We start from the raw sequence: 247,855 nt of genomic DNA on the forward strand, positions 1-247,855 counted from the left end.
TCTAACATAAACACACACGCTCGCACATTCACACGTTGCAGAAAGGAAGAAGGTGAGGAAAGAATAAGTTCTAAGAGAGAGAAATTATGAAATCCTAAGCAATCTATGCATTTATGAAACATGACCTGAAGAAACCATTGATCAGTAATTTAACCTCCTATCGTTTCTTAGGCAGGGTTATTACATTTGATCTAATGCACCAGTTCAGCTTGGAATCAAAAAGGCGTTACTTGCGTTTGGGTTTCGCGTGTCGTCTGACAAGGGGGAATTCCCTTTTTCTGGCTGTACAGGGATTTTCCCGGATCTTTGATTCGCTGAAGGTCTGGTCGACGTCTGGGGAAACCAATCACGTGGCGTGTTGGCGGCTGGATGGAAGTCTTGTGGGCGTTGTTTGAAGTTGGAGCGCGCTGTTAGAAACTCGTTGTTGAGAGACTTTTGCGGCTAAACAGAACCCGAGACTTAACGGAAATAAAATAAACTTTAAGTAAAAGAAAGGAAAGTGAGAGAAAAGCAGAAGGCCTGAATGAAATCGTTGTTAACCCATTTTCTCTGATGTTGGTCTGTCACGATAGTCAGACCGTCTCCTGTGAGCTCCGTTCAGAACTCACTCTGGTCAAACTGCTAGGACTTAGATCATCTCTGAACTGCGAACAGGCCGCGAACCAGCTCGAACCGAACTGGAACCGAACTTGAGCTGAACTCTGCACTGCTTCTGGTCTGAACTGTACAGAACTGTAGACAGAACTGTACACAGAACTGTACACAGAACTGAACTTTTCGTTCGTGTTCTGAGACTAAACTCAAACATTTGCCCAATATGGGTTCTGGCCAATTAGGCTTCAGGGGTGACTGTGTCTCCACCCCTCCCACAAAATTGGGTTATCTATAGAATTTAGTTTCCTGCTCTTAAGCAGAGAGTAAATTTAGACCTAATTTCTTACTATAAGGACATGATCAATTCTACAAAGATTTTATTCAGCTCATCTGTTGGATTATACCCATACGAACACACCGGTATCAAACACAATGCTTTTTCATCCACTCATTCAATAGTTTCATAATTGCATGAATTGTGAGTAATATACATGCCTAATAGTCTAACTAACGTGTATTAGTTGTAAACACACTAACAAGTTATGTCGAAGGCTATTTGAATGAAAGTCCAATAATCAGTTATTTGATGTACTCCATAAGCTAACAGTTTCTGTGAGCTTACTTGGAGTTTTAGCTGTCACGTGGAGTTCATTTGCTGGTCATGCAAAAACAGAGGTCTGGTTGTTTCTTTGTCTTGTGACAACCACGAGCCCTTTGTCCTCTTTTAACTGAGTTTGGTGGCGAGTCCATAGGAAGTCAGAACTAGTAGCTCTGGGCAGAATCAAGCCCCCATCTCCCTCGTGATGATGATGATTTCCTGGAGCTGAATTGTGCTTTGTTGAAAAGGATGTTAATTTGATCGAATCATTGGAAGATTAACTCATCTATATGTCTGCGTCCATAATTGCTACACATCATTCTTCTTCCTCCAAACACATTTAGTGGAATTATGACCAAAAAGTTATATTTTGGTCTCATCTGACCACATGACTTTCTCCCATGACTCCTCTGGATCATCCAAATGGTCATTGTCAAACTTAAGACGGGCCTGGACATTTGCTGGTTTAAGCAGGGGAACCTTCCGTGCCATGCATGATTTCAAACCATGACGTCTTAGTGTATTACCAACAGTAACCTTGGAAACGGTGGTCCCAGCTCTTTTCAGGTCATTGACCAGCTCCTCCCGTGTAGTTCTGGGCTGATTTCTCACCTTTCTTAGGATCATTGAGACCCCACGAGGTGAGATCTTGCATGGACCCCCAGTCCGAGGGAGATTGACAGTCATTTTTAGCTTCTTCCATTTTCTAATGATTGCTCCAACAGTGGACCTTTTTTCACCAAGCTGCTTGGCAATTTCCCCGTAGCCCTTTCCAGCCTTGTGGAGGTGTACAATTTTGTCTCTAGTGTCTTTGGACAGCTCTTTGGTCTTGGCCATGTAAGTAGTTGGATTCTTACTGATTGTATGGGGTGCACAGGTGTGTTTATGCAGCTAACGACCTCAAACAGGTGCATCTAATTTAGGATAATAAATGGAGTGGAGGTGGACATTTTAAAGGCAGACTAACAAGTCTTTGAGGGTCAGAATTCTAGCTGATAGACAGGTGTTCAAATACTTATTTGCAACTGTATCATACAAATAAATAGTTAAAAAATCATACATTGTGATTTCTGGATTTTTTTTTTTAGATTATGTCTCTCACAGTGGACATGCACCTACTATGACAATTTCAGACCCCTCCATGATTTCTAAGTGGGAGAACTTGCAAAATAGCAGGGTGTTCAAATACTTATTTTCCTCACTGTATATAATAACGGTTCACTTCCGCGATTTAGTACGTTTGCGTTCACATCAGCAGCAAACCGTACCGGAGTTCACATGAACTGTACCCCAGACCACCTTTTTAAGCGGACTCAGGTACGGTTCGTGGCTGCGCACCCGAGTTCGGAAGACAGCGTTCACATCATACAAACAAACCAAACTCTGACGTCAATCGAACCCACCAAAAGTGCTAGTGTGAAAGCACCCTTCCTCTCTCTCTCATCTCTCTGACAGTGAGTTACACACAAACCCACCTCCAAGCAAACCGAACTACAAGCCCTAAAAGTGCATATTTTTAGCAAAGCAGAATCATGAATATTTCTGTGCATGGGGAGAAGTCCAAGCCTATTCAAGACCAGCCCTTCAAGACCAGATCTTACCATCTTTACCATATGTGTTAGGAGTAATAATTAAATCACTAATGAAATCAATGTTGAGAGTAATAATACAAAATCACAATTTGAACTCTATTTTGGCTTTGATTAACATATCATGAGAGTGTTGACATGAGATAAGTGAATCGAACCGAATCGTTGTTACACCCCTGGTAAATGTTGTTTCTCAATTATGCAGACAGCATTTGTGGATCTGGGTGTTTGGTTGACTGACTCAGACCTGAGCATCAGAGGGTGTGTTTGGATCGGTCAGTGATCTCTGCCAGACCAAGGGAGGGCTGTGAGCTGCTGGCTGAATCGGAAGGGACTGTGGCTGAATTCCCATATTTGTTCATGTTTATATTGAGGTTGACAGATCTGCTGTATGTCTGAGGAGTGGCGTGTGTAAAACCCTTCGCAGACTTCAGTTCTAATATATCCCACTTAGGACCTCATTATAATCAACAAACACCTTTTATGTGCTTTAAATGGCAAAATAAGCATTCTTGATTCTTTGTTTTGTACATGCTGAGTGTGTGGTGACACTGACATCATTCCCCATTATACATTTTTTGATTACACTATTGAAAGTCGTTGATACACGCTCACATCTCTGCCACTTGATCAAAAGGCCTTATTTAAGTTCATTGAACCATCTTGCATGCCGTGAAATCAGATTGCGGATCTATATTCTAGGGTGGACTTCAGAATGGGTATGTTAACTAATAGGAACTTAAAGGGTAACTTCATTGATTTAGCATTAAGCTTTGTATCAGTAGAAACCCTGTAGTATATTTGAATGATGGTACTTTCCCCCCTCATATCCCCCTGAGACGAGAGAATTATGCATTTTATTTCTTGAAAAAAAATCCTCAGATGAAGCAAATAGTGGCCTCGTAGGGCAGCGAAGCAAGTGCATTCTGGGAGTTGTTGTCTTTCATCCACATGTCTTTTCTCAGTCTAGAAGGCACCAAATTCAAAAATAATTTCACATTTCTACTACATAAATGACACAGTTTAAATACATATTCATCTTCCCAGCGCTGAAGTGCCCCTTTAAAGTAAACATGAAGCCAAAAGTTAAAAAAATTCTAAATGCACACTTCATGTCTTACTGCGAATGAATCATACGTTCAAGATAGATCTATAGATGGATGGATGGGTGGATGGATGGATGGATGGATGGATTGATTGATTGATTGATTGATTGATTGATTGATTGATTGATTGATTGATTGATTGATTGATTTATTGATTTATTGATTGATTGATTGATTGATTGGGTAGGCAGATGGATGGATGGATGGATGGATATAGATAGATGGATGGATATTGATGATAATAATAATTATAATAATACATTTTATTTATAATGCGCTTTTCTTAAACCCAAAGCGCTACAGTAAAAAGTACAACAGAAACAACAACAGCAATACAACAATTAATTAAAGAAAAACAGTCTTAAATAAACGTGTCTTGATCAGCTTTTTAAAATGACCCAACATTGGTGTGTTTCTGATGGGAAGAGGAAGTACATTCCATAGCTTGGTTGCTTTGTAAGAAAAGGCTCTTTCCCCCATGGTCTTTAGCTTACGGTTGGTGAAGTGAAAGAGAGTTAGCAGAGCGAAGGGACCGTGATGGAGTATAAGGTCAGATGAAATCACAAAGATACTCAGGTGCAGTCCCATGAAGTGCCTTGTATGTTAAAATAAGAATTTTAAAATCAATTCTCGCATTCATGGGGAGCCAGTGCAATTTTGAAAGAACTGGTCTAATGTGTTCACGAGGAGAAGTACGAGTAAGCAGACGAGCGGCAGAATTTTGTATATCCTGAAGCTTGCTAAATGATTTAGCTGGAAGGCCAGAGAACAAGGCATTACAGTAATCTAACCTAGTTGTAATGAAGGCATGTTTAAGCCTTTCTGTGTCTGCAAAAGAGAGAAAAGGTCTAAGTTGGGCTATGTTTCTCAGGTGGAAAAATGCAGTTTTAGAGGTGTGTTTTATGTGTGCTTCAAATGTTAACTGTGGATCAAAAATGACACCAAGATTTTGCACCTGTGAAGTGGGGATTACCGTGCTGGAATCAACAATCAAACTGATCTGCTCTGCCTTACGAGTAGCCACCACTGTACCAATCTACATCAATTCAGTTTTAGAGCCGTTCAGCTTCAGGAAGTTATTCTGCATCCAAATACTGATCTCTGCTAGACAACTACGCAAAGCTATTAATGAGCAATGGACATCAGGAATTGTGGTGATGTAAATCTGCGTATCGTCCGCATAGCAGTGATACCTAAGACCATATTTCCTGATGATCTGCCCAATCCTGAGCATGTAAATGTTAAATAAAATTGGACCCAATACTGAGCCCTGAGGAACTTCCTGTTGAACAGGCACGGTATCAGATTTGTAGTTACCCAGACTAACAAACTGGGCACGAAACCAACGGAGTACAGCTCCAGAAAGACCCAACCAATTTTCCAGCCTGTCAAGCAGAAGAGAGTGACATATAGTGTCAAAAGCAGCACTGAGGTCTAATAAGACCAAAATACTGCATGCACTGGAATCAGCCGTAATAAGAAGATCATTTATGACCCTAACTAGAGCGGTTTCAGTACTATGCCCTCTTCTGAACCCAGATTGAAAAGGTTCAAAGAGACTGTTCAGTGCTAGGTGATTATTTAACTGAATAGCCACAGCACGCTCCAGAACTTTAGCCAAGAATGGGAGGTTAGAAATAGGCCTGTAATTGGACAAATCAGAAACATCACAGTCTTCTTGGGGACTGGTGTAATGGCAGCTATTTTTAGTTCTAGAGGAACAATTCCAGAAGTCAATGACATGTTCACAACTGAAGTCATAAAAGGGCAGATTGATGCAAGGCAGTTCATAATAACCGAGCAGGGAACCGGATCTAAAATACTGGTAGTAGAGTTCATGGACTTCAAAGTTCGAAAAGGTAGTGGTTGGTGAATTTGAAGGCTGAATATCAACTAGCACAACTGGAGTGATGGTGTTTAAAGAGCTATATATACCCTCAATCTTACCTGTGAAATAATGAAGAAACGTATTACAGTGGTCAACAGAGGAATGAACAATGGCCTTAGTTGGTTTAAGAAGATTGTCAATAGTCTTAAACAGCGATTTAGAATTAGTTTTAGCATTACCAATGATGCTTGAATAATAGTTCTTGCGTGCGTAATCAAAGCAGAATGGTAAGCAGACTGTTGTTGAGTGTATAGAAGCCTGTGTACCGTCAGGCCAGATTTTTTGTACTGACGTTCTAATTGCCTTCCAGCAGCTTTCATTAAACTAACTCCGGGGTATACCAAGTGTTGTCATACTATAACAGGTTTAATAACTTTCTTAGAACAAAAATAACCTAAAAAATAGTATAGTAAACAAATATTTAAAACAGATTAAAGTGCAAAATAATTATAAAGAACAATTGGTAACACTTTACAATAAGGTCTCACTAGTTAATGCGTTAACATCAACAAAGAGCGAATAACTACAATTTTACAGTTATTATTCTTTGATAATGTTAGTTAAAAAAGCAACTGTTAGTGTTAGCTCAGGTCCATTAAATAACACAGTTACAACTTTTGATATTAATAATGTGTTATTAAATGCTGAAATTTACATTTAACTAAGATTAATACACGTTTTTGAAGTATTTTTCATTGTCGGTTTGTTAATGAATGAACTAATGTTAAATAAAAGAGCCTTATTGTAAAGTAAAGTGACCGAATAACAATCAGAACATATTCAAACAATATCTAGGGCATGTAATTTAGTCCAGATTAAAATATAAAATGTTTAAGTTTGAAAATAAATAGCCTTAAGTCTTTAAGTATTAAGTATTTGGTTTTGTCTACGAGGATTGCTACGGAAACGGCTGCATTTCTGCTGTTCCGTCAGCGCCCTCTGCTGTCAGAGAGTGGATGTGCGTTTCATTCAGGGCTTGTCCTTCACTCAATCCGCCATGTGCTCGGCTCATGCACGTTGGGTTTTGTTTACATCAGTACGCATTCCTCTTTGACGTATTGTTCATTTTAAACGGTTGATGGGTAAAGTATTCTTAAAATGCATTCTAAAAATCGGAATAATTCGTAAGAAATAATTATTTACGGTATTTTGAAGTGCCCACGATAAAAATATTGTGCATGTTCATTATTGCGGTATATCATATTACCGTTTACCGGCACATGTCTAGCTGGCAATAAACATTTTTGTAAGTGTGTCTATAATGTGATATGCTAAACTGATTTTATTGCGGGTCGGGTGTCGGTTCTATTTTAAGCGGGTCATGTCCGGAGGATCAATAGAAACCGTGTGTCCATTGTGTCCAGATGGGCTCAACCGGTGCTTACTAAACACATATTACCGTGCTGATGCTCTCACGAGGAATCACTCTGATAAATATTTAGACAGCACCTAACTAGGTTCAGAATAAAGTTTTTGCATTTTTATGTCTGTAATGTGATTCATTTCCAAATGAAGAAGTAGCAAGTTATTACATCTGATTAAACACATTTTTTTCTTTAGAACAGCATGCACTGAAATGTTTATGTATGCAGATTGAGTCATGTTTTTCCTTCATGTTGACTTCAGCAAAAATGTGTGGTTCTGTGTGTGTATATAGCACATGTTGTGTTCCTGTGGTGGTCTCTTTGGAGTAAATCCATGTTTATTTTAGCTTCTTTAGAAACGATGATGTCACTTCCAGACGTTTAAGTGCTCCAGCTCTGGGAGGTTCAGAACTGATGTGTTGACTATGTTCATGGATTGACTAACACCTTATGAGGTGTTGAGAGAGAGCGAGAGAGAGAGAGAGAGAGAGAGAGAGAGAGAGAGAGAGAGAGAGAGAAACTGAGCGAGTCTTAATTCCAGTGTTGGAGGAAAGTAATCCGATTACTTTTTTCAAGTAACAAGTAAAGTAATGATGCTTAGTTCTAGACTAAATGGTGAGCATTTACTCGTCTCACTTGCACAGATTCAGTATTCCTCAAAATGAATAAAAAGTGAAATGCAAACTCAGAATATTATGCAAACCTGCAATAATTAAATGTTAAATAATACAAATATACTTTATGTATTTAATCTCACTTTATTATCCAATGTCTTTGCTCCTGACATTCGACGGTCCAATTCAACCACACCAATAAGAAAAATAAATACTTTAGATGAACATCACATTTGTGTTTAATTTCTTTGGTTTCTTTCTTTTCCTGCGTCCGTTTCCTTTAACCTCATTTCACTTTTGGTGTGCTTTTACATTTGGCAAAAATATAACTGTTTTTTAATTAAAAAACAAACAAGCAAGCCCAGCCCAGGTGAGAAAAAGTACCGCAAAAGTAACCTAACACATTACTTTCCATAAAAAGTTATGCAATATTGTAACGCATTACTTTTAAAAGTAACGTTCCCCGACACTGCTTTTTTCTGATATTAATATTAATCAGGCATGTTTGTTGAACTTTTTACTAAGGTTGTTGATTTATACTGCGATCTTGACTTCAGAGAGTATTTCTACATCTAAGTTGTGTGATTTTTGACTCCATCATCATTCCCTTCCAGATCAATGATATTTTAGTGTTATTTATATACTATATTTATTAATATTTGAATTAGCTCTTATTTCTTTTATTTTCAGTATTCATTTTAATTTATTTTCTGTGAAGCTGCTTTGAAACGATATGTATTGTGAAAAGCGCTACAAACAAATAAAAGTTTTAGAAAAGTTTGGGATTTTCTTTTCTTTTTTCAACTTTATTTATTTATTTATTTCTATTTAGCTTTAGTGTATTAATTTATTAGTTTTTTATTTTAGTACTTAAACTTATTTCAGTTTAAAGGTGTCATGAACTGGCTTTTTATTTTTTTTTATACTGTTGTCTGAGGTCAACTTATGACGTTTGCGTGTTTTTTACATTCAGAAACATCATAATGAATAAGTCATAGGCTATTTTCTGCCCTGGTTTTGACGCTCTCTGAAAAATGCTCGGTTTTGATGGGCGTGCCGCACTGAAGACTTGGAAGTAAACGCCCACGGCTAGGATTGGATAAGATTTGCATATTTAATGAGCTTCAGCTCCTCTCAGTACATGTGGGGATTGTTTTGAAAGCATGTGGAGAAATGCTCACAGGACTCGCGAAATACCTTTATCAAACAAACACAATGATTCATCTCTCATCCATTGGAATGTTAGTTTTGTATTGGCCCGCCCGATCAGGGAATATAACCACGAACCGTACACACACGCACGCGAGAAAGGAATGTCACTATTTAAGATTTTAATTTAAGCCCGTCAGCAGGCCAGTGATACGTTTTGGTAGCCTGTTTGAAAAACACATAGCCCTAGGATGTTGGGCTTTGCGAGCACTGGCGTTACAAGTCCGAGTCTGATCACGAATGAACCAATAACAGCTTCTCCAGGCTGTGACCGCGTGCTAAGGTATGTAATCAATAGATATAAAACGATCTGTAACAATGTAGTACTAACACATATAAAAACATGTTTTACACACATAAGTGTGTTGCACCGTTCCTGTCGGATCCAGTATAGAAGGCACAGCATTGTGTTTTAATCTCAATATGTCTGCAAATCCAGTCTCGACCTCCATCTTGTTTACAATCGATTCTGCTGTGAAATGAAGCGAACAAACGCGCAATGTCTTACACACGTGAGCTGGAACTGGCATGTTTATTGCTCGGTAGCGCGACCCGTTTAGCTCCACGAGTCGGTGGGCGGGCTTGAGGCGGTGCTTCTGCGTCCCACTACGTCAGTGGTTGACATATTCTGAGATCTCTCGTTTTCTGGGCCTGGTGTCAATAAAAGCTTTTCTTTGACTAACAAGGAAGTTTTCAGGTTTTTACAGGATATTCTTATGTCACGATAAACTTTTATATATCAAAGGCTCAAGGGAAAGTTGATTTCTCAATTCATCACCCCTTTAAGGCAACAGGTTTAAGCTTTTCGCAATATAATATAATATTATTAATGCTGCCAAATCGATCAATTGCGAATCGATCAATTTAATCGCATCCAAAGTAAAAGTTCGTGTTACATAATATATAATGTGTGTGTACTGTGTATAATTATGTATATATACAGTATATATATATATACATATACATATACATATACATGTACATGTGTATATATATATACATATACATGTATATATATCATATAATCATAAATATATATACAGTGTATACATGCAAATATTTTTCTTAAAAATATAGATGAATGAGTGTGTATACATGATAATTATTCACAGTACACACACACACACACACACACACACACACACACACACACACACACACACACACACACACACACACACACACACACACACACACACACACACACACACACACACACACACACACACACACATATATATATTAGGGATGCCACAATTCTCAATATAATATTGAACCGTTCGGTACGGCATTCACGGTTCAATACGCGCTTGTGAATTGCGTTTTTTTCGGTTTCGCCTTTAATTAATAATTTGCCTCCATCCCAATACTGAACAACGCGACATACATTCACATCACACGTTAGTGGTAGAGTTATACTCACGGAACACTAGAGTTATTCACAATCACCAAAGTTCATTATTTACATGCGTTTTAAAGCCTTGCCGGTTTCATTCGCGTGTGCGGTTTTAACATGCGGTTTTCAGAGCGCGCGCACTAAAAGCCTGTCAAACACATGATTACAGGACTAAGTAGTCGTTTTACTGCGCTAATACTGTCAAATACACACAAGGTTAACATAAACACAGTTGGTTATTTCTAAAGTGAAAGTAAAATCGCAATCGTGTCTGTAGATTAGATGCACGCAGGTCTTAAATTGACAATAGGGCAGTAGTGAACACGCGGTCCTTAAAGGGACAGTTCACCTATAAAATTATGTCATTATTTACTCACTCTATTGTTCCAAACCTGTATTCATTTCATTTTTGAGTGAAATATCCCTTTAATGTTAATACAACAACAAAAGACAAAGAGAAAATCACTCACTGCTCTTGACTGAAAAACTAATACAGTAGCTTTAATAAGAATCAGTGTATATTTATAGTGAAGTCAATGTAGTGTTTTATTTTTATATTCATTCATTCAATTTCATACTTAAATGCTGCTGTACAGCTCTGAGCTGCCAGTGTAAATCTTTATATATATTTATTTTATATTATCCAATACACTAGGAATGTGTACAAGGGTTTTTTTTAAGTAAAGTTTTAAGTTTAAGTAAGGTTTTTCAATTCTTTTAAGTAAAATAAAGAAAGAGTATTGCAATAAAAAGTAGTATTTTTTCTCTTTAACCTCTTGCTGTTCCTGTCGCCTAAGAATAGAATAACAAAAAATGTATGTGACAAGCCATCAGAACCGATCCGAACCGAAAACCGTGGTTAAAAACCGAGGTATGTATTGAAACGTGGACTAACTGTATTGTTGCATCCCTTATATATTTATATATTTTATATTTACTTTTTTCAGGTTTATTTAAATTACTGAAAATACTGAAAATAACGTTTAATAGTTAACAACAACAATGTCCCAGATCCTTTATGGAAAAGTAATGTAATGCTGTTGTCATGCAGGTGTGAGCAATTTGGTTTTATTTGGTGAGCCAATGTGACATAATTGGCAAACAGTGGTAACAAGCTCAAACAGAACCAATCCAGACTTTATGACTTAACTTTTATATCATGGAAGGAAACATCTTATTGACTCATGCATCAGTGAACAATCTCACAAATATTTTTCAAAAATGTTCCATTACTTTTGTTTAAAGCAATAAAGACACAAACATTCTCAGGGCGAGAGAGAACTATTAAATATGCTAGTTAAACGTATTCAAAATAAAATGAATCTTGTATGAAATGGATTAGTCCAAAATTGGGATCATTTAGATCATTTGACATTCATCGGTTTATTGTACCAAAGGGGTTGAAAAGTCAGAGGCATTCATGACTCATTAATAGAGCATTAATACATATGCATTATTATAAGTTAATCTTTCATTTACATGTAAATGCATGCATTTAGCAGATGCTTTTATACAAAGTGCCTTACAAAAGGGAATATCTGTAATATACAATTCCAGGTTTATTTGACAACTAGATTAGGAAACAAGCCAGAGAAGAGGAGAAATGCATAGAGGAGTTTTTTTTTCTCCTTAACTTTCAGGTTGAGTTTCCAGTCCTATTTGAGGAAAGTAAAGTGTCATTGACTGTAACATTAAAGAATGTTTTTTAGTCCTTTTTGACTGGGATCAACACATCAAAATATCAGCTTCCATTTACACTTAGTCTTGAATGCAGTTAACACTCAAAATAACCATATAGATAAGAAAAGATCTGACACGTCCACTCTTTACGACACTGTGGTATCTCTGAATGAGGAATATGTGTGAGTTATGCACGCTTTCTGGGGAAATAGCACTAGTGTATTACCTCTTGGCAGGGATTTCACCCTGATTGTCATTTAAGTGTCGTGGAAACACTCTGTAATGGTGAAACGGAGAGCAGTTGATGGGATAATTGCGAACAGGTGGCTGATTGACCAGAAAGTAGTGGTTGTTGATGTTGAATGTCAGTTATAATGTCTTTTGCAGTGGCGTCTTTAGGCGGCTGTTCAGACAAATCGTAAACAAAGGGACACATCTGAAGATTTGATCTGTAAAACATCATTTCCGACCTTTCTTTCTGCTAGAACTAGAAGTGAAAGTGTTGGCCCGCAGTTGATAATTAGTGCTAGATCAGTCAATAAAACCGTCTTTCTGCCAGTTTCACCCGAAGTCTCAACACAAATACATGCTTTTTGTGTTTACGCATCTGTTATGTGGACCTCTGTGTGGAAAATGTCCCTGGCTTCTGGTCCCAAGATCTGGTTTGCATCTTCATACATCTTTGTCTGTCTCAGTATCTTCTATCCCTGCTGAAACCCCCCAGTTAAAAATTTTTGGAAAATCTATCTATCCATCCATCCGTCCATCCATCGTCAGTCCATCCATATCTCTATATTCATCCGTCCATCCATATCTCTATATCCATCCATCCGTCCATCCATATCTATATCCATCCTTCCGTCCATCCATATCTCTATATCCATCCTTCCGTCCATCCATATCTCTATATCCATCCATCTATCCATCCATCCATATCTCTAAATCCATCCATCCATCCATATCTCTATATCCATCCATCCGTCCATCCATATCTCTATATCCATCCATCCATCCGTCCATCCATATCTCTATATCCATCCATCTATCCATCCATCCATATCTCTATATCCATCCATCCTTCATCCATATCTCTATATCCATCCATCCGTCCATCCATATCTCTATATCCATCCATCCATCCATCCATATCTCTATATCCATCCATCCATCCATATCTCTATATCCATCAATCCTTCATCCATATCTCTATATCCATCCATCCGTCCATCCATATCTCTATATCCATCCGTCCATCCATATCTCTATATCATCCATCTCTATATCATCCATCTCTATATCATCCATCTCTATATCATCCATCTCTATATCCAACCATCCATATCTCTATATCCATCCATCCGTCCATCCATATCTCTATATCATCCATCTCTATATCATCCATCTCTATATCCAACCATCCATATCTCCATCCATTCGTCCATCCATATCTCTATGTCCATCTGTCCATCCATCCATCAGCCATATCTCTATATCTATCCGTCCGTCCATCCATCCATCCATATATCTATATCCATCTGTTCATCCATCCATATCTTTATATCCATCCGCCCATCCATCCATATCTCTATATCCATCCATCCATCCATCCATCCATCCATCCATCCATCCATCCATCCGTCCATCCATATCTCTATATCCATCCATCCTTCATCCATATCTCTATATCCATCCGTCCATCCATATCTCTATATCCATCCATCCTTCATCCATATCTATATCTATCCATCCATCCATCCATCCATCCATCCATATCTCTATATCCATCCGTCCATCCATCCGCCCATCCATATCTCTATATCATCCAACTCTATATCCGTCCATCCATATTTCTATATCCATCCATCCAACCAACCATCCATATCTCTATATCCATCCATCCATCCATCAGCCATATCTCTATATCCGTCCATCCATCCATCCATCCATCCATCCATCCATCCATATATCTATATCCATCTGTTCATCCATCCATATCTCTATATCCATCCGCCCATCCATCCATATCTCTATATCCATCCATCCATCATCTCTATATCCATCCGTCCATACCTCTATATCCATCCGTCCATCCATCCATATCTCTATATCCATCCGTCCATCGAGCCGTCCATCAATATCTCTATGTCCATCCGTCCATCAATCCCTCCCTCCCTCCGACATCAACTGAAACCATGTTTGGCTAGTTGGATTTTAAAGATTTATTTATAAACAAACAAACAAAAACTTTTAATTCTGTAATTTGACCTTTTGCATGGAAATGTTAACGTTTGCATGCAATTTGCAAACATTTTTACTTCTGTAATCTGTATTTTTGAGTGAAAAATTCATAGGGAATTAGGATAAATGGGAAATGTATAAAGCAACTTAGCAGCTGCATAGCATTAATAAAGTAAAATAAAGTAAAAACAGTTATATTGTGAAATATTATTGTTTTCAACTGAACAATTTATTTTAAAATGTAATTTATTCCTGTGATCAAAGCTGAATTTTCAGCATCATTTCTCCATTCTTCAGTGATCATATTCAGAAATCATTCTAATATGATGATTTACTGCTGAAACATTTCTTTATTATCAATGTTGAAAACAGTTGCTTCATATTTTTGTGGAAAAAAAGAAACATTTTACTCAGGATTCTTTGATGAATTGAAAGTTCAAAAAAGCAGCATTTATTGGAGATAAAAATAATGTAATTTTAATATCATTATAAATGTCTTTACTGCAACTTTTGATCAATTTAATGATTTTTAAGTGCGACTCACATATCCAGCTATAGTTTGCGTTTTTTAGTCCATCCTCTATATGTTTCTGTGCATTCAGTGTCTCCGAAGCGCACTTGGATTAAAATTGTAGAATTGTTAAATATTCTCTTTGATTTTATGTCTCTGTAGAATCTTATACCACACTTGAACTTGTACGTATAGGCGTATGTTCTCGCTCCAGGGAGAAGAGAGTATGGGTAATATATGCTGAGTGTGTAGGCATCTCAACACCTCAAAGCAGTAGGAGGGAAGAACAGGAGGGGAAAGAGAGAGAGAGAGAACGAGTCTGAGTTCGTGGAAAGGCTATTTAAGGGCAGTCCTTGCAATTCACAGTGCTCTGACTGAAGTCTCTCATATTAAAGAGGTGTAGTGCTTTCATCCTCTCGCTCTCTCTCCTTCTCGCACACTTCAGCCCAGAGGCTCGGCGGGCGGAGGGGTGTGTGGAATACATCACGGTCGCTCTCAGATCTTCCAGCACGTGGAGACACGAGACAGACGGAAGCTGGAGGTCTGGATTGACGTCTTCTGCATCTGATTTGCCCAGTGGACGCTTGATTCATCAGCACAGGTATCTTTATCCTCTTCATCTCATGTGTAGTTTGACTTATCTTATGGATGCAACGATTTTGTCTTTCTTGGATGTTGAGCTTTTTTAACTTTCCATTCACGCTGCTACTGACCCATAGGAGATTTTCTGTGACTCAGAGGGTTTCTCTTTCATTGCTCGGGAGGTTGTTGAGTTCTTAATGATGCCTCTTTTTATGTCAACTTCGTCTGAGATGTTTCTTGTGAAATATATATAAATGAGTCAGCTGTTAGATTTCCATTCATATTGCAATTAACACATTGACATTGATTTCTTGATTTCCTGAAACGAAATAGTTGAGCAAAAGGAGTCTCCTGCTTCTCTCATAATCTCATTACTGTCTTGGAGAAACAATTGAGACATTAAAGAGATCTCATTTTTATTTTATTTCCATATGTGTGCAACCTAAAGCAGTTCTTTTGAAGTATCAACGTTGTCTCTTTGTCTCTCACAAAAGTAGATACGAATGACTGTTATCATGCATCATCCTTCAGAAATCATTATAATATGCTGATTTGCTGCACAAGAAACATTTCTGATTATTATCAATGTTGAAAATTGTTGTGCTGCTTAAAAATGTGATACAAAATAGAAATCATTTGTAACATCATAAATGTCTTTACTGTCACTTTTGATCAATTTAATGCATCCTTACTGAATATTAATTTCTTTCAAAAAACTTTTTAAGGGTAATATGCATATTGATTTGATTTTTTGTTATCTAATGCAATTGCTTGTTTTTCTTTTATTTCCATATGTGTTGGAACCTAAAGCAACATTATATTTATCAAGTTCTTTTGAAGAGATGTTTCTCTTAAAAATTATCATAAAAATAGATACAAATGAGTCGTTCATCTGCATGCAGAGTTCATATTGAGATGAACATTCTGAATTTTGATTGCAGATACTGATTTCTTTCGCACTATGAGACATTAAAGGGTTAGTTCACCCAAAAATGAAAAATCTGTCATTAATTACTGACCCGTTAGACCTTTGTTCATCTTCGGAACACAAATGAAGATATTTTAGATGAAATCCGATGGCTCAGAAAGGCTTCCATTGGCAGCAATGACATTTCCTCTCTCAAGACCCATAAAAGGTACTAAAGACGTCGTTAAAAAGTCCATCTCACTACAGTGGTTCTACAATAATTTTATGAAGCGACGAGAATAGTTTTTGTGCGCAAAAAAAAATCAAAATAACGACTTTATTAAATAAGTTCTTGTGTTCCGTCTGGGCCTCTGACGTGAACTCACGAAGCACCACGATGCATGCGTGAGAATATGTGTATGGTGACTTTAAGGCATGTAAGCATGTATACATATGTGTGTTTTTATTCTGACAGACTAATGAAAGGCTGAAACCAGTGCGCTTGTCTTACTTTGATATCACCTGGCAAAAGGCACATATCCATCTGTCAGTCTGTGCATATCTATATGACTCGAGTGCTCATCATGAAAATGACATCCTCCTATGGAAACAGGAGAACGATCTGTAGAGCAGTTGGGAATTGGGAAGCAGCTGGTGTGTGTGTGTGTGTGTGTGTGTGTGTGTGTGTGTGTGTGTGTGTGTGTGTGTGTGTGTGTGTGTGTGTGTGTGTGTGTGTGTGTGTGTGTGTGTGTGTGTGTGTGTGTGTGTGTGTGTGTGTGTGTGTGTGTGTGTGTGTGTGTGTGTGTGTGTGTGTGTGTGTGTGTGTTTAAGGGAAAGACTTAAGGGAAATAAGGGAAAGTGTTTTTTGAGGTTTGGGTGCATGAACAGACCATTACTATATAATGTGTAGTTCTTGCTTTAACAAATCATTATTATTATAGGTCATACTTACATATTTTGCAAAACAAGTGTGTAACTCATCCTGCTCCATTTGTGAGTGATTCCTCAAATCGTGTGGCTTGTTGATGAGAGGTGTCACGTGTGCCTGCCAAGTGATTTTGCTCAACAGACAATAAAATGGGCAAAAAATGAGTGCTGATCTAAAACCTAGTGAGCTGTCTACATAGAGAGCATTTTGTAAGTATTGTGCACTATCATCCTGATGACTGTTTCAAAAGTTAGGCAACACAATTAGCTACCCGCTAATATTCCTCCTTTTATGCAGTTTATAATGCGGCATTGCATTCTCCTTTGCAGAGAAGAAAATCACAGATTGCTCTGGATGACTTAATCCCTTTCGTCACTGAACAAATAGTCAGTCAAGTAACAACTTTTGCATTGTAGCTACACACTACTGTCAAACCAATTGTGAGTTGAGTGTACCATCTCAAACTCTATTTGAATGACACACAGACTGCCAACAGTATGTAGAGTGTTTAATAATCAGCTGCTTATAGGGTTTTATAAAGTCATTGCCTCTTTAGGACACATTGAGAAATAGAAGTTGGTTTGGCTTAATTGTATTGAATGTGCACTTGTAGTGTACTTCAAATCTTATATGTGTATTTAAAAAAAAACTGTACTTGCAGATAATATTATATATATATATATATATATATATATATATATATATATATATATATATATATATATATATATATATATATATATATATATATATATATATATATATATATATATATATATATATATATATATATATATATATATATAAAAACATTTTAACAAACTTAAATAAACTTTTAAAAAGTGCACTTTGAGGCCCTTTGGGCCTCTTCGGTCAGAACAGACACATTTTTATTGTGCCTTATCGGAATGGGATTACACTTGGTGACTTTTGTCGCATTAGCTATGTGTGAACAAAAAAAAATCATGGACATGATCTGGAAATGTTAAAGGTCCTGTTCTTCATGATCCCATTTTTCAAACTTTAGTTAGTGTGTAATGTTGCTGTTAGAGCATAAATAATACCTGTAAAATGATAAAGCTCAAAGTTCAATGCCAAGCGAGATATTTTATTTAACAGAAGTTCCCTTTCAAAGCCTACAGCGAACGGCCGGTTTGGACATCCCTGTACATCCTGCTTTAATGACGTCAGTAGAGCAGTTTGTTGACTAACCTCCGCCCACAAGAATACGCGAAAAAGGGGGCGTGGTCTTGTTGCTCCCTCGTGGAGAAGAGGAAGTGTTGCGTTTGTAGAGTGTGTTTGTCGCCATGTCGTCGAGACGCTGTTATTTTCATCCCGGGTCTGATTCCGGCTCAAATTGATACGGTAATATAGACATGTTTACAATAACATTGAGCGCATGCATCTCCCCGTTATGGTAAGAGGCGTGACTTTTCCGGGCAAAGTGCGCTAAGCTGCTGTCCAATCACAACACGGGAACCGCTGGCACAATCAGAACTCGTTACGTATTTCTGAAGGAGGGACTTCATAGAACAGGGAAATCCTCAAGCCGTTTTTAGGACAGTGAAAACAGCGTTTTTTTGTTTGTTTTTTTACACGCGAAACATGAACACATGTTATTTAGCACATTGTAAACACAATCAAAGCTTCAAAAACACAGGAAAAACGGGACCTTTAAAGGAACACTCCACTTTTTTTGAAAATAGGCTCATTTTCCAACTCCCCTTTCTAACTAAATTGTAATGTTTGATTGTAATCATAATGCAAAACCTGACACTAAACCTTTTGTATAAATGCAAAACTAGTAAGAAATTATGTCTAAAAAAACATCTAGGGAATCCAAAAGAATACTTTAAAGTCCTACTTAAGTGTCAAAAAGCACTCTTAAGTTCAGTTAAATGCATTTAAGATACATTTAAACAATAATACATTTTCATTTAATTGCAAATCACATGCTGATAAGTGTCCAAAAGCATTACATTCAGTTAGCACTTAATTATATTCTTTAATAATATATTATTTCCACAATAACTTCCATGAACTGTACCAGGCTGAGAGACCAGCTTAAACCAACTCAGACCAGCCAATCAGCTTTTTTCCCAGCAGGGATGGGGAAATCTATCTAGCCATCCATCCATCCATCCATCCATCCATCCATCCATCCATCGTCCGTCCATCCATATCTCTATATCCAACCATCCAATCATCCATATCTCTATATCCATCCGTCCATCCATATCTCCATATCCATCCAGCCATCCATCCATATCTCCATATCCATCCATCCATTCATATCTCTATATCCATCCGTCCATCCATATCTCCATATCCATCCAGCCATCCATCCATATCTCCATATCCATCCATCCATCCATCTCTATATCCATCTGTCCATCCATCCATCCATCCATCCATCCATCCATATCTCTATATCCATCCATCCATCCATCCATCCATCCATATCTACATATCCATCCATCCATCCATCTCTATATCCATCTGTCCATCCATCCATATCTCTATATTCATCCGTCCATCCATATCTCCATATCCATCCATCATCCATCCATCCATCTCTATATCCATCCATCCGTCCATATCTCTATATCCATCTATCCGTCCATCCATATCTCTATTTATGTAAAGATTACTTTAAAGTCCTACTTAAGTGTCAAAAAGCACTCTTAATTTCAGTTAAATGCATTTAAGATAAATTTAAACAATAATACATTTTCATTTAATTGCAAATAACATGCGGTTAAGTGTCCGAAAGCATTACATTCAGTTAGCACTTAATTATATTCTTTAATAATGTATTATTTCCATAATAAGTACATTTAAAAGTATGCTGAAGTGTACTTTTTCACAAGGGACAGCAAGGCAGCTCGCTAGGCTTTGGAACAGAGCCTTTATCATTGTGTGACACAGCACAAGCTGGAAAATGTGCACCATTTTTGGAAAGCGGAATGTAGAGAAATGTTCGATGACACTCAGTGGCCCCATAAATGGCAGTACATGGTGTTTTGACTTCTACTGCACTATTAACAGAAAGTGTGGCCTTTTTGTGGTTTAGAAATGATCACTCAGTGTGATAATGCAGAGTGAATTGTTGCAATTCATTTGGATGTTCTGAAGCTCATGCTAAAAACCAGATGGTGTTTTTTCACCCTGGCAGGTTTATAGAAGGGCATCAGGCGAGCACAGTGAGGTGAGCGTTTGAGGTTTAAGACATGAGGAAAGAGTCAAGCCCCCTTCTCCATCCAGCTCAAATGAAAGGGCATAAATTGTCAGAGGTCAGTGGCAGACGCTGGTTTATGATCCCTCTGCTATGTGCGGCTCCTCCTGTGATGGTGTGGAAGAAGGAATGATGGGAACAGAGAGAAAGAGAGTGGAAGGGGTCTGGGTCTGTCAGGACAGCTGTAGAGGGACAGACCCACAGCCTCAGGGCTTCACTTAAGAGAAAAAGAACATTGTTTGAGAGTGAAATTTGAGGTTTTATTTTGGTGGGTCAATCTGCCATTGATGTGATAGTGGTCATTTCATTTATTCCAGATTGCTTATGAATAGATTGTCAGATTGTGAGGAATAAGGGAAATGAATATGAATGTGTCATGCAGTTTTATTTGAGTATTATTTATTTTTTTATTTTTTATTTTTTTAACAAACTTAAATAAACTTTTAAAAAGTGCACTTTGAAAATAATGTTAAATTAACCCTCATGCAGTGACGGATTTATATAGTATATTAATATTTTGCATTAGCTTTTTATATATTTTCATATATGTGTGTATTTTTTTTCATATATATGTTTTAATTTTTAATTTTAAGTTGTCTATATAAAATTGGCCGCATACATACAGTATATACAGTACATGCATAATTATTGTGCAAGTTGATATTCTGATCATATTTCTTTTCTAAGCACATTTTACCAATTCCACACCGCATTAATCTTTATTCTTAATAACTACTATTAATTTTGTATTTAATCATTTATAAGTGATATATAATTGTCAAGGAAGGTTGGAAGTGAAAAACGCCTTGTGTTCAGGTGTGCATAAATATTAAGCAGGTTTTCTTTTACAGGTAAAATGGGCCAAAAAAGAGATTTGCATTAAAATCTTACATTTGCATAAAAATCAACTTGAATCAACAAATAAGTTCATATTCTGATCATATTTTTTTTCCCCAAGCACATTTGACTAATTCCAGACCACATCAATCTTAATAACTAATATAAATGTTATATTTAATCAGCATTTAATCAACATTTAATCTTTTTCCTTTTTATTACAGTTTTAGTAATTTCGTTTTTTTCATAATAGTTTTTAATCATTTTGTTTTTAATTTTGCACATTTCGCAAAATGTTATTCCGTACATGTTGAAACGTTACATACTTTCCTCCAGATTTATGCTGCATACCGCTAAAACAGTGTAAGAGTGTGCTGTTCTGAACATTGAAGATGTCAACAAGTCTTTCCTTTTGATGTTCGCATGAAAACTAAAGAAATCTAAACCATGCAAATTTTCATTTTAGTCAAGCACATCCAGGTGTTGTAGAATAAAATGAGCGTATACGTCAACCGTGATCCGGACCGGACAGCTGCCCTGCAAACCAGTTATGCGGTGTGTTCCTATGAGTAATCTTTGATATAAGCGCCGACTTCCCATAAATCTCAGAGAGTCTAGACAGACAGGTCTGGGTTGCATGTGGACCCGTAGTGCAGATGGTCTGGTGCTGATGGATCACTTCCAGGTCTTTTCGTTTTTTTATGAGAATCACTCATTTGATTTGGTTAGCGGCCACTGAAGACGAGGGAATTCATGTCTGGTGTATCCGTTCCACCATGAAACTTCTCACTTACTTAAGGGAAAGTGTCACGTAGGGGCAGTCCTCTGATGGTATCCTCATCATGGTCAATGTTCTGGAAGTATTCAGCTGTTCAGTGAAATTGGAGATTTCTGGAGGTCGCCTTAATGAGGAAAGCATTGATTTGCAGGACAATAAAGTATCTTTCCATCCAGAATCACATGCTACAGTATCAGTTCATATCAAACAATATCTTTATATATATATATATATATATATATATATATATATATATATATATATATATATATATATATATATATATATATATATATATATATATAGTATATTGATTTGGATTTTGATAGTGCTATTTACCTGTTTCAAAGAAGTTATTTTGCTTGCCTTTGCGTTTAATGCATTATGCTTGCATGAAATGCTATGTTGTGCAAACTACCTGCAACTCGGAATGACATTGCATTTTGTGTGTATATACACTATTGCAGTGGTCACCAACCTTTTCAAGCCAAAGATCCCTGACCTCAGCCTTGATGAAAGGCAAGATCTACCTATAGATTTTTCATGGCCGATTCAGAGTTTTTTTTTATTTCCGACACCATTTATCGATTGTTTTTTTTTTTTACTTTAAGCAAATTTATTTGTTGTTTATTTGCTCTATAATAGGCCAAACTGGCCTTAAAAATTTTGCCATTTGAAATGTGAGGCAACCACTGCATTTTAATCACGATCAAAACAAAGATACACACATGTAGCATGAGCAATTGTTTTTTATTTAAATTAGATTGCATAATTTCAAGACTTAGAGCAAATACAGAATGTGAAATTGTTACATAAGACACACCTGCAAAAAACTAAAACAGATGGACTGAATAAAAATGCTAATTCAGCCTCTGACAGTAGGTGGTGCTTATGGAAAAGAAGTGTTTCTTTGGGTACCGCTGTAAAAATGCCCTCGAAACTATTCTGAAGACAGTCAATGTACTTTCTCATTCCTGCGTAATAGTCTCGGATCTTCACGGCAGTACCATGGCTGCAGCAGCGCAATGATATTACAGCGTCTGAAAGTAGCCCAGCTTGGTAACTTTCAATGTGACCGGCACTAAGTTTGTGTAGTTGCAGAGAAAGTTTTGACAAATTGTGTTGTGGATTTACCTGTGTGATTAGCCATGGTTCTGTGTGTAGTAAAGGGCTGTGATAGTAAGTCGAAGGTGTAACTACCACCATGTTTCACAGAATACCAACGAATCATTGCGCCGCTGCAGCCATGGTACGGCCGCGAAGATCTGCGACTATTACTACTACTACTATAGGTGTAGAAAATCGCAACTTTTCATTTTCAGTTTGTCTTAGCACACAATGTAACTGTAGAAGAGTCAAGTTTTACATAGGAAAAATATTGAAAGTGTCTTTGGTCATTTTTGGAATGAGATGCTAATGGACTGACCAGAATCAATGATGTATGCTAAGCTATGCTAAAAGTGCTACCGCCAGATACAAAGATCGGCTGAATGGATTCAAAAACGGTAAAACTCAACTATTTAACTCTAGGGGACTTGTAAAATGAGCCTATTTTTAAAAAAAGTGGAGTGTTCCTTTAAGAGGGAGAAAAGCTGTGAAAGGATTGATAAAGTACAACATAGTGCTAGGTTTAAAGGTTAGATTTTCTTCATGTTTTAACAGGCTGGCAATCCAAAAGTGCCACCCGGCTACACCACAGTAAAACAGCGAGCTGGGTGAGTTAATGTCACTAACCTCTGTGGACGCGATGTTTAATAAAAGGACGTTCCTGCGTCTTGAATTGTTTTCCACACATTCTTTTATCTTGCCGATCTGACACGGGAATAAATCCATATGTGAGAACATATGGCACGATGGATCCTGTCATGTTTCATGGGACTCTTACGCAAGCAATACACGGACATCCGTAATGAAATTCTATAACAAGGGTCGATCTACCACGTCACGTACATGTGAAGCAGATATTATAACATTCAAATAAAGATTTTTTTTTAATTTACGATGGATATGGGATTAAAGACTTGAGTTGTTTTTAAAATTTCACAAGTGTTTTTTGTCGAGTCAAGTCTGAAGTAAACTCGAGTCTGAGTCACTAACTCAAGTACCCATCTCTGCGCGCAGCTGTCGCTCATCATCCAATTACTCACCGGCCTCGCGTCGCTCTCTCACGGCTCTCGCTCTTCACAACTATATTGACAAAAGCTTTGGGACGTCTGCCTTTTACATCCACATGAATTTGAATGACATCCCATTCTTAATCCGTAGGGTTTAATATTGAGTTGGCCCACCCTTTGCAGCTCTAACAGCTTCAACTCTTCTGGGAAGGCTTCCCACAAGTTTTATGAGTGTGTTTATGGAAATTTTTGACCATTCTTCTAGAAGCGCATTTGTGAGGTCAGGCACTGATGTTGGACGAGAAGGCCTGGCTCGCAGTCTCTGCTCTAATTCATCCCAAAGCTGTTCTATCAGGTTGAGGTCAGGACTCTGTGCAGGCCAGTCAAGTTCCTCCACACCAAACTCGCTCATCCATGTCTTTATGGGCCGACGCTTTGTGCACTGGTGCGCAGTCATGTTAGCCTAGAAATCTAGACGCACCCTAGCGGTAGAAATGAGTGTAGTCTAGCAACTCTCAGTAGACCTGAGAGCTGGAAAAACCAAACTCTGGTCAGGCCAATCACAGCGTGTGTAGAGTCGGAGGACGGGCTTAACAAAATGACGGCACGTCACGGCAGAGTTGAGGAGGTTCCACGTGCTACTCGTAAACACAGAAGCTGACGCACAGCGGTCTTTTGAATCGGCTTTGGCCACGACTCTGGAAGACTTGGAGTTAAGCTTTTATTTGAGAAAAGAACAAAGAACGGCACTGAAGTCATCCATCCATCCATCCACCATCTTCCGCTTATCCGGGGCCGGGTCGCGGGGGCAACAGTCTAAGCAGAGACGCCCAGACTTCCCTCTCCCTAGCCACTTCCTCCAGCTCTTCCGGGGGAACCCCGAGGCGTTCCCAGGCCAGCCGGGAGACATAGTCCCTCCAGCGTGTCCTAGGTCTTCCCCGGGGCCTCCTCCCGGTGGGACGTGCCTGGAACACCTCCCTGGGAAGGCGTCCAGGAGGCATCAAATATAGATGCCCGAGCCACCTCAGCTGGCTCCTCTCGATGTGGAGGAGCAGCGGCTCTACTCCGAGTTCCTCCCGAGTGACTGAGCTCCTCACCCTATCTCTAAGGGAGCGCCCAGCCACCCTACGGAGAAAGCTCATTTCGGCCGCCTGTATCCGGAATCTTGTCCTTTCGGTCATGACCCACAGCTCACGACCATAGGTGAGAGTAGGAACGTAGATTGACCGGTAAATCGAGAGCTTTGCCTTGCAGCTCAGCTCCTTCTTTACCACGACAGACCGGTACATCGACCGCATTACTGCAGAAGCTGCACCGATCCGTCTGTCAATCTCTCGTTCCATCCTTCCCTCACTCGTGAACAAGACCCCAAGATACCTGAACTCCTCCACTTGAGGCAGGAACTCTCCACCCACCTGAAGCGGGCAAGCCACCCTTTTCCGACTGAGAACCATGGCCTCGGACTTGGAGGTGCTGATTCTCATCCCAGCCGCTTCACACTCGGCCGCAAACCGTCCCAGTGCACGCTGAAGGTCCTGGCTCGAGGAAGCCAACACGACAACATCATCCGCAAAAAGCAGTGACGAAATCGCGTGGTCCCCAAACCGGACACTCTCCGGCCCTTGGCTGCGCCTAGAAATTCTGTCCATAAAAATTATGAACAGAACCGGTGACAAAGGGCAGCCCTGCCGGAGTCCAACATGCACCGGGAACAAGTCTGACTTACTGCCGGCAATGCGGACCAAGCTCCTGCTCTGGTCGTACAGGGACCTAACAGCCCTAAGCAGGGGGCCGCCGACCCCATACTCCCAGAGCACCCTCCACAGGATGCCACGAGGAACACAGTCGAATGCCTTCTCCAAATCCACAAAACACATGTGGACTGGTTGGGCAAACTCCCATGAACCCCCCAGCACCCTGGAAAGGGTATAGAGCTGGTCCAGTGTTCCCACGACCGGGACGAAAACCACACTGTTCCTCCTGAATCCGAGGTTCCACTATCGGCCGAATTCTCCTCTCCAGTACCCTGGCATAGACTTTCCCGGGGAGGCTGAGAAGTGTGATCCCCCTATAGTTGGAACACACTCTCCGGTCCCCCTTCTTGAAAAGAGGGACCACCACCCCGGTCTACCAGTCCAGAGGTACTGTCCCCAACCGCCATGCGATGTTGCAGAGGCGTGTCAGCCAAGACAGCCCCACAACATCCAGAGACTTGAGGTACTCCGGGCGGATCTCATCCAACCCCGGTGCCTTGCCACCGAGGAGCTTTTTAACCACCTCGATGACTTCAGCCCGGGTGATGGACAAGTCCACCTCTGAGTCCCCAGCCACTGCTTCCTCAACGGAAGACATGTCGGTGGGATTGAGGAGATCCTCGAAGTATTCCTTCCACCGCCCGACGATATCCCCAGTTGAGGTCAACAGGTGCCCATCTCCACTGTAAACAGTATTGGTAGGGCACTGCTTCCCCCTCCTGAGGCGTCGAACGGTTTGCCAGAATCTCTTCGAGGCCAACCGATAGTCTTTCTCCATGGCCTCACCAAACTCCTCCCAGGCCCGATTTTTTGCCTCCACGACTACCCGGGCTGCAGTCCGCTTGGCCTGCCGGTACCGGTCAGCTGCCTCCGGAGTCCCACAAGCCATCCAGGCCCGATAGGACTCCTTCTTCAGCTTGACGGCATCCCTTACTTCCGGTGTCCACCACCGGGTTCGGGGATTGCCGCCTCGACAGGCACCGGAGACCTTACGGCCACAGCTCCGAGCAGCCGCAGCGACAATGGAGGTGGAGAACATGGTCCACTCGGACTCAATATCTCCAGACTCCCTCGGGATCTGGTCGAAGCTTCGCCGGAGGTGGGAGTTGAAGATCTCTCTGACAGGGGGCTCGGCCAAACGTTCCCAACAGACCCTCACAGTACGTTTGGGTCTGCCGGGTCTGTCCAGCTTCCTCCCCCGCCATCGGATCCAACTCACCACCAGGTGGTGATCAGTTGACAGCTCCGCCCCTCTCTTCACCCGAGTGTCCAAGACATACGGCCAAAGGTCTGACGACACGACCACAAAGTCGATCATCGACCTCCGGCCTAGGGTGTCCTGGTGCCACGTGCACTGATGGACACCCTTATGCTTGAACATGGTGTTCGTTATGGACAAGCTGTGGCTAGCACAGAAGTCCAATAACAGAACACCGCTCGGGTTCAGATCAGGGGGGCCGTTCCTCCCAATCACGCCCCTCCAGGTGTCACTGTCACTGCCCACGTGGGCGTTGAAGTCCCCCAGTAGAACGACGGAGTCTCCAGTCGGAGCACTTTCCAGCACCCCTCCCAGAGACTCCAAGAGGGCTGGGTACTCCGCACTGCCATTTGGGCCGTAGGCACAAACGACAGTGAGAGACCTATCCCCGACTCGAAGGCGCAGGGAAGCGACCCTCTCGTTCACCGGGGTGAACTCCAACACATGGCGGCTGAGCTGGGGGGCTATAAGCAAACCCACTCCAGCCCTCCGCCTCTCACCATGGGCAACTCCAGAGTGGTAGAGAGTCCAGCCTCTCTCTCGGTTCCAGAGCCCAAGCTGTGCGTGGAGGTGAGCCCGACTATCTCTAGTCGGTACCTCTCGACCTCCCGCACAAGCTCAGGCTCCTTCCCCGCCAACGAGGTGACATTCCACGTCCCTAAAGCCAGATTCCGTGTCCAGAGATCGGGTTTTCGGGGGCCTCGCCCTCGACTGCCGCCCGATTCGCTATGCACCGGCCCCTTACGCTCCCTCCTGCAGGTGTTGAGCCCACAGGAGGGCGGCCCCACGTCACTCCTTCGGGCTGAGCCCGGCCGGACCCCATGGGGGGAGGCCCGGCCACCAGGCGCTCGCATACGAGCCCCAACCCCGGGCCTGTCTCCAGGGTGGGGCCCCGGCTGCGCCATGCCGGGCGACGTCACGGTCCTTGATGTCATTGTGAGCATAAGGGTTTGTGAACTGTTCTTAGTCTGGCCCGTCACCAAGGACCTGTTTGCCTTGGGAGACCCTACCAGGGGCATATAGCCCCAGACAACATAGCTCCCAGGATCATTCGGGTACTCAAACCTCTCCACCACGATAAGGTGACAGTTCAAGGAGAGGTTCACTGAAGTCATTCTTAAGAAATGAAGATATGTCCGAAGTTTTGCTGACCGGATACGGCGAAAGTCTATCAACTAACGTTAGCTCGGTTTCACCTTCTTCTTTGCTCTGGTTGGTTGTGGCGTTCATGGCGCTATCCAATTGAGTGCAGAGGGAATTTGAAAGACAACCGTTTATCCCGCCCCAAGGATTGAGCCCTGCCAATGGTGAGTTTCCAGACCCAACATCTTGATGTGGGTCTGGCTTTTCAGGCTACAGTCATGTTGGAACAGGAAGGGGCCGTCCCCAAACTGTTCCCTCAAAGCATGAAATTGTCCAAAATGTCTTGGTATGCTGAAACATTAAGACTTCCTTTCACTGGAACTAAGGGGCCAAGCCCAACCCCAACCCCTAAAAAACATTAGTTGGCGACTTCTGCGCACTTTGCACCTCAGCATGCGCTGACCCCGCTCATGTATTTTACATGGCCTACCACTTCGTGGCTGAGTTGCTGTTGTTCCCAACTGCTTCCACTTTGTTATAATACCACTAACAGTTGAGCGTTGAATATTTAGTAGTGAGGAAATTTCACGAATGGACTTATTGCACAGGTGGCAACCTATCACTGTACCACGCTTGAGTTCACCTGAGAGCGACCCATTCTTTCACAAATCTTTGTAGAAGCGTATGCATGCCTAGTGCTTGATTTTATACACCTGTGGCCATGCTTCAGTAGTGATTTTCCCGGTTTTGTCTTTCAGAGTATGAAATGCATTATGGCTTTGGACAGCTTTTCTGTGTACAAAATGCATTAAAGTGTAACTGTATTTTGTCATGCATTTGGTGTCACATAATTCATTCAGTCCACAAAATTTGTTACGCTTGGCGGCCCATACAAAAGAGCTCAGCTGCAACCTCTCACTCCCATGAAGCATTGCAAATGAGTTGAGTCTCTCAAACTAGGTCTAAACTTAAAATATATCGTTTTTTACACTTAATCAGTCACTTTAAGTTAGTAGTTTTATATTGTAATTTTTTTATTTATTTGATTACATAATTTGCAATGCTTCTTCATGGGATGAGTTGTTCATTCACTCTTAAAGCATGACATTTTGAGTTTATGTTGCTCCTCCTGTGCATTTGGTTTGTGCATTTTATTTATTGTTTTGTAGTTTATTCACTCTTAAAATGATTAAAAAACACTTCTACGTAGTAGTACTAGTCATTCATTTTGGTGTGGTTCATGGAAAGTTTTTAGTTTTTTTGTTCCTTCCAAAATCGTAATTGGAACTACTTCTGGAACTAAGGTTAATAAAAAATTGTATAAATACATATTGGCAGTGATTCTTGCATTCTATTTAGAAGCTGATGATTATCTCATAAATATTAAAAAGTTATCAGATTTGGTCGCACAATCCCAAAATCTAATGATTTAACCCTCTGGTACTGTTCGCGTGTCGGCCAAAAATGACCAATTTGTTTTCAATGAAATGATTGCACTATATTTTATTTCGGTAATGTTTTTGGTACTAAATATAATTTGATACTAAATTATATTTATGCAGTAGTTATAATTAATTCATTCCCTTTTTGAGCATGAACTTAAACTTAAAATCTTGACTTAATTATAAATTATAATTATAAATTATAAAATGTTAAATTTTTATATGAAATATATATTTTCCAAAACAAGTTTTACCCTAAACTTGTAAGAAAAAGCCATAAACCTGAACAAGCAAATTTGAGGTTGATTTCTCAAAAAATTAACTTCCAGTAAGATTTTGTTTTGTCACAGTACCAAAATTTCCACTAGATGAAATTCGTCTCCCATTAATTTCCAATGCGACCATTTTTCATTTTCCATTTTTCGAATCATGTCCATGATTTTCCAAGTGCCAAAACCTTTACCAAGTTTTGTATCATTCCGATAAAGTAAAATTCCGTAAAAAATTTCGGTCAAAAGTGACCAAACAGCACCAGAGGAATAACTTCTGGACTATAGAATGTTTTTATTGCAGCTATAATAAAATCATGATATTAATCATAATAAATTGATGCTTAACTTTCTAGAAAGTATTTAATACACAGAACAATTCTAAATCCGTTTCCTTCAGCAAGCAAAACAGCATGCAGCATTGTGCTCGGTGTAGACATCAATCACAGTCTTGTAATCGCCCACTGGCAGTGGACTAAACATGTTAGAGTGTTCCCATATACAGCAATGCAGTCTGCTCTATACTTCTCCTGGAGTGTAGATGGATACATCCTGCTATAGGGTTACAGTGGATGGTTTATCTTCAAGTTCTAGACTTCCACCAAATTGTATATCTGTTAGGGGTGGAATCTACTGAATGCTGCAAACGTTTGACGGCCGGAGCTCTTCTAGTCTAAACTCGTATGACACACACATGCACAGAGTCTTCGCTGTGGACCAGGCAAAACAGATGGCTGAAAACACAGGCCAACATTCCTCGTCCCTGTTTTCCAGGTGGGAAAGTTCCCTTTCTGTTGCCAGTACAGGGAAAACTAATAAAGATACAGTAATTCTGGATTATAACTTAAAGAAAGCGTTGATTTGTGTTCCAGAAGGAGGATTTCCCTTTATAACATTCTTAAATACAGCCTATTTATTTCTTAGCATCTTTACTGATAGTTTTTTTTTTTATTAAATGAAAATTAGGATATGTGCGTGTGTATATATGTATATGCTATATATACACCATTAGCTTGATATAAAATTGCTCTTATTATTGTGCAATGTTTATAAAAAAAAACAAAACAAATTTCTGGCACATAAGCAACAAAAATCATGCTTTGGTAAATCATAATTATAATATAGAAATCAGAAGATTATGAGATGAAAAGTAAAAAAGGCATAAAACGTAAAAGTTTATGAGATAAAAATGCATAATATTATGACGAAGTGTGAATTGGCAAAAACAGTTATTTATTAAATAAAAAGTTGAAATTAACAAAAAGTTAAAATTATGAGATAAAATGTCGGAATTATTACATACCAGTATATCGAAATTATGAGATACTAAGTCATAATATGATGGATGGTTGGATGGATGGATGGATAGATGAATGGATGGATAGATAGACAGATTGGTTTTGCTGGCAATGCAAATATGCATTTTATGTTACTTGACTCATCTATGCCTATTTTTATGAGCCAGTAAATTAACTACCTGGACTAAAATCGAAAACAATTCTTTTGAACTATTTGGAAAGACCCACTACAATGGATTACATAATATGTTGTAGTTTTCCGCTTGATGTCAAGTTGTTTAAATTTGCACTTTGGATAAACTGCAGTATAAATGATATTGCAGAAAATCTACCACTTAACAGATTTCCGTTGCGTGGTACATACATCATACCGTCCAGCCGTAGTCGCAAGTAAGTAGTGAGTTGTAGCCAGATTAGCATTCGCCACACAAGCTATTTTCCAGAAACACTCACCAGATGTAGGAGAAAAGCCTGTGAAATTCAAGCTCAGGTTTATATGTTCACTTCCTGGGGGTTTAAAGAACGTAGGAGGAAACTCAATAGATCTACATTAAAGTCAAACCTTTGTTTCTGGACCTACCATAGCGACCAGATCGCTGGCCTTTATTTTAACTTTATTGTGTGCATGCTGTGTATAGGATCTCATAAACCCGTGTGCTGAGTTGTAGATCCTTTGCCTTAGTTTTGAACTGACCTTTAAGGGCTCCGGGGTTACAAGGTCAACCCTTGTTAGGGTTTGAAGGAATGTTAAAAACCTGGGAGTGTAGAGTGGACACTTCAAGGTGCGAGGATGAGATGATGATGTGGTTAAGGGTCCTAACCCAAAGGTCACAGGTTGGAATAGCCATAAACTGGAAGGTTTCCATGTCACCTCTTTAACCTGATGCAAAAGCACATAACAGCTAACAGGCTGATCACAGCGGACTAACCCTGCAGTTGGTTGATTTTAATTTACCTTAGGATACATACTGACAGCTTGAATTCACTCACTGATGATTAATCGAATTTACATAACATTAATACATGTTATTTATTTTGGTATGGAAGCTTGTTTCCGCACAAAGAATAAAAAATAATAATGGTAATTGCGACTTTTTATCTTACAATTCTCGCAATATCTCACACTTTTATTCCTCAGAATTGGACTTTAGTTTATAACTCACAATTGCGAGTTTACTTATCGCAATTCTGAGAAAAGAAGTCAGAATTGCAAGATATAAAGTCGCAATTGCGAAATTATAAAGTCAGAATTCTTTATATCATGCAATTCTGACTTTATAACTCACAATTGCAAGTTTACATCTCGCAATTCTGACATTTGTTCTCTGAATTGCATGATATAAAGTTGCTATTCTGACTTTAGTTGCAATTATCTTTTTAAATGTTTTATTCTGTGGCGGAAACAAGCTTCCATTTTTTTGTGTTTTCTTTTAAAGGGGTCATGAATTGAGAAATCAACTTTCCCTTGAGCCTTTGATATATAAAAGGTCATGGTAATGTAAGAATATCCTGTATGTTTCGGAGCTGAAAACTTCCTTGTTAGTCAAAGTAAAGCTTTTATTGACACCAGGCCCAGAAAACGAGAGATCTCAGAATGTGCAACGTCATCGTGTGGTTAAACGCCGCCTCAACAGCAGAATATGTACGCCTGATTCTGTAGCCCCGCCCACCGACTCGTGAAGCTAAACTGATCGCGTTACCGAGCAATAAACATGCCGAAGATAGCATAAGATTCCTTAGGATTCTAATATTGGAAATGTGTGGTTGAACTTTATTTTTAAGGAATATCCAGCCCATGTGGAGAAGACATTGCACAATTAATTTCACCACGGATTCGTTTGTAAACAAGAGACTGGATTTGCAGACAGGATGAGATTACATGAATGAATGAAGCAACACACTTGTGTGAGTAAATGTTTTTTTTATATGTGATGTTAAAAATCGTTTGATATCTATTTATTATGTGTACATGTCTAACTAAACATAACTTACCACGCTGTCACAGGGCTCGCAAAGCCCAACGTCCCGGGGCTATGTGTTTTCCAGACGGGCTACCAATACGTATCATCTTAAATAGTGAAATAACATTCCTTTCTTGATGGACGTTGTTCACTCTCTTGACTTGATATTTGAAGGAAAAATACAATCGCAGAAGTTTTGATCATGCTGTCTGCAACATACTTGGCTTACATTTGTGTGTGTTTGTAAAGCACAGTTCGCTGTTATATCCACCGACCGGGCGGGCCAAGTAATAAAAAATAACATTCCAATTAATTGTGGGTGGATGAGAGATGAATCATTGTGTTTGTTTGATAAAGACATTTTGCGCACCCTAGCTGTGGGTGAATCATTCCGGTTGTCGTTTTCCCACACGCTCTCAAAACAATTCCTCATGTGTACTCACGGGGGAGCCAAAGCTCATTAAATATGCAAAGCTTATCCAACCAGTGGGCGTTTACTTCCAAGTCTTCAGTGCGGCAGGCCCATATAAACTGAGCGTTCCATGAGAGAGGCTCAAAACCAGGGCAGAAAATTGCCTATTACTTATTCATTATAATGTTTTTGAATGTAAAAACCACACAAACTTTATAAGTTGACCTCAGACAACAGTATACATTTAAAAAAAAAAAGCCAGTTCATGACCCCTTTAATAGCGTACATTTCACAGAGGAATCCTTACTATTAATCTCATTGGTTGGTCTCGTGTAATATGCAAACAACTGCTGCTTCATGTAAAATGCAAATTACATGCAATCTTCAATATTATAAACGTACTTATATTTATAATGGTAGAACACTTTAACAACAAGTCTTATTTACACTTTGTTTCTCTCTTTCTTAATCTCCTGTCTTGTTGCATCAGACTCTAAATGCTCTCCGTTGAATTTTAATGTCTGGCTGTACTTTCTGTCTGGTCTGGTCATGAATAAACTTTTAATGTGTTTTAAAGGCTGTTAGTGCTCTGAGAATGTGATGACGCTTCTGAAGTATTAGATTGCATGCATTTTTATGAAGTTGGCAAAACATTTAGAGAAAAACCTTAAAACGCTCAAAATGTCACATGAAAAGGATTCGTAAAAGATGGGATGACTATTCTCATGCTGTCGACTTAATTTACTGTATATGATGTAAAACGCTTGCACATGTCTATGTATGTATATGTATATACATGTTTTCAACATTGACAATGATATTTACAAGAAAAGCAATTCAGCATATTAAAAGGATCATGTGACACTGAAGACTGGAGTAATGATGCTGAAAGATCCTCCAAGATGGCGCCGCCGTGCTCGGTCGCCGTTCAGGTCGCTCCGCTAAGACTTTGCTTTTATTTATTATTCTACTCTCTTTTACTCTCTATTTTTTCCAACGGATCATCTGCTTTGATCTGTTACGACAGCAAAACACTTCTGGAAATTGGTTACCGCTACACTGACCTGTTTCAGGACACTTTCTCCAATCTTCCATCTGAGATTCGCCGGGACGCCGAGTTGAACAATGGCCACTCGAGTCGACGGCGAAGATTCAAAAAACACCGCGGGAAACGCGCTGGGATCCGCAACAGACTGAGAAAAAGAGCATTCAGTCCTCCTCTCCCGAGCATTTTGCTCGCAAATGTCCAATCCTTGGAGAATAAGATGGACGATCTTAGAGCCAGGATAAGTTTTCAACGGGACATGAGAGACTGCAACATCTATTGTCTGTCCGAAACATGGCTCACGCCAGCGGTCCCGGATACAGCCGTGACGCCGTCCGAGAACTTCTCCGTTTTTCGGATGGACAGAACAGCCGAGGCCGGGAAATCTAAAGGCGGTGGAGTGTGTTTCATGATAAACAAGAAATGGTGCGATCCTAGGAACATCTCCATTCTTTCGCGATCCTGCTCGCCTCACTTGGAACATTTAACTCTCATGTGCCGGCCTTTCTACCTGCCGAGGGAGTTTTCCTCGGTCATCACCACTGCCGTTTATATTCCACCACAAGCAGACACGGGGCTGGCTTTATCTGCCCTCCATGATGTGACCAGCGGCTTCATAAACAAACACCCCGACGCTGCTTTCATCGTCGCGGGTGATTTTAACAAAGCAAACCTAAAGAAAGTATTGCCAAACTTTCACCAGCATGTCTCCTGTCCCACACGAGGAGCAAACACACTGGATCATTGCTACTCTCCGTTTAAGAACGCCTACAAAGCTCGTTCACAGCCAGCTTTTGGCAAATCGGACCATGCCGCCATTTTCCTCACACCGGAATATAAACAAAGGCTCGTTCAAGAGCCCCCGGTGAGGAGGGAAGTCAAACGCTGGTCATCCCATTCAGAGATCACGCTACAGGCAGCTCTTGATGACGTCGACTGGGACATGTTCCGCGCGAGTTCTGAAGACGTCAGCGAGTTCACAGAAGTGGCGCTCTGCTTTATTAACACACTGACAGAGCAAGCCACACAAACATTAACTATAACGTCCTTCCCTAATCAGAAACCGTGGGTGGACAGTTCAATTCGCACTGCAGTAAACTCGCGCACCACCGCTTACAATGCCGGTCTCCTAACGGGGGATATGAGGGAGTACAAAGCTTCATGTTACGCTCTCCGGCGCGCCGTTAAAGCCGCAAAACTCCGCTATAAAGACCGAGTGGAATCTCATTTCCAACTCAACGACTCCCGGCGGATGTGGCAGGGACTGAGAACCATCTGTGCTTTTGGAACTAAATCCTCTGCAGAGGTGAGAGCTGATCCGTTACTGGTGAACGAGTTAAACTCTTTCTACGCTCGCTTTGATGGTAATCGCGGCAGCGCGACTCCGGCGAGTGACGCGTCAGAGAGAGTCCCTCAGAGCAGCAACGGTCACGTGATCTCTGTCTCGGAGGACGAGGTTCGGAGGGCACTCAAACGTGTGGATGTCAGGAAAGCTGCTGGGCCGGATGGTATTTCAGGTCGTGTTCTGCGGTCCTGTGCTGATCAGCTCGCAGGGCTCTTTACATCCATATTCAACGAGTCCCTTGCTACATCTGTTGTCCCCACCTCCTTCAAACGATCCTCCATCATCCCTGTACCTAAGATCAGTAAACCCTCTTGCCTAAATGACTATCGTCCAGTGGCTCTCACATCTTTAGTCATGAAGGTCTTTGAGAGACTCATTAAAAACAACATTGCTCCTCCATTCCTGACACTTTGGACCCTCTTCAGTTTGCCTATCGTCCCAATAGATCGACTGAAGATGCCATTTCTCACGTCCTTCACTCCTGCCTCACTCACATCGACAGCAAAAGTGGGAACTATGTCAGGCTGCTATTTATTGACTATAGCTCAGCCTTTAACACCATAGTTCCCATTAAGCTAACACACAAACTCCTGGATCTAGGCCTGAATTCTTCTCTCTGCCTCTGGATTGAAGATTTCCTCACTGGCAGACCCCAGGCGGTGAGAGTAGGCCAGTTCACCTCCACCTCCATCACCCTGAGTGTTGGAGCTCCACAGGGCTGTGTGCTGAGTCCCCTGCTCTACTCTCTCTACACCCATGACTGTTTGTCCACACACAGCTCCACCTCGATCATCAAGTTTGCTGATGATACTGTTGTCCTGGGTCTCATCTCCAACAACAATGAGACGGCATACTTGGACGAAGTGGAGCAACTGACATCATGGTGCCAGGACAACTGTCTCTCTCTGAATGTTAACAAGACCAAAGAACTGATTGTGGACTTCAGGAAGAGACAGCATCGGTCATACTCCCCTCTCATGATCAGCGGGACACCGGTAGAGAGAGTGAGCAGCTTCAAATACCTGGGTGTGAACATCTCCGAGGATCTGACCTGGACTACACACATCCAGACACAGGTGAAAAAAGCCAGGCAAAGACTGTACCACCTGCGCCAGCTGAGGAAATTCAGGGTTTCACCAGCCATCCTGAAAACTTTCTATCGAGGGGCGATAGAAAGTGTCCTGACTCAGTGCATCACAGCGTGGTACGGGAACAGCACCAGTCACGACTGCAAAGCCCTGCAAAGAGTGGTGCGCTTATCCGAGCGCATCTCAGGCTCAGCTCTCCCGTCTCTGCAGGACACCTACACCAAACGCTGCAGAGGTAGAGCTACTAAAATCATCAGAGACATTAATCACCCTGCAAACTCTCACTTCACCCTGCTACCATCTGGTAAGCGCTTCCGTAGCCTGATGGCAAAGACTGAAAGACTCAGGAGGAGTTTCTTCCCCCAGGCCATCAGACTCCTGAACTCAGTCACGTGACTCACTTCACCCCCGCACACGCATAAACATACGGTCTTTCAACATTAACATCCACATACTGCAATTGCACTGCACTTTACTTTACGTCCCTATTGTTACTGCGTAACAACCTGTAATAAACCTTGCACATAATACTTCTTTATATATACATATTATATATTTTATGTTAACCACTTATTTTTAAGTCTACAGTTTATCTCACTTATCATCCACATATTTTTTATATTTTTATTTTTATCTTATTTCCTATTTTTATCTTTTACTTGATTTATTTATAATTCTACTTATGTTAATACTTTTTATTCTAACTTTATTCTATTTCTATTTAATTTCTTGTAACTGTTATTTGCACTGTCCATGGAGCGGACCTGTTTACATTTCACTGCCAGTTGTATATTGTGTATATAACTGTGTATGTGACAAATAAAACTCTTGAATCTTGAAAATACATCTTTGATCACAGGAATACATTACATTTTAAAATATATTACAATAGAATTATGATAGTATTTCACAATATTACTGTTTTTTGATCAAACAAATATAGCCTTTGTGACCATAAAATATATATTAAAAAAACATTAAAAAAAAACTTTTCAATGGTGTTTGTGTATATATGCATGTTATTTACTTTGAAGGAACTGTATGTAAGAAATGTATTTCAATTAATCATAAAATCGCCCTGATATATCACTAGACAAAAATTAAAAGTCATGTTAATTTCAACAGTAGTCCGGCCTGGATTTTGTCATTTTAAAAGTGAAGTTGCAGCCCTCAACTGATGTTGATGTTGACATGTTGTGTTTTGGCCTGAAGCGCCACCCTCCACCTATCTACCAATCACAAAGTCAGTAGTGTTTCGGCATCCGGGTTGCCAGCTCTGCTCTAGTTACCACAGCTGCAGCTACAAACTTTTTGGATAAAAAATAAAACTTTACGAAACCTAAAAGACCTCGTTAAAACGTTGTGACAATGAAAAAAAAAACTTTGTGTTGTGTAGGACCTTGTAGCAGCCTACGTTCCTGCTGGATCCTGCAGCCTATCTGGCAACCTCGAGTCAGGGGGGAAACACCGCTCTACAGTAATTTGAAAGTGATTGCAGTACCAGTTTTGGCCACAATCTTACATACATTTCCTTTAATGTCATTGAGTGATTCTGCTAACAAATTAGCGTTTTAAAATTGATTCTTTGAAATGGATAGTTTGAACTGATTCACAGAAAAGAATCAAACTTACTAACTCTAATCGAAATGATTGACAGACAGAGAGCCTTTCTGATTGGCTTGTTTTCTAACAGTTCCCCTGACTCTGTTTACTATGGCCCTGTCCCAAATGGCACACTTTGTGTGCACTTTCGGTCTTGTGGACTTACAATGGCCGCTGCGTGCGCGTGTCCGTTAAGTCCACAAGACCGTAGGGTGTCCCATTTGTCATTTTCGGTCTCAAGAGTACCCTTTGTGGTCGATATGCGCCCTCGATTCGCACTTCTGCCGCGATTTACTCAGCGGACTTCCTCCCGCCAGTCAAAGCGGCATTACGTTGTGAAAGTGCGGACTCAGAGGAAGACCATGAGGGTTAAGGGTGCCATTTGGGACAGGGCCAGAGTGTAGTTGTGTCACAGGTGCAGGTGTGAGATCACATGACACATATGCCATAGGTGTGGCTAGAACCTATTCTATTCTATTATTGTGAATGTTCAATATATCAGCCGACTGGAAAGTGTGTCGATCATTGAAATGAGCAAGTCTTGCCAAGTGACTTTTAACATAATTACAGGCCTGGATTCAAAGGATCTCAAAGTGTTCTCAAATTATGCACACATGCAAAAAAATGCATCTATTTTATGCCTTAACTTGTGGCACAAGCGTATCATTGAACTGCTCCGAGAGAATAAATGGCTTTTGCAATTAGTTTGGAAGAGGCGCTCACACAGAGACAGGAAGTCCCTCTCGCCGCGGTGGTGTAGGTGTCTGATATCTCTTTTGAGTCACGCTGTGGTCCTGCAGTCAAGTTTTTCCTCTCTGACATCGCACACGCTCAGACATCTGAGACATGTGGAGGCTGCACGGACATCCAGAACGAGATTCAGATGAGCGTTCCCACGCTGCGGAGGAGACTTAGACTCTGGCCCCAATCCACCTTCCACAAATTACACAGCTCCCATGTCCAGATATGAAGTCATCTCAGCTCAAGTGTGCAGACGGGAAAGGCAGATTTTATTAATATGCTCAAAGACAAAAATAGTAATGTAGTAATATAGTAATAATGTCTTGAAGAAAAAAAAAAAGTATGATTCATCAATAAGGGTATCAATAGTGTTGAGCGATGGACCTCATAGTGCTGTAAGATATAGTGGCAATACATTTAGTTCAATAACTAGTGCAGACTTTAAATCGGCTTTGTTTCAATACATGCACTGATTATAGTCGAGACTTCCAGGCAGCAGGACGTTATTATTCAAGTCATGTCCAGGACGGTGCATCTTGCCAGTGAACCAGCCGTGACCCACGATGGTCTAATGTGGCTCTGACTCAATAACCATCTTTTCACCCGTTCGTGAACCCCCCGACGGCCCGTTTTTGGTCAGTCTTTTACATGCAACTGCTCTCTAGAGGGTGAACGGATCTGACTGTGCCCTGGACTGAGCCATCGTCCCTGGTCTGGAGGACATCTGAGAGCAATTTTGACTTGGGGCCAGAGGTGGACAGTAACTAAGTACATTTACTTGAGTACTGTACTTAAGCACTTTTTGAGTATCTGTACTTTCCTTGAGTAGTATTTTTTCTGGAAACTTATGACTTTTACTTCACTACATTTGAAAGACAAATATTGTACTTTTTTCTCAATTACATTTCTATCAAGGCCCTCGAAGTGGAAAGTCGTAGTTGCTTTGAAAGTCAGTGGATGATTTGTTTTCTTTTTTAAAACGTGATGCGTTTTTTTTTTTTTTTTTGCAGACAGCCTATCAGTAATCACTCTTGCAGGATCACATGAAGTTAAATGATTTCCAAGTATTTTTTGAACATCAATCAATTGATGGCAAAATAGAAGGCGGCAGTTCCCAGACGTAGCGCACAGCGCAACCATGGCCATACTTAAAAGTTAAAATTAAGAAGAGCAGACGTGGATGAGTCTGAAAAAGTGCGACGACACGAAAGTGCACACAGAAAGCTGCCTCTCAGACGCCAGACCACAAGAACTGAATTTTAGTCTATTGAAAACTAAAATCTTATTATAGTCAATTAAAACTAGACTAAAACTAAAACAATTCAGATGCCTAAAATGTTATAGTCAAAAGACTAAAACTAAATCAAAATTTGCTGTCAAAATGAACACTGGTATGAAGTATGATTGGTCAAATGATTTTTATAGATTTACCCGCCAAGTTGCCATAGCCTTGTGGATACAGCGCTAACGCATTGGTAACGTTCGACAATGATGTTAGTTAGCATGCAAAAACGTAGTTGGGCTAATAATGTTAAATGTTAAAGTCCTTTCAGAAATATGTTTTTACATAATCCTGTCAAATAAACACAATGTAGAAACCTTTCTTTTCTAGTATGATTTTGACTTTGATAAGAGCTTTGTAACTTTTAAGCAAGTATTTAAATGAGTTCAAGGTATGCTAGCATGTCAGACGGAGCATGACTGGCTAAAACCACCATGATGGAACCGCGTGCATTCATACAACAATGCAACAATAATACAATAATGCGTTTACTTTTACTTTTGATACTTAAGTACTTTTAAAAGCAAGTTTTTACTTAAGTAAAAATCTATCTGGAGTAATATTTAACCAATAGTATTTTTACTTTTACTCAAGTAATGGAGTTGTGTACTTTGTCCACCTCTGCTTAGGGCCAGATTTACTAACAGCTTGCACCAACACAAACCCTGTTTTGGCATACAGTTAAAAAGTAGGACTGAAAAGGCATTGACAGTAGGGTTTGGCGATGTCTACCAAATTGGCATCAGACGATGTCAAAAGTGAAACATTGCGATGGACGATGACATCGGGGGGGGGGGGCGTTGCATTTGAGCGTTAAGCGTTAAGAGAACGCGAAAGGAGCTGAAAGGGCTTGAATGAAGCGTGTTCGGCTTGAGATAAAACTACTATAGAGGATATACAGTAGCGCTGAAATATCATTACCACAAATAGTCTTGAGTGCTTGTGGTGTGATCCGCAATGCTGTTTTGACGCTCTGCTCACTTCAACTAGAAACAGGAAAATGGTGCTGCCGCTCTGTCTCGCTGTCCAGATGGAAACAAGCTGGACTGCGTATGAATATCATTGGTTCAGTTTGTGTAAAACATCTAGTAGCCTATAATTTGTTTGCCCTTTTTTGTTTAAAAAAAACACTACATTCAAAATGTAGTGTTTAAATTGTGTTCATTGAACTGTTTTAATGTAATTTGTATTGTAATCGGGAACAACTTAATTATTTGGGGGGTCACGACGCCGGCTCAACATCGTGATGTTCGTGATGTATTATCTGTCACGGTTCATGAATCTGCTGTCTCTCTCTCGTCTCGTCATCAGTGACCGACGGGCGTGGTCACTGATCACTGCTGATCAGCAGCGCCAGCTGGTTCCAATTGTTTGTGTCTTTATATGTGCAGTGACTGGTGTCTCATGTTGTCAGATCGTTGTGGTTTTCCCCGGTGTGTGTTCCTGCCCTGGTTGTCCCTCGCTGTCGTCTGGTTCCTGGATTCCTTGTTCTTTGTCGTGTTCGTTCTGGATTCTCCACTCAGCACTGGGATTACGGGCACCTTCACGAGGATTCACCACACCTGAATTGAGCACCATCACCGTCTGTCCACCGAGGTCCCTGCGTCACCTACCATCCAGCTTGTGTCTGTCTGACCCACCTGTGTGTGTGTGTGGACTGCCGGTTTTGACCGCGAACCTTGTCATTTAATAAAGAGCGTTTTGCACTTGCATCCTGAGCCTGTCATTGTTACATTATCTGCCTGCAATACCAGAGACTGCACTTTTAGGACTGCCACAGTTTCAGGACTGCATTTCTCGGACCCTAGTTTTTTTGTGACAGCACCTTCTAGCCAAGGAGGAGGAGACCTGATTTTTTACACCTTATTTTTAACATAAAAGGAGGCAAAGCCATATAAAACTTAATTACTTAAATTAGTTTAAATATTTCAACAGGGCTACCAACAGGTAGGTCTAGGGCTTGGGGTTGGTTAGGACAATACATATCAATTATACTGAATCAATTAAATTACTAAATCATTGCTAGGGTCCTAGAAATGCAATCCTGAAAATGCAGCCTCCTGGTTTGCAGGCAGATGCTACTCTCGTCTATCGACCCAACCCTAGTGGACAGGGTTATTTTTGCGGCTGACCTTATTGCTAGGGATGCACCGAATCCAGGATTCGGATTGGGCTTTTTGACAGGGTTCGTTTCTGCCGAACCGTAGAATTTTTTTCCACCGAACCAAACCCTAGGCTTGCACTACGCTGGTCGACGTAATGATGCCGCTGTTGATTACGGGAAGGTGTTTACATAGGTGGACCGTTCAAATGCAGTAGGCTGTGGGAAAGTGAAAATGGAACTTGAGAGCAGAAAAAGTGTTGTTTGGCAGTACTTTCAGTCAAGAGAAGGCAATTCAAGTCGAGCTACATGTTCAATTTGCAATGCCGATTTGTCTCATGGTGGCAAGGACCCTAAACAATATACACAACATCACCGCTGGTAAAGCATTTTTGCGTATGAAACATCCGAAAGAATACGAGAATTGCTTCCAGGCAGCGAGCCATTATTCAAGTCATGCCCAGGGTGGTGCATCTTGTCTGGGATGCAGTTTCAGAAAACCAGCCGGTCAATTTTTGGAGGTTTCATACTTCCAGAGCACCACAGCGATGGGAATTGAACTCTCTTGCCCATCAGAGTGAGCCTAAAGCGGGCCTCACAATGGTCTATTGTGGCTCTGCCTCGAGAAACACCTTTTCGCCGACACTCCGACTGACCGTTTTTGGCCAGTCTTTTACATGCGACTGTTCTCTAGAGGGGAATGGATCTGACTGTGCCCTGGACAGAGGCACCCTCCCTGGGCTGGAGAGGGACATCAGAGAGCAATCCTCCAGGGTGTCTGAGCTCGATTAATGCCCGAGGACGGTGCCTCTTGCCTGGGATGCCGTTTCAGAAATCCAGCCTGTCAATTCCTGGTTTCATACTTCCAGAGCTCCACAGTGGTGGAAATTGAACTATTTCGCCCAGTGGAGACTGTTGTGGTGTAGTGAGTGTATGCTTTTTCCTGTGAAATTTGTATTTTTCTGTGCATTTTATTTTTGCATAGTAAAATAAAACTTATAGTCAGATAAATACCTTAACTAAGTTTAGTATTTTGTTCTTCCCTTATATTTAAATTTATATTTACATTATAATTAATTATATATATTTTTTCCTTGATAGCTGTGGTTTGTATATACTGTTGTTTTTGAGTGTGTGTATTTTTGCAGAATTGTGAAAGCTTTATGACTGCAATTAAACATCCTTTATTGGGGACTGTTTGCAATTCTTTTGCGTGTTTGGTCATTTTTATTAGTTTCTTTTTTTAATATGCCTATTTTTCTTTTTTCAGTTTTAGTTATTTAATAAGTTAAATGAAATGAATAGAATGTTCCCTTGGGAACAAAATGACTAAAACTTTAAAATGACAACTGAAAATAAAATAAAAATTTAAAATATAATGGTATCTCAATGATGCTAAAGTAACACTGGGTCACACTTCAGAATTGATGGTGCTTTGAAAGGGTTTTCTGCCTTTTCTATTCATTCTTCTAATGTCATTTTTAATTTTTTATTATATGTTTTGTGTCTGCTTTTTCAGAGACCGCACCACTTTGTCCAGACTCAGCAGGCAGGCTTTCTTGCCAAGACAAGCATCCATTAGTGCAGAAACATGTGGTCAGGACGCCTGACTTTCAACTGTTTGGTTTTGGCCACCCTGATGACTCTAAATCATGCCGGCCTTGTAAAGAAGATGATCAGGCAGCGGCGGGAAGCTCTGACAATTCCCGGCATACACAACGTAACCCTTCCAAACTCTTCCCGACCGGTCGTTTTCAACCACGTTTACAACATCAAAGTTCCGGGTAGCTCTCTGTGCTCGGTGGATCTGGACTCTCCTGGTGGTTCGGATCTTGAGCAGAAGGACGCACCATCTGGCTCAGATGCAACAGACCACACATTGGATGACAATAATCAGATTGTCTTCACCCATCGCATCAACATCCCCAAGCAGGCCTGTGGCTGTACAGACGGACTGCCGGATCTGAAGGACCTCCTGAGTCGATTGGAGATGTTGGAGGGCGAGGTGTCCACACTCAGAGAGCAATGCGGCACAGAAACCACCTGCTGCAGCGCACAGGTCACAGGTACACAGATTAAATAATCAAATAATCCAAAGTTTGTTTGTTTAATGTCAGAATATAAATCTAAATGTATTTATTTATTAATTCATTCTTAAATAGCAGGAACATAATTCATATAAATCATAAAGAAAATATTGTATTTATTTATCCTCATTTACAGAATTAATTTAAATCATAAAATAATTTTTTCTTTGTTTGTTTACTGCTCAGAGACAGAATATAAATCATAAGCAAAATGTTTAGTTATTTAGTTATTTATTCATTCAATTTACAGTATATATTTATTAAACCTCAGGGACAGAATTAATATCAATCAAAGGAAAATATTTTATTTATTTATTATTTATCCTCATTTACAGAATTAATTTAAATCATAATTTTTTTGTTTGTTTGTTTGTTTATTGCCCAGAGACAGAATATAAATCATAAAGACATTTTTTTTATATATATATTCAATTTATTTAGTGGTTTATTTATTAAACCTCAGGAACAGAAATAATACAAATCATAAAGAAACATATTTTATTGATCTAATTATTTATTTATCCACATTTAATTAATTTAATTACATTTAATTTAATCCTCATTTTAAATTTAATTAATTAATTGTTTGTTTGTTTATTGCTCAGAGATAGAATATAAATCATAAGGAAAATGTTTAGTTATTTAGTTATGTATTTATTTATTCATTCAATTTAATTATTGATTTACGTATTAAACCTCAGGGACAGAACATTTTATTTATTCATTTATTTATTAAACCTCATGAAGAGAATGAATAAAAATCATAAAGAAAATATTTGTTTTATCTAATTATTTATTTAACTTCAGAGACTTAATTAATTTAGATAGAATTAATTTAAATAATAAACAAATATTGATTGATTGATTTATTTATTTGTCCTCAGATACAGAATTTATAATTTATTAATTTATAAAACTTAAAAAAAATAATCTATAGTGCTATAATCTATAAAGCCACTATGTCTAATTGTAATTTGACTTGTAAATACTTAATGGGTAACTTCAGTGATTTAGCATTAGGCTTTGTATCAGTAGAAACCCCGTAGTATATTCAAATTATGGTACTTTCCCCCCTCATATCCCCCTGAGACGAGAGAATTATGCTTTTTATTTCTGGAAAAAATCCTCAGATGATGCAAATATTGTCATTTTGCGTCATCTGAGGATTTTTTAGCGAGAGGCTAAAGACTACAGCCACTAGATGGAGCTGTTCCGCATGTTATCAACCCGCCCACAGGGGAGAGATCTCACACACAGAATGCAACACACAGACAATCATAACGGTGCGCGGTGCAGAGTAAAGTGAGTGTTTCAACTTTTCAATGAATTCCTGTAATAGTTTAGCTTCCATATGCGATCTGAAAACGTGCCAGACTTGCGCTTAACGTCACCTCAGCTCTGCTCATCTCGAATGAAATCTGACACTGCTGCGTCTGTGCCGTGACTTTCATTTGGCTTTCTCACACTTTATTGAAAAGACACGCTCAGTTTTTAATTGTAGTGTTTATTCTCTAACCGAACGAAATGGTTGTATTACTATGAAGATAAAAACGACGGAGTGGCCTCGTAGGGCAGCGAAGAAAGTGCATTCTGGGAGTTGTTGTCTTTCCTCCACATGAGACAAAAATACACTTTTCTCAGTCTAGAAGGCACCAAATTCAAAAATAATTTCACATTTCTACTGCATAAATGACCCAGTTTAAATACAAAGCTTAATGCTAAATCACTGAAGTAACCCTTTAAACTATTTGCAGTGTACTTTGGCAAACCTGCTATACATAGGAGGGGAAGTCATGAAGCTTTTAAAGTGTATTTATGTTTTCATGCCTCTTCCTGGCAATGATATTTCCATAATTGAAAATTGCATATATTATATATGTAGCCAAGGTCATGGGTTCGATTCACAGGGAATGCATGAACTGATCAAATGTATACCTTGAATGCAATGTGAGTCGCATTGGATACAAGCATCTGCAAAAATGTATACATGTAAATACACGTATCTCCTGATTCTCTAGGTGCTGTGGGAACAAAGCCCTACTGCAGCGGCCGTGGAAACTACAGCACGGAAACCTGCGGCTGTATTTGTGCGCCCGGATGGAAGGGCCCCAACTGTACCTTACCCGACTGTCCCGGAGACTGCAGCGACCAGGGCCGGTGCGTTAACGGAAAGTGTGAGTGTTTTGAAGGCTTCACGGGTGAGGACTGCAGCTTGGAAACCTGTCCTGTTAACTGCGGTGAGAACGGGCGTTGCGTTAATGGAGCGTGTGTTTGCAATGAAGGCTTCTCTGGGGAAGATTGCACAGAGTCGGATTGCCTCAACAACTGTTTGGGACGCGGACGCTGCGTTGATAGTGAGTGTGTCTGCGACGAACCCTGGACTGGCTTCGACTGCTCCGAGCTCATCTGCCCCAATGATTGCTACGACCGTGGACGATGTGACAACGGGACCTGTTACTGTGACAAAGGCTTCACCGGAGAGGACTGCGGGGCGCTCACTTGTATGAACGACTGCTCCGGGCGAGGTTTCTGCATTGATGGCCGTTGTGTATGCGACGCCGGCTACTCCGGCGAGGACTGTTCCAGCTTGACCTGTCCGAATAACTGCAACGAAAGGGGACGCTGCTTTAACGGAGTGTGCATTTGCGACGTGGGCTTCCTCGGAGAAGACTGTGGGAAGCTCTCATGCCCGAGCAACTGCAACAACCGAGGTCGCTGCATCGATGGCCGCTGCGAATGCAACGTTGGCTTCCAAGGCCACGATTGCTCAGAGCTCAGCTGCCCCAATAACTGCAAAAATCGCGGGCGTTGCGTTAACGGGCAGTGCGTTTGCGAAGAGGGTTTCGGCGGCGAGGACTGCAGCATTAAAACCTGCCCATCGGACTGCTACGGCCGAGGCCAGTGCGTGGACGGGAAGTGCGTTTGCTTTGCAAACTTCGCCGGCGAAGACTGCAGTGAATTTAGCTGCCCGAGCAACTGCCTGAACCGTGGACGCTGCGTCGCAGGGCAGTGCGTCTGTGACGAAGGCTTCATCGGAGAGGACTGCGGTCAAAAGAAGTGTCCCAATGACTGCCTCGGCCATGGACGCTGCGTGGAGGGCCGGTGTGTTTGCCAGGAGGGTTTTGAGGGCCAGGACTGCTCCGTTGCCACCTGCCCTGGAAACTGCAACAACCGCGGGCGCTGCGTCAACGGAAAATGTGTGTGCGATGAGGGATTCGTTGGAGATGCCTGTGGGGAAAGAAGCTGTCCGAACGAATGCAATGGAGCGGGCCAATGTGTGGACGGCCAGTGCGTTTGTGATGAAGGCTACATTGGCGAGGATTGTTCAGAAGGTGATTGTTATAATATCAGATTTTGCATGTTTTTTTACTATCATATTTTCTGCTCATCCGTCCCTCGGGTCATTTTGACCCAAAACTCATTTTAAAAGTGTTTTTCATCTGAGTTGTCCAAGACCCAAGGACCAAGTACGTTTTGTGCTTGAAATTAAGCTTAATATTTTCCGTTTAATTTTTTTGTGTCTATTTAGTTTTTAAGCTGTCTTGGAATAAAATAAAATATAAAATACTTAAACGTTTTTAAACTGGTTGCTAAGGCAACGTTTCGAATTTTTTAGGGGTTCAAACCAGGGCTTAAAAACGGAAAAAATATCAATCGGTTCACTCCGAGCAGAATCGATATTTTAACGTTTCCGTTTTTGCGTTCCTCATTAAACATTACTGTCCCGAAAACGGTTTGATTTGAAAAAATAACGGTTGATAACGTTATTTTCATTTAGCCTATACTTTAAACAAATATGTATAAATAAAGACTTATTTTCACTCAATTATATAATATAACACATGATAATTAAACTTGGATATTTATTTCATAACATTTTTAAAACCACAACAGAAATACATGCATTAATTACAAAGCATAAACAGCGGGACAAATATTGACGTGTTTTAATGGAGCGGAAAGTGGCCCTCTATATGCCTAATTATTTTCAGAAGAGTGATAACAATCTTTGTACATAACTTTTTTTTCAACACGACTTGTTTTAAAAATTGGATGAATAAAGAATAAATAAACTGGATTGCTCTTTTAATGCACCGTCAACTGCTAATTTCAAAGCAAACACTGCGCAACACGTCCTTGCATCACATAATCAAACTCAGTCAGCTAATAAAGCTTGATCATTTAATGCAATATAACATACCATTTAATACGAAGCATCAACCTTCTATATAGAAAACATTGACCTGTATTGGCATTCTGAAAGACTATAGGAAAAATGTTTGATAGATGCTAGTAACCTACTTGGATAAGCTTAAACGAAATCCACAAACTAGCCTAAATCAGACTATTTGAGCTTAAAGTCCGTACTGCTTATTTAAACGTACGAAAAGAATGTCCTCCAATACCTGCGCTTTCATTGTAGACCTCAGCGGGGAAAGAAATGTCTACTTGAGGCATGTAAATGCGCGCTCTACACTGACTTGCGTTACCGGTAGATTCATAGATGACATTTCACTCACGCTTGATCCGTCAACGTCACATGCTGTTCTACTCTATTCATGATTGGTCACTGCCAAATTAAAATATTAAAGAGAAGGATAAAATAACGTTATTAACCGGTTAATGGTCATTTCAAATTAACGTTTCTGTTCAGAACGATTCAAATTGATTTTGATTTCGTTTTCGTTTTTGGTCCTCTTAAAATTTCGTTCATTTCCGGTTTTCGTTTTCGTTCCTTGAACCGGTTCAGAGCCCTGGTTCAAACGCGTATATTAGGCATTCTCCCCTAAAAGTGATCATGCAGACCAACCCGTAAGTCGTAGAGACTTGAAACTTTGAGGGATGGTAGTACCGACCCCGTCTATAACGTCACCAAACGGCCTGATGGTGGCGCTACAGTGATCAAAAGTATGTAATGGCTCATAACTTCTAAACCATTCATCACAGGCTCACGTGGCTGATTGAAACGTTTGACTCCCTTGAAGCCTGTGAGAGTTATGTTTTGTATATCACACAATTTTTTGCACATGGTGAGCATAGAAAACATTAAGAAATCTTTTTGAACTTTTGAACACTAGTGTATATTGAAAAATAGCACTTCTTAACCTATACAATACTGTGAGAAACAGGCTATAATGTGAAACAGTTTTCAATCGAATTCAAAAAGTGTTGAATCCTATTAGGCTTGAAGTCAATGATCACATGAGAACCAGTGATGTTTTAGGTCATGTTAGATTTGATTGACGTGGTATGATGCATCTTGACATGCTATATTTAATGTACACAAACAAGTTTCAAGAATAATGGTGGAGGGAAGATTTTCTGCAAATAACCATTGAAGTTAAATGTGAATGCCTAAATGTTAAATGTAAAAAATCTCTCTGAAGTCACGTGTGTTTAGAACAAAATGTAGGCAGGAATAAATGACAAAATGAAGGTCAAATTTTTGCATAACACTATTTTAGATCCAACTTGTTGCAGTAAAGAGTGCTGAACATGCTGGATTTTTTAAAACTTTGACAGCAAACTTCTTGACTAATACCATATGTGTGCCTGTGAAATCCATTAGATTTAAACAGAGGACCATTAGTTGTGGAAGTCAAAAAAACTCCCATTAATAAGAAACAAACGAGAATTTACTACTGTAGGTTAATTGAAACCATTCCATAGTTTGATTGGATGTTTCCCAGTCACCACAGTGGAGACACGGACAATTTTCCTACCACTTGGCACTAAAGGTCATTCGGTCTCTCAGCATTTGTGACATTAATGAGCCTTAATATCTTTCCCAGTCTCACCACCGGAAGACTTGACCGTCACAGATGTAACCACGGAGAAGGTGAACCTCACATGGAAGAACGACATGCTGGTGACAGAGTTTTTAGTCACGTATATCCCGACTTCACCAGGCGGTCTGCAGTTAGACTTCCAAGTGCCTGGAGATCGTACATCTGCTACCGTCTCTGAGCTGGAGCCTGGGATCGAGTACCTGATCAACGTTTATGCCGTCCTCAACAACAAGAAGAGCATTCCAGTCAGTGCCAGAGTGGCCACACGTACGTCCACACACCCTGGTCAACATTACACACACATGCTAACACTGTACAAACCTGGACACCTATATATTTATATACGCTTCGAAGCGTTATGAATCAGTGAGTCGAATCAGCAGTTTGGATCGCCAAATTTCAGCAGTTTGACACGCGATCCGAATCATGATTCGACTCAATGATTCATAACGCTTCGAAGCTTCATGAGGCCGTGTTTTGAAATCGTCATCACTATATAAGTCGTTATTTAGGGTTTTTTTCGCACAAAAACTATTCTCGCCGATTCATAAAGTTATTTTAGAACCACTGTAGTGAGATGGACTTTGTAACGACGTCTTTAGTACTTTTTAAGGGTCTTGAGAGTGTAAAGTGCATTGTGCCAATGGAGGCCTTTCAGAGCCATCAGATTTCAACTAAAATATCTTCATTTCTGTTCCGAAGATGAACGGAGGTCTGACGGGTGTCGAACAACATGACATTTTCATTTTTGGGTGAACTAACCCTTTAATACCAGGTGTAAACAGGGCCTAAGGTACCATCATCTAGCCAATAATACTAATTACTCGTTTTTTGTCTTGTTTTCCCATACAAAAAATCTGAATCCTTAAAACAAGATACATTCACCTCAGGCAAAATTGTACGAGACAGAAGTCTGATTTAAGAGAAAATGTATCTCATATTTGGTCTTTGTCAGATTATTTTAATGTTTTAGGAGTAAATGTCATGAAGCCTGTCAAGAAATTGGCATAATTCACTCCCAAAATACAGTAATTATTGAAGAAATAAAAACTAGGAAATTGTGTCTTTTTTGGACTGTTAATGTTTTTATCATTATTTGTTTGTTTTTTTATTATTATGTTTTAGTTATTTTTATTTGAATAAATGTTAATAATAGTAAAATTATAATCATATTAAACATAATATAATACAATTAATATTTTATTTTAATAATTGTAATGAATAATTTAATAATAGTGAATAATTTAATTCCATGATTAATTAGTGAATAATTGTTTATAATAATGACAGTCATTTTTAATAATTGTAATGAATTATTTAATAATGATTAATAATTAAATTCCCTAATTAATTAATAATTGTTTGTAATTAAGACAGTATTTCCTCTCATCCAAGTTCTCATCACTATATCATCAAAATACAATTTTTATTCTTATATTCTCATCAATGTAATGTTTAGTGTGTGTGTGTGTGTGTGTGTGTGTGTGTGTGTGTGTGTGTGTGTGTGTGTGTGTGTGTGTGTGTGTGTGTGTGTGTGTGTGTGTGTGTGTGTGTGTGTGTGTGTGTGTGTGTGTGTGTGTGTGTGTGTGTGTGTGTTTGTAATTTTCCGTGCCACTCTTGCCACCAAGCAGGTTATTAAACACTTCCTCGGCTCTTTCTATTGTCATTTAGCTGATTCTTTCATTCAAAGCAACTTACAGTTCATACATTATTGCAAAATCTTATATCCAGGCGCTGAACGCTGCTAATAAACTTCAGTGAATATCGTGATTATTGTGCTCTTTCCCTACAGATCTACCACAGCCTGAGGGCCTGAAGTTTAAATCTATCACTGATACGTCTGTGGAAGTTTTGTGGGACCAGCTGAACTTTCCATCCGACGGCTGGGAGCTCATCTTTCGCAACACGGTTAGTGTCAATGGGAGACAATGTTGAAGGCTTTTTTCTAGGCATTTATTTATTTGACTGCCCAGGCTACAAAAAGCTAAAATAATTTGAGTCAGAAAATACACCACAAATCTATATTTTTGATGCCTTACTAGGCAAAGGTATTTAGATCAGTTTCATTGACTTTATAAAAAATCTTCCCAGGACATGAAAACATTTTGAAGCCACGTTTTATAAATCAGAAAGGTGTTGAAATGGATGCTAAAAACTTGAAACACTCTGATCATTTTAATAACTTGCAGTAAAACTAATAGTAAAAATGTACCTCCGTACCAGCTGGTAGAACATAACATGTCACCTTTAGGTCAACAGATTTACTGCGGTAAGATGTTCGCACAGCGGTTTATTTCTAGGTGCCAGGGTTATACGGTCATGCGGCTTGTTTCGGAGTCTCTCGTCGTATTTAAAACAGAGTAATGGACAATTTAATCACTGTTCATTAGTAGTGATGTGAAGGGGCATTTTCTCCATTTGAGTCAGAGCTACAGGCGGCCATGAGCTCATATACTCATTTAAGGAGCCATTAAAAGAACCATCCTTGAACCATAAAGTCTCCATTAAGACTCACTTTAATGGTGCTCCAGAAAACCCAGATGTTTGAACTTAGTGCTCATTTTCATTTCTGTTGTTGCATGCCACCAGCATTTAGGAAACTAACAACTTTTAAATGCATGACACGTTTTCTCTGTCATAATATGACTGCCAATAATAGGGGTATAAATATAGACTCAGAGAAATCACAGTTGGACTTTTAGTACAAGCTTTCAAATTCAGTGGTTTAAAATTAACTCTCGCCAATCGTCAAATGCGAGTAAAAATCGGTGTTGGCGAGGATATGAAACCGTGTCCCTCGCCAGTTGGCCGGTAACATTTTTATGAATTCTAACAATGCATGAACGTGAACAAACCTGAACAACGCTCGGGACAGTTGACAGGCCAGTGCTGCATCATCACGGAAGTTTAAGCATTGACAATATTCAAGACGACTCGAAAGGGAGCTCATTTTTTTATTCGTACGCTGTGTGGAAAGTTTTGGGTGAGCGCTCACCCAGAAAGCCGCATCTCAGACAGTGCGCGAATACAAAACTGAGCTCTTGCACTTAAAGGAACACGCCGACTTTTTGGGACTTAGCTTATTCACCGTATCCCCCAGAGTTAGATAAGTCCATACATACCATTCTCATCTCCGTGCGTGCCATAACTCTGTCTGACGCACCCACCGCTAGCCTAGCTTAGCACAAAGACTGAAGGTAAATGGCTCCAGCTAGCCTTCTGCTCATTAAGTGACAAAATAACACCAACATTTTCCTATTTACATGTTGTGATGTGTATAGTTACATCGTGTACTAAGACCGACGCAAAATGAAAAGTTGTGATTTTGTTGCGATATGGCTAGGAACTTTTCTCTCATTCCTGCGTAATAATCAAGGAACTTTGCTGCCGTACCATGGCTGTTGATATTACACAGCGCCTGAAAATAAGCTTACTTCCGTCAACACAACCAACATGACAACCTGCTTGCACAGAGAGTGCTGGGGACTATTTTCAGCCGCTGCGTAATATCATTGTGCTGCTGCACCCATGGTACAGTTCCTTGGCAAAGCAAAGTTCCTTGATTATTACGCAGGAATGAGAGTATAGTTCCTAGCCATATCGACCTAGAAAATCACAACTTTTAATTTTCCGTCGGTCTTAGTACACGATGTAACTACACACATCACAACATGTAAATAGGTAAATGTTGGTGTTATTTTGTCTCTTATTGAGCAGTAGGCTAGCTGGAGCCATTTACCTCCAGTCATTATGCTAAGCTAGGCTAGCGGTGGGTGTGTCAGACAGAGTTATGGCACGCACGGAGATGAGAATGGTATGTATGGACTTATCTAACTCTGGGGGATACGGTGAATAAGCTAAAGTCCCAAAAAGTCGGCGTAACAGCCAATCAGAACAGCATGTGGGCGGGCTCTCGCGGCAAGTGCATGGCACCAGAGATTAATCTTGACGGCTCTCGCAAGGAAATAGATTAGTACATAATCAATTCACAAATATTACACCATTCAAACATTACTAAAAATACATACTGAGTAACTAAAACAATCTTTCTCTTAGAATATGCTTGTTTTTTTCACAGTTTGAACGTTCTTGTTTCAATTTGTTTAGTTTCAAGATCTGAGGTGAATTATCCTTTGTTGCTTTTAGTGCGACTAACAAAGCTGTGAGCACTAAATGATATTCAAAGTCACATTACACGCTTTTAACATTAAATAAAGCACATAAACATTACCTGAGATTATGTTTTGTGTTGTTGTTCCAGCCGCGATGTCGCAGAAATAGAAACCGTTTCTAAAATAGATTCATCGCGTGTCGCCGTCGCGGCCGGTAAGGACAAAAACTCTGATTAACATGGAAAAGATTCCTTTTATCGTGTGTTGCGGCATCGCGGTGCATGTAGATAGGACACGGTGTAATATGCTCATGTCTGTGTTTTTAATGTTAAATTGGAATAGAGAATTGTGAACTTTTTCATGGCCAGTAAAAAATTTATGGCCGGTAAGTTTTCTGAAGTCACCGGACATTGGCAGATGTGGCAAAAAGTTTTGACTTCAAGCCCCTCTATTGTAAACAGAAATATTAGAAATATTTATTATTTTTTAACCCACAATTTCTTCTTGATAAAATATTTTTGATTTTGGCATAACTAGAAAAAAATATATTCGTTATAAAAATGCCCGTGCAGTTACAAGATTTTATTAATTACAGGACTCTTTTTAGTATGTTTTCCAATACTAAAAATCTGAATCCTTAAAACCAGGGAAATTCACCTGAGGGGTGTAATTGCATGACATAAAATTCTGATCTAAAAGAAAATGTATCTCATACTTTGTCAGATTGAAAAAATACAAATTACGAAATAATTTTTTCATGTGGGAAAAGAAACCTATTTTTGGCCCGATAAGATTATTATTATTTTATTTTTTTCACCATTTAAAATTATACCACCTTATATATCCAGGTTGTTGAGGAGCTGGTTGTTTGCCTTACTTTAATGCTTGTATTGTCTTATTTTCAATCATTTTAAGTTCTATTTAAGCCCCCTTGGAATATTTCCGAGGTCCCCACTGATCTGGATTTTAGCATTTCCTAAATATATTACAGGTTTTGCAAAAACAATCAAGACTAAATGAAACTAAATGCAGGTTCTTCTGTCTTCTCCATAACAGAAGGAAGAAAACGGGAAGATCGTGAACAATCTGACACCTTCCCAGACCAACTTTGAGCAACCAGGACTAGGGCCGGGACAGGAATATGAAGTCACATTGTCCGTCGTAAAGAACAACACCAGAGGACCCAAAACAAGCTCGACTGTAGTTACAAGTAATGCAACTTCTCTTCTCTTGTTTATTGTCTGTGTCATGGTCCCACTTCAGTATTGAAGTAAAACTCTTTTGATCCATGCTGTAATTGACTGGAGGCCTTGGCTTAATCTACATCTGTGAAACGGCTCTGAAGTGTCGGAGGTCGAAGGTGAAGCTAGCTCAGCACTAAAGAATTTGAAGGCCTTCTGTTGGGAAAGGCCCAGAAGAATAGGGGCCATCATTTAACCATATGAAACATCCAGCGTGGGCTGGCCAGCAGAGCTTTAACAGCCCAATTCAGTGCTCAACCGTGAGAAATTTGGAAGATCCATGTGTCTGGCTTGACATTTACAGCCTTTGCACACATGCAGTCCACGATAACAGCCAATAAGGCGTGTTTTGGTTTCAAAAGGCCCCTGATTTCTGACAGTAGTTAGTGTGTTTCCCCGTTTTACTGCCTGTAAAAGTGCTCAGATTTCCAGATCTGGAGATATCTATCGTGGTGTGGTCAATCCATTTAGGGTGAAATGTGCTTCTCAGTGCATATTTACTGCATGAAAGAATTTTGTAGGCATTGACAAGTTTATAGTTTAGTTCATTAATTTGAATACATCCTTAACACAACATATTAAACTGCAGTGTGCAAGTTATCCTTGAGCATTTGCATTTGTGTGTGTGTGTGTGTGTGTAATATATATATATATATATATATATATATATATATATATATATATATATACACCAATCAGGCATAACATTATGACCTAATGTTTTAACTCCTAATATTGTGTTGGTCCCGTTTTTCCTGCTAAAACAGCCCTGACCCATCGAGGCATGGACTCCACTAGACCCCTAAAGGTGTGCTGTGGTATCTGGCACCAAGATGTTAGCAGCAGATCCTTTAAGTTCTGTAAGTTGCGAGGCGGGGCCTCCATGGATCGGACTTGTTTGTTCAGCACATCCCACAGATGCTCGATTGGATTGAGATTTGGGGAATTTGGAGGCCAAGTCAACACCGCAAACTCGTTGTTGTGCTCCTCAAACCATTCCTGGACCATTTTTGCTTTGTGTCGGCGCATTATCTGCTGAAAGAGCCACAGCCACCAGGGAATACCGTTTCCATGAAAGGCTGTACATGGTCTGCAACAATTCTTAGGTAGGTGGTACGTGTCAAAGTAACATCCACATGAATGGCAGGACCCGAAGTTTCCCAGCAGAACATTGCCCAAAGCATCACTGCCTACGCCAGCTTGCCTTCTTCCCAAAGTGCACCTGGTGCCATGTGTTCCCCAGGTAAGCCACACACACGCATCCGGCCATCCACGTGATGTGAAAGAAAACGTGATTCATCAGACCAGGCCACCTTCTTCCATTGCTCCGTGGTCCAGTTCTGATGCTCACGTGCCACTGTTGGTGCTTTGGGCGGGGTCAGGGGTCAGCATGGGCACCCTGACTGGTCTGCGGCTATGCCGCCCCATACACAACAAACTGAGATGCTCTGTGTATTCTGACACCTTTCTATCAGAACCAGCATTAACTTCTTGAGCAATTTGAGCTCCAGTAGCTCGTCTGTTTGATTGGACCACACGGGCCAGCCTTCGCTCCCCACGTGCATCAATGAGCCTCGGCCGCCCATGACCCTGTGGCCGGTTCTCCTCTGTTCCTTCATGACCCTGTCGCCGGTTCTCCACTGTTCCTTCCTTGGAGCACTTTTGATAGAGACTGACCACTGCAGACCGGGAACACCCCACAAGAGCTGCAGTTTTGGAGATGCTCTGACCCAGTCGTCTAGCCATCACAATTTGGCCCTTGTCAAACTCGCTCAAATCCTTACACTTGCCCATTTTTCCTGCTTCTAACACATCTACTTTAAGGACAAAATGTTCACTTGCTGCCTAATATATCCCACCCACTAACAGGTGCCGTGATGAAGAGATAATCAGTGTTACTCACTTCACCTGTCAGTGGTCATAATGTTATGCCTGATTGGTGTACACACACATATATATATATATGCATTCTGCATACCCAAACCATTCACATCCTCGCTAATTAACATTAACACTATAAATTATTATACATTTCCTTTTTTGAGGTAAAGCTTACATGATAAAATTCTGGCAATGAATATGTAAATCTCTTTCATTTATTATTTTTTTATTATTTATTATTTGCCAAACGATGGTAATTTTCTTCAAATCGGACATTTACAGAGTTTTTTTTTTGTTTTTTTGCTATCAGTGTCAGGGCTCTGTCACAAAACCAAGAATAAACCAGACAGAAATGACAGAACCTTGGCAGCATTCTTCTTACATTTAGATTAAAATTTTTAAAAAGTGTTATTTTCAAGTTATTGATTAATCGTGAAAATGCTTCTATGCTGATTTGTACACACAGTTAAAATGTAAATATATGAAAAATGTGTTATAAATGAAATGAAAATGAAAATACGATTTTAACTGAAAATAATTGTAAGTATAACCTAATATCCCTCCTTTTGCTGTAGGAATCGATTCTCCAGCACAGGTTGATGTTAGCGATGTGACTGACAGGTCAGCAGTGATCTCCTGGTCCAGGCCCGTGGCTCAGGTGGACGGGTTCAGGGTGTCGTACGGGCCAAGCACAGACCCGTTAGTCCATCGTGATGTCGACCTCTCGGCCAAAGACACACAGTACAGCCTGGAGGACCTGAAACCCGACACTGAATACAGTGTGTCTCTCAGTTCTAGAAGGGGAGATGTGACCAGCGAGCCCATCAATGAGCGCTTCACCACAGGTTAGAGCACTCTACAACTCAAGGGGAGTTTGTCACAAAGACGGCCACTTAACTCAGCTAAAACAATGTTTTACTGATTTCCTGTGTGTCCCAGGCCTGGATGCCCCCAGTGACCTCAAAGCTATTGATCAGACTGACAACAGCATCACAGTGGAATGGAAAAACAGCCGCTCATCCAACGACGGATACCGCATCAAGTACGGCCCGATCGCAGGAGGTGCTCATGGTGAAGACATGTTCCCTAGAAGAGCAGGAGACACGACATGGGCCACAATTACAGGTAAAACCGACACTTCTGTCACTGAGAACGCCTGCTATTTATTAGTTGCATTGCAAAAAATTCATCAGTATTTGTATCATTTTTCCAGTGAAAAACATTCATAAATCAAGATACATTTACTTGAGAAGCAAAATAACTGAAGATATTAACTCTTGTTTTTTATTTTTATTTTAAATAGGGAGAAAAATAAATTTAATTTAAAGGGAAAACAAGATTGTCTCTGACCCCATTGATAGATTTTGTCTTGTTTTAAGCGTAAACTCGCTTATTTTGATACATTTGTCAGAAAATGAGACTTGATATCTTAAGTCATTTTCCTTCTATATTTATTTGCAATGGAAAACTAGATAAAAATACTAAGCAAGCAAATCATTTTTAGCGGTGTGTTGAAAAAAGCCAAAATTGTTCTTATAGAAATGCATAAACTGGGTAACACAAATATCAAAATACACGATTTGAAAGTATTGCCACAAGACTTAAACAATATACAGTACCAGTCAAAAGTTTGGAAACATTACTATTTTTAATGTTTTTGAAATAAGTTTCTTATGCCCATCAAGGCTGCATTTACTTGAATACACAAATACAGAAAAAAACAGTAGTCTTGTTAAATATTATTACAATTTCAAATATTGGTTTTCTATTTTAATATACTTTTGAAAAAATATATATTTTTGTGATGCAAAGCTGAATCTTCAGTCTTCACATGATCCTTTAAAAAAATTATTAGAATATGCTGGTTTATTATCAATGTTGAAAACTTTTTTTCAGGATTCATTGATGAATAAAAAGTTTAAAAGAACAGTATTTATTCAAAATATAAATCTTTTCTAACAGTATAAATCTTTACTATAATTTGTTATCAATTTAACACATCCTTGCTGATTAAAAGATATAAATCAAATCTTAAAAAAAAAAAAAAAAAATCTTGACCACAAACGTTTGAATGGTGTGTATTGTTTGTTACAAAAGATTTCTATTTTAAATAAATGCTGTTCTTTTTTAACGTTTTATTTATCAAAGAATCCTGAATTGATAATAAATCATCGCATTAGAATGATTTCTGAAGGCTCATGTGACACTGAAGACTGGAGTAATGATGATAAATTCAGCTTTGATCACAGGAATAAATTATATTTTAAAGTATATTAAAATATAAAAACATTATTTTAAACTGTAATAATATTTCACAATAAATTCAGGCTTGATGAGCAGAAGAGACTTATTTAAAAAACATACTGTATGTTTTAATATGAAACTAGAGTTGTAAAATAAAAAAGGCAATGTCCAGTTATGTCCAATAGCACAAAGATAAAAGAGAAAGATCATCCAAAAAATTAGCCTAGAAATCTAGACGCACCCTAGTGGCAGCAAATCTAATATGCAGCCAGGGTCTTCTAGCAACTCTCTGTTGGCTTGCGAGCTGGAAAAAACAAACTCTAGTCAGGCCAATCACATCGTGTATAGAGTTGGTGGGCGGGCTTAACACAATGACGGCTGAGTTGCGGCGGTTCCGTGTGAATTCCCTGCTACTCGTAAACAAAGAAGCTGGAGAACAGCTGTCTTTCGAATCATCTTTGGACGGGACTCTGGAAGACTTGGAGTTAAAGGGTTAGTTCACCCAAAAATGAAAATTCTTTCATTAATGACTTACCCTCATGTCGTTCGACACCCGTAAGACCTCCTTTCATCTTCGGAACAGAAATGAATTTATTTTAGTTGAAATCTGATGGCTCTGAAAGGCCTCCATTGGCACAATGCACTTTACACTCTCAAGACCCTTAAAAGGTACTAAAGACGTCGTTACAAAGTCCATCTCACTACAGTGGTTCTAAAATAACTTTATGAATCGGCGAGAATAGTTTTTGTGCGCAAAAAAACCCTAAGTAACGACTTAAATAGTGATGACGATTTCAAAACAAGGCATCATGAAGCTTCGAAGCGTTATGAATCAGTGAGTCGAATCATGATTCGGATCGCGTGTCAAACCGCTGAATCGACTCACTTGATTCATAACGCTTCGAAGCTTCATGAGGCCGTGTTTTGCAATCGTCATCACTATGTAAGTCGTTGTTTAGGGGTTTTTTGCGCACAAAAACGAACCTCGCCGATTCATAAAGTTATTTCAGAACCACTGTAGTGAGATGGACTTTGTACCTTTTAAGGGTCTTGAGAGTGTAAAGTGCCATTGTGCCAATGGAGGCCTTTCAGAGCCATCAGATTTCAACTAAAATATCTTCATTTCTGTTCCGAAGATGAACGGAGGTCTTACGGGTGTCGAACGACATGAGGGTAAGTCATTAATGACAGAATTTTCATTTTTGGGTGAACTAACCCTTTAAGCTTTTCTTTGAAAGAATGGCACTGAAGTCATTCTTAAGAAAGGAAGATGTGTTCGGAGTTTTGCCGACCGGATACGGCGAAAGTTTAATTTATCAACTAGCTCAGCTTCACCTTCTCAGTTGCTCTGGTTGGTTGTAGCGCTATCCTATTGCGTGCAGAGGGAATCTGAAAAACAACCGTTTATCCCGCCCCTCGGATTGAGCCCTGTCAATGGTGTGTTCCCAGACCCAACATCTTGATGTGGATCTGGCTTGTCAGGCTACCAAAAAATTGCATTTTAAAAGAAAGAATTAAAAGTGCTTTAACAAAAATAGAAACTGCACATTTAAACCCTTCAGAAAGCCCCATAGATGTGCATTTTAAGTCCATTACTGTAAACAAGATTTTGATTTGCCACAGATGTAACTTGTTTTGAACCTGGAGCACTTCTTGAAGTGCACTTTGTTCGCTGATGTGCACACTACTAAGTGCTTAAACATGATGCATTGTATAAAATCAAAAGGATTATTTGAAGAAACTCACCAAAGAAGAGCGATGTCATAACACAGATTTTTCCCCCTTGTTCCCTGCTTGAAAATGCATCAGTTTCGAGTTTCATCTTCTGGATTAACGGATTGTGTGTGCTGTAGGTCTGAAGCCTGGAACGGAGTACGGCATTGGAGTCACAGCCGTTCAGAATGAGAGAGAGAGTGAGCCGGCCACCACCAATGCACTGACCGGTGAGATCACTTCTCTTTATATGAGCTACAAAGGTTTGGGATCAATATTATTTGTTTCGTTTATTTTAAAGATAGTGATACTTTTATTCTGCAGGGATGCGTTAAATTGATCAAAAATGGCTGTAAAGAGAAACATGCACAATGTTACAAAAGATTTTGGTCACACTTTATATTAGGGTCCAATTATCACTATTAACTATGACTTTTGCCTCAATAAACTCCTAATTACTGCTTATTAATAGTTAGTAAGATCGTTGTTAAGTTTAGGTATTGGGTAGAATTAGGGATTGTAGAATATGTTCATGCAGAATAAGGCATTAATATGTGCTTTATTAGTACTAATAAACAGACAATATCTTAGTAATATGCATGCTAATAAGCAACTAGTTAATAGTGAGGATTGAACCCTAAAATAAACTGTTACCAAGATTTATATTTGAAATAAATGCTGTTCTTTTCAACTTTCTATTCATCAAAGAATCCTGAAAAAAATGTATCACGGTTTCCACAAAAATATGAAGCAGCACAACTATTGATAATTATAATAAGTGTTTCTTGAGCAGCAAATCATCATATCAGAATGATTTCTGAAGGATCATGTGATACTGAAGACTGGAGTAATGATGCTGAAAATTCATCTTTGCTTAACACAAATAAATTACATTTTAAAATATATTCATATAGAAAACAGTAACTTGACGTATTAATAATATTTCACAATTATTGACAGTATTTTTGATCAAATAAATGCAGCCTTGCTGAACATAATCTTCTTTCAGAAACGGTAGTTTACATTACACTTGCTGTTTATGAAGATGCCTACCAAGAGTTATACCCAGAACAATAACATGAGTATAATTGTACCCAAAATCTAAATGATGTCCTCATTTACTCACCCTCATGTCTTTCTGAACCAGTATGACTTTCATCCATGGATCATGTTTGCACTAATCTGTTTTTGTATAGTGAACATATACAGTGACCAAAAGCTACTACCACTTTTATGGTGGTTTTTTTTTTCAGTAGTTTCAGAGACATGCTCCAGTTCACGTGCAATGCAAGTTATCGCGTCTGCGCCTCCATATATTGTCTACTATATTTGCTTCTTATTTATTAAATCCAGGCAATTGGTTGATGAAACATTTATTAAAATTAAGACACTGTATACAAAACGAAATTCACTTTAAAGAAAGGCTTTCTACAAAACAAAACTCAATGAAGTGGTCAAAATCATGTCTTATGATGTGTCCTATCTTACTCGTGCTGTTCACTTTTTTATAATCAACATAGATGGAATTAAAAAATAACTTACAATATTTGGTAACACTTTATTTTGATGGTCCCTTTTGAACATTATGTTGACTATAAGTAAATTTGCAACTACATGTCAACTAACTCTCATTAGATTATCAGTAGACTGTCTGCTTAATGTCTGCTAACTCTTTATTGTGATGGTCCTCCAACAGACATTCTACTGACTATAAGTAACTTTGCAAGTACATGTCAACTTATTCTAACCCTAACCCTACCAGTCTACTAATACTCTACTAACACTCTAATGAGAATTAGTAGACATGTAGGTGCAATGTTATTTAAAGTCAACAGAATGTGTTAAAGGGACCATCAAAATAAAGTGAAACCCAATATTTAAACAAATATGAAACTAAATAGGTTTTCTTTAATGGCTACAACATGTCTTGTGTGGTACAGAGAAATAACACTTAACGTGGCTTAATGTACTATGACAGTGTTAACAAACCAAACTCAGTAGACATCATACTAATAAAGAATACTATGCACAAAAAAATCAGATGAGCCCAGAATATGAATGCAATGTGTTTAATTACACATTAAGCATTTCCCTCTCATAGAAAACCATTATAAGAAAACGCTAAATGTGGCTTAATGCATATGTCATTATGCTATTATGTTGAGTTATTATGTCAAAATAACAAGATATTATGTTGAAAAAAAACTATTATGTTGAAATAACTACTTAATATCTCAAAATAACAAGTTATGATGTTGAAATAACAAGATATTATGTTGAAATAAGATTTTTTTTTGTTATTCTATTCTTAGGCGACAGCAAGAGGTTAAGGAGAAAAAAGACTATTTTTTATTGCAATACTCTTTCTTTATTTTACTTAAAATAATTGAAAAACCTTACTTAAACTTTAAACTTTACTTTAAAAAAAAAAAACCTTGTACACATTCCTAGTGTATTGTATAATATAAAACAAATATATATAAATATTTACACTGGCAGGTCAGAGCTGTACAGCAGTATTTAAGTATGAAATTGAATGAATAAATGTAAAAATAAAACACTACATAGACTTCACTATAAAATATACATTGATTCTTATTAAAGCTACTGTATTAATTTTTCAGTCAAGAGCAGTGAGTGATTTTCTCTTTGTCTTTTGTTGTTGTATTAACATTAAAGGGATAGTTCGTTCAAAAATGAAAATTCTGTCATCAAGAAATTAATACAGGTTTGGAACAATATTAGAGTGAGTAAATAATGACATAATTTTAGAGGTGAACTGTCCCTTTAAGGACAGCATGTTCACTATAGGCTGCCTGCTGTCAATTTAAGACCTGCGTGCATCTAAGACACGCGATTTTACTTTCACTTTAGACATAACCGACTGTGTTTATGTTAACCTTGTGTGTATTTGACAGTATTAACGCAGTTAGACGACTTCAGTACATTCAGTAATCACGTGTTTGACAGGCGTTTAGTGCACGCGCTCGGAAAAGCGCATGTTAAAACCGCGCACGCGAATGAACCGGCAAGGCTTTAAAACGCATGCAAAGAATGAACTTTCGTGATTGTGAATATCTATAGTGTTCCGTGAGTATAACTCTACCACTAACGTGTGATGTGAATGTATGTTGCGTTGTTCAGTATTGGGATGGAGGAAAATTATAAAATTTGCAGAAAAATAATTAATTCAATGCAAAACCGAAAAACCGCAATTCACAAGCGCGTATTGAACCGTGAATGCCGTACCGAACGGTTCAATATTATATTGAGAATTGTGGCATCTCTACAAGATATGTCGAAATAACAAGATATTATGTTGAAATAACAACTTTTCTCGAAATAACGATATCTAATATCGAAATCGATATGTCAAAATAACAAGATGTTATGTCGAAAAAACAACTTATCTCGAAATAACATCATTTTGAAATAACGAGATATTATATCCAAATAACAACTTTTCTCGAAATAACGATATCTGATACCGAAATCGATATGTCAAAATAACAAGATGTTATGTCGAAAAAACAACTTATCTCGAAATAACATCATTTTGAAATAACGAGATATTATATCCAAATAACAAGATATTATGTCGAAATAACGAGATATAATGTTCAAATAAGGACTTATCGCAAAATAACGAGATATGTCGAAATAACGATATATGATGTTGAAATAGGATATTATGTCGAAATAACGAGATATTATGTGGAAATAACGACTTATCTCTAAATAACATTTTCAAATAAGATGTCGAAATAACGAGATATTATGTTGAAATAACGACTTATTTTGAAATAAGATATATACAAACAACAAGATATGTCGAAATAACGACTTATCGCAAAAAAAAATAATAACGAAATAACGAGATATTATGTCGAAATAAGATATTATGTCGAAATAACGAGATATTATGTCGAGATAACGACTTATCTCGAAATAACGAGATATTATGTCGAAATAACGACTTATCTCGAAATAACAAGATATTATGTCGAAATAAAGACTTATCTCGAAATAACGATATATGATGTTGAAATAGGATATTATGTCGAAATAACGAGATATTATGTTGAAATAACAAGATGTTATGTGGAAATAACGACTTATCTCTAAATAACATTTTCAAATAAGATGTCGAAATAACGAGATATTATGTTGAAATAACGACTTATTTTGAAATAAGATATTATATACAAATAACAAGATATTATGTCAAAATAACGAGATATGTCAAAATAACATTATGTCGAAATAACGAGATATTATGTCGAGATAACGACTTATCTCGAAATAAGATATTATGTCGAAATAACAAGATATTATGTCGAAATAATGAGATATGTCGAAATAACAAGATATTATGTCAAAATAACGACTTATGTCGAAATAATGAGATATGTCAAAATAACGACTTGTGTCGAAATAATGAGATGTCGAAAAAACAAGATACGGAACATGAACAAAGATTCTTCTAAAAAACCTAAAAACAAAAAAGTCACACAGGTTTGGAATGACATGAGAGTGAGTAGATGATGACAGACTAGTCTTTATCTCTTCAGTCTTCTTGACTGATGACAGCAGCACAGTTTCCTGGCATGAACGAGTCTTCTGTGCTGTAATTTTGAACCTCCACCCACATAGATCTGGATGCACCACGAGACCTGGAAGTGCGAGACTCCAGTGAAACCACCCTGGAACTTGTCTGGAAGAGGCCCAGGGCCAAGATCTCCACCTACAGGCTAGCGTTTGTCTCTGCCGACGGCCGACGGGAAGAACTCGAGCTGCCTGCCACTGCAACCACCCACACGCTGAGCGGCTTGACCCCTGGCATGCGCTACACCGTCACTCTCGTGGCAGAACGCGGACGGAGAAAAAGTGCTCCAGCCACTGTGAGCGAATCCACAGGTGAGAGCTTCCTTACTTTTTGTTTGCTTTTGCAACATGATAATGGCATTGTTCTGTTTGCAGGTGTGGACAGGAGATTGCTAAGATTAACTTTTATATGCATGTTATTTGTGCCCAATATTTGTTTAAAATCATCAGTTTTAGGCATGAAACATACTGTACTCTATGCAATAACATTCCAAAATGGGTCAGTGCAATTCTCAACATTGCAAGGGTTGCCTTAGCATGCATTAATGTTTTCCTTTGCTGTCAGTTTTCTCTACTTGGTAAAGTTGGCATTTTTATCCACCTTATTTTTAAATGTGTTAAAATGCTAGCAATATGTTAGAACATGCTACCAAAATGCTAATTCATGTTAGAAATATGTTAAAACATGCTAGCAACATGTTCAATCAAGATTGCAAAATGTTAATTCAATGCTAAAACATGCTAAATCATACTAACGACTTGCTAATTCATACTGGCAACGTGTTAATTAATGTTAACAAAGTTAAAACATGCAAACAACATGTTAAATAATGCTAGCAACATGCTAATTCGTGTTAGTAAAATTTTTAAAGCATGCTAGCAACATGTTAAATCATGATTGCAAAATGTTAATTCATGCTAAAACATGCTAAATCATAGAAACAACATGATAATTAATGCTAGAAGCATGTTAAAACATGCTTGCAACATGTTTAATACTGCTAGTAAGCATGCATTCATGTTAGGAAAAGGCTAATTCATGCTAGCAAACATGTTAATTCATGTTAGCATTGTTAAAACATGCAAACAACATGTTAAATAATGCTAGCAACATTTTAAATCATGATTGCAAAATGTTAATTCATGTTAAAACATACTAAATAATGCTAACATGCTATTTCATGCTAGCAACATGTCAATTAATGCTAGCAATGTGTTAAAACATGTTAACAACATGATAAATCATACTAGCAAAACATGCTAAGTCATGCTTGAAATGTTAAAACATGTTAGCAAAAAATGTTAATTCATGCTATCAGTGTGGTAAAATCATGGTAATAACATGCTAATTAATGTTAAAACATGCTAAATAATTTCAGCAAAGTATTAAACTAATGCTAGCAATGTGTTAAAACATGCTAGCAAAATGCTAAATCATTTCAGCAAAGTGTTAATTAATGCTAGCAATGTGTTAAAACATGTTAATTCATTTTAGCAAATTAGCTAAAACATGTTGACAAATTGTTAATTTATGTTTGCAAACATGCTAGCAACATGCTAATTCATGTTAGTAACGTGTTAGAACATGTTAATTCATGATAGCAATTCTTGTCTTTCTCTTTCTTCTTCACTAAATTTAAAGCTTATAAACTTTCATACGGCTTTGTCAAGCCAACATCAAAGTTTGTCCCAACGAACGTAACTCATCTAGTTCACGTTGAGCCAGTTCAGTTTTGACTTCACATTTACAGAAAGTAACTAACTTCTGCAAATCTGCATTGAAAGATAAGGTGGATAGAATCATAACACACATGACGGAAACAGTGTATGTTAAGCGGGTTCAACAGATCTACATACTGGTTGTAGTGCATTGTTTGCGTTTGTGCTCTTGCGTGAAGAATGTTTCCAGGCTTAACTAATAAACACTGTGTCCAAACCAGCTGCCACACCTTAAAGCAACACGTGACAGAATCTGAATATGCCCAAACTCAAATCTCTTTCCACACAGCTGTATATTATACATCAAATACGGTCCGATTATTTGCGGTTTTGTGACATTTTCACTTTCAGGAAGTGTATTGTGTTGCACCTGGTAAGGGAACAGTGTGAGGCCTTCTTGCTGACATTAATTTGATGCATCTGTCTAGATGATTTTCAATCATATTTGGTCTTGAATGAAGGGGTTTGCACATGTTATCATGCTGTTTCATCCGTTGTTGCCCAGTTTCAAATGTTTTTGTCTTTTTCTTGTAGCATCTTTCACTTTTTATCTAGCGAACACATTTCCTGAGCTCGGTTCAGCCAAAGGCACTGACGACAATGTCATTAGCTTTGTGCCTCTCGACAACTCAGAGAGCCCATTCTCTGGGAACGGATACGAGGATCCGACCGGCACCTTGACCGTGTCCAATGTCACATCCGATGGATTTGATCTTACGTGGGAGTCAAATATGCACATTGGCTATGATAGTTACACTGTAGAACTTAAAGATTTCTCAGGGAAGTGGAACAAGGAGGTTCATCTCCATGGGGAGGTGAATGGCACTAAAATCCGTGGTCTAAGAGCTTCCACTGAGTACCAAGTAAGGCTTTATGGAATATCCGATAACCAAAGATCTTCACTACTAGAAGCAGTTGCAGTTACAGGTATAAACTATCTTTGGGTTTCAAGACATCTTGATTGATTTCGTGCCATTGCAGCTTTAAGAAATGTTTGGTTTCATAGGTTTCAGAGTGGAATGACACATTTTGCATGATAGACGATATGCAACTGCTCCCATACGTCAAATGGTAGAGCAATAAACATGCATGATGATGATGTATCAGGACATGGATGCTTATTTGGGCTGGGTGATACAAAAAAAAAAAGTTTGGTTAATTTAAATATTTCAATAAATATTATTCTTTAAAATAAATATTGAATACATAAATAAATGTGGATTTTTCCTTGTGTTAATTTAGCAAATAAAAAATATGTATTCAAATTTAATAGTAAAATTGAATTGTCCATGCCTCGGTGGGTCAGGGCTGTTTTGGCAGCAAAAGGGGATCAACACAATATTAGGAAGGTGGTCATAATGTTATGCCTGATCGGTGTCTATTCAATATTTATCTCGATATTTACTATTTATTTTTTAATAAGAGTATGCAATACATATTTTTATAAATGTCCACATTTATTTATTTTTTATTCAATATTTATTTAATATAATAATTATTTATTTATTTAAATATTTAAATTAACCAAATATTTACTACATAAAAATTACATAAAAATATAATATGGAGACTTCCATGACTTTCATGAGTCATACTGCCAGCAAATATTGATTCAGGCATAGAACTCTAACTGTTATTTTTTGTTTTTCACCCAACCCTAGTGTGTATATGACAAGAATATCCACAAAAGGTCTTGCGGTGGAGAAAATAGTTAATGCTCATAACAGACTAAACTGTGTGTGTGTAGTGAAAGAGCATGACGAGACCGATTAGTACAGAATATTGTTTAACTTGTTCGAGATTTCTGATTTGACTTCATGCATGCCGTTTCCTCAAAACATCTCGAGGTCTGCATGGATTATCCATCAGTCTGAAGTGTCCCATGTACTTCCGCTCTGGTGGACTACTTGGAAACTTCAATAATTAATGGTTCATCATAGCCATTAATGCCAGATGTTTTCAGATACATGCATGCAGATTTCAATAATTCAAGACTGGTAACCTCATTTGCATGTGAATTAAGTTGTATTGCATGCAGTGTGTCTCAAATCTCGAATTTCCTATGAATTATCTGTAGTATGATTGACCATCATAATGTTAATTCATAAAGAATTATAAAATGTACTTTTGAGATTTCAATAGAAATTATTTTACAATTATTTATGGAGTTAATCAAAGAACCACTTCCCAGGATAAACAGGAGATTAATGGTATGTTTCAAGTGAATATAGTCATATTTTAAAGGGGTCACGACATGAGTTTTAAAAATGTAACTTAAATGAAATACTCCGGAGTCAGGGTTAGTCTAAAATGCAGGTTAAACTCACAGCACATGCAGTGATGGAGCTCGCAGCATTTTGAACAGAAACGCTCTGAGTAGTCAGGAGCTGCCCACGTGAACAGTGCGCATAACAGCTTGACTATTTATTTTAGTTTCAAATTGTTTAGTTGTTTTTTACGTCGGTTTTCCGGTGAGTGGCGCGCACCTGCATAGAGCGGATTATTGAGCTGAGCATCATACCGGTCCGCTTCGCTCATTACAGGCTCGTTCTCGTCAGAACCCAAAACCAGGGCTCTGAACCGGTTCAAGGAACGAAAACGAAAACCGGAAATGAACGAAATTTTAAGAGGAACAAAAACGAAATCAAAATCAATTTGAATCGTTCTGAACAGAAACGTTAATTTGAAATGATCATTAACCGGTTAATAACGTTATTTTATCGTTCTCTTTAATATTTTAATTTGGCAGTGACCAATAATGAATAGAGTTGTACAGCATGTGACGTTGACGGATCAAGCGTGAGTGAAATGCCCGCGCACCATCATCAACATCACCGGTAACGCAAGTCAGTGTAGAGCGTGCATTTTCATGCCTCAAGTAGACATTTCTTTCCCCGCTGAGGTCTACAATGAAAGCGCAGGTATTGGAGGACATTCTTTTCGTACGTTTAAATAAGTAATACGGACTTTAAGCTCAATTAGTCTGATTTAGGGTAGTTTATGGATTTCGTTTAAGCCTATCCAAGTAGGTTACTAGCATCTATCAAACATTTTTCCTATAGTCTTTCAGAATGCCAATACAGGTCAATGTTTTCTATATAGAAGTTTGATGCTTCGTATTAAATGGTATGTTATATTGCATTAAATGATCAAGCTTTATTAGCTGACTGAGTTTGATTATGTGATGCAAGGACGTGTTGCGCAGTGTTTGCTTTGAAATTAGCAGTTGACGGTGTATTAAAAGAGCAATGGTTATCCAGTTTATTTATTCTTTATTCATGCAATTTTTAAAACAAGTCGTGTTGAAAAAAAAGTTATGTACAAAGAAAGTTATCACTCTTCTGAAAAGAATAGGCATAAGAGGCCACTTTCGATTGTCTAACGCTCCATTAAAACACGTCAATATTTGTCCCGCTGTTTATGCTTTGTAATTAATGCATGTATTTCTGTTGTGGTTTTTAAAATGTTATGAAATAAATATTCAAGTTTAATTATCATGCGTTATATTATTATTGAGTGAAAATAAGTCTTTATTTATACATATTTGTTTAAAGTATAGGCTAAATTAAAATAACGTTATTAACCGTTATTTTTTTCAAATCAAACCGTTTTCGGAACAGTAATGTTTAATGAGGAACGCAAAAACGGAAACGTTAAAATATCGATTCTGCTCGGAGTGAACCGATTGATATTTTTTCCGTTTTTAAGCCCTGCCCAAAACCCACCGCTACTTGCTGGATAAAGTAGTTAGCTACAGGGAAAAAAAAGTAACTGAGCTACTGACAAGCTACTGAAAAATGTAGGTAAGCTTGTAGCGTCGCTACTTCAATACTGAGCGCCGTCACACCAACACCAACGAAAAGAAAGCTTCTTCCCTGAAGAACTGGCTCTTAGAAACACTGCTTGCAGATTAGAGAGAGGAACAAACAAACCGCTCGGCTCTGAAGCAAACACTTGCTGCTCATTAAATACCTGCGCACTATTGCATGCCAATGTGCATTGGCTCATTTAGTTACACTCAAAGTAGATTGGCTTCTCTAGCGAGGTTCCTTTCCGTCCGTCTTCGACGGGGCGTCGGAAATGACCAACTGAATGGGAACTGAACTCGCATCTGTATACTGTATCAGTGTAGTCACAGCGTCAGTCATTATAATGGCTTCTATTTATTTTTGACATGACGCTCACATCCAGTGTAGGCAAATATCAGTCGTTAAAGGGGTCATATACTGTAGTGCCATTTTTGTACATGTTAATATGATTCTTTAGTGTCTAAATGAAAAGTTTGTAATATACTGTAATTAAAAAATATCATTAGTATTGTAAGAAAACACTCATTTTACCTGGTCAAAAACAGCTCTGTTTTCAGCAAGCCATTTCAGTGCATGTGACTTTAAATGATAATGAGCTTTGCTCACCCCGCCCCTCTGTTCTGCGGGGCGTTCGACACAGCACACGTGTGTTGCCTTGACAACAGTTGAGGGTATATTTTGGATTAAGAATGGCAACGGGAGTCTCTGAGTGCAACCGTATCAATTTGAACCGGAGTCGGACCCGGAACAAGAGGACGGCCCCAACGAAGTTCGACAATTAAGGTTTCTGACGTTTCTGAATGGTTTGTTAACGTAATGTCACTTTGATCTATCTTTTGTACTGGCAGGGTAGCGTAGTGAGATACAAATGCTATGTGTTTACTGATGTATACGTTAGTTCATTGACAGATTGTAGTGTTACCACATTAACTTTATCACCAGCGTAATAACCATAACGCATTGTTCATTATAAACGTGGGATTATGAATTATATTGAGAACGTCATGCATAGAAAGCATGCCGTAATGTAACTTACCCTGTAAACTTTAGCCGCATTTATCGTGAAGCGTGCAAGCGGTTTGCAAAGATTAATATAAAGGTCAATAAAACGTTACACTTACTTCTTCTAGAGGTGCAGCTGGAACACGAATCGTTGGTACGATCCTTTTTTCAAGAGCAGCTTCTTTGTAAAACCTGCTTTATACTGACCGTTGTTTATAAAGCAGTCTGCTGAGAAATGATTCGCAAACATGAAAGCATTGACGTTGATCGGGGGGAATATTCTCTTTGAAAACAAAACTCAGCCACTGCGTCTTCAGCGGTTCGGATTTAGGAACATCAAAATGACTGCTGTGTTCGTTATTACACCCAAGAACAGAACACCACCATCGCTTAGACGCCATTCTGCTCCAGCGTATCAACAATGGTGGACTGATGACAGCTCGCTCAGGGCGGGTCTGTGTTGAAACGCTGCTGTCAATTAACAATCGTGGGAAGGGTGTCTGACCGTGTGACGTCACACGGCCAGACGGCACGATTCGAGACAGGGGAAACCATATAAGGAGATAAAAAAAAAACACTGGATGGATTTTTATCATTATAGGATGGTTGTGTACAGGAACTGCCAACACACATTTCCGTAAAATCAACTTGTAAAAGTGCATGTACCATTATATGACCCCTTTAAGCGACTGAACGCCAGTGGGCGGGGCCTATGGTGCGATGATGTATAACTATTCGTCGATATCTTGCTCTGAAGGCGGGCTTATGCAAAGGTATTTGCCTGTGTGACATCACAGATCCCGCAATATCAAAACAAGCCGTTTTTGGAGCTTGACTTAATAAATGCTTTGTTTATAATGAGGAGGACGTTTTAAGCTATGAAACTTGCAGGATGTTTTAATGCTACAAAGACCTCATATATGTCAAAAGATCAAGGCAAATTCGATTTTTCATGTCGTGACCCCTTTAATTGTGCGCTTAGTCAATGACTTGTTAACCTCTTGTTTCCACAGGAAAAGCACTTCTAATTCTGTCTCGTCTTTAATCTTAAATGCACTGAATATACTTTCCTCTAGCACCAAAGTCTACCTCTCCTGATGTTGTTGCTTTGACCGTAAAAAGTGTTTCGACAACGCTACCACGCCTCCATAAGGAGGCTCAGCCAACACTCTCTACCTCCACTTTTTTAACAGAAGATTTTAAAGCTGAAGCCTCAGGTGATGAACTTGAGGGCCCAAGTCAAGGGCCTCCAAGTGACCTAAGAGTCGCAAATGTGAGCAGAAATAGTTTGAGGCTATCTTGGTCAGCTCCAGAAGGAGCCTTCGATAGCTTCATCATTGAGCTGAACTCAACGTCGAATAAGTCTAAAGACCACATTATTGACGTATCTGGAGAAGCCAGGCAGGTCCACGTTGATGGGCTGACCGCTGGCATTCATTATGAGATTACTTTGTATGGGATGAAGGAGGGCGAAAAATCTCAACCAGTCAATGTTCACGTCAAGACAGGTACATGGACATCAGCTTCAGAAATCAGTGTCATCTGTCATCCGCCATAACGCCAACATTCACAATACTACAAATGTCATTTATCTTGGGAGCATTTCTGCAGGCGTGAAAGAACGGTGGTTTTGCTCATCACAGTTAGGTTTATTTGGCTGGTTTAAAAGATATTTGGGTTCACACCCAGGAACCACACGATTGATTGAAAAACTGCTCTGGGCTTTGGTTTATGTGGACTCAACTATCATGAATGCAATCCGGACACTTTTGGATAATTCTAGCTTGTCTCCTCAGAATGTTATTGTAATGAATCTGCTGCAGAAATGTGCACGTGACGTTCTGTGCACTACCATTTAAAAGTTCAAAAGAAATTATGCTTATGATATTAGAATAAATGTAAGAAATGTATGCTTTTATTCAGCAAGGATGCATTATACAGCATCGGTGAATTTAATTAACATCGATATACTGTCATAGTTTGTTTGGTTTAGCTACTTTAGCTAACATGAACTAAGAATGAACAATATTTTAATGTCAACATTTACTAATACATTATTAAAATCAAAAAGCGGATTTGTTAACATTAGTTAATGCACTGTGAGCAAGCATGAACAGTTTTTTATTATTTTATTAACAAAGATGAATAAATAATGTAACAAATATATGGCTCATTGTTAGTTAATGTTTTAAATACATAATATTAACAAATAAAACCTTATTGTAAAGTGTTACTGTTTTTATTTGTGTATATATATATATATATTATTGAATTTACTCCACTCATTACTCCAGACACTGAAGACCGGAGTAATGATGCTGAAAATTGAGCTTTGCGTCACAGGAATTAATGACATTTTTAATATATGTTAAAATACAAAACATTATTTTAAATTTAGTACTGTTTTACTGTATTTTTGATAAATTAAATGCAGCCTTGGTGAAAACATTTTACAAAAATGTACCGACCCCAAACTTTTCAATGGTAGTGTATACGAAACATTAAATATTATTTCAAGTTCACTTTTTCCAATCAAACTAAATATTTGAGCTAATACCTGAGAAGTGATCCTACCTCTAGTGCCACAAAACACTTGCAGAATTGTTCCTGTGCTTTTCATGAGAAACATCCCTTGGGATTATGGCATGAAGCAATTCTAAATGTTTTTATGTTTTATCTGATCACTCTGACCATTATTTCTCAACGTGAATGATCACCATCTCTGTGCCTCATGTCTGCATTCATATCATCTCATTCCATCTATTAACTGTTTTAATCTGTATCTGTCAATGCGTTTATGCCAGTGGCACTGGCAAGTTGAGCTCATTTCATTATGCAAATGTAATTAATTTCAGTGACAGTAACTCATGTCTGATTTCTTTGTCTGTCAGAGGAGCAGAAGCCCCAGATTGGCAGTCTGAGTGTGTCTGATGTATCTTGGGATAGTTTCAATGTGTCCTGGACCATTGAGGATGGCCCTGCCTTTGACAGTTTTGTGATTGAAGTGGCAAATTCAGCAGGTGGTCCAGAAAGACAGAACCTTTCGGTATCTGGTGATGCACGTAGTTTATGGATGTCTGGGCTCAGCCCTGACACATCCTATACAATTACGCTATACGGAGTGCATCAGGGCTCGATCCTGGGGTCAACCTACACTGAAGCAACTACAGGTACCCATGCTTACCTGGATATCCCTTGGGAAAAACACACTTAATTGCATGTTATTTGCAAATAAATGAAAAAGTATTATAGTTTCATATTATTTATATTAAATTCAATTAGTTGAACTTAAAGGTTTAGATCACCCAAAAATGAAAATTATCCCATAATTTACTCACCCTCAAGCCATCCAAGGTGTGTATAACCTTCTTCTTTCAGCCAAACACAATCATAGTTGTATTAAACAATACCCTTGCTCTTCAAAGCTTTATAATGGGAGTGAATGGTACCTTAGAATTTGAAGCCCAAAAAAGTGCATCCATCCATCATAAAAATAATCCATATGGCTCCAGGGGGTTAGTAAAGGCATTCTGATGCAAAGCTAATATCCATATTTATAACTTTATAAACTATAATCACTGGCTTCCGGTAACGGCTGTACACGAGTCGAGTTCCAGTGGAAGTATGACCTCTGACCCAACGTACAACGTATTGACAAACGCGGAAGAGCAGAGGATAGAGCAAAACAAAATTAAAAATTAAAACCAGTCATGAATTAGACATCTAAAACAAGAATTCTTAACGTCAAAGGAGCTGGAGTATCACGGCTGCTGTTGCAACAGAGATTAAACTGGATCTAAGTGCAGCAGTCTCTAATGACAACAAAATCAAACTAACAGAAATAGTTTTTCAGAAATTAAATAAGTAATACAACCAGTAAACAGAACAAAAGACCACTTAAATGGATCTAGAAGCAGCAAGTAATGTTCCTGAGTCCGTTCCAGTGAGAGAAATTCCAGAGTCCGTTCCAGTGAAACAAATTCCCGAATCTGTTCCAATGAGGGAGATTTCAGAGCCCGGCCTAGAGAGCATTGCGAAAGGCGTCTACTCTCACCTAAGCTTACTCCTACATCCCAGATCATGCGTCGGAAATTCCAGAGTCCGTTCCAGTGAGAGAAATTCCCGAGTCCGTTCCAGTGAGAGAAATTCCCGAGTCCGTTCCAGTGAGAGAAATTCAAATTCCTGAGTCCGTTCCAGTGAGAGAAATTCCCGAGTCCGTTCCAGTGAGAGAAATTCCCGAGTCCGTTCAGTGAGAGAAATTCCAGAGTCCGTTCCAGTGAGAGAAATTCCCGAGTCCGTTCCATTGAGAGAAAGTCCAAAGTCCGTTCCAGTGAGAGAAATTCCGAGTCCGTTCCAGGGAGAGAAATTCCCGAGTCCGTTCCAGTGAGAGAAATTCCTGAGTCCGTTCCAGTGAGAGAAATTCCAGAGTCCGTTCCAGTGAGAGAAATACCCAAGTCCGTTCCAGTGAGAGAAATACCCGAGTCCGTTCCAGTGAGAGAAATTCCAGTGTCCGTTTCAGTGAGAGAAATTCCAGAGTCCGTTCCAGTGAGAGAAATTCCCGAGTCCGTTCCAGTGAGAGAAATTCCAGAGTCCGTTCCAGGGAGAGAAATTCCCGAGTCCGTTCCAGGGAGAGAAATACCCGAGTCCGTTCCAGTGAGAGAAATTCCCGTGTCCGTTCCAGTGAGAGAAATTCCAGTGTCCGTTTCAGTGAGAGAAATTCCAGAGTCCGTTCCAGTGAGAGAAATTCCCGAGTCCGTTCCAGTGAGAGAAATTCCAGTGTCCGTTCCAGTGAGAGAAATTTCAGTGTCCGTTCCAGTGAGAGAAATTCCCGAGTCCGTTCCAGTGAGAGAAATTCCCGAGTCCGTTCCAGTGAGAGAAATTCAAATTCCTGAGTCCGTTCCAGTGAGAGAAATTCCCGAGTCCGTTCCAGTGAGAGAAATTCCCGAGTCCGTTCAGTGAGAGAAATTCCAGAGTCCGTTCCAGTGAGAGAAATTCCCGAGTCCGTTCCATTGAGAGAAAGTCCAAAGTCCGTTCCAGTGAGAGAAATTCCGAGTCCGTTCCAGGGAGAGAAATTCCCGAGTCCGTTCCAGTGAGAGAAATTCCTGAGTCCGTTCCAGTGAGAGAAATTCCAGAGTCCGTTCCAGTGAGAGAAATACCCAAGTCCGTTCCAGTGAGAGAAATACCCGAGTCCGTTCCAGTGAGAGAAATTCCAGTGTCCGTTTCAGTGAGAGAAATTCCAGAGTCCGTTCCAGTGAGAGAAATTCCCGAGTCCGTTCCAGTGAGAGAAATTCCAGAGTCCGTTCCAGGGAGAGAAATTCCCGAGTCCGTTCCAGGGAGAGAAATACCCGAGTCCGTTCCAGTGAGAGAAATTCCCGTGTCCGTTCCAGTGAGAGAAATTCCAGTGTCCGTTTCAGTGAGAGAAATTCCAGAGTCCGTTCCAGTGAGAGAAATTCCAGTGTCCGTTTCAGTGAGAGAAATTCCAGTGTCCGTTTCAGTGAGAGAAATTCCCGAGTCCGTTCCAGTGAGAGAATTTCCCGAGTTCGTTCCAGTGAGAGAAATTCCAGTGTCCGTTCCAGTGAGAGAAATTTCAGTGTCCGTTCCAGTGAGAGAAATTCCCGAGTCCGTTCCAGTGAGAGAATTTCCCGAGTTCGTTCCAGTGAGAGAAAATCCAGAGTCTGTTCCAGTGAAACAAATTCCTGAGTCTGTTCCAATGAGGGAGATTTCAGAGCCCGGCCTAGAGAGCATTGCGAAAGGCGTCTACTCTCACCTAGGCTTACTCCTACATCCCAGGTCAAGCGTCGGGTTAGAGGTCACTCTTCCACCGGAACTAGACTTGTGTACATCCGTTACCAGAAGCCAGTGATTATAGTTTATAAAGTTATAAATATGGATATTTATCTTACAAAAATGCATCTCTTGGCTTCAGAAGGCCCTTTATTAACCCCCTGGAGCCGTATGGATTCCTTTTATGATGGATGGACACACTTTTTTTGGGCTTCAAAATGTCATGAACTCCCATTATAAAGCTTGGAAGAGCCAGGATATTTTTTATTATAACTCTGATTGTGTTTGGCTGAAAGAAGAAAGTCATATACACCTAGGATGGCTTGAGGGTGAGTAAATTATGGGATCATTTTTGGGTGAACTAACCCTTTAATAGTGTTTTTTGACTCACTTAAGTACATATTTATATGTAATTTTTACAAAATTATTTCTGTTGTCTTTGAAATATGCAGAATGTACTGACAAAAATTTATGCTACCAGAATAAATTTGTATGTCATGTAAAAATACATTTTAAAATAAATCATTTAAATATATTATATGTAATTAAACATCTGTAATGATGCTTTAATATAGTACATTTAAAATGTATTACCTTTAAATTTAATATCAAATAAGAAGTAAAACTTAATTTGACATTATTAAAAAGTGCACATTTTAAGTGGTCTTAAGTGTGTTAAGAAACAGTGAAAAGTGAAAAATGAACTTTATTTAAGTACACCTAAGTGGCCCTTTATTAAAATTAATGTTATCTGCAAGTACAGCTTTTTTTAAATATACTTTTAAAGTTTGAAATGCACATTTGATACAATTAAGCACACTTCTTTTTCACAAGGGATGGGAAGCCTATTATCTATTACGCCCTTTTTTCTTCATCTTTTCTCTCTTTCTGACCTTTTTAATTCTAGTTGGGAGCTGTGGTGTCAAGCAGGTGCTTCTGTGCTTTAACATTTCCTTTTAATTCTTCACAAAACCTAAGTATCTTAGTTGCATGTGGCCGATGAGAATGACACACATGAGGATGAACACATAACGGCGTCTCTCGAATGTCCACATTAATTTGTTGATTGTGAAAAGACATCATAACAAAGCTAACTGATTGTCACCTGTACTGTTCCAGCCACTGTGTCGCTCTTGCCCTGAAGTTGACTGCGTTGGGGCAAAGGATATGTTTTGTTTCCATTAATTTCCGTCCACTGAAATCAAAGCTTTGTGTTCAGCAGTAATCATTGTCAACCATTATAAATCATCCGTTTCATCCATCTACCCCAAATGCATGGCAGCACCCATCTCATATATTTACCGCATTGTGGTGAGTTTTGATGTGCAGTGATTGCAACATATTTCATCCTCTTACATATTCATTGACAATTTCATTGACTTTATTGTGATCTCATCATCATACCTTCATCGTTTCACACACCTTTTGATTTGATATAGAAGAAACGTGCATTTGAATAAGTGGCCCGTTCGGATTTAGTGTTTCAATGTCATGGTTCCCAATTTTTTTATCAACTGAACCCTTTTCAATGTAAATCACCCTGAGATTTTAAGTAAATAATTTAACAACACATTCTTATTTTTTTCTGATGTGTTAGATGTCATGTGACCTGCAGGTAAACAAACAAAATATTTCATATTTTTTATTAGCTATGTTTTATATTGTTTTTTATTTTTAAATAATAAATTTTTACATGTTTATGATTTAATTAATGATTAGCTTTTTATCACAAACCCCCTGTCCTTTAATGGCCATTTAACATTTTAGCAGTGTGTTTTTTATTTTATTTCCTAAATGCGATTTAACAAACAATATTAAATAATACTTTAAATGTTTTTTAATTAAGTGCTTTGGTGTGATACAAGGAACACAGTATGATTTAACAAACAATATTAAATAATACGTTTAATAAATTATAAAAATATTTTTATTAAATATATTTCTTGAAATAATTTAAGTAGCCTTACATAAACCAAAAAAGATACTGGCCATCACTGTTATAAAATTCAAAATAATTTAGATGCCGCTCATCCATCTTCTTACATTTTGTTTCTTCTAACATGTTTACTAATTTGTTTAACTCTTCATATTTATATGTTTTTAACCGTTCACAGGAAATACCGCTGTGATATTCAAACATACTACTTTCTGGGCACCATCTGAGAATTGTTTGGATTGGGAACAATCAGAGATTGGCATGGGAATAATTTGGAGTAGAAATCCATCTTTAAACATATTTTGTTTTGATTGCTTCATATGCACTAACGCAATATTCTTGTTAACCTGTTTTGACACTACAGTGAACAAACACAACACAATAACCTCAGTTTTATTCATATCTAAACATGCATTCTTGGAGTGTTTTCATTTTCATTTTTCTTTTTGAAAAAATATTTGTTCTGCTTTTATATTCTGCCCAGCTACTTTCATAGCGGGGCCTGTTTAACATCACGCACCTGCAGTTGTGTAAGCAAACAATTGATGAAAAAAATATTATTTGAATACATTTTATTTATTTATTCATTGGCTTATTATTAATTTGCCACAAAATCTTAATGAAAGCTGTAACCTGTGTGCATGCAAAAATAAATATGCGCTGTTTGCATGCTGCAGACGTGGGATGTGTAAAACAGGCCTAATCCGGCAAGCACAAATAACACTAGTCAGTATTTAGGCTATAACAACTCATGCTAGTTCTTACAGAAAATAGCAAATCATTTCCACAATTAATCTGTCAGAAGTTCCTCGGGTAAAATGATACATGCAAATCATGCATATTGTACAGCAAGGACGTAACATAGACAAGGACCCCCCCCCCCCCATTTAATTTATGCATATTACAATAAGCATATTTCGTGGCACGGTTTCTGGGTTAAATTCGTTAAAGTGCATAAGGCCTTAATATGAGCACGTTTTACTATATCAGCCTTTTTTTATGCACCCTTGAACTTGGCAAATAGGACAATGCACACAGCCGTATTGTGCCATCAGCCCATTTCACGGCGTGGTTTAGACCTTTGTTCATTCATAGTAAAATGTCAGTGACACACAAAGGAAATATGTTATAGATAGTATACATGAAACGGAAATTTGAACCCACAAAAAAAATGCTTTATTTTCTCGCGAGCATGCACGGGTCCCTGTTGGGGCTCGGTACAGACCTAACTTCTTTTACCGTTTTTATGTCTTTTTCTTTATTCCCTTAAATCCCTTTTAATCCTTGTTTAATTCCTTTAAATAAAAAGACTCCCTCGCCCAATATTCAAGACATGGTTACGGCCTTGTTGTACAGTAAGTGCAACTATACATTACTTCTGTTCCAATAACCGTTTCTCCCTTTAGAAAGCGCTCCAGTGGTTGGCAATCTGTATGTGTCTAATATTACATCAGAGAGCTTCTCCATTTCATGGAATGACACGAGAGGAGATATTGAGAGGTTTATCCTGGAGATTATAGACTCTAGCTGGCACCGGGAGCCAGTTGAATATAACCTAACACACAGTACACAGTCGTATGAAATCACTGGGCTACGGCCGACTACTGACTATATAGCTTACCTCACTGGAGTTATGAAGGGAAGGAGAACAGACTCCGTCAGTGCTGTCGCCTCCACAGGTAACTGGAATTCTCTTTTCCTTGCTGTTTTCCCCCGTCTGTTCATATTGGAAATTATAAATCAGGCCTGAAAGGAGTAGTTCACCCAAAAAGTTCACATTTATTTACTCATGTCATTCCGAACCTGTATGTTTTTTATTCTTCTTCATATGTTGAAGATCTCTCTAAATGTGGTGCATATGTCTCCAGTCTTCTGAAGTCATGTGATGCTAACTTTGTATGAGTATCATGCAAACATGAAGATGTAAATCACCGAAAGTTTTAGCATCTGCCTGTGCTCGTGGAAATCTGAATCTGGTGCCCCTTCGACTTGCATCAAATACTGTATGCAAGCACGTATGTGACTACATTAAGAGTGCGTTTACATGAAAACAGAAGTTTTCGCGTACAGATGACAACGTTGTCAAAACAATTCCCGTTCACACGGATCCTCAAAAATTGCTGTATTCTGCTGCCAGGCCAGTAGATGACGATGTTACTTTGTAAAGAAACACTTCGCGTTTATAGACTGAACGTGTAATACGCATGACGTCACGGTTTTTACGAATTCACGTTTTTTGTGGCGATAACAGTATCGTTTTTAAAATTTGCACTTTGAAACCAGTTTTCAAAAGCCCCCCGAAACGCCTTTGTCGTGTAAATGAACGTCCAAAACGCATAAAAAGTTTTCCATATTTAGTTGAAAATGGTGTTGTGTAAATGCCCCCTTTTTTAGTCTGTTACTCACACAAAGCTGCTGTTTGACTTCGAAAGACATAGAATATAGTGCACAAGTTGTACTTTTCCAGCTAACAAAAATACAGTTGTAATCAAATGTATTCAACCCCCAGTGCAAATCAGGTTTATTGGCAAAATGTAGACTTTCATCTGTTTGCAATCAACAAATCAAACAAAAGTCATTGAAATAGCTCAACACAACAAATGATTCAAGTGGTTTCCCCAAATTCAACTGAAAATGCCACTTTTAATGACTTATGCAGTCTCAAAATGATTCAACCCCTTCATGGCAAGCATGTCTAGTACCTAAGGGGCTTTCGCACCGGAGGAACCTTTTCATAGTTCCTAAAGCTATTGGCGGAAGTACCTGGATTTTGACGCGTTTGCCCCACAGGAACTAGGAACAATTTTAGTTCTAGGAACTCCTTTTGAGGGAACTAATTTAGCTCCTATTTCAGAGTAGGGTCTAGAGTTGTAGAGTTATAAACACAACAGGATTCTTCTTCCACGAGGGAGTTTGGAGTGGAAATTGTGGCATTTGTTTCCAGGCGGACCGTTAAAGAACGCAACACACACGTCTTGTGGATATCCTGTAGAATTCAACCAATCAGATGACGACTTCAAAACTCCTGCGGCCGTATTCACGAAACATTTTATCTTACCACAAAGAATTCTCCTAAATGGCAGTAAAAGTTCTTAATTATGAGTTTTCTCTTAAAACCTATTCACAAAGCTGCTGAGAGCAACTTTTACTAAGGAATAGAGAGAGTCTTAAGCTAAGAGTAAGGGCAGGTTGACCTTGTTGCTATGGATGAGGTCATCACGCTTCCTAACTATGACCACAGTGATTGGCTGATAGGGGAGGGATCTGTCAGTGATTTAATTATAGAAATATTTTGTTGAACAAGGTTTCATGCTATATTCAAATAAAATCTTTAAAATAAAAATGTTTCCATATCCAAATAAAGATTTTAAAAAGTTTTAAACAAGTGTCACTAATTATAGGTTCAGCTAATTGTCAGCCTCTTACATGTCTGCATCTCGAGAGATTGCAGAAAATAAACAAAGTTTTATAAACAAAGTTTGTGAGGAGGACGTTTAAACTGTCTATCAGTATAGAGGAGGTAGAGGCCCTCAAATCTAGGCCCTAGCCCGGCCCTGGCCTGAGACGCTGAGGCCCTAGCCCTAGCCTCTCAAATCAACACTTGACTTGTCTTGTTGCTTATAATAAAATCCATAGATATAAAACACTTCAAGCATCACAATGTTAGTTTAAACATTTAGCCTATATCACCACCACAGTAAAAACGCATTTTTGACAAGCTGAGGCAGGCTGATGCTGCTCGCAAACGAAACGGGCTACACAATCTAAACAAATAATAATACAAAAAAACCTGCAGGTTGTCTTACCTTACACCTCTCCGCAAAATGAATATAAATCCTATCTTCAATTCCCGCGCTATATGCACATTAAACGGAGTTCACGTCAACGAAAGCAACAGATATGAGCTGCTTTTGATTCATCATCTCATTTCAAGATCAAAGACCGCAATATGAGAACGAGCGACCTAAGCACTGGTGAGATCATTTAGTCTCATTAGTTTTAATGAAGATGATTGTGTTTTTGAGCATCTAAGACTTCAGTTTCACTTGCGGCCGTTTGCGTGTTGGCTTGTTTTACTCATTTGCGGCGATGCGTGTTGCATTGCGCCGTACTCGAAACACTGTGCGAGCAAGTCTTGACAGTTGCGGACTCGCGATATCATGATCTCATGTTGTTTCCACCAGCGCAGCACATGTCATTGTTTCTTTTAATTAATGAATGTCTAAAATATAAAACGAAGGAGAAGCCTAAAAAAGGCCCAAAGCCCGGCCCGTGTTTGAGGTATGACGTGAAAATTGGCCCGAAGCCCGGCCCTGGGGCATAAAAAAGTCGGGGCCCTTCGGGCTCAGGCAGAAGTGCAGGGCTCTAAGAGGAGGTATATATACAGCTGAGAGCCGACTCACCTGGTTACCTCGACAGTTTTCTACATCCCTCCGTCACCCTGATCCTCACTCACGGTATGCAATGCGGGGCAGAACTCCGGGTTTGGGCTAAATTCCAAGCTCGGAGCCCTCGAGCTCCTCGGACAGTGCGCCTAAAATGCTTATATTTTTTACTCTATTCGATCATTTGTAAGTATGAACTTATAAAAACAACTGCCACAGGTAATCTGACATACTGTATATATATGTAAATTAGGGATGCCACAATTCTCAATATAATATTGAACCGTTCGGTACGGCATTCATGGTTCAATACGCGCTTGTGAATTGCGGTTTTTCGGTTTTGCATTGAATTAATTATTTTTCCGCAAATTCTATCATTTTCCTCCATCTCAATACTGAACAACGCGACATACATTCACATCACACGTTAGTGGTAGAGTTATACTCACGGAACACTATAGATATTCACAATCACCAAAGTTCATTATTTGCATGTGTTTTAAAGCCTTGCCGGTTCATTCGCGTGCGCGGTTTTAACATGCGCTTTTCCGAGCGCGCGCACTAAACACTTGTCAAACACTTGATTACTGAACTAAGTAGTCGTCTTACTGCGCTAATACTGTCAAATACACACAAGGTTAACATAAACACAGTCGGTTATGTCTAAAGTGAAAGTAAAATCGCGTGTGTCTGTATATTAGATGCACGCAGGTCTTAAATTGACAGCAGTGCAGTAGTGAACACGCTGTCCTTAAAGGGACAGTTCACCTCTAAAATTATGTCATTATTTACTCACTCTAATATTGTTCCAAACCTGTATTAATTTCTCGATGACAGAATTTTCATTTTTGAACGAACTATCCCTTTAATGTTAATACAACAACAAAAGACAAAGAGAAAATCACTCACTGCTCTTGACTGAAAAACTAATACAGTAGCTTTAATAAGAATCAGTGTATATTTTATAGTGAAGTCTATGTAGTGTTTTATTTTTACATTTATTCATTCAATTTCATACTTAAATGCTGCTGTACAGCTCTGAGCTGCCAGTGTAAATCTTTATATATATATTTATTTTATATTATCCAATACATAGGAATGTGTACAAGGTTTTTTTTTTTAAGTAAAGTTTAAAGTTTAAGGATGGTTTTCAATTCTTTTAAGTAAAATAAATAAAGAGTATTGCAATAAAAAATAGTATTTTTCTCCTTAACCTCTTGCTGTTCCTGTCGCCTAAGAATAGAATAGCAAAAAAACGAACCGAACCGAAAACCGTGGTTATAAAAACCGAGGTATGTATTGAACCGTGGACTAACTGTATTGTTGCATCCCTAATGTAAATATATATGTATGTTGTATAGTGTCTTTGGGCAAATTGCGGCAACAGCCATTGGGATTGTTTAGTGATTTGGTCTTAGTGGCTTAGAAGTCCTCTTGACTACTCCTAGTGTTTCATGGATTGAGGAGCTAGTTTTAGTGCTAAAACGCTTTGTGAAATACTATTAGAGCAAAAATGTAGGAGTCCTAAAATTAGGATTGACATGGACATTATTTTTAAGAGTTTCTCCTAAATCGGCAAGTTAGAAAACAGAAAAATGTGCACGTGACGTGTCTGAAGGCTGAGACTATAGCTAAAGTCCTAAAGCACTTTGCAAAACGACCAAATTTCTTCAAAATATCTCCTTTTGTCTTCCACGGAAGAAAGCAAGCGTACAGATTTGAAGCGAAATGAGAATGAGTAAAGGAATTTTGTCTGAACTATCTCTTTAACCAAGGCTGTGAGGTGGACAGTTAGCATCTCTAAAGCTATTGGCTGCAGAGAAAGAGACACTAAACAAAACATCATGGCTGGCTTTTTCCCCCTGTAGCGGCAGAGCCTGACTTGTCTGGGCTAGTTGTTTCAAACATTACCTCAGACACAGTGTCGCTCTCCTGGCGGACGGGAGAGAAGGCGTTTGATAATTTTATAGTCGAGGTGAGAGAGTCTGCTTTGCCCACGCAGGCGACGGGGCGCACCTTGCCCGCAGGTGCCCGCTCCACGGTGCTGACCGGCCTCAGAGGAGACACGCGATATCAGATCAAGCTGTATGCCACTTCTGGTGGCGCCAACACAGCTGCCCTGACAACTGTAGTCACCACAGGTACAGCAGCGCATGCTTTGAGTTCTCAGAATACATGCTTTAAACATAGTTATGAAGAATTGGTTTGCTAGGCTATGTAAGCCTGCCACAAAATAAATCAATAAAAAGGTCATTGCAATTGTTTATCTCACAATTCTGACTATTATTATTAAATCTTATATCTTGCAATTTGGACTTTCTGTTTTCTCATTTTTTACTTTCTCATTTTTCTTTTTGCACATATAAAACCTTCTGAGCTTTTTGTTTAAAATGTTGCTTTTTTATGAAACTTAACCACATTAAACCTAGATGGGTTCATAGTAGCATACTTAAAGTGCAAAAATAATACTAGTAAACTTTGTAAACTAGTTGTGTACTCAGTTTACTACTGTTACACTTAAGGTATACTTAAAAGTATTTATAAGTAAAACTTTTATACACTAAAAAGTGAGCCAATTTAGTCCCAAGTAGTATTGAGACAGTACACTTACAAGTATAGTACGTAGTACATTAAATTATAGTACATTGATATTAGTAAACTTACTAGGGGAGAGCGGGGCACAACCAAACTCTTTTTGACTGTCTCAGTTTGTTTAAATTCATTACAATTATGTGGTTTTGTTTCATTAATACAGTGTATACTTTTTTCTTGATTTACCCCGAAAGAATGGAAGTGAAATGTGACAACATGCCCCATAGGTGGGGTACATTGAAACATGACCAAATGACAACTTAAAATGTTACCTGCTGTAATAAAAAAAATATACAAGACAAACTAAAATGTTTTGTCAATAAAATAAAATTATTAACTTTTTAAAATAAAATAATGGCATTTTTTAATAATTAAAAATATACACATTTTTGAGTTTGACAACAAACACATCGCTAAATACAGCTATACAGCATAGTTCAAAACATAATTAATCATTTCTGAACATTGACTCTCAGTCTTAATTCACCCTTTTCTCATGGTTTCTTAAAATAATTCATAAAAGTATAGAATATAATAGCATATTTCTAATAGGGGCTCATCGTAACGCAGTGTTTCAACACACCACACCTGCGCAAATAGGATTCAAACCGCGGCTCGTGTCTTCTGCTGTTAGATCAGCATTAAAGAACCATCTCAACTGTTAAATAACAGATAGAAGATTAAAATGATATCAGATTTGTCTTGTTTTAAATAAACACAAAAAACAGAGATGAAAAATAAACATAAGTAAGAAATTTACTTTAGCTATGGTTAAATAAATGTTCAGTGATATCTTCCAAAGATTTTTATAATTTTGGTGCTATTTTTTCTCGAAATAATGTTGACATGGCAACTAGTAAATACACTAAGTTCCGTCATCCTGGCATGTGTGGAAAGTGTTAAACCATGTGTGTTACAACTAACCCCGTGTGCCCCGCGCTCCCCTGCATAAATCATACTTAAAGGTGCCATAGAATGCATTGATACAATATTTTAAATTGTTCTTTGATATCTGCATAGAAGGCATGTGGCTTAGGTAAGGGCAAACATACTCCAGATACGGTTTTACATGTCCATTTGCAACCCTAGGATTTGTCCCTAGAATGAAATGGGCTGTTATTACCTTATCTGGAAGGGTCATGAATAATAATGTTGAGCTCTGCTCTGATTGGCTCATTTCAGCAGCTCAAACAAGTGCAGCTATTCAGCAAACAGCACAAGCGGCTCGTGAGTCGTGACAGAACACAGATCACCTGAAGGACACTTTAAGCAAAAAAAATCTCAAATGGAGATTGCTGAAATGCAGTTTACTGTCTATTGCTGTTTTCAGATCATCCGCGTGCGAGAGAGAGAGTGCACATGGTTGCCAGATTGCACATTGTATGAACATACAATAAAATACGTGTTCTTTTAGCAGAAAAGCTCTGATTGGGGGATTTTAGTTATTGTAATCTGGCAACCGCAAGCACGAACGCTTCTCTTTTCCCCGCCGACAAAAACAAAGAGTGATTTTGGTCTTGGTTTTCATTTTAGTCTAGTCTTTTCTCGTCAACGATATTGCATGTTTATATAGCCACAATAATCGTTTAAGGACGTTTATGTCATCTCGTCTTGTCTTAGTCATGGAAAAAAAAGGTCGTCAACAAACATTTGTCATCATATTTTCGTTAACGCAATTAACACAACAGAGCAAACAAACAACTTTGAATTAAATTGGTGCGGTATCATGCTATAGGCTAGATAAACATCAACCATGCCTGTTTTGTGCCTTTGGGAAGGGTTTGAAAAGTGCTCAAATCCCCTGCACAGCCTGGAACATAACATTTATATCCTTGATCTGCCATTTTCACTATATTGTCCTCATCTTCACAATACCTGCAGAACTTCTGATGATTCGGCCCTGCAGGTCTACTATACTACCTGGCCTTGAACATGGGCTGGTATATGCAAATTTTGGGGGCATAAATATTAATGATCCCGACTGTTACGTCACAGTCGGTGTTATGTTGGGATTTGCCTATTTTTCAGTGGTCTTTTGCACTCACAAGATTTACATATGTGACCAGTCACGGAAAGTAGGGACACAAGTCGGCAGCACAAGTTTCGAGCAAAATGAGAATGAAGCGTTTTTTTTTTTTCAAAATTGGTGATTTTCGCTTTTTTGCCGAATCTGTTAGTTGAGATCATGAAGAAGCCTCTCCGTGTTTGAGAAAGCAGTATTGGTATATTTAAAAGCATACACTTTGAGGTTGAAATCGGCTTGTTTTTAGGAGATTCTATCTTGCAGCAGAGGCGTGTTTCTCTTTTGTTATTGTCCCGCCCTCTAAGGGAAGCGTGGCTCAGTGAATTCAATAAATTCCATATTATTCTCTCCAGTCCGATAATGTGTTATTTCGCCAACACTTCGTGGACTATGCTTGATTTACGTTTGTTACTTGCATTTATGCATTACATTAAGTGTTTCCCGCGGTACTTTGTGTTGTACATTGCCATGATGTTCATGCGCGCACAAAACCACTACGCTACCTCAGCGTTTCAGACACACCGTGAAATATTGCAAAAATAGACTGGTTACATGAGCCTAAGCTCTTTTCAATAAAATCCATGCAAAAGTTAATATCAGATCATTTTAGAATACAGTATAGGATGTACCGAATATTCTTCAGTTTAATGCAAAACAGAAATATGACAAATAGAATATCAGACCTCTGTCCAAAAGTAAAGTCCTTGAAAGGTTCTTGAATTTGAAGTTAACCAAGCTGTGGGAACGCTGTATTAACAACTATCCAAACTGTTTTAGACCCAAAAGAGCCTTTGTAGGCCTATGTTACCCTTAACTGTCAGAGAAAAGAACAGAATCAGAGAATTTTTTTTTCTTATAGAAAATTGTACTTTGCATATTATACTATAAAAACACATAATTATAGTTGATTTTAGTTTATCATAGTTGATCATGACGGCTATCACAGAATCCTGTTAAAAAGTCCCAATGCTACACAATGAAATCAATTCACCAAGTTTTATGTAGAAAACCAGCAAATAACAAATAAAAAGGTTTTATAAAAAGATAAAACTCACATATTTCAGCCTCTAAATCATTTTTAGTCAAAAAAGATAAATTACTGACCTTTACAATGCACATTATCCTTTATTATTAATAGTATGCGGTCCGATTGTAACCATGCAGCTTTACAGGGGTATGGCTTATCTAAATGAGATGTAAATGAGCCCTATTGTCACTCCCAGCAGGTGAGAACAAAATCTTTAGAGGCAAATTTCTCCCTGTTAAGCTTTTTTGAGTGCCTACTTTCAAATGGCCACAACTTCTCCAAATATTATCAGATTTCCATGTGTTACACATCACTGGAAAGCTTGGAGACTACACTTTCAGAATCTGTAAATAACTCAAAATGCCCCAGAACCGACTTGTGTCCCTACTCTCCGTGACTGGTCACATATGATATGAAGGAGGAAACTATGGTGTTTGAGGCTCATGGTATGTCAGTTCCATGTACAGAACTCTTATTATTCAACTATACCAAGGTAAATACAGTTTTCCATTATATGGCACCTTTAAAAATAAGCTTGAACTTAATAAAATGACCTTGAAGTATATATTTCTTTTTTGTAAGGGATAGTCAGAATTGTGAGGTATATATTTCTCTGTCCTGAGAAATATTCTCAAAATTGCTCAGAATGATGAGAAATAATGTCAGAATTGTGCAGATAAAAAACAACAACATTACATTTATTTAATTCTTTGGTGGAAATTAGCTTCATAGTTTGGCACAAAGTACATGAGAGCATGAGTTAAAGTAGTATTCCTGGTTGTTTGCAAGGTAATGTCTATGGCATGTTGTTGATTAGCAGGACTAGTGTAAAAAGGACTGGAAAGATTTGCCTCTCAACCTTGTGTTTGCACTAGTTTTGTCCACTCACTTCATAGTTTTTTGAATTGTGGGATAAAATCTGGTCTGAAAAAATGCCTAGTTTACTTACTACTAAGCATTTAAAGTGAAACACTTGAGTTTCTATCAGTGAGTTGATGCCATTATTCTAGCAAACCTACTAATTAGTTTGTCCTCAAAGTGGAAAAATTAGTTAGTCCCACTGAATGATAACTTTACATCCCAAAAAAGCCTATGCATTTTCTGTGGCATGTTTCAAACTGAGGGCCGAGTCGTAATTATTATCTGTAGCAATTGACTGCAGACCACAGATGCTTATCATAGACATTAAGGCAAATAACCCAGAATATTCCTACTGTATTAAACCTCCAGTTTCGTAACAGTACCCAATACTTTCTTTTATTCAGAGCCTAAGCCTACATTGGGCCCCATTGTGGTGTCTGAAACACTCCCGAATAGCTTGGCGCTGTCCTGGAGCACATTGTCAGGCCACTTCGATGGCTTTGCTGCTCGTATCACTGACCGCGAGCAGCTGTATGATGTTGTAGAGCTCAGGCTATCAGGCGCAGAGAGGAATGTTACCGTCATGGGTCTTGTGGACTCTACGGTCTATGACATAGTGTTTTATGGTCTGTCTCGTGGCCGTCAAACTCCATCAATTTACTTCAATACCAGTACAGGTACTGTGCAAGTTTTTCATGCTTTTATTAATCACAACAAATCAGGACTTAACAGACAGAACTAACACATTTGCATTCGGTTAGACCTGGTTGCAAGCAAATTTCTGAAACTGCCTGTGACATTTTTTTTGGCACAATTGCATGCATGTCATATTTTACATGGTTATTTTAATGACTCCGAAGTCGTTTTTACACTGTGTGATTTTTTTTTTTTTTTTTTTTTTAATAACAAAATAATAACCCAAGTTGGGTTGAAAATGGTCTAACCCAGCAATTGGGTTGTTTTAACCCAGCGGTTGGGTTAAATGTTTGCTTAAAACAACCCAATCGCTGGGGTAGTCCATTTTCAACCCAACTTGGGTTATTTTTAACCCAGCATTTTTTAGAATGTATATCAAAAATAGGGGGAAAATGTGCTTGGTAAAAAAAAGCACCTTCACTAATCCTATATATATATATATATATATAAATATATACACTATATTGCCAAAAGTATTGGGACACCCCTCCAAATCATTGAATTCAGGTGTTCCAATCACTTCCATGGCCACATGTGTATAAAAACAAAGAACCTAGGCATGTAGATGCTTCTACAAACATTTGTGAAAGAATGTGTCGCTCTCTGGAGCTCAGTGAACTCAAGCGTGGTACAGTCAGGGGCGTAGCCGTCTTTTCAGAAGTGAGGGGGACAGAAATGTCAGGTATAATACCTGTTTTTTTCTGACCTCTGTCTAATTGACAGATTTAATTGATCTCTTGCTTTTAATTCAGTAAGATATCAAATACACTGCTGAACAATAACCACTAATATGTATAATATTTTCCCCTATATTTTATGCCAAAAAGTAATACAGTGAAATATTATGCCAATGTAAAGCAGCTGTTAACTATGTGAATATGTGATCAAAGCTGAATTTTCAGCATCATTACTCCAGTCTTCAGTGTCACATGATCCTTCAGAAATCATTCTAATATGCTGATTTGCTGCTCAAGAAACATTTATGATTATTATCAATGATGAAAACAGTTGTGCTGCTTCATTTTTTGTGGAAACCATGATACTATTCAAACGTTTGTGGCAAGATTAAAAAAGAGAGAGATTAATACTTTTATTCATTAACATGCATTAAATTGATCACAAGTGACATTTATAATATAAATAAAGATTTTAATTTAATAAGTGCTTTATTTAATGCAAATAAATGCTGTTCATTTAACTTTCTATTCATCAAAGAATCCTGAAAAATAAAATGCATCATGGTTTCCACAACATTTTTAAGCAGCACAACTGTTTTCAACATTGATAATAATCATAAATGTTTCTTGAGCAGCAAATCCTCATATTATAATGATTTTTGAAGGATCATGTGACACCGAAGACTGGTGTAATGATGCTGAAAATTCAGCTTTGATCACAGGAATAAATTACACGTTTACTATATATTCACATAGTAAACAGCTGTTTTATAGAATAAATGCAGCCTTGGTGAGCAAAGATAATAAACACTAAAAAGGATGTCAGTTAGCACTGCATTATTCATATACTTTATTGTCAATAAATACATTGAGATGGCTTGAAAACACACATGAACCATATATTGTCGAAATCATGTGTTTGTCGTCGCGTTTCATCAGTCGTAATTATGGTCTAGCTGCTGTGCTGGTTCAGTGCTGTGAATGCCTTTGGAATGTGATTATTTCTACTAATCCGTTTTGGATGTTTTGTGAGAGATCGCCCTCCGGCTTTGAGAATTAGTGTTGCACGAGAGTGTTAGCACTCCTTGGTGTTCAGATCGCCTTGTTTTTGGATACGAATAAAATGACAGGTCATGTATATTTTATTTTGTGTCTTTGAATTTAAATCAAGATTTATTCACATTGGCTTCTACGTAAACAGACTGGCCCGTGTAACAGACGTAGGCCAGTAAGAGTGGTCAGCTAGACGCCGGTTCGAATCCCCCACGGAGCGGGTCGACTTGGACCGGCGAGACTCGGTAAAGTGCGGGGGACGAATGTACGATTTATTAAAAGTGCGGGGGACACGTCCCCCCCGTCCCCCGCGTAATCTACGCCCATGGGTACAGTGATAGGTTGCCACCTGTGCAATAAGTCCATTCGTGAAATTTCCTCACTACTAAATATTCAACGCTCAACTGTTAGTGGGATTATAACAAAGTGAAGCAATTGGGAACAACAGCAACTCAGCCAGGAAGTGGTAGGCCACGTAAAATCACAGAGCGGGGTCAGCGCATGCTGAGGGTCACAGTGCGCAGAAGTCGCCAACTTTCTGCAAATAGCTACAGATTTCTGCAAATAGTCAATAGCTACAGACCTCCAAACTTCATATGGCCTTCAGATTAGCTCAAGAACAATGCATAGAGAGCTTCATGGCATGAGTTAAAGGAACTCTTAGTGCTTCAGCTTACCAAGACATTTTGGACAATTTCATGCTCCCAACTTTATGGGAACCGTTTGGGGACGGCCCCTTCCTGTTCCAACATGACTGCTCACCAGTTCACAAAGCGTCGCTCCATAAAGACATGGATGAGCGAGTTTGGTGTGGAGGAACTTGACTGGCCTGCACAGAGTCCTGACCTCAACCCGATAGAACAGCTTTGGGATGAATTAGAGTGGAGATTGAGAGCCAGGCCTTCTCGTCCAACATCAGTGCCTGACCTCACAAATGCGCTTCTAGAAGAATGGTCAAAAATTCCCATAAACACACTCATAAAACTTGTGGAAAGCCTTCCCAGAAAAGTGGAAGCTGTTAGAGCTGCAAAGGGTGGGCCAACTCCATATTAAACACTACGGATTAACATTAAAGTTCATGTAAAGGCAGGCGTCCCAAAACTTTTGGCAATATAGTGTATATATGTTACTATAGGCTTATCTTCAGGTGCAGTTTCTGTTTGCAACTTCATCTGCAGTGCTTGAAACATTACATGATTGCGCATTAGGAAAATAAAGTAGATTTGCATCGATCTGACCACATATTGTTTAATTATATTAACACAATGGATGATTGGATTGATTCATTCCAGTTTTTGTCATATGCATGCAGTTGTATTGCACCCACTAAATACTCAGTTATTTTACATGGAAAAACCAGAAAGCTCATACAATAATAGCTTAATATTGACCAATTAATAAGTAACATTTGACATATAACAAGCTATTTTGACCTTGCAATCACTGCAGAATCAATTATACATCCTCACCCTGTATTGTCCCCTCCTATAACACTGCACCTACGGGACCCAAATGAATCCTGTACCACGTAACCCAGCGTCATTACCTAAAGTGGAAAACCTCACCATTTCGGATATAACCCCATACGGATTTCGGGTGTCCTGGGAAGCAGATTCCTTTGAGGGCTTCAGCCATTTTCAGGTAAAGGTGTCGGACTCTGGCCTGCTGCTGGAGCCACAAGAGTTCGTAGTTCCGGGAAACCAGACCTTATTGGATCTTTTGGGCCTGATTACTGGCATTGGCTATGAGGTCAGTGTGACCGGGGTGTCAGGGAATGGGTTACAGTCTCGTCCAATCACCACAGTGGCTGTTACAGGTACCGCTTTCTGCTTTTCAACTGCACGTCACTCCTTCACCTCAGAGCTTTCACTGCCAAAGCTTGGTAGCTTTTACCATGTTGCATAGAAAATTTTTTTTTTAATATCTAGCAGATAATATTTTACTGCCATCACAATTTTTCCAGAGGTTGTATGCACAGGACATGTTTGAGAGCATCTGCTATGATAGACACACAATATCATGACGACAACCTGATAAATTGTACAGTTGCTATACAGTAAGCACTCGATATGCTCAAGATGCTTTTCTCGCCCGCAGGCAGCTGATTCTGATTGGTCAGGCGTTTTAAAATCAATATTGTCAGAAACAATGTTATTGGTAACACTTTATTTTGATGGTCCACTTTAGACATTCTACTTACTATAAGTAAGTTTGCAACTACATGTCAACTAACTCTCATTAGAGTAGCAGACTGTCTGTTTAATATCTGCCAACACTTTATTATTATTTAGTACCGTCTACTAATACTCTAATGAGAGTTAGTTGACATGTAAATGTACTTATGGTTAGTAGAATGTCTAAAGTGGACCATCGTAATAAAGTGTAACTGTGTTATTGTGGCCCCCTGATATTTTTCTTTTTGTCATTTTAAAAAGTTGGCACACACATTTGCTGTTCCACACATCTCTTTTTTTGACTTTATATATATATATATATATATATATATATATATATAATATATATATAAACGATAAGACAAGATAATTTGTTTATTAAAGGGGACATATTATGTCCCTTTTTACAAGATGTAATATAAGTCTCAGGTGTCTCCAGAATGTGTCTGAAGTTTCAGCTCAAAATACCCCCCGGATCATTTATTACACCATGTTATAAATTCCCATTTTGGTGGAAGCAAAAACATGCTGTTTTTGTGCCTGTATCTTTAAATGCAAATGAGCTGCTGCTCCCCGCCCCTCTATCGAGAAAAGGGCAGCGCCTGTACAGCTTGTGCCTTGGATACTCTGCCAAAAATGAAAACATCTGTTTGGTTTTGATTATCATCTCTATCGCGGTGAGACTGCAGTTCTTCATCATGAAAGTTTATTATCTGCGTGCGTTTTAAAGCCGCCATATTAGTCTAAACTTCTGATATAGGCCCTATTAAACTAAGTTCTTTTTCACGTCTTATTGCGCTTAAACTGTCAAGTACACACAAGGTTATGTCAAAAACACACAAAGTTAACATAAACACAGTCAATGTGACGTCACAAATGCTAGAACTTGCAAACTGCTTGTTCTGAGACACTGCTTATGATCTATGGGGATTAAAAAAGTAGGAGTAGGTGGATTTTTACCATTGTAGGGTGGTTGTGTACACACACACTGCAGAAATAGTTATGTTCAGTGAATTTTCCATTAGGGGTGTAAGAAAATATCGATATACGTGAATATCGCGATATTATGTTTGCCGATACTGTATCGATTCTCAAAAACACTGTATCGATATTTATATATTTATTTAATTACATCCAAGATTCGTGGCATTGTTGGGTTTAAACCACAGAGATGTATAAAACCCAACCGCTAGATGGCAATGTTATCTCAGAACGTAACTGACACGCAGCCGGAGAAGCGCGAGATGAAGTTGCGTGCATTGCTGCTAGTGTTTGTATTAGCAAACCCAGCTCACAAGACGATAGAATTATACCACTCCCGCGGTATACAGAGATGAAGTGTGGACTAATTTTGGCTTCAGCTATAAAGAAGCCACTAAGGAAATCGACAAGAGTCATTTTGTTTGCAAAATAGGCCAAGTTAAAATCCAATACTCGGGAAACGCATTGAATCTGAGAGCTCGATCGCTTAACATCCCGACGTTATCTGCGCTGCTGAGAAGCGTTTCGATAGAATATGTTCAGCACGTTTTCCTCTCAGTAACAAAATAAACACACAACAAAATTGACAGATGTTGTCATTGACAACGACAGCATCTGATCATAGCGATGTGGATATGATTCACCAGCTCTGCAGTTCAGTACTTTAAATAGCACTTAGACTGCTTTAAAGCAAACAGCTTTACAGTATTAAATATAAAACAATCAGTCATTCAGTCATGGAATGGACTATGCACTTTCTGTTGTTAAATAGTTTAGAAATTAAAAACTGCTATACTGTGAACCTTTAAAATCCTGCAGTCACTTTTCCTGCATTTCCCTTTACTTGGATTGCTCAAAATGGTGATTAGTGATATAATGATACTGTATTAATTAAATAAAATAATTACTTGTCAGGTTTTATGCATATGGTTGTGTTCTTTATTTTTTTGAATTAGATCTTTCTATTAAAAAAAAAAGAAATATCGTCATATATTGCCTCTTACAATATCGCAATATATAACAATATATCGTATCGTAACCCCTGTATCGTGATACGTATCGTATCGCCAGATTCTTGGCAATACACAGCCCTATTTTCCATAATAGGTCACCTTTAAATAATGCATACGATATTTAATGTTTTGTTTTTTGCAGAGAATGCATCTTGAGTATATTTGGTCTTACTACAATTTTTTTTAACTTGTTTATATTTAAAGGGTTAGTACACCCAAAAATGAAAATTCTGTCATTAATTACTTACCCTCATGTCGTTCGACATGACGATTTTTAAACAAGGCATCATGAAGCTTCGAAGCGTTATGAATCAGTGAGTCGAATCATGATTCGGATCGCGTGTCAAACCGCCAAACTGCTGAAATTTGGCGATTCAAACCGCTGATTCGACTCACTGATTCATAACGCTTCGAAGCTTCATGATGCCTTGTTTTGAAATCGTCATCACTATATAAGTTGTTATTTAGGGTTTTTTTGCGCACAAAAACTATTCTCGCCGATTCATTAAGTTATTTTAGAACCACTGTAGTGAGATGGACTTTGTAACGGTACCTTTTAAGGGTCTTGAGAGTGAACCGTGCCATTGTGCCAATGGAGGCCTTTCAGAGCCATCAGATTTCAACTAAAATATCTTCATTTCTGTTCCGAAGATGAACGGAGGTCTTACTGGTGTCGAACGAGTAAGTAATTAATGACAGAATTTTCATTTTTGGGTGAACTAACCCTTTAAAAAAAAAACATCTGCCAGTGCATGAGGACAAAATACACCAGTTTAATATGTTATGCCCTGTTCAAGTAAATGTATTTGTTTCAAGCTTCTTTTACCTGGAAAATAACCTTGTGGCAAGCAGAACGAGGCAGAGGGACCGTGAGAACGGAACGAGACCGGTGCGGCACACAGCTGGCACTCATTATCTATCACGCTACCGGCCTCGCCCCGTTCCCACGGCCCCTCTGCCTCGTTCTGCTTGCCACAAACCTTAATACAAAAATGGTGATTGCACTGTACATTTACGCCGCATTAAAAAGTCTGTGTAAATGCTCCTTTTTCATGGTATATACACTGCTTCAGATGCGGCTTCCATTGCAGTGTACAGACTGATCGAGAAAGGCTCAAAATACTAGAAAACTAAAATGACCTATAATCCTTATGCAGATGACAATTAAAGGTGAACTATGTCAGATTTTTTCAGTAAAATATCCAAAAACCGCTAGGCCAGTGTTATATATTTTGTTCAGTTGAGTACTTAGAATATCCCAAATGTTTCCAACTATTTGTAAATCGTGAGAAATTGCAATTTTAACCAAGGAACCGGGACGTGTGAGCTATGCGTGTGAGGGAGTCGCCTGTCGATTGCGTCATATCTGCGTCACCCTCGGTTACCGGTTTTATTTAGCAGAAACGCTGTACTCTCACTGCAGTGTGAACAAGTGTCATAGCAGCAGCTGAGCGAACGTCATAACTTCCTTTTCAACACACTCAGATATATCTAATACGATAAACAGAGTTGCGTTACCTCATACTCATGACTGGAAAAGAGGAAGTGGCGCCGACGACCGTGTCATAATAAAAGTCCCGCCAGCGACTATGCCATAATAACAGTCCCGCTCTTCAATCGCTCCTGCGGCCTTGCTCAGCTCCACAACACTCGGCCCTGCTCTGCTTCAGACTACAGTAACGTTAATAATCGCATCCATGAACATGATTTCTGCCCGAGTCCTAGCCTGATTCTTTTCCACCGGCTGTGAGGTGAAGACCACATGTCCCAAGATTCTGCGCTCAAACGTGGCGTCATCAAACTACGCCTTTGTTTTGAACAGGCGACCTCTAGTGGACGGAAAAGTTACATAGTGTAGCTTTAACAAATAACATGTCCTGTGTTTACACGTCCTACATTCTAGAAGATGGCATGCTGTTTGGTCTAAGCTTTGGTTGGGAAACTCCTACAAACTCAACTATACCTCCTCAACACTATCCCTTGTTTATTTGCCAGGTCTCCTCCATCGATAAAGTCTTTCGCTTTGTTTCTAGTGAACAATACATGCTTCACTTGTCCCACATGTCTGATGGCATATTTAAACTGTGTTTTCTACTTAAATGGCTGGCAAAAACTCTATCCATCAATATTTAAGTTCCATTTAATCAGGTTTCATCAAGTTTTTATTTCACCAGTATGAGGGCTGAGGGCTTGCATGAAATCACTCTACAGTAGAAAGATGTCTTGTGTAAGTGGCACGCATGACTTGCAATGCCGTACTGGTGTCAAAAGTCATGAAAGGACGTGTGTACATTGCTGTTATGTGTCCGAGAAATATTCGTGCTTGATGCATGTCGAATGGTTGGAGACCGGCAGGTAGTTGGAAATGAACTTGTTAAAACAAGAAAAAGACACGTTTCCCCTTGTCAATCAGAGGCCGAACCAGAGATTGAGCACCTTTTCGTGTCGGACGTCACCCCTGAGGGTTTCCGGCTGGCCTGGACCGCAGAAGACGACGTTTTCGATCGATTTGTGCTCAAAGTTAGAGATTCGAGAAAGCTGTCCCACCCTCGAGAGTTCGTTGTGCCGGGCGATGAAAGAACCAAAGTGTTAACACGGCTTTTGGGGGGAACTGAGTATGAAATTGAGCTTTACGGTGTCACGTTGGAACATCGCTCCCAACCCGTTACTGCTGTTGCGAGAACAGGTATTGTGTTCGCATCCTTTCTGGATTTGAGAGGGCTTTCTTGGCTGCAATGTGGTGGAAGGATGATCTCAAACCACTAAATAACACTCTTCGTCCTAAACAGGTACTGGTGCACCGTGATTTGAAATGTATCTATCAGGATATGTTTCAATCCAGGGTTAAAGTCAACAGCAAATGCTGAAAGAGTATTGACAGAAACGGTGCTTTTGTGGCCCTCTGGTCATTTTAAAAGATCCAAAGATTCTGTTTGCAAGCCATTTATGCATTTAGCAGATGCTTTTATCCAAAGCGACTTACAAAAGCACTTGATGTAATTCCAAATTCAACAAGAAAAAACTCTTGTATAAGTGGGTGCTTTAGAAGCTGAGAAAAGACATTTTGACATGATTTTCAGTTCATGTTGACTTTAACCTTGCATGCTTCCGTTTCTCACGAAGGAACGTTGTGTATGTTCATGCATCCAGAGGAAAGTCTCCTGATGTTCATGTCACTACTAAACCATCAAGTTGCACTATTCTGCACACGGTTGTTGGGAAAGTGATGTTCATTTGTCCGCATGCCCTGAGAACTAATGATTCTGTGTTGGTTAATGTAACTGGTCTGATCTAAATAACATGCCTTCTTTTTGTTATCGTCTCGCTCCAGGTTTAATTTGTGGAATGCAGTTGAATGATTTTGGCATGACTGATCGTGTTACAAATGGGAGCATTTGTGGATGTTTCTTGGAATGGAAACTTGCACTATTATGACTAACGAATCTTTCTTTTAGGCCTTTTTCATTGCACCAGGCCTGCTTCTCCTGCAGCTGTTGGTCTTTCTTTGTCCGTTTTCCAGTGACTGTATGAATTAACTTCATGTCTTAATGACCATAAGGAACCTGGGTGGAACATATTCCCGAATTTTCAGTGTTTTCTTAATGCCATTGTTAAAAATGTATCTGCATTGCTGTCTGGCAGGCCTCGGAGCTCTACGCGACCTTCATTTCTCTGACGTCACGGACACATCAGGTGTGGTTTACTGGACTGAACCGCGTGCCCAACCGGACTCCTACAGAATCACTTACTTCCCAGCCCATGGAGGCGAGTGCTGTTCCTCTTAAAACACTGAATGCTTGAACACATTACTATAGATATGCAATCTAGTGTTGAAAACGAAGACCACTAAAAAACACATTGTTTAAAGGTGCACTATGTAAAGTTTTTCAGTAAAATGTCCAAAAACCACAAGGCCAGTGTTATATATATTTTGTTCAGTTGAGTACTTACAATATCCCAAATGTTTCGAAATATTTGTAAATCGTGAGAAATTGCTATTTTAACCAAGGAACCGGGACGTGTGAGGAAGTCGCCTGTCAATTGCGTTATATCTGCGTTCCCCTCGGTTTCCGTTTTTATTTTACAGAAACGCTTTACTCTCACTGCAGTGTGAACAAGTGTCATAGCAGCCGCTGAGAGAACGCACAGAGTGACGTCATAACATCATTTTCAACACACTCAGATGTGTCTAATATGATAAACAGAGCTGCGTTACCTCATACTCATGACCAGAAATGCGGAAGTGGCGCCGGTGACTGTGGCATAATAAAAGTCCCGCTGCTCGCGAGGCGTGTGTTGCGTTCATCTTATTAACAATCGCTCCAGCGGTTCCTCAGCTCCACAACACTCGCTCCTGCTCTGCTTCAGACTACAGTAATGTTAATAATCACATCCATCAACATGATTTCTGCGCGAGTCCTATCCTGATTCTTTTCCACCGGCTGTGAGGTGAAGACCACATGTCCCAAGATTCTGTGCTCAAACTTGGCATCATCAAACTACGCCTTTTGTTTTGAATGGGCGACCTCTAGCGGACGGAAAAGTTACATAGTGCAGCTTTAAGTATATTCTACTACTATACTGTAAATTCATACGTTATTGCTTCTCTTCTTACCAGGTTCTCCCAAGGTCATGACAGTGGACGGGTCACAATCTCAGGTTTTGCTACCAGATCTGATTCCTGGAGAGATGTATCAGGTGTCAGTTATTTCAGTGAAAGGTCTGGAGGAAAGCGAACCAGTGTCAGACACTTTTACAACAGGTCAGTTAAATCACTTTACTGGTTAATGGTGTTTTCTAAGAAATATAATATAATAGACAAATATATTTACAGACTTTTATGTTAGATGCGATTAATCAATTTGACAGCACTATAATATTATATTATGTGCTGTCAAATTGATTCATTGTGATTAATCGCATCTAACATAAAAGTTTGTAAATATATATATATATATATATATACACAGGGAGTGCAGAATTATTAGGCACGTTGATTTTCTGATCATATTTTTTTTCCAGGCACATTTGACCAATTCCAAACCACAGTAATCCTAATAACTACTATTGATTTAGTATTTAATAATGTATAAGTGATATATAATTGTTCATGAAGGCTGGAAATGAAAATCACCTTATATTCAGGTGTGCAGAATTATTAGGCATGTTTTCTTTTACAGATAAATTGAGCCAAAAAAGAGGTTTAACTCAGACTGAAAAGTCAAAAAGTATTAAATGCCCATGAGAAGGATGCAATACTAATGCAATACTAGACATTGCAGTTAAGGCATGACCATTGGACAGTGAAATGCTCGTTGGGTCAGCAGGGTCAGACAAAAACATGTGGCGGAGAAAAGACACCTATTAACCGCAAAAGAATTAAGAATTAAGGTGAAGAATTAAGGGTGAAACCATGAGGAACCCTTTAGTCTCCAGCGCCACCATTTTCCAGAGCTGCAACCTACCTGGAGTCTCCAGAAGTGCAAGGTGTCAGGATCTCAGAGACTTCAGTTAGGTAAAGAATCCTAAAAAATGACCCCCACTAAATAAGAATCACAAGCTGAAGTGTTGTAAAATACATGAAGAAGGTTTTTTTATAGGCTTTATAGGTTTTATAGGTTGAGAATGACTCTTGAAGGACCAGCTCCTCATCCTCTAGTACCACTGTTTGAAGAATTCATCTTCCAGAATCTGGCAGTACGTTTTGGGAGTTCATTTTAGTCCATCCTGAAGTCCGTTTTGCAGAGATGGACTAAAAATGAACTCTCAAAACGTACTGCCAGATTCTGGCAGATGAATTCTTCAAACAGTGGTACTAGAGGATGTGGTGCTGGTCCTTCAAGAGTCACTCTCAACCTATCTGTCCATAAAGCCTATAAAAAAACCTTCTTCATGTATTTTACAACACTTCAGCTTGTGATTCTTATCTAGTGGGGGTCATTTTTTAGGATTCTTTACCTAACTGAAGTCTCTGAGATCCTGACACCTTGCACTTCTGGAGACTCCAGGTAGGTTACAGCTTTGGAAAATGGTGGCGCTGTAGACTAAAGGGTTCCTGATGGTTTCACCCTTAATTCTTCACCTTAATTCTTAATTCTTTTGCAGTTAATAGGTGTCTTTTCTTCACCACCTGTTTTTGTCTGACCCTGCTGACCCAACGAGCATTTCACTGTCCAATGGTCATGCCTTAACTGCAATGTCTAGTATTGCATTAGTATTGCATCCTTCTCATGGGCATTTAATACTTTTTGACTTTTCAGTCTGAGTTAAATCTCTTTTTTGGCTCAATTTATCTGTAAAAGAAAACATGCCTAATAATTCTGCACACCTGAATATAAGGTGATTTTCATTTCCAGCCTTCATGAACAATTATATATCACTTATACATTATTAAATACTAAATCAATAGTAGTTATTAGGATTACTGTGGTTTGGAATTGGTCAAATGTGCCTGGAAAAAAAATATGATCAGAAAATCAACGTGCCTAATAATTCTGCACTCCCTGTATATATATATATATATATATATATATATATATATATATATATATATATATATATATATATATACTTCCAGCCAAAAGTTTGGAATCATTAAGATTTGTTAATGTTTTTGAAAGAAGTCTCTTCTGCTCACCAAGGCTGCTTTTATTTGATCAAAAAATACAGTAAAAACAGTAATATTGTGAAAGATTTTTACAATTTAAAATAACTTTTTTCTATTTGAATATATTTAAAAGTGTAATTTATTCCTGTGATCATCATTACTCCAGTCTTGTGTCACATGATCCTTCAGAAATCATTCTAATATGATGATTTGCTGCTCAAGAAATATGTATGATTATTATCAGTGTTGAAAACAGTTGTGTACAAAAAAAATTCAGGATTATTTAATCAACAAGAGAGTTCAAAAGAACAGCATTTGTCTGAAATATAAAACTTTTGCAACATTATAAATGTCTATACTGTCACTTGATCAATTTAATGCATCCTTGCTGAATAAATATATTAATTTCTTTGTTATTTCCACCAAAAAAACACACACAAAAAATATATATATATATATAATTCTTACCGATCCAAAACTTTTGAATGGTAGTACAATGTTGCAAAAGCTTTATATTTCAGATAAATGCTGTTCTTTTGAACTTTCCATTCATCAAAGAATCCTAAAAAAAATGTTTTACACAACTGCTTTTAATATTGATAATAATCATAAATGTTTCTTGAGCAGCAAATCATCATATTAGAATGATTTCTGAAGGATCGTGTGACACTGAAGACTGGAGGGAGTAACGATGCTGAAAATTCAGCTTTGATCACATGAATAAATTACATTTTAAATATATATTCAAATTAAAAACAGCTATTTTACATTTTAATAATATTTCGCAATATTACAGCATTTTTTGTATTTTTAGTAACATAAATGCAACCTTGGTGAGCAGAAGAGACTTCTTTCAAAAACATTTAAAAATCTTAATGATTCGAAACCTTTGACTGGTAGTGTATATCTGTGTGTATGTATACAGTATAGGGATATTCGATATATATAATCGATTTGACAGCACTATAAATAATATAATTAAAATTAATATAATTGAATGTAAAATTAGTGCTGTCAAATCAATTAATTGTGATTAATCGCATCTAACATAAAAGTTTTTATTTATACACATGTATCTGTGTGTGCATGTATATGTGGATATTTATATAATCATACACACACAAATATATTTATAGACTTTTATGTTAGATGTGATTAATCAATTTGACAGAACTATAATTATATTATATATTAGATTAGTGCTGTCAAATCGATTAATTGTGATTAATCGCATCTAACATAAAAGTTTATATATATATATATATATATATATATATATATATATATATATATATATATATATACATATCTCTGTGTGTATGTATATGTATATATATACACAGTATATTGATAATCAATATATATAATCGATTTGAATTAGTGCTGTCAATTCGATTAATTGTGATTAATCGCATCTAACTTAAGTTTTTTACTTTGTAAATACATAACTCAAATGTAAAGTCATGAAAATGTATACAATTAACTTATACAATTATAATGATATAATCAATTATTTAAATATTACTTTATTATAAATGTAATTTGTAAATAACAAATGTTATTTGTTTATATTACATGTAACAAAATAAGTCATGACATTTATTTCTATAGCACTTTATACAATACAGATAGCTTGAAAGCAGCTTCACATCACAATAATTAACAGTGTTGATGTTATAAAAATGTATCAATTATGAGAACAAATTCAATTTCACCTGTAAAGAATTTAATAGTGTAATTATTCCGTTCAAATCAGTTCCATAACTAATACCACAACTATATTGATTTTATATTATAGATAATATTTATTTTAAATATGACAAATATCACAGTTTTTACATGTATCTGTGTTCCTCCAGCCCTGGATACGCCACGCAGCCTGACTGCTGTCAATGTCACTGACACGACGGCGCTGTTGCTCTGGCAACCTGCAGTTTCCACAGTGGATGGATATGTCATCACATACAGCGCAGACACTGGTGGGTTAACCCTCCTGCGCTCTCTCTTGCTCTATTTTAAGCTCGTCTCTACTGCTACTCACAATAGTTTTAGACATCTCAGTATCACTGCTGCCACTGATACCCCAAACTATCATGTGTCGTTGAAAAAAACACTTTTACTGTAGTATCATTTTTTTTCCTCATATGTTTTAGGCTCTATCACTTTAAGTTTTATAGATGAACTTCTTGTGTTTTCCTCTGAAGTGCCACCGATATCAGAGCAGGTTTCTGGCAACACCGTGGAGTTTGAGATGACTTCACTGGCTCCAGCAACTGAATACACAGTCAATGTTCATGCCATAAGAAACCGGGAGAAAAGTGCTCCAGCGACCACAGGCTTCACAACAGGTGAGCAGCAGGCACATTTCAACCATTACTAGAGCTGCAGCGCCCCCTGTAGGACACGTCAGATTATTGAACAGTAAAGGGGTCATTCTCATAAAAAAGCCAGGATTTGGATATAAAATCAGAGTGAAATTCTGTTATGCTTGTACTGTGTTTTTTATGCAAAAATCATCGTTAATATTAAATATTTAAGATTATTTTTTATTAATGTTTTGTTTTTGTGAGATTCGTTTTTAATGTGAACACCATGTAATGCATCAAAAACATTTTTCATAATAATAATAATAATACTGTTAAAAGCAGCTTTAACACAATTTTTAATGTTTTGTTTTATTTTTTAAGGAAATGTCCTATTCATTTCTCATATGTGTCCTGATTGAGAATAAAAAACATTAAATATATCGCAAAAAAAAAAAAAGAAATAATACTAATACTATTAATAATAATAAATATGAAAAGCAGATTTAGCACAGCTTTTAATGTTTTTTTAAAGATATGTCCTATTCGTTTCTCATATGTGTCCTGATTGAAAATGAAAGCCATTTAATGTATCACAAAAAATATTTATGAAAGAAATAAATAATAATAATAATAATAATAATAATACATATTACAAGCAGATGTAACACAGCTTTTAATTTTTTTTAAAGATATGCCCTATTAATTTCTCATATGTGTCCTGATTGAGAATAAAAAGCATTTAATATATCACAAAAAATATTTATGAAATGATAAATAATAATAATAAATATGAAAAGCAGCTTAAACACAGCTTTTACATTTTTTAAAAGACATGTCCTATTCATTTATCATGTGTGTTCTGATTGAGAATGAAAGCCAATTAATGCAAAACATATGTATGAAATAAATAATAATCATAATAATAAATATTAAAAGCAGATTTAACATGGCTTTTAATTTTTTTAAGAAATGTCCTATTCTTTTCTCATATGTCCTGATTGAGAATAAAAAACATTTAATGTATCACAAAAATGTTTTAATAAAATAATAATAATAATAAATATTAAAAGCAGCTTTAACATAGCTTTTAATGTTTGTTTTTTTTAAAGACGTGTCCTGTTTATTTCTCCCATATATCTCAATTGAAAATGAAAACCATTTAATGTATGACAAAATGTACAAAATAAAATGTAATTTAAAAAATATTAATAATAAAATTACAATTACATTGTACATATTGTATGTTTTGCCTAGCATTTTGATAATCAATACAAAAATGTGGTTCCAAATACCTGGATAATATTATGAAAAACTGCTGACCAACTCATTTCAAAACTTTTTTTTCTCCCATAATGCATCAGTGATGGAAGTTTAGCGTTTTGGAATTGTCCTTCATTGAACACACTGTCATTTTATTTCTCTGTCATCTTATTGCCTGAATAAGCATGAGTGTAATGTGATTGTAGATGTGGATGCTCCGCGTGATCTGGTTGCCAGTAATATTCAGGCAGAAAGCGCTTCGCTCACCTGGAAGCCGCCCCGGGCAGCCATCAGCGGATATATACTGACCTTCGAAGCGTCTGACGGGGATATCAGGGTCAGGCATTTCTCACATACTACTAACTTTCAAACGCATATCCACATTATTTTGCCTCACGGAGTACGTTGTTCCAATACATTAGCCACTATATGTAAATAACTAGAGGAATAACCAAGTGCAGTAAAAGGTCAAACTATTAGGCAGTCCTTAGGTTTGTTCATGATTATAATAATACATTAAGATGATGTAATATAAAGCAGGTACAGGTACAATAGCCAGAAGCGAATGATACCGGAAGCCTCGCACATTCAACATGTCTGCTTTTACATAAAAAAATTACATTTTTACTCACCCTCATGTTGGTTACAAATGACTGTGGAACACTAAAGAAGTAAATAATGACAGACTTTTCTTTGTTAAGGTTGAATTACTGTATGTCTTCGAAATAATATACAGTATACAATGTATGCAGTCTTTCTGTCTACATTGTTAGTCAATCAAATATAACTAATATAACCTGCATGCATTAATATTTCATCTGGTGCAAGGCAAACGTTTAAGATTAGAGAGTGTTGTTTATTGTGTAGATTATAGAATTATATTTCTGGATACGATTAGACAGCAATAATATTTCATGCATTTTATAATGTGCCTTTCTTTTACTCAAAGCGCTATAGCACATTACAAAAACAAGCGAAAACTTTATGAAAATCTGGAATCTGAGGGTGCAAAAAAATCGAAATATTGAGAAAATCGTCAATATTTTTAAAGTCCTTAGCAATGCATATTACTACTAATAATTAGGGCTGTCAAAAGATTAATCGAATCCAAAATAAAAGTTTGTGTTTACATAATGTATGTGTGTGTACTGTGTTAATTATTATTTATATATAAATACACACACAAGCATGTATATATTTAAGAAAAAAATATTATTTTTATATATAAAACATTTATATTTATATATATTATAGATTATATAAATGTATATACAGTATATACATGCAAATATTTCTTAAATATATACATGAATGTGTGTGCATTTACATATAAATAATAATTAACACAGTACACACACATATATTATGTAAACACAAACTTTTATTTTGGATGCGATTAATCGCGATTAATCTTTTGACAGCCCTACTAATAATACATTTTGTATATATTTATGGTAGGAAATTTCACTGTAAAAAAAAAAAATCAGGTCTCCAATTAAAAATGTTCTAGTGACTGATCACATCTAATTTTTTTTTAGTTGGCCAAATTTAATTTCTGTGAATTAAATTGCATCAATTCACAGAAATTCAATTTGGCCAACTGAAAAATGTAGATGTGATCAGTCACTAGAAAATGTTCAATTGGAGACCTGAATTTTTCATGGAACATGATCTTTACTTAATATCCTAATGATTTTTGGCATAAAAGAAAAATCTTTAATTTTGACCCATACAATGTATTGTTGGCTATTGCCAGAAATATACCCGTGCGATTTATGACTGGTTTTGTGGTCCTGGGTCACTTATGGTACATATTAGCAATAGTTATTCAATGTTTTTTACTGCTAATTCAGAGCATAACTGACGTACTGTATGTTAACACAGGAAGTGAATCTCGAGCCATCTGTCACCTCCCACGGTCTGTCCGATCTGAGAAGCACCACAGAATACACAGTCCGACTGCAGGCTGTCTCTGAGGACAAGAGGAGCAAGAGTATCAGCACTGTCTTCACCACTGGTCAGTCACTTTACTACACACACACACACACAGATGGTTTTATGTTACATAAATAATATTAGCTATATTACTATTGCTCAAACTTGTGTTTTCAAACCAATCTGCAACCTCTCGCAGTTTCTTTTGAAGCCAGTACGGAAGTGACTTAAACTGCAATTCATCGACTGGCCACTAGGGACAGAGACCAGAAGGGAGCAGAATCTCATTGAGCCTCATGTTAAAATGGCAATTTTTACAGCAGAAGAACACATGTTTACAGGCTGGTACAAATCGTGGTTTTGGGCTATACGGCTAATTTTGCCCTTCATGACGACTGTGAGGGGGTGAATTTTTTTATAACTCATGCGTTTACATTATATAAAGCCTTAAAGTTCTGCATAATTAAGGGCGTGGCCACTTTGAGTGACAGGTGGATTGCCGTTTGTCTGCTGTCTGTTAGTCATCGCGTCACCTCAGCTCCGCCCACGTCCCGCCTCTTTGCCCATTTTCAGCTATCTGGGAGAAAAAAAAAACTCTCTCCAGAAACCTATGGGTGACGTCACGGACACTACGTCCATATTTTATTTACAGTCTGTCTCACACCTGCCTCATTGCGAGTGTTTGTTTCAGAACCCTGCATGTTTTCTCTCTTAGTTCAGTTACATCGGTCAGAGATCAAGATCAGAACTGAAAACAAACTCCTGACCCAACAAATCAAGCTGTATCATAATTCAGAATGAGAAATGTTTCGCGTAAATCTGAGTCTGATTCTGTGGATGAGTACATTATTCGCAGAGTGCGTCTTCATCTTAAAAAGCTTGTCAATCCATCTTTCTTGATTGCATAAACACATTTTGATGCGCTTTGAAATGTTGGCTTGTGAAATCAAACCAAACCAAGAAGAAAATGCGACATTGGGTTATGGGTTTGTTCAAATCACCCTTAAATTCACCATGCAATCAAAATGAACAATTCTCATTTTTATGGAATAATGCAATATTAATTGTGAATGATTTATCTGTGCACATTATTTTTAATTATCTTAATCAAAAACAGGACCCTTTTCACATTTCTGTGATTCTCAGAAGCAGAAGTCATCATAGTTGAGTAAACTAGAATTTAGCTCATAAAAAATATATATATATATTTATATAATATATGCAAGAAAAAGTATGTGAACTACTTGCAGAATGTGTGAAAATGTGAATCATTTGAACTAAACAAGAGAGATCATACAAAATGCATGTTATTTTTTTTATTTAGTGCTGTCCTGAATACGATATTTTACATAATAAATGTTTACATATAGTCCACAATACAAAACAATAGCTAAATTATTAAAATAACCCCGTTCAAAAGTTTCTGAACCATTGATTCTCAATACTGTGTGTCGTTCCCTGGGTGATCCACGGCTGTTTGTGTGTTTAGTGACGGTTATTCTTGAGTCTCTTGTTTGTCTTGAGCAGTTAAACTGCCCAATGTTCTTCAGAAAAATCCTCCAGGTCCTGCACATTCTTCAGTTTTCCAGCATCTTCTGCATATTTGAACCCTCTCCAGAAGGGACTGTATGATTTTGAGATCCATCTTTTCACACTGAGGACAATCGAGTCAGGACAGTAGACTACCAAATAAAAAATAATGCATTTTGTATGATCTTTCATTTTGTTAAATTCCAGGAGAGGAAAGAAATGGCCCCTCAGAAACACTCACAGTGTAAACTGGTTTTCTGTAATTTCATGCCAAGATAATATAACGCAGTGTTATAAATCTACTTTACATGAAAATATAAAACAACTAGCTTTGTAGATTTATAATGTTAATAACACGTCACCACACTGTGGGAAACCAATTGCAATTTCTGTTTAATGCCGACTTTAACCCTTATTATGAGCAATGGTTACCTTAGCAAACACAGAACGATTATTTACTGTTTTATTGGGCAGTCAGGTTGTCATTTTGATGCAAAAAATGTGACTTATATCAAACAACTGTGAGGGAAAATTAATTCACTGTCTACACACCCTTTATAAATGATGTCGGTGATTTAGCATTGCTTTTGATGCACAGCATTCTGCAGTTCTTGTGATCTACATTATCAGTGTGTGATTCTTCGTGTTTGCAGTTGGCACGCTCAAAAAAAATGCCAAGGACTGCTCAGAAGCTCTGCTGAATGGAGAGACGTCCTCCGGTCCGTACACAATTTACATAAACGGAGATGACAAACAACCGGTCCGGGTCTACTGCGACATGACCACCGACGGCGGAGGCTGGATGGTGAGTCTAGATGAGCTGTTTTGGCGTAAAGCAGCGCTAAGTCACAACTTATGTACAACAAATTTAACTATTCATAACGCTATACGTATAAACTAAACATTTACGGAAGCCTTTGCTTAGACCAAGTGTAGCTAACATTGGAATAAAACAGCAAACAGCTTGTGTTTTACCTGACAGACTACAGTCCTTGACATACAGGATATGGAAATGTTGACATGTACACTTATAAAAGAGAGAGCATTATGTGAATAAAGGAATTTGTTAGCAGCTCTTCAACACAAATCAGACCTAAACTCCAGTGCTGGAAAGATGAATGTGTATTTAAACTGGGTCATTTATGTAGTAGAAATGTGAAATTATTTTTGAATTTGGTGCCTTCTAGACTGAGAAAAGACAGAAAAGTGTATTTTTGTCTCATGTGGATGAAAGACAACAACTCCCCGAATGCACTTGCTTCGCTGCCCTACGAGGCCACTCCGTGCACCGCCCCCAGCGTCGTTTTGATCTTCGTAATAATACAATCATTTCATTCAGTACAATTAAAAACTGAACGTGTATTTTCAATAAAGTGTGTGTGAGCCGAACGAAAGTCACAGGACAAACGCAGCTGCAGGAGTCAGATCTCATTCAGCACAAGAGTAAGAGTTGAGCAGAGCTGAGGTAAGCGTGGTTGTCATTCTCAGCGCGTGTCCAGTCTGGCGCGTTATCAGATCACATATGGAAGCTAAACTTTCATAGGAATTCATTGAAAAGTTGAAACATTCACTTGCAGCGCTCCGTTATGAATGCCTGAGGCCGCGCCGCGCATTTACCTTCTGTGTGTGAGATCTCTCCCCTGTGGGTTGATAACATGCGGAACAGCTCCTTCTACTGGCTGTAGTCTTTAGCCTCTGGCCAAAAAATCCTCTGATGACGCAAAATGGCGATATTTGCGTCATCTGAGGATTTTTTCCAGAAATAAAATGCATAATTCTCTCGTCTCAGGGGGATATGAGGGGGGAAAGTACCATAATTCAAATATACTATGGGGTTTCTACTGACACAAAGCCTAATGCTAAATCACTGAAGTTCTTTTTTGTAAGGAAAATATCCATATTAATGACTTTATAAACCATAATCATTGTCTTCTGGTAACGGACATACGCAAGTCCAGTTTCGGTAGAAGAGTGACCTCTGACCGACACATGACGGCTGTAGGAGTAGCATAAGCTCAGGTGAGAGTAGACATCTCTCGTGCTTCAAACAACAAACTCAAATTCTCGTTTTAGACTTTTTGATGACAAACTTTGATGTTGGCTTGACGAAGCCAGGTCTGAAAGTTTGAAAATAACTTTGAAAAGTTTGAAGGTTTTACTCAGAGAAAGTCAAAAAAATTTACTAGCATGTTTTAGCATGTTGCTAGCACGATTGGCATGTTGCTAATGTGATTTAACAGATTTCTAGCATGTTTAGCATTATCATGTTGATATCAACGTGTTAAAACATGCATCCAACATGCTAATTCATGCTAACATTGTATAATGCTACCTGCTAGGTCATTTTAGGACAGTTTTTGCTAGTGTTATGTATGAATGACTTGATTTAAAACATGTATGAAGTGTTTTGGTAGTTTTAGTGCATTTTGAATGTGAAATTGCCTGCGGTGCAAATCTGAAAGTTGTTTAGGAGAACTGTATAAACAGTTTTTAAAAAGTGACCTATGAATTGAGAAATGTGTCCTAGTGATGGTAAAAAAAACAAACTGTAACATCTTTTTCCAGGTGTTCCTACGGCGTCAGAGCGGCAAGGTCGAATTCTACAGGAACTGGAGGAACTACACCGCAGGATTCGGTGACACGAACGATGAGTTTTGGCTCGGTGAGACTCCATTTAATGTCATTGTAACATTTAAATCTACTCGGCATTCACTGACAAAGATTGTGCATTGATGTCTTTCAGGACTGTCAAATCTCCACAAAATCACTGCAGCTGGTCAGTACGAGATCCGCGTGGACCTGCGTGATGGACAAGAGAGTGTGTTTGCAGTTTACGATAAATTTTCCATCTCAGACCCTCGGTCTCGCTACAAGATCCAGATTGGTGCATACAGTGGTACCGCAGGTGAATTAGATTGAGCATTAACATTTTTATTTATGCATTCGGAAGACAAAGCGACAGCTTTTTTACATTGATTTTCAGTGTAAACACATGCTAGATGGACGTCTTTGACAATTGCACATGCGTCTCGCATCTTGTGCATGACGCCATTCTGCATTAAAAATGCGGCACTAAAGTTCAAATAAATGCCACTTTTAAAAAAGTCTCTAGACCTGCAATGTGTCTTGCATTTTGAATGCCCTTCAAGGTATTACTTGTACATATTATCATGCAAATATTAAGATAATTTCACCCTTGAATACGTGCATACTTAATATAACTTCTTAGGGGATTTCTAATATTTCATACCCAATGATTGCAAAGGGGTTTTTTTTATATTTAGCTTGTAATGTTGTGTCTTTGTGTCTCTCTTAAGGCGATTCCTTGTCGTATCACCAGAACAGACCCTTCTCCACTTATGACAATGACAATGACATTGCCGTCACCAACTGCGCCCTCTCTTACAAGGGAGCGTTCTGGTATAAAAACTGCCATCGAGTGAATCTGATGGGGAAATATGGAGACGGCAGTCACAGCAAAGTAAGAAACACATCGAGTAATTTTCTCCACTCGTAGACAAAAGTAAAGAATGGTTTTGGCCAATTACATCTGATATCAAAATAAATGTTACTGGCTGTTTTAAATAAAAGTTAAGTAACAGAAACATGATCTGACTTATCTCTGTAAAATATCAGTAACTAGGGTGACCAGATGTCTCATAGTGTAATAGGCACCACACACACACACGCTCACAACACATAAACACAAATTCACTCGACAAAAAATTCACTGAAGCTTTGTCGCACACTTAAGCGGCATCAACTAGGGGTGGGCAATATGATCCTGATATGAGATATTTTATTTTATGAAAAGTTATTTTATTTTTGTGACATAAAAAAGAACAAAGAAACAAATTACAAACAATAAGACAAATATGATATGACATGTTTTTCAAGTACAGTAGGTTTATTTAACATATATACATTTTTTTGACATCTTTTGTTGTTTGATTAATGACACAGACAGGTGTTTTAGGCTGCTATCACTTTAAGGCTGAATGCTTGATCAACCGGTAAAATACTGACACATATCCAATTTTCACCGAGACGTCATTCACTTAAGCCATATAACCGACTGTATTCACCTGAGATGCTCCACATGATGGCCATTTTGACAACAAGAGAGCTGAATTTAGGATTGCACGCTGTCTGAGAGAGCGTTTCTGGTGTGTGTCATTCAGCGCGAGACCCCATTGAGTTCTTTTTTTCATAACTTGCTGCGCATAATAACTTGATAAACTCTTTTTGAAGATTCTCATTAAATTTACACACTCGTCTGACTTGATCTCTAACTGCAAGTTAGACGATAACGAATTGTGTGCTATGCTCAAAATATACTATGATATGGGAAAATATGAAAATATGGGAGAAAACGTGCTTTTTTCATAATAAGTTGGGACTGAAATACGAGACTCTCTCTGAGAAAATGGGACATCTGGTCACCTTATCAGTAATGCTGCGTTGAATTAAACTTGAATTGAGCGTCTGGAGCGAGTGATTTCCATGTTAAATCAATGTAAAGACGCGTTGATGCACGTCTGGAGGTCCGATGGATGCGATTTTCACACGAAAGAGGCGCTTGAGTGTCTTGCACGATACGCGTTACGTGCAAGTGATTTTATTTGGTACTTTTGGTACATTCACGAGTTTGAAGCGAATTTGCATCTGACGCCCGAGTTGAAAAATCTGAACTTTGGCGTCTGTCCACGCCGCGTTAACCAATCAGGAGTCACTCATTCAACATGGAGGAACGACTGATATTGGCAGTGAGCAGTCATACGGAGCTATATGGACGCGGGACAGGTGCAAGTACCGCTCAAAGCGGCCGTCATCCAGGCGCAGCTCCTGGAGCACCTCGAATGCGTGTCTATTTCGCTTCAACCACTCGCTTTACTCCAATTCGCTTTGGACGCGCGAGTGGATTCAAAATATTCAAGCGTCCAACTAGACGCGATATAAGCGAATTTGACGCTCAATTTGCGTTCAGTGTGAACGCAGCATAACACTTTACACTAAGGTCCTGTTAGTTAATGCATTTAATATCTAGTTCAGTCATGAAACTCTAGAGGACGCAGGCTGATTCAATCTGCAAGCAATCACATCATTACTGCATGGCACAAACTGATTGGCCTCTTTGTCCTGCAGCCAATAAGATTGCAATGAGAACGCGCTATCAGGGTTCCTCTGAACTCCTCTACCTCCCCAGCTCCACCTGCCTAGATATATGGGATTCGTGTCAATTCATGCAGCAGCAGCATATCTTACATCTTCACATCAGTGTGTCTGTGTATCTTTTAGCAGTGGCGAGTCCATACTTGCTCTGCGGCAGCAGCGTAGCAGATCTAGTCCGCCAAGATCAAATACATTAACATGCTTAATTTTGCTAAAATTATTCAGAGTTGTCATGATTGAACTAACATTAAGCAACAATGAGCAATAGATTTGTTACAGTTCATTCTTCATTTGTTCTGTTCATCGTTAGTTCATGCTTGCTCAGGTCCGTTAAATACAGTTATATGAACTGATGCAACTTTTGATTTTATTAAATTATGATTACATTTTGAAATCAACTAAGAATAATAAATGCTTTAGAAGTATTCACTGTTAGTTCATGTTAACTAATATTGTTAAATATAATAAATGGAACCTTATTATGAAGTGTTGCCAATAAATCTTAGTAAAAAGAGGATAGATATGCATCACAGTTGTATTAATTATACTATAATTTTTGTTTTTGCGTGGTAATACAAGTAAAATTCCAAGCATCTTTGCAGTTAAAAGTACAACCCCCCAAATGATACTTGAGCACAGTAATGACATACTTACCACTCCTACATATGCAACTTTGAAATGTTTTGTTTTACTGTTTTAATTCACAGGGCATCAATTGGTTCCACTGGAAAGGCCACGAGCATTCGATTCCATTTGCGGAGATGAAGTTCCGGCCAGTAAATTTCAGAAACTTGGAAAGCAGACGGAAAAGATCATAGACTTCAAATGTCCCTCTTTCTCTTTTCTCCAAAACCCCACATGGTCAAAAGCACGATACAACTCCTGAGTGAAAATCTTCTAGTGATACAAACTTTGTCTTTCACCTCAAACGTTATTGGATGCCACAGAATACTGTTTCGTCAATCCTTTTCATGTTATAAAAGGCTGCATGATTAGTGGAGAGTTTTACATAAACTTGACACATGAAATGTGACACCTTCACTGTACAAAATCATCCTATGACAAATCTAAAACAGATCTATAAGAATACCACTATGAGAGTAAGTCTATTAATGGAGTTAGATTTGCTCAGACTTCGAGACCAGTGATGTCATTTCCTCGACTGAATCACTATCACACTCAGGTCGGACAAATAAGTGTGTTCATTTTTTCAGTTTTCAAAACCAAAAAAAGAAGCAAATTTCAATGTGATTATTTTCTGAAAAGTTTGTATGACAAGCCAGTTTGCTCATTGATTTATTATTGATCATTTGTTTTAAATTTATTTTTATAATGCCCCCCCCCCCTCCCATAGAGTCCTAAATGTCTGTAGTCCCTCAAGTGTCAGATTAAACTGTATCTTTTCTCCTTGAATGTCTAAAATGGATCTTCAACAAAATAGGAAATAAAAATATAATTTGTAATGTTGGAATTGTTTGATATGTTGTCAATTTCCCTTTTTTTCCCATCCCAAAGATTCATTACCCAAAAAAGTAGATCCTTCAAGTCCTGTCGGCTGCGTTTGAGCCGTCGTGGATCAAACTTGTTGGTCCAGCACATCCTGCAGATGCTCAGATTGAGATCTGGGGAATTTGGAGGCCAGGGCAACACCTTGAACACTTCATCGTGTTCCTCAAACCATTCCTGAAGCTGAACAATGTGTGCAGGGCGCATTATCCTGCTGAAAGAGCCATTTCCACCAGCGAATACCAGTGTCATGAAGGTCTGCATCAATGCTTAGGTTGGTGACACATGTCAAATTGACGTCCACATGAATGGCCAGACCCAGGGTTTCCCAGCAGAACATTGCCCAGAGCATCACACTCCCTCCGCCGGCCTGTCATCGTCCCACAGTGATCCTGGTGCCATCACTTCCCCAGTTAAATGGCACACACGTACACGGCCGTCCACATGATGAAAAAGACAACGGGACTCATCAGACCAGGTGACCTTCTTCCACTGCTCCAAGGTCGAGTTCTGACGCGCATGTGCCCATTGTAGGGGCTTTCAATGGTGGACAGGGGTCATCATAGACACTGATTGGTCTGTGGCTACGCTACAATACACTGTGTTGTGGCACATTCCTCCCATATCCATCATTCAAATGTTGTGTGAAGTGTGGAGGTGTGTTTCTGGGCAGAGGGCTGGTGCCAAAGTGCAACAGTAGACCTTCTGTTGGCTTGGACCAGACAGTCTTTGATGCCCTCATGCTTCATTGAGCTTTGGGCGCCCAACACCCTGTCACCGGTTTGTTGTTTGTCCCTCCTCAGACCGCTGTTGGATCATTCTCACCACTGCTGACTGGGAGCAACCCACAAGACTTGTCGTTTCTGTAAGAGTGGACTCCTGTAAATGGTTCAATCTACAGGGTTGCCAGAAGACTAAAGAAACGTTATCAGAAAGATGGAAGAAAACTGTACATTTCTTGTCTATTTCCACCCACTGCAACTCATACCAACGACGGAGATAAGCGCAGTTACAATAGCAAAATATGTGGGAGAGCGTTGCTATAATATGACTATATTGTATAGCAATAGGGAGCACTTCAAAGTCAATACTAAATCAAAACTAGTTAGCACAGTATTCGTAATAGAAAGGATTTAATGACAAAATCCGGTTATGGTTACACTTAAAATAGTTTCAAAATGGATGAATGAGATGATAAACTTATACCATTAATCGTACACAGCATGAATACAATGTTACCTGAGAGAGAGATAGAGAGAGCGAGAGAGAGAGAGAGAGAGAGAGAGAGAGAGCAAGAGAGGGAGAGAGAGTGGGGAAGAGAGAGAAGAGAGCAAAGAAGAGAAGCCCCGATGACTTCAAGAGCCAGAGGAAAAGAGAGCGAGAGCCACAGTTCCAATCCTCTTTTATCTATTCTTTGACCATGTGACTGAAACCAAATGTATTCTTTTAAACTGACCAATCAGACCAAACTCACACATAACATTCAAACTGACCAATCAGACCAAACTTCCCCCACTGTAAAAGTGGCACCTCATGTGGCCTACAGGCCTGTCTTTAGTCTTCCAGGTCCTTCTGATAAGCAAATGTGTCGACAACAGTAAAGCAAATTTCTTTGTTGGATTTCAAATATCAAATATCTAATATCTTTGATTAGTTTCAAACCCTTCATTTCAGAGATACTCTGACCCAGTCGCCTTGCCATAACAATTTGGCCCTTGTCAAAGTCGCTCAGATCTTTATTCCAGCTCATTTCTCCTGCATCCAACACGTTGATTACGGGAACTGATTGTTTGCTTACCATCTAATCTACTCAGACCTTAAAGCTGCAATATGTAACATTTTTGCAGTAAAATATCCAAAAACCACTAGTCCAATGTTATATATTTTGTTCAGTTGAGTACTTACAATTTCCCAAATGTTTCCAACTATTTGTAAATCGTGAGAAAATTGCTATTTTAACCGAGGAACCGGGACGTGTGATGGAGTCGCCTGTCGAAGGCGTCATGTCTGCGTTACCCTCGGTTTCCGGTTTTATTTTGCAGAAACGCTTTACTCTCACTGCAGTGTGAACAAGTGTCATAGCAGCCGCTGAGCGAAACGCACAGAGTAAAGTCATAACATAATTTTCAACACACTCAGATGTGTCTAATATCATAATCAAAGTTACCTCGTACTCATGACGGAAAAGCAGAAATGGTGCCGGCGACTGTGGCATAATAAAATTCCCGCTGCTTGCGAGGCGTGTGTTGCGTTCATCTTATTGACAATCGCTCCAGCGGTTCCTCAGCTCCACAACACTCGGTCCTGCTCTGCTTGAGACTACAGTAATGCTAATAATCACATCCATGAACATGATTTATGCATGATTAACATGAGTTCTATCCCAATTCTTTTCCACTGGCTGTGAGGTGAAAACCACATGTCCCAAGATTCTGCGCTCAAACTTGGCGGCGACCTCTAGCGGACAGAAAAGTTACATAGTGCACCTTTAATATGTGACCTTGTTATGAAATTGTCAACGATATTCGCTTCACCTGGGACTGGTCATAATGTTTAGGCACATCAGTGTGTGTGTGTGTATATATGCAGTATACACTGCTTGGCCAAAAAAATAAGTATCTGTTTGGATTTCAATATGCAAATGCTTAAGAGTCTATGGGCCAGATTTACTGAACAGGACAAATTAGCCTGATAGCGCAATTCCATAAAAGCGTGTTCTGCACGTGATCTACTGATGATGCACAAATTATAGAACACAGACACAGACAGATCATTTCCATAATGACCAACACAATCTACCAGTTTACCGTCTGGTTTAAGACATGCTTTTTTTGGGCGTAAATTGTAAAGAGCAGTAAATTGACGAGCGCAAACCATTAGTAAATCACCTTGCATGGCTCATTTAAATAGTCTCCTCAAGTAAATTTAGCGTCTGAAAGGGAAACTCCTACAAATGCATATGCAATAAGGTCAGCGGCAAAAATAACCCTGTCCACGCCTTTTCAGCGCTCATTTTTCACTGAATGTCTTTAGCAAATCCTGACCGTGTTTTTTTTTTGTTTGTTTTTTTTACACCAAAAGTGTGTTTGCGCTGCTAAGGCAATCTGTTAGTAAATCTGGCACTATGACTGGATCATTATTGCAGTGAGTGACTATGTTTCTATTAGTGCTGTCAAATCGATTAATCGCAAAATAAAACTTTGTTTACCTAATATATGTGTACTGTGTATAATTAACATGTATATATAAATACACACACATGCATGTATATATTTAAGAGTTTTTTTTAAAGGCCTATATACATACAAATATTTCTTAAATATATAAATGTATGAGTGTGTATTCAAATATGCATAATAATTATACACAGCAGCATTATGTAAACACTTTATTTTAGATGCGATTTGACAGCACTAGTTTCTATATGTTTGCCAACAGTTCTTCTAACCCTAACTGGTGGAGTGTGTTTCTTAAACAACCATTCTCAAACAACCACACATCATGGCCATATTCCAGGAGGAATGTCAAGATTCATCAGGCTCAAATTGTGAAAGAAAGGTTGGGAGGGAGCGTGAAGAATCATTTTCACCTTTGAGTCCAGAGCTTAAATTCAGTGAAAGTCTTTGGGATGTGCTGGAGGAGACTTTACAGAGTGCTGAACTCTTGCATTGACAAAACAAGATCTTGACCAAAAATGTATGCACCTCTTGATGGAAATAACATTACAGCATGTATTACAGCATGTGAGTCGAGCACTATATTGAATGCATTTCTAAGACGGCCAGCAATGCTAATTATGCATAATAATAACCACATGTACGCACATGTGACAGCGTAATTGATGAGCGCAATACCAAGCGACTAAGCTGACCATGAAATTTGAGACTGTAAAATATCAACAATAGCCACGATCAAGGTTTGTGAAATGTAATTTTTTATGTTTATGACCATTTTTGCATCTTACATAGAAACATACTAGGATGAAGTTAAAAAGGAAATTAGTACAGTAAAAACGGAAAATATTGTGAGCTGTCAGGATCAACTTTAAATGAAAGTGTGGCATTCATTATTGTGGCTCAATTTTTGGTATGTGCAACATTTACTAAACTTTTTACAAATCTGGGGGTATATTATTTGCAATGAAAAATTTGCTGGAAATTCCACTCGTCACAAATTTCAATTTAAGAGAGAAAAGAAAAATAGTACAGTATACATTACGTTTTTGTTTTTATAAAATTGCACATTTGGAGCTTGACATACATTCAGTCAGATCATTATCTAATAACTCTAACAGCACTTCACTATGGATATTTGGCACAAATAATGTCACAGAAACACAGTATAACATGTCTGGTACCATCTATTTTCCCCTTTTAATAAATGCCCTAAAGTTGAGCTTTCTCAGTATTGCAGTTTATATCCTATATTTCTGTTCGAAGATTGTATCAAGTGATCGGATTCAAGTTATCACAAGGCATCGCATGTACAAATTAATTTGTATTTCTGACAATTTACTAAGAAGAAGTTAAAATGAGTTTTAAACCACCATGACTGCACATGTACAGCTATATAAATAATATGCATTAAATATAATAAAATAGATGTAAACTGTATATACATTTCCTGTATAAAGATCCTTATGGTTATATATAAAGATACATATCGATTGCTTATATAGTATGAATATATAGATATCTGCTTGTATTTTTTTAAGAATAGAAGCAGTGTATCGTATAAAATAATCACTGTGTTTAGTATTTATTTCATTTATCTCTAAAGTATGTCTGCAGTGGTGTCGTCACTCACTGGATGAGAAAACCGTTTGTGATAAATATCATGTGCATTTGCAGATTGAGGCCTCCCATGCACAGAGAAGTTTCAATGGTTGTCATAACTGGTTTAAAATCAGTGGATTCTGGTTAACTAGCAGTCATACCCCCAGTGCCAAATATAAAAGACAATAGTGTAGCAAAAGCTTGGTCCGTGTAAACATCTCAAGAGCTTCGATTTCGCCTAGAAAATACAGAAACTGCCTCGTACGTCATTTGGCAGTGAGAACGGTTTAAAAGGAATAAAATACAAACTCGCACTCCATGAAGCCGGCGAACACTATAAACTCAAGCTCCGACTGTATAAATATTCCTATTTACAAAAGTAATAACAAGACTCGTCGTAGTTCCTTAAAAATATACAAAATGCAATGCAATAACTTCAATCTTCATGTGCACGGACTCCTGCTCAGGACCATTACAGACACCTACGCTAAGATTTGTACCTTTAAACTTCAAACTATCTTCCACAGATGTGTCCAAACACCGATTAAATGAAACCCACGATCATGACCCTCACTATACTTATTGTATGATAATCAAAACCCCCTTGACCCTCAAAAAAGGAGTACATTTTATCCACTTAGCAATGAAAAAAAAAAAGCCATTTCATCATGCAAATTGCAATTTGTAAAATGCTAATCAGCCCGTTTGTTGTGATGATGCATTCATCTAGCAATAATACTATAGTACTCTGCTCTTTTACCGTGATTAAATCCACCCCCAAAAAAGTCTGCGCTGTGCTGAAGAACTTAAGCTTTGTGATCTACACTATGTGACTGGACCGGACTTCACGTTCAATTCCAGTGATTCACAACCCTTTTTTCCCGTTACAGAGCTCTACTGACCCTTTCTGGAACTATGCAGCAGTGCAACGTTTGTGTCGGCTTAACACATGCAGGGAAACAGACGTCATGGAACAAATCTCCTGCTGTGGTAAAGCAGCTCCTGCGTCAGAGGCGGCGTCGAAGCGTGATCGTGTGGAGAACCTAAAGGCCAGTGAGGTCCACGATGGCTTTGATGAAGATGGTGTCGTCGCGTATGTATGAGTTCTTGCCCTCCAGCTTGGACAGCGGACAGAAAAGCGGGCAGCCGCTGGCGATGTTCATCTCGCTTACGGGCCTCTGGAACGAGGAGGAAGTGATGTCGGGACGGAACGCGTCAATGATGTGCTCTCTGTTACTCTGGTCCAGCAGCATCAGTGTGACCTGGAAGAAAGGGACCAGATTCAGCTCGCAAACACATAGCAATGCTTTTATTTTGGGCTAGGTACTGTAGTCTAGGATGTTTTTTTATTTCGTTCATTTTATTTTTCGCACCTGCATGGGCATGGCTATATCACAGAATAGAATGATATTTAAATACAATCAAATAATATATTATACAGAAGAAGATAAATAATAATTATAATAACACACACATATATACACACACACTATATTTCCAAAAGTTATGGGACGTCTGCTTTTACATGCACATTAACTTTAATGACATCCCATTCTTAATCTGTAGGGTTTTATACGGAGTTGGCCCACCCTTTGCCGTTTGGAAATTTCATGAATGGACTCACAGGTGGCAACCGATCACTGTACCACGCTTGAGTTCACTGAGCTCCTGAGAGCGACACATTCTTTCACAAATGTTTGTAGAAGCGTCTGCATTATATATATATATATATATATATATATATATATATATATACAGTAGGGATGCCACAATTCTCAATATAATATTGAACCGTTCGGTACGGCATTCACGGTTCAATACGCGCTTGTGAATTGCGGTTTTTCGGTTTTGCATTGAATGAATTATTTTTCTGCAAATTCTATCATTTTCCTCCATCGCAATACTGAACAACGCGACATACATTCACATCACAGGTCAGTGGTAGAGTTATACTCACGGAACACTATAGTTAAACACGAACGTTCATTATTTGCATGCGTTTTAAAGCCTTGTCGGTTCATTTGCGTGCGCGGTTTTAACATGCGCTTTTCCGAGCGTGCGCACTAAACGCCTGTCAAACATGTGATTACTGAACTAAGTAGTCATCTAACTGCGCTAATACTGTCAAATACACACAAGGTTAACATAAACACAGTCGGTTATGTCTAAAGTGAAAGTAAAATCGCGTGTGTCTGTATATTAGATGCACGCAGGTCTTAAATTGACAGCAGTGCAGTAGTGAACACGCTGTCCTTAAAGGGACAGTTCACCTCTAAAATTGTCATTATTTACTCACTCTAATATTGTTCCAAACCTTTATTCATTTCTCGATGACAGAATTTTCATTTTTGAACGAACTATCCCTTTAATGTTAATACAACAACAAAAGACAAAGAGAAAATCACTCACTGCTCTTGACTGAAAAACTAATACAGTAGCTTTAATAAGAATCAGTGTATATTTTATAGTGAAGTCTATGTAGTGTATTATTTGTACATTTATTCATTCAATTTCATACTTAAATGCTGCTGTACAGCTCTGAGCTGCCAGTGTAAATCTTTATATATATTTATTTTATATTATGCAATACACTAGGAATGTGTACAAGGTTTTTTTCTAAGTTTAAGTAAGGTTTTTCAATTATTTTAAGTAAAATAAAGAAAGAGTATTGCAATAAAAAAATAGTATTTTTTCTCCTTAACCTCTTGCTGTTCCTGTCGCCTAAGAATAGAATAGCAAAAAACCGAACCGAACCGAAAACCGTGGTTAAAAACCGAGGTATGTATTGAACTAACTGTATTGTTGCATCCCTAATATACAGATATAATTTATTCGATATAATATACAACTAGCTTACTAACTATTAAAAAGCAGTAATTATGAGTTTATTGAGGCAAAAGTCGTACTTAATAGTTAGTTAATAGTGAGAATTGGACCCCAATCTAAAGTGTGATTTATTTTTCTCAGGGGTAGAGGAATAGCATTAGTCTGAAGACATGCAATGAACCAAACGGTGACGTACCTTCTGGTTGAAGGGCCATTTGAGCAGCGCGTCGCTCATTCCTCTCATGACCACAAAAAACAGCGAGAGGTGAGTTCCACGACCCGTCCCGTCCCCATTCAGGTAAATACGCAGGCACATCTTATAGCCGTACTTGCTTGTGTAAAATGCTAAACAGAACCGAGGAGCATTTTAGTCAAAATGTATAATTATACAAATAAAAACATTTCTGATGAAATTACTGTATCTATTCTGATTCATGTTTTTTTTTTTTTACCAGGTGAAAACATGGCCGGCGCCCGTCCAGCAATGGCATCTTGTCTCTTTTTAGTGAAATCTGATATCCGCCAGATGAAGACGCCATCAAACGTGGTTGCGGACATCTCCCGTAGTCTGCCCTCCATTTCTGCAACAGTCAGGTCTTTAACGCCCACCTGCCGCTCCAGCTGACGAACCTACACGAGATGTAATGGAGAAAGCCATTTGATTAGATTTAGAGCATATTGATCATAAATGATTCTCACATTGGCAAAGAAAGAGGCCCTCACAAGATTTATACTGACAATATTAACCCTACTGTATCATATTTGATACCAACATTTCTAAAGCCTTTAAATTATCAACATGATCAAAGCTTTGCTGAAAATCCTGATGTACACAATCTGCTCCGTGCCTTCTGTCGTCTGATTGATAGTTTATAGCTTTTAACGAGTAAAGGCCTTTTAGTATAATTGTAAAAAACGTTCCCCTTCAGCTCGTGGTTCACGTAACTCTTTGCTGTGAAATCTTTACTGATTTAAGTAAACATAAAAACATTTTATTTTTTGTAATATTTCAAGATGAACAATTACTCAAGCATCGGTTATTAGAAAAACAAATGTTAAATGTGAGTATCAAATGTATATGGAATTCCAAAGCTGCCAAAATAATAAATAAAATGTAAAGTAACATAAAAAAAAAAATTGTGACACATAAATGTGAAAATAAATAAATTTGGAAATAAATACATATATGTGACCCTGGACCACAAAACCAGTCATAAGTTGCACGGGGGTCAAAATTATCGATGTTTCTTTTGTGGCAAAAATCATTAGGATATTAAGTAAAGATCTAGCTCCATGAAGATATTTTGTAAAGTTCCTACCGTAATTATATAAAAAATGTAAGTAATATGCATTGCTAAGGACTTCATTTGGACAACTTTAAAGGCGATTTTCTCAATATTTAGATTTTTTTTTTCAAATAGTTGTATCTTGGCTAAATTTTGTCCTATCCTCAACTTGAAAAATTGACTCTTATGACTGTTTTTTTGGTCACATATGCATACATTTTTTTGGGAAAAATATAATTATACATACATAAGGAAATAAATGTATAAATACTCTTTTTTTTTTCTTTCTTTGTAAATTTATGTATGTATTTTTTTTTAAACATTTCTTTGTATATTTATATATGTATGCATTTATTTATTTATTTATTATTTTGGCAGCTTTGGAATTCCATAAATATGATCCATCAGGCTTTTGAGGAGAGTTTATTTGTTCATCTCTCAATCATGATTGTATTCAGTTAGTGGTGATTGTGTTCTCCCGAAGTTTAGAACATCTTTTGGACAATCTAGTTTCTCCTTCAGAGGGGCAACACTATGGAACTCTCTTCCCACTGGATTCAAATTGCAGAACAATATTAACATCTTCACCAGAGAGCTCAAACAGTGGCTTAAATCGGGCCAAAGTTGTTCACATGTGTAAATTGTGTAGTGTTTTATTTAACAATTGTGTTTTCTGTTGTAAAAGCCCCTATGGACAGGTGTTGAAAATTAGCACATGTGCTATAACACTTTAAACAATGCATCTGGTTTGTCCAATGTTATTGTTATGTCCATATGAAATAAAAAAATAAAAAAATAAAAAAATAATTCATTGCACTATATGTTTTGCCCTCGAAGAACTTTGATCATAAAACTAAGCATTTAAATATCATCTTATATTTTTGGCAGATATAGAGTGATGACTGATATGTATATGCATTTTATGCAAGTATCTGCTATACTGTAATAAAGATCTCATTGATTTACATTACAAGCATCAAAATTTCATCTTCCTTTTTGGCCTTTTAAATATCAGCAACTGAACCAAATTGCATATTTTGCTCAGTTTTTTTCCCCTACATATTCTCACTATATCATACTACCGTAAGATATATTTCATATTTTTTTCTGATGTATCAGGTATGATACTCAATACAAAACACTTGCATTTAAAAAAAAACCGTTTCATTTTGAAAACACAAAAATTTTCAGATTATTATTTCATATGTCAGGGTTAAAGCTAGACTGATGTATTTTTTGCAGCACACCTTGTTGCTCAGAGCCTCGATCTTGTCCTGATCGAGTCTGTGCTGGCGGTTGCTGGCCTCCATGGTGGTTGCGGAGCGCTCAACTTCTCGATTTAGCACGCACACCACATCTTGAAACGTCCCCGCCTTCACCTCCAGGTCCTGACAGCGGCGGCCCAGATCTGCCACCTTGGTCTTCTCGCTGTGGAGTTGCAGTTCCAGGGCGGCGCCGACCGAGCTGGGCAGAGGCGTGAAGGACGTGGGCAGAGTGGCGGCGGCCGGTGGAGGAGGAGGTAGCGGCGCGACCGCAGACGCGGAGGAGGACGAGGCGGCGGAGGACGAAGAGGAGGGAACCCCCTGCACGGGAGGTCCGGTCGGGCCGGGGATGGCGCTCAGCTGAATGACTCTGGCTTCCAGGTCTCGGAGCGCCTGGTGAAGCTCATGCGCTTTGTGACCGGCCAGCTCCAGACTCTGTGGCTGCAGGCCCTCCAGACTGACCTTCATGCCCATGATGTAGTGCAACAGCAGGTTTAGATGTTCGTGAGCACAGGCACGCTCGTGATCGTGGATCTTCTCCTTCTCCACCTCAAAAGGAAATCAACTGGATTAAACTTCAGTGTCTAACTCGTCTCATCCCGTTTATGCCACAGACATGAATTATTCCTCAAATCAATTGTGCGATTGCATTGTACGGTGAGTTTTTCATAGGAAAGCATAGCTAATTTTCTTTAGAAAATATAAAGGATTTAGTCATTTGAGTACTTTAAGTTTTTTAAGTTGAAGTTTCTCATGTAATATTTTATTTTATTTAAGCACTATGACGCTTCAAAAAGTTGATAAAGAGATAGTAAAACTAATCATATGAATTGAGCGGCTTAGTCCACATTTTCTGAAGGAAGCTCAAACCTGCTGCGTAACACGACAATGAACCTCATTGGTTCTTGCTGAAGCTCAAATACTGCGTGAGAATGAGAATGAATCTCATTGGTTCTTGTTGAAGCTTAAACGTCCTGCGTAACATGAGAATGAACCTCATTGGTTCTTGCTGAAGCTCAAACGTCCTGCGTAACATGAGAATGAATCTCATTGGTTCTTGCTGAAGCTCAAACGTCCTGCGTAACATGAGAATGAATCTCATTGGTTCTTGCTGAAGCTCAAACGTCCTGCGTAACATGAGAATGAATCTCATTGGTTCTTGCTGAAGCTTAAACGTCCTGCGTAACATGAGAATGAACCTCATTGGTTCTTGCTGAAGCTCAAACGTCCTGCGTAACATGAGAATGAACCTCATTGGTTCTTGCTGAAGCTCAAACGTCCTGCGTAACATGAGAATGAACCTCATTGGTTCTTGCTGAAGCTTAAACATCCTGCGTAACATGAGAATGAACCTCATTGGTTCTTGCTGAAGCTTAAACGTCCTGCGTAACATGAGAATGAACCTCATTGGTTCTTGCTGAAGCTCAAACGTCCTGCGTAACATGAGAATGAATCTCATTGGTTCTTGCTGAAGCTTAAACGTCCTGCGTAACATGAGAATGAACCTCATTGGTTCTTGCTGAAGCTCAAACGTCCTGCGTAACATGAGAATGAATCTCATTGGTTCTTGCTGAAGCTCAAACGTCCTGCGTAACATGAGAATGAACCTCATTGGTTCTTGCTGAAGCTCAAACGTCCTGCGTAACATGAGAATGAACCTCATTGGTTCTTGCTGAAGCTCAAACGTCCTGCGTAACATGAGAATGAACCTCATTGGTTCTTGCTGAAGCTTAAACGTCCTGCGTAACATGAGAATGAACCTCATTGGTTCTTGCTGAAGCTCAAATACTGCGTAACATGAGAATGAACCTCATTGGTTCTTGCTGAAGCTTAAACGTCCTGCGTAACATGAGAATGAATCTCATTGGTTCTTGCTGAAGCTCAAACGTCCTGCGTAACATGAGAATGAATCTCATTGGTTCTTGCTGAAGCTTAAACGTCCTGCGTAACATGAGAATGAACCTCATTGGTTCTTGCTGAAGCTCAAACGTCCTGCGTAACATGAGAATGAATCTCATTGGTTCTTGCTGAAGCTCAAACGTCCTGCGTAACATGAGAATGAACCTCATTGGTTCTTGCTGAAGCTCAAACGTCCTGCGTAACATGAGAATGAATCTCATTGGTTCTTGCTGAAGCTCAAACGTCCTGCGTAACATGAGAATGAACCTCATTGGTTCTTGCTGAAGCTTAAACGTCCTGCGTAACATGAGAATGAACCTCATTGGTTCTTGCTGAAGCTCAAACGTGCTGCGTAACATGAGAATGAATCTCATTGGTTCTCGCAGGTCAAGTGAACATGTTTGAGCTTCCGTTTACCACAATTGATGTGTGAGTTGATGAATGTTTATATGTGAATAAAAGCCTAAATTCAATCTGTTCATCATATAAAGCGATTGAGTCTCTACAGAAAATTTGGACAAAACCACTCAATTCAAAAATGCATATGTATTAGTTCTCTTTATGAACTTTTTGAAGCGTTAAACTGGTAGCTGCGTAGCTGTCAATGGAGGCATAGAAATATCTCAGATTTCATCAAAAATATCTTCATTTGTGTCCTGAAGATGAACGAAAGTCTTACGGGTTTGGAACAACATGAGGGCGAGTAATTAATGACTGAATTTTAATTTTTGGATGAACAATCCCTTTAAAAATTACAGGGTAACATTCCCTAGAAAAGCAGTCAAAGACTTTGACTACTATTACATGAATCACTGAGAGACTTAGGGCCCTTTCACACCGACCTTGTTTGGTCTGGATATTCTGACTCAGTTTGGGCCGAATCAAAATTACAGGTGTGAAACCTCCCCCGGACCACGGTCCGGACCAAACAGACGAAATTTGGGCAGACGAAAAGAGGTAATCTCAGTCCGTATCAAACTGAACAAAGGTTCGGTTAGTTTCTAGTGTGAAAGCATTTTCTGTATGGTTCTGACTTTCAGACCATTTACAGGAAGTTCCTGTTTATGTTTAAATATTATAAAGTTATTTTTACATTTTTTAATTGATTATTAAATATATGTAAGAAGACAGAAGGTCAGAAATGATTTTGACCACTTATTAAGTTTTGTTTTGTAGAAAGCCTTTCTTTAAAGTGAATTTCGTTTTGTATAAATTGTATCTTAATTTTAATAAATGCTTAATCTGCAAATTGCCTGGAAGCAAATAAGAAGCAAATAGACTATAGCAGACAACAATCGTGACATGGAGGCGTCAGAGCGATCACTTGAACATGTCTCATAAATAAACCGAAACTCAGAAGGTTAATTGCCTCACAGACATGAGAAATGTGTGGATAGAAAGCTTGAAATGTCCACTTTTAAACGAAACAATTCCAAACGAAAAGAAATAGTCAAGCAATGCGCACTGTTCACTAGTGACAAAGATATGCATCTGTTCATTCATTCTTGTCAAAGACGCTGACGTCAGACACACGTCCGTTTACAAACCACTCAATATCAAGATAGCCCACACAGATGATGACGACAGGACGCAAGTGTGTCATGTAAAGTTATTTAGTGCACTTGCATAAGTGCAATGTGAAACCAAACCAAAACTAACCGAATGTATAAAATGTATCAAAACATGAACTTTGTTTCAGACCTTGCTGCGGACTTTCAGGTGTGAAAACGTCCTTAAATGAACTCAGATCTTAGTCTTTTTGAATCAGGGATGGCGAAAACGAAACATTTTCTTGACCGACCACCGAGCCTCATTAGCCGGTTGAAACCGGTTAACCGATTAGTTTAAAATATGCTGCGCTATTTGAAATAACAGCCGCGAGCCGCGCCTGCAATTTCGCAACTCTGTCGCATCTCTCTGCCGCTCTGCCTCCCGCTCTCACACACACACTCACATACACACACACACACACTGTCCCGGCGCCGCCGCCTCCCTTCCACTCACGTCACTTTTTTAAAGCTACACTGTGTGATATTTTCCCCCATCTAGTGGTGAAAAGGTATATGACCATCCAGTGAATTTTAGTTTCTGTTCCTCTCAATTCTGATTTTGTTTCAACTCCTACGGTGGCCGATTTAGTCCAAGATTAACATGGCTTCCAGTTCGACCTCGTCCACATTCGACACGGTGCCTGTGGGATATTCTGTGTGCAGTGGGATGGTTGGAACTCAACTGGCCTAATTATTCGGCTAGAAAGAACTGCAGCTAATCCAGAGTGAACTTTGATGATAGTAATGTTTATTCAGTCATCCAATTGCAAGGCATAAACAGGTTTGCGTGGATATGTACATAAATGTGGTTTCTGTGAGAGAACAAATAAGGATGGTAAATATACATACACAGTTAAGAACTGTATAACTATACTTATAAGTTACATTTGTATAATGTAACCGTAAACCAGAGCTTATTGTACCATATATAGGCGCTAAATGCAGCTGCATTAAAAGGAGCGGAGCTGCCGCCGCTAACAAGCAGTGTCGGGTTACAAAAGTGTGTGCGCAGCTTTAGCACTGCAGTGCGCTCTGTATAACAATTGTTAATATGCCGATCAGACCTGATACATATTTCCATCAACATACATTACAAGCAAATATTTTCCATAAACGAATAAACATTGTTGATAACAAAATAACTGAATGATTATTCAAATAGGTGAGCATTAGCTATTGTATGTTGACACAAAAATACTTCTGAGGTGACATCAACTGAATTACGCGATGACACACTCTGAAACACATCTACAATTTGTTACAATGACAATAACTATTATTACTTATGGAGTTATTAACGCACAGAAATACCACACAAGGAAAAACAGACTTTTGAGGAATAAACAAGCCAGGAAAACTCCGTATAACTCTGTTACTGGACGCTGCTGAGATGAAAACTCTCTGCACATGCACCAGACAAGTCTGAACAAGTTGACGCGCACATGCGCGAGGCAGATAATTTTGTACAGTGCCATCGAGTATTAAAACTGGTTAAAACGCGAAAGGCGAAGCTTGAATTTACGGGTATGTCCCTCTTTGGCTAATGTACTTTCAAGATGGAGGGGCAACATGGCGACCACCGTTAGATCCCATTACCTTATGTATTTTCAATGGCATATTATAAACTTACGAGAATACTTCATTACTTGAAAGAAGTAAATATACATTAATGAGCACATATATTTTTGAAAGAACTAAGTGTTTTTAGCTAAGAATAGACTAAAAAAGTTACACAGTGTAGCTTTAAGAACAAACATCACTTCACACAAAAAGATTTTGGAATGAGATGGCTAACTGTAGTAGCGTTTAGTCCACTGTCTATAATAGCCTAATTTAGAGATCACTTTTTTTTTTTAACCGACAACTTTGATCGGTTAACGTTGATGTGGTCAACCATCGGTCAAACGGTCATCGGTTAACATCCCTAATTTGAATACTACGATGTGTATCTATTATAGGATGCTATAAAAACTGTACTTACTAACATGTCACAGCCAACCACATGGTATCTGCACGGAGTCCTGAATTTGCTGCAGAACTTGATGTGGTCAACATACTAAAAACACCAAAAGAGAAGAGCAAAGACACGATGTACCATCCATACAAACGGCACGTTCTGCTCAGAACAATGTTCATGTTCAATGTGATTTGGATCAATGTTTGTATCACCTTTTCCCTGGGGATTTTCTTCTTCGCACATCCTTCACAAATCATTGGATATTTGGGACAGATCTCATCATGGGCCTGTGGAAACATTATTTTGTAACATATAAAACTTCCCTCCCCCGCAAACACATCACATCACATCTTTTCTTAGGCCACTCACTTACCTTGATGTTTTTGAAGTGAAATGGTTCTTTACAGTATTTGCAGTTGAGCGTTCTCTCAGGACACACGCGTTCATTATGACGTTCCTGTTCGTTTAATCTAATGAGCTCTTTGCACAAGGGACAGGACAGAATCATGAACTCACACTTCCCCTCATGGCTCAACTACAAAAAAAAAGAGTTATGACACAAGTTACCAAATGAGAAACTGTGCATGTATGTATATGAAGTGTGGCGTGTTATTTACTGTAAATAAAGCTGATGTTAATGAACACACAACCTCATAATCTTTAATACTGCCTTTCCAGGCGCAGCCCTCGTTGATGCACACAGCTGGAAGATTTTCAACTTCTCTTCTGGCAGCATTGTCGGGAAACGCCTGCAGGAAAACACAGGGAATGTGAAGGAACATTTTTAAAAATGTTCATAACTCTTGATATTTCGCATTCAGCAAAGCATCGTGCTTACGCAGCCTTGTTTGAGAATTGACGTGGGCTCTTCGAAGATGTCCTCCTTGATACAGGCATTACATTTCTGTGGTCCAGATCTAAAACGGCAAAGCAACACACATTTTGCTATTTTGACATCAGTATTTTTGGCATCAGTACACCATAGTCAAATTTCAGATAAAATGTTGATGCATTTTAAAAAATTCAATGGATATAAATTACTTATCTCAATTACTATAGTTAATTTCTATTAGCTTATGTCGTATAAATATTGAATAATATAGTCTGTAGTTGCTGCTATTGGAAAAACATATCAGTTTAAGGTGCACTATGTAACTTTTCTGTCCGCTAGAGGTCGCCTATGTGGTCTTCACCTCACAGCCGGTGGAAAAGAATCGGAATAGGACTCGGGCAGAAATCATGTTGATGTGATTATTAACATTACTGTAGTCTGAAGCAGAGCAGGAGCGAGTGTTGTGGAGCTGAGGAACCGCTGAAGCGATTGTTAATAAGATGAACGCAACACACGCCTCGCGAGCAGCGGGACTTTTATTATGACACAGTCGCCAGCGCCACTTCCGCTTTTCCGGTCATGAGTATGAGGTAACGCAGCTCTGTTTATCATATTAGACACATCTGAGTGTGTTGAAAATGATGTTATGACGTTACTCTGTGCGTTCTCTCGGCAGCTGCTATGACACTTGTTCACACTGCAGTGAGAGTAAAGCGTTTCTGCAAAATAAAACCGAAACACGAGGTTAACGCTGGCGACTCCATCACACGTCCTGGTTCCTCGGTTAAAATAGCAATTTTCTCACGATTTACAAATAGTTGGAAACATTTGGGATATTGTAAGTACTCAACTGAACAAAATATATAACACTGACCTAGTGGTTTTTGGATATTTTACTGCAAAACAAATTACATATTGCAGCTTTAAGCAGTAGTTAATTTAACTAACAATCTAGAGATAAAATAGATATTCATTTAAAATCAAATACAAAACTTTAGACTGCAGAAGAAAAAAAAAATATTGAAAAAAAATATCACTTTTATACCTCAAAATTACACTATTGTTCAAAAGATTGTGGTAGGTATAAAGCGATTCGTATTTTTATTCAGCAATGCCTCATTAAATAAGACATTTATAATGTTACAAAATATTTCTAAATCAAATAAATGTTCATCTTTTGCACTTTGTATTCATCAAAAAATCCAGAAAATTTCAATGTATCAGAAATCATCATATGAGAATGATTTCTGAAGGATCATGTGACACTGAAGACTGGAGTAATGATGCTGAAAATTCGGCTTTGATCACCGGAATAAATGACATTTTAAATATTTAAAATTGTAATAATGTTTCACATTATTATCTTTCTTCCAGTATTTTTGATCAAATAAATGCAGCCTCGTTGAGCATAAAATACTTTTTCCAAAATATTTTTCAAAAGTCTAATCGAACTTTTGAACGGGAGTGTATTTTGTAGTCCTCATGTCAATATTTTTGTGATTGATTGATATCGGCCATTGAAAAAAAACATATCAGTTCACCAGTAGTTCATTGAACTAACATCCTAAAATATATATTAATTTCAATTCAAATACAAAACTTTAGAACAATTTAGATGACATTTTAAATATATATTCAGCTAGAAAACAGTTATTTGAAATTGTAATAATATTTCACATTATTATCGTTCTTCCAGTATTTTTGATCAAAGAAATGCATCATAAAAGTTCATTTTTAAAAGTCTAATCCAACTTTTGAACGGCAGTGTATTTTCTAGTTCTCACAAGGTGTCAGTATTTTTGCGATTAATGAAATTGAATGTCAATTGCCCAAATGATGTTAGATAGATTGAATTGTTTAAACTCATTGCACCAGAACTGAGCGTCTCAGCCAAAAGAGTGCATCTGTTTTAGATCAGCAGCTGGATTACCCAACAGTCCGGTTGAAGCAGTAAGAACAAAAGCGATGGCCGCACTGAGCTTGGAACGGTCTTCTCAAAATGTTCTGACAGCAGTTGCATAAATGTTTGTCTTCAAGTTTGTTGGCCAGGATCTTCTTCGGGAACCCTGGCTTGTTGTTCTCCATGGAGGACGGGGGGGAGGGTTCTTGAGCAGCCATGACCCCCTCTAAACGTTCCTGGTCTGAACAAAAGACAATCCATAATGGAGGAAAACGACCATCAGATATACAGATAACAACAGTGACTTTCCATTCCATTTCCACACAAAAAAAGACTATTACACACTCTCTGGAATGCTTGATGCTGATTGGCCAATCGTGGCATTCTCTGCTCAAATATATCATGCTAAGCACTATCACTCTGCACTCCTTTTCTTCTAAAATAATCCATATTTTATGCCCGTGCATTTTTTTATTTGGCGAGTGGCCATGTGATCAGTGAGATAATAAAGTTGTGAAGTAAACAATATCAGGCTGATGCAAAACACCTCAGCTTCACATCAAGGTCCTTACGATCTGATTGGGGATTATTTCGCAATAGCCATTTATCAAATAATCCTACTTAATAATAAGCACTGGCATGCAAAATGTAGCATAAAACATAGTGTAGTAACATATTTAGAGCCGTCTGTTTGTTAACATATAACATTATTTGTGCATTGATATGATTGCTATGCTTTACAGGGTGAAATGGACTCTATCTAAACATTAATAAGCATGCACAGCAGGTCTCTTGATACGAATCCCAATCTCTTTGTTTCTGTTTCAGTTTTGCTTGTAGTGTGTGTTTCCATACAGACATCCACACAAATGATGTATGACAGTGTACAGTGGTGTAAACATTCCCACGAAGCTCACACTAGAGCCTTTCATGCATATCTGAAAGCACTTTTGTCAGATATCGACCACGCAGCCCGTCGATATACATCATACAGTCAGCTGACAATTGCACATCTCATCTTTTCCTCTGTTGCTAAGCAAATGCAACATCTTTCGAACGGTTGTTGCGTCCGTTCTGTAGCGCCACGCCTCTTTTACATGTAGGGATATGTTGAGCCTGACAATAAACATGCACGCAATAAAATACGAATCAAACAATTGATTGTGAGACAGACGCACTGATGCGCTCGACTTACCGCGCGGCGATGAGATTTCGCTTTCATTTGCTCGGTTCTGCTCGCGCTGTGACGGACGGAGGCGCGCGGCGCGGCTGCTGTGTTTTGGTGGTCGACATTGTTGAGAAGAGCGCGTGCTCTTTCACAGGATTACGTCATAATGTGAGCGTGCACTGGGGCTTTTGGATATCTAAGGCGGGTTTTTTTCTTTCAGGAGACTGTCTATCATGGTTAAAAAATAAAAATAAAATAAAAATATTAAAAAAATTAAAATTATTATTAAAATTATTTATTTAAAGATGTATATATATATATATATATATATATATATATATATATATATATATATATATATATATATATATATATATATATATATATATATATATATATATATATATATATATATATATATATATATATATATGCGTAATGTAAATACATAATACATAATATCCAATTAAATGTATATTCATATTTATTTGTATATTCATAATGTATACATTATATGTATATTCATATTTTTTTGTATTTTTGTTATATTGTTGTGTTGTTGTTTTGTTTGGTGCATAATGTAATGTAATTGTAATGTATACATAGTGATGATTATTATTGATGAAAATATAAATATTCTATCCATCCATCCATCCTCTTTCTAATTAATTTAGTATATTGATCTTAATCATTTATTTAATTTTGATTTATTTGGGTTTATTTCATTGTGGTCGGTGTATAATATAAATTGGCCTAATATGAATATTATCAAAATGAATCAATATGAATATTATGATATATGAATATTATACTATAATATCATACATGATATATGAATATTATACATTTGTATTAATATTAGGCCAATTTATTTTATTGCATTCTGCCAAAATGCATGAATGTAATAATATAAATTGGCCTAATATTAATACAAATGTATAATATTCATATTGATTTCTATTGTACAGACACTGAACAGCATCATATTTTTTAAAAAAGGTAATCAAATAATAAATCCGAATTTTCTCGCTATTATTAATTAGGGTTCATTTTATTTTGGTTTAGTTTGGCCTGCGAACATGATATAAACTAATTTTGGGAGGGATACATTTTTATTCTAAGATGCTCTTATTGGTGTTTTGATTACTGTTTATCTGAGTGGTGTTACTAGCAGTAAACTGTACTCTGCCAGTTGAATATTTGGACACACATACAGTACATTATAGATATATTGTACCACTAGAGGCGCTAAAGCGCTGCTGTTTCATAATACTACCACTAGAGGCGTTCAGCACCACATTGACGCTATTCATCATCCTTCCGCTAGAGGAGCTGCAGCACAAGCGCGCACCCGACGCGCGCCCCTCTCGCTCTCCTCACGGCATTCCACAGCTGACTGAGGGATGAGAGAGGGATGCTAAGGAAATGTTTTCCTTCAACGCTGGAAATGGGCTACCGTGAACTCCAGCCGACAGCAGAATGCGACTGAAATATCGCAGGCGAAGACCGTGAACCAGGTAGTGAGATTGTGAGAATTAAAACGAATGAATGAGACGTTGATGTGTGTTTGTGTTGTAATTGACACGTCGCTTTAGCTGTGCAGCTGATGGCCGTTAAACAGACGAGCGCAAATAATTCACCTCACTAAACACACACAGGTATCAATGAGAGCCTTCAGAGGGACAGTATTCACACTTCCTCGTCAGGGGTTCAGCTATTTTTAACAGTTTACAACTGTGATAAACCTCAAGAACATTTAACAGCTGGCTTATAATAATACTGACAGCTTTCTTACAGCGGTTTTATCAACTGACAGGTGAGAGATATTCGTTTTGTGTGCTTTTGCTGTTGAATGCTGCTTATTTGGGTTTAGTCTTTAGAGTAGAATGTTATGTATAAACACAATTTTACAAAATGTAACTGTAATCTGATTACTTTGTTTTTTACGTTACTGTAACGAATTAGTTTCCCGATTTTTGTATCCTTATTAAGTAACGCCGTTACTTGTATTCCGTTACTCCTGTTATGTGATATATATTGTGTTAGAGTTTTAAATATAAATGCATGTTTTGCTGCTGATATATAAAAACGTATAGAATCTATAGCAACGTTTACATGGACACTTTTTGTTTCCAGCTTCTGTCTTAATCTGAGGTTGTGATGGTGTGTCTGGTGCTTTTGAGGTTATAATATTATGTAAATGTAAAATATGATGCCGGAATGCATTGTTGCTGCTGCCTGTGTGAGTTAGTAATGTTGTTTTGTAATGGATTAGTCGTGATTTTGGATTGCAAGGTTAAATAAAATATAATGCAGTTTTATAACATAATGTGTATGTTAGTTCTGCTGCTTATGTGTGTAGTAGTAATAATCATAACCAATATTTTGACCTATATTCATTCACACTTTTCATCTAAATTTGTAATTGGATTTTTACTCTGGTCATCAGAACAACTTTACATAAATAAAAAAATGAATAGTAATGATTTTAGAATAAATATTGCTGCAATGCTAAAATATTAATGTGTGTATATATTCATGCCTATATATATGTATATGTATGTGCATATATAATGTGTGTGTGTGTGTGTGTGTGTGTGTGTGTGTGTGTGTGTGTGTGTGTGTGTGTGTATGGGTCAATTACATGACGTGTCCAAATTCATTATTTTCCTAAAAATAATTTTTATAAATACATGTCATAGATCAAATTGATCTACAATATTTCCATTATTAGAAACCCTTTTCATTTTTTTGAAAATCAATTGACTTTTTGAGTTGTGGTGTTTGAAAGACCCATAATGTCAGGTGGTGCGACCGTCCGAACGTACAAGCAGAAAACAAAACTGCAATAAAAAGGTTCATTTTCTCAGGTTCAAAATTCTTAATCAAATAGTTTGGCATGATTTTGAAGTTAAATTCCTTATAAATGAGGGAAAATAGTGTATCAGTCCTATTTCAAAACTATTCTACTACTTAAAAAAACTTTTGTCCGAAAAATGTACTTCTCCAAATGTCAGGGAGAGCGACCGACATAAAAATGCCATTTTATCCAATGTTACTTTAAGAAAACCATGTGACCGCATATGACATCAACAGAAGACCCCAGAAGGACCCCTTTGGTGCTGTAACAATGTTAGCCACCCTCCCATAAATATTAGATCATTTGACATTTTTGAGTAATGATGAGGTTGATTCAACTTATCATGTCAGGTGGTATGACCCCTGGAAAACTTGGAAAATGTGTTGTTATTATAGAAATGTGTATTAGATTTAAAAAATGTATGTATAACCTTGAGCACAGACCGAGCGTATTTAGGCCACGCCCACACCGGGGTGGAAAACAATCCAACGCTCTCCATTGACTTTGCATTGCGTGAGGCTGCCTCATTGTCATCTCGGAGTTATAACAAAAAACAGAACAATGTCTAAAAGCTGATATGTGACAAGGTGTACAGCAAACAAGCTAAAAAACACAGAAATACATTTTTATAAGCTGTCGACCCAAAAAAACGAGCGTTTAAGAAGATAAAAGTGGATACAGGCAATACGAAGTGAAGCTTCAGCAGGAAGAATGGGTCAATTTTGGGATCCTGACACTCAGTATGCCTCAATATGTTAATGTGTGCAGTAAACATTTTGTCACTGTTAAGTCAAATGTCCGTTTTATATATTATATTTACTGTCGCTGATCGCGTTCCCTCTAGTCGCCGTAGCTCTCAGTGTAATATGACCCGCGCGCTCTGTCTCAATGGCCTGAATCCACTTTTTTGTCCTTAAACGCTCGTTTTTTGGGTCAACAGCTTATAAAAACTTCTGGGTTTTGCTTCTGGGTTTTGTTTAGCTTGTTTGCTGTACACTTTGTCACATATCAGCTTTTATACATTGTTCAGTTTTTTGTTTTTGTTCCGAAATGACAAGGAGGCAGCTTCACACAATGCAAAGTCAATGGAGACGGTTTGATTGTTTCCCCCCCGGTGGGCGTGGTCTTCAGATTATGACACGTGTCGCTCTGTCTCTATGGTCAAACATTTGTATAGGTGTCTAAGTTAATGCCTGTTAGATTTTAATGAGTTTGAAATGTCAGGTGGTGCGACCAGCAAATTTACATTTAAAAGTATCAATTCCCACTGCAATTGCAAAATACAGTAAGAAATAAAACTTTAAACCGTTATATAATGTAAAAAAACAAAACATAAAAAGTCCTTGTGGAAATCTTGTTTAATAATGAATTAATGCTGTCTTAAAAGCTGTTAAACCAATATGAATCAACACCATACATTTTTTGGACATACAAATGCATTTTGAAGCTGTTTTGCTTAAAATTATATACAAAAATGTATCTTAACCTTATTTGTCATTATTAATAATGAGTTAGTAATGTTGTTTTGTAATGGATTAGTCATGATTTTGGATTGCAAGGTTAAAATATTAAGCAGTTTTATAACAATGCGTATGTTAGTTCTGCTGCTTGTGTGTAGTAGTAATAATCATATTCATAACCAATATTTTTACCTATATTCATTCATACTTTTCGTCTAAATTGGTAATTGGATTGTTACTCTGGTCATCAGAACAACTTTACATAAATAAAAACATGATTAGTTATTATATTTTTAGAATAAATATTCCAGCAATGCTAAAATATTCAAGATATGTGTATATCCATGCCGTGTGTGTGTGTGTATGTTTAATTAAATAATTTTAATAAACAGCAGAAATTAAACCGTAGTTAATTAAAAAATATTCTCATCAGTTACCTAAAATATATATTGTAGTTCAGTGGGTTAGTTTGGCTCGAGTTTCTTCACCCAAAAGTCTGTTCATGTTTACTCTTGTTGGAGTTCAAAAGGAGATATTTTAAATGTTCACGCTGCTCTTTCCATTCAAGCAACTTTTTCAACTTATATTTTGGTCCATTCTTCACACAAACTTATTTTATGCCTATAGAAGACTCGAAACATAACGTATGAATCGTGCTTTTTTTTTGGTGACTGTGCTTTCATTATGTTTTTCATTTCATGTGTAAATGACATGAATGTGATAAAATGATGGCAGAATTCATATAATTTTTGTAAGGCTTTTTCTGATCTTGACTGAAACTGATGTTTTTCCCACAGGTGATGCCAGTAGACCAGGATGGACGGATTTCATCACAGCAGTTACAGTAGCTAAAATGGCACATTTTAGGATTGTACACTGTTGAAATAGAAAGTCTCCATCTGCTAACTGGACTTGGCACCATAATAACCTTCTTCCGGATCTCAATATATTGAAGACGGACTCCACTTTTGACCTTTAGACCACGTCATCCTGCCGTCAATATGTTTGCTTAAGAAGGTTTGAAGTCTTCGATTTTTGCCGCTGCAGCGAGTGTTTCCCTCAAGACCAGTTTTTAGTTTTCTTGGACTGTTGAAGAGCCTTTGGTCGAGATGTTTACCGCTCTGAAGAAGCTAGTGGGCTCTGAAGCAGGGCCGCTCAGGGATAGAAATATTCCTGCAGGCCTGCAATCCATGAACCAGAGTCTACAGAGACGCTTCGCCAAGGGTGTACAATACAACAGTAAGAGCTTCATGTTTAATCCAATTTCTTTTTTTTGAATGGAGCCTCTCAAAAAAAATTTTCCATTGTGTTAAAGACATCCATTGTTTTCTTTTGAGCTTGTAGAGTGAGTTTTTCCTTGTGGTTTGTCTAAAGTATTACACTGTTGAATACTTTATTTCAGACACACAGGTTTATATCAAAAAGAAAAACATTGAAACAGTACAAAAAACAAACATACTTCTTTTCATTACTTAATATAAGATCATTTAAAATTATTATAATCATTTTTTTTTTTTAAATCAATTAATCGACACCTGAAGTTATGCATATAATTCCTTAATAAATGACGAACTTCATGTTTAATTTGATATGCTTATGTGAGGGACAAAACTCCTAAAATCTGTCTCACATTTCACCCCCAAATTAAAAATGTATTCATAAATTAAAACAAAAAATATTATGTATTAAAAAAAATATTTTGTTCTTTTAAAAAATAATGCCTTTTTAGGACTATCCATCCATTATCAACTGTCAATAGATCCTTATAAATACTACACACTGCACCTTTAAATAGGCATTATTATTTTTGTCATAGTTATTTTACTCACAATTATTAAACATAAAGTTAAAGATTCATTCAATTTGAGACATTATAACAATTGTCTTTGTTGAAGACCAAGAGCCCAATCTTTCTCCAAAGCATAAGGCGTAACAGAATCCGTCTTCCTGATGTGATGGGGTTGTGTAGACGTGTTTTGACATGCGATGCTGGAGCAGTGAGCCAGTCGGCGGCTCTTCATTGATCTCGCTTTGAATACTCGTGCTCGTTTCCGCAGCTCTGTGTTAATAAAAAATGCATGAATGATACACGATCACCCACCTACTGGCCTATTTTTCCAGTTGCTTCTCCTTGGTAGAGGTGCCTTTTTTTAGACACGTAGATATCCCAAGATGCCAAGCATTTCAAGCTATGAAAAGGGCATTTTGGTAGATTTGTGCTGTATCAGTAAAAATCTAGCACATAGTAAGTGTGAAACATTTGTCTTGGTTCAGATCTTTCCATGTTCAATCAGTGGCCTGTGGGAGTTTCAAACGTGGACTGTTTAATTTGGGGGTTCTTGTATCATATCTGTGTTCTCCTGTCTGTGTTTCTCTCAGTGAAGATAGTCATCCGTGGGGACAGGAACACCGGTAAAAGTGCACTTTGGTACCGACTTCAAGGGAAAAAGTTTCTGGAAGAGTACATCCCCACGCAGGAGATCCAAGTCACCAGCATTCACTGGAACTACAAAAGTGAGTATCAATGGCTGCTTTTACACCGTCAGATTTTGGGATTGACAAACGCAAAATCTTGAAATATCTCATTCACACAGACAGCAACTTAGGCTGCGTTCACACTGCAGGCTGAAACGACCCAATTCCGATTTTTTTGCCCTTATGCGACCTGTATCTGATCTTTTCATGACAGTCTGAACGACACAGATCCGATCTTTTCAAATGCGACCCAGGCCACTTGGGTATGTGGTCCAAATCCGATACATATCCGATCTTTTGAAATGCGTCTTCAGTCTGAACTGCCAGGTCACATGTATCCGACCCGCACGTCGTTGATACCCGACAAACGTCATCATTGTAACTCCCGTTCCTTACTCCAGTCCAGTGGTGGCGGTAATGCACAAGAAATAGTTGCTAACCGCCAATAAAAGAAGAAGTACGCACCTGTTGCTAGCCAATACACTCCAACTCCAACGCGTTATGGGCCGCCGCAGACGTGTCTCTTCCCGTGACAAAGTTAGTTGAAGGCGCTCGCAAACATAATTGAAGGTGGATCTGGTCATTCTGAAGTTACTGACGAATTCGGTATCAGTAAAGCCACTCACATCAGTATCCCACCACTCCTGGCTGCGACTCCGCACACACACGTTTCTCTGTACCGACGTTGCTACCACTGCTCCACAAAACGCCATGGCCAAAAACCTTGCTCTCCTCCTCTTTTTTAATTTTCTTCTTAACATGAGAAGGTTGTAATGGTGCTGGCTCCGTTGCGAAAATAACTTTAATAAAGCTAAACGAACTCCAATGCTGACACCCATATTTGGCTACTTCCGTAAACAACAAGTGACGTCGTTGACCGTTGAGTACTCTTCTGCGCATGCGGGTCACTTCTGGGTCATTTCACGTTCACACAGGAGATCACAAAAGGTCGCATTTAATTGGAAATGTGAACGGCCTTGCAAAAAAAATCGCATTTTTTCAAAAAATCGGAATTGAGCATTAAGCCCTGCAGTGTGAACACAGCCTTACAGTAGCGTCTCAAATACTGTCTGTATAAATGTGCAACTGGAGTCAAGCCTGTGTTCTCTTAGAACTTTTTGTTTCATGTGGAAAACCCCCCAAATAAAAATATACTTTTTTGAATTATCGAAGCAAGAATTATTATTTTTTTTTTACATTTAACGCATTTCCTGTCGCTACTGAATATTTAGAATATTTAGGCCTACAAGTCCTGCATCGATTCAGTCTTCCATGAATCTTCTAGCGTATAGAAACGAATTGAAATCATATAAGCAGTGACACCGCAAGGCAAACTGCACCTTATCTCGCCATTGCACATCTCATTTTGTGAACTTGTTCTTTGATGTCTTGCAAACCTAACTTCCTCCATTACCTAGTGTACATTGAGTTTGTCCATTAGTAAGACTAAAAGTGATTTTAACAGAAGGCTATTCATTTATATTTTGTCACATTTCGGATGGATTCCCCAAACCCCACACACACACACACACACACACACACACACACACACACACACACACACACACACACACACACACACACATAAAATATGGTTCTGCATGAATCGCCTAGGCTGTGTGACATATTTTAGCTTCAAAAGTAAGAAATTTACCAAAAGACGACAACTTTGTAGCACTACTCATTTTGAAAGAATTATTGCCGCTTCCATAGACATCAGTGTATATTTTACAAACTATAAATGTTTTTTGCAAATACTTACCTGTATTTAAATGTCAAAAACATAAAAAAATAACTATTATATGGTTGAAAACAGTTGTGATATATGACGAGTGCTGAGCACATCCATCTCTGGCACCAGCGTGAACGCAGATTTGAGCTTGGCAGTTGACTGAGCATTTTAATCACACCGGTGTGATCGTACGCTTCAAAGGTTTAATTATCAAATGTATAAAAAAATAAAAAATTGTCTTTTGGAAGCTACATTCAAATCCATTTGGCTCAAAAATCTGAGAGTGACCACAGCCCTGCACTGTATAACTTAATGCTTCATGGGTTAAGTCAATCAGTCTCAATTGCTTTTGCTTCAGGACATCAAGATGCGACAGAACCAAAATAATTTATTATTTTTTTTATAATTTGGTTATTATAAAAATATCCTTAACACTTCAGCTCGGCATATCTGAATTTAAAAGAGCGCCCTACCCATATATATTGGAGTAAATTGATAAAAATAGTCTCATTTTACACAAAACACTCTAAATTTGAACACAGTGGTGTTATATTACATATATTATATTGTATTTATTCACAATTTTATGAAAAACATATATAAAAAGTAGTGCTGGGCATCGATTAAAAAAAATTAACTAATTAATCACACTTTTTTCTGTAATTAATCGCGATTAATCGCAAGTTTTTAATATTTTACGGTTTTAATATTTTGATATTGTAATAATTTCAGTTACTCTCCAAATTAATGTATAAACAATTTAAAGACAGCATATTTTAAATATGTGTTGTATTGTCATATTTTTATGAATGAAGGCCAGTATCACTGATACTAAAGTGTCTATGAAACATTAATGATGTTACATTACAGTATAACTGAAAGCTCCCAATTTCAACATTAATTAGGCTTTAAAAAAACAACTTTTAATTTAAGTGAACTTAAAACAATCTTTACATAAACCCAAAATAATAAATGTTATATACCCATGGCCTTCCCTGTTATACATACAGAAATGTAATAGTTATCTTTCTTAACTGCATAAATAATAAATTAAATATAGATGAATCATCATTAAAGCTACACTTGTCTCTGTTCCCGTTGTTCTTTGATGAACATTAATGACATCATCATCAGTGCTCCTGTCACTTTAAGAACAGCCGCGGATCTGACGCGCTGTCCCGCGCATCTCATTTCCTCACAACTCTTTAAGTTCATTTAAGACGTTATTTAACTAATTTAAGACTCCTAATATGAGAATACTCAAAATCCTCTGTGTTATTGTTTGTTCAAGAGCAAAAGAGAACTCGATGTGAGCAGGAAACTGACGCGAATCTATCTATGCGTCGAGTGTGTGTGTGTGTGTGTGTGTGTGTGTGTGTGTGTCCCTTGATTAGCTGACACGAGACACATCCACACAGACAGGACACTGACACACACACACACACACACACAGGACTTTGGCATACAGCGCGTTCGCTTGTGTCTTGTCACGCTTGGAAGCATTTACATGAATAAGAGCGTGATGATCATGTAATGCTAAGCAAAAATGGATATAAAAACGGACGCTGCGTTATTTGCGTTAAATATTTTAATTGCGTTAAGCTGAAAAAATTAATCGCCCGTGTTAACGCGTTAATTTGCCCAGCCCTAATAAAAAGTCATATTTTGATTTATTTTTTAATTAATTTGTTATTTGAAAATTTATAATTTTTAATCTGTTTGGTATTCTTCCCTTCAGAAGGTTTCTGTGGATTCCACTAGGTGTCAGTAAACAGGGGTAAAAATAATTTTCTTGATATCTCCTTCAAAAAGTTATTGAGATTAATCTGTGCAAACTATCTAGTAACTCCTCCTCATCTCCATTGATTTTCCATAGCCGCTAGGAAATCGAAAAGAAGGCTCCGCCTCCTCAACTTTGTAAAGGTAGATCTCGGGCTCTGATTGGTCTAGAAGCATGAACGACATGTCTATAGAGAGCTGAGATACTCAGCTTTTTGAACGTATGATGCAATACGTGATGACGTCATCAAACATCGCGGCTAACAAAGACGATCCTAACTAAGGGTAATAAGAGTATTTGTCTGCATCACATGTTTTGATCTGGACATCGGTGACATATTACAGTGTCATTTGGCCATGCTTGCTCACACACAATCTAAAAAAACAACCTAAGGAACGAGCTGATATAGCGTTTGAGGCTATTAGCTCCACAACACGTTATTGATCCGAACAGGAAGATGGTAATGACTCCTGAACAAGCAAACACATGAGTCATTTTCATGATTCTTTTGATAATAACGTTATTGTTAAGTGTTGGATCGGTGAAAAACTGCAGTGATATTCTTGAGGTTAAGAGCTTTCATGTGATATATGACTTGTCTATTTTTGGTGAGATTGTGTGATATATAGGGCTGTACGATTAATCGATAAATAATCGAAACCGAAATTCAGAACCTCTAACCTGTCGGTTATTTCGGTTTTAGTCACGTGACTCCGCCCCGTCAGTCACATCAAGTGCAGTTTGCAGGCACACAGAGATGCAGGAGCAGTTATCTGTGTTTATAGATGCCCAGAATCACTGTAGTAACTGCATGTTTTACACAGTTTATACAGGTCAGTTAATTGCCGTTCTTATAGCCTAGGCGCTGCGGCACACACACACACACACACACACACACACACACACACAAACGGCACACACAAGCCCTGAAGCCAGATCACTTTCACTTTCATCTTCATAAAATTTGTCAAGTACATGCGTTTAAAGGCTTGAACATTTAAAGCGATTGTGCACTATTGAAAAACAACAATATGGAAAACTTCTCCGTTCAGTGCTCAGCTTTTTTCTGTGACACAGAGCCGAGTGTCGCGTCTCTGACAGCGCGCGCCCTGAAGGCAGACCTCTTTCACCTGCGTCCTCACAAAGCTTTGTCATTTGTATGTGTTTTAAAGCCAGTTTGAACATTAAAGCGATTTTAGACCATCAGATGTGTATTATGTTGAACTAATGCCTGATATATTGTGACACACGAACACTCAGACAGAAGCTTGCACATCACGTGAAGATCGCGCGCAGAGAGCAGTGCAGAAACGCAGTGTCAACGCTGTCCTGTGACTAAAGTAAAGTCACTAAAGTAGCTTAGAAACTCAACCGTTATAGGCATATATTTTAATACCTTTGAAGTAAGTACAAACCACAGCTTCATAATGAATAGAGACGGTATGAGTAATTCACACACACAATCACTCTCTCATTAATGCGTTCAAATAAATATAATGTAGGCCTATGTGCTAATGTATCTCTATCTGATGTACAACAAGCAGAAATCTGCCCCATAGACAATAACTGCTGAAAGTGAACCGTTTCCTTCAAGTATTTTAAAATCACAAAGAAATGCACTTTCATTAGAAAAAAAAAATCCACCTTTAATAGTTGAAAATATTTACAGTTAAAAACCTTAACAGGAACTTACTCAAAAACCTTATGAGGGCAAAAAATGGAAAGCAAAAAAAATAAATAAAAATAATAATAATCGTTCATTAATCGTAATCGAGGTAAAATGTTCAATTAATCGAGGTTTTTATTTTTGGTCAAATCGTTACAGCCCTAGTGATATAAATATTAAATTTAATATTATTCATATTATTTTCTCAGGGGGGGTCATCGCGGGGGGGTCAAATTCAGACCTTATTATCTTTTTCTATGTAACATAAATGCAAAAGTGATTGGGTTATCAAGAAAGCTGAGGTTCTAATCTTTCAAACGATACCATATATGTCTAGTTTTGTGCTGTACAACTTATAGATTTTTTCAAATGATTATGATGATGCAATATTGGACCCACGGGTGGGTCGGTGAGGGGGTGCAGAGCTGAAGTGGTTAAAAACTAAATATTGGGATTTATTAATATCATCATGAACCACATGATGAACCATTTAAAAAAAAATTGTTAATAGTGCATGGGCTAAATGGGAAAATTATACATTTTAAATGCATAAATGATAAAAGCATTGACGCTGAGGATCAGAACAGATTGATTGATTGATTATGATCCGGACAAATTTGACCCCCTCCTTCCCCCACCTCACTGTCCCTATCTCTCTCGGTTGGGAGGTCAGCTGGGTCTTGCTATCGTTCCCTGTGCACTGCCATATCTCCCTTCAAGGACAAGCCACAGAACTGAACTCGAAAACATCTTAAGTTATGGCTAACATTCTCACACAACACAAGCTCAGACTCTTACTCGCATCACACAGACCCCACCCCCATCCATCCATCTGCCTTTCCTCCTTTCCTATCTCCCTTACTCAGTCCAAACAAAAAATTCCATCACGTGACCATGTGTACTGTGTTATGTTATGTTGTGTTTTTTCTGGAGAGCGCTTTAAATAGCTGCGGCTCGGAGGCTTGCTCCAAATAAATCTCGTTGCATTGTACTTGTACATGTGTAATGACAATAAACTTGCTATCTATCTGTCTAGCTATCTATAAGTGATTTACCAGCCAAACACATAGAGCAAGCATTGAGCCAAATATTGTTACATTTCTATCAAAACAGACCTGTGACTAATTTGTACGTGGTCTTTTATAAAGGGAAGTGGTTTATTTTCAAAGACCTAAAATAATTGATTTAAATAGACTACCCTATCAGAAAGGTCATGGGTCAACTTTTGTAAAGTATCAGAACCTGTTTACAATATTCCTTGACTTTATATTTCTGACTGTGCTTTGTTTTTGCTTTTATTCACAGCGACAGATGATGTAGTGAAAGTTGAGGTGTGGGATGTGGTAGATAAAGGTGAGTCTTTAGAAAATACCCTGGATTTAGTGACACACGACTGCTTTTTTAAAGTGCTGTTTTAGGCCCGGATCAGACAGAACGTGTTTTTGCAGTGAGAGGTGCCTTTCTTAAAGGGGTCATAGAATGACATTTTTGTGCAAGTTAATATGATTCTTTAGTGTCTAAATGAAAAGTTTGTAATATACTTTAATTAAAAATTCTCATTAGTATTGTAAGAAAACACTCAATTTACCTGGTCAAAACCAGCTCAGTTTTTAGCAAGTCATTTCAGTGTATGTGACTTTAAATGATAATGAGCTTTGCTCACCCCGCCCCTCTGCTCTGTGGGGCGTTTGGTTCGACCCGACACAACACCACAACACATGTGGAGGGTTGCCTTGACAACATTTGAGGGTATATTTTCGAGAAATAATGGCAACGGGAGTCTCTGAAGACACATCTAAGCAACCTTATCATTTTGAACCGGAGTCGGACCAGGAACAGATGACGAACCCAACGAAGTTCGAACAGGACGTTTCTGAATGGTTGGTTAACGTCATGTCATTTTGATCTATCTTTGTACTGGCAGAGTAGCGTAGTTGCTATGTGTTTACTGATGTGTTAGTTCATTGACAGATTGATATGTTATGATATGATATCTTATGTTATAAGATTTTTTTTTTTTACATTACTTCTTAATCAGTAACAGACACCGTTATAAACCATGTACAAAAGTAAGCTTAGTGTAGTGTTACCACGTTAACTTTATCACCCGAGTACACAGTTTGTAATAACAAACATAACGCGTTGTTCATTATAAACGTGGGATTATGAATTATATTGAGAACGTCATAAACAGAAAGCATGCCGTAATGTAACTTACCCTGTAAACATTAGCCTCATTCATCGTGAAGCGTGCAAGCGATTTATAAAGATTAATATAAAGGTTAATAAAACGTTACACTCACATCTTCGATCTTCCTGAGGTGCAGCAGGAACACGATCCTTTTTTCAAGAGCAGCTTATTAGCAAAACCTGCTTTATACTGACGCTCGTTTATAAAGCATTCTGCTGAGAAATGATTGCGCAAACATTGACGTTGATCGGGGGGAATATTCCCTTCTAAAACAAAACTCAGCACTGCAGCCACTGGGTCTTCAGCAGTTCGGATTTAGGAACATCAAAACGACTGCTGTGTTCGTTATTACACCCAACAACACAACACCAAAATCGCTTAGACGCCATTCTGCTCCAGAGTATCAACAATGGCGGACTGATGACAGCTCGCTCAGGGCGGGTCTGTGTTGAAACGCTGCTGTCAATCAACAATCTTAGGAGGGGCGTACACCGTGTAACGTCACACGATCAGACGGCTCGATTTGAGACAGGGGAAAATATATAAGGAGATTAAAAAAAAACACTGGATGTATTTTTATCAATATAGGATGGTTGTGTACAGGCACTGCCAACACACATTTCCGTATAATCAACTTGTAAAAGTGCATGTACCATTCTATGACCCCTTTAAAGAACACCTATTATGGCATTTAAAATGTTCCAAATATTGTTTTAGAAGTCCCCAACAACAGTTTTGCATGCATGCAATGACAAAAAAGACTTTAGTTTTCTTATAATATGCATTTATTTTTACCTGTTTTGACAGCGATTCTCAAATGATTCCTTTAGTGATTCACTTTTCAAAACCCCGCCTTAACGTGAGGCTAATCTGCGGTGATTGGTCCGATGACCCAGTCAGTTGTGATTGGTATAGTCTGTGCAGATATTTTCGGAAACGGAACGCCCATCAAAGTCTTATAGTGACAGTAATTTGTTAAAATGTGTCAGGAGTTATGAATATGAAAACCGCGTCTGTACCGTTTGATTGTAATATGAGCCTCAGCTGATCTCATTCATAAAAAACTCCTCTATTCTCCTCACGAAGACTCGCGACAAATCAACATCCCTCAGGGCTCTTAGTTCAAAAGTGTGCAGATGAGGAGACATATTGATAGATTCTCATATGTCTGTGTCAAATTTCTAAACAGAGGAGTATTTTTTATTCAATACTTCCTCAAAATGCGCAGATGTAGCCTAATCATGAGCGATTGAGTCTCTTATTGTTTTCAATTCATCCTGGCAGCCGGAGGGCGCTCTGTGCACATGTAGTCCATAAATGGCACAGACAGACGAAGAAGAACCATGTGCCATAATAGAGGTCCATAATAAAAGCTTCCTGAGATCGCGAAACATGCAAATAGAGACATTTGACGATTAAATAAACACTCAATCTCGACGATGTATGGTTTGTCTTCAAGCCACTTAGTCTTCAAATGCTCATCCTTGGGCAGATGAAAAAAGTTTGCTTTTGAGTCGCACTTCAGAACAGCGTCTCGTCGCCATGATGTTTTCTAGTTTTCACTGGCGTCTCGTCGCCATGATGTTTTCTAGTTTTCACTGGCGTCTCGTCGCCATGATGTTTTCTAGTTTTCACTGGCGTCTCGTGGCCATGATGTTTTCTAGTTTTCACTGGCGTCTCGTCGCCATGATGTTTTCTAGTTTTCACTGGCGTCTCGTGGCCATGATGTTTTCTAGTTTTCACTGGCGTCTCGTGGCCATGATGTTTTCTAGTTTTCACTGGCGTCTCGTCGCCATGATGTTTTCTAGTTTTCACTGGCGTCTCGTGGCCATGATGTTTTCTAGTTTTCACTGGCGTCTCGTGGCCATGATGTTTTCTAGTTTTCACTGGCGTCTTGGAGCGCAATAAGTGGGCGTATCGTATTCAAATAACTTGACAAGTTGACGTCATCTAGTCAGAGAAAAAGCTTCGTTCTTCTAACGATTCTTAAAAATGACTCCGAGTCTACTCTTACTTTTGAAAGAAAATAACTATATATAACCGGTGCACTGTCATATTTCAAACTTTGCAGGACGTTTTTGTTCACTTAGATCTATGTTACACACTACATGAAAGGTACATTTCAAAATTCCATGATAGGTGCTCTTTAAATTGTTTTCTATTGGCAGTGAGCGTTTTGCGCGCTGTTTATGCGCCCCGGGCGCCTTACGTTTTAGCCGCATACTGCGCCTCGCGTTTTTTTGTAGAAGCGTTATGAGCGCCTCCAATTAAAAAAAATAAATAAACTCTGAGCAGAAACGCATCCGACGTCATTGCGTTTTTTTCCAGGACAGCTGATTCAGAGGTTGCTTAGCAAAAAAAAATGCAGCACACTACTCTTTTCTAAGTTAAAAAATGGCAACCAAAAAAAGCCAGTGTGGTGCGACTCGCGTTTTCAAACCTGAAAAACGTGTTCTGTCTGATCGGGGCCTTAATATGTTTTCAGCTATCTTTGAAGGAAAAGGATGTAATGTTGTATTTTACTTCTTATTTTGTGGTCTGCAAATACTTAAAGGACAAAAGCTTCCTCTTCCAGAAGGTGTAGGTGAGAACTAGTAATCAAGTAGTTAAACATTAAACCGTCTGTGTGTGTGTGCTGTGGTCTTCACCTCTCTTCTTTGTGCTCAGAATAGACATTACCTTCAGTAGTCTGTACTTTTCTTAGACTCTAGATTTTAATGTACTTGCATTAAAATCTGATTTTTTCCAAAGTACGTTTATTTTAATCGGGGGCATTTGGTATGTTTTTTTATATAATGGATTGATTTTTGTATTCATATGTATTAAGTTTACAGCTTTTTAAAAGTATTGTTAGAATGATCTTCTTCTAAGTCAATCAAACTTTATTTCTATAGCTCTTTATACAGTACAGATAGTTTCAAAGCAGCTTTACAGTGATGCAAAGTAATCAAAATAATGATTCAATGATGCAAACAGAATTCAATTCTGCTTTAAAACACCTCGAAAAAGACAATAGTGTCATTTATTCAGCTGAAGTCAGTTCAGTGTTGATTCAGTTCAGTCTAATAACTGTAAAGTTAATCAAATATGAAGAGTTCAATTCAGCTCTGCAGAAAACAGTGATCATCCAGCTTAATTCAGTTCTCATCCAATAGTGTCAGTGCAGTCAAATCAGTAATATTGCTGAATATTAGGTGTAAATATTAATATTATTATTGCAAACAGCCCTCTTTTAAAATTGCATAAATGATGCATGAAGTGGAAATTCAATTGATTTTTCAAATTGTGATTGAACAATAATATTAAATTTCAGATATGCCAGAGTTTTCTATTTACACCCTTAGGGCCAGATTTACTAAAACCTTGGTCCAGCGCAAAGCCTCTTTTGGTGTTAAAAAAACGACTGCCAGGATTTACTAAAGACTCGCAGTGAAAAATCAGAGCTGAAAAGGCATGGACAGGGTTAATTTTGCGGCTGAACCCTTTCAGATGCAAAATTTACGTGAGGAGAGTATTTAAATGAATCACGCAAGGTGATCTACTAAGGTTTGCACTAGTCGATTTACTGGTATTCGTGCCATTATTTAACGCCCACCACTTAAACCAGACGCTAATTTGCACTACTCTTGGTAGATTGTGTTGGTCTTTATGGAAATGATCCGAATGCGTCTGTTCTTTCATTTGTGCGTCATCAATAGATCATGCACAGAACTTTCCACTCCCATCTGGGCTTTTTTATTTTTTGGACTTTCACGCTTATTTGCCCTGTTAAGTAAATCTGGCCCTTTGTGAATTAGTACAAACTTTTACCATGGTAACCATAGTTTCATAAAAATACCATATTATTAGTATTGTAAAAATTTGTCAGAACTGTCATCAAAAAAAAAACATACAAATGGGAAAAAGATTGGACATTTTACACTGCTGGAAAGAGATCATTTCTAAATTTATGAGGGTTTATAGTAGTAACAATATCTATATTAACTGCATGAGCAAACTTTGGTTACCATGAAAATATTTGCACAAGGAGCTGCTGCTGTTGATTCAGGTTTGCTCTAATTATTTTCTATCTGCTTTTGCTTTTTTCACTATATGTAAATATTGGACTAAGCTATTGAATAATGTGAAGCTGGGGTTAATGTGAATAAAGTGGTTTCTGGGAAGGATGTGTGATTTCTACTAAATCATCAAATAAAGAATGTGGTCACTCCAATATAATATTAAATGTATTTTAGATGTTTTAAAAAAGTAATGCGTGTAAGTATTACATGTATTGAAGTTTATGTATACAGCACATACTGTACATGTTCTGTTAAAAAACTGAAAAGTAAAAAAAAATACATGATTGGGTAAGTAACCAGATACAATTTGAAAGTTAAATGTATAGACTTTTTGAGAAGGATATCAAGTGCTCATTGAGAGTGTATTGACTCTGTCTTGTTGGATGGTTGAGCTTCAGAAAATCAATAATGAGATGGCAAAAAAGTGTATTTGAGTAATGTATCATCAGTAGAACCTCACAATAGCAATGCCAAGGTCATTGGTTTGATTCCCAGGGAATGCATGAACTGATAAACTCATCTTTACTTTGAATGCAAAGTCGCTTTGGATAAAAGCATCTGCCAAATACATAGATGAAAATGCAAATAATATCCCATTTTTTTTTCTGAGTAATACGTTAGTTTTGGATTGCTGTGACTGACTAGGTAAGATAGTCAGGGTTCCAGCAGTCTTGTTAAAAGATGTAAAGATTCAGGGCAACTTGCGTAAAAGGACACCAAAAGTTTAGTTTGTCTGCTTTGGTGGGTTCTGGATGGATAAGCATATGAATATTACTCTTCTCATATCTCAGACTCACAGTTGCTGAAGAACAGCCACACTAATTGTAATAACTGTGTTTCTCCAACTACTGCAGGGAAAGGGAAAAGACGCGGAGAGAATCTGAAATTGGAAAACGAACCTCAGGAGGTATTCACTGCTTCTTTTGTCAAACAAGGAATATTTATTGATAGCTAGACTGGACCCACTTTATATTAGGTGGCCTTAACTACTATGTACTAACATTTAAATTAATAATTTGATACAATGCACTTATTGTGTACATACATGTTTTTACATAGTACTTACATTAAAAAAATTACCTGCATGTAATTACATCTGTAATTAATTTCTGTAGTTACATTTATAATTACACTGTTGACACTTCCCTTACACCTAACCCTACCCTTAAACTTACCCATACCACCACACCTGTCCATAACTTTACCCCTATCCCACCTCAATATCAGCAAAAGTGTTTTGCAATACAATATGATCACAATAAGTACATTGTACTTACATCAAAAAATAAGTACATAGTATTTAAAGGGGTAGTTCACCCAAAAATGAAAATGTGATGTTTATCTGCTTACCCCCAGGGCTTCTGAGATGTAGGTGACTTTGTTTCTTCAGTAGAACACAAATGAAGATTTTTAACTCCGACTGTTGCAGTCTGTCAGTCGTATAATGCATGTGAAAAAAAACAAAACATGCACAGACAAATCCAAATTAAACCCAGATGAGCAGATGAACATCAAATTTACATTTTTGGGTGAAATATCCCTTTAAGTCCACCTAATATAAAGTGGGACCGTTAGACTACTGTTAAAAAGTTTAGAAAGAAGTATCTTTTGCTCATGAAGAGTGCATTTATTTGATCAAAAATACAATAAAACAGTAATATTGTGAACTATTATTACAATTTTAACTTTGTTCGAATATATTTTAATTTATTCCTGTGATTTAAAGCTGAATTTTCAGCATCATTACTCCAGTCTTCAGCATCACATGATCCTTCAGAAATCATTGTGATATGATGATTTGCTGCTCAAGAAACATTTCTGCAACATAAACATAACTGCAGTTATTTAAAATATATAAATAGTTTGTAACATTGTGCCCATTTAATATTCTTGCTGAATAAAAGTCTTAATGAAAATGCAAACTTTTAAACTGTTTTGTAAGTCTACTTGAGAATTACCATGTGATTAATACTTCAAAGATTGATTTTGACTGATTTAAAAATGTATTATGTAATACATTTCATTTATTAATTAATCATTTGACATCTTCCAATATCTCATGATGTAATCTGTAAGCTATTAGCAAGATCATTTTAATGTTCAGTCAGCTGGAAACATGTCACTTTTGTAATCGTGTTTTGTTCTCTGTGCAGTCGGAATCCGAGATGGCTCTTGACGCGGAGTTCCTGGATGTTTATAAGAACTGTAACGGCGTGATCATGATGTTCGACATCACCAAACAGTGGTAAGGAATCTGCCATTCCTTCTGTTTTTTCCCCTACATTCCACATTCACTCTTCTCCAAACCCCACATTCATTCTCCATCACCCTCTCCTGTCCCTCCATCACTCCGTTCCCACCCCTGCCGTCCCTGTTTTTGGTCTGACAGCTATCGGTGGTCAGGATCAGGTGGAGGAACTGGGCGTTGGGTTGCAGTGTGTCAGTGAGCATCTCTTTCTCAGTAGAGTCGAGGCCACTGTCAGGAACAAAGAACGCAATGAAACCAATACCTGCAGCTCAGTGTCTCTATAAGGTTCAGACTCTGTTTATCTCTCTGCTCATTGGATCTGCCTTGCGTTCTGCTAATGGGTCTTTACTTTTTGACCCAAGCACACCATCACAGGTGCCCGTTGTTTGCAAACCTGGGCTCTGCTTTATTGATAAGGCTGACTTTTTGCTTAAAGGTCCCATGGCATGAAATTTTCATTTTATGAGGTATTTCAACATTAATATGAGTTCCCCTAGCCTGAATATTGTCCCCAAGTGGATAGAAATGTTGATCGGTGTAAAACCGAGTTCTGGCTGTCTTTCTCTGCCTTTGAGAAAATGACAGGCCAGACGAGCCAATCCTGAAGTCTCCTGGTTTGACGTCCACACAGGAACGGTTTCCTCCCTTTCCTCCGCCCAGAGAATCTGTCACGCCCATCCAAGCGCTATATTTGTCCTCGAGAGATCATGGCTTGTGAACGAGTGAATGCTGGCAGTTTCTCAGTGTTTGGATGTACAAATGAAAACAGAAGTCTTTTTTCAGTTCCTTCTGATCTGTGATCAGTGATTTCTTATGTGTAGCTAATTATTTATTATAGCTTTTAGCTTCTCTCTCTCCCGACAGAACGGTGTTTTCGTGTCTTCTATCTTGTGAGTCAGAGTTTTTGTACGTCCTCATCGCGTCTATCTGTTCTTAAATGTGCATACAGTATTTTCTGCTCAACATCGGCAGAGCCACATCTTTAGAGATAAACCTCACGCACGCCGAAGCTCGGCCTTCAACATCCCCGACCCCCAGTACTGCATCTGGCCCACAGCGGAGGCACCAAACGCGGCGTGAGATTAAGCAGAAGGGGGGTAAGCGTGAGCATATCTGGGCTAGCCAGCCTAGCCCCACAATAAACTGGATTACATTCGATTACTGCTGTTCTGTCTTTGTTTGCGCTGTGTACTCAATGCGCGTCACTGACGCTTTTCATATGATTGGAACATATCTAGAAATAATGCTTTAATCAAACTTACTAACTTGTTCATCTCGCTGTAATGGTACTTTGCATGTGTTACAAAGTTGGTAGAATAATGATGAAGACGGACTCGGCGTGACTGGGACTCGTGTTTATTCAGAACTCTCAGATACAAACACAATAAACTCGCGCTGACAGACAGCGCTCTCATAACTCAGTAGTTACTATAAATAACTTTGTTAGCAATCGCTCAGTCTCCGTGATGTCCGGTTCGCGAACGAATCATTCTTTTGAATCGGTTCTTTTTAGTGAACCGAATCAGTTCACCAAATCGGACTGAATCGTTCTAAACGGTTCGCGTCTCGAGTCAGCGCTGATCCATAATTTACTAAAGTTACTAACTTTCTGACATGAGTGACAGCCCCTCCGACTAGAAATAAACTAATAACCTGAAGTATATTCTAGTTACTACAACAGTTCACCCTGAACTGAGACATGCTGAGAGAACTGATGAGAAGTGAACTCAGGTCCATCCGTCTCTCTGGCAGCAGCTCGTGCGTCGTAGACCTCGTTAAACCACGCCCCCTCCACTCATTTCAAATGCAAAGATGTCAGCCAATCACAACAGCGGGCGTTTTTACTGAAGTCTCACAGCAGACACGCCTCTTGAAGCAGGGCATTCAGCCACAGGGCAAACAGCAGTATAGACAAAATACCTTTTATTTCTAAATTATGACATTTTATGATGTAAAAATCATACTAACAATATAAGTACACCTCAGGAAACACTATAAAATAATAGAAAAATGCCATGCCATGGGACCTTTAAACCATTGGGAATGTTGTGACCTGCAGGTACTTTTTAGGTGTTTAGACCTACATTTAATCAGTGCTCCATTTTTTGTACATTGAATAACATATAAAAGTGCTTGTAGTTGTGATGATTCGTTTTAGATCATTTTCACAAAAGTTTCACGCCCCTCCAGAATATTTTGTTGTATGACTATCTGCTTTTTAACAAAAAACGGTTTAACTGTTTTATTCTGGCTTCATGCTTTCTTTTTTTAGCAAGACTTGAATGTGGGGAAGTTTCATAAAAAAGCAACATTTTCCTCGCGCGTGTTTTGTTCAGGTGTAGCGTCTGGAGTGTCTCTCAACTAGGATCAAAGTGATCAGAGATGCTTTCCTCCAAACAGCTCTGCATATAAATTAAATTTCTGCCCCACTGGCTCCAACCTGGCTGGGACAAATGGCGCCTCCGACTTTTTAATGAGCAGTTAGAGTGTGACCAGAAGATAGTTGATGGCCCTTTCTGAACTTCAATCAGATTCTAATCAGCCAGGACAGTTCCCTCACCCTTCAGTCTGGAATGGCCGGGGGGTCGTGTGACTCTAATACACACACACACACACACACACACACACACACACACACACACACACACACACACACACACACACACACACACACACACACACACACACACACACACACACACACACACACACACACACACACACACACACACACAAGCATTCCCCTCTATTTAGCCTTTAATTAAACTATCCCAGAAATTACATATATGATGATTTCTTAAGTGTGTGCATGCTCCCTATATTTCTTATGCTTGCGTGATGTAAGAGCTATCTTAAACGCTCCAAATTGCTCTGTATAGAAGATGCACTGCCTTCATGTCTGTAAATCAAGGCATGTCTGATGTCTAAATGTTCCTTTTTCTCTGTCTTAGTCAATGGTACAAAGTATATGATTATGAGATGTACCACTAGTATGGTTAGGTCTTTGGAGTGAAACTTTACTAATTCTGGCTTCCAGCAAGAACATTCCATTGAGTAATAAAGTCCGAACAAAGAAAGTCTCTCCCGCCTGAAATTCACACCAACGATTGGTCGTCTCAGGGAAAATGGGCGTAGTTAATGGACTTTAAAGGACAGAAACACCCACACATTGTTGCTCAGTCAACTTGCAAGGACCCCGACGAGACAAATTTCCTTTTCCTCCCATCTCATCAGCGCGGCTCGCGGGCTTCGACCTGCGAGCCGGCGCGGTCCAGCCAAGCTGTTGTTTCCTCTGAAGATCGACACGCTCCGCGACGCAGTCAGCGGCGCGTTCCACCAGACCGAGGAACTTAGCGGGACGAGATGAACTTTCCCTTCCAAGACGCTCCCTTCCCAAACACCTTTAAAAGTCCCGCGGACCAACGGAGCTCCGGAAGAACCAAACGGAGAGAGCGCGTCAGCGCACGGAAACTCTGAGAAACGCTAACGCACGCATCTTGCTTAACACAACACCAAGAAACCATGCAAGTATCAATTCTATCGAAATTTAGATGCGTTTTAAGATTGTACCCCTGTTTAAGGTGATATAGTTCTTGCTGGCTCCAATGGTTATGTCTGGGAAAGTGTCGGATCGGACACGATCCTACCCTGCTTCCTTTCCCTTCTCCTCTGTCCTTCCTCTATTTCTATCCTTTCCATCCTCCTCTTTACTTTCCACTATTCTGTAAATACATGTATTCTTTATTTAGTCATATGTAATCGTAGTATTAGTCTTTATTAAAACCATGATATCCACGTTTTGATTGTCATTGTCTTGCTCACAGAACACGGGTCCCTTTAATGTCAGATCTAAGCTACGAGCTCTTATAAGCATCGTTGAATGCTTTAATTAATACCATAACTCGGAAAGTTTGTCCTTTGTGGTCAGAGGGATAAACTTCCCGAAAATTGGGTAGGAAGAATAAACCTGGTGAGTGGATAAAGAATCTCCGCTCGTTCTTTAAACGGAACGGAGAGGAATTTTGAATCAGCTCCCTAGGTTATTCTGTGATTATTTAATATAGATATATCTGTAGTTAATTGCAATAAATTGTTGTTAACCATATATATATTATATATTGCATAAAATACAGAGGTTAGGTATTCCCCTTTTGGGTGATTTTGGAGATTTGTGATTAGATTATAACCCATTGTGATTAATCGTAAATCCCTAAATATTAACACCCATAATTCCCTATTGAGCTAATTTTTAATTTGAATATATATGTAACCCTAAGACGCTACACAGGATATTTTGTACTCTTTCAGAAGATGCGTAATAGCACCCCTTATTGTATAACAGTGAAAACACGGAAAGCCAGAAACTAATGTCAATGGCGGGAAGCGTTTTCTCACAAAAAGCGGGGAAAGAGTTAAGAGGCCATTTCAAAATTTCTGTTAAAGCTGCACTATGTAACTTTTCTTGTGCTCAAAATTTATATGATGAAATTAAACATGAATCCCCTTTCCAAACCGTGTTTTTGTCTTCTGAATCACTACGGTACACTTATAATAAGTGTTTATATTCGGACTATTTTAAACCTGTCAGGTCGTAGCCCAGTACGTGCCTGACTCGTCATAGACATAAACGGAGAGAAGTAGTTCCGGCTACAATGTTCTTCTGCAAGACGCATGCAGTTTTGTTTATTAACCGCTAGAGCGCCAAAAGTTACATGGTGTTGCTTTAAATAAACGTGCTTCTGAGCAGATTTGAGCTTACAAGCAATGACACCAAATTAAGCTTTCTAAATTAAGGATTCTGTCAAATCATCAATGAAATACGGCTACCTCAATGATCCATGTACGAAAAATGGGGCCTAGCTCACTAAATGAATGTCGAATTTGATCAGCCCCTTGTACGCCATTTTTCTTAAGCTTCTTGGTCCATGTTTAATAAAGATAATTTACCAGGTAACAGTAGAATAACCTTGATTATTTTTCAGCTTGGTATTTATGTTGCTGTCAGGTTGGTAAAGATGAACACGCAGGAAGATGTATTTATTGCTCGGTTTTTTCATGCTGCTTGCTAATAAGATCTTGGCATTTCACTGGGGTTTTTTTTTTTCAACATATATGTGGGTGGTATAAAGTCTAAAAGTGGTGGCCAATAATGCAAATAAGATGATTTGATGAATCAGTTCAAAAATATCTTAAATAAATGTTAAAACTCACATTTTCCGAATGTTTATGATGCATAAAATTGTGCAATGCACAAGGAAAAGTATGTTTTGTATTAATCACAGACTCTTTCTTCACTGCAGGACGTTCAACTACATCCTTAGGGAGTTACCAAAAGTGCCAACACACATCCCAGTGTGTGTCCTGGGTAACCAGCGGGACATGGGCGAGCACAGAGTCATCTTACCCGATGACATCAGAGACTTTATCAACAGTCTGAACAGGTGAGCCGTTCAGATTAAAGTCTGAAAATGAAACGTAATGTTGGGCAGGACTTGATTTTGTCCATCGGGATTGATTGGATGGTTGTGGTGTGCTATTGGTGGATCTCATGGGTTGTCCCGCCCTCATCATCAGAGAAGAGAAGAGAAGAGATGTTGCTGCAAGAGGGAGGGGAAGTTATTTTTATTAAAGAATAAATGGGCACATTAATTAACAAAAAGAAATAATGATGTGCATGGATAAATAATTTATAACAATTACTGTAATATTCCATAAAGAGACATTTAATGGCATTTGGTGTCAATGTAGGAGAATTTATTAAAAACAGTGGTAAATAAGTTACTGCATAAAACATGAATAATTTCATCTTTTAAAATCTATTCAAATGAAAATGTAACAATTTATTTTATTTTGAAGTGAAACTGTGAATATACATAGAATATATGTATTTTGTGCTTTTGAACCAACATAAAAACTGTGACATGCTGACAAAATGTTTTTGTATTATTATTTTAAAGTTAAAAATGTCTCCAAATATACAATGCAAAGCTCTTATGAATAATGTATGTGTCACTTATCAGCCAACTTTTCCCTAATCCCTTAATCCTTTTTCATTTTAGACCTCCGGGTTCCTCCTATATCCACTATGCTGAGTCCTCCATGAAAAACGGATTTGGTCTCAAATACCTCCATCGCTTCTTCAACATCCCATTCCTGCAGCTGCAGGTCAGAGGAAACTCTCAAAGTCACGTCACGTCAGATGTGAATGTTTGCTCTCGGGTCAACATTTAGCTAGTTTTTCAAGTGGAGTCTTTACATATTTTACGTGGGGATTTGAGTTCATCCATATGTTTTGACGATATAAGAGTTTGTGGATTATGGCAGGAGCTCTTGATGCTGCTCTAACAGATCTTCTGTAGTTTTCAGGGCTGCGTCCTAATTTGCATCTATTCTAAATTGTATGCAAGCAAAAATGAGTTTGTGCCTAATCATTGTGCATTGAAAATAATATGCCAAAAGTGCTATTGTGTATACATGCAAGGATATACAGTATCCAGGCATGTTTTTTGGGCTAATAGATGATCATTTCATTTATTTTTTGCAATAGAGTGCCGAAGTAATGACGTCACTTTGTAGGCCAACCCGGAAGTTAGCGGCGCATGGGTTCCCTCGATCAAAAAGCCATTAATTTTCCCCATAGACTTTTGGAAAATCGCAAAAAATAAGATCTGTGTTCAACAAAGAGTTATGACCCTTACACGTTTTGTCTACCAAGATAATCTTTACAAGTTAATCCAAAATGTATACTTTTTGAAGCCCAAATAAAGCCGTCAGATATAAAATGCTAACGGTAGGCTATAAACGGACTATAGCACACCATGGTCGCGGATCAACGTCATCATCAAGCTTCCTCAAACTTTATTTAAACAACACGCTCGCTCATTATGATCTGCGCTGTGTATGAACACTTATCCACTTTTTCAGGAGAAATATTGCCCATTCGTTTTTTCCAAAAATGTTAGAAACTAATTTTGTTTATGCGTGCCTCTCTGAGATTTATCTTTTGTTAATGTTTTTTCAGACAATATGATTATCACTGTGATAACATTAAATGACATGAAACACAACCCAGTCTCTTTTTGTTAAATGCAAGTTTATGTATGATCAATAATACAAAACGTATAATAAGCTACACATGAAATAAAGCAAACAATTCAGTCAAACATTCAAAGTCAGTGCTAGTCGGCTAACTTACAACGGTAACATACAGTTATAGCCTAAAAATAAAACCATTAATGAAACTTCACTTTGCACTCAGCCTAAACGATTTGCCAGGGAACAAATTATAGATCCATAAGAGCAAATATGGGCCGTTAAATCTCCACAAGACTAATTATAGCAGGAGACGCCACAGAGACATCAGAGCCAGCGGCAGACGTCAGAAGGACTGGCCGAGGAAAGTCAACTCTCGCCGGCTAAACAAGCGCTGACCGCCGCTGACTCGCTGGAGCTCACAACTCCGAAAACACCAGATAAAATGTTTAAATCGGCACTCTTCTTATAAATAAACCACAGATTTGAGCTTTAAACAACTACATTATCGACTGAAAAAGTCTTAAAACTACGTTGTCACACATTAACAGTAGATTTTAACACAAAAATACGTGTAAACACAGCCCATATCAGCCATTTCTCAACGAGACGAACATGTGAAGAGAGTAAACTCCAAATGTTCAAGCATCCAACTTTGCGCGAATAGCGCGATTTATTCACGCCACATAAGTTCTTCATAAGGCTGAAACGCGGGCTAGTGAGAGATTGCCTGTTTGTCACGATGACGTCTAAAGTCCCCGCCAAAGGATGTAGTCCCTTTTAGCAACTTGTTAGCAACCATCGTTTTTAAAACACAATAACGTTTTAAAAAATCACAAGCAGGTTTTAACTAATGTGTTTTATGTCATAGATCAAAACGTGAAAATATTTAGAGGCTTTGTTAACCACAGACCTTATTTCAGGCGATTTAGCAAAAACCCATTCAAAAAACCCATAGACTTTAGGGCGAGGGAACCGGTAGGGCTAAAATGCTAACTCACTTCCGCGTTTTGGCCTACAAACTGACGTCATTACTTCGGCACTCTATAGTGCTAAAATGTGTCTGTCTTTGTCAGGAAGTAAAAATGAGAGAAATATGAAATTGCTCAATTCATGCTTTTCATTCTGAGCAAAATCACTTGAATGCACAGTCAAAAACAGGCAATTCTATAGTGGAATTATTATTATTATTATTTTTTTTAGAAATGCATAGTATTACAGTAGCTAGAAATTAATATCAATGAGTAAAATATTTTTTAATGATTTAATCAATTTAAGGGATTTTAATGACTGTCATTAGCAAAAATTTAAAATTAGCTTTCACATTTATATTTTCAGTTTTCATTTTAATTTAAGATTGTGTTAGTTTGTCATTTTTGTTCATTTTAGTAGTTTTTAAATATTTCTATGTAGCTTTTGTTTTTTAATTCAGTTATAGTTGTAGTACTTCATTACTTTAATTTTAATACTTTAACAGAAACATATTTTATTTCAGGTAATTGCCGAGAGAACATTTTTCAAGTTTTTCATCTAATATATAATATTAATATTTGATTTTATTTTAGCTCTATTCCAATTACTGGGGACATTTAAAAAAAAAAAAAACATTATAGTTTTAGTTAACAATAACAACACTGATATTAATCACAAACGTGTGGGAAAATCATGGATATTAATTGGTCAAAAGTTGTGGGAACCCTACAGTAGGACCTTTTCTAGTGCACTACCAGGAATAGATTTGAGCACCCTTGCTTTATGTTGCCCAACAGATTTAGTCTTAAAGTCAAGGTAGGACTAACATTAGCAGTAGCATGAAATTGGTCCTATTACGCTTCTTTTTTTCACATTTTCAGCATTCTTTAGTGTGTAATTTTGCTGTTTGAGCATAAAGAAGTCTGCAAAGTTACAAGGCACAAAGTCCCTCCAGCGGGAGTTCTTCTCTAAAGCAGCGTCACTGTTTCTGAACTCCCTGAAACACCTCCATTATGGCTTGAATTTTCTTACCGGGAACGAACATGTCCCAATATTCCTCTTTTTAATTTAAATATATTTAAACATTTAAATACCGAAGTGTCTATTTAAACCAAGTGCAAATAGTGTGCCTTGTTGGCAAGTGCTATACGCACTAGTTCTGCCTAACAATGCCTGGTTGGGCCAAACAAGATTTAAAAAAGACACGTATTTCAACATCTTCTGTGGTGTAGTCAGTAAACCGTAAGGCTTAAAGATCTTGGTTTTGCCAATCGACCGGGGTTCGAATCCGCCTTCTGCCGAGCTCGCTCTTCTCCCTTTTCTCATCACATCAGAAAGGCATTTACTTTCAATAAAAATTGAAGCTGCACTATGTCACTTTTCCGTCCGCTTGGTTGCCTATTCAAAACAAAGGCGTAGTTTGATGATGCCAGAATCTTGGGACATGTGGTCTCCACCTCACAGCCGGTGGGAAAGAATCAGCTAGGACTTGGGCAGAAATCATGTTGATGGATGTGATTATTAACGTTACTGTGGTCTGAAGCAGAGCAGGAGCGGTTGTTAATAAGAAGAGCGCAACACAAGCCTTGCGAGCAACGGGACTTTTATTATGACACAGTCGCCGGCGTCATTTCCGCTTTTCCGGTCATGAGTGTGAGGTAACGCAGCTCTGATTATCATATTAGACACATCTGAGTGTGTTGATGATGTGATGACGTTACTGCTATGACATAGTGCTGGGCGGTATACCGGTTCATACCGAATACCGGTATTTATTTATTTTATGATATGAATTTTGATGATACCGCAATACCGGTATATGTCGCTTAAACAACGTTCGGAACGCGGCGCAGCGCGTCATTGTTTGAGAGGGGACCCATTTCATTGATGCACTGTAGTAAGAGCAGTCAGAGCACAGTTGAGATCGCATTACAGCACAGCCTATGGCTGAATCCTATACTCTCATTCACTATTCCCTAAGTTATCACTTTATTTGAAGGAGTGATTGAAAACGTGCGTGAAGTCTGACAGCGTTGTGTATACATCGGCTGTACACTCGTTATTGCGGTGCAATGGGATAGAATAAGTGCACTCATAACGTCCACTAGGGTTTAGGACACCACTACAAAGCGCTGTCCCCTCCAAATAATGCCATTGAGGTTGCTATTTGAGGTTATAGGGGGCAATTTTGTATTCAGCCCTTGATTACAATGGAGAATTCAAATTACACGGGGTGCGCGAGAGAGAGCGGTTTCCGCGCGGAGCGCCGTGATAACAACGCTCACCACATGGATCAAATAGCACTGATCTCTGGCACTGATATAGACCGGAGCGAGCGCGTTTAAATTTTTTATATTTCATAAACTGTAGTGCTCTAGACATGAACCAGAAGCGTGTATGCGCGCATATTTCATCACGTTTTACTAAAATGAAATGTATGCACTGGATTACACTGATACAACCGTATGTCTGATCACGAACGCGCTGACACGATGGATTATTCTGCTACACTAAAGACAATGAATGATGTAAGTTAATAAATAAACTGACAATTCAAAGAAGAATGGGCAAAAAAGTAACTGCTTTATTCTTTCTGTGTTTAACTGATGTGTGTCATTCGTTCAGAGAGTGCTCTTAATGTATTGTGCTTAAGGTGCCCTCAACTCAACTTTTAATATTCAGGTGTCTGTAAGTATGACTCTGAGCGTGTTGCAGTTCTGTGTTTTATTGGTTGTTTTCTCTCCACAGCATCATTTTGTGGGGCTTTGTAAACCTGTATTAACTCTAGTGTGTAATTTTTCTACAATATTCACTCGTCATGACAGTAAAATAGGGCATTCTAGTTAATCTACTGCATTATTTACTGTCTCAATCAGTAGAAAATGTGATTAACACCTTGTCATGCATAGGGGAAAAAAATACCGTCAGATACCGTGAAACCGATATAATTTAGAAAAATACCGTGATATACATTTTTGGTCATACCGCCCAGCACTACACACTTGTTCACACGGCAGTCAGAGTAAAGCGTTTCTGCAGAATAAAACCGGACTCCTTCACACGGCCCGGTTCCTCGGTTAAAATAGCCATTTTCTAACGATTTACAAATAGTTGGGAACATTTGGGATATTGTAAGTACTCAACTGAACAAAATATATAACACTGGCCTAGTGGTTTTTGGATATTTTACAGATTTTTTTTTTTCTAAAAGTGGAAATAAAGTGCCTAATGAAATGTTTAATAATAATAATAATAATAAAAGCATTTATTGAGGAGGGTTAGGGGTCGGTGTAGGGACGGCTTTTATTATCCCATTAAGGCGGCATCCATTTAATTTAATAAATATATTATTATTGCATCCTGTTAATGTACAACAACAATACTGAGGTGCAAATCGTATTTATCTGTCAAAATAAAGTATAAATAGCATCTAATTACTATTTACACTTATTGCAAAGAACTGCTACTTGTACATGGTGTAAATAGAATATATCACTATTTTCTCTTAGTATATAGTATAAACAGCTATTTTCACTTAGTGTAAATATCATCTATCGCTAAGAAAATGTTAAATAGCCGCTGCCTTTAAATAATTCCTGCCCAAGGCATACCCATAATTAAGGGTTGAGTTGCGTTAGTAGTGTGTTGAAACTTGCGCTTATGGTAAGGGGTGTGACGTTTCCCAAACACGCTTGAAGCAGTTGACTAATCACAACACACTGGTCCAGCCGACCAGTCAGAGCACATTGTGCTTTTCGGAAGGAGGGGCTTTATAGAGACAGGAACCAAACCGAGCGTTACTGACAGACTGGGTAGAGAGGAGCTGCAACACTGTCAAATATGAGAAAAAATGTTTTTTTTTACCATTAAAGCATGAAAACCCATTCTAGTAGAGGCAAAAAACTAAATCAAGACTTTGTAAAATAGGTCCCTTTTAAAGTTGTTCCTTTATCAGGGATGTTATGTGCCGCTTGAGACTGGCTGAATGGCATTAATTAGTTAGGATTGTTGAAATTAGCCTGGGGATCAATGGCGACCGCTGTGTCTTATGTGTCAGCGTCTCTTCCTAAGGTTACTCCACAGTAATCATGTTGTGGTACTGGTTTGAGTTTAATGTATTTTATTGATGTCGTTAGAGAAATTAACTTCTCCTGTTCAATTAGCCTGCTCAGCGTAGATTGATATTAAAGGGGTCATAGAATGACATTTTTGTACAAGTTAATATGATTCTTTAGTGTCTAAATGAAAAGTTTGTAATATACTTTAATTAAAAATTCTCATTAGTATTGTAAGAAAACACTCATTTTACCTGGTCAAAACCAGCTTAGTTTTCAGCAAGTCATTTCAGTGTATGTGACTTTAAATGATAATGAGCTTTGCTGACCCCGCCCCCTCTGCTCTGTGGGGCGTTCGGTTCGACCCGACACAAGAACACACGTGGAGTGTTGCCTTGACAACATTTGAGGGTATATTTTCGAGAAATAATGGCAACGGGAGTCTCTGAAGACACATCTGAGCAACATTATCATTTTGAACCGGAGTCGGACCAGGAACAGATGACGAACCCATCGAAGTTCGAACAGGACGTTTCTGAATGGTTGGTTAACGTCATGTCAATTTGATCTATCTTTGTACTGGCAGAGTAGTGTAGTTGCTATGTGTTTACTGATGTGTTAGTTCATTGACAGATTGATGTTATGTTATAAGATTTTTTTTTTTTACATCTTAATCAGTAACAGACACCGTTATAAACCATGTACAAAAGTAAGCTTAGTGTAGTGTTACCACGTTAACTTTATCACCCGAGTACACAGTTTGTAATAACAAACATAACGCGTTGTTCATTATAAACGTGGGATTATGAATTATATTGAGAGCGTCATACACAGAAAGCATGCCGTAATGTAACTTACCCTGTAAACTTTAGCCTCATTCATCGTGAAGCATGCAAGCGATTTGCAAAGATTAATATAAAGGTTAATAAAACGTTACACTCACATCTTCTGAAGGTGCAGCAGGAACACAATCCTTTTTTCAAGAGCAGCTTATTAGCAAAACCTGCTTTATACTGACCCTTGTTTATAAAGCAGTCTGCTGAGAAATGATTCACGCAAACATTGACGTTGATCGGGGGGAATATTCCCTTCTAAAACAAAACTCCGCAGCCACTGGGTCTTCAGCGGTTCGGATTTAGGAACATCAAAATGACTGCTGTGTTCGTTATTACACCCAACAACACAACACCACAATCGCTTAGACGCCATTCTGCTCCAGCGTATCAACAATGGCGGACTGATGAGCGCTCGCTCAGGGCGGGTCTGTGTTGAAACCCTGCTGTCAATCAACAATCGTAGGAGGGGCGTACACCGTGTAACGTCACACGATCAGACGGCTCGATTTGAGACAGGGGAAAATATATAAGGAGATAAAAAAAAACACTGGATGTATTTTTATCATTATAGGATGGTTGTGTACAGGCACTGCCAACACACATTTCCATATAATCAACTTGTAAAAGTGCATGTACCATTATATGACCCCTTTAATACTCGAGATACTCAAAATTCAATTCAATTCAAATTTATTTGTATAGCGCTTTTCACAATACACATTGTTTCAAAGCAGCTTTACTGAAAGTGCATTTCATAGATGTACAGTAAAAATGTTAGAAAGACAATGTTAAAGAATAATGTTCGAAAAAGTTAATCAATCGTGTATTAATTTAGGCCATAACAACGCTGGCGTTGAGTCGTCTCTTCACAGGCGTTGAGTCGTCTCATCACAGGTGTCGGGGCATCCGAAGTCTCCATGAGAGGCTGGATACAAACTGGAGCTGATGAACTATTTACCTCGGGACTAGCAGATGGGAAATGATTAGCGTAGCTGCTGTTCAGAATATTATATTAATGCTTTTGATCCGATTTAACTGTAGTATAAAAAGATAATTATAATGTGAATGCTTGGCTAAAGAGATGCGTCTTTAATCTAGTTTTAAACTGGGACAGCGAGTCTGAACCTCGAACAATATCAGGAAGACTATTCCAGAGTTTAGGAGCTAAATGTGAAAAAGCCCTCCCTCCTTTAGTGGACTTAGATATCCTAGGAATGACCAGAAGCCTAGAGTTTAGTGATCTTAAAGAGCGCGATGGATTGTAGGGCGATAGAAGATCCGTTAGATACACTGGAGCTAAACCATTTAGGGCTTTATAGGTTAGTAGCAATAGTTTGTAATTGATACGGAACTTCACAGGTAACCAGTGTAGAGATGATAAAATTGGTGTTATATGATCATATTTTCTTGACCTAGTAAGAACTCTAGCAGCCGCGTTTTGGACTAACTGTAGTTTGTTTATTGAGGATGCAGGACAACCAGCTAATAAAGCATTACAGTAATCTAATCTCGAGGTCATGAATGCATGAACTAACTTTTCTGCATCAGAAATAGATAGCATGTTACGTAGCTTAGCAATGTTTCTAAGATGGAAAAATGCCGTTCTTGTAACATATGAAATATGATTTTCGAATGTCAGGTTGCGGTCTAATATAACACCCAGGTCTTTTACTGTAGTGGATAAAATAATAAATATAGATCATAAACATTGTATCAGATACTGTTTATTGATGGGTTTCATGGGGTTCTAGTCAGATTCTTTTGTCTTTTGGACACTGTTGACCTTCTCAAGTCTTTATTATCTGTAAATATTGCTGACAGTTGAACAACTTGTTGCTGTAAAGGTGATGCAAATCCAGCTGCTCAGAATCAGACCATCAAGCACAGCGTGTCAGACTCATTAAACTTTCAGTGCTGTGCCTAGATCTGTTTTCCTCTCCTTGCTATCTTTTTCAGTCATAGTTTAAAGGCCACTTCTAACTTCCATGACTTTGAAAAAACTTCTAACCCCAAGTATCAGTTCGGTCATAAACTGGTTATTGGTTAGTGCATGTTTTTCAGTTGAGCTGTGATGCTCATGCAAGAGGTTGTGCTTCTCTCTAACCCTAATTTAGAAATAATAAAGCAGGAAAGTACTTACTAGAGTAAAAATGAGGCCACTGTTGAAGTCCTGTGGGTTTACAGTATGTTTGATGTGGCGTGTTTGTGTTTTCAGAGGGAGACTCTGTTACGACAACTGGAGACAAATCAGCTTGACATCGATGCCACGCTAGAAGAGCTCAGTGTTCAGCAGGAGACGGAGGACCAGAACTATGACATGTGAGTGTGAACCTCATGTACACACACATGCATTTGGTAACACACCGTGTGCTAGGTTAACTTTACACATTCGCATAACTTTTAACATAATTTTGTGAACAGAAATGTACGGAGCCCCTAAGGGGACATGCTGGGGGGGATATAAGATGGGAGGGAATATGTTTAGTAAATTTTTTGTACGTTCTCTCACAAAAAAAGTTTCTTGGGGGAATGAAAAACATTTGCAAGAGAACGCAAAAGCATTGCCAATTGTTTTATTTATTTTCTTCACCATGTCCCTTTAGGGGCCAAAGTAAAAGTTTTGGCTTTTTAACATTTGGAGGGATTGAATGTTTGAAAATGAAGAACTTAAGACATAAATATTAGTATTGTAACTTGTATTCTAAAATAAAATTATCATTTTTATTTTCTTTTTTATTTTACACTACAATTGTAATTTACAACATAAATATATTTCAGTCATCTTTTTTATTAGTTAAAATAATAATAATTATTTTTTTTAATTATTATTAATTCTATTATAAAATAAATGATTTTAATCATAGTGACAAAAATAACAACAATAATAATAATTTATTTTTATTATTATTGCGTTGTTATTATTATTAGGGTTGGATACTGTTCATATTTTTACCGGTACTTGAAATTCGGTGCCTTTTTCCGGTACTTTAGGGATGTTTATCTCAATAACTGTTAGTCATTTAGAGAAGTGTTATTGAAATTATGCCAGAGCTGCCTTGGTCTCTGTCTGCCATTGTCTGTGATGTTTGTTTACTGTTATGATATGACGTAGTTGATGGAGATGACGTTCATGCATTCATGTCCTTGTATGATACGGCAGAGATGGAGGTGTGTGTGTGTGTGTGTGTTAAATTAAACTGCGCGTCTGCGCCATTCATTCACACAGAGACACGCATGATTCGTATTGAAATAGTCTTTTTGCTGTTTAATATTCACAGACATTAGTCAATATCATCTCAGGTACTGAAATTTGGCACCGGTTGATTTAATGTGAATCGGTATTCAGTAGTATCGACGTAATTTGGTCGGTGCCCTTAAAAGGTGCCCAGTTCGGTACCCAACCCTAGTTATTAATAATAGTAATTATAGTATATATAGTTATAATAGTAATTATTATTAATGTGTTGATAAGTGATTGAAATATTAACTTTAAATTATTCCAGTATTTTTTTTTTTATGTAAGCGGTTCGGCTGAAAAAAAGTTTGGAAACCCTTCCTGTAGAGCATAATGAGATGTCACAGGTTCAGAGTTCAGCAAAACAAAAGTCCCACTATGAAGTCGATTTTGTCATTTATTCTGGCCAAGAGCCACCCACCTGACCAACATTTTTATGAATTTCACTGTTTTTTTCCAGATTTCTTGAGATGAGGGAGGCACGCAAAGCTTATGGATCTCCAGCGCCCTCTAATGGCCAGAGCCCCTCCTCAGGGTCCCAGTCCCCTGTGGTGCTGCCTGGGGCCGCCTCTCCCAGTAACTCCAGCCCCAGTACACCCCAGGCCCCTGTCCCTCTCCAGACCCAATCCGCCCCACCACCACCTCCATCTATACCACACCCTCCTGTCCAGATCACAGCCGCCCATGTACCCCAAACAGGATCTCAAACCCAAGAGCCTTCGCCCGCAGCAACGGTACCCGCACCTGCCCATTCTGCAACTCTTCCTGCCCAGAAACGAGGCTTCATGTCACGCCTGTTCGGTTCGTCCGCTCCAGAGACTTCACCAGATAGACCAGGTCAGTACAGGTTTTTAGTAAAACTAGATGAAGTAGAGAAAATTATTTAATAAGAGAGGGGCAATGAGACATCAATCAATCAATCAATCAATCAATTTTTATTTATATATAGCACACTTAAAACAACCACGGTTGACCAAGGTGCTTCACAGGTTAATGCAACAAATAAGTCCCTACTCATACAATAAAAGTACAATGATAAAACATTTATAATATATAGTATACAATGTATTGTGATAATAAAAACCTAACTCGCAGGAAAAGCCAAAGAAAAAAAAAGGGTTTTTAGCAATGATTTGAAACATTCGAGAGTTGGGCAGGTTCTGATATGGACTGGCAAGTTGTTCCACAGGTTAGGGGCAGCTACACTGAAGGCTCGATCACCTCTGGTTTTCAGTCTACTTCTAGGTACATCCAGGTGGAGGAGATTGAGTACCAGGTTCAGCTAGGTCTCGGCTCCGATCTCACCGTTAAAAATCAGGCTTTTCTGTAGAACAGAGAAGCTCTGTTATATATCTATGTTGTGTTTTTTATATGCTTTAAGACAAACAATGTGTAAATTCAAAAGTCAACACCATTGTTGAGTTTTTTTTTCTTTAAAACTGCAGTGAAAAAAAGACAGTCTCAAAAATGCGTTTTGAAATTGCCTGTGTTTCTGATATCAAAAACTACCTTGTAACCAATCACGTCAACGTGTGGGCGGACTTTGGATGGTATATCATGACCTATTCTCTGAAGCAGGGGAGTCTCATTATCCCAGCATATTTTTCTGTTGATATGAAAAATCGAGTCAATTTAGCAATATAGTGAGTGAATTATGTAAATGTGTATTACGACGTTATGATGAACTATATGCCTTTCTCCACTGATGTTAAGTTTTTCAAAGCGTTTCTGAGGATGCTGATTTTTAGAAGGCAGACTGAGATGGCGAACGGGAACGTGGTTTGTGGAACATTAGCAACACATTATTAGCAGTTTGATAACAGTCAAGCAAAAGGATAATCAAATGAATTACCGTTATGTGTCCGACATTGTAAAGAGTGCCATTGTGCAGCGTTTACCTCAATAGTTGTCCGACTGTATTTCTGAGCTTGTGCGATTAGGGTTAGGGTTAGGGTTAGGTTAGGGTTAGGTAAGGGTTAGGCATGGCTAATTTGCATATTTATGAATCCTTGTATACTAAATGAAGGAAGGGTGTAGAGTTACATTCAAGCTATTTTAAGGCACACAGGTGATCAAAGATGAGTTTTAAGGGATACAATGATTGACTACAGGGGGACTTTAACGGGTGCGTTCACACTTGGCATGTTTTGTTGAATTAAAACGAACCCTGGTGCGATTGCTCTGTTAGTGCGGTTTATTTGAACATGTATGAGCGCTGCCATCCGAACCCTGGTGTGCATTAAACAAGCGGACCGAGACCGCTGAAAAGATTGGTCTTGGTCAGCTTCCAAACAAACTCTGGTGCAGATCGTGAATGATATATGAGCGCAACACGGATCAAAAACATGAAAACCAACCAAAAACAGGAAGAGGAGACCCTAAAAAGACAGAATTTTCACGCATATCGGTAGTCGCGATGTTCCACAGTTCGGTTCAGGCATCAGAACCGCGTCTCCTCACAGCAGATCTTGGTTTGTGTGTGTGACGGAGGGATTCCTGCCGCTGTTTTGACTCCTTTACACATTTTATAAGCTCTTCAGAGTTCTCAGCTGGTCATTCGGTCATTCAGCAGTTCTCAGTTCCATCATATGCAGGCTATGCGCACACAACAAACACACACAGCATTGTTTTGGATGTTCATAAAGTCCGTCTCAAAATAGGCAATAAGTTATAAAAGCCGACCAATCAGGTCGTATCAGGAAAGTATCCCTATGCCTTTAGGTTCAGTGTCTTTTGGTTCGGTGATAAAAATGGCAATCTGAACGCTAATTGGACCAGGATTCAATTTTTTTTTTGGTCCGGACCAAGCAAACCTAACGCACACTTGTAGGTGTAAATTTAGGCATATATATTTTTTTGTATGTAGGCAGCATTCTAACAGAAAAAAGTCTTGTATGTGTCTCTACATGGGCAACTCTGTGCATCATACAAATAACACTTGATATGATATACTCCTATATTGGGTACACTAGCTTTTTATTTACAGTAATAAATCAAATTTAAGTATATTAATCATCAGCATTCAGTGTTGGGTGTAACTAGTTACTAAGTAATTAGTTACAGTAATTTAATTACTTTTCCCTTGAAAAAGTAAAGTAAGGGATTACTCTTATTTTTCTGTCATTTAATTAGTTACTTCTGATGTAATTGAACTAAATACTGTGTTTAGACTGTAGAACTAATACATATAATACAATGGAATGTGGACTTAACATCAAAATTCTAAAAAAAAGTCTAACTTTAAAATGCATGTTTTTATGCATTCTGTAGCATTTGTAATACATTGGTCAGTTAATAAGAATAATTTATGTAGTTTTATAATATTATTTGAATGAATTAAGAGCCGTTTCATGTCTATCCTTGAATCACTTATCTAGTCGAGGTTGATACAGGATTTAGAAAGTAATTAGTAATAAGTAGTTAATTACTTTTTTGACAGAGTAATTTTTACAGTAATCTAATTACACTATTGAAGATGTAATTAGTAACTAGTAATTAATTATTTTTTAGAGTAACTTACCCAACTGTCAGCATTTTTCTTGACAAAATCATTTCCCTAAGTGCATTCTGGGATTGCCTGAAGCTTACTGCCTTATGGTGCGTTCACACCGGACGCGATTCGCGCGAGTGATTTACATGTTAAGTCAATGCAGAGACGCGAAATGGCATTCTGCGGCGCGATTGAGGCGGCGAGATTCGCGCAATTGAGGCGGCGCGAAGGACGCGAATTGAGCGTTTTGAACGCGCGAATCGCTCGAATCGCTCAAGTTGAAAAATCTGAACTTTGCCGGATATTTCGCGCCGCGTTAACCAATCAGGAGCTTGCTCTAGTAGTGACAACAATAAGGAGAAAATCTGTATTTTAATATCTGGTTCAGACAATATGATTATCACTGTGATAACATTAAATGACATGAAACACAACACAGTCTCTTTTTGTTAAATGCAAGTTTATGTATGATCAATAATACAAAAGTATAAGTAATGTATAACAAGCTATACATGAAATAAAGCAAACAATGCAGTCAAACATTCAAAGTCAGTGCTAGTAGGCTAACGTTACAACTGCAACGTACAGTTATAGCCTAAAAATATAAAGTAATGAAACTTCTTTGCCCTCAGCCTAAACGATTTGCCAGGGAACAAATTATAGATCCATGAGACCAAAGATCGGCCGTTACAAGACGAATTATAGCTGGAGACACACCACAGAGACAGAGCCAGCGGCAGAAGGACTGGCCGAGGAAAGGTTGCCCTCGCCGGCTTTGACGAGCGCTGACCGCCGCTGATCCGCTGGAGCTCACAACTCCGAAAACGGCAGATAAAATGTTCAAATAGGCACTCTTTATATAAATAAACCACAGATTTGAGCTTTAAACAACTACATTATCGACTGAAAAAATCTTAAAACTACATTTTGCCACACATTAACAGTAGATTTTTACAAAAAAAAGACATGTAAACACAGCCCATGTCAGCCATTTCTCAACGAGACGAGCTGCTGGCGGAAGCCCCGCCCATGACGCGAATTCGCGTCTGTTGTGCAGTGAATGTCACGCGAGTAAACTCAAAATGTACACGCGTCCACCTTCGCGCGAATCGCGTCCGGTGTGAACGCCACATTAGAATGTGGCCAAAATGTTGAATACCGTTGCTACCTACCATTTGAAATGACATTCATGGCAGGAGTGCTCAAAATAAATTTTTTTCTACAGTTAGAATATTTACTTTTGCAGACTTAGGGCATTTTCACACCTACCTTGTTTGGTCCGGATTTTCGGACTTTTCAGTTTGGTCCGAATCAAAATTACAGGTGTGAAACCTCCCCCGTACCACGGTCCGGACCAAACAGACGAAATTTGGTCCGACGAAAAGAGGTAGTCTCGGTCCGGATCAAACTGAACAAAGGTTCGGTTAGTTTCTAGTGTGAAAGCATTTTCTGTATGGTTCTGACTTTCAGACCATTTACAGGAAGTTCCTGTTTATGTTTAAATATTATAATGTAATTTTTGAATTCAATCTAGGCTAAGTGCAAAGATGCGCAATATGTCAGAAGACAGAAGGTCAGAAATGATTTTGAACGAAATTTAGCTTATGAGCCTTTCTTTAATGTGAATTTCGTTTTGTATAACTTGTATCTTCATTTTAATCAATGTTTCATCAGATAATTGCCTGGATTTAATAAATAAGAAGCAAAAAGTCTATAGCAGACAATAATCGCGGGAGCGATCACATGCTTTGAAAATGAACTGAATAAACCGAAACTCAGCAGCTACTTGTCTCACAAACATGAGAAATATCTGTATATAAAGCTTGAAATGTCCACTTTTAAACGTGACAAAAAGAACATAGTCAAGCAATGCGCACTGTTCAATAGTGGCAACGATATGCGTCCGTTCCACTGATCTATATCAGTGGTCCGTTCATTCACTCTTGTCAAAGACGCTGACGTCAGACACACGTCCGTTTACAAACCAATCAATGTCAAGATGCAGCCCACATAGATGATGACGAGTGGACGCAAGTGTGTCACGTAAAGTTCTTTAGTGCGCTCGCATAATTGCAATGTGAAACCAAACCAAAACTAACCGAAAGTATCAAATGTATCAAAACGTGAACTTCGGTTCGGACCTTGGTGCGGACTTTCAGGTGTGAAAACGCCCTTATACAATTTAAAGTAAGTAGTCATAATGACCAAAATACACACCTCCAGTAAGTCATTTTTTATAAAAGGGGCTCTTTACATACAATATGTATCTCCAAGGCCTTCAAAACATTTAACTACATTTCCCTAGTGTGTGTGCGTGTGGGTGCGTGTGTAGGCTTGCTAATGTGAATGTATGAACTGTACTAAAGAGGGGCGGTCGTCCAGGCACTACATTCATTGCCTTATATACTGAATACCAATAAGACATTATCAGGCAACACTGGACCCGCGGCTGCACAGTCATTACTGAGACCGGTGGACTGACAAACACATGTGCAGCTCTGCACCAGTGCATCTGCTGCTGCATTGCAGATCCTGGGGGATGAGGCCGATCAACACACATACAAAGAAAGTGTGTCAAATGTCTGTATATAAATATAGTTTGAAAATATTTATTCTTAAGTTTGTGTTTTTGTTTGATTGCACTAGTACCCTTTTATTCTGTGTAATGCTGGATCTAATTTGACAAATGTCTAAACTGGTATGAAAACAAGTTTATCGTTAGTTCAGCATTCAAGATGGTCCAGGTTTGATCAGTTTATAGTCATTTCTTCTGGGTATTTTCCTTTTAGGACCTTTAAAATCTCCTTTATTCAACAACATACAGCGACTTCTAATCACAGGGTTGTGCGAAGTATTGTTTTAAAGCACCGTTCCTTCACCTGTGACCAGTGCAAATACTTGTTGTGCCTTCATTGCTGCCATCATCAGATGTGGTTGAAAGTGTGCAGAGTGCACATGAAATCTAGATATATTCATATTCAATCATATTTTCATTTCTTTTCTACGTTTCAGTGAATCTCAAACATTTTAGAAACAGGATTTTTATTTATTTCGGGTTTTTTTTTATTTTTTACAGCATTTATTATCATGATTAAGCACATTTTCCCAAAAAATTCTCATTAATTTTGTATTTTAACAAGTTGTTGTAACTGCCTCTTGTATTGCTTATTTAAATTAAATCATTGTGTCTATTTTTATTGCGGTAATTTAATAGGAATGAGATTTTTAATGAGAATTTTGAGGGGAAATGTGAAAATAAAATCGGCAATGTAAAATAACTTAATGGTTTTTAAAAAATATGCTTTGTTTTGTTTATGCAATATGATTTTTCTTTTGATGCTTTATGTGTAATTACAGATTTACCTGATTTCATTTGTTCAGAATAATTATAATATAATAAATAATGCATGTTTAATAGAATTTCATCGCAGGGCAAGTCTGTAGTTCTATAATAGTCAAATATGTTTCTGGTATAATTCATGTTAAAATCATTCTTGCATGTTATATTAATGAGAATTAGATTTTTAAGGAGAATTTGGGGGAGGTCTGATGATCATGAAAATAATTATCAATGCAAAATATCTTAATCCCTTAAGTCAAGTCATATTTATTTAGCCCTTTATACAATACTATTTTTTTTCCTTCAAAGCAGTGTCACATTAATAAACAGGAAAATAACAGTGTTAATGTTGTAAAAATTAATTAACTATAAAAACTAATTCTATTTAAGATGTAAAGCAGCTTTACAGAAGATAATACTGTTCTTCTTGAGCTCAAACAATCTTTATTTCATTCATTAATTTTTCTGTTGATGTTTGAGGTATACTGACAGATTTACCAGAAAAATAGATTTCAGTCCGCATGCATTTTTGTAGAAACTCGCAAATGTTGACATGAAAATTGCCACATGGCTTATTGCATACATTCATTTTGAACTCTCTATGGTCTTTTATTTTCATCAGAATCGACAGGTTCTGAAGGCCCGAAGCCCTCTGGAAATGTGCAAAGTGTGGATGACTTTGTGCCAGAGTTGCGATTGGACCGGACCTTTCTGGAAGATGGTGGAACAGCAATTAAATCGAAGAAAAAACCATCAGGATCAGCTCCCATTCTGGACAGTGATAGGTGAAATGTCATAACATGTCATTTATTGTTTCTAAAAAAATCATCCCATTAGCTTGTTTGAATATTATTGTTGTTTCAGAAGCTTATAAACGTGCTGGACAGGGTCTCATTTTCTCGGGTCTTTGTATGTATTTACTAACATTAACTAGCAGTGAGCATTTTATTTACAACATTTATTAATCTTTGTTAATGTTAGTTAATAAAAATTCATGTTAGTTCACATGACGTTACCCAACCATTTTTATTTAAAATGAGGACTGAGGCATTGATGGCAATAAGAGCAGGGGCATTTATTAAGAAATGGATTAAATTCCGAGTTGAGTAGAATTTTCCTGGCTTTTCCTCAGTGATGGAGAGGGCCGGGGAAATCCGCTGGTCTCCGGCTTCCAGGATGATTTAGATCCGGATGACAGAGCGCTGTGTCAGCCTGCCCTTAAAGCGGCGGTCCCGAGCGTGGACGTCACGCTCACGAGTGATGAAGAGGAGGAAGATTCAACTCGACCCTCCGTTGCCCTGCACAAAGGCATCGGCTCAGGGCCAAAATCAAAGGGGTAAGAAAACGCATGCAGAAATGCATCTTACTTTTAATAGAAAGACTTCAGAGGGGGGGAGACATGTTGAGACCTGACCAGAATTGCCAGAAGATTTGTTTTACGGTTTAAATTAATTTCCCTCACTGTTGATTAGCTTCCAAAATAGAAGCAGAGAGACTTCTCTAATTTACTTTAATTAAAACACCCTTAATGAAGGCAAAACCAATTTTCATTTCTTGATAATATTTTTCAATTAATGTTACCTTGGCACAAGTGATTTCTATAGATAGATTGGTAGACAAGACAGATAGGCATGGATGGGTGGATGGACAGAGATGGATGGATGGAGAGACCGATAGACGGATGGAGAGACCGATAGACGGATGGATGGATGGATGGATGGATGGGCAGATATGAATGGATGGATGGGCAGATATGAATGGATGGATGCACAGATATGAATGGATGGATGCACAGATATGAATGGATGGATGCACAGATATGAATGGATGGATTGATGCACAGATATGAATGGATGGATGCACAGATATGAATGGATGGATTGATGGACAGATATGAATGGATGGATGGACAGATATGAATGGATGGATTGATGGACAGATATGAATGGATGGATTGATGGACAGATATGAATGGATGGATGCACAGATATGAATGGATGGATGGATGCACAGATATGAATGGATGGATGGATGCACAGATATGAATGGATGGATGCACAGATATGAATGGATGGATTGATGGACAGATATGAATGGATGGATGCACAGATATGAATGGATGGATTGATGGACAGATATGGATGGATTGATGGACAGATATGAATGGATGGATGCACTGATATGAATGGATGGATGCACAGATATGAATGGATGGATTGATGGACAGATATGAATGGATGGATGCACTGATATGAATGGATTGATGCACAGATATGAATGGATGGATTGATGGACAGATATGAATGGATGGATGCACAGATATGAATGGATGGATGCACAGATATCAATGGATGGATTGATGCACAGATATGAATGGATGGATGCACAGATATGAATGGATGGATTGATGGACAGATATGAATGGATGGATGCACAGATATGAATGGATGGATTGATGGACAGATATGAATGGATGGATGCACAGATATGAATGGATGGATTGATGGACAGATATGAATGGATGGATGCACAGATATGAATGGATGGATTGATGGACAGATATGAATGGATGGATGGACAGATATGAATGGATGGATTGATGGAAAGATATGAATGGATGGATGGATGGACAGATATGAATGGATGGATGGATGGATGCACAGATATGAATGGATGGATTGATGGACAGATATGAATGGATGGATGGATGGACAGATATGAATGGATGGATTGATGGACAGATATGAATGGATGGATGGATGGACAGATATGAATGGATGGATGGATGGACAGATAGGAATGGATGGATTGATGGACAGATATGAATGGATGGATGGATGGACAGATATGGATGGATGGATGGATGCACAGATATGAATGGATGGATGGATGGACAGATATGAATGGATGGATGGACAGATATGAATGGATGGATGCACAGATATGAATGGATGGATTGATGGACAGATATGAATGGATGGATGGATGGACAGATAGGAATGGATGGATTGATGGACAGATATGAATGGATGGATGGACAGATATGAATGGATGGATGCACAGATATGAATGGATGGATTGATGGACAGATATGAATGGATGGATGGATGGACAGATATGGATGGATGGATGGATGCACAGATATGAATGGATGGATGGATGGACAGATATGAATGGATGGATGGACAGATATGAATGGATGGATGCACAGATATGAATGGATGGATTGATGGACAGATATGAATGGATGGATGGATGGACAGATATGGATGGATGGATGCACAGATATGAATGGATGGATTGATGGACAGATATGAATGGATGGATGGATGGACAGATATGAATGGATGGATGGACAGATATGAATGGATGGATGCACAGATAGGAATGGATGGATTGATGGACAGATATGAATGGATGGATGGATGGACAGATATGGATGGATGGATGGATGCACAGATATGAATGGATGGATGGATGGACAGATATGAATGGATGGATGGACAGATATGAATGGATGGATGCACAGATATGAATGGATGGATTGATGGACAGATATGAATGGATGGATGGATGGACAGATAGGAATGGATGGATTGATGGACAGATATGAATGGATGGATGGACAGATATGAATGGATGGATGCACAGATATGAATGGATGGATTGATGGACAGATATGAATGGATGGATGCACAGATATGAATGGATGGATTGATGGAAAGATATGAATGGATGGATGGATGGACAGATATGAATGGATGGATGGATGGATGCACAGATATGAATGGATGGATTGATGGACAGATATGAATGGATGGATGGATGGACAGATATGAATGGATGGATTGATGGACAGATATGAATGGATGGATGGATGGACAGATATGAATGGATGGATGGATGGACAGATAGGAATGGATGGATTGATGGACAGATATGAATGGATGGATGGATGGACAGATATGGATGGATGGATGGATGCACAGATATGAATGGATGGATGGATGGACAGATATGAATGGATGGATGGACAGATATGAATGGATGGATGCACAGATATGAATGGATGGATTGATGGACAGATATGAATGGATGGATGGATGGACAGATAGGAATGGATGGATTGATGGACAGATATGAATGGATGGATGGACAGATATGAATGGATGGATGGATGGACAGATATGAATGGATGGATTGATGGACAGATATGAATGGATGGATTGATGGACAGATATGAATGGATGGATGGATGGACAGATATGAATGGATGGATGGATGGACAGATATGAATGGATGGATTGATGGACAGATATGAATGGATGGATGGATGGACAGATATGAATGGATGGATTGATGGACAGATATGAATGGATGGATGGACAGATATGAATGGATGGATGCACAGATATGAATGGATGGATTGATGGACATATATGAATGGATGGATGGATGGATGCACAGATATGAATGGATGGATTGATGGACAGATATGAATGGATGGATGGACAGATATGAATGGATGGATGCACAGATATGAATGGATGGATTGATGGACAGATATGAATGGATGGATGGATGGACAGATAGGAATGGATGGATTGATGGACAGATATGAATGGATGGATGGACAGATATGAATGGATGGATGCACAGATAGGAATGGATGGATTGATGGACAGATATGAATGGATGGATGGATGGACAGATATGGATGGATGGATGGATGCACAGATATGAATGGATGGATGGATGGACAGATATGAATGGATGGATGGACAGATATGAATGGATGGATGCACAGATATGAATGGATGGATTGATGGACAGATATGAATGGATGGATGGATGGACAGATAGGAATGGATGGATTGATGGACAGATATGAATGGATGGATGGACAGATATGAATGGATGGATGCACAGATATGAATGGATGGATTGATGGACAGATATGAATGGATGGATGCACAGATATGAATGGATGGATTGATGGAAAGATATGAATGGATGGATGGATGGACAGATATGAATGGATGGATGGATGGATGCACAGATATGAATGGATGGATTGATGGACAGATATGAATGGATGGATGGATGGACAGATATGAATGGATGGATTGATGGACAGATATGAATGGATGGATGGATGGACAGATATGAATGGATGGATGGATGGACAGATAGGAATGGATGGATTGATGGACAGATATGAATGGATGGATGGATGGACAGATATGGATGGATGGATGGATGCACAGATATGAATGGATGGATGGATGGACAGATATGAATGGATGGATGGACAGATATGAATGGATGGATGCACAGATATGAATGGATGGATTGATGGACAGATATGAATGGATGGATGGATGGACAGATATGAATGGATGGATTGATGGACAGATATGAATGGATGGATGGATGGACAGATATGAATGGATGGATTGATGGACAGATATGAATGGATGGATGGATGGACAGATATGAATGGATGGATGGATGGACAGATATGAATGGATGGATTGATGGACAGATATGAATGGATGGATGGATGGACAGATATGAATGGATGGATTGATGGACAGATATGAATGGATGGATGGACAGATATGAATGGATGGATGCACAGATATGAATGGATGGATTGATGGACAGATATGAATGGATGGATGGATGCACAGATATGAATGGATGGATTGATGGACAGATATGGATGGATGGATGGATGGACAGATATGAATGGATGGATGCACAGATATGAATGGATGGATTGATGGACAGATATGGATGGATGGATGGATGGACAGATATGAATGGATGGATGCACAGATATGAATGGATGGATGCACAGATATGAATGGATGGATGCACAGATATGAATGGATGGATTGATGGACAGACATGAATGGATGGATGCACAGATATGAATGGATGGATTGATGGACAGACATGAATGGATGGATGCACAGATATGAATAGATGTATTGATGCACAGATATGAATGGATGGATGCACAGATATGAATGGATGGATGCAGTGATATGAATGGATGGATGCACAGATATGAATGGATGGATGCACAGATATGAATGGATGGATGCACAGATATGAATGGATGGATGCACAGATATGAATGGATGGATGGATGCACAGATATGAATGGATGGATGCACAGATATGAATGGATGGATGCACAGATATGAATGGATGGATGGATGCAGTGATATGAATGGATTGATGGACAGATATGAATGGATGGATTGATGCACAGATATGAATGGATGGATGGATGCAGTGATATGAATGGATTGATGGACAGATATGAATGGATGTATTGATGCACAGATATGAATGGATGGATGCACAGATATGAATGGATGGATTGATGCACAGATATGAATGGATGGATTGATGCAGTGATATGAATGGATTGATGGACAGATATGAATGGATGTATTGATGCACAGATATGAATGGATGGATGCACAGATATGAATGGATGGATTGATGCACAGATATGAATGGATGGATTGATGCACAGATATGAATGGATGGATTGATGCACAGATATGAATGGATAGACAGGGATGGATGGATAGACAGAGACAGACAGGCGGATGGATGGATGGATGGATGGATGGATGGATGGACAAAGGACGGATGAACGAAGGATAAGATGGATGGATTAGGGGGAAAAGTATGTGATTTCCTTAGAAAGCTCTTCATATTTTCTGTGGAATCTGACATTTATTTCTCAGATCTTCAGTGAACTCCATCAAACCTCTGCAAACCATGTCCAAACCAGCCGAGAGACCCCAAAGCCTGAAAACAACAGCAGGACCTGCAGTGCAGAGACACGGTCTGAAGACAGGGGGCGCTGTTGAGGTCAACTCAGATTCAGACCGCGAAGCTCCGGCCGCTCAGCAGATGCTTTCATTTCTCATGGATGATCCTGATTTTGAGAGTGAAGATCCTGGTAAACACAAGATCAAGAAGGTAGAGAAACTTTTCTAGGTTCTTGATTATTAATGACATTTCAACCCATGGCCTGTTATGCCAAAAATCAGTTATTTTAATATTATTGAAATTTTTAATTGAATTTTATTTTCATTTTTTTTCTGGTTTCATGTTAAATTTAGTTTTGGTTATTTTGTTGTGTTTTTGTCTTTTTTGTGTGTGTCTATTTATTTATTTTTTGTTTATTTATAGCCACTCATATTTTATGCATTGTCTGTTTTTCTTAGGGGGCACTTTCTGCACTAGATGACTTATCAGACCGGTCGGATGATGGTTTCGTGTTAGCTGGACTCCCGGAGCTGCCCAATCCTGTCGCCCCCTCATTCAAGACCCTCAATAGCGACATTGACCTCTTCGGCCTGGGATTTGAAGAGACGACACCTAAGAGTAAAGACAGCAGTGAAGACCAGGAAGGTAATGTCCACTAAATGACTGATCACAAATAAAGGGAATTCACTCCCTCATCATGCTCATTATTTTCAGTCAAAGAGGGCTTCAGATTTACACCAGATAAAGTAAGGATTAACATTATTTACTTTTTTACTTTTAAAGAATTTCGGCTCCCGATCTTCCTCAGCACCGTATCAATTCGCATCCTCGTTGAAGTGCATGCAAAGCGGATTTGCTTTTACAGCACAGAAAACAGCGTCTTCTCAACATGTTGACAGCATGAGCCAATCTCTTCAGTTACAGCTAGAGTGTTCAGGGTTTTTCCTGGGTCAAAAATGGTCTTCGGTGGTGGCTGACAGACATGCTCATCCACACACACACACACGCACAGTAAAAAAGTACCCTACCCACGGGATCTGCAAGTGCAATACTGACAATACATTTTAAATAAATTCAAAGAAAGTTTGTAATTTTTGCTTATCTTATTTTGATACCTTGATGTTTGTTTGTGTTCCTCATTTTTACACTATTTACTGATAATTGTTTTGGTATATAATCATATCAATATTAAAAAGTAGTATTAAAAAATGAACAAATAGCCTAATTTTCTGCCATATACAATTTCATAAAATTATCAGCTAGCTAACAACAACTTTGTTCTGGGTTCTCACTCCAGTCTAAACTAAATGATTTTAGGCTATTTATTTTACTACACATTGTCCAAATAAATAAGCTGAAAGACTGTGGATGATTAAAGCTAATTCTTACTAACAACTCTTGCTAAATTGGGTAAGCACACTTGTGTTCTCATTTCAGGTGTTCTGAGTAAATGATTAAACTGATTCATGAGTTCAGTGTTGGACAGATCAGTTGTTCTAACCAGTCGTTAAAATGATTCGGTTCAAAGGAGTCATTAGGTGGCGAATCGGACATTAGCAGACGCGTTGTGTGCGAATCCCGTCTGTTAGAACATCGCGAAAGATTTGTCAACACACAGAAAACAATTCATAACTGGATAGGATTTGTTTCCCGTTTATTGAAAGTATGCTTTATGTCAGCTGATCAGAGAATCAGTCAATGTTTTTTGAGCGCATTTCACACCCAGCGGTAATTAAAGGAAAACATCGTCTGATAGCGCCACGTGCAACATGGATTCGGTCTTCCGACCTTTTGATTTTGATTAACGTAATATGTGAAATATTAGAAAGCTAAGAATGCTTATTTTGAAGATAGAGAGAGTGCGAGCGGGGGAGGAGCTCTGATCGTTCTCTCTGTCACTCAGTTAACGCAAGTGCAGGAGTCCTCTATTCTACATCATTCATAAATCACAATAACTTATCAAATAAGGCTTTGGCGGGACAACAATTTGTTTTGGCGGCCGCCAAACATTTTTCAATGTAGGAAAAACCCTGGTGTTTGAAGGCGGGTCAAAGTAGATGTTGTTCGCTGGCACCCAAAGAAGAACACAGGCTGGCATTATGCAAATGTGTTAGAAACCTTTGAGCAGGAAGACTTGGAATTGCTGAGGTCTCGTTTCAGCCAATTCAGAATTGGTTCTTTTTTTAGGCGACAATAACTTTATTTGTCATGCACTTTGATATTTGAAACTTTGCAGAACTTTTATTTTCACAGACAGCTATATTACACACTACATGAAAGGTAATATCCAAAAAAGCATAATAGGGGCTTTAATGCAAGTGATGATTTAAATTACACTTAATATAAAAACAGATTGCATCTAGTGGATCTTTAAAAGCACTGATGCCTATTTTCAAGTTATAGTACTAAAGGTAAAACTAGTGTTGTAGTTAAGACCACCTAAACAGAGACCAAGTTGAGACCAAGACCAGCGTGTGCTGAGACCAAGATAAGACCAAGACCAGACCAGCACTCCTTAAATCTCATCTAAAAGATCCATATCTACTGTCTGAGAAATGACTTGTACTGTATTTAATGAATAAATACAATTAGAATAGTAAGACATTAAAGAGCTGTTATCAATCAAATCACCGACAATAAAATTCATGGCACAGAAGTTGCATCTGAATTGGTACAATTACACCTGCGTAAATAATTTTTAGATGAATTTAACATTGAAACATTAACATTATTTAACAGTCACGGAATCATTTATTCAACCGATTTGTTCAAAGCAGCTGATTAATTTAATAACGAAACGTTGCCGAATTAGCAAAGACAGTTTAAAATTTGTCATTTAATATTAACTTCTTGTTTATTGAACGTTTATATAAATCAATATCATTTGCAATCACGCTTGTATTCATGAAAACAGCTCTCTCGCTCTTGTGATATTGCTTAATTATATTCTATGTTCTCAGAATTTTGTGGCCATTTATATTAATTTTGGGCATTTTTGAGACAATGCTGCATTGATTCTGAACCCAGCAGCACAGTAACAAAAGAAATCACTTTACAAAGAAGATATTGATTGCATTTTAAGCTTTACATCAAATCACATTAATGATGTTAAATCAGACAATGCTCGGGCAATGTAGTGATGTCTTTGCAGTTGTGGTCTTGAGATAAAATCCTGAGTCCTCTAAGTCCGAGACCAAGACCACCGAGGAGAAATGCAGTCGAGACCGAGACAAGACCAAGACCATCAAAAAATGGTCTTAAGACCGATTTTGAGTACTACAACACTAGGTAAAACTAAGAGTTTATGATGTCAAAGAATGCTGCGAATCCATTGATTTCAAAGGGGACTGGCAACCGGCCATGGAGGAAAAATGAAAGTGACACTCTGGCTGCGTTTACACTGGCACAAAAAATCTGATTTTTTTACTCACATCTGACACCGACTGGAATTTGTTACACACGTGTAAACACAAAAATCCGCACAAGATCCGATTTTTTTCACATCCGATCTGAGCCACTTCCAAATGTGGTTTTAAATCAGATGCGTATCCGATATCTGGACATCTGACCTACGTCTAAACACGAATATCCGATTCCCCTTTGAATTCCAAGCCACCACAAGGCGAGGGCGACACGTTTGCCCACAAATAAACCACATATTATTATGAAGCAGATGCGCTCGCTCGCAGCTTTTTTAATGAGATGCAAACTTTATAATGGGCAAGAAATTGTGCACGTTCAGGAGCTGGTTTTCAACCTCTGCCCTGTGAGTTTTATAAATAAAACAGCCTCACTAGCTACATTATATTTCTCAGCAATGAGGTGATGATAACTTTGCAGTAATTAAACCAACAAGCTTCACTATTAAGGCTACTCACTCGTGCTCTCTCTCTCTCTGTCTCTCGTTAATTCTCTCGAATTCATTAAAACATTTAATCTTTCAGCGCTACTTTATTTCACTTCAGAATTCTAGATCTAACGAGCTGTAGGCTAGCAAATTAAAATGACCGTTATTTTCCTGTCCGTTCAGTCAAACATTAATGACAGCTGTTATCTTGTCCATGCTGGCTAATATTCATGGCCACCTGACATGAATTATTTAAATAATTTTAACCCATAAGAACCCGGACCAATATATAGGAAAATTATGGGGCATATAAAACAGGCTTAATGGACCACTTGTAACATGTTTCTGCAGTTGTTTTTGAAATACAACCCCTCCTTGTGAAAGATCTGTAATGTTACATATATGTGACTTTGGGCGTTTATGATACATTTTTTATGTTACATATATGTTACATCGGGCATTTATTTTTGTGCTAAATAACAGTTTTTTTCTGTTTCTTTTCTTTTCCGCAACGTATATCAAAATTATGCATATTATTCAAAATTATTAACAAAACATATCAAGCCATGGACGGATCTTCCAACACTTATCCCTTGCCTGCTGATTTTAAGAATCATTGTTGTCAGTGAAATGTAGACATGCTAGTAGAGTCTGAAAACAGTTGCGTGACATATTGTCAGCCACCATGGTATGTCATTTTGTCATTTTCCCAAGTATGCATGATTTCCTGGCATTTGGTGCAGATCATGCACAGAGCAATTCCAATCAATATTTCCATTTTTTTAAACAGTGCTGTTAACATTTTTCTGAGCCCCAGATTTTATATAACACATAGAGAAAGTATATAACACTACAAAAATTATTGAATCAGCTAAGTTAATTGAGCAGCTCAATAATATGTTTCTTAATATGACAAATGCATCACATCAAAATTCCAACAACTGTTTTATGGTTAACAGCCCGATGTGACAAATATGTCACCACAATATTTTTGTAACTTGTTTTATATCAATTTATTTAAGAAATGTATTAAAATCAGGTTAAGTGTAATCTATGGTAAGTTATTGGAATGTTAGAATTGTTGCATGGGTTGAAACATACCTTTTAATAACAAATACAAGCGTTTTAAAAAATTGCTAACCAGACAGGCCACCATTTTGGAAATGTTGCCATGGCAACAAAAAAAATGCATAAATTGTCACATGACTGAACCTGGATGTTCCTTATATGTCACTTGGGGACTTCCTGAGTTGAAATTTAGGGATATTGGTTTAAAAAGACCTTTCCAGATAATCACCAGTGTTTGTGACACCTGTGTCACTGTGGGTTTTTATACGGCCATTTAAAACTCTATCATGTGCATAGTAAAGCCATCATCGACAATCATTCTGGGCGGGGATTAATGTAAACAAACTAAAGTGAATGTAAACAGGCTGGCCGAAAAAAATCGGATATGGTCAAAAGATGGGATCTGTGCATTAAGACTTGCAGTGTAAACAGCCTCTGTTATACACAAAAACCTTCACTGTAAGACTCTGACAATAGGTATCAGTCAAATATTTCTGTCTGTAATCTTGCTTTTCAAACTAGCCCAGATATTTCCACACTGTCAAAAAGGATCTTACGCATCCCGCAAATGCTCCACAAGGGCTTTTTTCAAAATGTTTGCAGTCTTAAACAACAGGGTTAAAGGATGACGTTGTGCGCATTTCCAAGTCTGTCTTTTTTCTTGCAGATAATGAAAGCAGACACTCCATAAAAGACAAGAAAAAGAAGAAAAAGAAAAGCAAAGAGGTAAGTTATGAAGGACTTGACTATATTAGTGATAGACTGAAATAACACATAGGTCCATTAAACTGACAATATTTCTCTATTTTGAGATTGTATGTCACTTCTAAAATCAACAGCTTGACAAGTGATAGTGTACAATTTGTTTTTGATTATGTTTTTTTTTGTTGAGAATTTTGAGTAAATATTGTGTAAAGTGAAATTACATGCTTTATACAATGCGGATTGATTCAAAGCAGCTTTAACAGTAATAAACTGCTAAAACTGCATCAGTGTTGCAATATTTTTCAGCTAGGAAACAATTAATTTGACTAAACCGACTGGTCAAATTCTGCTAAATCCATTTATGGAGTATAAATTGTGATTAATGTAAATATTAATTTAATGTCATCATATTTGCGTGCATCTGATTTAGGGATACACGATATATCGGCCACCATATCGGTATCGGCCGATAACATTACAAATTAAAATGTATCGGCCCGATAAGAAAATGTTGTCAATATAATAAAGCTACTAAATAATGGATTATTTTCTATATCTGTGACCCTTCAGATGCTCTCTGTTCGCTTTTAGGGTTTTAAATTGCTTGAAATATGATTGAAAATTAAGTACATGTGCAGCGCAAGTCTGTCATATAGACTGCATACAATTATAGTGAGAACATTATAATTGTGTGCTTAGGATATGGCTTTTAATCTGCCTCTCAGCTCCACAACCATCTAAAACAACCTATTTGAGACCTATATTTCAATCAGGCTTACGCTCAGCCCACAGCACCGAAACAGCTCTGCTCAGGGTGACAAATGACCTTCTTATGACAGCTGATTCAGGATCACAATCACTGCTCATTCTCCTCGACCTAACAGCGGCATTCGACATAGTGGGCCATACCTCCACAACACAGTTGGACTGTCTGGAGCAGCACTGCAGTGGTTTCATTCCTATCTTTCTGGCAGGACTGAGCGTGTTATATTGGGAGAATGTGAGTCCAGGCTGCTCCCTGTTACATGTGGTGTTCCACAGGGGTCGGTTCTCGGCCCAATCTTATTCATTCTTTACATGCTTCCCCTCCGTCCTGTCATCAGCAGACATGGACTATCCTTTCATTGGTATGCTGATGACACGCAACTTTATATCAAAACTGCCCCAAGCCCCTTCACAGCCCTGTCACGACTCACCGCATGTCTTGAGGAGATAAAGGCATGGATGAAAAGCAACTTCCTCCAGCTGAACTCCAGTAAAACTGAGGCACCCCTCATCAGATCCACTCCTCTCCCATATCCCAGCTCATCTTTGACGGCCAGGTCATCAGGTCATCATTCGGTTTGACCCACAGCTGACCTTCAATGACCACATTAAACACATTTGCAAAACCTCCTTCCACCACCTTCGAAACATCTCCAAACTCCGTCCCCTTCTAACCCTGCCAGATGCAGAGAAACTTGTTCATGCCTTTATCTCCACCAGGCTGGACTACTGCAACAGACTCTTCATTGGGGTTTCTGGCAGAAATATCCAAAAACTACAATACATCCAGAACAGCGCTGCCAGAGTCCGTAAAATATGATCACATAACTCCTATTAAGAACTCTCAAAACATAATTTCCGTAAGTAGTAACTCACTGCACTGGCTCCCTGTTTCATGCCGGATCGACTACAAAATCCTCCTGCTCACACATAAATGCATCACCGGACATGCACCACCATATCTACAAGAACTCGTCGCTTTGAAATCCTCCACCTGCACCCTCAGATCATCAGGCCACCTGCTTCTTCAGGTCCCCACCACCAGGCTTCGTACCATGGGGGGCTTTGGAACCACTATTCAGAAAGGCTTTTTTGGGTTGATTGTTTTTATTATTCTGTAGTTTACTTGTTTTTAGTCATTTTCCCGTGTAGCACTTTGAGATGCTTCGGAATGAAAAGTGCCTTATAAATAAAATCTATTTATTATTATTAATTATGAAACTTTTGTTTTTGTAATCAGGCTCTCAAAAATTATATACAAATTTGAATGCATAGATTTATCGGCCAATATATCGGCATTCAAAAATAAAGAATAATTTTTTGGTTATTGGATCAGCCAAAATGTTCATATCGGTACATCCCTAACCTTGTTTGTTATCAGTAAATAGTGTTTTATATAGAACAGCATTACATTAGACACCATCCAGTATCAGAAATCAAGAAGCCTCTACTTATAACTTAGGCTACGTCTACATTAATCTGGAGACATTTAAATGGCGTTTTCATTTTAAAACGCTCTCCGTCCACTAGCGTTATCAAGCGTTTTCAAAAAGTTTCTTGTCCACACTGAAACGTCGGAAAGCGCTTGTTCTGATAATGCAGAACAATACATTATCAAGTTATCACACAGTTCTTCTGGTAGGATTATTTTATTAAGCAAAATATCTCCCCTTTCACTGATGCATCCAGGTTGCACTCACCCATCTTTTTTTTCTCATTCATGTTTTGCTACAGGACAGACATTGTGAGTAAATTTTGTGTCATCTTTGCAGGACTGATATGAAGACTGCACGAAGTAACATATTTTATACATAGCACATTACAGGCACAATATAGCGGTATAAACATGAATACTTATTGGTACAATATGTGTCACATGACTAAACATGCATCATTGTTTTCAAATACCTCAGTTTTCACAGTCTACACTACAACGCAAAGACGTAGAGTGTGGACGGAAGGCCAAAACGGAGAGAAACTTTTTTTTTTCAAATGAAAATGTATTAGTGTGGACATGGCCTTAAAATTTTAAAACTTTCAGTTACACTTTATTTTAAGGTGACGTAGTTACATTGTACTTACTGAAATAAGTACTGAGTAATATTAATTAATTACATGTTACAGTTAGGGTTTTGTTTAGGGTTAGTTACTTGTAATTATGCATAATTTACTGTTACTATAGTAAGTACATGTAGTAGCGTGTAAATACGTCACCTTAAAATAGTGTTACCAAACTTTCTCATGTGTGTCAGATTTTGTTGCTTATGCACAAACTGCCTTTATTAGTGAAATTGACGAAAAAATCTTGATTTTGTTCAAGGAGGATGAGAAAAGCAGCAAAAAGCGACACAAACACAAGAAAAAGGAAAAAGATGAAGCAGGAACCGGAACAGGAGACGAGAAAGAAAAGAAGAAGAAGAAATCATCAAGGACCAAGAAAGCAGGAACTGTGGACGATCTTGAGGCCTTCCTGGCGGGTGGAGACGGACCAGGAAACAGCGAGGGCGGAGTTTATGAAGAACTCTAGAGCTCCATCTTACCAATCAGGGTTTGACATTAACACCACGTGACATCGCCAGGTCATTTTTCCAATCCATTCCACCTGTTTTTCAGTGCCTAACCTTTTGAATCTTCACAGCGTGTTTGTTCTTCCAGCGTCGCAGCTTTACGTTGTGCTTTCTCAAATTGGTACATGGCACCGTTTGTTCACCTCATGCCGTTTTACAAAGTGCATCAATATTTTCAGACCTACAACTGTAGATGCATTTTTCAGTAAGGACAGAGGCAGATTTCTACTGCTGCCTCAATCGATCCAGAGTTTATTTCCGTTATTAACTGATACAAACTCGTTCCAGCTTGGAAGTCCATTGACTTGAGGTCACTTTTAGCTGAATTGGTTTTGTTTTGTGTGTGTCTGTCAATGTGTGTGTATATATTTGTCCCTGAAAGCTTTTGGCAACTCTGTGTGTGCTTGCATTTTAATTTAGTAAACTTATAGAGGGATAAATCAGACTTTCCGTTCAAATATGCACCGCAGTAGTGGGCCAAATATTGGCCCTTGATACACAAGCAACACTAATTTCTGTGTAAATCATTGGGAAAAAGATTATTTTCTCAGTCTCGAGTCACATTTATTTGAATCGTTTTGGTTGTGTTGCCTAAACCCTGTGCATTTCTATCCAACAAATAATGTAAGCACAGAAGTTAATTCTGCTCATGCATTATATGAGACCTGATATCTTGTGGCGTTTATTGTCTTCCAGACGCTACATCAAATATCAGACCCTCAAATAATCAGTAACTATTAATTAATAACAAGCTGCTTTTGCCATCAGTTTCTTTCCATTACTGCCTTAAATTGCTTTACTCTTAATGAAAGCCTTTATAGAGCAATCCTATAAAGTTAATTAATTGCTAACATTGACAGAATTACTGCCAGCTGGAGAGACGCACTCTTTCAGCGATCAAAATCATGTTTGCAGTTAGATATGATATAAACACATCAAGTCACTCAGACTGTCTTTTTGATTTTTCTTTATATTTATGCATTTACTAAACCAGTATTACTATTCTAATAATGTGTTTTAAGTTTCATAATCATAGTTTCTGGTTCCTGTCCTGTCTGGTAAATGTATCCATTTCCTTTGCTGAATATCTTTATTTTTGTTAAGGCTTGTGTAGTTGTGTGTAGACCTGGTGTTTTAGATCCACTCCGTACACTCCAGATAACTTCAGTGATGGATAACCAGGAGCATTGTCTCTGGTCCTGTGATTAACCCTTTAATGTCCTTTATGTGTTGCCTACTCATTTAATGGCTGCCCGTGCTTAGAAATGTGTACATGTTTGCAACAAAACAGAACTGATCTAAAAATGATCAGACTATTTTTCCCTCATATTTTTGCATGACTAGATGACCAAAAGCAAAGAAAATTACATTTTAGTGAAAGATCTAAAGAAATAAAGGCTGTGTGTAAATTTGTAAACATCTTGAGCGTATAATAGTGAGTCATATTTTGAATGCACACATTTATACTTTTTAATATCACCGAATTGGAAAGTGTTTTGGCTTTCAAAGGGTCCAATAATGTTATGATGAATGAAAGTTATAAAGACAAACAATTGTTTACTCTTAATGGGCGTCATTCATGAAACCGAATTGTTCTTCAATTGTTGCATCAGATTTGAATGTACAATTACCACTTTTGTAAAAACGGTTCTATTAGCGATTCATTTCATGAATCATTTCCTGGTGTTTACTTGCAATGCCCCATTTTTTGCTTTTATTTTCGTCAATGATGAATAATTTCAGCAGTTATTTCTTCATCTGTTGCATCGTAGTGAATGTAAAATCACCATTTATGTTGTAATGATTGATTCTGCTCATGATTCATGAATGATGCCCAATGTTTACTTGCAATGCCCTCTTTTTGCTTTTGTTTTCATCATGTGTTGATAAATGGCGTGAATTTTATTCTGGTGAACTAGACTGTGGAATCTGATTGGCTCCAGCTTCAGTGGCAGAATGATCTAGCGCACCTCAGACTCTCGTTTCCAATGGATTTTCTATTTTTCAATTATTATTGGGACAAAATAACAACGTACTTTCCGCCTTCCAAGAGAAGGACTTGTAAAGGAACGTTCTCCTTGGCATCAACCTTTGAACCTGTACTTTTTTCGGCCCAAGATATTGTAGTCTGACCGTCCCGCCACGGCTTTCCCTCAGCATACAACTGAATGTTGATTCCTGCTCAAGATGTTTTTCCAGAATCCCCCAAGGAATTCTCAAAGAGTAATGGAGATCATTGTGGCGACTATCCATTAAATAACTGTACGGTTTAAAGACCTGTAGATTCCCGTGTGTCTCTTGCGACCGTCGTCTGTGTCTCTTAGTTGCGAATCGAGCACGGCTGGAGCATGTGATGCATCACACTGTCACCATGGAACTGCTCGCCTGGGAAAACTGTCTCTACACGCTCACTGTGATAAATAGTCTCGCTCTCCTGGATATACGAGTGCACTGTTAATACTCTCACCTCGAACACATATCAACTTCCTCTTTACTCTGCCTCAAGTATGATTGACTCCGAAGGGCCCTTGGTTTATTTATTGATCTCTCCGTTTGGCATGCTTATTTCTTCCCACCGTTAAGGAAACAGGAATGAATGCGTTGGTGCTGCACTAGCTCTGGACTGCATGCAGTTACCAACATCCTTCCTGCCCAGCGTTTCACTACGACTGCTTTTATGTTTGGGAACGCTATAGTTTTAAACCGTAGATTGGTTTAAGTTTATTCATCCGGCATATATGCATTCCAAAACCTTTGTTTGGGACCGTACATGGTTGTGATTACCTATTTATTTCACTACCCACAGTGTTCATATTTGATTTATGTGTTTCAATTGTGTAATAAATGCAAGTGAAATTTGACCAGGTTGCTGAGTAAGTTTCCTATGATTTATGTATCGTAATGATACATATACTTCAAAGTTGTGGTGTTAATCATACAGCAATTTCTTTTTCTAGCCACTTTGAGTGAATCTCATGAAGAAATACCTTTCGCTGTCCCTCAATCATCTTGCTTGTTTCTCCTTTTCTAGATAATTTCAGCACACTATTTGTTTGTTGCCAGCTGTTTTTATTCTGGAAATGTGAGTCTAAATTAGTTCACAGTCCAATCCACATCATGGACTTGCATGCTTTTTGGGTTGTGACACTTCATCGCCACTGGAGGGAGCAGTTTTTGGTCAGTTTATACAGTTGTTAGAAGATATAAAGTTTGCTTGAGCTGGAGTATGTGTGTTTGGAGCAGCGGCTGCATTCATGGATTGATTGACTGATTGTGATTTCCTGTGAGTTTGTTTTCTATATTTAATTGAATCATTCATAGCATGGTGTTTCAGTATACAGTGCTGGTAAGGGCAGACATTGGTGCCAACTTCAGTCATTTCCGTAAGTAGTAACTCTTATTTATACTGCAAAACTCTCCTTACTTGTCCTTCTCTTCCCCTTCTGGTTTATTGACCACATTAGCTTTGTGGCCTCAGTCCAGGAGAATGCTAAAGAAATATTCTTGATGATGTCTATGGACCACATCTGTGGCGCTCTGTCGATGGACTGCCATTTATTTATTTGGCAGAAACCTGAAGTGCTTACATTGTATTCTGCCTATACATATTATCAGTATACCCTGGGAATCGATCCCATGACCTTGGTGTTGCTACAGTAGCATCAATGTGAATGACAATGTGTTTCCATTAATTCACATGTCCATCCAACTAGAAAAGTGGTCGCACCTTGAAAGACTGATTTAAATAATGAATGTAAATAAATTTACATGTACATAAATATATTTCAATAAATGTACATTTCATTAATGAAAAGTTAATCAATGTGCTTTATATTCATACTTCGATTTTAAGTATATTACTTTTATTATCAAATGTAAAATTACATTTTAGTCAGTTATTATCTGTGGTCATCAACAGCAGGCCATAGACATGAAACAATGTTTCCTTAAACTCTTCCTATTCAATATTCACAGACTTTTTTAATAGATACATATTTTTATTTACCAAAAACAAAAGTAAATATAGCTGCAAGCAGCAATTAACGGGGTTCAAGCGCTCTTAACCCTTAATCGTCCCTTGGGGTCCAGCTGACCCCACTGGACTTTTCCTCCATTTTTTAAAAGTGTTCCCTTCATCTCAGGGCCATGAGACTCGGTGACTTTCCCTAAATAATCTATCTAAACTTGCACAAAAAATCTGGGCTTGATTTGGTTGTTCTAAAGGTGTGTAAAAAAAAAAAAGACCGTTTAAGTCCCTCGGGGTCAGATTGACCCCACATTGAAAATGAATGGGGGAAAAAAATCACTTTTTTTGACAATTTTTTTTTACTAAATCCAGTATAAATCTGAAAATTTCCACATTTATATCAAGGTCTGGTCTTAGAGCATAAACACAAAGTAGAATGAACTTTCTATCTCATACACACACACGTACACACACACACACACACAAACACACACACACGTGTGTGACTGCAACAGAGAGCATTTTTATTGAAATTGGCAAATAAAATCAACAAAACTGGCATAAATCTGAAAGATTTTCATACATAAATGAAGTACTAATACTAGAGCACAAATGCAATATGGAACAAGCATGTTCACTCACACGCACACACACACACACACAAACACAGGTGTCTGGAGCATTTTTTTGGATTTTGGCAATGAATGGGAAAATGTAAAAAATGCTTTTTTTTTCACTTTGTTTGTAAAAAAAAATAAACTAAATCCAGTATAAATCTGAAAATGTCTACATTTATATCAAGATCTGGTCCTAGAGCATAAACACAAAGTGGAACGAACTTTCTGTCTCATACACACACGCGCACACACACACACACAAACACACACATGTGTGTGACTGTAACAGAGAGCATTTTTATAGAAACTGGCAAATAAAATCAACAAAACTGGCATAAATCTGAAAAAATTCCATACATAAATGAAGGACAAATACTAGAGCACAAATGCAACATGGAACAATCATGAGAAAGAGAGGGAAAAGGGCAAATAAAAGAAAGATGAAAGGCAGCTTAACTTTTGCATAACTTCCCTATGGACCTCTAGTGGATAATGTGGTCATTGCACTCTCTTTCTCTTTAACTATAATTCCTAAAGTTTTTCCACAAACCTACAGATGGCGGTATTCTATCCCTAACACATAGAGCAATGTCCAAAAACTATTTATATTTATTTAAGATCATCATTCAAGTGATTTTTTCATAAAAAAATAATTTTTAATGAGCCAATTTATGACATAGTTAAGTATTTGTGCAGTAAATAGGTAAAAAACTACCAAATACCCACAAAAACACAGCATAAATGTATAGTTGAGAAGTAAATAAAAAAATTGATATATAGTTTTCCATGTAAAAAATTATATTTCCTTATGCAATCGCTCTGTAAAAGTTTGGGGTCTATCTGACCTCAAGGGACTCAAACGTAAACCCTACTTGAGGGACGATTAAGGGTTAAGATATGGGACCGGATTTCCGCCTGGATTTGGCCTACCCAAATTGAAAAGCTTCCCATGCCCACATACAGTGGTCAAAATGCACCATTTTGGTGTCATTTTACAGGAGACCCTTTGAAGTTACATAAAACACTGCTAAAAGTGATAAACATCCAAGTATATGTTGTCTGATAATAACACAACCCCAAAAAAGAGGCACTTTTTGATTTTTTTGGTTATAAATTCATTTTTGAAAGTGTGTAACTCAGGCCCTGTGTGCTCTAGCACCCTGCAGACAATTTTAGCTGTTTCCACCAGTTTCCAGAAAATACTGGAAAAAAGATTTGTCTCGATCATGTATGCAAGATTTATTCAAATGGATCTGAAGGGAGGAATATGACCTTTTTTATGTAATTTCCCCCTTCCGCCTACCCCCCAATTCCCATATACAGTGGTATAAATGCAATATCCCAGTGCCATTAAATTCTTTTTTCCAGTGTTTGCTGATATATCCTGGAAACGACCAAAACTGTCTGCAGGGTGCTAGAACACACAGGGTCTGAGATTTACACTTTCAAAAATGGTGGGGGGGATTAGATAAAAAAGGTCATATTCCTCCATTCAGATTCATTAATTTCATTGCAGCTCAGACAACATATACTTAAATGTTTATCACTTTTAGCAGTGTTTTATGTAACTTGAAAGGGTTTCCTGTAAAACTACACCAAAATGTTGTATTTCGACCACTTTATGTGGGTATGGGAAGCATTTCAGTTTGGGTAGACCAAATCCAGGCGGAAATGGTCCCAGAGTAATTTAGTGTAAATAACTTACTTTGTGTTAAACAAATGCCAAAGGGATGCATATCTCCAGAAAGTAGACATTCTAAGCTTTCAAATGATCAGGGTCCATGTAGTTTAAGCACAAAAGGAAGTCATCTTTTATTTAGCAAGCCTGTAACCACCTAGATCATAGATGGAAAAGCAATTTACTAAGTAAATATATGTTTTAAACCTTTTTAACAGTTATTGAGGTTGAGACAAAAACCTAGGACTAGTTCACGAAAGTAGGTTTTTGAAATAATCTCCAATATTTAACGAATGGTTTTATTGACAGCGGCGGTCCTATAGGCAACATTGCTCAGAATGAAGAGTTCCACCATACGGTATGAATGCCGTGGGCATGTGCGAAAAATCGTAATATACAATCCTTTATACACGTGAAAAACGCGAAGGTGCCACTGGTGCTCCGTTAAACTTGTCTGACAGCCTCTTGAACTTCATTGGCCGACAGCGGCCGTATTTTCTGACATACACGAATGTCGTCGTTGACAATCCCAGCATCTTGGACAAAGACACAACATGCCAGTTTTCAAGTAAATCGGACTGACTGTTGCGTAGCTATAGCTGTTTTCAAATTTGTTTTTGTTTTTTATGAAATGTTGCACAAGCAAAGTATTTATCATAAGAAAATGATATTACAAAAGATATCAGCTCTGCTGTTGTTCATAAATACCAGTAGTGATGTTGTCCAATGAGGACGTTGTCACGTCGCTGGAAAAGTCCATACATAGGAGTACCGAGTTTGGTGAAATTATCTCATTCCGTTCAAGAGGGATAGCCTTTTTACTAAAAGTAGCCACGCCCACTTTGAAAGTTTTGACGTCCAGTCGTGGACGTGAATGGAAATTGACCTTTTCTGATAATTATTGACAGACTCCAGAGAATTTTTCTGCACTTTTTTTGGTTCCGATCGGGCGAAAAACCTAGGACTAGTGTGCTAAAGTAGGTTTTTCAAGTGTGTTTTGTTCGTCTTAAGACAAGAATTCCAGAAATATAAGACACTTTAGCCTGCGATGAACGGTTTATCACTGTAGCGCCACCATCAGGACGATTGGGGCAAGCCATGGTGAGATTTTAGACGGGGTGGGTGCTACCATCCCTCAAGTTTCAAGTCTTTACGACTTACGGTTTGGTCTGCCGAGCACTTTTAGGGGAGGCCGCTGATCCGTCGTTTGCAGAGACCAGAATATCACAGAGACTTGAGGACGGGCTCTTTTGACTCGGAGACCCGTAATGTTGCTGTGGTTTAATTGCTCACAGAATTTTTACTGACGGCAGAGACAGCCAATCACAGCTTAAAGGGTTAGTTGAAAATGAAAATTCTGTCATTAATGACTTCCCCTCATGTCGTTCGACACCCGTAAGACCTCCGTTCATCTTCAGAACACAAATGAAGATATTTTAGTTGAAATCTGATGGCTCTGAAAGGCCTCCATTGGCACAATGCACTTTACACTCTCAAGACCCTTAAAAGGTACTAAAGACGTCGTTACAAAGTCCATCTCACTACAGTGGTTCTACAATAACTTTATGGAGTGACGAGAATTCGTTTTTGTGCGCAAAAAAACCCTAAATAACGACTTATATAGTGATGACGATTTCAAAACATGGCCTCATGAAGCTTTGAAGCGTTATGAATCAGTGAGTCGATTCATGATTCGGATCGCGTGTCAAACCGACAAACTGCTGAAATTTGGCGATTCAAACTGCTGAATCGACTCACTGATTCATAACGCTTTGAAGCTTCATGATGCCGTGTTTTGAAATCGTCATCACTATATAAGTCGTTATTTAGGATTTTTTGCGCACAAAAACTATTCTCGTCACTCCATAAAGTTATTTTAGAACCACTGTAATGAGATGGACTTTGTAACGACGTCTTTAGTACCTTTTAAGGGTCTTGAGAGTGTAAAGTGCCATTGTGCCAATGGAGGCCTTTCAGAGCCATCAGATTTCAACTAAAATATCTTCATTTGTGTTCCGAAGATGAACGGAGGTCTGACGGGTGTCAAACAACATGAGGGTAAGTAATTAATGACAGAATTTTCATTTTTGGGTGAACTAACCCTTTAATGTATATAGCTGTCACTCAGTGATTGAGCTGGGGAGCCTTGTAAACACTTAAATGCTGCTCTCTGTTGAGATCAATAGAGACTTAAAAACTGTAATATACAGATATGGATTACATGTTTTCATTATTAACTTATTAGTTATGCATTTTTACCCGTAGCATAATAATGTCATGCTATTGTCTACCAAATAGTTGCAGTATATCCATCTGCATAACGTGCTGGTTCACCGACAGATTTTCAGGCCTTTATTCAGAGCAAAAAGAAGCATTTTAAAAGGGCAGTTTTAACCCCTTAACTGTCACGGGAAGCCTGGTGCTCTTTTTTTGATCGCCTTTTTTTCGTATCATATATTTTAGTAATTATCATAAATTAGGTATCATTCGAAAGCTTACGAACTCAAAATTCATCCTGTGAAAACTTGAAATCAGATGTTGCATTACCATGGAAATGGTACTCTTGATTCTTCTAGCGGGCTCCTCCCTCTAGTGGGCGGTTTCATGTTTCGTATTACAAAATGTATTTTAACTACTTTTATAATCAAAATCTTTTCTAATCTTGACAAAACGCATATCGTCGGAAAGTTCTCAAGAGTCTCAAGGTTTCATATTTGGTGACTGTTTTGTAATGGAAGTGATATTTGGACAGAAATTTACAGGAAACTGCATCAAAAAACAATCAATGGAATGTGTGACACCCGGTGGCTATTTTTGGTACAGCGCCTAAACAAAATCTCATGGGGACTTCAATTTTTGTGATATCAACTTTAAATTTGGAACACAGCTTGGTTGGACATTTTATAGTAATTTTAGAGTAACATTTTTTTTGTAAAATATATATTTTTATATAAAATAAAAATATTTATTGCAGTCAATTTAAACTTGCATAACTTTTTCATACTTTCATATTTTGAAATGCAATAACATGCTGAGTGTCTTCTTTAAAACAAGACTAAACATAGGTCTATATTCCAAAGCATTCTTGATTCATTACAGCCCTTTAAGTTTGGATAGTGCATTTTCATGACTAAAATTGGAGTGACAGTTAAGGGGTTAATTAACATCTTAACTTCTAGTATTATTTTGCAAGTCACCTATGAAAAATAATTCCATTTACCTACATAAAACACAATCCTGTCTAATCGTGCATGATTTAGTTCTTTTTGGACTGATTTCCCCTATAGGCCATGTGGGCTTTTGGATCATTTTAATGCATCGCAGACTTTTCACCATCCAATGGATAAAACAGAGTATTGTATTCGTCTGAAAGAAGAATGTCATATACACCTAGGATGGCTTGAGGGTGAGTATATTATGGGGTCATTTTCATTTTTGGTTGAACTATCCCTTTAAATGATGAAATTACTGCTTAGCAATGTGTATTTTCTTGTGTGCATGACCTGAAAAGCTTCTTTGATTTGCTGTCATGTAGAGTGTACAAGGTTGCATTAGGGTGCCTAAGAAGACAGCAAGGCAGCCCACTAGGTTTTGGAACAGAGCCTTACAGTCTCAGAGCTCAGTTTAATGAGCATCTCAGTTGACTGTCTAAAACAAAAAACACTAGAACTAGAAGTCTCACACTTTCCCAGAGAACCACTAATGAGGAGTTATACTACAGAAATGTCATGGTTCAATCTCTCGGTTTGTCTATGTATTGCAGCATTTTTTTTTAATTATCTCAGGCCGTAGAGAAGAGTCTCTGGAGTGATGCTGATCACATAACTGCTGAACAGCATGCCGTGTGTTCACTTCAGAGTTAATGATGCATCACGTCTGCCGGCAACACGGGCTGAAACATTTCACGAATGGTTACAGATTAAAGCAATAAGTCAACAGAGGCTGCTACGCTGATTATTTACCACCTTTGAGGGGTGTTAAAATAGTAGCAATGGCAAAATGAATTCAGTTTATTATTATAGCTGAATATGTTGACAGCATTTTACATTTTGTATGCCTTCACTCTAAAAAATGTTGGGTTGAAAATGGACAAACCCAGCGGTTGGGTTAAAGGGTTAGTTCACCCAAAAATGAAAATTCTGTCATTAATTACTTACCCTCATGTTGTTCGACACCCGTAAGACCTCCGTTCATCTTCAGAATACAAATGAAGATATTTTTGTTGAAAGGCTGAGAAAGGCTTCAGATAGGCCTCCATTGGCATTCAGTACATTTACACTCACAAGACCCATAAAAGGCACTTAAAACGTCGTTACAAAGTCAATCTCACCACAGTGACTCTACAATAATTTTACGATGCGACGACAATAGTTTTTGTGCGAAAAAAAAAATCAAAATAACACCTTTATCCAACTTGTTCTTGTCTTCCGTGTGTGTCTCCACGACGCATGCGCGAGAATATGACGCAGATCCGGCGTTCGGACACATGACCCAGAAGCGATTTGTTAACAAGCAGAGGAAGACGCGCGTGTCTAAGCTGTTGGATTCTACATTGATCGTGCTTTAGGTCTCGCCGTAGTTCTCAAAATGGGGCTTAAGTGTACATTTCATGGATTCCCGAACGCTGGCGCTACGTCATATTCTCGCGCATGCGTCGTGGAGGCAAAAACTATTGTCGTCGCATCGTAAAATTATTGTAGAGCCACTGTGGTGAGATGGACTTTGTAACGACGTTTTAAGTGCCTTTCATGGGTCTTGGGAGTGTAAATGTACTGAATGCCAATGGAGGCCTATCTGAAGCCTTTCTCAGCCATCAGCTTTCAACTAAAATATCTTCATTTGTGTTCCGAAGATGAACGGAGGTCTTACATGTGTCGAACGACATGAGGGTGAGTAATTAATGACAGAATTTTCATTTTTGGGTGAACTAACCCTTTAAGGCCCAATCCCATTTCTACCCCTTAGCCCTTCCCTTTCCCCTACCCCTTCGTTTTGCGCGTTCTCGTGAAGGGGTAGGGGTGTCTCGATTCTCTTTTGGCTGGAGTGTTAGGGGTTAGGGGAAGGGTCAGATAGCCCTTCAAACGAAGATTTTTCAGGACCACACTTCGAACGATTTGAACACATATTAATAATAGTCATCCTTCATAACACAGTCGATATTTACATAACATATCGTCTGTAAACTCTTGCGTTACCAAGGCAACGACTGACTTGAAGTATAACGAACATTGTTATATCGCAGCACCGCAGTAGATAACGAAACCATAGCCGTACCGGCCAGCTCGGAAATGGAACGGTTAATAAACAAAGAGAACAGTTTGGCCCGATGGAAAAGCGGCTTCACTAGTCTTGTATGTTATCATTCTGTATCATCTTAGGAAACTCTGGCTCATACGTTTTTGAACTGAAAACGAGCGCCATTTTGTTAAGTCCAAATACAGCGCAAAACTCTGTTGGAAGTGAGTAATTTGTTAAACTTGCTCGTGCCTAATTTCTGTTAGATACTGCCTACGCACTTCATTGCTGTTCATACTGGTTAAATGTCACACAGGACACTAATAAAATAAACGGGGTATGATGACCTGTGATAACGTGTAATGGTATAATAGTGGTGTCCCATTTCTTAGGGGAATATTTTCACCCCTACGCCTTGGCACTCTGTTTGAAGGGGCAAGGGGAACGGGTAGGGGAAGGGGAAGGGGAAGGCGAACGGTTATAAAATAGAATTAGGATTGGGCCTTGCTTAAAACAACCCAGTTGCTGGGTTTGTCCATTTTTCAACCCAGCATTTTTAGTGTTATTTCACAGGGAAAACACGATTTTCAGAGAAAAAAAAATTTGGACAGAACTTTATTTAATTTCATATTATTATTTATATTTAATTTATAATTAGTTTTATTAATGTATAATTAAATGACATTTTATTAAATATTTTTATTTATTTATGTGTTTATAATTTTAGATTTGTGTAGATTTTATACATTTGTTATTGTAATGAAGTATGTTGATGAAAGACTGTGAAAACTTGCATAACGCCAGATTGTCTGGTGAAAGACAATTACTCACTGGGAAGACACTTTTCTCAGACGAAGTCCCACTGAGTGAATCAACTGAGAATGGCATTAATTTACATTCACATTTCCCACACTTCATGCTGAGAGATCATCCAAAATCTGTGTGATTTGGATGTAGGTTCTCACTGTACAATACTATATGTGTTTGATATCGTTTGAAATGTCTTTGTGCGAGTGGTACAAAAATCTCATAATCACAGAAGTATACAAGAAGTTAATAAGAGTTTTTAGAGCTTCGAGGTATTTTACATATAATGGTGGGTGTGGCTGTTGGAGCCATTTGGTTTACTTTCAATCAAGCCAAATGGGAATTCGACTAAAATCCCTTTGTTTTCATGCATTTCCATTTGAAACAGTGTTTGGTCTGGTCTGAGTTATTTAAAGTGATGCAGCAATGAGTTCAGGGCCCATACAATCTGCGCTGCGTAATATTCAGAAGTCAGGTATCGATATCTTATTCCTTGCTACAGAGTATTTGATGTTATGTACGAATTATTTTTGAATTGATTATGTAATTGCCATTATACATTTAACTGACTGTTAATAAAATTGTTACATTTTGATCAATTCTGAATTACTCTGTAATTATTAACTATCTCCAGTACGGAATTATATAATTGCAACAAAAGGTTAAAACAGAATGATTAAATGTATGATTAACTATTAGATATAAATGACCAAACAACCCATTGGCATTCTATCCTAAATTCGACAATATGATAAATGGAGTCAGATTAAAGATATATTAGTTTTAAATCCATTCTACCCAGCTGTAGACACGAACGCGCTAGCGACCTTCACCGCGGTTCGCTACCGATCCTTCGAGCGAATTCAGCGACGGTCATCGTTCCTCCTTTTATGCGTCCGTGAGACACCTGTTCAGTGTTCAACTGCTTGTTAATGCAAATATCTAATCAGCCAATCACATGGCAGCAAATCAATGCATTTAGCCATGTGTCTCAATCAGCTCCCTAGTTCAGTTCAGGGCACTCATCAGTCAGTCGGCCATTTTAAGGGCTGTCACAATCGCAGAATCCTTCCAGGGCACTGAAATGTTCGCGCCCTAAAAAGTCCCACAATGCACTGCAAAACCCGGGGTGCATCGATGCTCCCTTAGCGGCAGTTCTGAAGCGCAAAACTTAAATCACGCGAGCCAACTCACTACACATAACGACACGCGATAGATATTTTTAAAAATACAAACCATTATTTTAGTATATTTCAGCATAAACATACATCGCTAGACAGTAAAGAACAAAACCTAGCTAACATTTATAATTTATTCATGGCTGAAATGTTGCACGTATAGAGACAGAGCGACGCGCGTCATAATCTGAAGACCACGCCCACCGGGGGGAAAACAATCCAACGCTCTCCATTGACTTTGCATTGCGTGAAGCGGCATCCTTGTCATTTCGGACTTATAACAAAAAACAGATAAATGTCTAAAAGCGGATATGTGACAAAGTGTACAGCAAACAAGCTAAACAAAACCCACAACCAACAACCCAGAAGTTTTTATAAGCTATTGACCCAAAAAACGAGCGTTTAAGGACAAAAAAGTGGATTCAGGCCATTGAGACAGAGCGCGCGGGTTATATTACACTGAGAACTACGACGACTAGAGGGGAACGTGATCAGAGACAGGAAATGTCATATTTAAAACTGACATTTGGATATTTGACTTAACAGTGACAACATATTTACTGCACACATAGGCATATTGAGGCATACTGAGTATCAGGATCCCAAAATTGACCCATTCTTCCGTCTGAAGCGTCACGTTTTACTGCCTTTATCCAATTTGTCTCTTTAAACTCTCGTTTTTTTGGGTCGACAGCTTATAAAAACGTATTTATGTGTTTTTTAGCTTGTTTGCTGTACACCTCGTCACATATCAGCTTTTAGACATTGTTCTGTTTTTTGTTATAAATCCGAGATGACAAGGATGCAGCCTCACGCAATGCAAAGTCAATGGAGAGCGTTGGATTGTCCCATCATCCCCCCCCCCCCCCCCCCCTCGGTTGGGCGTGGCCTAAATACGCTCTGTCTCTATAGTAACAAGCACTGTCAGAAAGATATCAGATCTGCTGTTGTTCATAAATACCAGTAATGATGTTGTACAATGACCGGTCAAATAGTCATCAGTGTCCCAATGTGTCGTGAGTCAGCGTCCTTTACTGTCCTTACCAGTGCACGAATTCGTGAACACGATATACTGATTCACGAGCTAGGGAGCTGATTGAGACGCACACGTGGTCAAGATGACCTGCTGAAGTTTAAACTGAGCATCAGAATGGGGAAGAAAGGTGACTTTAGTGACTTTGAGCGTGGTAGGGTTGTTGGTGCCAGACGGGCTGGTCTGGGTATTTCAGAAACTGCTGATCTACTGGGATTTTCACACACAACCATCTCTAGGGTTTACAGTGAATGATCTGAAAAAGAGGAAATATCCAGTGAGTGGCAGTTCTGTGGGCGAAAATGCCTTGTTAGTGCCAGAGGTGAATGGCCAGACTGGTTCAGCTGATAGAAAGGCAACAGTAACTCAAATAAGCTCTCTTTATAACCGAGGTCTGCAGAAGAGCGTCTCTGAACGCTCAACGCGTCCAACCTTGAAGCAGAACAGCAAACTGAGGCTACAATTCTGGACAATAGAAGATTGGAAAAACATTGTCTGGTCTGATTCCCGAGTCTCAATTTCTGCTGCGACATTCAGATGGTAGGGTCAGAATTTGCTGTAAACAACATAAAAGCATGGATCCACCCTGCCTTGTATCAGCGGTTCAGGCAGCTGGTGCTGTAATGGTGTGTGGGATATTTTCTTGGCACACTTTGGGCCTCTTGAGTATCGTTTAAACGCCACAGCCGAACCTGAGTATTGTTGCTGAGCATGTCCATCCCTTTATGAGCACAGTGTATCATGGCTACTTCCAGCACACACCACAAAGCTCAAATCAACTCAAACATGTCAGTGAGTTCACTAAACTCAAACGGCCTCCACAGTCTCCAGATCTCAATCCAATGGAGCAGCTCTGAGATGTGGAGGAACAGGAGATTCACATCATGGATCTGCAGCCGACAAATCTGCAGAAACTGAGCTGTCAATATGGAGCAAAATCTCTAAGGAATGTTTCCAGCACCTTGTTTAATCTGTGGGAAGTTCTGAAGGCAAAAGGGTCCATCCTGGTACTAGCAAGTGTACTTAATAAAGTGGCCGGTGAGTGTGTAAGTGTAATTGTTTCCTCTGAAACTGGCATTGGATTTTGTGTGACAGCCGTCGGCACAGATTTGTTTAATGGATGTGTGGTGATTTCACAGGTGTTCATGGGAAACAGCAGATGGTTTGAACCACAAATCTGTTTCTTCAGTATGTGAACCGAAGGGACTCGGAGGAGATGAGCCAGACCTCACTGATCTTCCCCGGCTCTTGATGTGAGTAGATGACTATGGATAATCATTCAACTTGATTTTCTAGGACGCTTTGTTAAATTGTCAAAATTTGGAAGCAAGTTAATCTTGCAATGAGAGCTCACGTTTACATGCATAAGCATATTTCTATCAGTGTTGGGGAAGCTACTCTGAAACAGTAGTTTGACAAGCTACTTATACATGAAAGTAGTTAAACTACAGTCAAGCTACCCTTCTGAAAAAGTAGTTACATACACTACAAGTTACTACCAAAATGTAGCTAGCTACATCGAAGCTACTTAGATTTTTTTTACAATTAAATTGCATATTTACAAATAACTGAATAATCGTTAATAAAGAATGTATTAAGTTAAATGTTTGGGGCTTAAAACAACACAGTGCAATACAATTATAATAAGAGTAAAGTTTTATTTTGTAAACTATCCAAATATACAATACTCAAATGTAGTCTATATCTCAAACTGACTGTCAAGGTGTAAAATCGCTACAAATGTCATGTCCCATCAATGCAATAACAAAATATAAGCAACTTTGATATACACAGGAGTAGACAAAAAGGCATGCATATATAGGCTATATATATATATATATATATGCAATGTTAGTATGTGATCAAATAAGAAGAAAACTGTGCTGCTTCAATGCATTGCAGGCTCGTCAAAAACCCAAAACAGAATGTAGCTTTTGGTCGCGCTACACCGCTACTTACTGGAAAAAGTAGTTAGCTACTGGAAAAGCTACATTGTTTTAAAAGCAACTGAGCTACTGACAAGCTACTGAAAAATGTAGTTAAGTTAGTAGCTTATCTGATTTCTATATTAATCAGAATTTGATTACATTCTCATTTGAGCCTAAACTTGAGTATGCTAATATGCATAAATTGTTTCTGAATGGCTTTCTTCAGAAGAAAGGCTTGAATAGTCTATTTTGTGCATGTTAACGTGCTCATGAGATGGGGAAAATGTCTAACATCAGGTTTTGAGAAGCCGTGGTGAGCTGCTCTCAAGGCTGACTGCTTTTGCGTTCTTTCAGCCTCTGGAGACTTTTGATTGAAGGCTTTTAGAGAGCCGTATAGCTCTAATTCTTCAGCTCACTGGGCACGATGATGACACATGCAGTGCTCGGAGTCTTAAACAGACTACAAGTCATTCTCTTGATCTAGTAGGACTTGTGTGTTTTGAACTCTATACAGTAGCATATATGGACTCAACATCTGTATTAGGGGTGTAACGGTATACGGATTCGTACCGAACCGTTTCGGTACAGGTCTTTCGGTTTGGTGCACGCGTGTACCGAACGGTTTCCGAATGCAATCTTTAACCCTTAAATGGGTGACTGTTTTGCCAAACATTCTTACATATTCGGGTCTTTAGCGACCCGGATCTATATCTAACATGAATAGATCTATACCTGTCGCGATAATATATAAAACTCCTGATATCTGAGTAACAATTACAGAAGAATAAAATACCTTGGATAGGGCTGTCAAAATAAAAGTTTGTGTTTACATAATATATGTGTGTGTACTCTGTTAATTATTATTTATAAATAAATACACACACATTCATGTATATATTTAAGAAATATTTGCATGTATATACTGTATATACATTTATATAATCTATAAATATAAATGTTTTATATATATAAAAAAAAATGTTTTTTCTTAAATGTATACATGCTTGTGTGTGTATTTATATATAAATAATAATTAACAGAGTACACACACATATATTATGTAAACACAAACTTTTATGTTGGATGCGATTAATCTTTTGACAGCCCTACTTTTGGAGCTTGGAAGGGTTCAGTTTGAGCAGAAGTTTTATACCATCATCACTGTCCTCCTCAGAACTCATTTCCGAGTACATTCAGCATCTGGATCATATTTGCGATCTCACGCATATCCTCAAAACTCATTTTCAACGTCTTCAAAATAAATATTTTGATCACTGACAGCTTCCTTCACCAGATCCATCATCAACTGACAGTGACACTAATATTTGATTGCGTTCAGTACTGTCTCTGCAGTAAATCACTGAGCCATTTCAAGTTTTGCAGATTATATATATATATTATTGTTTTGTTTTCTGTCTGAGGTAAATATGAGTGAAACGTCACGTGTGTATCAGACATTGCCACCTTGTGGAATAAAGGTGAATTGCACTAATTTCGTCATTGTACGCATTTTTTTATTTGCACAATAATAAATAAATCTATAATCTTACACACCTCGGGTCGTTAGCGACCCTATACAATTTTGACAAAAAACTAGTGGAAAAACAGGCATTCAATTATTTTTTTTATTTTTTTCTTGTTATATTGTTTAAAATGGATTGATTGAGGAATACTAAGAAAGTTGATGTCTAACTTAAAAAAATGAATGAGGAGGAGGGTAGTGAATGATGTCTCGGGTCGCTAAAGACCTGAGGTGTGCATTTAAGGGTTAACAGTTAACAGTCACGGAACACTTCAATCCGAGTTCCCACACGAACATATTAAGTATTCAGTCTATTATCACGAAATTCAAACGATAAATGGCGTTTTGACGCTCTTTAATGTGGCGTGACTGGTCACTGTATATGCGCGTCAGTTCAAGCGGCCGCACAACGCTCGAGCGTGAACTCGATCATCTGTAAACGCGATTGATCATCTCTTCCTAAAGAATAAACATGAATGAACATCTGAAGGTATGTTGAGGATACATTAGAACTTACTGAAACGTATCATATGTGGTGTAATCGCTCAATCAGTGTTTCAACGGCAGAAAGACCTCAATAACTGCTTGAGAACATTGTCACTTAGCATCACATTTACCTCAGAAGTCATTCAGTGTCCACAGCTGTGAGTTCACTAGAGAAATCAACTCTTTCACTAAATATATGCTCTATATTAGCCTATATGTTCATTATATTCTACTGAACCTGTTAGTGATGTCTTGATTATTTCATGTATGTTTAAATAAACCTGTCATGAAAATGACAGACACTGTGTATAAATGATTATATTTCAACAACGAATTGGAGAAAAAACTATTTTATAATTAGATTTAGAAGTTAATGCAAAAACTGCCGTATGTGAAGTTTACATGTTTGCATACAATGTGTTATTTGAGTGTTGATTATTATACCTAAAAATAAATAGAAACTGAATTTGGGCTAATAGTTTGGGCTCTGTTGTTAACCTTTAATATTAATGTGCAAGTAAGGGCTCCCTATATAGTTTACAGCCATATCTTCAATAAACTTTTAGTTATAATTGAATTCATTTAAGGACAGACAATTTTCACTGTTTAATAAAAATAAATAAAAAGCAATTTTGTAAAACTGCTGTACCGAACCCCATACCGAACCGAGACTTCAAAACCAAGGTACATACCGAACTGTTTTGTGTACCATTACACCCCTAATCTGTATTTAAACTTATTGGTCAACATGAAATGGCATTTGCAACTCGATTTACTTCTGGAATGTGAAGAAAAAAATGCTTTTTTTAATGTCAGAATGAAGCAGTGTTGTTTTAGTGTTATTTTTATATTTTTAAAGTATAAATTAGTTTTAGTAATTTTGTTATTTTTTTGTAATTTTTGTTGTTTTAAATATTTCTTTTAACTTTTTTTCTTTCTTTTTTGTAATTTTAGTACTTAATATTAAACTTTTATTTAGGTTTCTAGTTTTCTTTCTAGATTTTATACAAGTTTGGGTTTATCAACTAAAATTCAACCCTTATTTTTACACTTCTAAATGTTAATTTTTTTCTGTAACTTTTATGACGCTAATTGTCATTAAATTACTGTTTTAATTATTGGCAAGATTTTAAAAAGGCTGCATTGTATGCAAAAGTAGCTTAAAACAGTGTTTGTCTGGACCTAATAAGACCAGAAATTTGTAAAAGATATGAGTATTTTATGTCTTGTTGGCTTTTAAGCATTTGTATCACAGCTACGCCAGCACGCAGAGGTTAGCCAATCATAACGGAGTTCACTAAATAGAAATGCAGTATTTTAAAGGAGTTATGAAATGCATTGTTTTATTGTTTTATGATATTTCATGGGGTGCACTTATAATGTTAGTATGATTTTTACATCAAAAATTGTCATAATTTAGAAATAAATGGCTATTTCCTACTCTGATTTTAGCCTCTGATTTGAACGCTCTGTTTGAAGGGGCGTGTCTGCTGTGAGACTTCAATATAAACGCCCACTGCTGTGATTGGCTGCTGTGAGACATCAGTGTAAACGCCCACTGCTGTGATTGGCTGCTGTGAGACTTCAGTGTAAACGCCCACTGCTGTGATTGGCTGCTGTGAGACTTCAGTGTAGAACAACTGTGCTTTTGACCAACAAAACCTGGTCTAAAGTCAATAGTGCAGTATTTTTTGTGTTATTTAAAGGGCGTGTTAGTAATATGCGCCTGTAGGCAGGTGCACAACACGTGTACACTCTGCTTATTACACAGCACACAAACATTTTTTAAATATCACAAATAAAAGGATTCCTCTCTGGAGAAGCGTTCAGTCTTTCCGCTCACAAATTCTGCCTTGTAAATAGCGAATCTAACAAGGAGGCTAAAGGCTGCAACCCCTAGCATGTGTCTCTTGAGATCAGAGGAGTGAGGTTTACTCGCACAGCAACTACTAGCTGGCCTCCGTTATACATGCACTCTGATCATAGGGCCCTATGTCTTAAAGCATATTCAAAACAACAACATTAAAAACGTAATTTTCACCACAGGTAGGCGTACGAGTGTAGAGCGTGGCCCTTTAAATATGTAAATGTGTGTGAGGCTCCAGGCGGGGGCTATGGAGTGAAGGCAGATGGCTGTGTCACTTCTTTCTCTTGGCTCTGTCATGACTGGCGGGAGAAGCCGGAGCTGCCATAACACACACCTACCTGACCACACACACACACACACACACACACACACACACACACACACACACACACACACACACACACGTCTGATGACTCACTGCGACTCCATGACAACCACACCAGCACAGCCCATCACTCACTCGCATCACAGAGACTGTTCTGCAGCACAATGCCAGTCTCCTACACACAGTTTAACAGAGAGAATGTGCATTTTCACTCAATTTCACAGAACATTTTTTACAGTGTAGAAATCTCCCACATTTACATTTATGCATTTAGCAGACGCTTTTATCCAAAGCGACTTACAACTGAGGAGTACAGGAAGCGATCCGTCATGAGCAGGCAGTGAAACACAGAAAGTGCCTGAAGTTTTGGACATTGCACAGAGCATCATACACTAGTGCAGGGAAGAAGTAGAGGAAAATTATTATTATATATTTTTTTTAAGATAAGGTTAAGTGCTCGCGGAAGAGGTGAGTTTTCAGCTGTCGTTTGAATGTTGTCAGTGATTCTGCAATTCGGATGGAGATGGGAAGATCGTTCCACCAGCAGGGAACGGGGAATGTGAATGTTCTGGAGAGGGATTTTCTGCCTCTCTGTGATGGTACCACAAGCCACTTCTCCTAAAACATTATTGACTACAAGTGAACAGTCAGCAATAAAGTTAGAACAGTGCTAAGAATTAAGTTTCGGGTCTAACGGTAGGCCTAATTCAGGTACAGATACTGAATCATCACAAATAAAAACATTGCATAATCTTCACTGTATAAATGAAATCTAGATGAATGCATGTTTAAGCTACAGAAGTCAAGATCAGTGGGTGATTTTGGGCTTTTGTTCTTTGATTAACTTTAACGACAGATGGAAGGATGTAGGCTATAGGTTGATGCGGTCACTTTAAGAGCAAATGCACAATATTGAATCTAATTCATAGACACGCATCCTATTTCACTTGTCAACTGCTTTCATTCGGTTAAGACATAGCCGACTGTGTTTACTATGATACTTGCTATTTTTGACATACCTTTATGTATATTGTCCATTCGAGCACAAGACATGCTCTCTGTGTTCACGCTATTGATGAAGCACCATATTCCGCTAGTGGTGCAACGGATCACAAAACTCACGGTTCGGATCACACTACGGATCATGAGTCACGGATCAGATCATTTTTCGGATCAGAATAAAAGGGGGAGGAGACTATTTTTATTTGCTTTCCATTTATTACATGAAAACTTTTGGTGTTAACATAACCTATATGGTTTATAGGTTAACAGTGAACTTTTGGTGTTAATCTGAATAAATCAAATTTGACTAAAAACAACCTGAGACGTGAAAATGGGCCTGAGCTTTTTTTCTTCTTTTTTTTTTTTTTAAGATTAGGATGTCAACATTCTCAGGGAGAGTAGACCTCTCACACTTGTCAGCATTGCAATTATCTTTGTAGGCCTATACACTATTTTATAGATATCATGTTTAAACGCACTACACTTAAACAAAGTTTTATTGAATTCATTACTTTGTATTTATATAGCCTAATACCTACTTTATATATTACGTTGCTCATGCAAATTGCAAAACAGACAATAGACTATGTTAAAAACATTTTAAATTAAAGCTTTTCTTTCGTTTTTAAATCTTTTTACAAGAAATCCTGCAGGTCATAAAGAACTTTGTTTTTCCACCTCCAAGAATGGACAGGTGCTCTCCATTATTTCTCCTTGTTTACTTAAAGGCCGTTTTCCTTGCTTTACTCGAGGCAAAAAGCCATGTGTTGACTTTAAAACCGAGTAGACGTTACATTATATGCATCTGTGGTTGAATTACTAGATTTTCGCATCGATACATGTTTGTTTTAATCACTTTAATTCAGCGCCAGCACATCAAACAATAGACCCTGTGCGGAAACGATCAGCACAGCTGTATGGCTACGCGCTCCTGGAACGCACTGAATGACCGAAGCCGCTGTATCCGTTAACATGGGTACGGAACAAATACGAACTGCAAACGGAGTATGTGTGAAACGGGCGTCGGCAGGTGCCATGCTCTATGTATGCGCCACTTTCATACAGCTTTCTCGTGCCACAGTGCCTACATAATGTTACAGTTTTGTCCACACCCTTCTTCCGTCATCATTATATTTTACGGGGAAGCCAAAATGCTCCCATAAATGCGATTTAAATGATGCGAGAGGCTTTTCAAGTTCTTCTACTTCTCCGCCACTGTTGACTGATTAACATGCCCTGTTCACGTGAACACATGTGTTTCTCTGAAACTCAGCATCGAGTTTAAAGGAACGAGATCACTTAAACAGCAATATAGGCAGAAAAACTGTCTTTTAGTCTGCGATCGCTAAACAATTCAGATTAATCCACAAGTTTAAAAAAATGCACAATAAATCCGCGGGTCACGTGCGTGCCGAACCGTGGGTCGTGATCCGTACGTATCACGGATCAAATGCGATCCGTTACACCCCTATATTCCGCCCACTAGATGCGCCGCATTCTCATGTTTAAGCCGGTGATGCAAGACAGTGAATCTAATCACCATACGGGCAAAAAAGTCCACTTCAGGAATGAAAGAAACGTGGCGTCGATGTGTTTTGCTGTAAGAACGGCACAAATGGAAACAAAAAAGCACAATCTATAGGCCTAGCTATATACACTCACCTAAAGGATTATTAGGAACACATACTAATACTGTGTTTGACCCCCTTTCGCCTTCAGAACTGCCTTAATTCTACGTGGCATTGATTCAACAAGGTGCTGAAAGCATTCTTTAGAAATGTTGGCCCATATTGATAGGATAGCATCTTGCAGTTGATGGAGATTTGTGGGATGCACATCCAGGGCACGAAGCTCCCGTTCCACCACATCCCAAAGATGCTCTATTGGGTTGAGATCTGGTGACTGTGGGGGCCATTTTAGTGCAGTGAACTCATTGTCATGTTCAAGAAACCAATTTGAAATGATTCGAGCTTTGTGACATGGTGCATTATCCTGCTGGAAGTAGCCATCAGAGGATGGGGACATGGTGGTCATAAAGGGATGGACCTGGTCAGAAACAATGCTCAGGTAGGCCGTGGCATTTACACAATGCCCAATTGGCACTAAGGGGCCTAAAGTGTGCCAAGAAAACATCCCCCACCCCATTACACCACCACCACCAGCCTGCACAGTGGTAACAAGGCATGATGGATCCATGTTCTCATTCTGTTTACGCCAAATTCTGACTCTACCATCTGAATGTCTCAACAGAAATCGCGAATCATTAGACCAGGCAATCAGTCTTCAACTGTCCAATTTTGGTGAGCTTGTGCAAATTGTAGCCTCTTTTTCCTATTTGTAGTGGAGATGAGTGGTACCCGGTGGGGTCTTCTGCTGTTGTAGCCCATCCGCCTCAAGGTTGTGCGTGTTGTGGCTTCACAAATGCTTTTCTGCAGACCTCGGTTGTAACGAGTGGTTATTTTAGTCAAAGTTGCTCTTCTATCAGCTTGAATCAGTCGGCCCATTCTCCTCTGACCTCTAGCATCAACAAGGCATTTTCGCCCACAGGACTGCCGCATACTGGATGTTTTTCCCTTTTCACACCATTCTTTGTAAACCCTAGAAATGGTTGTCCGTGAAAATCCCAGTAACTGAGCAGATTGTGAAATACTCAGACCGGCCCGTCTGGCACCAACAACCATGCCACGCTCAAAATTGCTTAAATCACCTTTCTTTCCCATTCTGACATTCAGTGTGGAGTTCAGGAGATTGACTTGACCAGGACCACACCCCTAAATGCATTGAAGCAATTGCCATGTGATTGGTTGATTAGATAATTGCATTAATGAGAAATTTAACAGGTGTTCCTAATAATCCTTTAGGTGAGTGTATTTCCATAAACACAGACTTTGCTGAAATATGTCTATAGCCTACACACTCTTCCAGTCTATGGTGAAGTCATTATACATTAAGAACGTTTTGAGACAAATAGTGTTGTTTAATGGAAATCTACAGTATGTGAATGGCACAGCCGGATTTTGAACAACTCTGCGCTTATGCCGCGACCCCAATCGGTTTGGCAGCTGACGTTAATATTCTCTTAATATTCAACGTTAATAGCCTACATGAACAATGTGCAGCGCCGCCGCATCTCAATTTTTTATTTATTTTTTTCATTAGGAGGTGAAATGGAAATGGCGATCTAAATTTTGGGGTGGCACCCAGGGTGACCAATCAGATGTCAGTGCCACCCTGGACACCCCTCTGGCTCCGCCACTATGTAGGAGTGAATCAAAGTATGCAGGAGCTGAGCTCGTGGTGGATCTGTAAGCGAGCGCAAGCGCCTTGAACTTGATGCGAACAGCGAGTGGTAGCCAGTGCAGAGAAATGAAGAGTGGTGTGACGTGGGCCCTTTTGGGTTTGTTGAAGATAAAACATGCTGCTGCGTTCTGGATCATTTGGAGCGTTTTGATCGCACACGATGGAAGTCCAGACAGAAGCGCATTGCAGTAGTCAAGCCGAGAAATGACCAGGGCCTGGACGAGAAGCTGGGTTGCATGTTCTGTTAGAAAAGGTCTGATCTTTCTGATGTTGTGGAGCGCAAACCTGCATGACCGAGCTGTCTTTGAAATGTGGTCTTTGAAGGACAGTTGGTCGTCAAAGATTACGCCAAGGTTTCTGACCGACCCTGAAGGGGTGATCCGAGATGAACCTAGCTGGATGGTGAAGTCATGTTGTATTGTCGGATTGGCCGGGAAGACAAGCAGTTCAGTCTTTGCCAGGTTGATACATTGCAGTGAAACCTTAGAGTCAAAGTGTAGTTACACATATACAGTAGTACAAAGGCAGTGAAATGGGTGAACAAAAACAGCTAACACTTTACAATAATATTCAATTTGTTCGTATCAGTTAATCCGTTAAAAATGTTATAGCATTTATTAATCTAGGGCAAAATGATTGTTCATTGTTCTTTAACTTAACTTAAAATATAAAAAGCATTAGTATATGCATGTTAACCTAGATCAGGGATTTCCAAATATTTTTGTCAGTTGAAACTATTTTTATTTATTTGAAGTACCCCCTGACATTTTACATTTTATTTGTTAAAGGTCCCATGGCATGAAAATTTCATTTTATGAGGTTTTTTAACATTAATATGAGTTCCCCTAGCCTGTATATGGCCCCAAATGGCTAGAAATTTCGATCGGTGTAAACCGAGTTCTGGGTGTCTTTCTCTGCCTTTGAGAAAATGAGAGCTCAGACGAGCCGATCTGGAATCTTCCCTGTATATCGTCATACGGGAAAAGTTACCTCCCCTTCCTCTGCTTTGCCTGCCCAGAGAATTTGGAGAAAGTGGATTCAGTTTATTGTACTCGCAATGTCAGCACAGGCTTTACAAACAGACTTTTACCATATGGAGTCGACAGCACCGCCACAAACAGTGAGTAACAGTGTTCATTAACGCCTGATCTGTGATCAGTGATTTCTGATGTGTAGCTAATCATTCAAGTTCACTTTCTTTCTAAATCGTTTATGCATCCGTGAATCAAGCCAGTGACTAAACGATCAACTTCACATGGTTTCTGTTAGTAGCATGAAACAAATCTGCTATTTAAATTGTGATTAGACGCTAGATTAGCGATCAAAGAACACTCTCTTTATAATGTTAATCACACGTCACGAGTGTATCTCGTGAGAGAAAACGCGCTGCAGTGACGAAATCACTGCATTCACGAGATCAACAGACTGTCTGTGTACTGTGTACTATAATCAACACTTTCACGATTCGTTCATCTCGACGGCTGTAATGGTAAAAAACGTGGTAAAAGTATTCGAGGGGTTCCACATGTTACAAAGTTCGTAGAATAAAGAGGAAGACGACAGGGTCAGCGTGGCTGGGACTCGTGTTTATTCAGAACTTTCAGATACAAACAAAATAAACTCGCGCTCACAGTGCTCTCAACAACTGAGCACAATATAACTTTTCTCAGCAATCTTCCTCCAGCTCTCGTCTTTCTGGTCTACAAGTGCCCAGTCAGTCTCTCTCTCTGGCAGCACTTGCAGACCTCGCTAAACCACGCCCCCTCCGCCACATAATCTAACACTCATTTCAAATGCAAAGATGTCAGCCAATCACAACAGTGGGCGTTTTCACTGAAGTCTCACAGCAGACACGCCCCTTAAAACAGAGCATTCAAGCCAGAGGGCTAATATCAGAATAGAAAAAAATGCCTTTTATTTCTAAATTATGACATTTTATGATGTAAAAATCATACTAACAATATAAGTACACCTCAGGAAACTAAAATAAAATAATTAAAACAAATCCACGCCATGGGACCTTTTAAATATTTAAATAATTCAACAACATATTTTGCAGTTCTTCGATATTGGTTAATGGTCACATGAAATAAGTAGACAAATAAGACATTTAATAATTTTTTAATGATCATTTTATTTTGTTTTCTGGTTTTATTATTTTAAATGTTTTTAAAATAATAAAGTGTGTGTGTGTGTGTGTGTGTGTGTGTGTGTGTGTGTGTGTGTGTGTGTGTGTGTGTGTGTGTGTGTGTGTGTGTGTGTGTGTGTGTGTGTGTGTGTGTGTGTGTGTGTGTGTGTGTGTGTGTGTGTGTGTGTGTGTGTGTGTGTGTGTGTGTGTGTGTGTGTGTGTGTGTGTGTGTGTGTGTGTGTGTGTGTGTGTGTGTGTGTGTGTGTGTGTGTGTGTGTGTGTGTGTGTGTGTGTGTGTGTGTGTGTGTGTGTGTGTGTATATATAATATAATATTTATATAAAATATATAAAGCATATTTAATATTTTAAGTAAGCATTTCATTTTGTTTTTTGATTTTATTAAACATTTTATGTGTTCATAAAATATTACAAAATTTAAAACCTATTTAATCTTTTTACTAGGCGTTCAATGTGTTTTTTGGTTTTATTTATTATTTTGAATGTGTTATATATATATTTATAAAATATTAAAAAATATACAAAACATTTCATATGTTTAGTAAGCGTTTATTTTTGATTGTATTATTTTAAATTGTATATATTTATTAAATATAAAACAATCTTTTTTGGTAAGCGTTTTTATTTTGAAATTATATTTATTTATTTAATACTTAGCATAATAATTTACATTTGTATTATTTATTTCATTATTAGCTTTTTATCAACACACAAACCCCAGCTTGGGAAAGCCAGATGTAGATTATATATATATATATATACACAGTCTGTTATTGCAAAGGACAGATGTGCAACTCTCAAATTACAGTAGTGTTGAATAGATTAGCAATCATTATATATTTGGGCTTAATCATATTGTTTCCTTTGTGATTTTAATGATTCATACATCAGCGTGTTAAACTGCAGGAAGTGTGCAGCTGTTTGTAAGAGATATCTGTCATTTTGCACATTAAAACTCTCACCGAATGATAATGAGTGTAGAGATAAATAGACGTTTGTGATGCTAAGACAATTGTCTGCCTAAATGCATTGCATTTACGCTCTCTTTCTAGACTTACACACATATATTGTGAGACATAACTTCATATCTAAATGTGTTTGTGTTTCTAGGCAACCTCCACTATTACTAAGGCAACCACGGTGCTATAGCCAGCATCACTATACCTACTACTATTTTTATATTCTTGGGCACTGGGGTTTGATTAAATCAGATTAAGTATTAAATGTCAGTGTGTTATTCATCCAGCACTGATTTTGCTGTGGATATGAGTAATACCTCAAATTGTGAGGCTTCATTTTCACCTAGCAGATGAACTGGCTAGAAAGTCTGGAAAACACATTTTGTTCTTATATTCTCATTTATATTGTGTTATTTCTGTCTAAGTGTGTATACTATACACTTTTTTCGTAAAAATAATGATTTTTGTCCCCCTTAGAAATTGTATCGGTTTTTATTAAGTACATTTGTGATGTTTTAAGGATGTACAGATATTTTTACTGAAAAACTAGACATGTTGACGTCTATTTTGACTGGCTTCTACCAAGTATAGCATACATTTTTTTCTAAAGTATTGTTGAGTTTGATTGACATCCGGGACAGATACAGGAACCCTTTTCAATGTTGATATGCCTACTTAATCTGTGCACAATTGCATTCTTAATTGCATTTTATTATTTGCATTAGAATTGTTTTCACATCTCCGCGTCCCTGTCAGAACAGACCTGGAAGACACCAGTTTGTAAGCCCTGCTTTAATGTTTATTCACCGTGAGTAGAGTTATATAGAGCGGTTCACTTTAGTGTATATTCACCGTGAGTAGAGTGATATAGAGCGGTTCACTTTAGTGTATATTCACCGTGAGTAGAGTGATATAGAGCGGTTCACTTTAGTGTATATTCACCGTGAGAAGAGTGATATAGAGCGGTTCACTTTAGTGTATATTCACCGTGAGTAGAGTGATATAGAGCGGTTCACTTTAGTGTATATTCACCGTGAGTAGAGTGATATAGAGCGGTTCACTTTAATGTTTATTCACTGTGAGTAGAGTGATATAGAGCGGTTCACTTTAGTGTATATTCACCGTGAGTAGAGTGATATAGAGCAGTTCACTTTAGTGTATATTCACTGTGAGTAGAGTGATATAGAGCGGTTCACTTTAGTGTATATTCACTGTGAGTAGAGTGATATAGAGCGGTTCACTTTAATGTTTATTCACTGTGAGTAGAGTGATATAGAGCGGTTCACTTTAATGTATATTCACCGTGAGTAGAGTGATATAGAGCGGTTCACTTTAATGTTTGTTCACTGTGAGTAGAGTGATATAGAGCGGTTCACTTTAGTGTATATTCACCGTGAGTAGAGTGATATAGAGCAGTTCACTTTAGTGTATATTCACTGTGAGTAGAGTGATATAGAGCGGTTCACTTTAGTGTATATTCACTGTGAGTAGAGTGATATAGAGCGGTTCACTTTAATGTTTATTCACTGTGAGTAGAGTGATATAGAGCGGTTCACTTTAATGTATATTCACTGTGAGTAGAGTGATATAGAGCGGTTCACTTTAGTGTATATTCACTGTGAGTAGAGTGATATAGAGCGGTTCACTTTAGTGTATATTCACCGTGAGTAGAGTGATATAGAGCGGTTCACTTTAGTGTATATTCACTGTGAGTAGAGTGATATAGAGCGGTTCACTTTAGTGTATATTCACCGTGAGTAGAGTGATATAGAGCGGTTCACTTTAGTGTATATTCACCGTGAGTAGAGTGATATAGAGCGGTTCACTTTAATGTTTATTCACTGTGAGTAGAGTGATATAGAGCGGTTCACTTTAGTGTATATTCACCGTGAGTAGAGTGATATAGAGCAGTTCACTTTAGTGTATATTCACTGTGAGTAGAGTGATATAGAGCGGTTCACTTTAGTGTATATTCACTGTGAGTAGAGTGATATAGAGCGGTTCACTTTAATGTTTATTCACTGTGAGTAGAGTGATATAGAGCGGTTCACTTTAATGTATATTCACTGTGAGTAGAGTGATATAGAGCGGTTCACTTTAATGTTTATTCACTGTGAGTAGAGTGATATAGAGCGGTTCACTTTAGTGTATATTCACTGTGAGTAGAGTGATATAGAGCGGTTCACTTTAGTGTATATTCACTGTGAGTAGAGTGATAAAGAGCGGTTCACTTTAATGTTTATTCACTGTGAGTAGAGTGATATAGAGCGGTTCACTTTAGTGTTTATTCACTGTGAGTAGAGTAATATAGAGCGGTTCACTTTAGTGTTTATTCACTGTGAGTAGAGTGATATAGAGCGGTTCACTTTAGTGTATATTCACTGTGAGTAGAGTGATATAGAGCGGTTCACTTTAGTGTATATTCACTGTGAGTAGAGTTATATAGAGCAGTTCACTTTAGTGTATATTCACTGTGAGTAGAGTGATATAGAGCGGTTCACTTTAGTGTATATTCACTGTGAGTAGAGTAATATAGAGCGGTTCACTTTAGTGTTTATTCACTGTGAGTAGAGTGATATAGAGCGGTTCACTTTAGTGTATATTCACTGTGAGTAGAGTAATATAGAGCGGTTCACTTTAGTGTTTATTCACTGTGAGTAGAGTGATATAGAGCGGTTCACTTTAGTGTATATTCACTGTGAGTAGAGTGATATAGAGCGGTTCACTTTAGTGTATATTCACTGTGAGTAGAGTTATATAGAGCGGTTCACTTTAGTGTATATTCACTGTGAGTAGAGTGATATAGAGCGGTTCACTTTAGTGTATATTCACTGTGAGTAGAGTGATATAGAGCGGTTCACTTTAGTGTATATTCACTGTGAGTAGAGTGATATAGAGCGGTTCACTTTAGTGTATATTCACTGTGAGTAGAGTTATATAGAGCGGTTCACTTTAGTGTATATTCACTGTGAGTAGAGTGATATAGAGCGGTTCACTTTAATGTTTATTCACTGTGAGTAGAGTGATATAGAGCGGTTCACTTTAGTGTATATTCACTGTGAGTAGAGTGATATAGAGCGGTTCACTTTAGTGTATATTCACTGTGAGTAGAGTGATATAGAGCGGTTCACTTTAGTGTATATTCACTGTGAGTAGAGTGATATAGAGCGGTTCACTTTAGTGTTTATTCACTGTGAGTAGAGTGATATAGAGCGGTTCACTTTAGTGTATATTCACTGTGAGTAGAGTGATATAGAGCGGTTCACTTTAGTGTATATTCACTGTGAGTAGAGTGATATAGAGCGGTTCACTTTAGTGTATATTCACTGTGAGTAGAGTGATATAGAGCGGTTCACTTTAGTGTATATTCACTGTGAGTAGAGTGATATAGAGCGGTTCACTTTAGTGTATATTCACTGTGAGTAGAGTGATATAGAGCGGTTCACTTTAGTGTATATTCACTGTGAGTAGAGTTATATAGAGCGGTTCACTTTAGTGTATATTCACTGTGAGTAGAGTGATATAGAGCGGTTCACTTTAGTGTATATTCACTGTGAGTAGAGTGATATAGAGCGGTTCACTTTAGTGTTTATTCACTGTGAGTAGAGTGATATAGAGCGGTTCACTTTAGTGTATATTCACTGTGAGTAGAGTGATATAGAGCGGTTCACTTTAGTGTATATTCACTGTGAGTTGAGTAATATAGAGCGGTTCACTTTAATGTTTATTCACTGTGAGTAGAGTGATATAGAGCGGTTCACTTTAGTGTATATTCACTGTGAGTAGAGTTATATAGAGCGGTTCACTTTAGTGTATATTCACTGTGAGTAGAGTGATATAGAGCGGTTCACTTTAGTGTATATTCACTGTGAGTAGAGTGATATAGAGCGGTTCACTTTAATGTTTATTCACTGTGAGTAGAGTGATATAGAGCGGTTCACTTTAGTGTATATTCACTGTGAGTAGAGTGATATAGAGCGGTTCACTTTAGTGTATATTCACTGTGAGTAGAGTGATATAGAGCGGTTCACTTTAGTGTATATTCACTGTGAGTAGAGTGATATTGAGCGGTTCACTTTAGTGTTTATTCACTGTGAGTAGAGTGATATAGAGCGGTTCACTTTAGTGTATATTCACTGTGAGTAGAGTGATATAGAGCGGTTCACTTTAGTGTATATTCACTGTGAGTAGAGTTATATAGAGCGGTTCACTTTAGTGTTTATTCACTGTGAGTAGAGTGATATAGAGCGGTTCACTTTAGTGTTTATTCACTGTGAGTAGAGTGATATAGAGCGGTTCACTTTAGTGTATATTCACTGTGAGTAGAGTGATATAGAGCGGTTCACTTTAGTGTATATTCACTGTGAGTAGAGTTATATAGAGCGGTTCACTTTAGTGTATATTCACTGTGAGTAGAGTTATATAGAGCGGTTCACTTTAGTGTTTATTCACTGTGAGTAGAGTGATATAGAGCGGTTCACTTTAATGTTTGTTCACTGTGAGTAGAGTGATATAGAGCGGCTCACTTTAGTGTATATTCACTGTGAGTAGAGTTATATAGAGCGGTTCACTTTAGTGTATATTCACTGTGAGTAGAGTTATATAGAGCGGTTCACTTTAGTGTTTATTCACTGTGAGTAGAGTGATATAGAGCGGTTCACTTTAGTGTATATTCACTGTGAGTACAGTGATATAGAGCGGTTCACTTTAGTGTATATTCACTGTGAGTAGAGTGATATAGAGCAGTTCACTTTAATGTTTATTCACTGTGAGTAGAGTGATATAGAGCGGTTCACTTTAGTGTATATTCACTGTGAGTACAGTGATATAGAGCGGTTCACTTTAGTGTATATTCACTGTGAGTAGAGTGATATAGAGCGGTTCACTTTAATGTTTATTCACTGTGAGTAGAGTGATATAGAGCGGTTCACTTTAATGTTTATTCACTGTGAGTAGAGTGATATAGAGCGGTTCACTTTAATGTTTATTCACTGTGAGTAGAGTGATATAGAGCGGTTCACTTTAGTGTTTATTCACTGTGAGTAGAGTGATATAGAGCGGTTCACTTTAATGTTTATTCACTGTGAGTAGAGTGATATAGAGCGGTTCACTTTAGTGTATATTCACTGTGAGTAGAGTGATATAGAGCGGTTCACTTTAGTGTTTATTCACTGTGAGTAGAGTGATATAGAGCGGTTCACTTTAGTGTTTATTCACTGTGAGTAGAGTGATATAGAGCAGTTCACTTTAATGTTTATTCACTGTGAGTAGAGTGATATAGAGCGGTTCACTTTAGTGTTTATTCACTGTGAGTAGAGTGATATAGAGCGGTTCACTTTAATGTTTATTCACTGTGAGTAGAGTGATATAGAGCGGTTCACTTTAATGTATATTCACTGTGAGTAGAGTTATATAGAGCGGTTCACTTTAGTGTTTATTCACTGTGAGTAGAGTGATATAGAGCAGTTCACTTTAATGTATATTCACTGTGAGTAGAGTTATATAGAGCGGTTCACTTTAGTGTATATTCACTATGAGTAGAGTGATATAGAGCGGTTCACTTTAATGTTTATTCACTGTGAGTAGAGTGATATAGAGCGGTTCACTTTAGTGTATATTCACTGTGAGTAGAGTTATATAGAGCGGTTCACTTTAGTGTATATTCACTGTGAGTAGAGTGATATAGAGCGGTTCACTTTAGTGTATATTCACTGTGAGTAGAGTGATATAGAGCGGTTCACTTTAATGTTTATTCACCGTGAGTAGAGTGATAAAGAGCGGTTCACTTTAGTGTATATTCACTGTGAGTAGAGTGATATAGAGCAGTTCACTTTAGTGTATATTCACTGTGAGTAGAGTGATATAGAGCGGTTCACTTTAGTGTATATTCACTGTGAGTAGAGTGATATAGAGCGGTTCACTTTAGTGTTTATTCACTGTGAGTAGAGTGAAATAGAGCGGTTCACTTTAGTGTATATTCACTGTGAGTAGAGTGATATACAGCGGTTCACTTTAGTGTATATTCACTGTGAGTAGAGTGATATAGAGCGGTTCACTTTAATGTATATTCACTGTGAGTAGAGTGATATAGAGCGGTTCACTTTAATGTTTATTCACCGTGAGTAGAGTGATATAGAGCGGTTCACTTTAGTGTTTATTCACTGTGAGTAGAGTGATATAGAGCGGTTCACTTTAATGTTTATTCACTGTGAGTAGAGTGATATAGAGTGGTTCACTTTAGTGTATATTCACTGTGAGTAGAGTGATATAGAGCGGTTCACTTTAATGTATATTCACTGTGAGTAGAGTGATATAGAGCGGTTCACTTTAATGTTTATTCACCGTGAGTAGAGTGATATAGAGCGGTTCACTTTAGTGTTTATTCACTGTGAGTAGAGTGATATAGAGCGGTTCACTTTAATGTTTATTCACTGTGAGTAGAGTGATATAGAGCGGTTCACTTTAATGTTTATTCACTGTGAGTAGAGTGATATAGAGCGGTTCACTTTAATGTTTATTCACTGTGAGTAGAGTGATATAGAGCGGTTCACTTTAATTTTTATTCACTGTGAGTAGAGTGATATGGAGCGGTTCACTTTAATGTTTATTCACCGTGAGTAGAGTGATATAGAGCGGTTCACTTTAATGTTTATTCACCGTGAGTAGAGTGATATAGAGCGGTTCACTTTAGTGTATATTCACCGTGAGTAGAGTGATATAGAGCGGTTCACTTTAATGTTTATTCACCGTGAGTAGAGTGATATAGAGCGGTTCACTTTAATGTTTATTCACCGTGAGTAGAGTGATATAGAGCGGTTCACTTTAATGTATATTCACTGTGAGTAGAGTGATATAGAGCGGTTCACTTTAATGTTTATTCACCGTGAGTAGAGTGATATAGAGCGGTTCACTTTAATGTATATTCACTGTGAGTAGAGTGATATAGAGCGGTTCATGTGAAGGGCAGAACTGACCGAGCTGAAGGGACGTGGGACGCACAGCCTGCGTCTCTCTGGAAGTCTATTTAAAGTCACTTGGCTCTCTGACATGATCTCCAGTACCTCTCTCTCTCTCTCTCTCTCTCTCTCTCTCTCTCACTCTCTCTCACTCTGTTCCTTTCTATTTCCATTTCTCTGCTTCCAAGCGCCTGGTTTATCACCCCTAAAACAAAATGTAGACCTTGCAGGGTGAAAAGGAAATTAAATTCAGGAGAGATAGCTGAATGAATTAAAGCTGTCAGTGAACTGTGTTGAAAACCCACTGGCATTTTAAGAGAAAACCGATGGTTATTGGACAAAAGATAGATGATTTTGTACTTTGCAGCTGTTTTAGTGCAGACTTAATTTGGTGCTAAATGGCTTTAACATTAAGAAATTATATATATATATATATATATATATATATATATATATATATATATATATATATATATATATATATATATATATATATATATATATATATATATATATATATATATATATATATATATATATATATATATATTCTTAACAACTCTTAACATCCATAAATACTAAATAATAATAAATATGAATATTATTTTTTAGAAAATATCGTAAAGATGTGACAAATGCTTTGGGAATTAATTTGATGGAGAATGGATTTTAAATACGGAAGGAACAATGTTTCAGGCAAAGGGAAAGTTGTTTAATTTTGATGAAAGATTATGTACACATTTTTACTCCTCTTTTAATTAGACGAATCGTGGACAGAAACACTAATAACGTGCATCAGGGAAGTAAATGGGGTCGTTTTTGTTTTCACATGACTTTAAAAATGAAATAGATTGGACAGTTGAGGTTTTATGATTTATGGTCTGTGCTGCCTATGCAGTTATGAGAGTGGTCAGGAAATCTGAGCCGTTTATCTGGCAGCCCCACGGCTTTTAGTTGACCTAATAAAATAGTCAGTCATTGAAATATTATGTCATTTCTCTGAGTCTACATCACACTCACTAGTGCCCTTCGTTTGTCATTAGGGAAAATGATGTATAGGATCCTCCGTACCCCACAATTAAATAAAAAAATGTCTAGCTATAGTGCAAGGAAATATGTGTTACTATGTGGTTGAGTGTTTTTTCGGGTTTCGTTATGCAGTTGCTAAGGTGATCTTGGTGGTTTCTCGGTGGTTTCTCACTGTCTCTGTGGTCAGTAACACTTTGGGCCCTATTTTAACAACCTGAGTGTATTGTCTGAAGCACATGGCACAGGTGCACGTGTCCGAATCCACTTTTGCTAATTTAATGACGGAAAAAACAGTCTGTGCGCCAGGAGTCATGATCCAAAAGGTTGCACAGTCTCTTAATGAGTCATGGGAGTGTTTTGGGCGTAATGTGCAATAAACCAATCAGAGTCTCATCACCCATTCCCTTTAAAAGCCAGTTGCGCTCACACCATGGCGGATTCGCTGTTTACATGGCGGAATTTGCAAGCGGAAAGACTGAACACTTCTCCAGAGAGGAATCCTTTTATTTTTAATATTTAGAAATGTTTGTGTGGTGCTGCGCGTCTCTGTGTGTGTAATAAGCAGAGTGTGTGTGCGTTGTGCATCCGCCTATAGGCGCATATTACTAACACGCCCTTTAAATAACACAAAAAATACTGCGCTATTGACTTTAGACCAGTTTTTTGTTGGTCAATGGCGCTTTCAGTCCCTCGAAATAGCAACGCGCCAACAATATGCCTGAAGCTGAACACACCTGGCTTTCAGACCAGCAATTGTGCAATTGCTATTTAAACAATGTGTCGCTGCACATGAAAATGAGAACTGCGTCGTGCTAAAACTAGCAAAAAACACCTGGCGTGGCATTGCGATGATAGGGCCCTTTAATTTTCGATACTCAACTTTATACATTCTATTGCAGAGGCTGGACAATGAAACTGACACACCTGGTTTTAGAACACATTAATTTATAAGTATGGTGTAGGGCTTCCTTTTGCAGCCAATACAGCATCAATTTGTCTTTGGAATGACAGATGCAAGTCCTTCACAGTGGCCAGAACGGTGTCCAGGTCACTATGTGATGCTGCTGGAGGAAAACATTAACTGACTTGCTCCTCCAAAACACCTAAAAAAAATTCAGATCTGGTGACTGCGGCAGATGTTCAACTTCACTTTCGTGTTCATCAAACAAATCTGTATTGGTGCATTATATACATACACAGCAGCTTCAGGTACAATGTTTTAACCATTAGGTGCACATGGTCCTCCAGAACGGTTTGGTAGTCCTTGGCGGTGACGCGTCCATCAAGCACAGTTAGGAATGCCATGATATTGCAGCCCAAACCATCACTGATCCACAAAAGTGTGGGTTTTGAGCCTCTTTGGGGCGTCTTTCACACAGTAACTCGCATGGATGTGGAAAAGGCAGTGAAGGTGAACTCCTCAGAGAACAATACATGTTTCACATTGTCCCTAGCCCTGGATTTCCACCATTGGCACCAATGAAATTGGCACGAGCGATCAAAGGTTTGGCTATAGCAGCCCGAACAGTTTTAATGGAAACAGGAGATTCGAGGTGCTCATTTAATTCTGCAGTGAGTTGAGCAGCTGTGGTTTTATGTTTTTTTGAATACAATGCGGGTTAGTACCTGGACAATCTCGTTCAGACAGCTTCCTCTTGCGTCAACGGTTTTGAATGTGTTTTCTCATTCATTAGAGTATTCGTAGACTGTCTGATTAATGTCTGCTAACACTGTTTTGACGCTCCACCAACAGACATTCTGCTGACTATAAGTATCTTTGCAAATACATGTCAACTTATTCTAACCCTAACCTAACAGTCTACTAACTCTCTAATGAGAGTTAGTTGACATGTAGTTGCAAATTTATTGATTTTAAAATCCTTATGTTTGTATATAAGGCATTGTCTGGCCGTGCACCAAGGTATATATTAGTGATCTTCTAGTGCCATACTGTCCCGCTAGGGCACTTAGATCTTCTACTCACTTGCTCTTAACTGTGCCTCGGTGTCGCTATAAATCAAAGTGTGATCGGGCCTTTTCTGTGGCTGGGCCCAAGCTTTGGAATGGTCCCCCCTATCATGTGTCATCCCTCCTTCATTGTACATTTTTAAATCTACTCTTAAATCGTATTTTTATTCTTTAGCATTTGGAAACCTGTAATTATTTTTGTGTAGATCTGCTTTGGACTTTGTACAGCACTTTGGATCAATCCATATTGTGTTTAAATGTGCTTTATAAATACATGTTGTTGTTGTTGTTGCTGCTGTCCACGCCTTTCCAGTGCAAATTTTTCACTGCGTGACTTTAGTAAATCCTGACAGAATTTTTTGAATGCCAAAAAATGGGTTTGCGTTGGCTCTATCTGTCATCTTAATATCTTATGCCATTTTGATTCGCAAGTAAATGTATCTTCATTTCAGATTGTCTAGATGTTTCTACTGGAAAACAAGACTAAAATGGAGGAAAATACATTTTTTGCAGTGTGAGTGCACATATAAGATGCAGAAATATAAAAATTCAGGAGTACACTTAGACACAGGTCAGTGGAACGAAAAAAGCGCAAGGTCTAAAGATGAATTATTTTATTGCCGTGTCGTCCGCGAGACTGCAAAAGACGCGAGCGTAACAGTTAAAGACGTCCATCTAGCGCGTATTAACATTGAAAAACAATGGAAAGTATCACTATTGAACCAGGAAAGAAAATGCCTCTGCACTCATTTGGATAGACCTACAACCAATCAGAGCAACGGAGAAAGTGACGCATGTTGAGCAACGGATAGTTGTCAACAAAACTCAACTGCACACACGCTGGAAGAAGTAGAAGAAGAAGATGAGTGTAAACGATCTTTGCCAGTGTTGTAAAAAGAAAAATGTACGGATACACAGAGTACTTACCAACACGATCATCATTTTTGAGAGAAATAGTAAAGGTGAATGCATATATGAACAAGTTCTCCGTTTAGAAAACAAATTTAACCCAGGTCTTTGGTGGCGTGGATGATGACGTTACTGTTGATCATCTGTCCATCATCGTATAAAGCCCGCCCTGACAATTTGATTTGTTCCGAACAGCTCTGGTTCAAGCATAGTTGCTCCACAACGGATCAAGTCCAGACCGAACTTCCCGACCTCAAATGTTGTGGGCGGGGCTAAGTTCGGCTGGCATCCAGGCTAGTTCCACATTAGCCTGATGTGGTCATACTCAATTCTAGGAAAGCTATTGGGCTTGTTTTTGGCTAGTTTTGAGTAGCAATTGGGCGGGTTTTGTTATAAAAACTTGGCAACCCTGTCTGCACGCACGCTGGAATAAGTAACGTTAGAAGAAAAAGATGAGTGTAAACGATCTTTGCCAGTGTTGTAAAAAATAATTTAAAGGGTTAGTTCACCCAAAAATGAAAATTCTGTCATTAATTACTCACCCTCATGTCGTTCGACACCCGTAAGACCTTTTAGAAGATATTTTAGTGTAAAGCTGATGCTGAGAAAGGCTTCAGATAGGCCTCCATTGGCATTCAGTACATTGACACTCCCAAGACCCAGAAAAGGCACTTAAAACGTCGTTACAAAGTCCATCTCACCACAGTGACTCTACAATAATTTTACGATGCGACGACAATAGTTTTTGTGCGCAAAAAAAAATCAAAATAACACCTTTATCCAACTTGTTCTTGTCTTCCGTGTGTGCCTCCACGACGTGCGTTGTGCATCCGCCTATAGGCGCATATTACTAACACGCCCTTTAAATAACACAAAAAATACTGCGCTATTGACTTTAGACCAGTTTTTTGTTGGTCAATGGCGCTTTCAGTCCCTCGAAATAGCAACGCGCCAACAATATGCCTGAAGCTGAACACACCTGGCTTTCAGACCAGCAATTGTGCAATTGCTATTTAAACAATGTGTCGCTGCACATGAAAATGAGAACTGCGTCGTGCTAAAACTAGCAAAAAACACCTGGCGTGGCATTGCGATGATAGGGCCCTTTAATTTTCGATACTCAACTTTATACATTCTATTGCAGAGGCTGGACAATGAAACTGACACACCTGGTTTTAGAACACATTAATTTATAAGTATGGTGTAGGGCTTCCTTTTGCAGCCAATACAGCATCAATTTGTCTTTGGAATGACAGATGCAAGTCCTTCACAGTGGCCAGAACGGTGTCCAGGTCACTATGTGATGCTGCTGGAGGAAAACATTAACTGACTTGCTCCTCCAAAACACCTAAAAAAAATTCAGATCTGGTGACTGCGGCAGATGTTCAACTTCACTTTCGTGTTCATCAAACAAATCTGTATTGGTGCATTATATACATACACAGCAGCTTCAGGTACAATGTTTTAACCATTAGGTGCACATGGTCCTCCAGAACGGTTTGGTAGTCCTTGGCGGTGACGCGTCCATCAAGCACAGTTAGGAATGCCATGATATTGCAGCCCAAACCATCACTGATCCACAAAAGTGTGGGTTTTGAGCCTCTTTGGGGCGTCTTTCACACAGTAACTCGCATGGATGTGGAAAAGGCAGTGAAGGTGAACTCCTCAGAGAACAATACATGTTTCACATTGTCCCTAGCCCTGGATTTCCACCATTGGCACCAATGAAATTGGCACGAGCGATCAAAGGTTTGGCTATAGCAGCCCGAACAGTTTTAATGGAAACAGGAGATTCGAGGTGCTCATTTAATTCTGCAGTGAGTTGAGCAGCTGTGGTTTTATGTTTTTTTGAATACAATGCGGGTTAGTACCTGGACAATCTCGTTCAGACAGCTTCCTCTTGCGTCAACGGTTTTGAATGTGTTTTCTCATTCATTAGAGTATTCGTAGACTGTCTGATTAATGTCTGCTAACACTGTTTTGACGCTCCACCAACAGACATTCTGCTGACTATAAGTATCTTTGCAAATACATGTCAACTTATTCTAACCCTAACCTAACAGTCTACTAACTCTCTAATGAGAGTTAGTTGACATGTAGTTGCAAATTTATTGATTTTAAAATCCTTATGTTTGTATATAAGGCATTGTCTGGCCGTGCACCAAGGTATATATTAGTGATCTTCTAGTGCCATACTGTCCCGCTAGGGCACTTAGATCTTCTACTCACTTGCTCTTAACTGTGCCTCGGTGTCGCTATAAATCAAAGTGTGATCGGGCCTTTTCTGTGGCTGGGCCCAAGCTTTGGAATGGTCCCCCCTATCATGTGTCATCCCTCCTTCATTGTACATTTTTAAATCTACTCTTAAATCGTATTTTTATTCTTTAGCATTTGGAAACCTGTAATTATTTTTGTGTAGATCTGCTTTGGACTTTGTACAGCACTTTGGATCAATCCATATTGTGTTTAAATGTGCTTTATAAATACATGTTGTTGTTGTTGTTGCTGCTGTCCACGCCTTTCCAGTGCAAATTTTTCACTGCGTGACTTTAGTAAATCCTGACAGAATTTTTTGAATGCCAAAAAATGGGTTTGCGTTGGCTCTATCTGTCATCTTAATATCTTATGCCATTTTGATTCGCAAGTAAATGTATCTTCATTTCAGATTGTCTAGATGTTTCTACTGGAAAACAAGACTAAAATGGAGGAAAATACATTTTTTGCAGTGTGAGTGCACATATAAGATGCAGAAATATAAAAATTCAGGAGTACACTTAGACACAGGTCAGTGGAACGAAAAAAGCGCAAGGTCTAAAGATGAATTATTTTATTGCCGTGTCGTCCGCGAGACTGCAAAAGACGCGAGCGTAACAGTTAAAGACGTCCATCTAGCGCGTATTAACATTGAAAAACAATGGAAAGTATCACTATTGAACCAGGAAAGAAAATGCCTCTGCACTCATTTGGATAGACCTACAACCAATCAGAGCAACGGAGAAAGTGACGCATGTTGAGCAACGGATAGTTGTCAACAAAACTCAACTGCACACACGCTGGAAGAAGTAGAAGAAGAAGATGAGTGTAAACGATCTTTGCCAGTGTTGTAAAAAGAAAAATGTACGGATACACAGAGTACTTACCAACACGATCATCATTTTTGAGAGAAATAGTAAAGGTGAATGCATATATGAACAAGTTCTCCGTTTAGAAAACAAATTTAACCCAGGTCTTTGGTGGCGTGGATGATGACGTTACTGTTGATCATCTGTCCATCATCGTATAAAGCCCGCCCTGACAATTTGATTTGTTCCGAACAGCTCTGGTTCAAGCATAGTTGCTCCACAACGGATCAAGTCCAGACCGAACTTCCCGACCTCAAATGTTGTGGGCGGGGCTAAGTTCGGCTGGCATCCAGGCTAGTTCCACATTAGCCTGATGTGGTCATACTCAATTCTAGGAAAGCTATTGGGCTTGTTTTTGGCTAGTTTTGAGTAGCAATTGGGCGGGTTTTGTTATAAAAACTTGGCAACCCTGTCTGCACGCACGCTGGAATAAGTAACGTTAGAAGAAAAAGATGAGTGTAAACGATCTTTGCCAGTGTTGTAAAAAATAATTTAAAGGGTTAGTTCACCCAAAAATGAAAATTCTGTCATTAATTACTCACCCTCATGTCGTTCGACACCCGTAAGACCTTTTAGAAGATATTTTAGTGTAAAGCTGATGCTGAGAAAGGCTTCAGATAGGCCTCCATTGGCATTCAGTACATTGACACTCCCAAGACCCAGAAAAGGCACTTAAAACGTCGTTACAAAGTCCATCTCACCACAGTGACTCTACAATAATTTTACGATGCGACGACAATAGTTTTTGTGCGCAAAAAAAAATCAAAATAACACCTTTATCCAACTTGTTCTTGTCTTCCGTGTGTGCCTCCACGACGTGCGTTGTGCATCCGCCTATAGGCGCATATTACTAACACGCCCTTTAAATAACACAAAAAATACTGCGCTATTGACTTTAGACCAGTTTTTTGTTGGTCAATGGCGCTTTCAGTCCCTCGAAATAGCAACGCGCCAACAATATGCCTGAAGCTGAACACACCTGGCTTTCAGACCAGCAATTGTGCAATTGCTATTTAAACAATGTGTCGCTGCACATGAAAATGAGAACTGCGTCGTGCTAAAACTAGCAAAAAACACCTGGCGTGGCATTGCGATGATAGGGCCCTTTAATTTTCGATACTCAACTTTATACATTCTATTGCAGAGGCTGGACAATGAAACTGACACACCTGGTTTTAGAACACATTAATTTATAAGTATGGTGTAGGGCTTCCTTTTGCAGCCAATACAGCATCAATTTGTCTTTGGAATGACAGATGCAAGTCCTTCACAGTGGCCAGAACGGTGTCCAGGTCACTATGTGATGCTGCTGGAGGAAAACATTAACTGACTTGCTCCTCCAAAACACCTAAAAAAAATTCAGATCTGGTGACTGCGGCAGATGTTCAACTTCACTTTCGTGTTCATCAAACAAATCTGTATTGGTGCATTATATACATACACAGCAGCTTCAGGTACAATGTTTTAACCATTAGGTGCACATGGTCCTCCAGAACGGTTTGGTAGTCCTTGGCGGTGACGCGTCCATCAAGCACAGTTAGGAATGCCATGATATTGCAGCCCAAACCATCACTGATCCACAAAAGTGTGGGTTTTGAGCCTCTTTGGGGCGTCTTTCACACAGTAACTCGCATGGATGTGGAAAAGGCAGTGAAGGTGAACTCCTCAGAGAACAATACATGTTTCACATTGTCCCTAGCCCTGGATTTCCACCATTGGCACCAATGAAATTGGCACGAGCGATCAAAGGTTTGGCTATAGCAGCCCGAACAGTTTTAATGGAAACAGGAGATTCGAGGTGCTCATTTAATTCTGCAGTGAGTTGAGCAGCTGTGGTTTTATGTTTTTTTGAATACAATGCGGGTTAGTACCTGGACAATCTCGTTCAGACAGCTTCCTCTTGCGTCAACGGTTTTGAATGTGTTTTCTCATTCATTAGAGTATTCGTAGACTGTCTGATTAATGTCTGCTAACACTGTTTTGACGCTCCACCAACAGACATTCTGCTGACTATAAGTATCTTTGCAAATACATGTCAACTTATTCTAACCCTAACCTAACAGTCTACTAACTCTCTAATGAGAGTTAGTTGACATGTAGTTGCAAATTTATTGATTTTAAAATCCTTATGTTTGTATATAAGGCATTGTCTGGCCGTGCACCAAGGTATATATTAGTGATCTTCTAGTGCCATACTGTCCCGCTAGGGCACTTAGATCTTCTACTCACTTGCTCTTAACTGTGCCTCGGTGTCGCTATAAATCAAAGTGTGATCGGGCCTTTTCTGTGGCTGGGCCCAAGCTTTGGAATGGTCCCCCCTATCATGTGTCATCCCTCCTTCATTGTACATTTTTAAATCTACTCTTAAATCGTATTTTTATTCTTTAGCATTTGGAAACCTGTAATTATTTTTGTGTAGATCTGCTTTGGACTTTGTACAGCACTTTGGATCAATCCATATTGTGTTTAAATGTGCTTTATAAATACATGTTGTTGTTGTTGTTGCTGCTGTCCACGCCTTTCCAGTGCAAATTTTTCACTGCGTGACTTTAGTAAATCCTGACAGAATTTTTTGAATGCCAAAAAATGGGTTTGCGTTGGCTCTATCTGTCATCTTAATATCTTATGCCATTTTGATTCGCAAGTAAATGTATCTTCATTTCAGATTGTCTAGATGTTTCTACTGGAAAACAAGACTAAAATGGAGGAAAATACATTTTTTGCAGTGTGAGTGCACATATAAGATGCAGAAATATAAAAATTCAGGAGTACACTTAGACACAGGTCAGTGGAACGAAAAAAGCGCAAGGTCTAAAGATGAATTATTTTATTGCCGTGTCGTCCGCGAGACTGCAAAAGACGCGAGCGTAACAGTTAAAGACGTCCATCTAGCGCGTATTAACATTGAAAAACAATGGAAAGTATCACTATTGAACCAGGAAAGAAAATGCCTCTGCACTCATTTGGATAGACCTACAACCAATCAGAGCAACGGAGAAAGTGACGCATGTTGAGCAACGGATAGTTGTCAACAAAACTCAACTGCACACACGCTGGAAGAAGTAGAAGAAGAAGATGAGTGTAAACGATCTTTGCCAGTGTTGTAAAAAGAAAAATGTACGGATACACAGAGTACTTACCAACACGATCATCATTTTTGAGAGAAATAGTAAAGGTGAATGCATATATGAACAAGTTCTCCGTTTAGAAAACAAATTTAACCCAGGTCTTTGGTGGCGTGGATGATGACGTTACTGTTGATCATCTGTCCATCATCGTATAAAGCCCGCCCTGACAATTTGATTTGTTCCGAACAGCTCTGGTTCAAGCATAGTTGCTCCACAACGGATCAAGTCCAGACCGAACTTCCCGACCTCAAATGTTGTGGGCGGGGCTAAGTTCGGCTGGCATCCAGGCTAGTTCCACATTAGCCTGATGTGGTCATACTCAATTCTAGGAAAGCTATTGGGCTTGTTTTTGGCTAGTTTTGAGTAGCAATTGGGCGGGTTTTGTTATAAAAACTTGGCAACCCTGTCTGCACGCACGCTGGAATAAGTAACGTTAGAAGAAAAAGATGAGTGTAAACGATCTTTGCCAGTGTTGTAAAAAATAATTTAAAGGGTTAGTTCACCCAAAAATGAAAATTCTGTCATTAATTACTCACCCTCATGTCGTTCGACACCCGTAAGACCTTTTAGAAGATATTTTAGTGTAAAGCTGATGCTGAGAAAGGCTTCAGATAGGCCTCCATTGGCATTCAGTACATTGACACTCCCAAGACCCAGAAAAGGCACTTAAAACGTCGTTACAAAGTCCATCTCACCACAGTGACTCTACAATAATTTTACGATGCGACGACAATAGTTTTTGTGCGCAAAAAAAAATCAAAATAACACCTTTATCCAACTTGTTCTTGTCTTCCGTGTGTGCCTCCACGACGTGCGTTGTGCATCCGCCTATAGGCGCATATTACTAACACGCCCTTTAAATAACACAAAAAATACTGCGCTATTGACTTTAGACCAGTTTTTTGTTGGTCAATGGCGCTTTCAGTCCCTCGAAATAGCAACGCGCCAACAATATGCCTGAAGCTGAACACACCTGGCTTTCAGACCAGCAATTGTGCAATTGCTATTTAAACAATGTGTCGCTGCACATGAAAATGAGAACTGCGTCGTGCTAAAACTAGCAAAAAACACCTGGCGTGGCATTGCGATGATAGGGCCCTTTAATTTTCGATACTCAACTTTATACATTCTATTGCAGAGGCTGGACAATGAAACTGACACACCTGGTTTTAGAACACATTAATTTATAAGTATGGTGTAGGGCTTCCTTTTGCAGCCAATACAGCATCAATTTGTCTTTGGAATGACAGATGCAAGTCCTTCACAGTGGCCAGAACGGTGTCCAGGTCACTATGTGATGCTGCTGGAGGAAAACATTAACTGACTTGCTCCTCCAAAACACCTAAAAAAAATTCAGATCTGGTGACTGCGGCAGATGTTCAACTTCACTTTCGTGTTCATCAAACAAATCTGTATTGGTGCATTATATACATACACAGCAGCTTCAGGTACAATGTTTTAACCATTAGGTGCACATGGTCCTCCAGAACGGTTTGGTAGTCCTTGGCGGTGACGCGTCCATCAAGCACAGTTAGGAATGCCATGATATTGCAGCCCAAACCATCACTGATCCACAAAAGTGTGGGTTTTGAGCCTCTTTGGGGCGTCTTTCACACAGTAACTCGCATGGATGTGGAAAAGGCAGTGAAGGTGAACTCCTCAGAGAACAATACATGTTTCACATTGTCCCTAGCCCTGGATTTCCACCATTGGCACCAATGAAATTGGCACGAGCGATCAAAGGTTTGGCTATAGCAGCCCGAACAGTTTTAATGGAAACAGGAGATTCGAGGTGCTCATTTAATTCTGCAGTGAGTTGAGCAGCTGTGGTTTTATGTTTTTTTGAATACAATGCGGGTTAGTACCTGGACAATCTCGTTCAGACAGCTTCCTCTTGCGTCAACGGTTTTGAATGTGTTTTCTCATTCATTAGAGTATTCGTAGACTGTCTGATTAATGTCTGCTAACACTGTTTTGACGCTCCACCAACAGACATTCTGCTGACTATAAGTATCTTTGCAAATACATGTCAACTTATTCTAACCCTAACCTAACAGTCTACTAACTCTCTAATGAGAGTTAGTTGACATGTAGTTGCAAATTTATTGATTTTAAAATCCTTATGTTTGTATATAAGGCATTGTCTGGCCGTGCACCAAGGTATATATTAGTGATCTTCTAGTGCCATACTGTCCCGCTAGGGCACTTAGATCTTCTACTCACTTGCTCTTAACTGTGCCTCGGTGTCGCTATAAATCAAAGTGTGATCGGGCCTTTTCTGTGGCTGGGCCCAAGCTTTGGAATGGTCCCCCCTATCATGTGTCATCCCTCCTTCATTGTACATTTTTAAATCTACTCTTAAATCGTATTTTTATTCTTTAGCATTTGGAAACCTGTAATTATTTTTGTGTAGATCTGCTTTGGACTTTGTACAGCACTTTGGATCAATCCATATTGTGTTTAAATGTGCTTTATAAATACATGTTGTTGTTGTTGTTGCTGCTGTCCACGCCTTTCCAGTGCAAATTTTTCACTGCGTGACTTTAGTAAATCCTGACAGAATTTTTTGAATGCCAAAAAATGGGTTTGCGTTGGCTCTATCTGTCATCTTAATATCTTATGCCATTTTGATTCGCAAGTAAATGTATCTTCATTTCAGATTGTCTAGATGTTTCTACTGGAAAACAAGACTAAAATGGAGGAAAATACATTTTTTGCAGTGTGAGTGCACATATAAGATGCAGAAATATAAAAATTCAGGAGTACACTTAGACACAGGTCAGTGGAACGAAAAAAGCGCAAGGTCTAAAGATGAATTATTTTATTGCCGTGTCGTCCGCGAGACTGCAAAAGACGCGAGCGTAACAGTTAAAGACGTCCATCTAGCGCGTATTAACATTGAAAAACAATGGAAAGTATCACTATTGAACCAGGAAAGAAAATGCCTCTGCACTCATTTGGATAGACCTACAACCAATCAGAGCAACGGAGAAAGTGACGCATGTTGAGCAACGGATAGTTGTCAACAAAACTCAACTGCACACACGCTGGAAGAAGTAGAAGAAGAAGATGAGTGTAAACGATCTTTGCCAGTGTTGTAAAAAGAAAAATGTACGGATACACAGAGTACTTACCAACACGATCATCATTTTTGAGAGAAATAGTAAAGGTGAATGCATATATGAACAAGTTCTCCGTTTAGAAAACAAATTTAACCCAGGTCTTTGGTGGCGTGGATGATGACGTTACTGTTGATCATCTGTCCATCATCGTATAAAGCCCGCCCTGACAATTTGATTTGTTCCGAACAGCTCTGGTTCAAGCATAGTTGCTCCACAACGGATCAAGTCCAGACCGAACTTCCCGACCTCAAATGTTGTGGGCGGGGCTAAGTTCGGCTGGCATCCAGGCTAGTTCCACATTAGCCTGATGTGGTCATACTCAATTCTAGGAAAGCTATTGGGCTTGTTTTTGGCTAGTTTTGAGTAGCAATTGGGCGGGTTTTGTTATAAAAACTTGGCAACCCTGTCTGCACGCACGCTGGAATAAGTAACGTTAGAAGAAAAAGATGAGTGTAAACGATCTTTGCCAGTGTTGTAAAAAATAATTTAAAGGGTTAGTTCACCCAAAAATGAAAATTCTGTCATTAATTACTCACCCTCATGTCGTTCGACACCCGTAAGACCTTTTAGAAGATATTTTAGTGTAAAGCTGATGCTGAGAAAGGCTTCAGATAGGCCTCCATTGGCATTCAGTACATTGACACTCCCAAGACCCAGAAAAGGCACTTAAAACGTCGTTACAAAGTCCATCTCACCACAGTGACTCTACAATAATTTTACGATGCGACGACAATAGTTTTTGTGCGCAAAAAAAAATCAAAATAACACCTTTATCCAACTTGTTCTTGTCTTCCGTGTGTGCCTCCACGACGCATGCGCGAGAATATGACGCAGATCCGGCGTTCGGGAATCCATGAAATGCACACTTTAACCCCATTTTGAGCACTACGCCGAGACCTAAAGCAAGATCAATGTAGAATTCAACAGCTTAGATACGCGCGTCTTCCTCTGCTTGTAAACAAATCGCTTCTGGGTCATGTGTCCGAACGCCGGATCTGCGTCATATTCTCGCGCATGCGTCGCGTCAGCTTTCACCAAAAATATCTTCATTTGTGTTCCGAATATGAACGGAGGTCTTACGGGTGTCGAACGACATGAGGGTGAGGAATTAATGACATAATTTTCATTTTTGGGTGAACTAACCCTTTAAGGATACACAGAGTACTTCCCAACACGATCATCATTTTTGAGAGAAATAGTAAAGGTGAATGTATATACCAAGTTCTCCGTTTAGGATTAGAACAAATTCAACCCAAGTGCCTTTGACGATGTGGATGATTACGTTACTGTTTATCATCTGTCCATCATCGTCTAAAGCCCGCCCTGAAAATTTCATTGGTCCAAACTGTTTCTGTTCAGGCATAATTACTTCTCTACGGATCAAGTCGAGACCGAACTGCCCGAGCTCAAATGTTGTGGGCAGTGCGGCTGGCATTCAGGCTAGTTCCACATATGAATAAGGCCTGAAACTGATCTGAGAATATCGGAATCCATATGCTTGTTTCCTGCTTACAAGTTCGTGGGTCATATCCGATCTGTGCCACATGGGAGGAAAAAATCGGAATTGGGTCACTTGAACCATGTAATTTAAATGCCGCCTTATACTGAATGAGAGACTCAAGCTTCTGTCAATGAACTTCTTTTCCTGCTGCAGAGTGTCTGCATTGCAGTATCCGTCTGTGGCTTTATCAGATCAATGAAGTCCCCACAGGTCAAAACACATTAAACACATAAGCAATCCCCAGGGACATCTCTAGTGGAAATCTATGAACGCTTGTTTCATGTTGCCTGGATCTCAAGTGTTTGGTCGTCATGACTGTTGCACATGCTGCGCCCTGATCTGTTTCATGCACATTCGTTTGTGTCTTTACACACTATAGAAATTGTAGAGCTGTATTACAAACCTCGTGTGCTGCTTATTTAGACCCATTTTAAGGCATTGCAATCATGTTTTATTAATGAATATATACAGTAATGTTCAAAAGTTTGAGGTTTTTGAAAGAAGGCTGCATTTATTTGATCAAAAATACAGTTAAAACAGAACTGAATTTTCTAGCTGAATATATTATAAAATGGCATTTTAAAATTTTCAGCATCATTACTCCAGTCTTCAGTGTCACATGATCCTTCAGAAATCATTCTAATATGATGATTTGCTGCTCAAGAAACATTTATGATTATCAATGTTGAAATCAGTTAAAAACGTCATATATTTGTGCACACCGTGATACATTCTTCTCAGGATTCTTTGATGAATTGAAAGTTCAAAGAACAGCATTTATTTTAAATCGAAATCTTTTGTAATATTATAAATGTCTTTACTTAACCTGGATGCCAGCCGAACTTAGCCCCGCCCACAACAT

At 38.3% G+C, this 247,855-nt stretch overlaps 3 protein-coding genes across 4 annotated transcripts; 2 read left to right on the plus strand and 1 right to left on the minus strand.

Annotated features, from left to right (window-relative positions):
* Positions 1-44,440: 44,440 nt before the first annotated feature.
* Positions 44,441-118,538, plus strand: tnca (tenascin Ca; the record flags this gene model as incomplete). The annotated part of the gene is made up of 28 exons (XM_079815906.1): positions 44,441-44,915; positions 46,955-48,268; positions 50,729-50,992; positions 52,518-52,633; positions 55,894-56,047; positions 58,535-58,804; positions 58,899-59,084; positions 62,057-62,146; positions 66,570-66,833; positions 68,775-69,167; positions 74,128-74,559; positions 75,943-76,221; positions 82,178-82,450; positions 87,025-87,297; positions 92,064-92,336; positions 95,623-95,901; positions 100,667-100,939; positions 101,896-102,018; positions 102,872-103,015; positions 106,720-106,839; positions 107,065-107,208; positions 108,633-108,763; positions 110,311-110,443; positions 112,545-112,696; positions 114,457-114,553; positions 114,635-114,796; positions 115,209-115,372; positions 117,771-118,538. The coding sequence occupies 28 exons, from the start codon at positions 44,441-44,443 to the stop codon at positions 117,879-117,881; spliced, it is 7,089 nt and encodes a 2,362-aa protein (XP_079672032.1). The 3' UTR covers positions 117,882-118,538.
* A 3,943-nt stretch (positions 118,539-122,481) lies between these two features.
* On the minus strand, positions 122,482-138,187 carry LOC307125253 (TNF receptor-associated factor 2). Its single transcript, XM_079814987.1, has 11 exons — positions 138,052-138,187; positions 136,887-137,097; positions 134,963-135,041; positions 134,775-134,873; positions 134,498-134,659; positions 134,337-134,411; positions 134,149-134,223; positions 128,704-129,267; positions 126,623-126,800; positions 126,367-126,515; positions 122,482-124,606 (listed from the first exon to the last, which is right to left on the minus strand). Exons 2-11 carry the CDS (start codon positions 137,072-137,074, stop codon positions 124,388-124,390), a joined length of 1,788 nt encoding a protein of 595 aa, XP_079671113.1. The 5' UTR covers positions 137,075-137,097; positions 138,052-138,187; the 3' UTR covers positions 122,482-124,387.
* Positions 138,188-139,349: 1,162 nt separating this feature from the next.
* On the plus strand, positions 139,350-200,068 carry rabl6a (RAB, member RAS oncogene family-like 6a). 2 transcript variants are annotated; one of them, XM_079815907.1, is made up of 17 exons: positions 139,351-139,541; positions 143,142-143,583; positions 144,724-144,858; positions 151,303-151,350; positions 154,743-154,772; positions 157,104-157,156; positions 158,403-158,494; positions 163,798-163,938; positions 164,557-164,662; positions 173,608-173,711; positions 175,088-175,464; positions 182,080-182,242; positions 182,590-182,793; positions 188,228-188,465; positions 188,714-188,900; positions 193,838-193,896; positions 196,961-200,068. In XM_079815907.1, the coding sequence occupies exons 2-17, from the start codon at positions 143,454-143,456 to the stop codon at positions 197,165-197,167; spliced, it is 2,274 nt and encodes a 757-aa protein (XP_079672033.1). In that variant the 5' UTR covers positions 139,351-139,541; positions 143,142-143,453; the 3' UTR covers positions 197,168-200,068. The 2 variants fall into 2 exon arrangements, with proteins under 2 accessions (XP_079672034.1, XP_079672033.1); XM_079815908.1 differs by lacking the exon at positions 154,743-154,772 and having other exon boundaries at positions 139,350-139,541.
* The last annotated feature ends 47,787 nt before the right edge of the window (positions 200,069-247,855 follow it).

This window comes from Gobio gobio (genome assembly GCF_949357685.1).
Source record: "Gobio gobio genome assembly, chromosome: 4".
Taxonomy (NCBI): domain Eukaryota; kingdom Metazoa; phylum Chordata; class Actinopteri; order Cypriniformes; family Gobionidae; genus Gobio; species Gobio gobio.

Coding starts and splice junctions, on each gene's coding strand:
- LOC307125253 (XM_079814987.1), bottom strand. CDS start 137,074: ATGGCTGCTCAAGAACCCTCCCCCCCGTCCTCCATGGAGAACAACAAG. Junction 129,268..134,148: donor TGGTTGGCTGTGACATGTTA/GTAAGTACAGTT, acceptor TTTCCTTTTGAG/GTGGAGAAGGAGAAGATCCA. Junction 124,607..126,366: donor AATGGCCCTTCAACCAGAAG/GTACGTCACCGT, acceptor CCTTTCTTCCAG/GTCACACTGATGCTGCTGGA.
- rabl6a (XM_079815907.1), top strand. CDS start 143,454: ATGTTTACCGCTCTGAAGAAGCTAGTGGGCTCTGAAGCAGGGCCGCTC. Junction 154,773..157,103: donor TCCTCTTCCAGAAGGTGTAG/GTGAGAACTAGT, acceptor CAACTACTGCAG/GGAAAGGGAAAAGACGCGGA. Junction 157,157..158,402: donor TGGAAAACGAACCTCAGGAG/GTATTCACTGCT, acceptor TTCTCTGTGCAG/TCGGAATCCGAGATGGCTCT.